Below are 219,595 nucleotides of genomic sequence, written 5' to 3'. Positions count from 1 at the left end.
CATAGTGGTCAAGGCATAATTTATACATGGAGAAAATTGATTTGGACTCATGATTGGTCATCAAAGTTGCAAGAGAATAATGAAAGACAAAACACCAATTTAAAACAAAAAAGCTTCAGCCTGAAGTCTAAATAACTCATTTAAAAAAGACTATGCCACAGAGGGAATCGTTAAGCGTACTATGGTAATATCATCAGCTCTAAATGCACTATTTTAAAGCTCTAAATGCACTATGCAACTAAACTGCGCCAATAAAGTATCTAAACACTTACAAATGGTCAGATATATCGGAACCTGAAATAGTATGCCAAAAAATAATTATTCATTTCTATTCACCGTTAATTTCTGCACATTTTGACACATCTTGTGTTGCGCTACGATGTTGTTTAGTGGATTTATGGGCGGACTATAACGGTACTCCTACATTAAAATCACTATCAGAACTTGTTTATGTTGTGTTCAGCTATCAATTCATTGTTGTGGTCATGTTTTTCTCCAAATAATTTTGCTACAATTTGACCGAAAAAATTTAACCTCGATTCTTCGATTTTGAAATTTCCCGCCCTGGACTGGTTCCCGGCTATTAAACCAACACTGAAATCAAAGCGGATTTGTAAACCAGCGGACGTCATGAACGCGGTCAAAAAATGGTGATGTCATACCCATGAAGCAACGAGAGTAAACAAAGATTACGCCATGTTACTCCGTGTGTTGTGTATGCGTTTTCATCCACACTATAGGCGTGCGTGTGTGCTACGAAGCTTTTTGTTTCTAATGTATCAGCTATAAATACTGCCGACTATTTGGTTGTTTGTGGATGCACTAGAAGTTTCAAAGTTTGTGTAAGAAGCCTGGATCGATTCCGAAATTTAAACCTCTAAGCATCGAGAGAATTCAGGGGGATCTTCTACCACCAGGCCCCAGCCAGTGCTGCTTGTGCATGTTACGACGTCGGCGGGTCCCTCTGCCGTGGCCCTGGTCGCAAGTGGCCGTGGAACAGCAAAAGAATCAAGTGGCATTACAGAAAAGAGAGAGAGAAAAGCCTGGTAAATACTTGTTAATAATTTTTAAAAATCTACTACTGAGAAACTATCTCCATTATTAATTCAGGCCCAATACATGTACATGTAATTGTAATCAGAAAAATAGTAAACAATCTCTACCCTTTTCATGCAAGGAACAATCATCTTGTTGTCAAATGACACGATGTGCATGCTCTGAATCTGACCCGACTACCATAAAATAGCTACATAGTGTATTGACTCTGTTGAGTGATGAATCCATGTAGCCACCCAAGTGCTTTAGGCATGTTTATGCCCTGGTTTACACTTTCTGGCATGTTCAACCATGTGTGAACACTATATTAATCCATTTAAAAAGTTGATTGTTACAGTTAACAGTTTATTGGCCTCGCTGACATGTATTTATATTGGTCTATACTGGATTGCTGGACATTGTTTTTGCCAAAGCTGCCTAAGAATTGTTTGCTTTTTTTTTTAAGGCACAGCTCAAAAATATGTTCAAACTCCCATCCATATAATTGCCCATCCATGGTCATTCAGAATTTTTCTCTCCTAATTCAGGAATTACCAATTCCAGAGAAGTTTAGTCTAAAGTTTTCCTATAGCTGTGTTTATTGGCTTGGCACGGTTAATTATGGAGTGTTTACTATATTTGCATTTGTAAAATAAGGCCAGTTCTTTTTCAGCACTAGTTTTTTTGTTTATTTATTTATTTTTTGTTTTTATATTTTTTTGTACAGAAATAACTCGCAGCTCTACACTACAATGAGAATGCAGGACAAAGACAATGCAGTACGAAGACATGCTAGCCAGAACTAGAAATGGAGACCTAAGATTCTCAATAGCACTTTAGGTAAGTAGTAGGCCTATGCATGCAAATTTTCAGAGGATCAGATGATTTCTTCATTTTTAGTTTTTCAGCTGCCCCTTTGAAAACTGTTCACGGTGGAGGGGGGGGGGGAGGGGATGGGGTGTTGAATCGCAAACCCCCCCCCACCCCGATCTGTACCTGAACAGTTTTGTACTAGGTGTAGATCTGGGGGAGGGGGGTGGTTGGAGGTCATGTTTTCTATCAGACATAAAGAAAACCTGCCCCCTTGGTTTTGTTGCATGTGGACTCCTTTTGTACTGGTTTTGCGTTAACTCCTGTAAGGTTCTTTTCAAAACTACGCAAACTCAAAGAGAGATTGTCAGTACATGGTGTTACGTCAAACCTTCTGTGATTGTATTTCTGCCTTGTAAATTTTCAAGAAATCCCACATAACGATTATTTGGTTTTGTTTTTTATTTTTCATTAAACAGATACGCATAGAATGCATGCACAATGCACTTGTTCATTGTCAGCAGGGTGACAAGACACAAAAACAACTCCATCCGCAGCTGATGTGTAACCCCCGTGTCATTGACATCAACCTTCACCAGCCGGAAAAGGATGCAACAGCTTTTTTTTGGGGGGGGGGGTGGGGGTTCAAAGGTAGTGGGTTCAACTTTGTTTGAAGAAAGAATGACCTGTGTCCAGTTTCATGGATCTGTTCATCACCAAATTCTGCGCTTATGATCACCGTTCTCTGCTTACGTCCAAACGCTAAATTTCTGAGCTTACTTTGTAAGCGTAGAATGCCTGGTATAAACCAACTAAGCACCCATGACCGGCAAAAGCCAAAATTCGCTGGTAACCTGTGAAACGCGCTTGATGTAAGTACAGAATTCCCTGCTTTCGCAAGTGCCGATTCTTTGTTTACAGTATGCAGATCCATGAAACTGGGCCCTAGCTAGCCTGTACACATTGATTTTTTGGTGCTTTTTTTTTGGTAGGGGGGGGGGTCCATGGTAGTAAAATCAACTTTGTTTAAAGAAAGAATGACCTATGCCCAATTTCATGGATCTGTTCACCACCAAAATGTGCGCTATGGTCACGGTTCTCTGCTTACGTCCAAAGGCTAAATTTCTGCGCTTAATACTTTGTAAGCGTAGAATGCCTGGTATAAACCAAGTATGCACCCATGACCCGCAAAAGCCAAAATTTGCTGGTAACCTGTGAAACACGCTTGACGTAAGCACAGAATTTCCTGCTTCCGCAAGTGTCGATTCTTTGTTTACAGTAAGCAGATCCATGAAATTGGGCCCTAGCTTGTACACATTGATGTGGGTTTTTATTTTATTTTTTATATATATATTTTTTTTTTTGGGGGGGGGGGGGTAACCAGGGTAGTACAATCAACTTTGTTTAAAAACAGAATGACATGGTCTGTACACAATGATTTTATTATATTCTTTTAATGTACAACTTAATTTACAATTTACAAAGAGAACCACAGCTAACTAGGTACATAACATGGCTTAGGTTTTCTTTTTTTGGGGGTAGGGGCGTTGACAGGGTTGTATAGTTAACTTTTTTTGATGACGGAATGTTCAGATGATTTCACTATCACTAGGCAACCTTTTTTCAATTTTGATATTTTAAACTCAAAAATAAACTATTGTCGTTTGCAAATACATACAGTTTTAGTGTTGTCGTTATTATGGAGGTGTACATGGCTTCTATTTTTTGTTTTGTTTTTATATTTCTGCTAACCAAGTTGAATGTTGTTACCATGTTAATCATAGTGTATTGTTGACAACAGGGGACAAGTTTATTGCACATAAGTGCTAAATTAATCAATTTGAACCACACACCTAATTTTATAAGCCATAGTAATTTACATTTTGTGTCTTTCAGAGGGGTGGGTGGTTCAAATTAAATTAATCAATTTGAACCACCCACCCATCTGAAAGAAACAAAATGAAATAATATACATGTACATTTATACGTAAATTATTATGGCTTATCAAATTATTTCTCACTCCCTCCGGATCATTATAACTTGGAAAATTGTTACGACTGAAGACAAATAAACCAAAGCAAAGCTGCCTAATCCGTTGGTGGATACGAAAATCCTTCCACTGTACTGTACACGAGGGTTTGGAAACGTCCTTCGTGTTGCTGCCATCAAACATGATGTCAGTGGCAGCGGTTGAACGGACAAGATAGTCCTAAGCTCACCACTTGCTGATAATCATCATTGCAGTGTTTTCTGTAAAACAAAACAAAAGAATTCATACAAAATTATTAACAAAAGAATTCATACAAAATTATTAACAACAGATTTGTGGTTTGCATGGTGAAGTGTTAATATTGCATGTGTGTACCTGAATTGCTTTAAAACTATACCCATGCCAGAAGGCAATCATAATCCAAAGTAGCAGTTACATACATGTACATGAGATATTTGTGTAGATGCACATGTGTCAACCACCATGCAGTTACTTGGTGGAGAAAAACAACAACATAGGTTATCTACAATATCAGTTTAAATTGATAATGTATGAATTTTGCCAACAAAGTATAAAACGCAAGACAAAAATTACCCCTCCCCTCACATGTCTATACTGCCCAAGTCAGTGCATGTGTTGTTCACATACATGTATTATAACGTGAATGGAGGTAAACAATAAACCTTGTCCATCATGTTCGTTCATGTTTTAATTTAGTCAAGGATAGCCTTCAACTATTTTTGGGAGCAGAAATAAACTGATCAAACGAAGCATCATTCAGTATAATTCATGAAACGTTTTGTGGCCTTACCAGTCTGTCTTTAGCCGTCGATCATCAGGGTTTGGCTCATCGTCTTCGGCCTGACGATCATCGTCCCCGGGCTGGTTAACTACATGTACTCATAACACGTCTTCGGCTTCTCTCTCGTCCGGTGAGCTCCCCTTATCGCTAGAGCCCTCACTTTCCTCTGAAGTGCCTCCCTAAAATGCCTTTTCCTCATCTATACTGTGGTTTTCCCGAGACCCGCTGCCATCGGACAGTTTCACTGTTTTTTTGTGTCAAAAAAAAATGCAGCCTATAGTGTCCGATGTTATTCCACATTCAATGTACATGTAAAATGCACGCACACGATCGACCTGACACACAGTGTACAGAGCTTCGGTACGTGGTGTGACGTCACACACTGTGTATGAATGGTTCGTGGGTCACCGGCTTTTGCCGAAACTGAGTTTTCTGGGTCGGAGTACGCCGCGCGAATTCGTGTTTTTTTTGCATGAAGGTAAAGGTTTTATTGAATACTACTAAAATATCAGTCCTTATTTTACATTTCTTGTACAAAAATAGTAATATTGGCTATATCAATAATCTGTTATAGTCCACCTTTAAGGTCGAATTTCAAAAGTTGTAAAAGCCCCTATTCAAGCTAAACGTTGTATTGTGACGAGTAAGATCAGCGTTTCTTTTGCCCGCCTTTTATAAATGATTTGTTTTTGTCGCATGTTGGATAAATCGGTTGCCATGAACATACAGCATTAATTGTCAGTAACCAAGCAAAGGGGCCAAAGATGGGAAGCATACATCATATGGGTTAAGAGCCAGATTCCCCGATATGGTAAGACAGAGAAAGGTGTTTCAAGATAACAGGAAAGATGGCTCAACTGACCAAACGGGAAAGGGGACGGATCGTTGGTTTGATAGAAGCCAGTATGTCGATTCGAGCTGCAGCTCGTCAAGTTGGAACGTTATCAGCGACGGTCAGTAAATGGTGGAATCGCAACCAAACTCAGGGAAATGTGGACGACCTGCCAAGGAGTAGCCGTCCGAGGGTGACTTCTGCGAAGAAGAAAGTGAACAAGTCCATCTAGCCTGACGTCACTCTCGAGGGATTGCGACGCATCCTGATCAGGAAATGGCAAGGGAATGACCAGGGACAGATCAGAGGTCTCATTGGGAGTATGAGAAGACGACTCCTTGCCGTTCAGGACATTGATGGGGGACACACCAAGAATGGAGGACAGTATATCAGCAGTTTTAGAGTTAAAGATACGGCAATAAATTTCATGGTCAAATAAACAAAACGAGTGTGTCTGTGTCTTCTGTCTTGATTTTGTCTGTGTGTGATGCTTACGAGAGTTCCCTTCTGGAATTGGGATGAATAGGGGCTTTTGCAACTTTTGAAATTCGACCTCCAGCCACTCAAGTGCCCATAAAACCACCAAACAACATCGTAGCGCAACACAAGATGTGTCAACATGTGCAGAAATTAACGGTGAATAAAAATGAATAATTATTTTGTTGTATACTATTTTAGGTTCCGATAAATCTGACCATTTGTAAGTGTTTAGATACTTTATTGGCGCAGTTTATTTTGAGTAAGCGCCCCCTGTAGGCCTATCGTTTGAGGCGTAACAATAAAACCGTATGCCTATTGGTTCTGTGTTCTTCTCCACTGAGCAACTTTTGATAATATTAAACCATTTTGAGAGCCATTTCACTTCGAGGTAATAAGGTGGATACCCACACTATTGAATCTGAGAAACGTCACCGTCAGATGGCATGCGTTTCTCAGATTGTTATTCCGTCGGATCCAAAACCCTAAAGTATAGGCAATACGCAGTGCTGCATAGATGGAGAGTGGGGACATTGACTATTTTGTTTAATCAATATTGGACACCTTGTAGCCAGTTTATGGACAAAGGAAGGACCATCTATCGATAAAGGGACAATGGTTTACTACCAATGATGGTAACCAGTGAAGGCTTTACACTCTAGCAACCAAGCCAATCGATAAATTGGGATCAATACTGTCCTATAACGGTACAATTTTGCACCTCAAAGGCGTGGAGGTAGCTGCCCAACGGGGTTGGGCAAGCAGAGTGACTGGGTACGCAGTCACAGCGGGGGGCAAATCGACGTGAATTCAAGGGACTTTATTTTAGGGCGATGTTGCAAGCCCGCCAAGTTTACGTTATCGAAGGGGACAGTAGGGGTCACGAGTGTGGCATGCGGCAAGGGGCGGTGGTTGGGAGGGTGGGTTTTTTAAGGCTTAATAAAACAACCGATCATCTGTCATAACTTTTATCAACTGATAGTTTATTATTAGGGGAAAATTAAACAAATGATTTTCGGCGTGTCAATTTAATATCTGATACAAGACTATATCAAAATACAAACCACAAGCTCTAAGCGACATGTTCTTAAAGCATTGACAGCCAGACTATCAAACGTGTATTCACTAAGTTCATCTTAAATTCTGCCTTGCACTCGATGAGATTTGGAGCCAGTTTTGTTAGAAATGTAGCAGGCTTATGGACTTTCCGATAACTCTAGCCTGTTATTGAAGTTTTGTTAAGGATAACATTATTTACTCTGCAATTTACGAGTATAAACTTGAAAATCATCTGCTGGGACCAACTGCAAACCCATACCCAACAATTTAATGAGTTTATTATATTTCCCCCATGCACTTTCAAAACTTACTTCAAACAATTAAACGTGTGTTTTGAAGGTCCACTCAATCCCAATATTTGTAAAATAAACCTTTGGGAAAATGTCATGTTATCTTGAAGTTTATGTACAGCGCATAATGTACCAAGTGAGTGTACCTAGTATTGTTTGTAACCATGGCATGTCAGGGGATGTCAGCATTGCAGATACATGTACACATATTTATTGTGACAATTGTTGGTAGGCCTGCTTCACAAAGTTTATGAACAAGTCGGCGTTGTATAGTCGGCGTTGTTCTTCCTTAAAAAAAAATTGTTTTTGATATATTTAACGAAAATCATAAATTTAATGCGCTCCTTCTCATAAAAAATGAAGCATTCCATCAAATAAGAACAACTAAATTGATACACACACCTTTCATTTAAATCTACAATTTACAGTTATAACTTGTACTGAAGCTACTTTCGCTTTTCCTCTCAAACTTGCGCCGTCACGGCAAACAAGCCATTGTGGAGGACGTTTTTTGCTACTTGACCTCCATATGGTTGACTGGAGTATATCATCAGCGTTAGAAAGAGAGAATGTAAAATTTCACAGCAGACCGCAATACAGTCACAGCGTCAATATTTGCCAGTGTCACTTTCAAAACGAAGAAGTGTTATTCTTGATATATTCCGTACACTGTTCCCAGAGCATAAAGTGAGCCATTCTTGTAAGTGAACTCTGAGTAAGTGTCGAACTTGTCATTCCACACACACTGACTGGCACATGAAGATGCACCGTTACTAAGGGATCCAATAGTAACCACGGCAACGATTTTGTATCTGCTGAACTGCAAATCCTTGACTTTATTTTTGATAGTGTCTGCAAGATGACGACAAAGGTGCGGACATCGTTCGGGGTCGTACTTCGTATCCTGAAGCTGGCTTTCCAAGACATCTTCAATGATACCACAAGCTTTGTGTGACATGAACTGTAGATCGGGTTCCATTTTATAAGTGCATTCGTAGCGGGCTGCTGGACGTGTTCCTCCCAGAGGCCCGCCTCCACGATCGTTGCTACGCTGGGTGGAAGCTGACAACTTGCTGACCGACGTCTGTGCCATCATGATGTTCTTTTACCAATAAACGACTGTCGAACTATATCAGTTGATGCAAACTCGGTGTGTGTTCACAAGTCTATTATACTTTACAGTGAAGCTATTGAAAGTTGAAGTTCACAGATTCATCGATGGTTGAGCATAATAACCTTTTTGTTACATCCGTCTGCTACATCAGCAAATGCTTTGAGAGCGCAACAGTCGTTTATTCAGTTAAATTCACTACTATTCAAAGCTGATATGCCTACGTGCACGGCCCAAAGTTTAACCAGAAAACGGAACACAAAATGTACTCATGTGTTGATAGTATCGTAGCTGGTTCCGAGTGACTTGAAAATTGAAACGAAACATCAAGCCATTTGTGTCTACCGGCCGGCGTTTGGCAACCGATTGATCTTACATCGATGGTCCGCTGTTTATAAAAGGCATTCGGTTTTGTTCAGTCGGCTATCTACAACAAAGGAGGATCGAGATCTACAAGAAGCTTGTTGATATTGATTAAAGTGCGTTAATCAATATCAGTAAATTGCTCGAACCCTGGCTTTATTTTCACTACAGAGATTAGTGTTAGTTTAACTCCGTAAGACTCAACTGAATATTGTTCGAGTTGCTGAACAAAATTATCAAATTCACGCCTCTTGGTAGGTTTGCAAAATTGGCCCCCCAAAACGTAAATTTGTTCATTAATATTCATGACTTGGGGCACAAGTCCTGAATATTGTCGTAAATATTGTCATAACATTAATTTTTTCACTGCTTCAATAATTAAATTAAATTTAAATTAAATTAAATTAATCTTTAATCGCAAACAAAGTGCTGTTATGATGTTTTCTCTAAAATGTGCCACCACATTAAGATTGAAATATTCACTGGTTCCCTATGTAAGGTTTATGAACCACTCTCCAGGATCCAATGATGATTTAAACTGGTAAATAAGACGATCACCTGATCTCTGTCTCTTTATATCTTTAATGAAAAAGCTAGACATTCAAGCCAAAATGTACGAGTATATTGTTTAATTACAAAAATGACATTTTAGTTTTATAAAACCATACAGAACATTTAAGTCTATGTTATGTTGATGGACTGCAGAATAAGCTTGAAACATGGTCAAGTTCCAAGTCGTCACACTTTGATAAAGATTACATCTTATTCCCTGATTCAGGAGTAACATCATTAAAAGGTGGTATATTACTATACGGCCAAGTAAAGACAAATACCAGTTGATCGTCCAGGGTTTTCCAAAAAGAGGAGGATGGGAACCTTTTTATTTATTATTTCTTTCAAAGGTGGCCGCCAAACATATTAATTCCAACTGGCCACCAATTCTTCAGTTTATAGTCACCACTAGTTACAAGTTCTTAAAAGATTAGTAAGTTTAATGAGAAATACACAGAACATTTGTCTTTTGAAGAGAACAAATGTAAAATAAAAAGGGTTAAAATAAGGATGTGGCATACAAAAAAAGGATGAGGGAGGGGACGATTAACTGGTGATTGTTTGTTATTTGGCCTAAATACAGACTTGCAAATAAAGATACAAGACTACTGTTTTCAAACCATATTAATCTAAACAAATTTCACGACAGTGTGTTCCTTTGTAACAATACCTTTTTCCATGATCTTCATTAAACATAAAACAAACTTCAAAGGACACTGTTGGTAATTACTCAAAATAATTGTTAGGGAAAGAGCAATGGAGAGCTGTTGATGGTATAAAACATGAGAAACGGCTCATTAAAACTTCTCATTAAAACATTTGAATTGAGTAAGAGACCTCAGTTGAGGTCTCAAAATCAAGCATCTGAAAGCACACAACTATTTCTATCGCAACTTCAGCGACCAGTTGAGTCAAAATTTTCACAGGTTTGTTGTTTTATGCATAAGATGAGATACACCAAGTGAGAAGACTGGTCTTTAACAATTACCAAAGGTGTCCAGTGCCTTTAAATGAAAAATAACATCAACTTCAACTTTAATTTTCTTTGGCTAAGAAAAGAAAAAAAAAACCTATGCAAACTGCCTACATGTACATCATGTAGCTCCAATCTGAGCGTTATATTAATAATAAATGAACATAAACAATGAAGCTACTCACAAGTCTGAACTACTGTCCGTTTGTACAACATGCAAATTATGTAACAAAAATTAACCTAAATATTTTGAATAGTTGTCCTGCAAGATCTTTTGACACTTTAGACAAATGTTCCCTTTACTCTAATCAGAGTGCCCCAACCAGTATGAGATACAAATGTAGATAACCAATGCTGTAGTCAGACCTGTATGCTTCGTCTTTGAAAGGGCAAGGGCACCAAGGCATTTTCTCCTCGGTAGAGGGCACCTCATGAAGAAATTTCTACTGGAGCATTTCAAGGGCACAAAGGCAATGACCAAAGGGCATGGAGGCAATTGCATTTGTTGCCTCTATGAAGTCTCCTGCGAATTTGGGTTCTTAGCTTAGTAAACTCACACTCCTCACATGAAAGCAGTAATATCAGATCAAATTGATGGCACCATTTCAATAGTATTTGAATTCTTGGAAGCTTAAGACAGACTGGAATTTCTTTTTCAAACTTCATACAGAACACCACTTCAAAAAATCAGAACTAATAAGGAAAAGCGTATTTTCTTCAATATCCCCCTGATTTAGTCATGCAAATTGGCACTAGGTTTAGAGACGTTGTGCAGGCCTGTATGCTTCGTCTTTGAAAGGGCAAGGGCACCAAGGCATTTTCGCCTTTGTAAAGGGCACCCTATGAGGAAATTATAAATTTCTACTGGAGCATTTCAAGGGCACCAAGGCAATGACCAGGGGCATGGAGGTAATCACCTTTGTTGCCTACGTGAAGCATCAGGCCTGGTTGTGCCACAATGCAACAAATCACCAACTTGAAAACTTTGAGGTTTAGAATAGATTGTTGTAGGAAACCAACTTGCTTCACACATTGATGTATTGAACAAAATTGTTTTTATCACTACAGTACATAACATTCATCAATTATTCAAGTAATTTGAACCATTCCATTTCCCCCCAAAATGAAATGTATGCTTTGTTCCCAAATACATTCATAAATCAATGCTTCTGTTCAGGATTAAAATATGACATACTTCACACTAGTGGTTTAATGAACACATAAATATCCTTGCCAATATCGTCAAGTGCGCATAATTTAATCCACTCTAGATGAGTGCAACAATTTAGTGGGACTATTAATAAGCAGTTAGTTAGGATTGGGCAATCTGTAAGCGATCTAGCTTAGCTTGTAATTGCTTGAAGCGACTCAATATAGATTGTACAGTTTGTGGTCTTCCTGTTGTAGCTTCCAGCTCCACCTTGTAGTTTGCAATAGCATCAAGAGACACGTTAATAAACTGTCGCCTGAAAAAAGGACATAATCAATTTAATAATATTGAATGAATAACGACTATAATACATTTCTTCATCAACTAAGCAAATTCTTTTAGGTATATATTTTTATTATTGCCATGGCTTTTCAGGATTTTTGTATCTAAAGTGATGAGCTTTTTAAGGTTTTTATATTAAAAAAACTCCGTAAATAAATTCATTCATACCCAAAACAGTTATTGGTAGTTACTCAAAATAATTAACTTCATAAAACCTTTCTTGGTGACGAGTAATGGGGAGAGGTTGATAGTATAAAACATTGTGAGAAACCGCTCCCTATGAAGTGATGTAGTTTTCGAGAAAGAAGGGATTTTCCACGAATTTGATTTTGAGACCTCAAGTTTAGAACTTGAGGTCCCGAAATCAAGCATCAGAAAGCACATTCTGTGCAGGATGAATGGCATATGGAACTCTCTACCACTTAATCTTCGATCTTGTCTTTGTACCGCAAAATTCAAGTCTCTTCTCAAAACTTATCTTATGTCACAGGCTTTCAAGGATTAATTTTGTTGTGTTTGTTTTTCTTTGTGTTATGTTTTGTTTTTGTTTTGTTGTTACTGCGCCTTGAACACCCAGCAGGGTGGATATGTGCACATTACAAGTCTTATTATTATTATTATTATTATTATTATTATTATTATTATTATTATTATTATTATTATTATTATTATTATTATTATTATTATTATTATTATTATTATTATTATTATTATTATTATTATTATTATTATTATTATTATTATTATTATTATTATTATTATTATTATTAGAAGTGATATAAATAGAAGTGATATAGAAGTGATAGCGCCCCCATGCATTAAAAAATACAGCGCACATGTGCAAGTGTATATCTGTCCATAGATTGTGAGTGAGTTTCTTACCGTTCATAAACAGGTACAACGTTAGGAGAATCAGCAAATGTATCCAGTAATGCACATATGACATTGAGTAGATGCAATGGTTGTCTACATGTTTGCCAGAAAGGATCCTGCAAATAAGAACATCAAGAAAGTATATTGACTCCTTATCACAACAACCTGTTTATTATAATAAGCATGGAAGCTAAAGCCGTGTTCCCATAAGACTTTTTTTGCTAAAGTACCACAACTTTTCTGTTGAATGACAAAGTTAAATCCAATGGGGAGGCATGGTAAACTGACCTCCCTGTTAACTAACCCCGACCGTGATGTAAACACCAACAGGCCGAAAGTGGTTGCGGTAGACTTCCGCTCAAACAGGGCTGCTTAAAGTACAATGGGTAACAGCTCCATGCTGTAAACTACTGCGACCTAAAGCCGAGTCTGATCAGCTGATGAGTGGGGTCGGTGCCTGTACGCATCGGTAGTATTAGAGTTGTGGGAATGCACAAGTTAAACCAGATACATCTATGCAACTATACATCATTACATCTAACCATACAATGCTTACCTTTGCTTTGAAGTGCCCATCGTATATAGTGTGTAGCTTAGACATTGGAGTACCAATACTCAGAAAGCATCTAAACACCCACACGGTCCCCCAGTTCAATTCACAACTCTTCTTCTCCAAATAGAGAACCAAAAAGCCTGTCAAGTAAGTAAGTGTAATATAAGAATTGGGACTAACCATCTTCTTTAGGTTCAGTCAAGCAACAAACCTTGACTTAATTTTTAATTAAACTCAAAAATGGAATTTTTGAAAAACTGAATTTGCACATGGAAACATCAAACTTGTTAAAAAATACATGAAATAAAAATTAATATGAAGAATAAATAAATAATAAATTAATATTATATACATAGTCAAAAATACATTGGAAAAACCAGAAGCCACAAGTATACACACATAATATTATTAAAAGGCATTTAGAAGACTGACGAGTTGAAGAGTTGCACTTTGCTCAAGGACACAAGTGCCATGACGGGGATTCGGAACCCACACTCTGGTGACTTAACCACCAGAACTTGACTCTGATGATCTTAACCACTCGGACATGACACTCTACATTCTACAATCCACACTCTTCATTCACCTTACCTGTTGGGAAGTATCGTTCTGATGTGAAGTATTTACGGCCCAATGATTGCAGTTTATTGGTTAAGATACCAATCCTGCTCTCATGTGGTTTACCAATACTGTTATCAAGATCTGCAGCAAATATCAAATAAGACAACAAGAAAACCTGCTCAATATACACAGATTGACTGAGTTACACTAAAGTGCTGTTCACACGACAGCAATTTAACTGGGGTCCCTTGCTTAATTTTAGCATGGTTGTAAAATGTAGAAATGTTGACAAGATTTCGCAAGAGAACTTGGACAGTAGAAAAATTGTTGTCCTTTCACACAATGTAGATTTTGTGAAATTCTATAACCATGCTACAATTTAGCAAGGGACCCTTGCTAAATTGCTCTCGTGTGAAAGGGGCTTTAAACTATCCCTAGACTACATCATCTACTGACAATATAGATTCCAAACTGGACTGATAACTTGTTCACTGTAGCTAACAGCCATTTCTGGGCGGTACCCCAAATACCTTAAAAAAGGAGAACAGTTCTTTGCCCCCCAAAAAAATGTGCATGTAAAATCACTCACACAAAATAAATATAAGTTTTATTTTTAATAAATACAATATTATAAAGAAATCCAACCTTATATAGGTATAGAAAGGTTTGCGGTAACACCATGTAATGACTGTCTCTAATGAGTTGGGGTGGTTCTGAAAAGAACCGTTAGTTTCAACTTGATGTTTCGATCAGTATGCTCTGATCGTCTTCTGGAGAAAAGTAGAGTTGAAACCAACGGTTCTTTTCAGAACCACCCTAACTCATTAGAGATAGTCATTACATGGTGTTACCGCAAACCTTTCTATATCGTATTTCCACCATGCAAAGTTTCAAATCCTACTTATATAGGTAGTTGCATAAAGAAGGAATATAGTGGAATAGAAATTAATCACACAAAAGAAAACAGTTTAATTCTTAATAAATACAATAAAGAAATCAAACTTTGAACAAGAAGGTGCATTAAAATGCAGGCCTGTTTGCTTCGTGTTTGAAAGGGCAAGAGTACCAAGGCATTTTCTCCTTGGTAAAGGGCACCCTATGATGAAATTTTAAATTCATACTCCAGCATTTCATATGCACCAAGTCAATGACCAGGGGGTCATGGAGGCAATTGCCTTCAATGCCTCTGTGAAGTATCAAGCCTGAATAAGGATCCTAGTTTACCTTTGTCAATGATTTGTTGCCACAGAGATTGAACCAGTTGTTGTTCATAATGTCCAGCACAGTGAACAATAGCAAGTTGACATTCATAAAGATGGAAAATATCAGCAAAGTCTCCATACAGCTACAAAGAATAATAATAATTTATTAAATTTATATTGCACTCTCTCCAGGACCAGCCTCTTCGAGGGCGCATTACTTTAAAATTCCAATAAAACTTGCACAAGACTAATAAGAACAATAGAAAAGAAAACATCAAAATTACATAAAAACAAGAATTTTTTGTGACCATTATTGCTGCGTCCTTCGGATGGGACGTAAAGCGGTAAGTCCTGTGTGTTATGTAATGTACTTAAAATAACCCAGTGCACTTATTGCAAAGGGAAGGGGTTCGCACAAGTGTTCCTGGTCTGATCAGCAGCATTTTGTGACACAGTACCCAAGTAAACCATTACATGATGCTATAAAGGAATAGGTCTCATACTTCAAAAAGCTCCACATACCTTGCAAGAGGAAACACTAAGCGCTTAGATACGCCTCTTAGGGTGTTATGAAGCACTATAAAAGAACCTAGGAATATCATTGTTATTATTACCTTAGAAACATCTTGTAATTCCACATTGAGTTTAGACAATGCTTCTTGATATCTAGGATCAGCTGTACTGAATCTTGCAATAGACTCATAGACCTGTAGCTGAAGATTGGCCACCTATAGGAAATCAACATCACATCAAAACATGTATGTAGTAGGACTTAAATACAGGGATGTGATAGGCTGTTGAGAAAAAAATGAATTCTGATCACAAAGCGCAAAAGCATGCGAGCTCAAACTTTATTTTTATTTGGGTTTTAAAAGCCCTATTCTGCAATCTGGGACGTCATTATACGGTTATTTCTCCATTTCTTTTAGAATTTGATCTTAATTTTTTTTTTTTTTGCTGTCCAGTGCCTTTAAGATTAATCTTATTTTTATCTCTTTATAAACTCCAGCCCTGTCACTTATCATCTTAGTGTTTCAGGAAAGAACTCACTTTTTACCACAAGACAGACATGAATATATTTTGGAGAAACAATGAACTCTCTTTTACCAGCAAGTGATTCTTTGAATATTCAGACATGACTTAGGTTTGTTTAGTTACCTCCAATTTCTCCTCTAGTTCTTGTAGGAATTCTCCTTCACTGCTTACACTAGTTCTTAGGTTACTACTCTTAGCACACATCACAGCACGGGATAGGTACTCAATACGCTGCTGTAATATCACATCAGTGCTACAAACATCAACAAATAAATAATAATAATCAACAGTTTGTATATAGCGCAAAATTACAATGACGTCAAAGCGCTTTTGGAAAGTAAAAAAGTGAAAACCAGCCCTGTTGAATAAAAAAAATTACAGAAAATACAGAAAGAACTAAAAAATGCATACAAAGAAAAATACAAGTTGTTTAACCAAAAGAACTGCTTCAAATTAGATTTTCCATCATTGTTACGCATTCTAACACAAAGGGCCAAAACGGTGTTTATGAATAGAAAAGAGTAGCGAGTCAGACTTTAAACAGTTTGAAGAGGCTAGTAAAGACCTTGTCGCCATTCTTTCATTCCCTTACCTATGTCTTTCCGCTAGTTTGAGTAGAATCCTAGCAGCAGCTGGATAGTTCCCTGACTTCTCATGATACTTCCACAAGAGATCCATCATTTGTAGATTATCAGATGAGTACATGGCGGCACGCTTCATATACTCTTCCACATACACAGATTGAATCTACATAATCATAAATACATAAGATTTGTACACTTCAATTTAAAGTGGCAACTACTTTTAAGCTTTATTAATTTTGGTTTGATTCATATACATGGATGTGTGTTAGCTCGGTATACTCGGTACTTTCCCTGGTTCTGTAAACAAAATCACAGGTATGTTACTCGGTGGGATTCGAACCCCCGACCTTTACAGCTTACTTTTAAGCTTCCTTATGCATTTCTAAGGTCTTTGTAAAACAACAAACTCCTTAGAAATACATAAGGCAGCTACCCTCATGTCACCACTGCTTTATCCCATTGGTGAACTTAGTTGCCCCAAATTACACTCAAATACACTTATCATAAAATGAAGGAGTACGCCACTGTCATCCTGGTCTGATTGACTGCATATACACCGAATCAACTTGTAAACCATTACAGTGTTCCTATTTGAATTGGTCTCAAACTTAAAAAACGTTATTCCACAATACCTTGCAGAAAAATACTGAGCGCCACCGAGTGGCGGATTTGAGCGCTATATAAGAAGCCACTATTAATATTTAATCTCATCTTACCTCAAGAAGACGATCCTTTAGACCCTTCTCCATTAACCAATCATAAAGAGCCACATGGAACAACTCATCATCTGAAGCTAAGGCTTTCTTCACCATCTCATCCATCTAAGCAAGAAACAATTAACGTCATTCATTCCATCTAAGCATTAAAGGCACTGGACACTATTGGTTATTACTCAAAATAATTGTTAGCATAAAAACTTACTTGGTAACGAGCAATGGAGAGATGTTGATAGTATAAAACATTGTGAGAAACGACTCCCGCTGAAGTAACATATGTAGTTTTTGAGAAAGAAGTAATTTCTCACTAAAATAATAAAAGACTTCTGGCCAGAAGCCTTTTATTCCTATCTGAAAGCACACTAATATGTGCGACAAGGTTTTTTTTCTTTCATCATTTTCTTGCAACTTCGATGACCAACTTAAGGTCAAATTTTCACAGGTTTGTTATTTTATGCATATGTTAAGATACACCAAGTGAGAAGACTGGTCTTTGACAATTACCAACGATGTCCAGTGTCTTTAACAAGAAACAATTAACATCATTCATTAAATATTAACCCATCAATCAAGCACATTTAAGGGCATACACAATCTCATCTTCAGCAATACGGTCTGAAAAACCCCCCATCTAATTTGGGTTGCAGAATGTTGAAGTATTGACATGTTTTGAAGCAAAGAATTGAAATGCCACAAGAAACAGTTGACTGTGAAGCTATGTACATCATTGAAGATTCATACTTGTTGTACCTCGGTAACAAATTGTGAAGTTTTATTGGTCGAGAACCAACCACGTGATGTGATACAAAGACGCATTTTGCATGGCTGCACATCGCGCAGGGTAACATGAGTTTTGTTTACCGGTGTATATTACCTTGATCGATTTCCAGCACTTTGTACAAAACGGCAGCGGGTTCGAGGGAACAGTGAAGAATGGTTTTTTATTTGAACAACTGTTCGTCTGCTTACTAAACAAAACTTTGAGAAGAGGAATAATAATGTTACCAAGGTATAACAAAACAATTGTTTATTTATTGAAAGTGACTGTGTTGGTGAAGAGGTTTTCCTCCTGCAGTGGAGTGAAACAGGCTAGATGACAACTGTGTGATACTTACATATGTTTTAGACTCTAGACTGGATAGTCTATTAGGATCAGTCTGAGGTGGAGGCCCTGGGTGTGTTGGTACAGCAGGAGATGTAGGATGGGTCTGACTCAATAGTAATAACTCATCAAGAATATCTGTTATACACTTATAACATTCATACCTAGAACAAAACATAATCATTATATTAATTTATTATGCGCAAAATTTAAAACAAAATATATACAGATGCGCATTACAATAGTAAAAATAGAGATATTAACAATTATTTAAGAACATTTAAATATGGAATATACACTGTAAAATCGAGAACAATAGGTAAAAACTATCAATAGAAATATCAGCCGGCCAAAGGTCACATTAATTTTTTTTTAATAAAAAACCTGCCGAAATAAATGTGTCTTGAGCAATAGTTGACATCTGTGCCAAGAGGTCTACAAGGAAATGATTGAGTGATACATGACATACAATGTATCCTTACCGTGCAGTGAATGCTTGAAAGCCTTGTACATCCTCTAATGGTTTACCATTCTTATAATGATGCAAAGCTAAGTTCTGGGGATCTCTCTTCTCAGCGGCTGACAGACTTAAATCAACAACTCCGTCATAAAACCGCACTGTCAAAACAAAAGGTAATATGAACAGTTATAAGAACCTTCAACCAAATTAAACAGATGTGAAATTTGGACAAGGTGGTCCCTGGGGAGTATACAGCCTGTGCAACAAATAACTCAGCTTAATCAATCACAAGAATCGTCTCTGCCCTCACAGGTACCCATTTACCCCTGGGTGGAGAGAAGCAGTTGTAGATGTCTTGCCCAGGGACACAAGTGTCATGACCAGGATTCGAACCCACACTCTGCTGAACAGAAGCACCAGAGCTTGAGTTCGGTGGTCTTATTCGCTCGGCCACGATACCCTACAATGCTGCAGCGTTAGTTATGACTACAGTAAATGGTATTATTGATTACAATGCAGTATAAGGTGTGCTGTCACAATGCAAATCTTACCTTGATGATATTCACTGCATACTGCTGAGAGAATCAACTTGGGACTAATCGTCTTAAATAACTGCAATAAGAATACAAACATAATAGTAATAATAACAGTGGCTTCTTGTTAATTGGATTAATGTGGATACACTCTAGTAACCGAGCTATCTAGCCCTATGTTGGCAGTCTCCCAGGGTTGTGTGGCGGCAGTAATTATAACATCAATTTACCTGACCTTCTGCCCCCAATTTCATAGAGCTGCTAAGCACAACAATTAACTTAGCATGAAATTTCTTCCTTGATAAATATAGGATTATCAACCAAGTTTGCCTTTGTTGCATATTGCTTGTTACTGTTTTTCAGCTGTTGTTTGCTTATCCTGTGGAAATTCAGAAGTTGTTATCAAGCCAAAAATGTCATGCTATGCAAATTGTTGTCCTTAGCAGCTCTAAAAAATTGAGTCCCAGTTTTGTTAACAAGTTTTATGGGACAATCATTGAGTGGCTAATTACAAATAATTAAATTTCACTCACCAAGTCAACAATAAAGTATAGGAGATTTCCTAAGTTACAGCAATATGACATCAAACTAGTGTTACTTTACCTTCAATGATTCCTGTAGCATTGCATTTCTGTTAGAACGTGTCTCTGCTTGCTGAGCTCCTTTAACTAACTCATTTGCCTGGAAATTAAAACAAGAATCATTAATGAAGGATGAAACATTAAAATGTCTCAACCCCAGGGATGTGATAGGCTGTTAAGAAAAAGTCTGAACTCCAAGTGCAAAGCACGAAAGCATGCGAGCTCAAAAACTTGCAAACAAGAAGCCCAATATTAACATTAATCTTTGATTTTAAAAGCCCTACTCTGCAAAATAAGCACAAAAGATGGTACATGTGTTTACGCACCAACTCATTCATTCATTCATTCAATAAGGTATAAGGTTTATTAAAAATATCACAAAAATACACGACAGAAATTAAAAAGACTTACATGTAAATTTGCATTTTTACACTCATTATTGTAAAAAATTACAAAAAACAACACATTGACTAAAAAAGTAAACGAAAAGCTGTAGGCATAAATGCACAAAAATTGATAAAAATGTACCCAACCTCCAAACCCAAAGTGTATTGTATCAATTTAACAGAATATTTACTAACTGTTAGAGATACTTGATGAAATACCAATGCACGTATAAACAGGTGTTCCATTCTTTTGTGCATGTTTTGAACCCCTAAATGGCAGACAGGAGAAGCAGGTGCAAGTGCATGGCAGGTTGTGCAATGGGTCTAAAGCAGTGACCTATGACCTTATGATTGTCATACCTTGGAGCACACAGCATCATCTTGACTGTATATAGATGGGCAGATTTCGCGTAGATTGCTACTTATTGCATCAGTGGTAGCATTGTCTCCAATGTAGTGATTGATCAGTGATGTTATCAACATGTCACAAACCTGTTGCAGCAACAAAACAACAAATGTCAATATTGGATAATATGGTTCCATTAGCTATGGTACAATATTGAATGGTTCAAAATGAACTCACCCATTGGTGATTTTATTTCTTATTGACTTAAGGCACTGGACAATATTGGTAATTACTCAAAATAATTGTTGATAGTACAAAACAATGTGAGAAACGGCTCCCTCAGAAGTAACATAGTTTTTTAGAAAGAAGTAATCTCTCACTAAAATATGTGAATTGTATTCGAGACCTCAGCTGAGGTCTCAAATTCAAGCATCTGAAAGCACACAACTTCATGTGACAAGGGTGTTTTTCTTCCATTATTATCTCGCAATTCAATGACCAATTGAGTTCAAACTTTCACAGGTTTGTTATTCTATGCATATATTGAGATACACCAAGTGAGACGACTGCTGGTCTTTGACAACTACAAAGGTGCCCAGTGGCTTTAAAGTGTCAAAGTAGACAACATGGGATATACCGTAGACCTTTCTTTTGATGATAAACAAACCGCCTTGGTTGGCATGGTCGGCCGAATGTTAGTAAAACACTAAATCGTAAAAAAAGATATTTTAACAACGTTCAACATTTTCTGCAAACTTTCAAATAAATAAAATACCTCTTATAATTAGTTGTTTTGTTTGAAACAAAATCAACAAATTTGGTTACATTGTAACTAGGCCTGGGCGAATTATTCGAATATCCGCTTAATGGCGAATAGGTTTTCCTATCCGTAATCGCCAATGCCTTTTTTTTCTTAACCAGATATCCGCATAGGGCGCGAATAGCTATTTATAAACCGGATAGTTCTGTAATTACAACCAAGTAACCGGATATTCTTTAATATCCGAATATCCGTGGACGTCGTGCGACAACTGACATGAATGTTTTGTCTGAATCCTAATGAAACTTCTATTAAGACAGCATAAAACAGCATAAATTAAGTATTTAACTATGCTCACCTCCGTGAAGAGTTAAAACAATGACATTTCTGACGTAATTTGTTCAAAGATTACAAAAGTTTTCCTTCACAGAGTCATCCACGATCAAAAGAAAAAGCAAATCGCTATCTTTAAATTAGATCCGGTCATTTTTATGAATGAACCGAGTGACACTGTCTAAAACTAATATCAATCCGCCCAGAAGATCTCATTCACAAACGAACAGCGCCCTCTAGCGAAAAAAAAAAACCAACTATTCGAATATCCATTCGGATAATTGGCCAGCTGTATCTGAATAACAAAATTTCACTATTCGCCCAGCACTAATTGTAACCCAAAATAGCGATCTTTTCTTGATTTGCACTTATGGCTTTCCATAGTTTTCCAAGCTGGGTTAGCGCCCATAACAGAATGAATAGGAAACAAGAAGAAATGTTCAGTTTTTTATTTTGGAGGAAAGGGGACTGAAAAGCCAATTCACATGCAAAGTTTCAGTCTGAGGTTGGATTCGAAACAGGGTCCACAGAAGTAAAAAGGCAGGGGAAGAAACCACTGAGCCAACCCGATGCCTACTGGGACTACCTTGATAACAATAATAATAATTAATTGAACATATATTGTGCTCTCTCAAGGACCAGCCTGTTCGAGGGAGCATTACAATAAAATTCCAATAAAAATTACACAAGAATAATCAGTACAAAGGAGTGAAAATAAAATGGTAGTTCATTTGAAGAGCGCCCTCTATTGGTTACACTTACCTCCTTGCCATCTATGACCAGATCTCTCAACGTCATCTGCTTCAACTTATTCTGAACATCCTAATATTTAATAAATAAAAAAAGGGAATTGCAGCAATAGAGTCTTACTATATGCAGAAATTGAACATTTTTAAGAAGAATTATGTCTATTTTAATTAAGGTACTCATTTTGCAAGCTGTCCACGGAATACTTGACAAAGCATTTTACCTGTACAGGGCGAGTCAAAATGAAGTTGACCGAGATTTATGAATAAATTCTTTTATTTGTTTTTTCTAACAATATGGAGAGAGTGCTTGTCAAAAAATGCTTTCCTGAAATTTTAAGTGTCGTTTGTTGGTTTTTGAAAAAATCAACAATTCCAGTTAACTTCTTTTGACTCACCCTGTATCTGTACGTGATTGATAGTGTATGAATATACCTGACATGGACTAGAGCAAGCTAGTCAAAACGTTGTGACCAATTTAAGAACTCACTCCACGATAGTGCAGTTAATGACATTCCTATACACCAATCCAGGCGCGCAAGTGCTGGGCGCCGCCATGGGCGCCGCACGCAATTGCTGCAATGTATTTGTGCCTAGTTTTGTGCACAAAATAAATCGTTTTCCATTTCACTTTTTATGGGAATTGAATGTCTTCCTCAACAATCTATGACATTTCCCTGATGTGGCTGCTTGATATAACAACGTACCACATTCTTGATACATTTTTAAAATCATTCAGAAAGTAAAATACTGAAATTCTAACAAAATACCTTGCCGATGTAACGCATTTTAGCGAGTACTATGCAGTTTCCGTGTCTTTAAACCCTAACTTGCCTAAAAAAAAGCACCATATTCAAGATGATTCAGTTTCTATTTTGTTGGTGGTCAGTGATCTACATTGAAAAATCATGATGTCCTGTTAGGGAAATTGTGTAAAGTCGTTGAGGAAAACATCTAATTTCCATAAAGAGTGAAAAGGAACATGATTTCCGCATGTCTTTGTGCACAAAACTAGGAACACCGCAGCAATGGCGCGCGGTGCTCAACACTTGTGCGCCTGGTGTGCGTCGGATTTCTCTATAAGCTAAAGTAGTAGTCCCAGCCAATGTTCTATACCTTTCGCCCAGGTAGTAGATCAAAAGCAGGACAGTTCCACGAACCAAATATATATTGATAGCTCACCATGCAATGCCTCAAATCCTATAAAATGTATACCTGTGGTAATGCTGCAGCTAGGGAATGGAACTGATGATAACACAGTAGTTTAAGTAGAGCCAATACTTCACAGCTTTTCTTGATTAACTGATGCAAACTCTGCAAAGCTTTCTTCTCCACATTCTCAGCATCACCTAAACACAACACCAATATGGCTCATTGTTATACTGTTCAATGTTCACATTGAGACTTAAGCCCTTTTTACACAAGGGTCCCTTGCTAAATCGTAGCGTGGTTGTAAAATTGTACAAAGTGCACCTCGTGTGAAAGGACAACACAAAATTCTACTATCCAAGTTCTCTTGTAAAATCTTGACCAACATTGCTACATTTTATAACCATGCTAAAAATAGGAAAGGGACCCCAGTTAAATAGTTCATGTGAATAGCACTCTCCTATACTACATGTACTACTACTACTAAATACTTCCCCAGAAAACCAATCAAGGCGCCTACACAAATATAGAACATTTTTCAGAGTGAACAAAAAAGAATGGCAGCTTTCACTTCTCACTGCTCTCGGACAATATTGTATTTTTTCTTTTGTTTTGTTTTCTACTTATGTTATTTTGTTTTTCCTGTAAGGCGCTGTGTTAATTGTAGAGCGCCAAAGAAATGGTTATTATTATTATAGTTATTAATGTAGTTAAATTAAACCCAATGTAAGTCTATGTGAAAAAGAGTGACTTTTAGGTCCCTCTGTAATCCTTTTTAATCTATCTTTAATTTAAGAATTTTCCCCCAAATTTGTCATTGCAATTTTTATTTGAAAATGAGATTATTTGTCAGAACTTGTTTGTTTACCTTGTTGCATTTGGTTGTGTTCTCTTTGTAGCTGTCCCATTGGTCCTCCTATCACAGAATCAGGTCGCACAAAACTTAGCATCCCAGTAGATATGACACTACAAAGAGCAATCACAACAAAACCAAGACATCAATTAATGGTATCAAAGCTTTCATCTTAACACAATATCGAATACTGAAGTCTTATATAGCGCACATATTCACCAACAAGGTACTCAAGGCGCTTAGTATATACATTTATACTGAAAGAGAGGTGATTGAAAGTGATGAACTCTGAGACCCAATTATGTAGCACCTTATAAGGGTTTACAAGGTGCTACAGCACATTCAGCAGCCACAGCAAGGAACACCTGGGCGAACCCCTTCTCTTTTACATGCGCTACACAACACACAGGACCGACGGCTTTACGTCACATCCAAAGGATAAAGCCATGGTTAAGTGTTTTGCTTAAAGGCAGTGGACACTATTGGTAATTACTCAAAATAATTATTAGCATTAAACCTTTCTCGGTGATGAGTAATGGGGAGAGGTTGATTGTATAAAACATTGTGAGAAACGGCTCCCTCTGAAGTGCCATAGTTTTCGAGAAAGAAGTGATTTTCCCTGAATTTGATTTCGAGACCTCAGATTTAGAACTTGAGGTCTCGAAATACAACCATCTAAACGCACACAACTTCGTGTGACAAGGGTCTTTTTTCTTTCATTATTATCTCACAACTTCGATGACCGATTGAGCTCAAATTTTCACAGGTTTGTTATTTTATGCATATGTTGAGACACACCAGCGGTGAAGGCTAGTCTTGGACAATTGCCAATAGTGTCCACTGCCTTTAAGGACACAAGTGTTACAACTGGGGCTCGAATAAAGAAGGTAATATTGGACAGTGTGCTCTAAAGAAGGTATTAATAGTCCCTTCACATCTAATGCCCAAGACATAGACTGATGACTGAAACTAAACAGGTTCTGCTATCCTAGTCTCATCTGTCTTACCTTTCAGCTACTGCTGTATACTGTGAGTTCTTATCTAAGAAGTCATTCAATGCTTGCAATTCATCCAGGACCCATCGTAACTCATTATCATCAAAGTTAGTCATCAGCTGAACCATGAAGAAAGTATAAACAGTAATGGATACAAGAAACATATTTTCCAGTATGTGACTTTTTAAAATGAAAAATACCACTACTAATACAAAGTAGCTACCAATATTGGTACTAGGCAAAGAAAGTATCCACAATTTATGCTCATATACTGAAAAACAACATTCAAAGTGTAAAGGCACTGGACACTAGAGGTTATCACTCAAAATAATTGTTAGCATAAAAACTTTCTAGTGACGAGTGATAGAGTACTGTTGAAAGTATAAAACATTGTGAGAAATGGCCTCCTCTAGAAAAACGTTTTTTAAAAAGAAGTAATTTTTCACTAAAATATTTGAATTGAATTTGAGACCTTAGTTGAGGTGTCGAATTCAAGCATCTGAAAGCACACAACAAGGGTGTTTTTTCTTCCATTATTCTCTCGCAAATTCAACGACCAATTGAGTTCAAATTTTTACAGGTTTGTTATTTGATGCATATGTTGAGATACACTAAGTGAGAAGACTGGTCTTTGACAAATACCAAAGGTGTCCAGTGTCTTTAACAAGACATGTTTGCAGAAGACTATCTTACCAAAGCTTGTTGAGATCCATATCCAACAGATGGAGCCTGAACTGCAACAAGTGAATCCCAAAGTGGTCTGTGTGTTTCAAACATGAAGGTATTGAGTCAATATACTGGGGTTAAGCCCGGTTCATACTTCTTGCGAATTGCGAAGCAAATTTGACGTGAAAAATGTATCTGAAATGAGGTATGAACCAGGCTTTACACAACTGTTGACTTTGAGACCAGGCCTAAGATCTACATCTACATCACACATACTCTATTTCCCAAAACTCGTCTGGCAAGTTACAGAGACCATGCCTTTTCAAACTGCGCAATGCGCCTCTGGAATTCCTTACCAGACAAGCTGAGGGACACACCTGATCTGTCAACATTCAAACACAACCTCAAGACTTTTCTGTTCAATCTGCCAGAACTTGCTAGCAATCGACGCCTTTGAATGGTCTTAAAACACTGAGCTTGCTAGCAATCTGCGCCTTTGAATGGTCTTAAAACACTGAACTTGCTAGCAATCTGCGCCTTTGAATGGTCTTAAAACACTGAACTTGCTAGCAATCTGCCCCTTTGAATGGTTTTAAAACACTGAACTTGCTAGCAATCTGCCCCTTTGAATGGTTTTAAAACACTGAACTTGCTAGCAATCTGCCCTTTTGAATGGTCTTAAAACACTGAACTTGCTAGCAATCTGCGCCTTTGAATGGTCTTAAAACACTGAACTTGCTAGCAATCTGCGCCTTTGAATGGTCTTAAAACACTGAACTTGCTAGCAATCTGGCCTTTGAATGGTCTTAAAACACTGAACTTGCTAGCAATCTGAGCCTTTGAATGGTCTTAAAACACTGAACTTGCTAGCAATCTGCCCCTTTGAATGGTTTTAAAACACTGAACTTGCTAGCAATCTGCCCTTTTGAATGGTCTTAAAACACTGAACTTGCTAGCAATCTGCGCCTTTGAATGGTCTTAAAACACTGAGCTTGGTAGCAAACTGGGCCTTTGAATGGTTTTAAAACACTGAACTTGCTAGCAATCTGCGCCTTTGAATGGTCTTAAAACACTGAGCTTGGTAGCAAACTGGGCCTTTGAATGGTTTTAAAACACTGAACTTGCTAGCAATCTGCACCTTTGAATGGTCTTAAAACACTGAGCTTGGTAGCAATCTGCGCCTTTGAATGGTCTTAAAACACTGAGCTTGGTAGCAAACTGGGCCTTTGAATGGTCTTAAAACACTGAACTTGCTAGCAATCTGCGCCTTTGAATGGTCTTAAAACACTGAACTTGCTAGCAATCTGCGCCTTTGAATGGTCTTAAAACACTGAGCTTGGTAGCAAACTGGGCCTTTGAATGGTTTTAAAACACTGAACTTGCTAGCAATCTGCCCCTTTGAATGGTCTTAAAACACTGAGCTTGGTAGCAAACTGGGCCTTTGAATGGTCTTAAAACACTGAACTTGCTAGCAATCTGCGCCTTTGAATGGTCTTAAAACACTGAACTTGCTAGCAATCTGCGCCTTTGAATGGTCTTAAAACACTGAACTTGCTAGCAATCTGCGCCTTTGAATGGTCTTAAAACACTGAACTTGCTAGCAATCTGCGCCTTTGAATGGTCTTAAAACACTGAGCTTGGTAGCAAACTGGGCCTTTGAATGGTCTTAAAACACTGAACTTGCTAGCAATCTGCCCTTTTGAATGGTCTTAAAACACTGAACTTGCTAGCAATCTGCGCCTTTGAATGGTCTTAAAACACTGAACTTGGTAGCAAACTGGGCCTTTGAATGGTCTTAAAACACTGAACTTGCTAGCAAACTGGGCCTTTGAATGGTCTTAAAACACTGAACTTGCTAGCAATCTGCGCCTTTGAATGGTCTTAAAACACTGAACTTGCTAGCAATCTGCCCTTTTGAATGGTCTTAAAACACTGAACTTGCTAGCAATCTGCGCCTTTGAATGGTCTTAAAACACTGAGCTTGGTAGCAAACTGGGCCTTTGAATGGTCTTAAAACACTGAACTTGCTAGCAATCTGCGCCTTTGAATGGTCTTAAAACACTGAACTTGCTAGCAATCTGCCCTTTTGAATGGTCTTAAAACACTGAACTTGCTAGCAATCTGCGCCTTTGAATGGTCTTAAAACACTGAGCTTGGTAGCAAACTGGGCCTTTGAATGGTCTTAAAACACTGAACTTGCTAGCAATCTGCCCTTTTGAATGGTCTTAAAACACTGAACTTGCTAGCAAACTGGGCCTTTGAATGGTCTTAAAACACTGAACTTGCTAGCAATCTGCGCCTTTGAATGGTCTTAAAACACTGAACTTGCTAGCAATCTGCGCCTTTGAATGGTCTTAAAACACTGAGCTTGGTAGCAAACTGGGCCTTTGAATGGTCTTAAAACACTGAACTTGCTAACAATCTGCGCCTTTGAATGGTCTTAAAACACTGAACTTGCTAGCAATCTGCACCTTTGAATGGTCTTAAAACACTGAGCTTGGTAGCAATCTGCGCCTTTGAATGGTCTTAAAACACTGAGCTTGGTAGCAAACTGGGCCTTTGAATGGTTTTAAAACACTGAACTTGCTAGCAATCTGCACCTTTGAATGGTCTTAAAACACTGAGCTTGGTAGCAATCTACGACTTTGAATGGTCTTAAAACACTGAGCTTGGTAGCAAACTGGGCCTTTGAATGGTCTTAAAACACTGAACTTGCTAGCAATCTGCGCCTTTGAATGGTCTTAAAACACTGAACTTGCTAGCAATCTGCGCCTTTGAATGGTCTTAAAACACTGAGCTTGGTAGCAAACTGGGCCTTTGAATGGTTTTAAAACACTGAGCTTGGTAGCAAACTGGGCCTTTGAATGGTTTTAAAACACTGAACTTGCTAGCAATCTGCGCCTTTGAATGGTCTTAAAACACTGAGCTTGGTAGCAAACTGGGCCTTTGAATGGTCTTAAAACACTGAACTTGCTAGCAATCTGCCCTTTTGAATGGTCTTAAAACACTGAACTTGCTAGCAATCTGCGCCTTTGAATGGTCTTAAAACACTGAACTTGGTAGCAAACTGGGCCTTTGAATGGTCTTAAAACACTGAACTTGCTAGCAAACTGGGCCTTTGAATGGTCTTAAAACACTGAACTTGCTAGCAATCTGCGCCTTTGAATGGTCTTAAAACACTGAACTTGCTAGCAATCTGCCCTTTTGAATGGTCTTAAAACACTGAACTTGCTAGCAATCTGCGCCTTTGAATGGTCTTAAAACACTGAACTTGCTAGCAAACTGGGCCTTTGAATGGTCTTAAAACACTGAACTTGCTAGCAATCTGCGCCTTTGAATGGTCTTAAAACACTGAACTTGCTAGCAATCTGCCCTTTTGAATGGTCTTAAAACACTGAACTTGCTAGCAATCTGCGCCTTTGAATGGTCTTAAAACACTGAGCTTGGTAGCAAACTGGGCCTTTGAATGGTCTTAAAACACTGAACTTGCTAGCAATCTGCCCTTTTGAATGGTCTTAAAACACTGAACTTGCTAGCAAACTGGGCCTTTGAATGGTCTTAAAACACTGAACTTGCTAGCAATCTGCGCCTTTGAATGGTCTTAAAACACTGAACTTGCTAGCAATCTGCGCCTTTGAATGGTCTTAAAACACTGAGCTTGGTAGCAAACTGGGCCTTTGAATGGTCTTAAAACACTGAACTTGCTAGCAATCTGCGCCTTTGAATGGTCTTAAAACACTGAACTTGCTAGCAATCTGCACCTTTGAATGGTCTTAAAACACTGAGCTTGGTAGCAATCTGCGCCTTTGAATGGTCTTAAAACACTGAGCTTGGTAGCAAACTGGGCCTTTGAATGGTTTTAAAACACTGAACTTGCTAGCAATCTGCACCTTTGAATGGTCTTAAAACACTGAGCTTGGTAGCAATCTGCGCCTTTGAATGGTCTTAAAACACTGAGCTTGGTAGCAAACTGGGCCTTTGAATGGTCTTAAAACACTGAACTTGCTAGCAATCTGCGCCTTTGAATGGTCTTAAAACACTGAACTTGCTAGCAATCTGCGCCTTTGAATGGTCTTAAAACACTGAGCTTGGTAGCAAACTGGGCCTTTGAATGGTTTTAAAACACTGAACTTGCTAGCAATCTGCCCCTTTGAATGGTCTTAAAACACTGAGCTTGGTAGCAAACTGGGCCTTTGAATGGTCTTAAAACACTGAACTTGCTAGCAATCTGTGCCTTTGAATGGTCTTAAAACACTGAACTTGCTAGCAATCTGCGCCTTTGAATGGTCTTAAAACACTGAACTTGCTAGCAATCTGCGCCTTTGAATGGTCTTAAAACACTGAACTTGCTAGCAATCTGCGCCTTTGAATGGTCTTAAAACACTGAGCTTGGTAGCAAACTGGGCCTTTGAATGGTCTTAAAACACTGAACTTGCTAGCAATCTGCCCTTTTGAATGGTCTTAAAACACTGAACTTGCTAGCAATCTGCGCCTTTGAATGGTCTTAAAACACTGAACTTGCTAGCAAACTGGGCCTTTGAATGGTCTTAAAACACTGAACTTGCTAGCAATCTGCGCCTTTGAATGGTCTTAAAACACTGAACTTGCTAGCAATCTGCCCTTTTGAATGGTCTTAAAACACTGAACTTGCTAGCAATCTGCGCCTTTGAATGGTCTTAAAACACTGAGCTTGGTAGCAAACTGGGCCTTTGAATGGTCTTAAAACACTGAACTTGCTAGCAAACTGGGCCTTTGAATGGTCTTAAAACACTGAACTTGCTAGCAATCTGCGCCTTTGAATGGTCTTAAAACACTGAGCTTGGTAGCAAACTGGGCCTTTGAATGGTCTCAAAACACTGTGCACCTTATAAATGTTAAGTTATTATTAATGTCAGCACTAAGTACTGTAACAATCAGTGTGTACAACCATTTCAGTAACGTCAACACAGGCAACTTCAAATTGATTTTCCCAGTTCTTTTGCCTCACCTTGTTATTCTGCCAAAATACAGACAAAGTCCCTTGAACTTTCCTGAGAACTCCACATCATTGGAGCTCTGTGTTTGACCTTGTTGCTGCCTAGCCTGGACTCCACCAGTATTTGGTAAGGGAGTAGAGGCTACAGTGGGCTGCAAACCTACAAGAATCAGATTCAAAAAAGAAAAATGAGAGACTGGAATAAACCCTTCGAATGAAATATGAGAATTACATTCACGCATGTGTACAGACCCTATTTGTTGGAAAACGCTATAGTGATATGCACTAAGCACTAAATTTGGGAAAAAAGAGCTCAGAGGACGGCCACTTGGCCTAAAAAGCTCCAAAAAAGAAAGGGGCACCAAGGCAATTTTCAAACCGTTATTTGTTTATGATTATGTTATTATACTTTCCACTGATTTCAAGATGGTGGTCAACTTTCAAACCCATATTTATTTCATTGTCGCTGTTTACATGCTGTGCAATTTAAGTTGAATAAAAGTTTTGAACGTATTTGTTGCTGAATTATGTACAGTTTTTTGCAGCACTCACATTGCAAATGATTACCCTATTTTACCCCCCCCCCCCCCCCTAATTCATCGACATATATAAACTTCCTTCTGCTCATCTGAAAACAAATCATTGCTCCAGAACAAAGAATTGTTGAAAAAAATCAAACAGAAAAAAAAACACACAGAATTTGTTTTTAGAAAATTAATTCCCTGCGTGCTAATCTGAAGAGAAAAGATCAATCCCTGGCTCACCGTCACCCCAACTCTGCGAGAGACAAACAAGCCCAACCCACCCCACTCCCACCAACAACCAGGAGGCTCAACAAAATCAGCTGATTCGGAAAAATGAACCTAAAATTTAATACAAATCTCTTGATTTCTTTTTTGATTATAACTAACATGATTCTGGAAATTAAAAACGAACCCCCAACCCCTTAGCACAAAATAATTGGCCTAGTATTTAGCTATGTAAGTTGTAACGAGCATGCCAACGTTCATGCCACGCTAGACTGCTAAAATGAGTACTATAAAAATGTAAAAAACGCACCTAATTAAAAAACACTTCAAAACGTTGGCACTTTGCTGCCACTCTAGCCATTTCACCTTCCTGCTTATTTTTGGCAAGTTGATTAATCAATAATGAACTTGATGGAGTATGATGATTTCCAAAATTATGGCTCTGCTGTTACCTCAATATCATCAGATTTTGCTGTTTTACAATTACACGCTTGTTGTGTGTACACAAACATGTGTTTGGCAATGAAAAAGAAAGTCGCAAGGCAGGCAGGTCACTGGTTGTGCTGTGTCACAAACATTAATCCAAAACCACAAGCCTTGGACACCAGTGAATTAGCCAGGGGAAAAACATAGACTGTATCCAGCCCCTGGCCGCACGCCTCTCCGGCCCCATCCCCTACAAATACAGTTCTCAATAGAAAAAATCAGCGCGAAATTGCATAATTTAGTGTAGCCAGTTTTTACATGGGAGTAGTCTGGTGCTGCGTTTTTAGTAGTAAACAGCTCAGCTACACTTGATATGGTTACCGTGCCTCGTTCTCGACACATTTTTTATTGCAAAACAGCATTGTGAAAACAAGTGTGCGGGATCGTACGTTCCGAAACAATTTACCTTCATAATTAAATAACACTTTGGAATAAATAATGCTATGGAATCAATGGAAAAGGGCACGACGGCCAAGTGGACGTAAGGTACGTGATTTTTACAGGGGCATCACAGCAATTCGCTGGGGCATCACGGCAATGGCCTGCAGAGGTGTGTTAAGCAAAATGATATGTCCAACAAAACCAACTGGCTCTTTTCAGGGCCAACAATAACCCCAAATACTCTTTTGAGAGCCAACTTGCCCTCCTTAAATGAAACACAAATGTAGTTGGACAAAAATGTTTATATGCCATCTGATTGAAAAAAGCATACCTGTGTCAATCACCCCCATTATTTCACCATTGTAAAGGTAAATCAATAACCTACTAAGAAATGGACTTTTATTTGTTCAAGATTTTTCTTATTCTTAAAATAGTAGCTCCCATCCAATGATTGTTTTTTTTCTACTCACGCGGTAAAAAGGGAAACTGGGTAAGTGACTGATAATTTATTTCAATATTAATCAAATGATTACCTGATACAGAAGGAATTGAAGCAAATTGACCATCAGGTCTCTGCCCGGTAACAGGTGATGTACTCCCTGTCAATACAATCAATATTAATCAACTACATAATACAGGTTCAATTTGCATCAGGGTTTAATCATATTATTTGGGGTTTTTACCAACACATCAATGTGTGTTAGCACTGTATACTCAGTACTTTCCAGAGTCCTGTAAACAATATCACAGGCATATTGCTCGGGTGGGATTAGAACGAACTACATCATTGGAATCATTGCAAGTTTACGGCAAAATGATCCCGGCTAGACGCTTTTTAGAATCATTCCCAACTGTGTTTTCCGCTGAGTCTAACAATATTGCCCATAATATAAAGACCCAAAATACCAGTGAGGGTAAACTCTAGTAGACAATTTGACCGGGAAGAAGGAGATGGGCCATGTTAACCTTGCCCTAAAAATTAATACATAAATTTTCCCAATTGAGGATATTATGCCAGATTGAGGATACTAGCCAACTGGAGTATTTGTCTTACCAAAGAGGTTAGTTGGGGGTATTTGGGATGTGACTTCCATACACCAGATGCCCATTTCAGGGTATTATGCCCGATTAAGGATACTAGCCAACTCAGACAAGCAACTCTCCGATTGCAAAAAAGAGGAAATGGACGATCACACGTAGCTTTTATACAGTGTTTTTAAGTATTCTATGGCACTGTTTAAAAAAAATAAGAAGAGGAAATCAGCTAATCAGCTGAAAAATTGCATGCCTTCCACCTGGAGTATGTGTCTTACCAAAGAGGTTAGTTGGGGTAATTGGGATGTGACTTCCATACACCAGATGCCCAGTTGAGGATGTTATGCAGTGTTTTTCAGTTTTCTATGGCATTGTTTTAAAAAAAAAGAGGAAATCAGCTGATCAGCTTAAAAGTTGCACGCCTTCCAACCGCAGTATGTTTCTTACCAAAGAGGTTAGTTGGGGTGTTCTGGATGTGACTTCCATACAGTTTCATCGAAGCTGCTCCACCATATTGAAAGAATGCTTGCGTTGCCCAAGCAGTAACTTGCACATCACTGGATGCCCTTGAACATGCTAAGATGAGACAGGTTGCACAAGCTTGATCCTCCTGTAAGTTCAACAACAAGATGGTTATTTTACAATAGAATAAAAACTAATATCACCATTGTTGGAACAAGTATCACAGCATCATTCCTACAAATTGTATACACCATATTGACACCTTGCACACACGTCACACGTGGCAACTGCGCCATGCTCACCACTTTGTTGGGCAATAGGTTTACCTTGCAAACACTGTGTCGCCTAAAGTGCGCACTTCACTGAAACACACGTTGACATTGGCCACCAAATGGCGCATCCAAGATTTTTCTGATGATGACATCAGGTGAATTGGGTCAATTGACCCATTTCACCTGGCGTCATCATCAGAAAAATCTTGAATGCGCCATACTGGTGGGCAATTTCACTGTGCGTTTTCTATGCCGTGCGTTATGCAGTGATGTGTGCATTTTAGGCGACGCGGCGTTAATACACGTAAACCTAACTGCCCACCAACATGGTGAGCATGGCATCAGCCCCCGCGTGTGATGCGTGTGCAAGGGGTCAATAGGCTGTCAGCTCGCTACAAGAATGACTGCATCATAGTCAAGCTTCAGGGTTGTTGGTAGGCACCAGGTGGAATATCTGCCGGAGGGAGGGAGAATCTCCTATACGACTGCCAGAATACCTGCAGAAGCATTGCTGCTGCCCCAGCCTTAGGGTTTGAAGTAAGAGTTTGCCTTCATCTAGAAGGGCTGCCTCCCAAGGCTTATAAGCCCCTCCTGCCCGGGTTTGAGATCAGAGTACCTTATCCTAAGTAGGATGTTTTTTAAGACTTACAAGCCCTATCTGCCCGGAGCAATCTGGTTTTAATAAACACATGTATATAAATATCTGATCAACTAGTTTGTCTTTACCTTGTGCAGTTTAAAGAAGCTTTCAACCACAGGGTTATCTGGTCCCATATTGTTGAGCATGAGCTGACGCAGCTGATCCACTGGACGCAGTTTATTCACCAGGTAGCTTCCCTGTGTAGAAAACCATTCTCAATCAATTTCAAATTTGAGCAAATTATTACATGAACTTATATTTTCTTTGCGGTGAACAAAACAAATATCAATGAACAGTCATTGCTTTCAACTACTAGAGCTTCTTCCATTTTTTATGGCTACATATCATTTTCATTTGCCGCACCGTTTATTTGCAATAGTCTTCCTGTGCATATTCACCAGGCTACTTCTTTACAAATTGTTTAAGTCTCTGTTAAAAACTGATTTGTTTGAAGCTGCTTATTTGTATATTCTGCTTATTTGTAATTTGTATCTTTCTCTCATTGTATATTTTATTGTTCTGTTTATGCGCTTAGAGGCTTTTCGTATAAGGCGCTTTACAAATGTATTTATTAGTACTATTATTAGATGTTGTTCAGTCAATGCTATACTATGATTTACCTTTGAACTAAGCAGCACATATGAAGGTGATGTAACAGTGTGTTGAGTTACTACACTAGGTGGTTCTGCTTGTCTGGGTCTCTCTACATCAATCCTTGGTGTCAGGAGTGGGATAGATGGAACCTCAGCTAAAACCCACGTCCTACTCCCAATCGAATGAGTCACCTACACAAAACATATCACAATCCGTCAGTGTCATACATCTGGTTAAGATGGGGAGAGTTGTTTTTATGCAAGACCAGACACACAAGGCCTGAAGGCCACTTCAAGTTTTGGGCTACAATCAACTATTTTTTTGTAGGGGCCGTTGCCACCTACTCCTGGGGCTGAAACAGGGTTACCCCCTTTACAGTCCAAGAAGATTACATAGTTACCCGAGTTTCCATGAGTGAGCGCTGGAATGGGAATGAATCTGGATTGAGACACCATAAGTGATCTGACTCTTCTGTTTGTGAGCAACATAACAGCATTGTACCTGAGTAAACAACAAGGGTCATTACATTTTTATTGAAATAATAAAAATAATAATTATAATAGTGGCTTCTTATATAGCGCTCAGATCCTTCACGAAGTGATGCTCATGGCGCTTCAACATTATTACCCCTGGTCACTGGGCCTTAAATCATTCCTTAAACCATCTCAGCTCCCTGGGGAGAATACAGCCTGTGCTGCCAAATATGCAGCACACTAAGCTTATCAATCACAAGAACCAATTCTGCCCTCACATGTACCCATTTACCCCAGGGTGGAACGAGGCTAAGGTTAAGTGTCTTGCTCAAGGACACAGGTGTCATGACCGGGATTCAAACCCGCATCCCGATAACTTAACCACCAGAACTTGAGTCTGCTGCTCTTATCCGCTCAGCCACAACACCGCAGCAACTTCTTCTTTACCCAGCCAGTCATTTGACAATATGAATATTACACAAGAAGATTATATAAAAGAAGACAACAAAATAGCATTGTAAGCATACAAAAGGGACATAAAGCCATTGGTCCTGTGTTGTGTAACCCACGTAAAATAATCCAGTCCACTTATCGTAAAGAGAAAGGGTTCGCTCCCATGTTCCTGGTTTGATTGGCAGCAGTTTGCGCCACAGCACCTTGTAAACCATTACATGGTTCTATGTAGAAGGAGTAGGTCTCATAATTCAAACATAGTCCCACATACCTTGCAGGAAAATAATGTATGTTAAAGCTCCTTAAGCATCACTGAGTGACGGGTATGCAAGCTATACAAGAAGCCACTATTATTGTTATTATACAACGACGGAGTGAAATAGACATAACGACTTATAAATAAGGATACCGACACCATCAGAGCTACAAGAAATATAAGGCGTAGTCCCATAGAGTTATATAAGAACTAGAGGGCACACTGGTAATGCTGCATGCTGAACGCAACGGGACCGCAAGAAGACACGCGCCATTTTGTGAGATCAAAGATGTACGCATGATGAAGTAGGCCTACCTGTTGCGTCGGTGTGTATGTTTGATAAATACAAGCAAGGCAATGTTTTTTTTCTTCAAAAAAAATGGCCGCCATGTGCGCATGCCTTGGCCATGTATACAGACCAGTGCACCCTCTATGCGTAGCCCGCATTACCTTGACTGTAGACAGCAGCATGTACATTGGTTGGTCGATACTGAGAAGCATTAGCAGTGAATCCAGGAGGTAGTCTAATATGAACCAGGCATAGATTAATTGGCCTATCTCGAGATCCTACATGTACTCCGCCAAACGAACCTCCTTGGAAAGGAATGGTTGTAAAATACAACCGCACACCTGCAAAAAAATAATCCAAGTAGGTTAAAAGCCCTGGGGCCGATTTCACAAAGATCTAAAATTGATCGTAACTGCAAATCAATCGTAGTTGCTTAGTAAAGTGTGATGTCACAATACAAATCACTATGGTGATACTGAAAATTTGTGTTGCGATGAATTTTGTTGCTTTGTGAAATCGGCCCCTGGACACTATTGGTAATTACTCAAAATAACTGTTAGCATAAAAACTTGCTTGGTTCAACCAAATGAGAGCTATTAATAGTATAAAACATTGTGAGAAACAGCTCCCTCTGAAGTAACAAAGTTTCGAGAAAGACTTCAGGCCTGAAGCCTTTCTCAAGCATCTGAGGGCACATAAATTTGTACAACAAGGGTGTTTTTTCTTTCATTATTCTCTTGCAACTTCGATGACCAGTTGACTCAAAATTATCTTGTTTCATAAGCTGAGCACAGAGTAAAATAGAAACAGTGTTGCATGTACATGTAATGTCTAATGTCATTGCCCATTACACGAATAGACAAAAGCCGCATTCGCATTGGCCGCTACTAGAGTGCTACAGAAATGTCTGTGGGGTCCCTTGCCTAATTGGCAATGTTTGACAACATTTTGCAAAAGAACTTGAACAGTAGAAACATTTGTTGTCTATTCACCTGAGGAACATTTTGTAAAATTTTACAACAATGCTACAATTTAGCAAGGGACCCTTGCTAAAATGCTCTTGTGTGAAAGGGGCTTAAGTTAACAGCTGTTCGCGCTTGGATTAATTTGTGTGTGGTATGTTACTAGGGACTAGTTAATGGAAGTGACGTGACAGTGTGGTTAAGTTACCGGAATGATGTGTTCGCATTGGACTTCTTGTCCCTGTTAAGTTAACATTGTTAAGTTGCAGCGACTTGAAACAGCCTGCTAAGTTAACAGCGCTGTGGCAGTAGTTTACCACCCCGATAGGTTACCGGCTGTTCACACTTGGACTTAATATCGGTAAAAGTTAACAAATTGCGGTGGTAAGTTCACCGTTTTAAGTCCAATGCGAATGCCGCTACAGAGACTATTCAAGCTTTGTAACGGTTTGTGCTCACAACCAGAATAAATACTGGTGTAGAATTGATAAATCAATCAGTCAATCAATCAATCAATCAATCAATCAATCAAAGGTCATTTCTAGAGCGCAAAAATCAAGAGTTTGTTCTAAGGCACTGAGGCACAGTTGAATGGTTTAGTAAGCCTGCTGGAACAGGTGAGCTTTAAAGAGTGTCTTGAATAAGATGAGTGAGCTGACATTTCTGATCTGTATAGGAAGCTTATTCCACATTTTGGGGTCATATACAGAGAATGATCCCTCTGCAAAAATTAACGTATATTGAACGAACCTGTTTGTGTGACTGCCACAAGATGTAATCTGCTTGACTCTGTACATGGTATAGCAGCAATGTGAACAACCTGCTTGAAGTTAGATCGATCAATGTTCCTTTATAATAAATACAAACAAATCAAATCATTTTGTTACTCGACAATGAAGCAGAATTTAACCTACATAGGAGATATGTGACCCGCTCTGTCGTAATCAGGAATATCCAGTAAATTTCATTTTTGCATTTATCATCCTAGTCCAAACAAGCAAATCTTAACATTTTAAATGCAATCAAAATCAAGATCAGAAATAAAGACATATTTGGAAAGCTTACACAATTTCCTTTCCAAAGACACCAATTTCAACCAATTTGACCCAAAGGTTACCGATTTATGGTCGTTTGAATGTCAGAGGTCAGGCGCATTTTGCCCGAAATCAACAAGAAAGAGCATGCTGTAGCGCGAAAACCATTTATCGGATGGAGCTGAAATTTGAAATTTGAGCTTGTTGAGCCACGATTACCCCATAAACCAAATATGAGCAAATTTGAAGAGGGTAGGGTTTAACCCATTGGGTGATTTGACACGGAATGACCCAAGTGTAAAAGGGCACCACTGCAGTTTTTTAGAATTTGAGGGGCATCATGGCAAAAACTAAAATGTACAAAACTTAACGAAGGTTTAAAAAAATCGTGCATGTAAAATCAATGCATCTTCATCATCACATCATTTTGACTTTGCGAAAACACCCTGCAAAAACTTCCCCAAAACAACAAGACAAAACAAAATAGGGAAGAAACAAATCTTACGTTATACAGTAAAATAATCTTTCTATTGATCCAAGGTATCGTAATTGGCGTCATTTTGGTAAAATAAAGACTACACTTTGTGTAATTTTCGTAAACAAGGTAACATTTCTGAGGAACTGTGCTGTGCAGACCATGCTTTCGCGGTTATTGCATGCGTACCAGCGAAGACTATGCTGTTGTACGGTGTAAGCGTGCACACCAGCGATTGCAATTCGGAGGGAAAACCCATTTTCCAAACATGTGCAGACTTGTGCAGTCTTAGGTCGAGGCGTTATCGTGTGATGCACTGTGATATTTTGCCAATAGAGGGCGTTTATTATCGTTCTATTGCATTGTTCTAGCGCTCAATGTTTCTTTCCTTTATTGTAGAACGCAAAGTAAAAAGACTACATGCCTTTATTGGAAACCATGGGACTGCTGTGTGCGTTGTAGTGATCGCGGATAGGAGTAGTAGGTCTGTGGTCTGTGTTTTGCGGAACTTTCTAGTGAATTTTTTTTTATGATTATCCCAACCGTAAAAGTGTAAACATACAAGCGGACATTTAGAGTGCATTTAACAATTTTACAAAAGGGCCACCGACGGCTGTTGGATAAAAAGGGCACAGCACTATATTGCCATGAATTGTTGTTTTCGAGAGTATCACGGCAATGGCACAGGGCTCCAACGGCAATTGCCGTTGGTGCTGTCGGTTATTTCAAGGCCTGCTTTACACATGTTAGAATTAAACATACTGTTGGGACCAGTGAAAAAACTATTGGCTCGAGGCTGGTTAGAATTAAACATACTGTTGGGACCAGTGAAGAAACTATTGGCTCGAGGCTGGTTCCAAATGGTTGACTACAGTAGTCAACCAATGGTCCACCAGCCTGAGTTCCAGTGCAAATGGTCAACCTTTAGTTAACCATGGTGCACACTCGAACTTGCTCCCTGATGATAGAATATCCCAATATACTGTTTTTTAAAACTAACCTTGCATAGAAGATAGCTTGTTTCATCATTGAGTAGTGAGAGACTGCAGTGACTCGACTCATACTACACCCATCGGTTCCCATGTCATACACCTGTATTGTACCTCTCTCTGACCGCGTGTACAGAATGTGTCTAGTTTCATCTATAGTTATCTCGGCTATGGGATCTAATGAAATACAGAAAGAAAACAACTACATAATTGTTAGCATAAAAACTTAGTTGTTAACGATCAATGGAGAGTTGTTGATAGTAAAAAATATTGTGGGAAACAGCTCCCTCCGAAGTTACGTAGTTTTCAATACGTAGTAAGTTTCTACTAAAATATTTGAATTAGATTTTGAGGTCTCGAAATCAAGCATCTGAAAGCACACAACTTTGTGTTGTATTGTATGGTTCAATATGAACTCACCCATTGGTGATTTTATTTCTAATTGATTTAAGGCACTGGACATTATTGATTATTACTCAAAATAATAGTTAGTTAAAACCTAGGTAACGAGCAATGGAGAGCTGTTGATAGTATAAAACAATGTGAGAAACGGCTCCCTCAGAAGTAACATAATTTTTTAGAAAGAAGTAATCTCTCACTAAAATATGTGAATTGTATTTGAGACCTCAGCTGAAGTCTCAAATTCAAGCATCTGAAAGCACCCAACTTCATGTGACAAGGGTGTTTTTTCTTCCATCATTATCTCGCAACTTTGACGACCAATTGAGTTCAAATTTTCTCAGCTTTATTTTATGCATATATGGAGATACACCAAGTGAGAAGACTGATCTTTGAAAATAACAAATAGTGTCCAGTGTCTTTAAACATTTTACAATAATTTCAATATCAACTTACCATCTTCTGAGAAATTAAGAAATGAAGGCACTAGAAACGAGAGAGAGCTACTAGAATGGTTGACTTTACGACACTTGCGACTGAACCATCCATCCTGGGCCTGGATTGAATTAGTAACAAATAACAAAAAGAAACTGTTACGATCAGAGAACTTCCTAATCAAATATTGATACGTTTTTTTCTTCTAAAAATCTGCAAAATATAGTCGATAACAAGGTTGAACCCAATGAATATGCCCAAATAAACTTGGAGTTCAGACAGTACTCAGCCCTGGAATTACACACAGACCACATAAGCCATGGCCACCAATGCCCCATGTCTTGGCCTTGTTGCCCCTTTAGATCTTACCCATTGACATTAAGATTTTTCAATGGAAGTGCCTTTTTCAAAATAAAAATGGCCTAGCCCTTTCAAAGATGAAATTCCAGGCCTGGAGTAACACAACAATTTCATCTTTAGTAATTCACATATACTTTGTTATGTGATTGGCCTTTTAAACTATTGAAAATGATTGTTAAGTTATCTAACAATGTGGAGACAAGTCCTGACAGCTATGTGGTTCTCTACACCATAAAGTAAAGTAATTTTTTTAAAGAAAATAATTGTTTTTGTAGACAAACAATTAACAAACGAATATTATTTGAAAAATAAAGTACATTAATTTATGAAAATTTGAACAACTACTTCCTCAATCTAAATACCAGGAAAAAATAAAGTAGACAAAACCATCCCTTTTTTCTATCGCCCCCAGAAAGTAGTAGCGAATAGTGAGGGCAACTTTGTCAGGTGGGGGGGGGGCGACTCTGTCAGGAGGCGACTTTGTGAGGGGGTGATTTTGAGAGGGGCCATCTTGTAAGTAAAGGGGCAACTTTGTAGTGGTCGCCTTTGCTGGGGGAGAGTTGACTGGTTTCCATTTGGATATGTATTGCCAGGAAGATTGTTATATATGTAAAAAGTTGTACCTGGTACACAATCTCATACAAGCAGCCATCCTTGCCAGCTAAGAAGATTCTTCCATTGTTTGTTGATTTGATACTCAGCATGTACGTACTGTCAGATGGTATAGAAAACAATGGGTCTGGTAACAAATGCATCTCACAGCGACTGTAGTCATTTCCAGTTACATCTAAAGGGGAGAAACAAGTATTTATATTGTACTGAAATTAAAGTGCACATGTATTTAGAAAACAATTATTTTGTGTGAGTATCTTGAGGCCATTAGAGCGATCCTGTAGAAAATAGTGCAAGAAACAAGCTTTGACACTAATTTAAAAAAATGTGGTGCAATATGAAGAAAACAAAATCATGTCACACTTCAGTTTTAGCCGAGTGGTTTGTAATTTGAGGATCATGATTGGTCACATTAAGGGCAATGGACATTTTGGGTAAATACTCAAAATAATTTTTAGCATAAAAACTGACTAAAAACAGGCAATGGAGAGCTGTTGATAGTATAAAACATTGTGAAAAATGAGGTAATTGTATGAGAAAGAGGTAATTTCTCACTCAAATAACAAAAGGCTTCAGCTGCGGCCTTTTATTATGCATCTGAAAGCACACAAATTTGTGCAACAAGGTGTTTTTTTTTTCTCCTGCACTATTTTCTTACAACTTAGTTTAACAGCATAAAGTTTCACAGGTTTTTTACTTTATGCATATGTTGGGATTCACCAAGTGAGAATACTGGTCTTTGACAACTACCAAATATTTCCAGTGCCTCTAAAGACCAGTCCTTTGCCAATGTTGTCGTTTTGATTGAGTGGCATGCTTATTAACTACATATTCAATTCAATTCAATTCAATTCAATTCAATTCAGTTCAATTCAATTCAATGGACATTTATTTTTCATATTGACAATGAAAATTAAGCATACAATTTAAAACAAATAACAATGAGTAAAATAATGAAAGATGGATGCCACATAATTCAACAGTAATAAAATGTATAGACATTTCAAAGATAATATCTAGTGTAATTAACATACATACCATCATGAGCTTGACCAAAGCTGACTCCAAGAAGTACTATCTCCACAGGGGTCACCAAACACAGTAAGAAGCGAATATGACTTTGGAAGATATTGGGTTTAGGTCGCACCAACCCAGCACAAAGTATGGTTTCACTTAAACCATCAAAATAAGCCAAGTCCCCCCTGAAATCACAAATACAAAAATATGAAACCATCACAATAAACTACACTTACTGGAATAGTCTGATGCAGGCTCAGCGTACAAAAAACACAACTAACATCCATTTTATTTACAAATTTAAAAGTAGGCCCGACCCGAGAGGGCACTGTTCGTGACGTCAATCGAGGCGCAATATTTGAAGAGAAAATGTGTAGTCTGGCCCCGTACACTATGTCTGGGTACCTGATCGGTATGATGCCTACTACAGAACTATGGTCACGGAGCAGACTGCACGCACTGTATGGCTGCTGTGTGGACGGCCCACTCAGATTACCCAGCACGGTGAATCGCATGCAGTGCCAACGCAAAATAGTGATGCTTGGCACAAGCTAAAAACATGCCCTCAAAGTTGAAACAATACCCGATTTTGTTCACGTTATGCAAATGCTCCTTTAGGTTCGTCACGTCTTTCAGGTACCTTCTTCAACTTCCCACTAGCTGGAAAGTTGTTGGGATCGCGTCATGTTTTAGAAAAGAACTTTTCTCTTCATATCAAAATGTGTGGTGTATTCCGGATTCTCGAAGCACGACGGCACAAAGTATTTGCTGCACAGCGCTGGAAAAGACATCAGCCCGGACCACTTTGCAAACTGACCACATTTTTAGTTGTTTTGCTGCCTCTAGCAGCAAAACACATGGTCAACATTGCCGAAAAAATGCAAGAAATAAACTTTTTTTTCGAAACATACAAACTTACGACTAGGACTTGCATGTACTTGCACGTACTTGTGTTCGATCGAGGCAAAGTCTGGCTCGATTGACGTCACAAAAGGGGTAGGCGGATTCATCCCCTAAACAACTATCTATTTTTTAAACATATAAATCGTTACAAACAATTACTAAATAAATATTTTATTTTTAATTTACCCATCTTCATAGTTCCAGACAAAAATGTCGCTGTCCACCGACAGCCAAGCTCGGCTTATCTCTGGAAACACTCCCATCATGCAGTTACATTGCATGTCTGAATTGCACACATCAAGGAATCAAGTCAGAATAAAATCCAGTACTCCGCTAAATAGGTCAAAGATTGACATTGATTTTCTAGAAGTTTATCAGGAATACGTTGAAGCCCTGCTCTAGTTATGTAAAAAGAAAAACGAAAAACCCATTCAGCATTCAGCAATGAACCATCTAGCATTGCACTGGTGGTTACCAATGGGAATCAAGAACCCATTTGTTGACTACACCGCAACTTCATTTAACAAGAACAGCAAGTTAAAATCTCAGAAATGTTGTCAATCATGTAAAATGTAAATTGATTTTATTAATTGACTTCCAAACTAACCTAACTCAATTAAAAACAGTTTTATTATCCCAATGTTGTGCTTGTTTGTGGGGAACCATGCACACCCTACTACTGTATGCACACAGTTATCCAACTCCTGTGTATAAACCCTTATCTCTGTACACGTATAGCCATTATATCAAGCTTGCACTGATATTCTTTATCCCCGATACAAACTTAAAATCTATTATTCTATTGATGCAGTACCCGCTGCCAAAACATAGGATTCTAACTGCCTCTAGCTACCAAGGGCTACTTGGTAAGACACTGCTTTAGAATTGCAAGAGTCGTGGGTTCGAATCCCACTTGTGTAATATGCCTGTGATATTTTTTCACAGGACTCAGGAAAGTCCTGAGTATACAGTGCCAATTACACACATCGGTGTATGGGTAAAAACCAAAATAATATTCTTTACCCTCAATGCAAATTTAACATCTATTATGCATTGATATTACCGCAATTGGATATTCCGAGCTTTGAATACTATGAGGAAACTCGCTTGTCCTGCGGACCTCGTATTAACAAGAGTTGACTGTATTGCCAGTAATTCAGGCCCATACATTGGTATAAAAAGGATACGTCCAAACTGTTCCACAAGTTCTGGAGGTAGAGGTACTTGCTTTGCTGGACTGAGTTGTGGCAAGTCCGCTAATCCAACAGAAGATGATGATAATGATGGATAATCCACATCACTAATCCCACTTACAGTAGCATGAGCTGTCAAATAATCGAAGCATAACACTCAATAAGATACAGCTAGAATGGTAGTCCCCAGTACATAAGCTATAGACCTTTATCATAGTGTGGTCATCTTGATTTTACTCCATTCCAACTCATTGTAACAAAACTGAGGCTGGATGAAATAATAGTCTGGTGCCATGCGCAAATAATGTTAGCATTCATTACTGTTATTGGAAACAGGGAACATGACCAACATGGTGACAGCATGATAAAGGTCTATAGAGTATCATGGTAACACCAAACAGAATAAATCCTGAATGGGAAACTTGTATGCAGCATGCATGATGATGCACATGAAAAACGGTCGGCTGGGTTCGTTGTTCAAACAAGTATTAAAACAAAAACTTTTATTTTAAACTGAAATAGAAAGTTATTAAATGAAAGAAAATATATTTCATATTATTAACAACAGTATTTGTGTGTATAACAAGACCTTGTCCGGCATTAAGTTCACTTGACCAAAGCTAAAAGCACTGGCCTTGCCCCTCTGCGATCCAGCGAGAATTTGGAGCCCTTGGTTACTCACCTGATGAAGTGACATTGAGAAGCTGAGCTAATTCATTGTAGGTTTTATCCTGATTGATGAAGGAATCTACATGTTGACCAGCAGTCTGTAGATTATTACGTGCAGTGGTCAATGCTGGACCAACACTAAAGGATGTTTGAGCCATCATACTATCCGCAAGTAGGCAACTATCAATGCAAATAAAAAACAGCCAATCACAATCAATATAACATTTATTTCCACATTTGCACATGTAGGCGTCATCCTAAAAGCCAAGGCTTGTGATGGATGAGCCCGTTACAACAATACAAGACACAACAAGATAAACAGCACTAAGTTGAAGAATAAAGAAAACATATACACAAGTTTTATTTTTGCCATGTTTAAGTTGCAGGTGCTCCAGAGTCCAAGTCCACTATAAAAATGTCTTAGAAATGTACCTGATAGCAGTTTTGTATCCACAATTGGCGGTGCCGGTAGCCGGGTAGTCCTCCCCAGAACTAAGAGAAAAATACACTATGCTGCCCAGCATAGATTTCACCTAGATTGAACTTCAGTTATGATGGCCCCATATCTTACCATGTCTAAACATGAATAATTTTGTTTTAAAACTGCTCTCCCTTGGTAGACTAAAGTTAGGTATAGAGCCCACAACTAAAATTGGTCTAGCTACTGCTAATGCTCGATAGACATACATGTCCAAAACTAATACAAGAAATGCAAACTTTCTTAATGATAATGTCCCTAAATGGAATGTCTAATGTTTTAATTTTAAACACTCTTTTTTTAAGGATTCTTTTTAAATGTCAACATTATAGCGTTTTATAAAATTAAAGAGACAAATTCCTTCAGGGGAATATTTTTGAAGGCTAATATGTCTTAAATCCATTATACACTTTTGGAACCGACAGTGTCGAATGGCTTTAAATCCATTAGTGTTTTTTTAAAGTCAGATTAGTTGAGGGAGGAGGGTTATGTTGTCGGAACTTAAGTCAGATATGAAAGATAATATTTGTACACATTTGGCCCTACCTATGCTGAAATAATTTTGTTTTTATTTATTTCTAGTATTGTTTCACTCTGTGAGTATTAAAGCATTCACAATTTAGACAGAGAACATTCATTACTCCATAGTCATGATTGATAGTGACAGTTAGTGTAGTTTATGATCATCCTGTCATTGTCAAGCAATAGAACTCTAGTAGTAATTCCCTCTCTAATAAGTCTTGTAAACATGGTCAAGCCTTAAGGGGATATTATTAAGAAAATTGCTCTAAATTGCCTATGTATGATTACAAATTGTACAAATTAAATAATTGTGGGAAAAGTTTTCTTATGGGTGAATGTGTATAAATGGGTACCTGCAAGGGTAGAGGTTGATCTTGTAAATGAAAAAGCCTTTGGAGCGATATAAACTGTTGCCCAGGTTGTATACTCCCAAGGGAGCTGAGAAACATTAAAAAGGGATGTTATTGGCCCTATGACCAGGGCACTAATGTAAAGCGCATTGATACGGTTATTGTGAAATGCGCTATATAACAATTGGTTATTATTATTATGGTGCCACCACTTTTTCATTCAATATGAAATAATAATAATATATCTAAATCTAATTAACCTCTCATAAGGTTTATCGCGATTCAGAAACGCAATGCATTGTGGGAAGGAATATGGGGCGGTTTCTATGCAGTTTCTACGACTCGCGCACGCAATGCCTATACCTTTGTGTGGGTTCAACAGCGCCCTCTCTTGATATTTTGCTAATCGCAATAAACCTTATTATTGACAATGTGATATCCCTTTTTGTAAGAATTAGTGGAAAAGTGGTGGCACCATGCGGAAAGTTATCTCACTTTTTATATCATTAGAATTTCTACTAGTCTACTCACTACACTAACACTGTGAAATCAGTGGTTAGCTTAGTTGCGATAACGTAACCCTCCTCCTGATGGGTATGGTTAGCTTTGCCTTTGCATTTGGCTTTGGGAATAACTGCTGGATTTGAACCCACACAAACAACCATGATATGGCTGGACACATTCAACATTGGGCCCCAATTTGGGGCTATAAATGGACAGTAATGAGTATGACTTGATATATTTTAAAATGAGTATACTGCAATCATTGAGATCCTTCCTCCGTATGACACGATGACACAACAATCATTGCAAATCTAAATCCCAAATCTCCATTGTACTATTCGCGTCCGAATACTGGGCAACAACAACGAGTTGGGAGTTTGGGCAGTTGTAAAAAACGACCCGGTCACAGAATGTATCGAGGGTTTATTTGGACACTTAAATACACAAACATTTCTACATAATACAATTTTGAATACAGCATTACAATACACCTTTCTAGAATGTTTAAACCTGGTTGAATTAACGTCATTTATTTATTACCAACAACGGAGTCCATGTGATCCGTCCCATGCAGTTAGTCCGCCATTCAATACACACTAAATGTCATTGCTAACCTCTTCCCCCGACTCAAGCAAGGTGAATTGCCGTGTGTACATTTGCGTTGAGTATTGTGGGTACGAGCAGAATTGTTTGAGAGCGGTGTTCTTGTCGGGCTTTGAATGCAGAAAAGGCGCCAGACCCGACTCTTTACCCCCCCCCCCCTCCCCCTCCCCCACACCCACCCCTATTTGACCACCACAACCCAATGATTTAATGACAGTCACGAAAACACTGGGTGTTTTTTTTTCAGTTTGAGTGACGATACTCACTCAACAACGTTTATGTCACAGTAGGCTAGGCCTAATAAATAGGCCTAGCCTACTGTGACATAAGGCTAATTCAAAAAAAGTTGTGAGAATTCAGTCTCGAATGATCGAAACAGGCGGGAATAGGGTCTGCACCAACTGGTTCTTAATCTGCACAATCTTTCCTAGCCTCGCGGACATTCTGGGCACTGCCAAGTGAAGGGCAGCCTGGCAGGAGATTCTGTGACCCCCCTCCCCCCTCCCCCCTCCCCCCTCAATTTCTGTCAAGCGTGCCGCATTATACAATCTTTGATTCTGGGGTTCCCCAACCATGTACGACGGACTGTGTACACAGCTACGTCTGTGATATCGCCCTCTGTTGAAACATCCTCCTTCACTCCGGGGGGGGGGGGCGGGGGGCGGGGCTCAGAATGAGTCTCCAGGAGTCATCCGTTGATGACAACACTGACAACGGACTGTGTCTATCTCCCGTGACCTTTTGACAATACCAGCGGGTATTGTCAAAAGGTTACGGGAGATAGACAAAGTCCGTTGTCACTAGTAACAGACATGCGCCACTGACATTCCGAAGTGGCTTATTGCTTGTTGCCAAGTAAGTTGTTATGCTAACAACTATTTTGATTAACTACCAATCGTGTCCAAATGCCTTTAGGTCTAAGCACAACTGTTGAAAATATTTCTGACGAAAAGACACAAATACACACTAAAAATACACAAACCGCAATATGTTGGTCAAATTCCACAACGAACAAATTGATTCGACAAAAGTTATTAATGATTTACAAATACTTTCAGTTTATTAAAGGCTACGGGTATAACAGCACACATCATACAAAGATACTAACCAAACAAATTAAACTTATCAATTCACAAACAAATTAATCATTCACACAAAGTTAATGTTGTAGATCTATGTTATTATGCTTTGAGAGAAGCTCTTCACAATACTCTACGGTGCAATAAAATACAATATACAAATATCATGTCCATCAGGTTAAGAGTTATAGATTAGTTGTTAAGTATTAATTGAAACTTTGCATGGTGTGGAGAAATATGAAGAAACTAAACAGCAAACTTGAAGACGAGCAGAGTGTACTGTTCGAAACGTCGAGACCAAACCAACCAAACCGGCTCTTCTCAGAGCCAACACTCACACAAAAGATATTTACACATCCGCAAGTTGACTATTTATTTGTAGTTTTTTCCTAGTTTAGTTGTTGTTGCTGGCAATAATGCTGGCTTACGGGCCATATTGTCAATCAAGCTACAATACTGCACGCAAGTTTCAGGCTTAAAACAGTACCTATTCTTTGAGAAAACAGGTGGAGACGAAAAACCTGTCACTCTAATCAACCATATCTCCGACCGCAACGATCACACTCTTCAAAACTCACCTTATTATTCAATATGAAGAGAGTTTTGGAGATCAGATTCAAATATTTCGACATTAATTGTATTGATTTTTAATCAATGGAGGCATTTCAGGCAAAATCATTTCGCAATATGCTTCCATTTCTATAGCAGGTGAGCTTTTGAATAATAATAATAATATCGAACGCACGTATATTTACCAACAAGGTACTCAATGCGCTTAATATAGTATACATTTTTAGAGAAAGATATACATTATAGGATATTGCAGTTGTTAATTCTGAGAACCAATTATGTGTCATCTTATAGTGGTTTACAAGGCGCTACGGCGCATTCAGCAGCCACAGCCATGGGGGAACACCGGGGCGAACCCCTACTCGATAAGTGCACTGGGTTATTTTACGTGCGTTACACAACACGGGACCGACGGCTTTACGTCCCATCCGAAGGACGAAGCAATGGTTAAGTGTCTTGCTTAACCAAGTGTCATGACTGGGACTCGAACCCACACTCTGCTGATCAGAAACACCAGAGCTGAGTGCTGAGTCTGGTGTTCTTATCCGCTCGGCCATGACACTTCAACTTAAAACCACACTTTCCCCCTAGATCATAGTTTTACCATTTGCGTATAAACCTGAATACCTAATTTAATAGACGTACATTACAGTAAAACGGGCGATCAAACCGCCTGATATAAAGAAACACAATGCACAAAGTTGCATTCGTTTGACCAGCAGCACAGAGCTGTAATAGTTCGACTTAAACAATCAGTTAATTATTAAGTATCGTTAAAGCATTGAACTATTTTATAAGCTTTTATAAGGCACTGGCTACTTTGGTAATTGTCAAATACCAGTATTCTCATTTACTGTTTCCCAACACAATGCATGAAGTAACAACTTTGTCAAAAAATGGGACTCAAAAGGTCATCCAAGAATTTTTTTGTAAACCCCCTTTTAGCACAAATTTGCGCTTTCAGGTGTCAAATAAAAAGGCTTCAGGCCTGAAGTCTTTTATTATATTGAGTGAGAAATTGGCTTACCCACAAACTATGTCACTTCAGAGGGACCCGTTTCTCACAATATTATACTGTCAACAGCTCTCCATCACTCTTATGTAAAAGAGTGAAAAAACACTCTTTCAAGAGCCATATGAAGGACAACTCTTTTTCGAGTGGTCTTCCACTCTTTTAGATTGAAGTTTGCATCTTTTTGAGTGATTTTTCACTCTGTCCTGGAGTGAAACCCCTCTAAAAGAGTGGAATAACCACCACTCTTTTTGAAGAGCCATAATAGGAGGGACAGCTCAAAATGTAAAGAGTGGCGTTTTTCACTCTTTTACATTTTAGAGAGTAAGTTTTATGCTTACAATTATTTTGAGTAACTATCGATGTGCCCAGTGCCTTTGTCATTAAAACTGTCTGGTTGTCACAATAAGAATACTGTGTGACTATTTTATCATTCACAGCTTTCCTTTGGTGAACCACTATTCTCATCAAAAAATAAAATAATGTTTTGCATATGTCGTAACGAGCCATTTTCATTTTGTGTTTTTTTGCACTTGTAGCTTTTTGTGGAGTTTTATGGATGGAAAGCAAGCGGGAGCAAAGACATCATGAGGACTTCATGTATCTAAAAACAATATCATTAATTTTGTGTTTTTGCTCCATCTTATTTGGAGGTAAGATTGACAAGGGTTCTGAACAGAAGTGGTCACATCCCCTTTCCTGACTCCTCCCACCCCTCACTCCACCACTGTTCTCACGACTGGTAGTATTTTTTGAGATGTGCAGTTTTTTTCACAACACCGTAGACATACTTCTGCATGCCATCAGTTTCAAATAAAAGAGCTCACTGTGATTTTGTGTATGAAGTCCAAAAGGTTCTCGTAAGAAAGCAGTTGCTCTTCATGTTTTAATCTCATTCGTAATAAATCCCGAATATTGTAGCAACGCAATACATTGATGGATTCTGATACCGATACGTTACAAATGAGTCAACTTCTACATCCCAGATACCCCTACTACAAACACGTACAGCCTGTTGCTGGATCTCACCAATGTTAACCACTGTTATTAGTTTATAACGCTCGATACACAAATCTTTCACTTTCTCCTGAATATCGCCAGCCAGTAACTTTGCTTGTACTTTACACAATGTGGCGTCATAGCGCATTTTATCCAGTCTTTCTGGAATCATCTCTTCAAAGATGTCGTTAATTGTTCCACGAAACTCACCAAACTTCTGTGGTGGTACCAATTGGTAAGATGGCTCAACAAAAGCATCCAGATCTGACGATAGAGTCTTTAGGTTTGGACGGTCAGTGTAAGTGATGTAACTTCTTCCACGACGTTCAGCTAAGCGCTGAGTGGTTCGAAGCTTAAGATTACGGGCAAGACGTTTAGTCACAAGAAGTTGTCTAAACCCGACCACAGATGGTCCAGATGGATGCCGCGGCTGACTTCCGCCATGACGATCAGAACAACTAGACATCTTTCTAGTCATCAAAGCTCCCGAACTTCTTCCCTTTGCGGTGGATAACTTTCGACCAGTTGAAGCACTGGAAGCAACCGACATCTTTCTGGTTACGCCGACAGTGGACATCTTCCTATCCGATGGTGAATGTTTCAGAGCTGAAGTAGACGGTTTCCGAGCCAAATCACCTGTTTGTTGATGTGTTGCATGATCCTTCTGCCTTGTAGTCATGTTAATCACTGACGCTGACTTTTTATTAGACGCCATTTCTTGCGTGAAGGCAACTTCAGAGCGATGTATTTATCCTTTGCGTCCCAATGCTCCAGATAGAAATGAACTTCACAAAATAAAGTGTATAGAATGTAAAGGTGAGGTCACTTTGTGTTTGTATCGCTGATGAAGTTTTCTCTCGTTTCAAGTACGGCAATGTGGGAGGTTATAGTTTACACTTCATTTCACGGATCATTTTGGTAAGCATGGGTTGGTATATCAACGACGGTGAGTATCGTATGCCAAGCATAAAGTCAACAACACTCTAAGATTCAATCAGTTCCCGTTGACCAGTTAGGAATTATTTTGCAGCTGAAGTACACGATTGTAGATTATTGGTTAATTATATAAGCAATTTTGAAAATGTCTATTGTAGTTTTCCACTCGTTTAATCACATTCCAATTTATATGCAATGTTACGGTCGAAGAGCGTTTGCGAAAGATAACGAAATCTTGTAGACAGGTGGCGATGAGTTTGTTCTGCTGCCGACTATTAGGCGGGTAACTTGGTGAAACATAAGTACTGCAAAGTCCTTACTACAAATCGCTTCACTGTACACGACACCATGTACTTCTAGGTTTTTTGTTACCATACTCAAACAGGCAGTTGTTTAAGTGTTTGTTTTTTGAATTCGGTTGCCAAGGCCTTATTTAAATACATTGTTGATGAGGGGACGATTTGTGCAACTTGAACCATTATTCGAGTCCGTAAACATGGTATGTGCGCAGTGGGCGAGATTGTAACCTGGTTTGCTTTTCGCCTTAGCGGCCTTTAGGATATAACGGGATACATTGTGGCCTAAATGTTTTCTTGCAAAGACCAAGTTACCTCCTTACCTACTGCCGAGCATCTCCAAAAGATTGAGTCACGCAAGTTCCGGACTGTGTTAAAATACCATTCAACCTAAATACAAAGGGTGAACCAAACAGCTTTCATGAGTGCGAAAACAAGACAAAAGCTGTTTTTTAATTAGGCGATGCCACTTTGCGCGTATTGCCTTAGGGCATTCGAAAGCCGGCAATTCTCCTGGCATGCCACCATGTAATTATAAACATAAAGGGTGGCTCTGTTTTGTTTTCAAGTTTTGAGAAGATGTGTGCTCAAGAGCAATTTGCAGTCGACTTTAACACCTTTGATGCCCGTTTAGTCGATCCACTCATGCGCACAATCAGAGCCGTCATCCCTTGCTCCATAAGTTCCACAGTTATAGCCTGATGTAGGCCTATTATTCATGGTGTACTAAATGTGGGGTCTCACACCCACATCAATTACATCTGAAGATGTTTTTCTCAAAGATTTAAGTAACACGCCCACTCTAAATTGAGTACTGGAGTGTTGTTTACTGTCACACTATATCAATGACAAATTCACTCAATTAATTGGATCTCCGTGCCGTGAAGGAATAGTTCACAACAATATCTTATATGTTTGAGATCAGCAATCAAACTTTTGACTGCTGGTGCAATGCCAGTGTTACCATCCGGTTTTGGCAACCGTTGCTTCTGTGATTTTATTTTTTATTTTTATTTAGCAAACAACAATAGAGATATATTCAAATGCTTAATAAGTCATGCAAGAAAAGAGATATCTGACGAAAGTAACACCAAAAGCCGACGACTAATTTCCAAGAAAACAGTAACAAGATGGGAATGAAAAAACACTGCTCGTATAGAGTGGAAAGCTTGTTGATGTAGAGTTTGTTTTTGCTTATTTTGAATGAGAACAGAGGGGTGCGTTGGAGGAGATGAATCAATAGATGTGTGGTTATAAATGGGTTGACTAGACTCATTTGGTTATTGTCAAAGACCAGTCATCTGACTTTGCATATAGCCTATGCATACAATATCAAACCTGTGAAAATTTGAACTCAATTGGTCGTCGAAGTTGCGAGAGAATAATGGAAGAAAAAACACCATTGGTGCACAAGTTGTGTGCTTTCAGATGCTTGAATTCGATACCTCAGCTGAGAATTTGAATTAAGTTTAGATATTTTTAGTGAGAAGTTACTTATTTCTAAAATAAACTACGTTACTTCATCAGAGTTTTTTCTCATCATGTTTTATACTATACACAGCTCTCACAATATTGCTCGTTACCAAGTAAGTTGTATGCTACGTGTCCAATGCCTAACTTAATCCAGGGCCAATTGAACTTGGATAAAACATAAAATGTCTTTAAAATTACGTAATTATTTGTGATGTAATCTTATAGAAAGGTTTGCGGTAACGTAATGACTATCTCTAATGAGTTGGGGGTGGTTCTGAAAAGAACCGTTGATTTCAAATCGACGTTTCGATCAGTATGCTCTGATCGAAACGTCGAGTTGAAACCAACAGTTCTTTTTAGAACCACCCAACTCATTAGAGATAGTCATTACATGGTGTTACCACAACCCTTTCCATATCGTATTTCCACCTTGCAAAGTTTCAAATCCTACTGATGTAATCTTGATTCAAGGTGGCATTAACCTCATCAAGTACAGCCAACAAAAGAACAAAGATCCCATCTGCTGGCCTGCCCGTTTGGCGTTGCCAAATATCGGGTTCAAATTAAAGTTCAACCGGAAAGCCATTTCAGAACAGTGGAAGGGGATCTCTAGACTCAGCGGGTCAGAATAATATATCACCCTTTTATTCATACACAAACATACATACGAGAAAAGTCAACATAATTATGACTGCGAATTCGACCTTTGTACTACAAACAAATTCAGCTCGGTCAGAGCGCACGTAGTCAATGCCACAATCGTGTATGCTGAAACTGTTTTGGGTAAAAATATTAATTATTTGATGCATGGTCTGGTTGCTGTTGTTTTTGTCTTTGCTGCAGATCTGAAAGGGTAAGTGACAAGGCTAATTTTCACACATAAAAGCAAATAGGAGGCAACGATAAACAAACTTTATTTGCCGATGTAACAGGCCAAATAGTAACATTTTCCACGTTCACCAAGGCACTCTGAACCAGAACATTGTAATGAGGTGCTCTTTGAAGGGAAAATGGAGGAGATAGTCATTACATCATCATCATCCTCCGTCCTTGGACGGAGTAGTAGAAGCATGAATGACGTTACCGTGTTGATACAAGAGTACCATTTTATTTCCATTTGATAAGTCTGTTTCTTAACTTCATCTCATGACAGATGAGTTCAACAGTGACACTTTGTAAACATCAGACGTCTCCGTTCGTACTGGGCCTTTACATCGTTGCAGTATTTGTGTTGACTCTTCTACCATTAGTTGTAATCATCCACACTTTGGACGGTTTATGGTTGCAGCACAGAGACTTATTGCCCAAACAACGGAAGATCACAGTGCCAACAAATGGGATCCACTGGTTGAACCGTAGGAACTCTCTCATCAGACAGCTCAAAGTTCCCGAAGAAACCGTAGTGAGGAGTCTTCAAGATGGGCCCCTGTCATGCCGAGATATAGAGGCTGTAGAACTAAAAGAGCGTCTTGGACGAGGGGTGACTAAAGATGTATACAGAGGTGTTTACAGAGGAGAGTCAATCGCCGTCAAGGTGGTCACTAGCAAAGTGGAGGACATCAAAGCATGCATGAGACGAAAGAACTACCACAAGTTCTCAGACTGTTTTGTACACGCCAACTACAAACTAATGAAAGAAGTGGCATTGTCCATGCAGCTCGATCATCCAAATGTTATCAAAGTTAGTCAAACCGGGTCACAAATATGGCTTAATATTTAGAGGAAAGTTACAGAATTGGTAAGAAGAAACAAAAATCGTGAAGATCACAGATTTACATAAAACTTACACGGTCTACTCTAATGATGATGATATAGTTGAAAACATCCCTTGAAATATTTCTGTCTGAAATGTCATATTTTATGAGAAATAAATAATCTAACTTCGCGTTTGGAGTTTATCGCTCAGTGAGCGTTTTATACATTTTTATTTTGGCATCGATGCAATGCAAAAATTTGTAATCATTTTTTTCACTATTCTCTCGTGACCCAGATGGCCGATCGATCTCAAACTTCAGGTTTGTCAGTTTATGTATATGGTGGATTACAAAAAGTGCTTACACTACCAGCAACTGTTTTGTTAGCATAAACCAATTCTGTAATGTTCCTTTAATAAAATGTAATTCCCGTTTTTATATTTCAAGTTAAGCCTATGTGGGGCATATGCCTATCTTGAAATGGTACGCCAAGACTTCCAACAGATGAAGTAATTGAAGTGAAATTATTCGTGATGTCATCATAAACAATGCTGAAATCTTGTTTGTCTTTTCGGCTTGTTTTTTATTTATTCTATGTATCTGTTCTACCATTCCGTTAATCAACTGTTTGATATGTTTTGTTGGTTAACTGTACAGAGCCTTGGAATGTGTACCAGGAGCAAAACGGCCATGTCTAAACATGGCATGATAGCGATATATGAGATTGGGGACAAGACTGCAAATAGCGTATTGAAGAAACTACCTTGGGACACACGATTAGATGTAAGTAGTGTATGGACAGTCACACAAAAAGATGTCTTATTGGCGAGGTTTAGCTGCAAAAACGTGAACGTGAACCTCAAAAGAAATTGTTTCTTTGGACGTCGCCACTTATTGGCGTATTGCATGCTCACGTATTATGACGTCTGCGCGCACTACACACACGTACAATTTGTGTTGTATATTTTTGTTGTAAAATTGTGCAAACCGAGGAATCGATTTTCATGCCGGCATGACGAATACATATTTAATTTAATTTAATTTAATTTAATTTAATTGATATCCCGGTTACAGATGAGTATTGAGATTGCAGACCTCCTTGACTACTTACAAAGATCACCCCTTGGCTCTTTGGCTGTATGGGACTTTAAAACACGACAGTTTGTCATCGTAAAAGGCAAGATCACACTGGTTGATTTGGATGATTTATCGGCGCAGGAACTTTCATGTGAGAAGCATACAGATTGCAACATCAAGGTTGATACCGACTATGGGAGGGAAAATATCGGTGAGTGAACCCATTTGGGCTGTTGGCTGCCTGCATGCCACACCAATACTGAAGAATATGTGCTCCATTCGATCGTTCACCACACTCACTTGTTGAGCCTACAGAACCCATTGTGTCTCTTTAGCCGATAGATCATTTACTCATAGATCCAGAATCTGGAACAAACTTTCTGGAATACATCAGAGATACCACCTCACTGCATACAAACGAGACACTCCTGAAAGCCCACCTGATGAAAGCCCATCATTAATGTTTCTCCTGTTGGTGCCACTCATCAGCGCCGAGCAAACTTTTGATTTTGGCGCTTTATAAACGTTCGTTTGATTGAATGATTGGTTGATTGATTGGTTGATTGATTGACTGACTGATTGATTGATTGGTTGATTGATTGGAGTCCATATTGTATTTGGATACCGCTATGAAGGTCTATCGTTGGTAACCATTGTCCGTCAACGCAGATGGATTTTAAACACATTTTAGTTTCTTAGTTGACGAATATATAATTGATACACATGATTCTCTTTTTACAGTTCCCAGCGACTCTGGTCTGGTACCCTGTGTCAACTCTACATGTTATGGCCTGAATGCTAAATTCAACGTAATAAGTGCAATGAGGGGGCTTGTTGGACAGGCTTTACTCAGCGACCCGCCACCTTTCATAAGATATCGCCTGGATAATATAACAATGGCTGCTTCACAAGGACAGCTCAATGCAAGTCAGCTGAAGGGAAGTCTGCAACAATTGATAATTAATCAATGATCAAATAATATGGACCACTTGACAAGATCAAATCAAGAGTGCGTTTTGGCGACCCCAACCAAAAACTGTTTCTGACGTCATTGTAAGAAAGGCCTAAATGTAAGAAACATATACTTGTCTGAAATCAGCCTGTCTGAAATAGATGTATAATGTTGTGATTTTATTGTTGATGCGTTAAACGTGTATAGTTTTGGATTTATTGTTTCGTGTATTTGAACTTCTTTGTGTTAATGTGTATTATTAATTTATTGTAACGCAGAGTTGATATTTATTGCGGGTTTGCAACGTTAATATTTTCTGTGAATTGCTTAGTACTTTATTTATAGGCATTGAAAATAAAACGATGAATCGTATCTTTCTTCTCTGATTTCTTCTTTACTCGTTTCGGATAGGTTTCTTCCACATGGCTGCAAATTTATAGTTAAAATTCTATTTTGCCTCTTGCCGTGACTTTTAAAATTGTGTTAATAATTTTTGTTTCTTTCTTCAAACTGTACTCACTGATCCATCTGCCATCGTGCCGCTCATCACCCGTCGCCCCAACGCAATTTTTTTCAATGAGGATGTTTTTCTTAATGGATTTAAAAACATCCGGAAAACTGAAGATGGCAATTGTTATGTACAGAAGAAGAAAAAGCGCCGCCCAAAATGGATGGCTGCTTTTAACTACCCTGTGAATAAATTTTCGACCCATCCTCAAAAAGCCGATTAATTTTGCGTGATCACTTCTTGCGGACCCTTCCCTTAGTGTAGTGCTTGCTCATTTGAACCCCGTCACTACAGGGTGTTTCAAAAAAATGTATACATTTAGAAAAACGTATCCCAATTGGATTTTTTATAAGTGAACAAAAATTTGGCACTAAGAACTGGTGGACCAAGGTCATAGCTTTTAAATTTCTACCAAATCAATCCTCAGCTGTTCCGCATAGTGAGCACTAGCTAATTACCTCTGTCAGATTTTAATTGGCTTGCACACAAAAGTGAAAGGGTTTTAAAACTGCTGGTCATCTCTGTACATTTCAACATTATTGCACTGAATTGAGTATGGTTCGTCCACAGTACACACCACAGCAGAGATCCTTTCTGGTATCAGAGTACCATCGTACTAACAGCGTCTCTGCAGTGCTTCAAGGGTTCCGACAAACATTCACTGTTCAACTGATGGGAAAAGTTGGCAACCACTTAGTGAAGTTAACTACAGATAAAGCAATACAAACACAATTGCACAGTACCAATAACTAGTACAAATGTACCAATACAACACCAAAGTAAATTTAAAGACATGACGTAAATATCTGTTTATTTTGTTTCAACTTTCTGCCTTTCTCTCTTTAACATGATAGACAAAATTTATAGCCTAGCAGGAAGTCATAATATCGTGTGCCTCAATGCACACATCGAAAGGCAATAACGACGACTCCAAGTTAGTGAATAGCATTCAAATAACACTTCCTGACTTTTAAATATCAAGACACTTATCCATATAACTTCCCCCTTTTTAACAAAAAAGGTATTCTGCGTAACAGCTATTAATGTCCCCACAAATGTATCAAATATAAATTTTATCTTTATACCAACAAAATATAAAATAATGATAAACATAAATAAACTATCAGGCAATAATAAGGCTTGCGAAGAAAATCAATTCATTTGACAATGACCAAAATGACAATGGTTCTGTATTCCCTCATTAATGAAGCAACTTGCACAATCCTTTAAAGGCAGTGGACACTATTGGTAATCACTCAAAATAATAAAATCATTTATTTCTCAATAAAATAATAAAAGACTTCTAGCTAGAAGTCTTTTATTCCTATTTGAAAGCACACAAATTCGTCCAACAAGGGTGTTTTTTCTTTCATCATTTTCTCCCAACTCCGATGACCAATTGAGCTCAAATTTTTACAGGTTTATTTAATGCATATGTTGAGATATTAGACTGGTCTTTGACAGGTACCATTAGTGTACATTCCCTTTAAATGTTGACTGTGAATGGGATCAACCTATCAATTCTCTTTCAATAATATTGAAGTATACTTACACATAAACAAATTAAATAAATCTTCTCCAGGCTTGTTCAACTTATCTTAATTCTGGTCTTATAAAAGAATACATCTAGTCCAGTAAAAGGTTGAGCTTGAAGCCCTGTAGTCTTGTGGACCTCGCCCCCCCTTCCAAATTCGAGCCCTGTAGCTGATTTCACAAACTGCTAGGATTATCCTAACTTAGAATTAATCTTAATGTTTACATGTTACAGTGCAATGCTGGGACTCGTCTTAGGTCCTAAGAATAATCCTTAGTTAGGAACTGTTTGGTGAAACCGACAATTGGCTGGCCCATCTCAAACTGGAAATATTTTTAGCATACACAATGGCTTTTCTTTCTTTCCGTTTTTCCATTGCAGATTATCTCCAGACACTTAATACTTCCATAAATAATCACACACTTAAACTCCTACTCGACTTTCATACCTTTTCTACACAAATACATGGAATTAATAAGAACACAACAAAAGACATCAATCATACACATAACAGCATTTGTTATGCGCAATGCCAGTGGGACATCCTTTCACTGCTCTGAAATCTGTTGTACAGGTCCATCATTGTAAAGTTATTTTACCTTTCAATATTTGAATTTGCAAAGGACTTACTTGTACAATTTGAAGTCATATGAAGAGTCAGTGGTTAAAAACAGCAAACAATGACCTAGTCAAAGAGATGAGTTGAAGAGATCTTAGGCTGAAGGAGACTTTTGAGACGCTGGCGGCAGCAGACATAACGTTCCTTTTTTGGCGGCTCTGAGAATGCGCGCGCACCCTCAGTATTGCGCATAGGTCTGAGCATGCGCACTACTGTGAAGAAGGACGGCCTAAAAGTCTCCCCTTGTAAGGGAGACACTGCTTAATAGTCCCATTACTGACATCAACTTGGTTCTCATCTATATCAAAGTCACTCCACTCTGCTCCCAGTTTGAGGAGACCCTGTGCAAATAATGTCCATAATACTCATGGGGGTTTGGTTATAAATGACTTGTACATGACATGCTCCATGCCAAAACCACGTAGTATCTGCTAAACTCAAATCTGGGATTATTTGCTAATCAAAAAGACATGAAGAAGAGCTCTCAAGTAACAACTAATGAGGACCAATCGACGGGGAAAAAATGGTAGCGCCCTCTATTGAAAATTACCAACTCCGGTGTATTTCTGTGCACAATCTAGGCATTTAAGCAAATGGTGCGCGGTGCTGAACACTTGCGCACCCAGTGTGCATCTGATTGGTTTACAGGGGCAGTATTTCACAACATGTTAAAATCAAATTGATTCGGTTGTTTCTGAGAACTGGGTAATCATAGAGGGGGACATCACTTTGATCTTAGAGTCATGGTAGACCATAGATGCAACACCCAATACCAAGTCACTGTTTAGTAATGGATCTATTTGCTCCTTTTCTTTGCATCTTGCTTGGCTTTCCAGATCATGAGTTCCATGCAGCTTGCAGCATCTTCTTTACTGTCATGTCCACCAACTGAAAAGAAAAGAAAAGCCCACATACACTGTCATCATCATCACCAGTTAGCATCATGCATTTCTGCACCGGCTGCCTGACTTGTGAAACGCTTCCAAATAGACCGGTCTTAAGCTGCCACATCTGCCTCCTCCACAGACCACCCAGTGCCTAGTCTGGAGAGCTCCCTCTGGATTACATTATTCCTTGTTGTCCTAGGACACCCTCATCATTACTTCCCATGGGTTGGTGACCAGATGTAGAGTTGTGATATATTTAAAGTGTTCAATCATACAGTAAACATGACCTTTCTTAATGGATTATTGAGCTTTAATCTATGGTGCTTCACCACTGATTGTTAATTTACCATCGATATTATGCACTCACTGTTTGCCCCATACACTCATGGTTTCCCCCAAAAAAATCTTGCAGACCGGAACACCAATACTACCACAGACATCGCATCCATCAAGGACAACAAGACATTAAATGGAGCGTTATAATCTACCTCTAAAGCAACTTACACACATGTTAAACTATGGCGCAACAAAAGTAACAGAATGCCGATTAAAACTGTGCCGGATGAATCGCAGATATCCCCAGTAGTGATAAAAATACTATTGAGAGCGCCCTCATAGGGTCATTAAGCAAGATTGAAGAACTTACCATCATTCTGGATGATTCTGTTGAGACATTCAGCCATTAGAGTACGTAATGCTCTCTTGAAAGGTAAACCTCGTCTATGTGGGAACAGCACAGCTGTGTCTATGACTTGACTATGAATCATCTATGGAATAAATCCATATCAGTAGATTTATCAGCAACTTGTTCTCCATAAGAACATTAACCCTCCTACTGTATGATCATTTAATATCATCTACAGTGGTGTAAACCTCCTACTTTCTGACCATTCAATATAATTGATTTGAATGATAGATAAACTATACAAGTTACTTGTCTTAATTTTTAGACTGGCCAGACGTTTTAATATCTGTACTAGTGTTAAAGGGACTAGTCCTGCCTCTTTGCGGGATTGCTTATAAGTGTATTTCCTATGGACACCTTTTGAAAGTATTGTAAGTTTAACTAATCTTTTTATAGTAGTGCTTTTCCATAACTTTTTAAATTTTGCGGTTTGTGGTTTTAATTATTGGCTGGTCCATTTTTGTGGTTTATATTTTTAGAAAACGTTTATGCTCTTTGGTTATTTTTGCTCTTGTTTGCAGCTATTTTTAATGTGTACAGCGCCTTGGGGTCCATGGATGTGAGGCGCTTTATAAGCGTTGTTTATTGTTGTCGTTGTTTATTGTTGTTTATTGTTGTCGTTGTTTATTGTTGTTTATTGTTGTCGTTGTTTATTGTTGTTTATTGTTGTCGTTGTTTATTGTTGTTGTTTATTGTCGTTGTCGTTGTCGTTGTCGTTGTCGTTGTCGTTGTTATTATTATTATTATTATTATTAAGTCTGTAATGATTTCATGTGGTGAGTAATCAACGGTCAACCCTCCAACTGTCTTTCACATTTAATATCATCTACAGAGGTGTTGAATAATAAAGTATGCCAGCCTGCGTTATGATATCATTTGGTGAATGCATCTACTGGTACACAGTCAACCCTTCTACTGTGTAACCATTTAATGTCATCTACAGAGGTGTTGAATAATAAAGTATGCCAGCCTGCGTTATGATATCACTTGGTGAATGCATCTACTCGGTATACAGTCAACCCTTCTACTGTCTAACCATTTAATATCATCTACAGAGGTGTTGAATAATAAAGTATGCCAGCCTGCGTTATGATATCATTTGGTGAATGCATCTACTGGTACACAGTCAACCCTTCTACTGTTTAACCAATCAATATCAATGGTATGGCACTGCTCAGTGTGAAGTCTGTTCTTACACACTGCCACAGCTCATAAAAGTATGTGCTTTACAGGGTGCCGTAAACACAGAATTCTTTGGTAAGCAGTCCCATGAAACTGGGTCCAAGTTTGTGTAGAACATATCAAACATTATGTCACCATTCAAACACCTGCTTCAATGATGTTCGCCAGTAGACGTGCATACGGCCTGCCCTATATGATGGCAACTTTCAAAGCAACAATGGGGTTATTCGGTACAGTACATAGCAGTGTGGTTGTACTAGATGTATATTGATAGAGTAAAGTTACCTTGAGGGAAAGTAAATCACTCTCCAAGCTATGCCCAATTATGATACTCTGACTGCTACACATACTAAGCAGAACTGCCTGTACGTCTTGCAGAGTTGTAGTCACATCTTTCAAATCATCTTCTGTTATTCCACTAAATCTGTAAAACAAATGTCAGTTGTTATTGTTAATTGTTTGGCATTAAAACACATACAAAATATAAACATTAACACAACAAAAGCCAGTGATATAGCCTCCTGATGGCTGGAATCAGAAAAAATTACCCAAAGGTTTACTAATTACTAATATCCCTGGCCAAATCAACAAAAATATATTACACATCTATATTGATTTACATTAAAGTCACCTGGAAGTGGTATTTTGTCAAAATAAAGCTTTTTTTCACTAAGATATGTGTTTTGATCGGTGGAATATGAACAAACAGTAAACTAAGATTCTAAAAAAAATAGTTTCCATTTTATTGATAAATTTAAAAGTAGGTCCAACCCGAGAGGGTGCTGTACGTGACGTCAATCGAGGCGCGATCTTTCATGAAGAGAAAATGTGTAATCTGGCCTTGTACACTACGCCTGGATACCTGATCGGTATGATGCCTACGTACAGAACTATGGTCACGGAGCAGACTGCACGCACTGTATGGCTGCTGTGTGGACGGTCCACTCAGATTACCAAGCACGGTGAATCGCATGCAGTGCCAACGCAAGATAGTGATGCTTGGCGCAAGCTAAAAACATGCCCTCAAAGTTGAAAAAATAACCCGATTTTTTTCATGTTAGGCAAATGCTCCTTTAAGTTCGTCACGTCTTTAAGGTTCCTTCCCGACTTCCCACTAGCTGGAAAAATTGTTGGGATGGCGTCATGTTTTAGAAAAGAACTTTTCTCTTCTTATCAAAATGTGCGATGTGAAGTGTTTGCTGCACAGCACTGGAAAAGACGTCAGACCGGACCACTTTGCAAACTGACCCAATCTTTAGTTGTTTTGCTGCATCCAGCAGCAACACAGCTGGTCGACATTGCCGCAAAAAACGCAAGAACAAAACTTTTTTCGAACGTACAAACTCAGAACTAGGACTTGAATTTACTTGCACGTACGTGTGTCCAATGTTCGATCGAGGCAAAGTCTGCCTCGATTGACAACACAAAAGGGGAAGGCGGAGTCATCCCCCACACAACTTTATTTATTTTTTTAAACATATAAATGTTACAACAAATTACTCAACAAATTATTTTATTATTTGCTTTCCAGGTGACTTTAAGCCCCCAAAAATCTGATTAACATTAAACAACATTAGAAAAATGCTAAAAAGCTAAAATGCTGAATGGATTAAAATGCAAAATAACCCCCCAACAGGCAAAGAATTAATCCTACCCATCTAAGAAAAATTTAATAAATAAATAATTAATTAAAAAATTAAAAAATTGGCAAGTGAGACAATTTTTTTGAAATGGTCCCCCTATTAAGTATAAAAATTGTTTGTTTTATTGAAAACATTATTAAGAGACAGGAGTTATAGAATGATGAGGATATGAAAATCTAAATGATTGATTTCTATCATTATTGAGAGACCTTATTGGGTTACTGAAGTGATTAGCACTACAATCTTAGCGTATAGAATGACTGCTGACATAGTCAGAACTCATTCATCTATAATTCAATTCAATTCAATTTTATTTGTCATGGCAGCATGAAAATCATTTCCTCCGGATATATAGAGAATGAGAAAGGGGAGGGATGGGAAATAAACATGGGTGTAAAAAAGGCTAAGGGAATACAAAAAGGAAAGGGTAAGGACAAGCATAAGAACAACACCAAAAACAGGACATCTTGTCATTTAGATTCAATGTATTTCTTAAAATCATACTCTGAATTTAGTGTTTGTTCTTCTTTTAGACATTGTACTCTTTTACAGGTCTCTTATAGGATCTGATATAGGTCTGGAAAAAAAAAGCTTATATGCAGAGTTGCTAGCACTGAAGGCCCCGTATCAATCATTAAAGCTTAAATCATTACCGAATACCACTCTTATTCACCAAATTGCGATCCCGTATCAATCATTAAAGCTTAAATCATTACCGAATACCACTCTTATTCACCAAATTGCGATCCCGTATCAATCATTAAAGCTTAAATCATTATCGCATACCACTCTTATTCAGCACATTGCGATCCCGTATCAATCATTAAAGCTTAAATCATTATCGCATACCACTCTTATTCAGCACATTGCGATCCCGTATCAATCATTAAAGCTTAAATCATTATCGCATACCACTCTTATTCAGCACATTGCGATCCCGTATCAATCATTAAAGCTTAAATCATTATCGCATACCACTCTTATTCAGCACATTGCGATCCCGTATCAATCATTAAAGCTTAAATCATTATCGCATACCACTCTTATTCAGCACATTGTGATCCCGTATCAATCATTAAAGCTTAAATCATTACCGAATACCACTCTTATTCACCAAATTGCGATCCCGTATCAATCATTAAAGCTTAAATCATTATCGCATACCACTCTTATTCAGCACATTGCGATCCCGTATCAATCATTAAAGCTTAAATCATTATCGCATACCACTCTTATTCAGCACATTCAATCCCGTATCAATCATTAAAGCTTAAATCATTATCGCATACCACTCTTATTCAGCACATTGCGATCCCGTATCAATCATTAAAGCTTAAATCATTATCGCATACCACTCTTATTCAGCACATTGCGATCCCGTATCAATCATTAAAGCTTAAATCATTATCGCATACCACTCTTATTCAGCACATTGCGATCCCGTATCAATCATTAAAGCTTAAATCATTATCGCATACCACTCTTATCCACCAAATTGCGATCCCGTATCAATCATTAAAGCTTAAATCATTATCGCATACCACTCTTATTCAGCACATTGCGATCCCGTATCAATCATTAAAGCTTAAATCATTATCGCATACCACTCTTATTCAGCACATTGCGATCCCGTATCAATCATTAAAGCTTAAATCATTATCGCATACCACTCTTATTCAGCACATTGCGATCCCGTATCAATCATTAAAGCTTAAATCATTATCGCATACCACTCTTATTCAGCACATTGTGATCCCGTATCAATCATTAAAGCTTAAATCATTATCGCATACCACTCTTATTCAGCACATTGCGATCCCGTATCAATCATTAAAGCTTAAATCATTATCGCATACCACTCTTATTCAGCACATTGCGATCCCGTATCAATCATTAAAGCTTAAATCATTATCGCATACCACTCTTATTCAGCACATTGCGATCCCGTATCAATCATTAAAGCTTAAATCATTATCGCATACCACTCTTATTCAGCACATTGCGATCCCGTATCAATCATTAAAGCTTAAATCATTACCGAATACCACTCTTATTCACCAAATTGCGATCCCGTATCAATCATTAAAGCTTAAATCATTATCGCATACCACTCTTATTCAGCAAATTGCGATCCCGTATCAATCATTAAAGCTTAAATCATTACCGAATACCACTCTTATTCAGCACATTGCGATCCCGTATCAATCATTAAAGCTTAAATCATTACCGAATACCACTCTTATTCACCAAATTGCGATCCCGTATCAATCATTAAAGCTTAAATCATTATCGCATACCACTCTTATTCAGCACATTGCGATCCCGTATCAATCATTAAAGCTTAAATCATTATCGCATACCACTCTTATTCACCAAATTGTGATCCCGTATCAATCATTAAAGCTTAAATCATTATCGCATACCACTCTTATTCAGCACATTGCGATCCCGTATCAATCATTAAAGCTTAAATCATTACCGCATACCACTCTTATTCAGCACATTGCGATCCCGTATCAATCATTAAAGCTTAAATCATTATCGCATACCACTCTTATTCAGCACATTGCGATCCCGTATCAATCATTAAAGCTTAAATCATAACCGAATACCACTCTTATTCACCAAATTGCGATCCCGTATCAATCATTAAAGCTTAAATCATAACCGAATACCACTCTTATTCACCAAATTGCGATCCCGTATCAATCATTAAAGCTTAAATCATTACCGAATACCACTCTTATTCACCAAATTGCGATCCCGTATCAATCATTAAAGCTTAAATCATTATCGCATACCACTCTTATTCAGCACATTGCGATCCCGTATCAATCATTAAAGCTTAAATCATTATCGCATACCACTCTTATTCAGCACATTGCGATCCCGTATCAATCATTAAAGCTTAAATCATTATCGCATACCACTCTTATTCAGCACATTGCGATCCCGTATCAATCATTAAAGCTTAAATCATTACCGAATACCACTCTTATTCACCAAATTGCGATCCCGTATCAATCATTAAAGCTTAAATCATTATCGCATACCACTCTTATTCAGCAAATTGCGATCCCGTATCAATCATTAAAGCTTAAATCATTACCGAATACCACTCTTATTCAGCACATTGCGATCCCGTATCAATCATTAAAGCTTAAATCATTACCGAATACCACTCTTATTCACCAAATTGCGATCCCGTATCAATCATTAAAGCTTAAATCATTATCGCATACCACTCTTATTCAGCACATTGCGATCCCGTATCAATCATTAAAGCTTAAATCATTATCGCATACCACTCTTATTCACCAAATTGTGATCCCGTATCAATCATTAAAGCTTAAATCATTATCGCATACCACTCTTATTCAGCACATTGCGATCCCGTATCAATCATTAAAGCTTAAATCATTACCGCATACCACTCTTATTCAGCACATTGCGATCCCGTATCAATCATTAAAGCTTAAATCATTATCGCATACCACTCTTATTCAGCACATTGCGATCCCGTATCAATCATTAAAGCTTAAATCATAACCGAATACCACTCTTATTCACCAAATTGCGATCCCGTATCAATCATTAAAGCTTAAATCATTACCGAATACCACTCTTATTCACCAAATTGCGATCCCGTATCAATCATTAAAGCTTAAGCATACCACTCTTATTCAGCACATTGCGATCCCGTATCAATCATTAAAGCTTAAATCATTATCGCATACCACTCTTATTCAGCACATTGCGATCCCGTATCAATCATTAAAGCTTAAATCATTACCGAATACCACTCTTATTCACCAAATTGCGATCCCGTATCAATCATTAAAGCTTAAATCATTATCGCATACCACTCTTATTCAGCACATTGCGATCCCGTATCAATCATTAAAGCTTAAATCATTATCGCATACCACTCTTATTCAGCACATTGCGATCCCGTATCAATCATTAAAGCTTAAATCATTATCGCATACCACTCTTATTCAGCACATTGCGATCCCGTATCAATCATTAAAGCTTAAATCATTATCGCATACCACTCTTATTCACCAAATTGCGATCCCGTATCAATCATTAAAGCTTAAATCATTATCGCATACCACTCTTATTCAGCACATTGCGATCCCGTATCAATCATTAAAGCTTAAATCATTATCGCATACCACTCTTATTCAGCACATTGCGATCCCGTATCAATCATTAAAGCTTAAATCATTATCGCATACCACTCTTATTCAGCACATTGCGATCCCGTATCAATCATTAAAGCTTAAATCATTATCGCATACCACTCTTATTCAGCACATTGCGATCCCGTATCAATCATTAAAGCTTAAATCATTATCGCATACCACTCTTATTCAGCACATTGCGATCCCGTATCAATCATTAAAGCTTAAATCATTATCGCATACCACTCTTATTCAGCACATTGCGATCCCGTATCAATCATTAAAGCTTAAATCATTATCGCATACCACTCTTATTCAGCACATTGCGATCCCGTATCAATCATTAAAGCTTAAATCATTATCGCATACCACTCTTATTCAGCACATTGCGATCCCGTATCAATCATTAAAGCTTAAATCATTATCGCATACCACTCTTATTCAGCACATTGCGATCCCGTATCAATCATTAAAGCTTAAATCATTACCGCATACCACTCTTATTCAGCACATTGCGATCCCGTATCAATCATTAAAGCTTAAATCATTATCGCATACCACTCTTATTCAGCACATTGCGATCCCGTATCAATCATTAAAGCTTAAATCATTATCGCATACCACTCTTATTCAGCACATTGTGATCCCGTATCAATCATTAAAGCTTAAATCATTATCGCATACCACTCTTATTCAGCACATTGCGATCCCGTATCAATCATTAAAGCTTAAATCATTACCGAATACCACTCTTATTCAGCACATTGCGATCCCGTATCAATCATTAAAGCTTAAATCATTATCGCATACCACTCTTATTCAGCACATTGCGATCCCGTATCAATCATTAAAGCTTAAATCATTATCGCATACCACTCTTATTCAGCACATTGCGATCCCGTATCAATCATTAAAGCTTAAATCATTATCGCATACCACTCTTATTCAGCACATTGCGATCCCGTATCAATCATTAAAGCTTAAATCATTATCGCATACCACTCTTATTCAGCACATTGCGATCCCGTATCAATCATTAAAGCTTAAATCATTACCGAATACCACTCTTATTCACCAAATTGCGATCCCGTATCAATCATTAAAGCTTAAATCATTATCGCATACCACTCTTATTCAGCACATTGCGATCCCGTATCAATCATTAAAGCTTAAATCATTATCGCATACCACTCTTATTCAGCACATTGTGATCCCGTATCAATCATTAAAGCTTAAATCATTATCGCATACCACTCTTATTCAGCACATTGCGATCCCGTATCAATCATTAAAGCTTAAATCATTATCGCATACCACTCTTATTCAGCACATTGCGATCCCGTATCAATCATTAAAGCTTAAATCATTATCGCATACCACTCTTATTCACCAAATTGCTACATTTCTGGTTCTGGAATCAATTCAATTTCAATTCAATTTCAATTCAATTCAATTCAATTCATTTCAATTCAATTCAGTATCCCTTTTTGTGATATGGCGGACGGAATGCTCCAACACTATTGGGTTTGGGTAAATTTGTGTGTATACACCCTAACACCCAAACCAAACAGTACACTCCTATCACGACCGCCATACCTCAAAAAGGCTGATTCAAATAGAAAAAAAAAACAGCCAGACAGACAAACAAAACAGAACAAACAGACATACATCAGACAAAAGGACAGACGTACATAAGGCGTGACACAGGAGAACTTACCTTGTGTTGTAGTCTACTATTTCAGCATTTGGTTTGACCAATGTGTCATATACACAATTAAGTTTATCATCAACCACAGTCACTCTTGTTAACTCCAGACCTTTCACTGTGTAACACTGCAAAGATCATAAGTCATTAGACAACTTTACTAATCTCAAAATCGACCAAATTACATTGCTCGCACAAATTTAAAAAGCACCATAAGTATCAAAAGTAACAAGTAGATTACAAATTTTGCATTGCATTGATGCCCAAACAAAAATGAATAAAATCCTCACTGAGCGATAAACTCCAAACGCTAAATTGGTTTATTCATTTCTCATCAAATATGACATTTTAGACAGAAATATTAAAGGGGATGTTTTCTACTATCATCATCATTAGACCATGTGAGTTTTATATAAATCTATGATCATCACGATTTTTTTTTCTTACCAATTCTGTAACGTTCCTTTAAGAATGCTTACGCAAATTACAAGCGTCCACTAACAATGATAACAGTATAAATGGTCAGTCTCAATTGACAAGAAACGAAACAGGCAGATAGCAACACTTTAAAAAGAGTAAATAACAGAAAATCTATTTAACATATTGGATTAAAAAGACATAAGCCCCATGTTGTCAAAATATAGTTCACGCAATTGATGATGTTAAACAAAACAATATAACTACTTACCATTTCACAGTCCATAGCATATAGCCCTGGATTGCCATTGGCTGGTGGGGACTTAGCTACAGTTCTCATGAAACCAGTTAAATTATTTGTCTTATCATCAGTTACATGATACTGAAAAACAAACAAACACAGTCAAAGGCTTTCGTCAAATTTATTATACTTAAATTAAATAATACAGTTATTTTCATATATTAAAAATTATATGCCAATGTTTTGAATGTTGCAGCTCAAAAGAAGAAAAAAAAAACCAAATCAAAATAAAACAAGAATTGTGAAAAACTTTGTATTTGATCAGAAGTGAAGTTGTTTATCGTTGTATAAGAATATAACTTTTCTGTCTGTTCAGCAGAGTGCAGGTTCGAGTCCCAGCCATGACACTTGTGTCCTTAAGCATGACACATGACCATTGCTTCATCCTTCGAATGGGAAGTAAAGAGGTTGGTCCCGTGTGTTGTGTAACACACGTAAAAGAACCCAGTGCACTTATCAAAAAGAGAAGGGGTTTGACCCGGTGTTCCTGGTTTGATAAGCTGGATTTTCAACATCAACCATTACATGATGCTTTAAAGGAATAGGTCTCATACTTCAAATCGTAGCTCCACATACCCTGCAAGTATTGTTATTATAATCATGCCCATTAAAGCCATTATACACTTTCGGCACAGAAGAAAAAAAAAAAAAAGGTTCACAAATTTACAAATAACTTACAGGGTTTACAGAAGGTAATGGTGAAAGACTTCTCTTGAAATAATATACCATGAAATGCTTTACTTTTCGAGAAAACATTAAAACAATTATCAATTCTCGACAACGAGAATTACGGATTATATTAAACACACGTCATGACACGGCGAAACGTGCGGAAATAAGGGTTGGTTTTCCCGTTATTTTCTCCCGACTCCGATGACCGATTGAGCCTATATTTTAACAGGTTTGTTATTTTGTATATAAGTTGTGATACACGAAGTGTTGGCCTTTGGACAATACTGTTTACCGAAAGTGTCCAATGGCTTTAAAGGACATAATATTATAGAAATAGAGTTGTAGTTTACCTTAGAAACACTGCATCCTTTGGCACTAGAGTCACCCGAACAGCATGTAAACCGTCCTTCTAAAGTCCCTCCAACTACAAACAGATACATTAATCACTTCAACTTATTATAGGTATCAAATAATATGACGTCACCATTTAACTACCTGCCGTAAAACATGGCGTCTGTAAGCAGGTGTGTGTGTGTGCGACTATGCGAACGTGTGCCATCGTGTCCCATGGAAATCCAACCGGGGGCGCTGAGTACTGCATTGATGTACGCTTTTTGATGCGCATATGGCCTGCAATACAAGACGGCCACTTGCATAGCAACAAAGGGGATATTCAACACCCTCTATTATTGATGTGCTTTATTATCCATTTTCTATCAGGTTATCAAAAAAGTGTACATGGATCGATAGCTGGAGAAATGAACCAATTTTATACCAATTAAAATATGACAGAAAGCCCACATTTGATTTAGTTCAACTCAATGCATATCTATTTTTCATGCTGACAATAAGGGAATCAATGTGTGGTGAAGAGGTTTTCAACTAGTGGTTTAAACCCGCGCCGCGGCCTGGACTTGATAATTTTGACGAGACGAAGTCGAGGTAAATTATCAAGAACCAGGCCTCGGCGGGTTTAAACCACTAGCTGAAAACCGATTCAACACACTTTGATTCCCATTCATAAATACCTTTTTGGTCAAAAAACATCAACACATTTTGGTCAAAAGGTAAAATAAATGCAAAATTTTTAATTGGTTCAATGATTTCTTTCAACACAACACTCCTCCAGCTGTGAAATGGTAAGATCCTCGTGTAAACAACTCCTTATAAGGAGATGATGTGCGCGTTGCGCGTATCGCGTGATGTGGCACAACTGTTTCAGCCGTTGCCCTCGACCAATAGGAATGAAGAAACTGTCTTATAAGTGCAGGTGCAAGGTCGCGTGTCATGCCCATGTTATAACACTTTTTACTGGTGTTATATCATCCGTTCGAACAACCCCTCGTGATGCCCTCTCGACCAATCAGAATGGATAAACTGTCTTAGGTATTTATGAATGACAATTAAGCATACAGTTGAAAACAAATAAAAATGTGTATAATAATGAAAAGATGAATACCACTTAATTCAACAGTAATAAAATGTATAGAAATGTCAAAGATAATATCGAGTGTAATTAACATGCTAGCCAACATACAAATTTTCTACCTTCGGCCCAGATAGTAGTTAAAAAGCAGGACAGTTCTTTTCAGAACTGAGAAGTCTCTCGACAAATCTGAAAAAATCTACTCCGCGGTAGTAGAATATTTCTAAAATAAGAAACTCTACTTGGCAAAAAGATACACTCAGTGCTACCGCAAACCAAATAAATATTGATACCTCAGCATGCAATGCCTAAAATCCTAGAATCCTTTACTTACCCTTATTATGCCAAAATTTGCCCCAGTGGAAGATGCAGTTTTCTCTGGTGATGTAGTGGCCATCGGAGCGACGCAGAAACGTCTTACCACATCGACAGCATACATATTGGTTTGCTACAATAGGGAGTATAAGGACTTATTATACAATGGTTATATAACAATACAGGGGTCGATTTCACAAAGAGTTAGGACTAGTCCTAGGAGATATTAAAAAACATTTAATGCTAGTCCATAGTTCTCGTCCTAACTCGAGATAAGACTAGTCTGAACTCTTTGTGAAATCCACCCTGTGGGAGTTATTGTATCTCCATTTCTTTTAAAATGTGATCATTCCAAAAACAAAATGTAACAAAAAATAAAAATGGGGGGGGGGGGGCGGGGGGAGCGGATAAAAATATTACAGAATTTCTTTTTGTGGGGCAAAACTAAAATGGAATTGAGTTTACAAAATGATGATGCAGTAATTTAGCCATAGTAACCACATCAGACAAGGCCTTAGCAACCTACGTTGATTTCCAGTGGATTTCTTTGAGTCGTCGACTTTGATGACAGCAAGACCTGGTGTCTCAGAAGGTCGGGGATAGCCATTGTCAACTAGCTGATCTTCAGTCATTAAATACGTCTTCAGAATCTCATATAAATATGTGCCTGTTAGAACAATAAAGGTTCAATCAATTCAATGTTATGTGGATATTTTAACAACAAACATACAAACAACTTCAGTCATTAAATAATAGTATCAAAGTCTTATAATAGTGCCAAGGTACTCAAGGTGCTTTAGATACATTTATACAGAAAGAGAGGTTATTGAAAGCTATGAATTCTGAGCCCCAGTTATGTAGCAGAATTTTGTCTTCAGAATCTCATACAAATATTAGCCTGTCAGACTAGTTAAGCTTTCTTTTTAACAACAAACATACTAATAACTCAGTAGTGAGCGTCATTTTCTGATTAATAACCATTTGAGCTTTAGTCATTCTGATTAATACACAATTATACTTTACAACACCGAGATGAAGAATAATAGATATTGATCTCTGGATAGAGACCTGTCGCAGGCTTCCAAGGATTTGTCGCCGTAATTGTTCTTTTTCGGGATTTGGTACAGGATTTTCGCCAAGTAACAACAAGTTAAGCTTGGGCAATATCGATTTATTTTATTCACGATATATCGCCGACAATATATCGCGATATTCGATATAATCGCGATTAATTAAATTTGACATCATCAGTCTTCAAACTCCAAGTGAAAGTTGTAGAAGAGACAGTCATGGCATAAGAGGTGTTCTAATGACCTATTCTTCTGGTTTTACTCCAAACCTATGGGGTACAAGATGTCTCAGCTAGCAAATACATCACGATATTTAATCGATATCGCGATATATCGATATTTCGATTAAAACCAAATCCATCCGATATCGAAATCGTTTCCAAATTAATATCGCGATATTCGATAATATCGTGATATCGCCCAAGCTTACAACAAGTAATGGATTTTCTGTATTTTTCATACCTACACACAATCAACATTTATTTCCATTGGTCAAAAAAAGAAAATAACAAATAAGTCCATGAAAAAAAGAGAGGAAAAGAGAAAACTGAGCATGAAAACAAGAGGAAAAGATAATATTCCTAAACTATTGTACACATAAAGTGAAGAACAGAGGAGGAAAACCAAAACCCAAAAAGAGAAAATAATCTTAAAAGAGGAAATCTCACAGAAATCTCAGTAGAGTATCATGTTTGACTTACCTTCATATTTTGGCTGTTGAGCAGGGGATTGGTGAGAGCGATTTAGAGTGAATGTGTGTTGAGTGGCTGCCTTACCACCAATAACAGCTTCATGTGAAATACTTCCTTTGCTAGTTGGTGATGTGACTTTATCTGGTGTATCCGTCGTCTGTGCACTACGTAATCTCTTCAATGTGTTGACTGATAGATTCAGATAAATGTTTCTTGAGGATGCTCTCTCGTATACAGACTTCTCTTCCTTCAAACCCTGAACATCAAACCACACCACATTACCAATATGAGTAGGATTTGAAACTTTGCATGGTGAAAATACGATATGGAAAGGTTTGCGGTAACACCATGTAATGACTATCTCTAATGAGTCGGGGTGGTTCTGAAAAGTACCGTTGGTTTAAACTTGACGTTTTGATCAGTATGCTCTGATCGTCTTCTGGAGAAAGCATGAACGCACCATGATTAAGTATATGATCTGCTTAGGCCTGGGGGACTAGTGCAACTAGCGTCATAGTCGCAACTATCAATTTCACAAAAACTTCAGCACCTCATCACACAGCAAGTAATATTTTAAGATAAGCTTCCTATTCCTCAAACAGTGCAAATTTAATATAAATCTGTGTTGAAACTTGTTTCAAGTTGCAAAAAGTACCATAAAGGGGAAATGTGTATTTTCCTCATGAAGTACCCTTTCAAGACCAAAGTATGGGAGTAATGGTTTATGCATTGATGGCAATGAGGTTGATTTACCTGCTGGAAGGCCTCCTGCTCTGTCTGTGTAGTCTTAAGATACTCATCAATGAACAGATTCAGATAGCGTTGTCTGATGTTACATGGAACCTTGCCTGCTTTGTCTGGTGGTATGATGGGCCTCGGGTTCACCTTATTCAATAAAAATAATACAATTCTCATTTCAAAAAGTTGCATCCCCTTAAGGTGATCCTCTGGCTGCTGCTTCCCAAGTTGTATTGTAATTTAGGTGTGATCCCTGGCTACACGGCCGTTAACGGTTGTGTGGCTTCTGACTGGCAACCCCAAACAAATAAATTAACAAAATAGGGGGATGTCGCCAACAGAGGGCTAGATAGCCCAGTTTGTAGAGCGCCGGCATGTTAACCCAAAAGTCGTTGGTTCGAATCCCACTCCAGTCAATTCTTTGTTCAACCACAAAAATCAATTGTTATTTCAGATACATTTATTTCATGTCAACATCAATTAATACAAAGTGTGAAAATACTGGTCAGTTAAACATACACTAGTACCCCCCCCCTTTTAATCACACGAGATCACTTTATAGCAAGGGTCCCTTGCTAAGTTGTAGCATGGCTGAAATTTTCACAAAATGTTCCTCAAGGACAACAATTGTTTGTACTGTACAAGTCCTCTTACAAAATTTTTTCAAACATTGCCACATTTCACAAAAAATGGTCAAATCAAGCACGAGGGACCCCAGTTAAAGGCAGTGGACACTATTGGTAATTACTCAAAATAATTATTAGCATAAAACCTTTTGTGGTGACGAGTAATGGGACGGCTCCTTCTGAAGTGCTATAGTTTTCGAGAGAGAAGTAATTTTCCACAAATTTGATTTCGAGACCTCAGATTTAGAACTTGAGGTTACGAAATCAACCATCTAAACTCACGCAACTTTGTGTGACAAGGGTGTTTTTTTCTTTCATTATTATCTCCCAAGTTCGATGACCGATTGAGCTCGAATTTTCACAGGTTTGTTATTTTATGCATATGTTGAGATACACCAACTGTGAAGACTGGTCTTTGACAATTACTACATTGTAATAGTGTCCACTGCCTTTAAGTTTCTGTCGTGTGAATTGCAATTATCTTAAGTACATATGATGACTTGCTCTAGTTATTGAACAAAAAATAGATAATAATGTGACATTAAAGTGACACGATGCCTTGGATCGGACGAGTTGGTCAATACAAATCGTTTGTTGTAAAATACATATGGCTAGAAAGATGTTGTAAAAGTAGAATACAATAATCTACACTAGCATGCCTCGAAATTGCTTGGTTTTCCTTTCACTTTGCGAACTAACACAGTGGGTCAAAAATTTGACTCCCATAAAAGGCCGACCGCGTTAGTCAACGATGTAAAATGAAAACCACGCATTTTCGAGGCATGTTTGTGAGGATAATTGTATTCTACTTTTACAACATCTTTCAAGCCATATATGCATTTTATAACAAACAGTTACAAGCGCTTTTTATAGACCAATTCGTCTGATCCAAGGCAACGTGTCCCTTTATTTTATTTCTAACATGTAGGTAAAAGGAGAAGCAAATGCTTTTTGTTCCCCTTCCCTATGAAGACAATGACCTAAGAAAACATATACACTGTACAAGAACAACGGTACCGGTAAGTATAAAACATGGGGACACCGACATGTTAAATGCATGAGTGAGACCACTGGGCAATACAACGGTACCGGTAAGTATAAAACATGGGGACACAGACATGTTAAATGCATGAGTGAGACCACTGGGCAATAGATTGTAGGTGTCGTAAAAATAAAAGATGTAAATAAAATATTTATAAATAATCAATATCCTATTCAAATTAATTTGTATATTATATGAAATTGCCAAATAAATAAACACGAATGTACTCTTAATGGTTACGAAAAGATAAAACACATGTATTGTAGGAGGTCCTGTTTTCGAGGTGTCCCTAAAATCGTGGCAAATCTTTTACCTCTCTGTGCGCGATGTAATTAGTCCCTAGATAAAATATTTGTGGTTTTATTTGCCAAGCAAAGAGTCTCATCTCCCTTGACCAAAACTTAGAAACATGTAAGGCTCCACTGGTTATTTGCACTTGTAAATGCAAAAAGTTTGGTGTTTTAGGCATTTCTACAAGGTACAAAAATGTGTCATAATGTTAAGGCCATATAAAAATATTTGCCCACCCAAAAAGTTTCATCAAACACTATTTCAATTGACAATTCATGATGATCAAATCATGTGACTGAACATTTTGCTGAGCGTTCTAGAGAAAAAAATACAGAGGCTTAAAGAAGCCATGTGCCTTACATCATTTTCTAATCTTTTTTAGATTTTTATTTTTTAACCCTCGTATCAATATTATTAACATCAATATTTAAACATCAGCTTGTTGATTCAATTATCACTGTTTATTTATACGCTTTATTGTAAGTTTCAGATTTGAAAGCCAATTCACACTTTTTATTAAATGATTTATTTTTTGTTATTTTTTGCAAATTACCTAGGTAATTTTTAAAATTTCATAAAAACATATTTTGAATAAAACGAAGACAACTGCTGGCTATAGAGTCATACACAGAGTCTCAAAGAACACTTGTAGTCACTGCAGATGTTTCTTCCATGTATAGCTTCACCGGAAAACCATACTTTTTTGTTTGCCGTGAAAACAGGAAAAACTCAAAACAAATGGGGCCAGTTGAAGTCATCGACGATCAGTGTGTAGTGTGAACATTTCAATGTCCATCAAGTTTTAATATATGTTTGCATACTTCATATTAACAAATGAAGATAATTAGGGCATCGGTTGATATATGGCATCATTATTTTTTTCCCAATTCAAAGAAAAAGGCATAATATCGTGAAAACTGGTAAGAGGAGGATATTATTATCTGTATCTGTATCTGTATTGTTGAGCCGGCGCAAAAAAATTCTAAAGACACATCACACCAGCTTTGCGTATTGTGTGGATGGGATGGCTTAATTTTTGAAGTGCTTGGCGAGAGTGTCTTTGAAGATATCTAATGAGTTGCTGGAAATCACACTACTGGGTAAGGCGTTCCAGTCCTTGATGGTGGCCGGAAAAAAAACTGTTGCCGTAGATTTTGGTTGAGTGACGAAGTTGATGAAATTGGAGATTGTGCATTATATCTACTCCTACACTAAACTACACTAAACTACTCACAGTTTCTGCAAAGACCAGTACGATTCGAGGCTGTTTAGCAGGTGAGGCAGATGGGCTTGATGTTGCTTTTCGTTTAGTCCCACTCCCAGTCCCACTGGACCCGCCAACATCTGTCTTTACTCTCTTGGATTTGGCTCTACTTTTTGTCTTTCTTTTTCTGGTCTGTTTAGACTTAGTCTTTGACTTGGCTTTTGTTTTTCGTTTAGTTGAAGTGGTTTTGCTTTTACTTTTAGGTTTTGCCATTTCTTTCAAAAGGAAATGCTGGTAAAAATGTTAACTGGATCAACCATCTACAGTGACATAGTCTCACTCACTCATGTCACTACTGATGAATGAACACTACACACAACACAACAGAAATGGGCACCACATTGAAATGCCCACTAGGTACAAGACTAGACGGTCAGAACTGTTAAAGTTGGACAGCGCCCTCTATAGTTCAAATAATGCCAGTTTTAACAGACCATGTGTCAAAATTATTTTGTTATTAATTTCTGATATAATTAATGATAATTTAATGCATAGTATGCTTATTTCAGACAAAAAATAATTTGTCACAGTAAGGAATTGAATGTGAATTTTTTAATATAAATTATAATAATGGGGTTTTATTTTAGTGTTTCTATAGGCATTTTTCCTGCAACAAGTGTCTGCTGCATAATTCACAAGTTCATTTTAGATTTCTAATAATATTATTTCACTTCAGCAGCTTTATTTCACGTCTGCTTTGGCATTTAATTTAAAAGTAAAAAAAAAAAAAAAATGTTTTCTTCTATGATGTTCTTAACAGCTTACTTACATTTAAGGCAGTGGACACTATTGGTAATTGTCAAAGACTAGACTTCACAGTTGGTGTATCTCAACATATGCATAAAATAACAAAACAAACCTGTGAAAATTTGAGCTCAATCGGTCATCAAAGTTGCGAGATAATAATGAAAGAAAAATAACCCTTGTCACACAAAGTTGTGTGCGTTTAGATGGTTGATTTCGAGACCTCAAGTTCTAAATCTGAGGTATCGAAATCAAATTTGTGGAAAATTACTTCCTTTTAGAAATCTATGGCACTTCAGAGGGAGCCGTTTCTCACAATGTTTTATACCATCAACTTCTCCCCATTACTCGTCACCAAGAAAGGTTTTATGCCAATAATTTTTTGAGTAATTACCAATAGTGTCCACCGCCTTTAATTAGTGTTCTTAATTTCTGTTCATCGTTCATTTGTGTACAATGTCATTATGTTTATTTTCTTTAAACCAGATTGAGAAGACATTTTTTTCCAGCTATACCTTCTGATATGACATTGTTTTTAAGTTAATGTACATGCTCATCTTAATTTGCAATGGGCCCAAAAATTAAATAAACATTAATAACAATGAATGAACTGGGAAAACACTTGTCACATATTCTATTACACAGTAGGCAGTAAAATTGGATAATACAGACAAGAGTGAGCTATTCCTTGTATTATTCTTGCATATTTACTTTTGTGTTTAAGATATGGTATAATTCACTACAATACAATGAGCATTTACTGGTGTGTAAATAATAAATATTGTATATGAAGTGCACAAATCCACAAAAGTGCGTATTGCGCTAATACAAACAATAACATAATACAAATGTACAATTAATAAAAACAAATATTTAGGCCTATAAGCCTAAGCTAAGAATAAATCCATAATACAACAAGCAGAGTCTTTATGTAATCATGTATGTGTAACATGAGCACTCAAATTGAAATACATAATGTAAATAGAGAGAGAGAGAGAGAGAGAGAGAGAGAGAGTCAGAAGGTACACAGAAAAAAGCAAGGGGTAAACAACTAATAAAGAACCAAGCAAGGGGAGGGGGAGGGGTAGACAAGGGGGAGACAAGGGGTTGGAAGGGGCTGGTTTTACGAGAGACATGAGACATGTTATATGATGATGAAGATATTTTGATAATGACATCACAAATAATGCTCACCTTCTTCGGTAAATGGGCAAGTCGTCTCTCTCCTTTTGGTGCTGATATTGCCACTGTCTTGCTTGGATGTCCGGTAGGATAAGATGCACTATGTCCAATGGAATACTTCTGTTGAATCTTAGCATTGATTCCCATGACTGGTGTGTTGAAGGGTCTAACCGTAGCTGATTTATTAGGAGGAGTCTGCCGTATCTGTAACGGTGGAACGTGGGCTACACGCTTTTTAGAGCTGGAGGAACTAGTTGGATTTGTTGCAACTTTTACTTCGGGAGATGTGGCTTTGAGGGTGTTTTGCTTTTCTTCAAGGTGTTGCTGGGCCTGCATGTAGCGGTTGTGACATACTTGTAATGGACTGGGTCGTACCTTGGGCCTTGGAGTGAACCTCTTGTGTTTGGACTGTTAAAGTAAAACATGTATGTAATTGACAATCAGTTAAACTGAACAAATCTTGAATTCAAGACTTACAATTAAAAGCAAGAGATACACTTCACACACACTTCTCAGTCAAAATAGACGTGTAAGTTAGTTCAATGCATCTTCTTCACACACTGGAAGGCTGGTTATGTAACCAAAAAAAATGAAAAAGAGATTCCAGGCTTCCAGCTACCCCCCTCCCCCCCAAAAAAAAAAAAATGAAAGCTCATATTATGTACCACACCTCAAGAAAAATCAAGAAAATAGTCATAACAAGAAATTAACCAACTTTAGGTTGGACAAAGATAAGGTCTTTATAACTTTGAATGAAAGATTTGTTTAATGGTCTTAACTCTATTATGCAGGGCCCAAATGGAATCCAGTTTGTTTCTACTGATTTGGCTCACCCTTGCAAAATAAAGGAAATCAATTAAACAAAGAAAAAAAGAGAAATTGACTAGAGCAGAATCTGAACATACAAAACTCATAATTACGTGTTGGCACTCTGCCAGTTAGACATTCAGCCCTAATGTTAGTGGTCTCTATTTGTCAATCTTTTTGGGGGGATTTAGAAAAAATACCTGATTATAAAAACAGCTACTATTTATAGATTACATACATACCACATCAAATATGGATACATGAGCGACTCTTTGCTTTGAAGTAGACATAACCAAGTCCTCTTTCTTACACTCGTCTGGCTGCAAGCAAAACAAAAAACAGAAAACTTTAACAATTTTGGGGGGTAAACATCCAACAGTATAAGCACTAGTAGCAGGATGAATAGGAGATTATAAAGAAATGTTCAGTTTTAAATATAGAAGGAAAACCCCAAATGAGCAAACTCACACAATACAGCAAAGACTTAAAGGCAATGGACACCTTTGGTACTGTATTTGTCAAAGACCAGTCTCCTCACTTGGTGTATCTCAACATATGCGCAAAATAACAACTGTGAAAATTTGAACTCATCAAAGTTGCGAGAGAATAATGGAAGAAAAAACACCCTTGTCGCACAAGTTGTGTGCTTTCGCTTGAATTCGAGACCTCAGCTTCTCAAATTTAATTCAAATATTTTAGTGAGAGAATTACTTCTTTCTCAAAAACTACATTACTTCAGAGGGAGCCGTTTCTCACAATGTTTTATACTATCAACAGCTCCCCATTACTTGTTACCAAGTAAGTTTTTATGCTGACAATTATTTTGAGCAACCCCTTCGAGATCAAAGTAATCTTTGCCATTACTCTATTTCAGCTTACCTCTTTCACTTTCTCTTGCACTTTGTTGGGTCGTTTTGAAGGTTCCTCCTTGAAAATTTTCAGACACTCTTCAAAAGTATCGGACTCTGAGAAGGTTGCATCAAGGTCGTTATTGTCGCTATCACTGATGAGTGTGAAGTCATCATCGGAGTTATTCATGGCATTATCATTATCACTATTATCACTACTATCACTCATCATGACAGCCCTCAAGACCTTCCTGGAACTGTGGGATATTTTCTTCTTCAATCTTGTTTTCTCATCACTCTTGATTTGATGGATCTCTGGCACTTTACCGGATTTCTTGTCTTTGGATCTGTTGTTTGTTTTGTGATTATGTGGCAAATGCTTACTTTCCTTGGGTTTTTCCACCCCATGCTGAGGAACAGTCCTACTTTTGGGACCGGTTTTTCTTTGAATGCTCTTTGACAGTGATGTGTGTGATGATTTGTCAGCTGTGAAGCCATTAGTGTCTCTTTTGGACAAAGTGGTAGAGCGTTTTGGTTCATCAGTAGGCCTATAACCAGTGAACCGGGTGCTGCTGTTTGTATCTGAACTTGAGTAGCAGTCACTGAATAAAACCATCTTCTTTTCCTCTCCATGTCTTACCAATTGCTCATCAGTGTTATCACTATCACTGTCTTCTCCAAACAGAATTATATTGGAGGACTTTCGGTTACATATCTTGGCAGGCTTCTTTGTTTGGAGTAACTTTCCTCTATCGTCCTGTGTTGAACGAGCTTTCTTAGTTACATTTCCTTTATTAGGTTGATCATTATCAGAAGGGCTAGAGCTTATGAGAATGACATCATCATCTTGACAGCTTGGATTTCTTGCAGTAATTAAACCGTTATCACTGCATTCATTCAAAGATTGTGTAGTTTTACGTTTTCCTTGCTGGTTATTGCCACTTAATGGCTTTGCTTTTTGTTGTTTCTTTTCGCATATTTTATTGAAAAAACTTGACAGCAGTTCTGAGGACACTTTCATTCTTGGTTTTTCTTCTGGTGATTCCTTGTCGTTACATTTATCGTCGTTGGTTTTACTTTCATTTGTGTCAGAGTGCTTTGTGTTTGCTTGAGTAGCATTTTGCGTTTCCTTGGATTTGGAGGTCAAGTCCTTGGATTTGGAGGTCAAGTCCTTGGATTTGGATGAGTTCAAATTTGGTTTGGTTGTATTCTTATTTTTAATGTTTGGCTTGGGTTTTGAGCTGGATTCATTCTTTCCTGTCCCATCTTTGAGTTTTCTTTTTTCAGGGGTCTTTTTTCTCACTTCGGGTTGTTGTTTGGCATCATTGTGTTTTTTTAATTTGTTTTGCAATTGACTGCTCCCTTTAGTGATGGAAGGATTTGCAGACAGTTCCGTTAAGTACTTGGTGGGATTCCATTCATCTTCCAATGAGGTATTGAGGTGATCATCTGGACGGTAATCTGCAGGGCTGTAACTGTAACTTGGAGTGAAGGGTACATCATTGTCAGACGGTGGGTGAAAATTCACATCTTGAAGGAAATGCTTTGGCTGTACATTACTCAGCCACGGTTTGTCAGTTTCCTCCTCAGTGCATTCCTCGTCTTCTTGCTCAACATCTCCATGTTTTAACTTCTTGCGTTTTGATTCCTCATCTGTTGATGATGAGTGGATTTCTTGCTCTTCAATTATCATCAAAGCATCACTGTCCGATGATTGGTCACAATCATTTGTTTCTGGGAACTTTTTCCTTTTCTTTGGAAGGTTGCTTTTCTTCAAATGTTCCTTTGTTGTGAAATTTGAAAAGGGATCATACTCCAAATCATTGGTGGGGTTTGGCGGGACGGAATCAACAGAATACTTTGTAGTCGGAGTGTAGTTTGTGTGAAGAGATCCAATGTCTTCACCACCAAGCATTGGCTCATATTCATCGGCACCATCGGCAGAATCAACATTCTCAGGATTGTCGAAACTGTATAAACCATCCTCCTCGTCACTAGGCATTGCTGCTGTGTCATTTGCACAAGTGGTGCTGTTAGGTTCTTCAGTTTCCTCCCCAGAAGCACAACTGTCTCCATGTTCATCTTTAACTCCATTGGGATTACATGCACTGTTATCAAGAGGATCGTACACAAGATCAGTGTTACTCTTTGAACAAGCTTCATCAAGAGAGTATTTACTCGATGGAGAAGACAAGTCACTCCGTACAGACTGTTCAGGATTGCTGTTTGTATACAAGTTGTTTCCCAAGGGATCGTATTCATCGTTATTGACAGGATGGTCCTGGTTAAGGGTGTACTTCTCCGTTATTGCATTAGTTTCTGATGTTTTTGTTGAATCATACGTAGCACCTTTGTTTCTTTTAACTTGTGTTTTCTGAGAGTTTGAATCTGTTCCTGCTGAAGAACTGATCTGAGAGAGTGGTGTAGGAACATACATGGGAGCTGCATTTTTGGCATGGCCTCTCTTGGATGCTTTGGCAGCCATCTTGTGTCTTCTTCGAGCCAAAGCGATCTCTGCAATTGGAGTGGGTACATACTGCACAGGTTGTTTCTTAGCTGCGAGTTCTTGTGGGACAGGAGAGGATGATGGAGGACTTGCATTAAGGATATACTTGCTGACATCAGCTGTTTGAGGATATACACCATCAATATTTCCTTTAGGCTTGGTGGACTGTAGCTTCTCTGTCTCTGTAATGTAAATAATTTAAAAAGTTATTTTACATGAAACTAGAACAAGCTAGTCGAAACCTTGAGATCAGTTCAAGAACTGACTCCACGGTAGTGCAGTTAACTCTGATCCTATGGGCTAAAGTAGTAGTCCCAGCCAATTTTCTAAACCTTCCGCCCGGGTAGTAGTAAAAAAGCAGGACAGTTCTTTTCAGAACTGAGAAGTCTCCCAAACATCTGATAAATCTACTCCGCGGTAGTAGAATAAAAAAAGACAGTTCTCTAAGAACAAACTGTACCTGGCAAGTAGATACACACATGGTTTTGCCGCAAACCAAATATATATTGATACCTCACCATGCAATGCCTCAAATCCTATTACAAAATAAACATCCTCAAAGTTCCCTAAATTTATGGTGTTTTATAATTGACTTTACCACGTTCTAACAGGCACCATTTTGAAAAGGCAATCAAAGTTTTCTAAAATGAACTTCCAAGTTCTGTTCCCCCTGTGCCTGTAGCTAAATGACAGGACTTATCGAATTTGGGGACAAAAACCACAAGACCACAGGTCCTGATCCCAGAGTGTTTACACGAATGGAACATTTTTTACAAGACCTGGGGTGGATTTCACAAAGAGTTAGGACTAGTCTTATCTCGAGTTAGGACGAGTTACGAGTCCTAACTTAGGACTAGCTGTACGTTTTTGATATCTCTTAGGACTAGTCCTAAGTTACAAAATATTGGGCTATCTTGGCTTCAAATTGGGGAACATACCATTATCGATTACACAGATAAAAAATATACAGGGTTCAGGCAGTGCACTAAAGTCAAATTTGCACGGCGCATAAAAGTCGGTCGTCCTACACAATATATGTAAATTTATAGAAAGGGAGATAAATACAGTTTATTTTCTGTCTATCTTTTTGGTTTTACTAACAAAATTAATAAAAAGTTGAAAAACAAATGACGACCAGACTTGTTTACTACTTGTTTACAACTAGTAATACTAGCCCCTTGCAAAATCCACTAGCCTCCCCAGGTCTGCAGTCCATTGTAAAGTTCGAGCCCTCTGCTGAGCAGGACTCGACTTTGGTAGAAAATCAACTGTACTGCAGGGCTCGTAATTTTTGGGTGTTTTCCCTTTTTTTGTGGGGGGGGGGGGGGGTTGATCCAGAGTCCGACAAGTGACTGAAGGATGTAAAAATGTTGATTCAGCTTATTATTTTCCTTTGAAAATCAAGTCCAAGCAAAGTCCCATAGACACCAGATTTGAATGATATTGATAGAAAAAATAAGAAAGGCCCTGTTATCATGTATTATCATTGTTATTCTATGGGGGAGCACTCTATCTAATAATATTATTTATAACAATTGCCCTTACCTGCTTGATTGCGGACATGTCGAAAATGACAGTAGGGACGTCGACAAGTCCCATTCGAGTAAAATGGGCAATTTAGTCCACGAAAATATCCCGAATTAGAAAACATTGCTGCACCGACTGGGCCGGATGTTTAAAATTGAGATTTTGAGACTGTTGTTAATGTTATTATAATTGTAAATCTAACAGTCAAGAAGATGTTCAAGAGAAGAGATTCCACTCTTAAGACAATGTCTGAGACGACGGCAGACTCTTGAATAATGGGCATACATTATCTGCATCCTGCTTTACTTTCTCTGCATTATATTATGCACTTCTTTGAGTCTTTGACATGAGAGAGACATTGACAGTACTACTACTAGTGTACGACACGGACGGATGTACCTGTACGTTCTAGCACAATGCAATCGCACGTTGTAATTTAACGTACAACCTAGGGAGGGCGCCCTCAACTGTCTAGAATCTGAGCCGTACAATATACGGCTCTGTCTAGAATCAGTTGTCTAGCAGATCCGTGTACATTATAAATCAACTCAAAATAACAAAACACTAAAAAAAAACAAATCTCATAATTATTGTTTTACTATTTTTAAACTAGGGGAACTAAAAGTAGCGACGAGTTCTTAAACGGATCCAATCACTTACCGTTTTAAAAGAGAAAAACCAACCTTTTCAGTACCCAAGAAGTGGAAAGAAGAAAAAACAACCCTTTTCAATAGGAAAAAGGAAAAACAAATCCCTTATCCTTGACCGGTTTTTAATCTTAAAAAAGAAAACCAGGAAAACAAATCTTATAACCTTTAAATTGTTTACCTTTTCAAAAACCTTCAAATAAAGAAGAGGAGGAACGTAAAATGTTACATTTTATTATTAGCTTTAGCCAAAGAAAACAACTTCTCATTTAAAGGCACTGATGGACACTATTGATTATTACCCAAAATAATCGTTGAAAAACTTGTTTTAAAGGAACACGTTGCCTTGGATCGGTCGAGTTGGTCTTTGAAAAGCGTTCTGTAACCGTTTGTTATAGAATCGATATGGTTAGAAAGATGTTGTAAAAGTAGAATACAATGATCTACACAAATATGCCTCGAAATTGCGTGGTTTTCGTTTTACCTCGTCGACAAACACGGTCGGCCATTTATGGGAGTCAAAAATTTGACTCCCATAAATGGCCGACCGTGTTAGTTCACGACGTAAAATGAAACCGTGCAATTTTGAGAGATACTTGTGTTGATCATTATATTCTACTTTGAAAACATCTTTCTAACCATATGCATTTCATAACAAACGGTTTCAAACGCTTTTCATAGACCAACTCGTCCGATCCGAGGCAACGTGTTCCTTTAAAGTTGTATTCAGTTTGTTAAAATTGCAATATGGAACATAAATAAAAACAACAAAGCATACAAACTAACTCGGGTATCAGTGTGGAGAGCTGTTGATATAGGGATAAAACATTGTGAGAAACGGCTCTCCCCCGAAGTAGCGTTTTTTTAATAGAAAGAATTTATCACCTAAATAATTTGAATTAAACAAGAGACCCCATCTGAGGGATCGAATTCAAGACATCTGAAAGCACATCACGCCCGTGCGATGGGTGTTTTTCTCAGGGCCCGTATTCTCGATCCCGCAACTTCGATGACACTAATTATTGAGTCAAAATTTCCACAGGTTTGTTATTTTTATATGCATGTTGAGAATTGACAATACCCGAAGGTGTCCCTTTAAAAAGACCTACATTGTGACCATGGAGGAAGGTGTGAATGTGATTAAAGGCAGTTGACACTATTGGTAATTACTCAAAATAATTATTATCATAAAACCTTACATGGTTATGAGTAATGGGGGGAGGTTGATAGTATAAAACATTGTGAGAAGCGGCTCCCTCTGAAGTAATGTAGTTTTCGCGAAAGAAGGGATTTTCCACGAATTTGATTTCGGGACCTCAAGTTTAGAATTTGAGGTCTCAAAATCAAGCATCTGAAAGCACACAACTTCGTGCGACAATAGTGTTTTTTTTCTTTCATTATTACCTCGCAACTTCGACGACCGATTGAGCTCAAATTTTCACAGGTTTGTTGTTTTATGCATATTATGTTTAGATACACCAACTACGAAGACTAAGCTTTGACAATTACCAATAGTGTCCACTGTCTTTAAGTAACTTATTTTGTTTGTTGGTATGGTTTGACCATGGTTTGACCATGGAGGAAGCATGGTTTGACGGGACTTGATTTTGGATTTATATATTGGCTGAATCTCACATTTTTACATCCATGCTCACACCATGCAAAATGAACTGAGAACTTGTCACATCATGGAGGGAATTGAAGATACCCTCCATGGTCACATCAATGTGCCCCTCCCCAACCCGGTGAGAAAACTTGAAGGAAAAAGTACTATATTATCTTGAGACGAGGAGACAGAATCGGAGATAAACAGTTTGATCACTGGGTGTGATATGCATCTACTACTTTTTAGGATTTTGAATCTTAAAATGAAGATAAACAGTTGACCACAGTGGGCCAAGGTAGAGCACGGGTAGAGTATTTTCTTCCTATAAGCTTGTGAACCACTCCATGGTTCATCATGGTAGGATGGACCATGGATGTATAAATGGATGAACTATAAGCATACACACCATGTTGCAACCAAAATAGCGTTACCGTTCTAAAATACCACCATGCGTGGACCCAACCTATGTGGATACCACATGGCGCCTACGTTCAGTAGCCTATACAAACAAATCAAATTGGCTTATTCCCATGTTGACAACTGGGTCAGTAACCCTATAGTTTGACAGATTACGTCCGCCCCTCATGGTGTACCATCTGTGTACCTAGTCCATGTGTACACATAATACACAGCAATCCAGATCTTCCATCCACAAGAACGGCCGGACGTGGCATTCCTGATGGTGTCAGTAATTGATGAATAGTATAGCCATCTAATTATTTAGGCCTGCTACTAACCAGGAACTACAGCCTAAGGCCTTCATGAATGGCAAAACTTCTGCTTGGGAAGTGGTCATCCCAACCATCCTACCTCCATGTCCCAACCATCCCCATGTCCCAACCAGCTCACTGTCTGAACTAAAACATCTTCAGGTAGGTTTCTTATGATTTCTTCATTGCATTTTCTTGCTATAATATTTTGTGCAAAGTGTGCTGTTTCCAAAGTGGTCGTGACATTGATGGGGTTTGGAGATGACCAACAACTCGCGATTCGATTTTATACCAAATCTCTATTTTTGAAACTTCTCCGTGTTTTGAGTTTCCTTCAATACCGGTAATGCTTGTTTCCATAATTCTACCCCCACACAACACAATAGACTGTTTGTTAGGATTTTATTCGGAGGTCTCGCAACTAGTTTTTTTATCATCAATCTGATACATTCAACTATTTAAGTTGAGGAATTGAAATTGGTAATTTGCTTTGTGGGCCGACGGTGGGATGTTACAGCCTTTTTGAATCATGGTACAAGAACACTACATGTATTTGGTTTTGGCACACAAGAAACTTCGCCCACCATAGGCCTACTTGAGGCAGTGGACACTATTGATAATTACTCAAAATAGTTATTATCATAAAACCTTTCTTGATTACGAGTATTAAGGGGAGCGGTTGATAGTAATGGTATAAAACATTGTGAGAAACAGCTCCTTCTGAAGTGATGTAGTTTTCGAGAAAGAAGTAATTTTCCACAAATTTGATTTCGAGACCTCAGATTTAGAATTTGGAGGTCTCGAAATCAAGCATCTGGAAAGCACACAACTTCGTGTGACCATGGTGCGACGAGGGTGTTTTTTTCTCAACTTCGACAACCGATGGAGCTCAAAATTTCACAGGTTTGTTATTTTATGCATATGTTGAGATACACCAACTGTGAAGACTATAGTCTTTGACAATTACCAATAGTGTCCAGTGTCTTTAAAAATGCTACTTTGGGCTGTACCTCCATGGTTGTATAACATGGACTGGAAGAACATCTACCGCCGTAGCTAGTTCAAGTTCTTGTAGTTTGTTTTTATCAGCAAGCAGTCCATGTCCAAATCTGTGGTGCGGTACGACTTTCATGTTTCCAAATCCCTTGATGTCGCCGTCGCATCATCGCAGCCTGCGCATTTACGTAAGTCTTTTGACTGAACTAATTGGGATATCAATCCCCTTTTGTAAGATGGCCATAAACATGTTACATGGTGCTGAATGGTGTAGTAGATTGTCAGTTCACTAATTAATTTGGTCGCCGTATCTGCTGAAGAGCTTTACAGATAATAGTGGTGGGACGGATGGAGTCTGTAGGTCTATAGTCTGGAAAGGGATCTTTGTTGATGGGGTGATAATAATTGCTAACAATTAAGGGTGTTACTTTGTTTATTTGCGGTTGAGTATAGGCACTGGACACTATCCCTAGACATAAAATTGTTAGCATGAACGCTTTACTTGAATGAGCAATGGGAGAGTGGTTGATAGTATAACCATGGAGGAATGGTACAACAGTTCAAAAACAATGTTATACATTTGTACATCAAGCCATTGTTGTTTAACTTTCGTGAAGCGGATGCCGTAACATACAGGAAGTTCACGCGCCCACGTGTTGATCAAAAGCAAGTCCATGTCAACCATTGGCCGTCATGTTGCCAACAGTTATTTTGTAACAGACTTGGCAGCGTGGTACTAGAACTGTGTTCAGATTTGTAATGCAGAAGATTAAAGAATATTTTCATAAGTTGCAGATGTTACGGAGCATCCAGGACGAAGACTGTAAAGAATTACATGTACAGTCATTTGACCCGTTCGGGATCATTGACCAGTTCGGGATCACTTCAACTTTGCAATAACCAAATAGTTATATCACTTCTCATTATTACCAATTTCTGTTGATAAATGTGAAGATTAACACCCATTAAACCAACAAACCCAAAATAAGGTGCCAAACATCATCAGCAAATAAATTATGGCTGTTTTCCTGAAGGTTGTCTGCGAAATTTATCATTTTTTTGTTTAAAAATGTTGGTTGAAAAACACTGTTAAAACTTCTTACCTTTAGAATTAGAGTGCCGGGGCAAAAAATATTATGTAAAATGATAAAAATGTGTAAAAAAACATTCCTGTAAATACTGTGCAGACATCTTGTTTTTTTGAGGAGACGAAGTTACCAAAATCGTCTTTAGGGGGGCAACTTACCCTTGACCAGTTCGGGATCACTCAACATCTCATTGCGTCAAATGGTGCCGCACTAACTTACTAAGTATGGTAAAATCATACTACTGCAGTAGAAAGTTTATTCAGATGATTTTGAGAAACATTACTTCAACAAATTCTTTTAGATTTTTTTTTTTTAGAAATTTAAACTTGGAGGGGTCGATAATGCTTTTTAGGTTCGCTTCACTTTTCATTTGCTTTTGCTATTGTTTTGTGGTTTTGTCACTGGGTTTTTGCGCTGCTATTGAAGACACTTGCATGACATTCACTAAACAAATGAAGTCCAAGTCCATGCCAACACACCTCTGAAGTTTTGTGTCCTTGAGAGACAGTTTTATGAATGGGAGTATGGGTTTGCAATAAAGGGCACTCTACTGATTCAGAATAGATTCAACTGATCCTGAACTGGTCAAACAGGTGACAATACTTTTCTTAAAGCCTCTTCAAAAGAACAAACCTTTTTTTGTCAGTGAATACTTGGTGAGTTTTATGTCATGTTTAGGTAAACTGATAAACTTTTTTGTTTTAGATATCAAAGAGATTGCAACAAAAAAACAATGTGAATTCAAAAAGTGATCCAGAACTGGTCAAACGACTGTACAACTTGTAAAGTCTCTTCTTCCAACTGAGATCGTGGCGATTGTGATCATGGATAATGGCAATGAGAGGCTGGGAGTGGAGGAGACGATACAGGTTTGTAAAAATGGTTTGAGCTTTTTAAATGTACTTGTAGGGTTAGAATGATTATCTGGACATGGGCATTGAAAAGGAAGGGCCCAGACTGCTGCAGGACATTTTATAAGGCCTACTCAATGTGGGGGAAAACAGCAATAATTTCGTTCAGTTGTGGTGTAGGCCTATACTCGTAACAAACTATACAGGTACGTGTATTGTTTTGCTATGGAAAACACGGTCGTATCGGGCATCTAGTGGGTTTATAAACAGTCATGCAATGGACGGTTACAATTTTTTACATGAGTAATTGCAAAGAGTGTTAGGGGATTGTGCCCCCCCCCCCCAACACCAAAAGTCCTCGCTGTTTAACACAATACCAAACCAGGCGAAGGATTGGAGGGGGGTTCGTCGGGCAGTTTGTTTTTAGGGCCTAATGATCATTGTCTCACTTCTCCTTGTAGGCCTGCTATACTATACGGCCCGTTGCAACTTGTAGTTGACTCAACCCACCAATGTGAAGGGAAGGGGATCATTTGGCGATGTCACCAACTGTAGAATCACTCCATTTGTTAGTCGGCCCTCCATGACAGGCCAGAGTGTGCGGTAAGTAAGAACATAGAGCAAGGACTATGGTGAGATGTATTCGTTAGGATCTATGTTATATCCACATGATTGCATTGTTGAGATGTGGGGTGAGCCAGGGAAACAAATGAACAGGATAAAACATGGTTTGAACACAAAACTGAAAAAGAAGAAAACAAATACTCCAGGATTAAAATTTCAACGATCTGTGAGTCATTATCCAATACTGTAAACAGAAAAAACACACAAAAAAACATTTATTTTTGCTGGCTGTGTTTTTAAACATCTACACCAGTATTCACCTTTCAAAATGTATCAAGGAAGTTAAGTATTTCCCTAGTGCACTGGGACGTCAGAACAGAATTTTGCAAACAATTGGACCTCTGTGACAGCTGGTCAAATGAGGGCGCCATTTACAATTAGTGGTGAACAATAATCCATGAGCAGGCGTTTATGGTTTAGGGTCATTATAATGGATTCGAAGCTGTGAGTTGAGGTCAGCTTGACACTAATTTATTTAGAGCTGGAAAATTCGACAGTTTCACAAGTTTGGAAAAAATCTTGCTTTATGCTTTCATGATAAACAAAATTCAAACAATTAAATTAATTTCATACATTGTGGGCTTTATAGACCTAATACTTTCACTTTTGTTTATGAATTTGGGAAAGTTAAAATTTTATGAAAATCATTCAATGGATTCAATTTCTCCCATTTGTTCTACTATTTATGTTCATGTTTGTTTCAGACAAGTTTTTAATTATTTAATTTTATCCTTGTCCCTTTCGAATAATCAATGTGTTAAACTCTTTGTTTTAATTTGGATAAAATGCTGTCAATTTGTGTTAAAAGAATATTTCCTTGAAACTATAAAGAATTTTGAAGTGTCTACTTTTTTTCTTTCAGGATGATGGATAAAGAGAATGATGAATGTTTCAGAGCCAGAGTTTGTAAGCATGCTAAAGGAAATATTAAGGGTGAGTGCAATGGTTTATTTATCATTCTGTTCAGATCAGCTTGTTCTAAACTGAAAGAATTCTTTCCGATTTTAAACCAAATTTGCTTCACTTATTGTTTAATTGTTACATTTAGATTATTTGGATTAAGTTGTTGCAGTTCTGAAATTGTTCTAGACTCTGTGTTCCTTGTTATTAAATTCTGCTCTTTTCTTTTTAGTTTTGCTTAAATTTTGTCAACTGTTTGCAAAGGTAAACTTTTCAATAAAGCTTTGAGTATTCCTTTGTTTAATTTCTCCCCCAGCACAAGGAAAGCTATACCGAGACTGAAGGAACACAGAGGGAATGTATCAATGCATTTTGGCAGTCGGTGTTCTCCCCTTCATTTTGACGGTCGCTGATCCTACGCTTTGAGATTCTGTTTGAGGTCCATCTGACATCTAAAGGTAAGAGTCAGTGACAAGAGTTTGACATCAGCATAACAGTTGTACCACTTCTTTTCATTGTGCAGGGCAACGACCGTTGAGAATGGAATACAGTTGAAGAGCCCTGCCTAAAGAACACTAGCTGTCTCAGAGATTAACAGTCATGGAAGACAGTTTTGATGTGGTTTTCGAGTTTAGTGTCTGGATGAGGACCAAACTAACAACATAAAGTGACTTCAATTTAATGCATGTTTTCTTTGACATAGTGTTTGATGGGAACACAGAGAGACGGGTAAGTTCAAGACATCTTTCAAGGTAAGAGTAAAAGTGTAGGATTGTGACATCAGACATCTAGTCTTTGTACAGGACTATGAGTTGAGTGAACAGGAATGGGAGAGATGTCAACTAAGCGGCCCTGCCTGATGTTAAAGCACCAGCTGTCCCTTCACCAGAGACTGGCAGTTAAGAGGAACACAGCTGTGCTTGTGAGTCTGCATAGGTTTAGGTCTGGGTGGAAGACCCAGAGTTGAACAGAATGCTAAGGTGCCTGATGTTAAGCGCCTGACAGTTAAGGTGAGACAAGTGCTTGACAATCAGGATGAGACTTCAGTCAAGAGGATTGTGCTTGAGTCTTCACACAGAGATAGGTTGTCGACTAGATGGAAGACACAGATGCGAGTTCAAGGCATTTTTTCTTTGATAGTTATCCAGAGAACTCCTGGTGATGAAGTCTTCAGCCACAACAGTCCCCAAGAGGTTCTGCTAGACTTGTTTGTACACCATGCTGGCAGCAAGCTGCTCTGTTCATGGACACTACTGTTTATTATGCACACAACTGCTGTGCACACAATGGTTGAGTTGCCACATCAGATGCACAGAGCATGCGTGGAGGCTATTGATAATGTAAAGCTTCCTTTATTGCCTGAATGACCTTTGTGTTTCCTCATTCAACCGGCTGTGTGTGTGTGTGTGCATTAACTGTGTCACTGCAGGAAGGTATGGCCACTCTGTTAGATTTAGACGTAATGTAACAAATATGATTACATAAATTAATATTTTATCATGTTTGGAAGCTCTTGATGGAATAATTTAAATAGCAATTGTGTAGAGAATATTCTTGTGAGTAGTTTGAACTGAAAAGTTTGAATGAATAGCTTTCAGAGCCTATGGGACGGCTGTGTGTATTTTGTACGGACGGAGCAATGATTAAGTGACTCTAAGCTAATTGCTCTATATATCTAGGAGGTGTTAATTAGTTAGTCGTGCTAGCTTCGGCTGCACATATACTAAAATTGGAACGATACAGAGAAGATTAGCATGGCCCCTGCGCAAGGATGACACGCAAAATCGTGAAGCGTTCCATATTTTTTCATAATTTTGAGTTTCCCGCTTTTTTTGGTATCTTGGTTTAGCTGTTAGAGAAGTTTGGGCATTGTATACACCGTAGAAACAATTTTTTTCCAAGATTTTTTTTGTTTCTGTGAGATCAGCTGACCTCTAAGCTTCCTTTTGCTACCTCATGTGACTTTTCTGGTGGTCAGGTCATGAGGGAGCCGCGTTGATCTGTCTGGATCTCAACCCCTACGCTAAGAGCCACCTTAACGGAAAAACGAGTTTCATCGGTCACCTATGAAAAACTGCTGAAGAAGTCATATTCTTTTCAACTTTCAGGGATACAAAAACCTAAAAAGGGGGTTGGTTAGCCGTCCCCAGGGAGTTCAACTTGGTATCATGGGGTGTCTAAGTCCATCAGAGACCCCCCCCCCCCCCAAAAAAAAAAAAAAAAAAAAAAAAAAAAATTTTTTTTTTTTTTTTTTTTTATATTTAATTTTTTTACCAGTTTGGTTTGTTGAATGCCTATCTTTGTCAAATGATATTACAATTGACGCCTAGTTTTGAATCTAGTTTAATGCTTCGTTATGAATGATGGACATCACACTAAAGGTCTATTTGTTTACTTTGTATTGTTGACTTGGTCAAAATGAAGTTAATGGCCCGTTACAGTACAACATGCTAGATAAATCAACAACATTTCTGTTTGACCGTTTTGCTGGGGGAATATCTTTCCTTCGGCAGGTAAGCCAAACTTTGATGCTCCCCATCACAGGGCAGGCAGAAAATCGTTCCCATTAAGGCTGTATTTCTTGTAATTCCACATTTCACAACTTGCCTACATGTTGTAATCATAGAGTAAGGACAGAGTTTTTGTAGTTTGTATTAATGGTTTTGTTAGTCCTCTTTTACTTTTCTATTATATGCCTTTTTAATTTGTCTAGTGATAGTTTGTATGTGTTTGTACCAGTGAGCTGCAGGAAATCTATTCTAAATATGTTTTTTATGAAGGTTTTGTAAATGTTGTACTTTTTTCTGTTACCCTTTAATATGTCATTGTTTATATTGTATTTGGAATGTACATGTACTTACTTTTAACCACTGCTAGTCATTTTGTTTGTATTTATATATGTAGGCCTACATGTATAAGTAATATGATAATTCGAGAGTACAATCATGATAAAGCTGCTGTGTCTGTACATTCAGTATTGTGCATGGATACCTTTTTCTTCCTTTTCTCACTACCAGTTCTTCCAACAGCCATCCAGACCATAGGTTTTGTGGGATACACATCAAGGTAATGTAAGGATAGTTTTATATCAAATTAAATATATCGACTTACTACTTACTTATAGTACCCATCATACACACCACCCACATTCCTGGCTATTGACCCAAGGTTCCCCGAAGTACTGACCTGAGAAAATCCCATGTTGACCATGCATACGGAGCCAACAAGGTTTCAAGGTTTATTTTGTTTCCCCAGTAACATATCTAAAACAGGCAATAATATCATAATTCAAATAGTACAGTTTACATCAAGTAGCCTTGTTCTTGACAATATGTTATTTGAAAGTTGTTCCTAGGTGACATTTCTAAGTAATGTTTGGTGTTTGGTTGCCATCACAACCGATTTTGTCCATTCAAACATTATAATTGTCTTATGTTCTGATTTAGTTTTAAGAAAATTACATTTTGTAAATGTCAAGCTAGTGAGATGTATCGAAAGATATTTTGCTGAATAAATCGATGAAGATGAAGATAAACGTAATGTGTCTATGGAGTTTTTCCTGCAATCGTTGATATGGGGGTAAAGTTCAAAGATCTTTTATGATCGGTTGTGTATGAAGTCGGAGGGAACATAATGCAAATCTAATGAGTAAAGGTAAAGACACCACATAATTGGCACAAACAATTGGAATGTTTGTGTCGATGGAATTCAGCACTTAAAAATATCTCTGTTCACAGTCAACTTGACAGAAGTTGTTTGTATTCAGGGAAGGTGCCTACCGCTTGAACTATTGAAGTTGTTTGTATTCAGGGAAGATGCCTACCACTTGAACAATTGAAGTGGTTTGCATTCAGGGAAGATGTCTACCACTTGAACAATTGAAGTGGTTTGATTGATGAGCAAGATCAGTTGGACTTCCTTGAAAAGTGATATGTTCTGGCCCTACTTTGAGGATTTAATTTTGGATAGTGTATTTAAACAGGTTTAAGTTCAACTTAAGTTCATAAGCATTCGTAGATTTTGTTTACTGGGGTGAATTGACGATGTTAAAGTTCCTTGAATCCGGGGTCCGGGGGTTCCCCATGACGCTGTGAATCACCAGAATTGTAAAACAAATTATGGACCACTTCTATCTCCCTGATGACTGCTTTAAAAGGTTTTTTGATCAACTGGGTTTAGAGAAAAGATCAAGAAGTCACACACACCTGGCTTTTACAATTGTGGTGATAAAGAAGGTGAGTTTAAGGTGAATGACAGTCATCAATGTGCCGATTATCTCGTCATCGTGGTCAGGCGAGTTCCTCAGGTAAAGAAATCCCTTTATTCAAGGTAGGCCTACCGGTAATCGCAGAATGAGGATCATGTTTGTTGATCCATTCCGTGAATTCTATTTCACAGCATGGTGACAATCTAGCGAAGCTCATGGGAAACGCACTGATTTCAAAAGTGTATACATGTAATTGATTGTTGAAACAGCAAAAAGGACAGATGAAACCAAGTGTAGACCTAGATTGTCTAGGATAAGAGCAGATAGAGAGGACATCAGCTGAAAGATCCATCTACATGTATACAAGTCGGCAAGTTCTGCTTTGAGCATTCGAAGTCTCAGTTTTCTTGAACGTTAGGGCTGTTATAATTTAATTGTTTGCATAAACTAAAGTTTGGCTAACGTTCAACCCTAGCAAGGTTTTACTACAGGAGTAGCTAGAACTCTATTCCACAGGGTCAAACATTTTGCATTTATATACATTTAAAGGTCATTTGGTTGGTAACAGATGCATGTCCTCAAGTTAATTTGTGTTTACATGTTCACACTTCCGAGCAAATACATAGTTATTTACCCCCACATAAATACATGTACAAAGATAATGACCAGATTATCGGTGTCGGTCTTTAACTACATGTACGTTCCCTGAAAATGAACTAACCTAACACCCAAGTCAAGTAACAACAAATAATACACACAGTACATCATGCGGATTTGTTCTGGATTATTGTTTTATTAAAAAAAAAACCACACAACCACAATAGCCCAAAGTTATAAAAGTATTTTCAGAAATAACAACGATGATCCAGTTCAAGCATGGTTCAAGTGAACACACAATGCAGAGTTCAGTTTCTAGAGCCAGTTTTTACTGGAAAATATTATACAAACAGAAAATAATTGACAGACAAGTATTTTAATATTAGAACGTAGTTTAAAATGAATAATAATGGCGCTATTCATGCATTAAAATTCCATAGAAATACAACTTTCTTAAAGTTAATTTAACGTTAATTTGAACTTATGTTTATGAGAGAGCTTTGCCAAGTCCCCCTATTTAAAGATCATCTAAACATCCCCAACAAAAACAAACCAACAATCAAACAACAATCTAGGGTTCCGAGTCAGATTCTGATATTAATGCAAAAGGTTGATCCCATTTATAGTCAAACTGAAACATATTTAAAGGCACAATGATTAAATCGTTTGGGGCACGTGGGAAGTTAACAAAATATATATCCACTTCATTTCCTTGCATGATTGGTCTTACCACAATACTAACCACTGGCCTGAGTGGGAGAGGCGGTTCAAATTCTAGATTTTAGCCGCGGATTTTGCTACGATTTAAAAAAGGTAATCTGTTATTTGATGTATTTTGTTCCATAGCAGACTGCATTATTTTATAAAAGTCCTACAATGTTTAATCTGCCATATTTAGGAATGATAAAAAATAAAATTATTTTAATTATTATACAATTGTCTTAGAAAGCAAAAAGGGTACCGCTCGACAGTGAAAAACAGATACAAAATGGCAAAAGTAACATGACTATTGCAAGTAGATGGGGATAAGTATGAGATACTACAAGGGAAGGCCACACCGCAGTAAAAATTTCCTCAACAATAATGATGTGCTACCCTGGCCATTCATTTCCCCCTTTATAAGGAATTGTGAACATCATGGATTTCGTTTCCAGGGATACAGGAGTGGTGCATTCAACAAAATTTCAACAGAGAAATTTGGGTTTTGACAGAGATCCGAGATTGACAAGATGACAAGGTGAGGTGGATGATATACCATTCAGTGAGGTGCACTTTCTTAACTACCTAACCATAAAGGGCCCAAATTTTATAGAGCTGCATATAAAACACAAACTCAGAAAGAAACTAAACACAAACCAAATTTGCCTAAGCAGAAGAAGGTCAATAATGGGCAAAAATACCATGTCTCATGTGCCATCACAGTGACCGTTTCCTGGTTATTTGCTTTGCAGAATTCTGTTAAAGGCAGGTTATAGTTTTGATAAATTGTCAAAGACTAGTAACCTCGTGGTAAATTCCAATATTATAAGCATATTTACAATCCTACCAAAATTTCTGTGCAATTGGTCAATAGTGAAAGAAAAACACCCATTACATAGAAAAAGTATTAAAGAAAACCACCAAAACAGGGAATTTGTATCTAAGTACCAAATTGTATATAAGTACCAAATTCAGCGCTGTACTCTCTTCATGTAACACAATTTACAAGATTTTTGGGGTTGAACAAAGAATTGACTAGAATGGGATTCGAACCAACGAACTCCGGATTAACGTGCCTAACGTGCCGGCACGTTAATCCGGAGGTTAATCCCTCAACCCCAAAAATCATTTCAAAATTTACCCAGTCAGTTTCCCTTGTGGTTTGTATTGATACAATTTTTAAGAAAGACTATTGCATTATTGAATGGTTTGACTGGACTTTCATTAATTCAGTGTTAGGTTATCACCAGTCTGTTATCTCCTCATCGCATTTCTCCTTTGTACTTCTCATACAACATCTCAGACACAACAATTGTGTCTCCTGAAAAAAGGATGAGAAAAATACATCTTGAAGGCTTGAATTAACAAAAATTTTGCTTTAACATTATACTTATTTTGTATTTGCTTTTGATTTTGTTACCTTTCCATATACTGATCATTTCTCATACTGTACAATTTCTACCATGAGTATGGAATAAACGTCTTATTGAATTGAAATGAATTGAATTTGTAAAGAAAGACAAAATTTACTTCTGTGAATTTCCCTGCCAGTAAATGTCCCAATAATTTCTGCGCTTGATTGATTGATTGATGGTAATTTGTTTTTGTTTTATTTCAGGGAAGTTTGATCAATAAATCTTTAAGGATTTGGGTACTTTTTGCAACACAAAACATTATGTCCACAGATTTACATTAAACTTACATCATTTGAAGATAATGATAGTAGAAAGCTTACATTAAAATATTACTTGCTGAGGTGCTGTAGTTTTTGAGAAATGAGTAAAACAATGGTACGAAGAGACGTTTTACATGCTGAAATAATTTTCGTCTCATAAGACCAAAATTACTTTTGAGACTTCATCACCTCTACATCATCCCAGCATGATATTTTGAGGGAAGATTTCAACCATCATTATCTTCTAACTGTGTGAGATTAGTGTAAATCTGTGGATTTTGTGTTGTGTCCTACAAAAGTACCTAGGCCCTTTAAAACTAACCTTGTGTGGTTGTGGTGTACTCCGTTGTATCAAACGACCATGGACTCTCAATAGATTGAAAGCACATCTCATTGAAGTTAGCCTGGTTCCAATGCCAGCCTTCCTTCATAAAAATCTCAAACTCAAAAGCAAAGTAGCTCCATCTTCGATGATAATACCTGAAAGATAAAACAAAAATTCTCTTACATAAAGCCGGAAAATAAATGAGATGTGGAACTCAAGGCCGAGCTGGAACAGGACTGTGTTAAATTGACTCAAGGTCATCTCCCAATGATTGTTTATGGCATTTAATTGCGTTTGAATAATAACATTAAAGATTTTGGGTAATAATAAACACAGCATGAAGAACCAAAAGCTTTGGGCGGACAGCAGATGCATATGCATATGACACAATGACTTTCCAACAGGTAAGCTTGGGCGGTTCCTTCGGTTACCCGGTTCTACCCGGTTCCAAATTGAAAACCGGTCGGCGGTTCCACTCTTCTGTGGAACTGGGTACCCGCTTTTGTCGGTTCCAATTTTAAAAGACCGAGTCCCAATTATAAAAGACTCTGTGGAGCCGATCCTGGGACGAACCGGCTCCAGAAATTGAGGCTTGATGTTGTAAGCGGTGACCGCAGATACACTGTGCAAAGGCTTCAAGCCGACATGAGCATCAACTATCACATGTGGCTGCATTATTATACAACACACAGTGCACAGCCCCCTCTAATGCATAGGCATCTACAACCACCACCTGTATATCTCATGCATGCTGAGATATACAGAGTCAGACAGCACGTTGTGATTGGCTGCCGAAATATCCATATTCATAAAAGCTTGTCCCATGCACAAAACACACAGTTCTGTATGCATGTACAGGCATGCACACTTGTATGTACAGAGACGGCACACTGCATGCACTACGGACGTACTGCACTACGGACGTACTGCACTACGGACGTACTGCACTACGGACGTACTGCATTACGGACGTACTGCTGCCGGCCAAATCAAAGACTTGTATAAATGCAGGGAGAATAGGTGCTAGGTGGCACGATGTCTGATTGTCTTGGTGGTTATTCTGGTATTAATTTTACATTAAAAATAGATCAGCTCCAATTGTGTGTGTGTGTGTGAGCTCTGGACCGATGTCTGATTAGCTTGGTTATTTTCAGTTGAAATAGATCGGCTTAATTGTGTGTGTGTGAGCTCGGGACAGGCGGCTTATGTTTTATATTACAGAGTGGAACCGCGTCAGAACCGAGCCCCAAATTTCTGGAACCGCCCAAGCTTACCCTAAAGATCCTGAAAAAGTTACCCTATGATCCTATTACCCTATAAAAAAAAGAAACCAGATGTTAAAGGGACACGTTGCCTTGGATTGGTCTAGTTGGTCCATGAAAATCGTTTGCAACTGTTTGTTATGAAATCAATATGGTTAGAAAGATGTTTTAAAAATAGAATATAATGATTTTGTGTGGTTTTCCTTTTATTTTGCGAACTAACCAAGTCGGCCATTTTATGGCGTCAAAAACTTGACCAACAAAATGGCCAACCATGTTAGTTCAAAAACCATGCAATTTCGAGGCATGCATTTTATAACACAGTTTCAAACGCTTTTCATAGACCAACTCACCTGATCCAAGTCAACGTGTCCCTTTAAATGCAGATGTCTACAGGCAAAATATGAGTGATATGCAGAGTTGAAGGCAGTTAATGAGGTGAATACTCACGATTTCACGAGGCCAGCCCACTGTTTATTTGCATAATCATTAATCTCAGCGTGGGGACCCCATATGGTAATCTGGCACCGTGCATTATACTGCAACCATTTCTGCTCCTGAAAGGAATAAATAGAATAATAAATACTAATAAACAGTGCTCCAGTATAGCGCTATTCCAAGGAGTATGATCATAGTGCTTAATAATAAAATCATTAGGACAAATATATACACCAAATTGTGAAAAACAGACGAACCAAATTAATCCTAAACAAATATGGAGACTTGAAACTTTTAACTTACATCAAGTTCTCAAGGCTATATTTCATATAACATTTGTATTCTTACAGGATTTTCAGACTTACTACATTACCACTTGAGGACGGAAAAGGTGTTTGGGAACAGTACATAGCCAAGTTTTACAAATGACAAATACGTATCTTTAAACGCATTGATCTGTGATAACAATTCTGAAACTTTAGACAAATTCTGGAAATAAATAGGCCTGGCTATTAGTATTAAAATATCAATAATAACAATAACAATAAAGACATTTGTAAAGCACCTAACGCGAAAAGCCTCTATACACATGAAAAACAAATAAACAATGAGAGAAAGACGCAATGACAAATGAGCAGATCATAAATAAGCAGCTTCAAACAAATGATTTTTTTAACAGAGACTTTAAAAATTGTAAAGAACTAGCCTGGCAAATATGCACAGGAAGACTATTCCAAAGAAACGGTGCAGCATATAAAAATGATCTCTAGTCTTAAAAAAATAGTAGAATCTTGGGGATGATCGTTAAGTTCGAGTAGGGGAATAGTGGCCCTTTTCACACTGTAACTCTTATCCCCATGGACAGCCCTGGGGAGGCTCGTGATTCGTTTGACCACACGGTAAACCCGAGGCATTTTCACACTGTCCCGCCTAGGTCCTTACCACGGGTTCCTGGCTGCACAAGAATACTTCATGGTTTTACCGCTCACCCCTACTCCGGAGCAAGGGTGTGGCTATTCCCCGGGGTAAGCCCATTTGGTGGCAGACCGGGGAAGACCAGGGGAAGACCAGGGGAAGACCAGGGGAAGACCGGTTGCAGACCAGGGGGAAGACCAGGAGATGACCGGGGGCAGACCAGGAGAAGACCGGGGGCAGACCAGGGGGAAGACCGGGGGCAGACCAGGGGGAAGACCAGGAGATGACCGGGGGCAGACCAGGAGAAGACCGGGGGCAGACCAGAAGAAGACCGGGGGCAGACCAGGGGGAAGACCAGGAGATGACCGGGGGCAGACCAGGAGAAGACCGGGGGCAGACCAGGGGGAAGACCAGGAGATGACCGGGGGCAGACCAGGGGGAAGACCAGGAGATGACCGGGGGCAGACCAGGAGAAGACCGGGGGCAGACCAGAAGAAGACCGGGGGCAGACCAGGGGGAAGACCAGGAGATGACCGGGGGCAGACCAGGAGAAGACCGGGGGCAGACCAGGGGGAAGACCAGGAGATGACCGGGGGCAGACCAGGAGAAGACCAGGGGCAGACCAGGGGGAAGACCAGGAGATGACCGGGGGCAGACCAGGGGGAAGACCAGGAGATGACCGGGGGCAGACCAGGAGAAGACCGGGGGCAGACCAGGGGGAAGACCAGGAGATGACCGGGGGCAGACCAGGAGAAGACCGGGGGCAGACCAGGAGAAGACCGGGGGCAGACCAGGGGGAAGACCAGGAGATGACCGGGGGCAGACCAGGAGAAGACCGGGGGCAGACCAGGGGGAAGACCAGGAGATGACCGGGGGCAGACCAGGGGGAAGACCAGGAGATGACCGGGGGGAAGACCAGAGGAAGACCAGGGGAGGGACCAGGGGCAACCGGGGGCAGACCAGGAGAAGACCGGGGGCAGACCAGGGGGAAGACCAGGAGAAGACCGGGGGAAGACCAGGGGGAAGACCAGGAGAAGACCGGGGGCAGACCAGGGGGAAGACCAGGAGATGACCGGGGGCAGACCAGGAGAAGACCGGGGGCAGACCAGGGGGAAGACCAGGAGATGACCGGGGGCAGACCAGGGGGAAGACCAGGAGATGACCGGGGGGAAGACCAGGGGAAGACCAGGGGAGGGACCAGGGGCAGACTGGGGGCAGACCAGGAGAAGACCAGGGGGAAGACCAGGGGAAGACCAGGGGAGGGACCAGGGGCAACCGGGGGCAGACCAGGAGAAGACCGGGGGCAGACCAGGGGGAAGACCAGGAGAAGACCGGGGGAAGACCAGGGGGAAGACCAGGAGAAGACCGGGGGCAGACCAGGGGGAAGACCAGGAGATGACCGGGGGCAGACCAGGAGAAGACCGGGGGCAGACCAGGGGGAAGACCAGGAGATGACCGGGGGCAGACCAGGGGGAAGACCAGGAGATGACCGGGGGGAAGACCAGGGGAAGACCAGGGGAGGGACCAGGGGCAGACTGGGGGCAGACCAGGAGAAGACCAGGGGGAAGACCAGGGGAAGACCAGGGGAGGGACCAGGGGCAACCGGGGGCAGACCAGGAGAAGACCGGGGGCAGACCAGGGGGAAGACCAGGAGAAGACCGGGGGAAGACCAGGGGGAAGACCAGGAGAAGACCGGGGGAAGACCAGGGGAAGACCAGGGGAAGACCGGGGGAAGACCAGGGGAAGACTGGGGGCAGACCAGGGGCAGACCAGGGCCCAATTTCATAGAGCTGCTTAAGCAAAAAATTTTGCTTAGGCAAAAAAATCCTTGCTTAGTAAAATCAGATTACCGGCCAAGACTACACTCAATTGTTATGCTAAGTGAACAACAGCTTAATACCAGTCACAATCAATGTATATGGCATAACATTTTGGCCAGTAACATGTGTAAAATAAGCGAGCTGTTTTCGTGCTTAAGCAATTTTTTTGCTTAAGCAGCTCTTTGAAATTGGCCCCAGGGGATGACCGGGGGGAAGACCAGAGGAAGACCAGGGGAGGGACCAGGGGCAACCGGGGGCAGACCAGGAGAAGACCGGGGGCAGACCAGGGGGAAGACCAGGAGAAGACCGGGGGAAGACCAGGGGGAAGACCAGGAGAAGACCGGGGGCAGACCAGGGGGAAGACCAGGAGATGACCGGGGGCAGACCAGGAGAAGACCGGGGGCAGACCAGGGGGAAGACCAGGAGATGACCGGGGGCAGACCAGGGGGAAGACCAGGAGATGACCGGGGGGAAGACCAGGGGAAGACCAGGGGAGGGACCAGGGGCAGACTGGGGGCAGACCAGGAGAAGACCAGGGGGAAGACCAGGGGAAGACCAGGGGAGGGACCAGGGGCAACCGGGGGCAGACCAGGAGAAGACCGGGGGCAGACCAGGGGGAAGACCAGGAGAAGACCGGGGGAAGACCAGGGGGAAGACCAGGAGAAGACCGGGGGCAGACCAGGGGGAAGACCAGGAGATGACCGGGGGCAGACCAGGAGAAGACCGGGGGCAGACCAGGGGGAAGACCAGGAGATGACCGGGGGCAGACCAGGAGAAGACCGGGGGCAGACCAGGGGGAAGACCAGGAGATGACCGGGGGCAGACCAGGGGGAAGACCAGGAGATGACCGGGGGGAAGACCAGGGGAAGACCAGGGGAGGGACCAGGGGCAGACTGGGGGCAGACCAGGAGAAGACCAGGGGGAAGACCAGGGGAAGACCAGGGGAGGGACCAGGGGCAACCGGGGGCAGACCAGGAGAAGACCGGGGGCAGACCAGGGGGGAAGACCAGGAGAAGACCGGGGGAAGACCAGGGGGAAGACCAGGAGAAGACCGGGGGCAGACCAGGGGGAAGACCAGGAGATGACCGGGGGCAGACCAGGAGAAGACCGGGGGCAGACCAGGGGGAAGACCAGGAGATGACCGGGGGCAGACCAGGGGGAAGACCAGGAGATGACCGGGGGGAAGACCAGGGGAAGACCAGGGGAGGGACCAGGGGCAGACTGGGGGCAGACCAGGAGAAGACCAGGGGGAAGACCAGGGGAAGACCAGGGGAGGGACCAGGGGCAACCGGGGGCAGACCAGGAGAAGACCGGGGGCAGACCAGGGGGAAGACCAGGAGAAGACCGGGGGAAGACCAGGGGGAAGACCAGGAGAAGACCGGGGGAAGACCAGGGGAAGACCAGGGGAAGACCGGGGGAAGACCAGGGGAAGACTGGGGGCAGACCAGGGGCAGACCAGGGCCCAATTTCATAGAGCTGCTTAAGCAAAAAATTTTGCTTAGGCAAAAAAATCCTTGCTTAGTAAAATCAGATTACCGGCCAAGACTACACTCAATTGTTATGCTAAGTGAACAACAGCTTAATACCAGTCACAATCAATGTATATGGCATAACATTTTGGCCAGTAACATGTGTAAAATAAGCGAGCTGTTTTCGTGCTTAAGCAATTTTTTTGCTTAAGCAGCTCTTTGAAATTGGCCCCAGGGGATGACCGGGGGAAGACCAGGGGAAGACTGCGGGCATACCAGGGGAAGAAAGGGGGCAGACCAAGGGCAGACCAGGGGATAACCGGGGGAGGACCAGTTAATTCCTCCAATTAACCTAATGAGGCAATCCGTAGTGTTCATATCAGGACAAAAAAAAGTGCGACAGGACGGAAATGGGTGCGACAGGATGGAAAACAAGTGCGACAGGACAGAATTATTTAGTCAGTTTCCCATTGTATGTTTTGTTTTTATATGATTATTTATACACTGGCTTAAAATGGATTAATTTAATTTAATTAGACTCATTTATATAATGGTTATAGTTGATTAAAACCATGTGAACGAAATTCCGTCCTGTCACATTTCTCTCCTGTCGCATGTATATCATAATTAATCCTCCAGTAATTGAAAAAAAAAAACATGCAAAAATTATTCTTTTTCTGTATGTTAGGGTATACTTGATTATAAAATAAAACAATGAATTTAGTTGCATTAAATTTGATAAAAATTAAAAAGATAATTGAATGTTTCAAACTCATGTTTCTATCGATCCGTCCTGTCGCGCGAATAAATTTGTGTTACTATGGCAACAAACTAAATACTATTCAATATTTTTGGGGAGCTTGCTTGGGTCAGTTGGTTCCGTGTTTACACACCCTAAATTAATTTGTGTTTTAATGGTTCTATTATGCACTGAAAATACTACATCAAATTCCGTCCTGTCACACAAACGATACTTTTGGCTTTAGCCCCGCCGGGGCAGACCCGGGGAAGACCAGGGGAAGACCGGGAAAAGACGCAAGGAAGACCAGGGGAAGACCAGGGGAACACCTGGGGCAGACCAGGGGAAGACCCAGGGTAAAGCGATTTTATAGTGTGAAAAGGCAGGCCGTTATTAACCTTTGGGAATCGAGTAGTGTGAAAATGGGTACTAGCAAGAGTTGAAACTTTTGAGTATGTTTACCAATAATAATAATAATAATAATAATAATAATAAAGAATTAAAACAATAAAAGACATTTATATATCGCCAAATCCATTTAAAAAAATGCTCCCAGGTGCTTTACAAACAGAAATACTATAACATTAAACCACGAAATATAATAAATCATGAAAAGGTCAAAATTAAGATCCACATAATGTGATCCTTAAACAATAAAGGTAAAAGTATACAGATAAGCAATCAATCACAACAGTAAAAACCATGAAAAAATATAAAGATCCTGAAAAAGTTACCCTTACATCCACAACAGAAAAATATTTAAAATGAAACCAGTGAAAACAAACGATAAAAGGAAAATGCACAAATCAACGATAACAGCCATTGAATCATTTTCAAGGGATCGTAGAATTAAACCTAATAATGGCAAATAAACGAACCTTAACTGTTGTACCCAGTGCCTTGGCCGACTCCAGCCAGTTACCTAGCAGCCAGTGAGAATCGGTTCCCAGGAGAGCATCCATATCCAACAGTACATCAAGGAACTTGTTCAGATTGGCACTGATTGTGAGGAAAGAGATAACATGAATAAAAAATAAAGACCTGTAATGTGAAACATCCACCATGCTGTGTGTTCAAGGTGCAGTAAAAACCAAAAACAAAACATAAGAAAAACACAACAAAACACAACAAAATTAGTCCTTGAAAACCTTTGACATAAGATAAGATTTGAGGAGAGATTTGAATTTTGTGGCACAAAGATAAGATCTAAGATTAAGTGGTAGAGAGTTCCAGATGCGTGGCGCAGCTGAAGAAAAATATATAAGTAGTGAATCTTCATGGCTTCTGTAGTGTCATATGGCAAACTCAACAGTGTTAGGATGTAGGCTTGGGCTGAATTAAAAAATTATGTTATAGATAATGTGGTGGGTTGAAGGATAATACAAGTAAAAACTCACATACTATACATTACACAAAAATTGTCTAAAATTGTAGTGAAAATTTAAACAAAAGATGGCAAGTAAAAGCAATACACGAAACGATATACAAGAACCATCGTATTAAAACTAAGGCCCCTAATTGTTAAATGTAAGCAGAAACATCAACCAGACAAGATGAAATGGGGAAAAATAGCAAAATAATAAATACAATAAATGGATGAAATGTGAATCTGTACAAATTTAAAAAAGGAAAGATCGAGGCCCGGTTAACCAAATCGACCCACTCACTTCCTCTTGTCTCTCCTCAAGTCAGATCCTTTGACTAAAAAACATGGCCCTCACCCCCTTACCTCGCATATGTCAGATCCTTCCACTAAAAAACATGGCCCTCACCCCCTTACCTCGCATATGTCAAATCCTTCCAATAAAAAACATGGCCCTCACCCCCTTACCTCGCATATGTCAGATCCTTCCACTAAAAAACATGGCCCTCACCCCCTTACCTCGCATATGTCAGATCCTTCCACTAAAAAACATGGCCCTCACCCCCTTACCTCGCATATGTCAGATCCTTCCACTAAAAAACATGGCCCTCACCCCCTTACTTCGCATATGTCAGATCCTTCCACTAAAAAGCATGGCCCTCACCCCCTTACCTCGCATATGTCAGATCCTTCCACTAAAAAACACGGCCCTCACCGCCTTACCTCGCATATGTCAAATCCTTCCACTAAAAAACATGGCCCTCACCGCCTTACCTCGCATATGTCAGATCCTTCCACTAAAAAACATGGCCCTCAGCCCCTTACCTCGCATATGATATGTTTCTTGCAGTATAAGCTGCCAGGAATCTTTGATAGTAGACATTGGAGAGGTCCTGAAGCACTTGACGTCCAACGTCCACCAGGTCATACCTGAGGCGAAAGAAAAAGCCTCATTCCGTAAACTGTTCAGCTAAAAATATCGCTTAAAACCAAATTTATTTGCAAGGCAAAGTTAGGCAGGGAGTCAGCTATATGCAAGGTTAAACGGTGGGCATACTGGTGACCTTTATCTGCTAAGTAAACCTCTGTAAATTTCTCTCCAAATGTTGGTGTTCAGCAGCTATTCAACATCAGCCAATTTCATAAAACTCTCAAACACAACATTTACAAATCTTGCTTTGCACAAATAGGTTACCAGCCAATATACAATGTAGTGTACACCTCTTGTGGCTAGTTCCCTGAAGATTTTGAATTTGCAAACACATTTTTGTAAACAATATTTTTCTGCTAAATAAATAACAACAATTTATGACCTAGCCCTGGCCCCTGCTCATATCAAGTAACTCCTGTTTTCCAATTGTAAAGGCATCTCTATAACGAACATGTAAACTTCTACCAGAAAAATCTTAGGGGGCACCAAGGGGGCATGGCCTTGGAGGCAATCATCTTAACTGCTTCAGCCAAGTATCAGTCATGCTTTTGACATTTTTAAAATTTTTCTACAAAAATAGACTGTATTGAATTAGCCGTCACCGTTAAAATATCTGCCCTACAACATGGCATTAGTGCGCATGTGCTTGTAAGTGCTGGTGTCGTATAAGTAAAGCCCGGAACACTGCCTGTTGCATGCTTCATTGAGGTACGTGTTTAGACGTACATACGGTTTGCCCAACAAGATGGCCACTTCTATAGCAACAACGGGGTTATTCAATACGGTATATAGCCCAGACTCCTCACAATTAGCATTGCAGGCCTACTATAATCAGTACCTGAAGAGGTCACTGCTACCCAGTTCCACTGATGCATTAATCATAAGCAGCCAAGCCTGAGCAATTTCTGTCCAATCATACCATACCTACAACAATAATAATAATTTATTAAATTTGTATTGCACTCTCACCAGGACTAGTCTGTTCGAGGGGTTATTACATAAAAATTCAAAGAAAAAATTACACAAGAATAATAAGTACATTAGAAATTACAACATCAAAATTTACATGCAGTAAACGGTCAAAAGGGTAATTATATAAATCCAAGAAAAATTAAACGAATGATATTTTACAAGCACATCATACATCACTAAATGCTTTCTTGAAAATGGCGAAAAAACACTTTATAAATAAATAAGAAAAGTTGATTCCCTAAGAAGTTGATTCCCTAAAATTTAATTAGAGACCTCAGCTTGGGTCTCAAATTCAAGGCATCTGAAAGCATACAACTTATGCTATGCGAAAAGGGTGTTTTTCCACTATTCTCTTGCAATTTGTCTACCAATTGAGTCCAAATTTTCACAGGTTTGTTATTGTATGCATTTATTAGGATACACTAAGTGAGAACACTGGTCTTTGCCACATTTAAAAACACTGGACACCTTTGGTAATTGTCAGAGACCAGTCTTCTCACTTGGTGTATCTCAACATGTAACAAACCTGTGAAAATTTGGACTCAATTGGTTGTCGAAGTTGCGAGATAATAGTGGAAGAAAAAACACCCTTGTCACACGAATTTGTGTGGTTTCAGATGCTTGAATTCGAGACCTCAAAATTTAATTTTCTGAGGTCTTGAAATCAAATTCAAATATTTTAGTGAGAAATGACTTCTTTTTCGAAAACGACGTTGCTCAGAGGGAGCCGTTTCTCACAATGTGTTTTACTATCAACAGCTCTCCATTGCTCGTAATACCAAGTATTTTTTTATGCTAACCATTATTTTGAGCAATTACCAATAGTGTCCATTGCCTTTAACCAAAATTGAAGACCAAAACAATTATGAATGACTCACAGCTGGCTGACTGGTTAATGAGGGCCTCAAAACTAGGGCATTGTGGTTGTGATTTGGGATCCCCTCCACTAAGTTGTAGATCGTGTCTTTAAGAATCCTCCATGCAGCTTGTGTATGAATGGAAAATGATCCATAGCGTCTGACTGCGTAAGAATCAATCCTGAGAAATACAATCAAATATGAAAGTCAAACATAGTAAATAGACAGCTTGTATTTGGCCATCATCTCAGAGGTCTAACAATGGCCAATAAGTGCACAAATAAATGTTTTTTTTAATACACAATAATATCAATGTTAATAAAAGTGGCTAGCTTTTTTCTGGATCTTTCCCTGAATCCCTTTCCCCTCTTTTTTTCTACAAATGGATATGTATTTGTTTGTACTTGTTTATGCCTCTGAAAAGGTCTGGTTTGGATTGAAAGGTAAGGTCATCTACTCTACTCATTATTTTAATAATAGTGGCTTCTTATATAGTGCTCATATCTGTCTCTCAGTGACTTTCAAAACACTTCAGTATTCAGTTTTGTTCCTGCAGGGTATGTGGGACTACAGTTGAATTATAAGACCTACTCATTTTACATAGCATCATGTAAAGTTTTACAAGGTGCTGTGGTGCAATATGTTGCCAATCAAACCAGGAACCCTGGGGCGAACCCCTTCTCTTTATGATAAGTGCACGGGGTATTTTTATGTGCGTTCACAACACACAGGACCAATGGCTTTACGCCCCATCCCAAGGACAAAGCATCATGGTCAAGTGCTTACCTTAAGACACAGGTGTCATGACTCTGATCAGAAACACCACCGCTTGAGTCTGGCGCTCTTAACCGCTAGGCTATTACATACCACAAGTTATGTCTTACTAGCCCACACTTTGCATGGTGGAAATACGATATAGAAAGGCTTGCGGTAACACCATGTAATGACTATCTCTAAATGAGTTGGGGTGGTTCTGAAAAGAACCGTTGGTTTCACCACTTTTCAAGAGTTGAAACCAACGGTTTTTTTCAGAACCACCCCAACTCATTAGAGATAGTCATTACATGGTGTTACCGCAAACCTTTCTATATATAGCCCACACTTGCACCCCAACCACTATCAAACCCCATAAATGCTCAAAACCAAATCTAAAATGGAAAGTTATCTTTCATTAGGCATGCAATTGTTTCCTAGCTAATCACTATCATTCTATGCTCACCATGCTGTGATATTTACAGGAGCATTGCGCCATGCAAGGTCGTTCATGAATGCGAACATGACATCATTTTGATTTATGCCTTCTGGAGTGAGACCGGTACCCATCATGGTGGAACCAGGGAATAATCTGCTTGTAAACACAGCCTGCAATCAGAAACAGAACATAAAACTGTAAATGTGAAGGCTATACATCTACTGACTGAGAGGTGTTACAAGTTGACTTCTCTGCTTAAACAAATATCATTGTTAACTGCTCAGCAAAAATAAACAGGATACCAGTCATAGATGGTAATGTACACGACACGTATACATGTGGAAGGGCATTTTGGCTGGCAACCTTATTCTGTCAATTGTAATGTGTTTGTGTCAAGTTAATTTTTGTGCTTAAGCAGCTCTAGTATTTAGATGAAAGGTATGAAAGGCTGTGCCCAATTTCTTCAAGCTGCTTCTAAAAGGGCTGTTTTTACTCTTACATCTAATGTGTATTAAGCCCTGTATACTCTGTACTTTCCCCCGAGCAGGTAAATCACTTGGGTGGGATTCAAACCTATGACCTTTGCATTGCTAGAGCAGATGCTTACATAGACCACCGAGCTATCCCGTTGGCTAGAGGCACTTCAATTAGGTATACAGGTTTGATATATTTACGTTTTTTAGGCCTAATTATTGGTTTATTTCATTAAAAAGAAACATAAAATAAATGTACAGTATGGCAACCTATAGGTTGAATTGCACTGGTTCAAAATATAAAATTTCTTTAAAAGTATCTTAGAGGTTAAACACAAAATTGGTAATAAGCAAGAATCATAAACAATAAAAACACCAAACAATCAGCCAGCACAATACACCATTGTGACTAAAAAATTAACATAACCAAAGATACACATTGTTGATAGAAAAACCATCATTACAAAATCCATACAGATCAAAGCTGGATTTAAATAAAAACAACAAAAACATAGGAAAAGTACTGGGCCGATAACAAACGATATGGTGATGAATGACAGAAATGTTACGTCGTACCTTATTGACAAAGTCCAGTCTACCATACAATCCATGGTTACCACCAAAGTTGTGAAGCATACACCAGATAAAAGGCTGACCATAGAAGGAATTGGTTCTGTCGTAAGCAGGCCCAGTGTCTGCCGCTAAATCCAATACTATCATTTGACCCTGCAAATAAAAACAACTTCCTTAAACATGGTGTTTTGACCCCTTCATTGGGCGTCATCACATGATAAATGCTATAATAATTTGATTTGCGGTAACACCATGCGTTCATCTACTTGCCAGGTAGATTGTGTTCTTTGGAGAACTGTCTTGCTTTATATTCTACTACCGCAGAGTAGATTTTTGGATTTCAGAAGACTTCTTAGTTCTAAAAAGAACTGCCATGCTTTTTAATAACTGATGAATATTGTTTGTACACTACATCTTCACATGCAAATTGACTCCAAACATAGGCAGACAGTAGCCCCCTGCACTGTTTCAGCAAGACATCAACATCTAACGACAATGGATTTATTCACATGACTCGGAGAAATTATTGAGGGACAGTGCTGATCACACAATGGAACCAAATGTAAACGAATAATAATTGTAGGTTTTATCCATAAGGAATAATTGCATCTATAACCTTTTTAGACTGATGTCACAAATTGGTATTTTGTAAACTTTACAAGATGAAATTTGACAGCAATACTAATGAGGACAACAAGAAATAACTTGCCAGTGGTACACCTAGTAAGAAAGCCTTGATGCGTTCTTTGTACCAATAACTTGCGTTGTTAAACAACCAGCCCTGCATCAACCAAATCCCACTGGGGTCTGCTGATGTTATCGTCTTGTACACGTTTCTACTGGAATTCGCTAAATACTGCAGATCACTGGATGGAAGAAACGAGAAAGGAAACTAAACTAAATCAAGCATTTTTTGTGCTGCTTATTAAAGGATTTGGGTACTTTTTGTAGCACATAAAACACAATGTCCACAGATTTACAATAAACTTACACGCATTGATAAAGATGGTAGATAAATATGGTGGAAAGCTTCTCTTAAAATACTACTTGCTGAGGTGCTGCAGTTTTTGAGAAATGAGTAAAAGAAGTCACAAAAAATAACTTTTGTTTTAAAAATCCTAAATTGTTCCTCACTACTCATTACTCACTGCTCACTACCCATTACTCATTACTCACTCTGATAAGGGAGCCATCTCATTAAACAGGTCAGTGTTGTAGACATGATCAGTACCGTTGTATTCTGATATCATCTTAAAGACACAAAAAGGGAAGAACAAACTAAACATTGCAACCCTGAAATTTGTCCATTCATTCTGATTTGGATGACCCTAACTCACCCCTTGTATAGAATAGAGGAATACAAGTTTTAATGGCAACCTTATGAAAACGGTTGCACTAAAGGGTCTATGTACTTTTTGTTGGATAAAAACACAATGTCCACAGATTTACATTAAACTTACACAGTTTAAAGATAATGGTAGTAGAAAGCTTCCCTGAAAATATTACTTGCTGAGGTGCTGTAGTTTTTTTAGAAATGAGTAAAACAATGTCATGAAAATAATTAAAAATCTAATTACACATTATGTCAAAGAGCATTGTTATCAAATCTATGAAGTAGCAATAAAAGTATACATTAACAATTTTAAAAATTCAGAGAACAACCAAGACAATTAGAAAAAGAGACAACACAAATTAAAAGCTCAAAATAAATAGTTCTATAACTACAGCTGGCTGGATGTCAAATTACCCAAGTCGCCAACAGGATAAGTGAATGGTTGCAAGATAGAATTCTAGTTTAACAAAACAATTAAGTTTTCACATCCCTCCTGATAATTCAATGCCTTGATCTATACTAGTTCATTTTTCATTTCCTACATGTAATTGATACATTCTTATGGCAGATTTGTATGTCAACTACAACAGAACTTCCATTCATAAAAAATAGTGTTGTGCAACGAAGGAGTTTATTGAAATAGTCTTCCCATAAATTTAAAGCAACTTGCTACAATCAGTACATTTTCAAGAAAACTTAAACATTACTTGTTAGATACATATCTGAATGGCATCATAATCTAATGCTGTTCTTTATAATCGGTTATGTTTTTTTGTCTCAGCTGTCAGCTTGTGTATACGTGTGCGTCTGTTTTGTCTGTCCAATAGGGTATAGAACAAAAGTAACGTTGATTGCTTGACTTTTTCCTACATTTTGACTAATGTACTGTGATTTGGGTGCATTGATTTATTAGTTGCTTTTGTACAATGTAGTATCTGTTATTTCCGAGTCAGTATGAAAAAATGTTTCCATGGCAACTCACCTCTTTAATAAATGCTCTCCCAATCTTCTGGTACAAAGGCTCTGAAGGGTCCAAAAATTTGACACTGTCAGGAAAAAATACACAAGCAAAATATTAACTTTCCAATAATATACTGACTATTTACCACACAAATAAATACAGAATGGTATTCCAAATGATTAGGTTTTGAGATTACTGGCCCAAGGCTTTAAAGTCACAAGACAATTCTCGCTTGGTGTATCCCAACATATGCATAAAATAACAAATCTGTGGAAATTTGGACTCAACTGGTCATTGAAGTTGCAATAGAAAAAAGAAAGAAAAACACTCTTGTTGCACATATTTGTGTACTTTAATAAAAGGCCTTAGTCCTAAAGTCTTTTAATATTTGAGTGAGAAATTATCTCTGAGTAACTTCAAAGGGAGCCGTTTCTCACAAGGTTTTATACTAACAACAGCTCTCCATAGCTTGTTACCAAGTAAGTTTCTGTGCTTAGTCTTATTTTGAGTAGTTATCAATAGTGTCCAGAGCCCTGTAGAACTCACTGGCCAGTTGTTTCGTGAAATTTCCAGCCCAGACACATCATGGAGAGTAAATGGCTGTCAGAGTAAGAATCTACAGTCAAATCAAACATGGATTCTGCTCAAGACAAGCATCTTAACTAAGCCTGGGCTACCTGTTTGACTAGTGTCGTAGTCATGACTTTTGATTCCTTAGTCGAGTCGTGACTACCTTTTTTCAACTACTCAGTTAATCGTGCCGCCACGACTACTATAAAAATAGTCGCGACTACCTGTTTGATGAACCAATTGTGTCCCTCACAAATATTCATGACAACATTATTTACCTACGAACAAACATAATAAGACATCAGTGACACAATCCTTCAATCCTTTCAGCGTAAACAGTACTTTATTGCACCTGCAGCAAACGTGACGCAATTTGTCTTGGGAAATAAAAATACCACAACTAATGTCAAAGTCCCTACTATTTGAGGTATCAAATTTCACTAGTCGTCCAGGCCTTTTCTAAATAATTGAGAACTTACCAACAGTACTCTGGATCCTCGCTAACAAAATGCCCCCACTTGGTCATGGTGGTTACTTTGGCATTGGGGAACAGCCTGCATTGGAAACATGTAGCAAGAAAGATTATAAGTAGGAACAATTCCACAAATGTACAATGGAAACAACTTTGATTTTGTCACACCAATAAGTTTGTTTTCTTAATCATTCTTATTTCCATTCTTGTTACTGATACCAAAATAATTACAGTTTTACCGTCACATGTTTTGTGAAGGCTATTTGTGACCCGTTTGCACTGAAAATACAATTATGAAGGAATATAGCTAAAACCCATAGACGCTGCTTCTACTACTATAGAACAGGGGCCGACAGTGGGCCAATTGTGTGCCAAATGTGAGCTAAACTTGGCAGAATCTCCATGGGCCTGGTTTGGTTGGAGCTGGATCTCCTAGGTCGGGAAGCTACATTCACTCTTAACACTTCTTTTGAACTTCAAAATAAGCGTAGCTGGGTCGATGCCTATAATAAGCAACACCAATGTCTTATTCAGAATGCTGGGTGAACGTGGTAAAACGGACTAACATACAGACCTTGTTATAGCATCAGGAACGTGTCCTCCAAAAGCCGGCAAGACAGGTGTCATTCCAAGTTCCCTCATCCTTGTTAAGATCTGATGTTGAAGCTGGAGCTGATTGGCATGCCACGAGGGAGTCAGGGGACCACCCCAGCCTTTCATGTTCCCCATGCGTGCCCTGAAGGATCAACATGGATTGATCAATGTTCATGTTAATGTAACCAAAGTGAGGCTGAAAGGAATAAAATAGTCTGGCCCCTCTTGCCATCTACACAGAGTGAGTAGAACGGTCTACAACCCTGACTCCCTTGAATGATTTACTGGGATCCTTCCTCATTGTTTAATGTATTTAAAGTAAAAAATAGTTAATGGCCTGACATTTAGACCCTAGCAGAGTCTTTCTCGAAGGCTAAATGACAACACAACAAACATGAACAGGTAACTCAATGTAGCATAAGCAGTGATGTAGAAATACATGAAAAGAGAGAAAGAGAGAGAGTCAGAAACAGGAATGTAATAGGCTGATGAAAAAAATAAAATAACTTTGAGTGCAAAGCTCGAAAGCATGCGAGCCTGAATACTGAGCACGAAGCCCAATTATTAACATTTATCTTTGGCTTTAACCATTTAGCCACTGTACCGCCCAGCCGCATCTATGCGGTACGAGGAAACCTCGCTAGCTTGTGTTTGTAGAAAAAAAGGAACATCAAAAGAAAACTCGATAGTCATTAGTAGGTCTACGCATTTGTTAATATATCTAGTTAGATCGTTATTAATTCTCCCTTCACAGTTGACTTCTCGAAGCTAATGATGATGAAATAATTTAGCTCTTACGAAAAAAACCCCGCTCATTAGTAAGCAGGAGCTGTTCATCATTTATGATGGTATTGTCGAAAATTAACGCCTTCGCATTTAATCAGTATGAGCATTGAGCAAGATAAAAGCATTGAAAAGCTATTGTGTCCATTTCATCCGTGCACAAAAATATTCGCCATAAAAATTACTGAGCCATTTAACGAGATGCATTTATTGTTCCCATGGGAACTTGTACTTTTATAGAAATATTACAACTTGGACGCAACCAACCAACCGGGTTGTAAAAAATTGTGCATACATATTAACCCATGGCTATCTTTTAAAATGCGAACTACGATTCCAGTAATTTACTGCAAGAATCTTGAGAAATTGGTTTTCAGCAAACTCGGGCGGTGCAGGGACTAAAGGGTTAAAAGGGCTACTCCGCAATCTGAGGCATAATTATATGGTTATAACATCATTTCTTTTAGAAATTGGTCTTAAAAAAAAATACATATGTATACATGTTTTGTTTTTCACATCCCTGAAGAAAATATTTTACCATGCAAGGAAAGCAGGTCCGCCAAAGTGTGTGTCCAGTTCTTCTTGGGTGAATCCCATCTTGAGATAGACCTTCTGCCAGATCGCCTCCTGGGCAGTGAAGGCAAGAGGTAGGTTGATTCCATTCATTGCCATCCAGTCTATCTCAAGCTCCCAACGAGTCCAATTCCAGAAGGCAAAGGAGTAGCTGACCGTACAGACATTCTGGTAGTACCGGAACCTATGCAATAAGAGCGTACATTCATTAAAAGTAGGGTGTCATGGCCGAACGGTATCAAACTCAAGTTCTATTGGTTAAGTCATCAGAGTGTGGGTGCGGGTCCTGGTCTTGACACTTGTGTCCTTGAGCAAGATACTTTATACTATAATTTAGCAATGGGTATTTGAGAAAAGGTCTATTGTCCCAGTAGTGACAAAGTGACAAATGAAAGAATGTAAACCTGTTTGGACTGGTTATCTTTACTGCTGGTTGGACTTTAGGTAGCGGTGATGGCACCTTTACTTGATCCCCTGCCCAGGAGATGTGGCATCCACAGTAATTCTTCAAGTAGTGATAAAACCCCCATGCCGCTGCAATGCCTGTGGTACCGGTGATGTTGACGAAGCCCTCTTGTGTCACAATCTAAAAGCAAAACGACAGAATGGGCAGATGGTGTAGAGTTATACATAAAAACCAGAGTCGATTGTGCACAAACGCAACGTCGGTAAAAAGGAAGACCACTGCACCTTTATTTGAATCAATTTCAAGGAGCTAAATGTTTATTGTAACAGCATCAAGTAGTCTTAAGTTCAGAAAGTATCAAAACTATAGTCTGTTTTCAAGAATGCATGATCCCTTCCTTTTTAACGCCCAATCAAAATGCAACTTAAGACAATGGACAACTTTGTTTATTGTCAAAGACAGGTCTTCTCACTTGGTGTATCTCAACATTTTGCATAAAATAATAAACCTGTAAAAGAAATTGAACTCAATTGATCGTCGAACTTGCGAGAGAATAATGGAAGTAAAAACGCTCTTGTCACACAAGTTGTGTGCTCTCAGATGCCTTGAATAAGCCTTTTTGGTGGACACAATGCTACAACACTAAAAGTTTTGTGTAAATTTGTGTGTATACACCTGAACCAAACAGTACACTCCTATCACGTCCGTCATACCTCAAAAAGGCTTATTTAAAACCTCAGCTGTAACTCAAATATTTATGTGAAAAGTTACTTCTTTTTCAAAAGCTGTGTTACTTCAAAGGGAGACATTTCTAACAATGTTTTATACTATCAACTGCTCTCCATTGCTTGTTACCAACTAGTTTTTAAGTTAATAATTATTTTGAGTAATTACCAATAGTGTCCAGTGCCTTTACATGTTTGTGGGTTATGGTTAGCCTTGTGGAGTATTGAGGGGAGGGGGGAGGAAAGGGGGAATAGGTTGCTTATTCTTACCTGAAATGTATCAAGGTTTGGTGGTCCTAAGGATGGGTTGACTAGAATCTTGAATTCATTGGCTCGATTTGGTATGAGTCTCTTGATCAATGCAGTAACGGCAACAGCTTGATCTTGACTTGATGTTTTTGTCTTGATACGTGCTAAAGCGTGAAACTCTGAACAAAAACAACAACACTCCACCATTTACCAATCTATAATCATATTCTTGGCAAAACTTTAAGTTATGAAATGTCTGTTTGCTGAAGAGTCAATACCATTTGGGTCTGTCTGTCCACACTAATGGGTCTTTTTGGTTCCAAAAGATAACTTTTGGGACTGTGACTGGGAGGGTACACAAAATACAACATTTTCCCCTGTATTTTGTTTTGTACAATTCTCTGCTGATAGTGAGTGTGCTTACCAAACAGTATAACAAATGTCTTATTATTTAAGAAGTTACGCAGTTTTCTTTAAGACACATTGTTTGTAACGAGGACAGACATTTTGTATTGGAATTGACTAGAAATGGATGACACAAATAATTAATTAATCGCTTTACTCAAAGGTTAATTAAGTTAGACCCATTGCCCCTATTTTTATGGTTATCTGTATAAACCAAGAGTACCTTGAGGTTTTTCAGCTGGTATGAATGTTTGTTTTTAACATGGACAGACATATTGTGACAAATATCTGTCCATGTTACAAACCTAATATCTTCAAGATAATTCCCTGTAGTTTCTTGAGTACCCACGCAGATGTCTTGGTTTTGCCTGGAAACATTCTTTGCAGGGACAGCATTGTCGGGGACAACATTTTTGGCAATCTGTTTATATTATTATGCCTTTCTCACCATTTATGTACGAAATGTCTGTCCAACATTCCCCTGTTACAAACATAATCATCTTGAAGATGATCCCCAGTTATTGCTAAAATACAGATAAATGTGTCTTGCTCTTTGCAAACAAAAACCTTGAAGTGATTTGGAATGTGCATGGGAAACAAGCTTGACAAAACTCTTCTTGTTTATTTTTGTCACCCATTTATAAAAAAAAAGTCACATCAAATGGTCCCATTAGTGTGGACAGACCCATTTATGACATTTGCTTGTTATAAATGCAGGCTTTGCAAGTTTTCCATCTAAAAGGAAACTTTGACCTGTGCCTAGTGATGGAACTCTAAAATTTGCAACACATTTGTGTATGGTGGTGGCTTAACTGTGCCAAAAATTAAATGTGTATGCGTGTACTAGAAACGTATACACATTCAAACTGGGGAACTATATATAACAAAAGAGGACAATAGAGTCCATCCACAGTTGGAAAACGTGTACAAAACAAATGGTAGCTGTTGCAAACAAAGTTACAGTCTAAACAAAAGAGGGACAATAAGAGGTCCACAGTTGCAGGCGTATACAAGCTTGTAAATGTGTGTGCTGTGTAAATCTATTGGCCTTTTTTAGATATGGCGGACGTGATAGATGTGAACTGTTTGGTTTTATGGGTGTAGATGTATACAGACAAATTTGTAGAATTGTGTCCGCCATATCTCAAAAGGGCTTTTGAGTAGTATCATATGAAAAACTCAGTGTACAATATTAAACTTTAAAGGGTCTGACAAGTAGAAAAAGGCAAGTTACCTTTACAATGACAACAAGTAGAGAGAATGAAGACGGACAGTAATATGGACATGAAATGCTGACAGTACATCATGATGGACTAGTGATAAGCCTTCAAAATCTGTGGAATATATAAAGCACAATCAAAAACTCGTCATCAATCAATGCATGCGCACATAAAGTTTCCAATAGACCTTATGCATTGGCATGGGCCTGATACTTCACAGAACGAAGGCGTTTGCCTCCATTCTCCCCTGGTGCCCTTGGAACTTTGCAAAGGTTTTTCTTTAAAATTCACATGCAGTTTTACAAAACTCTTCATTTAAAAAAAAAATCTCAAGATAATCCTTCTTAATTTTAAAGCCTCTTGTTGTTCAAATATTTCCCAACAAAAAGAACAGTTTTAGTACTGACGCGCTACTGAACACTCGCATTTTTTAAAGTGAATTCTCTAAAGACAAACGGTTCTTCTTGCAAAGAAACTCAGCGCGTCAGCTTAGCTGGAAGTCGCACATGGACTGCATATTATAATCTAACCTGTTGAAGTTTCAGCCTTATTTGTAGTTAAATTGGAACTATCCACTCTACATGCTAAATGAAAATCTTAAAAAAGTTTTATTAATTTCTCATAAACTTTAGCAACTCAGCAAGTAACATTTTAAATTTAGGAAGCTTTCTAGTTCTATCATTATGACCATTCTTAAAGCCATTGGACACTTTCGGTAAACAGTATTGTCCAAAGGCCCACACTTCGTGTATCACAATTTATATCGTAGGAGGTCCTGTTTTCGAGGTGTCCCTAAAATCGTGGCAAATCTTTTACCTCTCTGTGCGCGATGTAAACAGTCCCTAGATAAAAATTGTGTGGTTTTATTTGCGAGTGCAGGGTCCCTCTTCAAGCAAGCAGTTCCAGTCCCTAATTGTGCAGGGAAAGAATGATGTTAATTTTGGTTTTTACCCATACACCCATGTGTGTTAGCACTGTATACTCGGTACTTTCCCGAGTCCTGTGAAAAAATATCACAGGCATGTTACTAGGGTGGGATTCGAACCCACGACCCTTGCAATTCTAGAGCAGTGTCTTACCAACTAGACTACCGAGGTTGCCCGGCAGCTAGAGGCAGTTCGAATCCTATGTTTTGGCAGCGGGTACCGCAACGATATAATAATAGATGTTAAATTTGCATGGGGATAAAGAATATTAATTTTGGTTTTTACCCATACACCGATGTGTGTTAGCACTGTATACTGAAAGAATGATGATACATAGACCTGATTGCTGCGGTGCGGGATGTAGAATAGAACAATAGAAGCGAGATCCATGTCCTCTGGTCTGGAATTGTGGTTCAGTGACAGTGGCGTAACCAGAGGGGGGGGGGCAGGGGGGGGGGGCAGGGGGGGGGCCGGCGCCCCCCCCCCCCCCCCCGCCACTCAGAACCCTTGCCCCCCCATATGAAATCAGAGAAAAGTATAATTCTTATAGGCCTAATATATAAATCGTTTAAGGCTGCATAAAATGCTGCCGTAAATAGGAAAACTTTTATTCATATCAGTAAGCCCTGATGTGGACTATAACATGAAAAATGCATGGAAACGCGCGCGCGATCGTATTGGCGGTAAATGTTTGTTGTGGTTTTGCGGTTACAGAGAGTGCAGGATGTGACAAAGTTCTGTTAAATACGTGGTAGTCTGAACGCAGACCAACAGCTCCGTTAACACAACTTAGTCAGATCATGGATGGTCAGATGCACTACAGAGAAATTTACTACAGCAAAATGGCCAGCGAAAAAGACTGCTTAGACCATTTCTTCTCCTTTGAAGAAAGCGGTGCAATTGAGAGGTAGGCTTATTTTAAATATCCGTTTCATAACTAAAATGTGATTATTAAACACCCACAATTTCAATCCTGTATTTTGTTGTTTTTGTTGATGGCTTACACTTATTACAATAAGGCCGAGTTAAAAAAAGAAGCATGTTTAGTGTCTGGGTTTCTCAAAAAAAAGGAAGGAGGGGCTTTTTTATTTTTTATTTCAAGATGGCCACCATGAATGTCAAATATCAATCGTTTTTTCTGCTGCTGAAATACACAAAACATTAATGAAACAGTTTGGTCAAGGCATTCAGACAAGACATTCATTTTTTTTTTTTTTTTTTTTTTTTGCTGAGATCTATTAAAGCCATTGGACCCTTTCGGTAAACAGTGTTGTTCAAGGCTCACACTCCGTGTATCACAACTTCTATATAAAATAACAAACCTGTGAAAATTTAGGCTCAATCGGTCATCGGAGTCGGGAGAAAATAACGGGAAAATCCACCCTTGTATCCGCGCGTTTCGCCGTGTCATGACCTGTGTTTAAAATAAATCCGTAATTCTCGCTAACGAGAATTGATATTGTTTTACTGTTTTCTCAAAAAGTAAAGCATTTCATCGAATAATATTTCAAGAGAAGTCTTTCACCACTACCTTCTGTAAACCCTGTAAGTTATTTGTAAATCTGTGAACTTTTATTTTTTTGTCTGTACTGAAAGGGTCCAATGGCTTTAAAATAACCACTTTAAAAAAAAAAAATTAAAAAAAATGTGCATAAAAAAAACTTAAGAAAAAAAAGGAGGTGTCCTGTAAAAAGGAAGCGGGCGGGGACGCTAAACATTTCTATTTTTCTATTTTTACTTGGCCTAATATTATTATGTTTTGGGTATTTACACACCCACAGAGCCTATTTGAGAATGCTGTGTACAACTCTAAATTGGTATATAATTGGTGATCACAGTTGGTAATTTAATCCTTTTATGCAGTCAAAAAGTTTTATCTTATAATACAAAATGACAAGTTCTCTAAGAATTTGTTGTTTTTCGCAATATTTTTTTACCTGCTGACTATGTAGACTGTTTTAGAACTGCATGGGTGTGTATCAACTATATATCAGTTAACATATTTAATAATAATCTTGCACTTCTTTGGCCCCCCCAAATTTAATCATTGCCCCCACTTGCCCCACCAAATGAAAATGTCTAGTTACGCCGCTGTTCAGTGAGGTGTGCTTGCCAGTTGATTAATGGATATATCATACTTCATTTCTTTCTTTTTACCATTTGGCAATCTTCCTGTATCCTCATGACCTCAATCCTGCCACCACGTCTTTTCAACTCAGTTTTACAAAAAGGAATATCTCAGTCAAAAAGGAATATCTCAAAGTTTAGGTAACGAACAAAAAGTGGTGGCAGGATTCGGAAAATTTTTTCCGCCATTTATGATTTATTTGTAATTGTACTTTGTATCGTAGCGTCATACGTTATCGACCCTCATATGTTTTCGGTCCCCAACTTTGATTCCCGTTTATCGCGAAATTATGCAAGCTGCAACGGTGACAGAAGCTATGCCGTTTACTCACGGTCTGTATTTTCATCAGGCTTAATCGTGTTGAGAATAAAGTTTCCTGTCGTTGGTTATGCTCAAACATTTATGAAATGATTGATTTTTGGTACTAATCACTAGTGCATTATTATGCCAACATTCGAATGAGTCAAAGAAACATCATCCAACCTCGAAAGTTCAAAACAAAATTACTATCTGCTAGATTGAGTTTCATTCTGCTTTAGTCACTAGATGGATCACGTGAGTTGGTTACTATTTGGGATTCTATGGTGTGCAAATGTGGGGAAATATTAAAATATTTTAAGTGAAAATGACAACAATTTTTTTTTGATTTACTCATGCATACTGTAATAAATTCCGATAAGCGTAGTAAATATTAAGTCTACATTAAAGAGAAAATATCATAGATTGGTTTCTTATCTCCTGAAACCAAACATTACTGGTCTGAAATGGGGGAAAACGGATTGTTATGAAGTGTGAGTGCATCAAGGGGGGGGGGTGTTTTACTTTCATGCCTTATGATATCTCTGGATTCTAATAAAGTAGCCATAATGCCTTAGGACAAAAATGTAATTAAATTTGTTAAGTAGTAATTGAATAATATTTTTGATTTATTTTGGACGCCATACTAGCTTCTTAATATTCAATAAAATACCAACCAATGAAAGGTGTGAAAACATATGACGTTGCTCCAAATGTCGTGCATGCATAGGCACTGTTAATGGCGGACTGTCTCTCGCAACATAAATAAAACCAAAACTTTAAAAATTTCAACACACCATGAAGTGAAAGTGTTATTGTTAAAAAATTGGATAGATGATTTGAATTTTTTTTTTTAGTTTTTGATTGTGAACAATTTTCCTGTTAATCCTACTGGGATAACTTTCCGTATGGCGCCACCACTTTTTCACCTATTTTTACAAAAAGGGATATGTCAATCAGGTAAATTAGATACTATATTATTTTATTTCGAATGAAAAAGTGGTGGCGCCATACGGAAACTTTTCCCCTACTGAAAACACATGACACCAGGATAGTTTTACACGCACAAAATACTTACAAATTCGTCTCTACTGGCAGCCTTGGTTCGTACGACGTTCAGTACCAGGTCCGCATTGTTCTAAATACTAGTTTGTTTCTGATTCGAAGCTACCGATAGCAACTTTGCATCGACATTCATCAAGTCGCAACACAAAAGTAAAAGCCGTACAAGGTCAGGCAGCAGCTAGAGCAGAGCGGAGGATTCTGCAAAAAAAACAAGGAAGTTTCAACAAGCGCCCTCTGCCGACTGAGTAATGCACAATATTGATGAGATTCTTCCTGCTTCCAATAATTATAACTTTTTCTTTTGCACCGTTTTGAAAAGAAAACCATAACTGAAGGAAATCAACTGAAACGTTGCATGCCTGCGGACTGTGTGGGTCCCAATTCTCATGGGTTTTCCTCTAAAACTAAACTTCTATCCTTGTCTACTACTCGTTCTAGTAAAGTGAAATAAATCAATGACCCCCCCCTCCCCCGAATCGTGTATGCTCTTAAAACTTGTGCAAGCAATGTACATTGTAATTTCTTCTTTTGGGAAATTAACAAAAGCAATTATAGTCATTTTTATGAACCCTGCCACCCCCTTTTAAAAATTAATGAAGTCAAACGCATCCTGTAATTTTTGTTTATCCAGAATTGTTTTGTTTCATGAACGCAAAACGATTTAAACAACCACATCAATGCTACATTATAGTTTCATATATAACTTTCACAATAAAGATGCTAATTTCATTGGTTTTAATTTCTCCATTTGAAGCACATGAACTTGCTAAGCAAAAAAAGAAAATAATAATAAAATCCAGTCAAACTAACTTGGGATGCTTGACAGAGTGGTCTTATTCTGACTTGCGCTTAGCAGCTGGTGCTTAGAAACATACATCAATAAAGCAACACTCAGCAAAGCCACTGTGTGAAGTGGGTCATAGGGCCCAATGCCATCAAAGAAAACCCCAAAAACTTCTACTAAAAACGGGTTAGATTAGCACAAGGGGTGTGTATAGTTGTATAAACTAAAGAAATCCTGGAAAAAATGTGTAATGGTTCCCTCTTTGACCAGAATACAACAGAGTGTTACATTTTAGAGGTTTACAGACTCTCCATACATTAATACAAATACAACTCTAAAGGTTCAGTTATAACATGAGCTCTGTCTTCCTTTATTATGCTGTTAATTTCACATCTTACAACAAAAATATAAAGATGAAAAAGGAAGAAAACAATCATGAATTAATGTGGAAAACCCTGACAAATCTTGGGCCTTTGTACATTATTTCTAACTGTTACCTTGACTAGTTTTAATTAGAAAATAAGTTCAATCTATTTCTTGTACCTAGGCTACCTGATGTCTTGTAAAACAACTTTTTTTCTTGGATATCTCAGGAAAAACTTAAGACAAAAGTACAACAAAGACAAAGTTAATAACACTGTATTTTAAAAAGATCACACAAAACATGCAAATAACTGAGGAAGATGATAATATAAAATGGTGCTTCATTTTGTGAGCTTCATTCAAACCAATAAAATTTCAACATGCTTTTTTTTTCCAGACATGCAGATATATGTTTTACATACAAAAATATTCACATCAAGTCTCTAAAATAGAAGTTGCGACCATCATCACATAATCTTAACTACACTGTACATAATGGGTTATGGCAGATAATCTTCATGTACATATATTTGTTATTTATTTACAACCATACTTTACACACATGCATAAAGTTGCAGCTACAGTTTCTACTGTTTAAAAAGAGAATCTTATTTTAAAGACTTCTGGTGTATTATTCCAATGTGTTAAACAAGGGTCAAGTAAAGCACTGAAAGTTACATTTGTAAATTTGATATAATTTACAAAGATGAGAGATACAGTAAATGTGATACTGCAGAGGGATCCATTAAAGCCAGTGGACACTATTGGTAATTGTCAAAGACCAATCTTCTCACTTGCTGTATCTCAACATATGCATAAATATAACAAACCTGTGAAAATTTGAGCTCAATCAGTCATCGAAGTTGCGACATAACAATGAAAGTAAACACACCCTTGTCACACAAAGTTGTGTGCTTTGAGATGCTTGATTTCAAGACCTCAAATTCTAAATCTGAGGTCTCGAAATCAAATTTGTGGAAAATTACTTCTTTCTCGAAAAGTACTCCACTTCAGAGGGAGCCGTTTCTCGCAGTGTTTTATACTACAACCTCTCCCCATTACTCGTTACCAAGTAAGGTTTTATGCTAATAACTATTTTTAGTAATTAACAATAGTGTCCACTGCCTTTAAAAGGTTTTTTAAAGGGGGAACCAAAGTATACTCAGGTGGCTGGTGCACCTCGCATGTTGGCCTGACAGCAATATAACTATACATGTAAACTAGCTCTATGGTGTTAGTAACAATTGGGTTATAGGATTATACCAGTCCTAGCTCTACGATTATACACTGCACTTCCCTTCCAAATGGATTTGGTCAAGTTTAAGGATTTGGTCAAGCTAGGAAGAAATGTACAAATAGAGGACCAAGTACCTTATCCCCACTTATACGTCTTGTCAGTTTCTTTCTGTAACTTTACGTAAAGGGGGAAATGACCAAGCACACACAACTATAGGTCATAGACAGTGTTAATTGTATTGACACAATTGAAGGTGAAGTTAGCTGATCAGCTGACAAGCCTCACCAAGGGCTTCACGGTATTGACCTAAGATCCAAGTTAAAGGCTCTGTTTAATGTGAAATTCTGGGCTTATGGTACCCCTCTGCTATAAGCTCAGATTTTAAACAATGTGCTATGAAATTAGGCTCAGCTGTTTAATTTGAGCAACTAGCTTCAATATATAAATCAACATATATTTGTTCTACATTTGTTTCTACACACTCAGTTTATGATATATATACAACAGGGCGGCTAGTCCATAAGGTAAAATATCTTTGGTGTAAATCTTGTCATAAAACAATTATTTTCAAACTTTTAAAAACATTTGACAAAAACAACATACACTTACTCTTCCTGACATATTTTTTCAGGAGTCTTGACTCTTAGAATTTCATTGCAATTATGTTAAATGCTGATGAATACGATAAAATAATAACAAATTTCGTCCATATCTCATGATTCCTAGAGTATAGCTGCCATTGTTAAATACAGTTGTAACACAAATATTTTGTTCAGTTTTGGTTATGCATCTTTCAAATAATGTGATCTGTTTTAAGAAAGAACAGTCAAATTGTACATTGAGTTTCTGAAAAACATGATTTCGTATAATAAAACATTTTTGTTTACATTGATGATCAAATGCGTGACTACTCATCATGAGTAAAACAAGCACTCTTAGGCCCTTGTCACACGAGGCAACTTGGAGGCAACCAACTGCAGTGCATACTACAAGACCACTTTGGTAGCACATGAGTAACTTTTCAAACAATGTCTTACGATCCCCAAGAAGAATACATGTGAACATTGAAATGTGAATGAATTCTCTTCTTGGAGATTGCCTGGAACTGGCTGCCTGTACATTGCCTCGTGTTACATGGCCCTTAGAAAACATTGTGCATGTGTTTAGAGCGAACTTTACATACTCAATTTTCACCATGAAGATTTTGTTTTAGAACAGTTTAAGCAATTTTTGTTTTAGACCAATATAAAAAATCGGAAACCTGTTTGCTTTTGAATTCCCTTGCAGGGACAAAGCCCTTCTCTTAAAGTGTAACTAGGTTCTTTTTCTGTGCATTGCACAACATACAGGACCTATGGTTTATATCCCATCCCATCTAAAGAACAAAGCAATAATGGTCAAGTGTTTTGCTTACAGACGCTCAAAACTCAAGCCCAACCTGCTGATCAAAAACACCAAAGCTCGGCCACGACACGCCACGATTTATTATCAATAAAAAGCACACCAGCGGCAAAGCCCAACACCATTATGGCCCAAAACAGCAAGAAACTGCAGAAATTTACAGACACGCAACTTTGTCATTACAAAAATAAATTCCCACAATTTTTCTGTGGCACTGTTTTGAAAAGAAGAGAATGAAATCAGGTTATCAGTTGTATTCCAGAATTTATGAATTTTACAAACCTGCAATTTGTCTACACCATTTTAACATGAATACAACAATTAATAAACCTTAACTCTGTCCAACTTCAGGGAGAACTCAACTCTACTGTCAAAAGTAGGAGCTAAATTTGTAAATAATTCTTTGTATTTACAAGTTTTAAACAAGTTTTAATAAATAAAAGTAAGTCAAAATAGAGGTGGGAATACAATCTTGAATACAGTTGGTGTTAAGTTCCAAACAAATTGAAAAATCAAATATTAGTGGAAGAGATGCAATTGCAAGTAACAATATAGCAAAACCAAACAAAAAACATAGCACAACAATTTGTGTGTAATTCAAGTCCAAAATAAAACCACTTTATCAAGTTGTTGGATGAACCAAATCATCATCTCTGGTGGGTAAAGATAAGAAGACAAAGCTCCAAGAGTTCAATTTCTTGCCAAGCTTTTAATATACATTTTCCAACACCCGTTGCCCCATGTCTTGGCCTTGGTGCTCTTTCAAAAGTTTCCCTTTGACTTTAAGATTTTTTAATGGAAGTCCCCTTGCAAAATGAAATGGCCTTGCCCTTTAAGAGATGAAATTCCAGGCCTGTAGGCGCTTCATGCCCCTGTTACTTCATTAAAGTTGATGGTAGCATCACAGTGTCCTCAGTTTTCAAATAAATTTGAATTGCTTTGAAACCCTCATCACAGAGGAATCTTTGTCCCTCAGACTTGACTTTTCACTTCTGCAATTTTTCATCAAGTTTGAAAGCTTCACACTATTGAAGTCTCCATGGGGCTAGGTGGGGGTAGTTGACACTGCATGACATAGTCCTGACAGCTGGTGTCGCTGTTGCCACAGGACACTGGCAGTGGAGAGGAGATTAATGTCGGGGATCCGGGGGTCGATGGATTTGCCCTCGGTGAGATGTTTCCTCCGATGACATCGATGTAGTTGTCACTCCCTGAAGATGATAACCTAGGAAGTTGCGAATGGACAGACGGCATGAGGCTTCCAGCTGGAGCCGGTGATGAGAACGCTGTCGCAACGATGATGTCATTCGCCTGGGGTCTGAAGTTGTTGTTGCCATGAATATCTGGAATCTCCTTACTGTTATTGTTGAAGCCTAGTTCCCCGTGGAGTCCGTCCATCTCTTTTTTACCCATGTCTATAATGGTAGTAGGCTCAATTGTTTCTGGACTTGTATCTGATGGCCAGACTGACGCATAAGGTGGGGGTGGAGATGTAGGTATTGGCATCTGCATCCCCATTTGGCTGTAGGCTGTATCTGACTCCTCTCCAGTATCTTGCCGTCTCAAACCCGCTGGAGGAAACTGTTGGATGAGTGCCCCTACCTGTACATAGCTCATATAACCAGATTGACTACCTGAGCGCTGTTGTTCAGGGGTTGACGGACCAGTTGAAGGTGTTCTCCTGGCGACTACCGGTGACGCTCTTCTGGAGGTGTACTGGACGCTCTCTAGGCTACCTACCCGTCTCTGAACGGGTTCAGGAGATGTGGCCTCACTTGGAGGGAGGGTGATTCTGTAGCTTGTAACAACCTGGGTTTGGCTTACACTATCATCATCGTCATCGTCCTCAGGATGATTAAACACCGAGTCCACTTCATCAGTCTCCTGCATTGAGAGCATCCTCTGCTGTTGGAGGTCAGAGTCAGATTGACAGTACCCACTGGAGTAACGATTGACTGACACACCGCTTCCTACCTCCAGGCTCATATTCTCCATCTCACCATTCATTTCATGGAACCCTTGGTCACTGCTACTTCCACTGCTTGAACCCATGGACACGATCCCTTGCCCTTGACCTATCAACTCATTGGTGAACTCACTCGTTCTCAAGACATCATAATCTTCCTTCTCTTGCCGACGTGAGGGAAGACGCCCATTGGCTTTAAACTTGTCACGCTGTAAGAAACGACAAACAATTATGATTATCAGTTCAGTGATAAGTTGATTTTGTCTCAAAACTTTTAGGTCCCAGTCTAAGACTCACTCTTTGGGTACGTTCAGACGTGGGGTTAAACTAGTCCTTAATCCAAAAGTGCTAAACTAACCCTGCGTGGGAACGCAGTATTCTGGTCCGCGAGGGTTAATTTGACCCACTGAGCTGGGCTAAACTAAACCAAAAAAATTTGTGGACTAGCCTAATTTAGCCCAGGCTATACGAACAACCCCCCGCTGCCAGGCCCACTAAACCATCGTTGGAACGCAACTGACCTGCTACTTCCGGTCTATTTTAGCCCAAATGACCGCGGCAACAAAAGTGACGTCATTCCACGTGTATGGATGGATCGGCAGCGAGTATTGGGTGGTGTCTGCATGAATCCATGGAGCTATACTATAATATCTCCTTGCGTCTCTCCGCTGCCTTCCCTTTATGTTACCATTAAGTGTTGGGGCCCTGGTATTCCCCTTCGCCGAAAATGTTTGAAATGGACGTCGCACGAAAACAAGTTCTCATTTTTAGAAGCACTATTTAGTTTTTAAATTCACTTCTTCTGTGCGCAACGCTACTTTATGATAACGAACGGGTTTTGCTTTGAAGAAAGTGGCATCTAATCACAGTAAGCTACACACACGGGATCGACAATCAAGACCAAAGTTTGGGTTCGAAAACTAGGTTGTATCTGGTTCCTGCCCTCAACAACTTTACGTAACAGTTATACGAGTACCAGACTAATGTTGAATTGAAAAACAATTTTTAACGTAACATGAGAATGTGTGTAGGCTACGACTTCTCAATGACTAAGTTGTGATATATTTACAAAAGTTCACACTCGAAAATAGTTTGAAGCTTTCAACAACAACGTGTAAATGTTTCGTTCATCGAGGGCAGTGGGGAACGGAAACTTCAGCGGGCACAATAGAATTGCGTTTGTGCTGGGGCCAAGCAAGGATATGAAGTGATTTTGCCGTCTTTAAAGATGGAATACATGATGACCATGAGGTTTGTAGAGACGATAGCGGATCGAAACCCCGTGGAAAACGCATGGACAATGTAACAAACCGGAACCAGCAATGGTAAGGTTCGCCGATGCATGACCCAATAATCAACATCATGGGCTAGTTTAGTCCGCTTGACCAGAATAAACTCACTGTGTGAACGCAAGCCAATTTTGGACCAAGTCATGTTTATCTTTTGGACACCCGCGGTGCTCGGATTAATAGTTTAACCCCACGTCTGAACATACCCTTTGACTAGGATTTCAAGCTCCTAGTCTCAGTCTCTTTCTTCCGTTGTTTCAGACAGGTAGCCAGAGTCGCGCCGGATCTATTAGATTAGGAGCGACTCTCTTGGTTTCAGTCAGGCGAACTTAACATAACATTTACATTGTTTCGGCTCATGACAAGATCGACGTCTGAAACCAAGGCGCTCCAGAGTTGTTTCAAAACGACTGCAACAGTTGAATCTTTCAACTTCCAGAGCTCAGCCACTCCCAACTGTTTCAGACATCAAACTTTCACGTACTTAATTCAGAATTTGGTTGCGGAGCCTCTCTGGAGCGCTTATTTGAAATGGGCGTTAGTCTCTTAAAATCCAGTCTCAGTCCGACTCTTTGACTAGGATTTAAAGCTCTTAGAGTAAGGGGTCGTATGAAGAAAAAGTAGTAATTACTGACAAGAACTAGCAAAAAGTAAAAGCATAAACTTCCAAGTAGAAATCATTCAGTATAAAAGCATCTTTTAAATTCCGTATGAATAAACTTATTCTTTTACTGCAAAGTATTCACTTAATGCTTTGGAGTAAATACTTCTTGAATACAATGGCTGAATGGCTCTTAACAAAAGGTTTCCTTTGTATTACAACTTCCATTCACATCTAGTTTTTATTCATATGACCCAAGGTGCTGTCTTAGATATCTTATGTCGTAACTGCACCACTGACTTATATGATTGAGAAACTTACCGAGAGTTCCTGAATTCCATTGATGAAAAATGGATCCGGCACAGGTTTCATGATGGAGGAATTGCGGATTGAATAGCAGAGGCAGAGGATCAGCAGTACCAAGGAGAATGCCACAATCAGTATTATGATCATTATTGTTGTATCTGATCACAGGAGAAACAAACATCAATACACACAGCGTCAGTTTATTTTGTCAGTAAATTAGAGGTGAAGAGCTATTGCGCCCTTATGTTGACGGTCTCACTAGTTTGTCAACAACTTTGTTTTGGGATGCCAGTGAGAAAAGCCATACAACCTGTAAATGTTAGAGATCAAACCCAAGTTTATGATACAACCTAGGAAGCGGCAGCAGAGAAATCACTTTAAGAAGATGCAACTTGTTTTTGTTTTCAAATTTTGTCTGACAGTGCCAAATCAGATGATGGCTATTTGGTGACTGGTTATATTACTAGAGAAACACAAAAAGTGAGATTCATGACTCTACTTACATGGCATTGCACCCCCGCACATTTCCTTCTCTCTTTTCACGGGAGTTTGAACCATCTTCTCCTTGCCGCCACTTCCAATCTTGCTGAAGATCTCAAATACAAACGGCACGGCTTCATCAAAGGCTGAGCAGTTAATTGTAAGGGTGATGGAGGTATCAGAAACAGATTTGTTGATGCTAGACCACGACGGTTCTTTCAGCGGTCTGTACCTGATGTTATACCCACTCGATGGGCCTTCAAACACCTCTGGTTTCTCCCAGTCAATTGTGATCTTAGTTGGAGAAAACCTGCGTACCACTAACTCTTGGGGTTCTGTCGGTTCTGCAAACAGGACATACAAAAAGACACATTTTAGTAGTTAAGAGTAGTACATTTCATATTAAATGAGCAGTAAAATATTGATATTCAAAGCGACACATCTTTCATTCTTGCAGTTCTTGAGAAAACAGGAATGTTTCCATAAATCATCCTAATAGAAATAATGAAATAAGAGTATGAGCGAATAAGTTCGGAAAGTCTAGCTTGTGAACTAGAACGAGTTTTTTAACCCAGGGTAGAAGCTGAGATTATTTTCACGACAATGAGCACAAATACAGAAAAACTAGCTTGATTTTTACAGGAGAAAGAATATTAGTAGGAGCACCAGTGTGATGAAAAACAATGACACAATTAATTACTTTACAAAATTTGTACCTGCAAAATCTGTCTGAACTTGTTGGCGGACTGTGGTACTGGTTCCAGCACTGTTTTGAACACTGATGGAAATTGTATACTTTGTATATGGCTGCAGCTTTCCAATGGAATAATTGGTTGCAAGTCCATGTATGTGGCTATTGACAAAAACAAATATAGTATAAAATAATAAGTATAAGTAACATTCCACAGGGCCCAATTTGCAAAAGATGTGTAAGGATGAGCACATTTTTGTCATAGCTATAACAGAAAAGCATAGATTTGCATTGTTGCGTCACTTATCTGCATGCTTACAGTAACTGCTAGGGTGCTTTTTGCTTTGCTTACAGTAAGCAGTGTTTATGTACTATGCCGAGGGTTGATCCATAAGCATAAAACGACTGCTTGAATGCTTTATGATATTGAGCTTAGCCTATAGAGCATGTGACCATTGATACATCCAGAGGAATTCAATTCAATTCAATTCAATTCAATTCAATAATACGTTTATTCCATACTCTTGTTGGAAAAAAAGAACAATTGTGAGAATTAAACAGTACATAGAAATAAAACCAAATCAAAAGGGCATAAAATTGTACAAAAACAATATACTGTTTTGTTAAAGCAAATAATAAATAAATAACTAGGAATTAACTATGAACAAGAGAGGATCGAGAGCATGAGGCTGTTAGACCCCGTTTACACTAGATCCCAAAAGTCGGGTCAGACCCGGATCGAATCCGGCAAGGTGTATTAACGGATATTGTAAACGCAAAAATGCCGGGCCAGACCCAGGTCCGTATCCAGCAATTTCAATCCACCTTTCGAGGAGGGTTGAATCCGGCAATTGGTGGATTAAGGTCCGGCAACGTGGATTCAAATACAAGTGTAAACGCAAAGGTAGATTAGACACGGCAATTCGAGGTGGCCATTTCCGGTTTCGATAGGAATGGCGCGCTTTTCTCTTCACCGAAATATTATTTTGTGAGCATCTTCGTTGTTGTGATGGATGGCATGCACAGTGCACATGGGCTGTGCGTGTGTGAAACGTTGTTGTTTTCAGCGTCGAGAGTGAACTTTTCAAAATATCCCAACAATCTTGACAACTATAATTCGATTGAGAAGTTGTACACCCGTTCTCATATTTGTGTGCGAACAAATGGTTTGCAACGCTACCATGTAACGGGATCGAGCACATGAACAAACGTTTGGGTACGAAAACTAGATTATGTCGGGTTCCCTGAACGACATAATAATAACATGTCTGATCAATTGCTACAACTGAATTGGTGCCAGACTGATTTACTCGACGCTCCGGCCGAGTACAAGAATCTTCACATAATACTTTTCGTTTTCTTCAATTATTACAGATCGCTCCGTCATTATTATCTTTGTTGATGTACATGTACCTTGAAGAAAATATGGCGCTTAAATCGTGACCCTTGAGCTCTTTCCGAGGAGCGGTGACGTCACTGCCAATAAACATCCTGTTCAAAAGTGTGATCGGAGCCGGATTAAGCACTGGTGTAAACGCGACAATGAATCGTGACCCGCGGTCGTAAAAAAATGCAGAAACTCAATCCACCTTTCTGGATCTAGTGTAAACGCGATCTTAGAGAAAGCCGAGGCTTATACACAACAGCCTTATACAGACAAACAAACAAACAAACAAAGGAATAATACTGTTGGGGAGAACTTACTCATTTCCAGAGTTCGTCTTAAAGGGGTCTGTCCATTCAATAAAGTAAGTTTCGACCACACCCTTGGGGTTGGAGGGCGTGTCCCACATTAATTGGATACTGGTGGGCATCGGCTCAACAGATCGGAAATTCTCAACTGGATCCGGCACTGAGCAAAGAAAACACACAACAACAACAAAAAAAGTTTAAAATGTATTTTTATAAGACTTGAATCCTGTATGGCCTATATCATAACCCTGATCTGACACACTGTTCCATCTCTGTGTATTGTGCTATTTTAAGCGAAGCATCCTGTTTGCTTGAAATGTGGAGAAAAAAAATTGCCAAAGTTCTTGGAGGTAATAAGCATCTTGAAGTACACGGACACAAACAGGAGAGCGCTTTTTGGTTTTGTCAACTTTTTTTCATTTCCACACAAATGGAAGTGCAGTTGGCATAATGCAAGGGTGTCTGTACATTGGTTGTGTTCAAAAATGGGGAAAACTGAATTCTACTAGCCCTGACCCTGACACAGTTAGAAGAGAAGCCAGCAGCCAATTTCATACAGCTAGGATTAATCCTATCTCCAATTAGAACAAGTAACTCGTCTTAAAGGAACACGTTGCCTTGGATCGGTCGAGTTGGTCTTTGAAAAACGTTTGTAACCGTTTTTTATAAAATGCATATGGGTAGAAAGATGTCGTGAAAGTAGAATACAATGATCCACACAAACATGCCTCGAAATTGCGTGGTTTTCCTTTTACCTTGTCGACTAACACGTCGGCCATTTATGGGGGTCAAAATTTTGACTCCCATAAATGGCCGACCATGTTAGTTCGCACAGTAGAAGGAAAACCACGCAATTTCGAGGCAAACTTGTGTGGATCATTGTATTCTACTTTTAAAACATCTTTCCAACCATGTGCATTTTATAAAAAACGGTTACAAATGCTTTTGTTTTGACCAACTCGTCCGATCCAAGGCAACGTGTTCCTTTAACTTAAGATGGGTTCAAAGGTCCTAACATCTTTGGATACAGAACTGAACTCATCCAAAGTACTAAGATTAATCCTAAGTTAGGAAGAATTTTGTAAAATTGACGGCAGGATGTACAAACATCAGGTCATTGGAGTCTTACCTTCAGTCAAATCACCGACGATCAAGGAACTGTACGGCCCAACAGCGCCCTCTTTAGTGAATGCTGCAACTTGCACATCATAGGATTTGAACTTGTCAAGGCCTACAGAGGGAAACATTATTATCATTACTATTATTATCATTATTATTATCATTATTATCATAATCAAGTCAGTAGAACTTTCTAAATTTCTAACCATGATCCCAAAGTTGTTCTTGGTTTTTAAAGAAATAAAAACACTTAACACTGGAAGACAGGCATGTAATAGTGTGTTTAAAACACGAGTGCAAAGCGAGAAAAGAGTGTGGCTTGCGAGCGTGAAGTCTGCTTGGAGTGTGGCTTGCGAGCGTGAAGTCTGCTTGGAGTGTGGCTTGCGAGCGTGAAGTCTGCTTGGAGTGTGGCTTGCGAGCGTGAAGTCTGCTTGGAGTGTGGCTTGCGAGCGTGAAGTCTGCTTGGAGTGTGGCTTGCGAGCGTGAAGTCTGCTTGGAGTGTGGCTTGCGAGCGTGAAGTCTGCTTACATACACTTGTCTTTGGTTATTATAAAGCCCTACTGTGCAATTTGGGGAATTTTATACGGTTTCATGTTCTTGTTAAATGAATTTTGTCTTAACTATGGAAAAGTTATTTTAAAATTTTATTAAAAATATTCAATTTTGTATTGTTATCATTTTTATTTATTTGTTTGTTTGTTTGTTTAGTTAAAAAAAATTGTTTGGTTGCTTTCCCGTGAAAATGGAGAAAAATGCATCCCCAATGTTTCAATCCAACTGTTCAAGAACAAAAATAAGGAGACCTGACAAAACCACATTTAAGCACCACTTTTAAAATAGGCAAAGTAAGGTTATTCTTACTAAGCTAAAAAAAAAAAAAAAGAAGAAGCTTAATTTAAGGCTTAAAGGCAGTTGACACTATTGGTAATTACTCAAACTAATTATTAGCATAAAACCTTACTTGGTAACGAGTAATGGGGAGAGCTGTTGATAGTATAAAACACTGTGAGAAACAGCTCTCTCTGAAGTAATGTGGTTTTTGAGTAAGAAGTAATTTTCCACCAATTTGATTTTGAGACCTCAGATTTAGAACTGAGGTCTCAAAATCAAGCATCTGAAAGCTCACAACTTTGTGTAAAAAGATTTTTTTTTTTTCTTTCATTATTATCTCACAACTTCGATGACCGATTGAGCTCAAACTTTCACAGGTTTGTTATTTTGTGCATTTTTTAATGTTGATATACAGCAAGTGAGAAGACTGGTCTTTGACCATTACCAATAGTGTCCAGTGTCGTTAATGAAGTACTTTGAACATTTGCTTAGCATGTTTACCTGCTATGACATACTGTGGTTGATAGACGGTGACATTACCAAATTGTTTACTCTCAACTAGGTATCCTCTGATGAGCCCATTTCTTCTCTCTGGACTTGGAGCCTGAAAAGGAATCATATTAAAAACTTGATTTATATTTGGTAAGAAAAAACTTGTCTAAGATCACAGGTTTACATAAAATATTTAGGGTCTAACGATGATGATAGTAAAAAAAGAAATAAAACTAATTTCCTGTTTGGATTTTATCGCTGAGTGGGCATTTTATTCATTTTTGTTTAATCAATGTCATGCAAAATTTGTCATTCGTTTTTCACTATTTGCTTTTTACATGTTTGTCAGTTTATGTACATGGTGAATTACATAAAGGCATGTGCTTACACCGCCAGCAACTGTTTTATTAGCAAGTACCGTTCCAGTACCGGCTTTATAACAAAACATAGGATTTGAAGTTGGCAAGTCATGGGTTTGAAACCCACCCGAGTGCTACGCTTATTGTATGCTTTTTGCGTGAGAAAACATTAACCAGTGAAGTGGTAATGACAGTATATAGATAATGACAAATAAACTTAAAGGTCTTTTTTCTAAAGTCAAATATCAAAAATTTGATTTTCAATAAAAATAATACAGAGCCCATCCAATGGTGTAGCAACCATTGAAAGTGTTAGCTGCAGTTTATTTGTATACTTTTAGATTTTATATTTATGATTCGCACACAGAAAAAACGTGGGTAGTACCTTCCATGTTAAGACAACGTCCCGTTTATAGGGGGCAGTCTTCTCAGTCTTCATGGAACTGTTCAGGTGGAGAACGGGGCCGCTTGGTGCTTTAATCAAACAGAAAGGTGCACATTAGACAATATTTTAAAGCAAAAATATAGTTATAATATAATAAAAGGGCCAATGGTGAAAATTCAGAAAATAGTTAATGGCCTGACGTTTCGACCCTAACAGAGTCTTTCTCAAAGGCTACATGACAACACAACAAACATGAACAGGTAACTGAGTGTAACATAAGCAGTAAATGTTTCAAAAGCATGAACATTGTAGTACTTAGAAACACCAGTTGGTAGCAAACAGACCATGTGCACTAAAAAATATATATATATAACAAATAGGCCAACATTCATGCGCCAAACTAATTATCATTTTGTGTAACCCACAATTACTTTTGAATAATATAATAACATTTGGGGGGTCTTGCAATTAATAGATTGTGTTAACTTAACAATGGATTCAAACATGGGGTCCTTAACCCTCAACAATTGAGGAGAAAGGTTGAAACTAGGCTTTTAAGTTGGTCCAATTCGGCTTGGGAAGTGGATAAGTGCTTCATGAAAGTTGGCTACAAATCAGTATAGAAAAAAGCTCATTTTTTTTGGGGGGGGGGGGGTCTCTTTTCTGCAGTAATGCGCAAACATTTTGAATGGGTCAAGTTGTCCGAAAATGGTTGTAATTGGTTTCTGAGAGGCTGAAAGACTTTTAATATTATTGAGTATTATATCTGCATTAACTCATTGAATTCAAGTGTTAACTTCAGCCTAAATTTGGTATCACTGTACCTTTTTGTCAAATATTCTGTGGAAAAAAATACGATCGGAGAACCCTGAATAGTCCCTTACCAATCTCAGGTGAAAGGTTAGTGACCCCCGGGGACCATTCACTCCTATTATCTGCAGTCCCATATTTACTTGCCACCATCACAGTGTAGTTACTGTATGGCCGTAGGTTAGACACTGTATAGCTACTCGCACGGCCATTGTTGACTTCCACCTGAAAAAGGTTTTGACACAATCAGGTAATAATTACTGACAAATTATATTTCTTGAAATTCACTAAACATAAAGTTAATATCGGTGCTATCCCCCCCCCCCAATTAATTTCAAACATTGCGTCGTTTGCGTTTCTTAATAATGATATTGCTCATCTCTCAAACATCAAGCATTTCAAGCTAACTATTTTTTGAAGCCATGTAAGTTATGTGAAAGTCTGTGAACACTTATATTTTCGATCTGACCAAAATTGTGCCCACAGTGTAAATAGACTGGTGACTCATTGAGCTCCAACCTGTATAGCATGGACCAATCATAGCAACATATAAACAAGAATAGGATCCCATAACTACATGTAAACAAGCTTTCGAGTTGCTGTGTCATGCCTATAATGTATTGGACAACTGTAGAGTGAGTGTGTATGTGTTGAAAGCATCACAGCAGAGAAACAGTAAACTGCTATTCACACGACATCAATTTAATAGGGGTCCATTGCTTAATATTAGGCATGGTTTTAAAATGTAGCAATTGTTAGACAAGATTATACAAGAGACCTTAGACAGTACGAAAGTTGTTATCCTTTCACACAAGGAACATTTTTGTAAAATCTTACAACCATGCTACAGTTTAGCAAGGGACCCTTGCTAAATTGCTTTTATGTGAAAGGGGCTCAAGTTACTCTGACTGGACTGAGCTAAATGAATCGCACTGTCTACTAAAGACAAGGTTCTTTGGAGAGTATCATGGTGTCTGTGCACCTATTTTTGTCTATACGCCTTTGATTTGTTTTGTGCATATTTTATTTTATATTGGTGTACTTTTTCTTAAACTGTTTTTGTGTAATTTTTCTTTGGTCCTAGGTTGGTCCTAGAGAGAGCCCATTATTTGATAAATTATTATTTTGGGTATTTGGAGAGGTGATACATACCCACCAAAATTAATGACAAAGTTTAATCCCAATTAGTTACTAGAGTTGTGAGAAAGTGGGGAAAAACGATGATGAGTGATAGACCTGCGAGGGATTTTGTGGTGAGCTGATTTGTCTTCAGGTACAATTTTCTTGACTTTGATTGTATTTTAGACTGAGGATTGGCACTGGTATTAAGAATCGGTGAGCTTTTGATTGAAATTTTTCTCTGGAGGATTTGTGTAGGTATACAATTTAGAATTAAAGACACTGGACACTATTGGTAATTGTTAAAGACCAGTCTTCTCACTTGGTATATCTCAACATGCATAAAATAACAAACCTGTGAAAATTTTAGCTCAATTGGTCGTCGAAGTTGCGAGATAATAGTGAAGGAAAAACACCCTTGTCACACGAAGTTGTGTGCTTTCACCTGCTTGATTTCTCGACCTCAAAATCTAATTCTGAGGTCTCAAAATCAAATTCGTGGAAAAATACTTCTTTCTCAAAAACTATGTTACTTTAGAGAGAGCCATTTCTCACAATGTTTTATACTTTCAACATGTCCCCATTACTCGTTACCAGTTTTATGCTAGTAATTATTTTGAGTAACTACCAATAGTGTCCACTGCCTTTAATAAGCGGGATTGGGACTTACAACAGTATCCTGATTGGAGCCTTCAGCTGTATAATTAATCCGATACTCTAAGTAGACAAGATCCTTCTTCCATCCCTCTGGAATATCCCACTGTACTCTCATGCTGATCACATCACTCTCTCCCAAGGTGAAATCCACTAAGATGTTTCTGGGCACGTTGGGAATCGCTGAAATGGAACAAAAAGAAAAAGTCACTTAGAGTTTAAGGTACTGCCGCCAATTTCACCAAACTCTTCATAACTTAGGATTAATCTTAGGACTTAGGACAAGTAAAATTACTCGTCCCAACTCCAGATGGGAATCCTAGCATTTTGTGAAATCGGCTGATGGACACCTTTGGTAATTGTCAAAGACTAGTGTTCTCACTTGGTGTATCCATAGAGCAAGGAACAGAAGGAGTTACAACTCCAGTGTTAATCCCGAAGCTCAAATTAATCCGATTAGTGCTGTACCCACCTCCAATGGAAACACTATGGATGTGAACCGCAGTGCTTGTAAAAGGCTGTATACATTCCGACTGCAGCGAGCTCTTTGTACCCCATGTGTGTTACCGCCTTTGCTGCCGTCGCTGGTATTACGCCGTTTTCCATTCATAATAATTTGAGGTAAAGTAGCAACACACAAGTTCAACACTTGCGCAGTAAACAATGTCACCTACGTTGCATGTGCACAATGCTACATTAGAAACTGTAGACTTTGAGCTTTTTACTGAACTTTGAAGTAAACAAATCAGCCTTTCCTGTGATGAATTATGACATTTGTTAGGTTTTGCTGATCGGGAAATGAAAAGTGTAGCATTGATTGTTTTATCATGAAAAGAATGTCGGTGGTTCTCCCTGGCCGTTGAAAACAAGTTGAGATGGTTTGCAAACGCTTTTCCCAGTGGGGGATATGCATTTGAACGGTAGACACAAAATTACTTTGCCACCATCACAGTGTAGTTACTGTAAAATGACATTTTTAAAAATTTTTATTTTTACTTTTAGACAATTTCGCGTAGGATATTTTTGGTTGAGAAAATTGAAAGAGCTGTAATTATTCAACTGATTTTGTGTTTGTTTTATAACAATATTACAAAGAAGTAATTATTATTGCATTTTTGTTTGCCAAAATCATTGAACTGTCGTTATTCTTAGCTTAAATCATCCTTGCCGTATGCCGTTAGTTGAGAAGGACGCTTGAACGCAATGCAACCAGTGTTCTTTTCTGTGGCGTAACCACAGACATATAATACCTAGTTCATTATACTTCGCTCGTTAGGAAATGCGCCCGCAGATGTTTCTGCCGATTAGCGCTGGTCGTTATCCGCCCATGGTAACACACATGGAACCTTTGAAGACTAACTAGTTGTAACTCCTTCTGTTCCTTGCTCTATGGTGTATCTCAAAATATTCATACAATTACAAATGTTACCTTAATTGGTCGTCGAAATTGCGAGAGAATAATCAAAGAAGAAACACCCAAGTCGCACAAGTTGTGTGCTTTCAGATGCTTGAATTCGAGACCTCAGCGGTCGAGGTCTCAAATTCAATTCAAATATTTTACTAAGAAATTTCTTCTTTCTCAAAAACTACATTACTTCAGAGGAAGCTGTTTCTCACACTGTTTTATACTATCAACAGCTCCAACAGCTACCATTGCTCGTTATTTTGAGTAAACTAACAGTATTTAGTGCTTTTAAGTAGAGGGCTTTTCTTAGCATGTGTTTAAATATCTTACTGTGTTTGCCTATAGAAAAGCGGGTCGAGCTAGGCGAGGAACAATTGCCAAGAGCATTTTCTTGAATGACTCGTATTTGCATCTCCGAAAGGCTTGCATTTATTCTAGCACGATTGTTGTCCCCTGCAAGTTTCAGTGTCTTCCAATCCTCTGCATCACTACAAAAAGACAACATAGAAAAGTAAAACTTAGAATGAAGTCAAACTTAGCCCTATGTTGGCATTTTCCCTTTTTTACAATATCTTTGTTCAGGGACGCCAGCCAGTCAGTGTACTTATTACAATCATAGTTTAAAAAAATATAATGAGGAAAAATGAAAACTTACGATGTTTCCCTGTATTGGAAGTAATTTTTCCGGACCCTGATGGAGTTACCTCCGCCATCCCTCCAAGTACACGTTACTTCCCAAGCATCATGGCTGAAACATTCAAGATCCATCGCTGGAGCAGGAAGTACTGTCAAATAAATAAAGCATAAAAGTATTTTATGGTTTTTTAATAATAGTTGCTATAGTTTCACAATTCAGCCTTTGGCCAGAATGGGGTGTATCCCAATAAACAAATAGTATGGACATTAATTATGTTGCGCAGAGACCTATATAAATATACTCTACTGCGCATCACAAGGAATACAAAAATGCAGAGAAAAAATGGGGAAAAAACAAATACATAAACAGAGCAAGAATGAATAAAATGGGTAAATAAAACCAATAAAGAAAATAAATAATGATTGAATGCCATTTGATAGACAATCATCCAACCAAATGACAAAGATCTTCTTGCAATGTAAGGCCGTTTGGAATCCATGACTTCTGTGTTGTATTCGGCTTCAGGCTTGGTGTTCTCTCATCTGGGGCCCTGAGGTTTTTCGCAAAGCATGCACAATTGTCAAAACAAACGCGGGCCATTAGCTAGCTTGAGCGTAATCTGGAGCCAAAGCCATGATTTCTAAAAGGACCTGGATTTGTTAAAAAGCAAAACAAACAACACATAGTAGTTTTAAGTTATGAATGTTCATAAAAGTACAATTTGACGTGTTTTTGGTGGTCCCAAGAAACCGCCTTGTGTACCAAAGGGTTAAGACATATTTCAGGTTTGACTTACGTGCAACATACACCTCAGCAAGATGATAAAAGTCATCACAGTGACCAGAATCCTGCAGCACACATTGAAAGTAGATTTTGTTGCCTGACATCGGCAGATTCTTGATGCGGATGGAGGATGTTCGACCGTCGATCAACTCCACTGAGTACTGCTCCGCTATGGGAATCGACTCTAAGCTATTGGAACAAGCTGTCCAAATGATATCGGATGCATTCTTGGTCTCAGTCTGATTCAGTGTACAGTTCATGTTCAGATCACTGCCATTGAGAATATATGCTGTACTGTATGGTGAAATGCTCCCTGCGAAATTTAAGGGGAAAAAGTAAATATAAATAAAAACCCAATATTGTTGCTGCCTTCTGAATTTTGTGTTGATGAGAAACCAGAGGACCTACAGCATCTAGTAATTGAAGCCACGCCCTGTTCTTACAGACCATTTTACGTTTTTTTCTGCTAAGCAATGACAAAGATATTCAAAATGCCTGATAACATTGTGCCACACACATTTAGAACAAACAACGCAAAGGCTTTGCCCAAACCATAACCATGTGACATAGCAGAAATTCTCTAGTCTGAGGAATTTAAATTTAAGCAGCAACTTAAGACTAAGCAAGTCTTTGTACCAGACAATAATCAATAAACTCGCAAATGGCTTCTTGAGCCCTGCAGAGCCCTAATTGCTGTGGTTTCCGTTGCTTTTATTTCTAGGTGCCCGTTGTAAATTTCCACAAGGAGTGCCCCCTTACCAGAGGGGACACTGTTCAAGGCCCCCCCCCCCCCCCCCAAGGAAAAAGTTCAAGGCCTTTGAGAGACAAGTGACAGCCCAATAATAAAAAAGTCTGATTTTTATTGAGCCCACTGGCAGGAAGATCACTAGATGCAAAGTCAATTTTTGTTTCTGTCTATATATATCCAAAATGCCCTCGGATCCAGACTTGTACATCCTCAATCGAAAAGCCATTTCTCGGAAGACATCCTGACTCTGTTGACACAAGTGCCTCTAACCATCTATCTCAGAATAAAGAAAGAAGAAAAAATAAGACTCCGAGAAGCTGGCACAATAACCTTTGGAACTCATTGGGGGGGGGGAAGGGGGTCTTTCTTGTTTACAACAAGAACTTTGTAGACTGCACTGAAACATGCCCTTCAGCTTAGCTTCCGAGTTTCTGTTTACATCAGAGTGAAACTTGTACCCTGTGAGGTGGGATGCCAGCGTGTCTCCTCGATTTTAATTTTACTTTAATGGTCCACAAGTAAGTTTTATGACTGCAGCAAATAAGCAGCAACTCTTGAACATATCCTTTTTATATGATTGTTTATTTTCACTAATTTGAGAAAAGAGTCCCTTTAAAGTAGAATTGTTTTGGAAAACTTTTCACCCCAAACATGTGAATCTGAATGAATTGTTTCTTAGATATCTGAGGGGGTGTCTGTTCGTGAATGCTGTGGTCAGAGGTTCAATTGGTACCAACTATCACCTCGCTAAACATGGATGAATTCAAGTTTCTTGTGAAACTACCGTGACAGGATTTCTGCTGTTTTCTCAGCAAATGGTCACTGAAAACAGGACAGCTGAAAATTTCAAATAAAAATGACATTTAATGTGTCTTTCTTTGTAATTGTTGCCTATAAATCAGCATTACGATGAAAACCCAATTAAATGACCCTGCATGAGTCTTAAAAACATACTCAAAACATATTAAAATTTATGCCATCTAAGAGTAAGAAATGAGCAGATGCAAGAGATTTGACACCCTTGTTGTTCAATTCCAATAATCAATACACTCTCTCTGCGCTGCCCGTGCCGCCACTGCATAGCACAGGCTTGCACTGGCCTATTTACATCAAGACACCAGAACAAGAGGCACTCTCTTACTCACAGTAAATTGTCTTATCAAAACATGACAGCTACACAATATCAGCCCAAGCAGTTTCTCAAGTGCCTAACAATATTATCAGTGCAACATATAAAGAATTCTAAAAGATGCTGATTTGCATAATAAAAGTAACAACAATTGGAGAAGCCATGGGAGTGGGGTGGAGAGGTTGTTTATAGGGGAGCTAAAGGCTCTCAGTTCCCTTCTAGGTAGCCTTGGATTAATGGATTCCTAGAACCATGTCAAAAGGGCAACCTTCAGGTGTGCCAAGAGAAAGTGACAAACAGGGGGCTCTTAGGGTCTGAATAAACTCACCCCTTACATAATGAGTCCAGACAAGCAGGTATTGCAATGAAAGGTGTGACTGCAATCTTGGCATTCCGGATTAACCCCAGGGGAGAATTTGTTTTTCTTATTTGGAGTAAATATCGTTTAGAAAAAGGTTTTTTTTTTCCTTATTTGGAGTGAATATCGTTAAAGCCATTATACACTTTCGGTACAGAAAAGAAAGGAAAAAAGTTCACAGATTTACAAATAATTAACAGGGTTTACAGAAGGTATTGGTGAAATACTCTTGAAATATTATTCCATGAAATGCATAACTTTTTGAGAAAACATGATAACAATACCAATTACGGATTTATTGTAAACACATGTCATGACACGGCGAAACGTGTGGTGGGTTTTCCCGTTTTTTTCTCCCGACTCCGATGACCGATTGAGCCTAAATTTTCACAGGTTTGTTATTTTATATATAAGTTGTGATACACGAAGTGTGGGACTTGGAAAATACTGTTTACCGAAAGTGTATAATGGCTTTAAGAAAAGGGCCATCAATTTCTTGTCAGAACAAATTTGCCTCTTGTAAATTTGACTAATCATTATATACGACATTCACTTTTTTTTGTATCTCTATAGAGTAAAATCTTTCAGAAAAGGTGAACAAGTTAACAGTTGGTCAATGACACTCAGAATAAATACCACGAAGGGAGAATAAACACAACTTGGTGTGGTAAATAAAAACCTGCGAAGTGGTAAGCACTGGAATGCACTGGAATGCTCTTGAAGTTGATGTTGCAGGTTCAAATCATTGCATGTGGATTATTTGTAGTAATAAGTTATTGTTTTTAGATTCATATGTGTATAGTGTCTTGCACTTGATTTCTTGATTTGTCGCGTAAAGTATCAGTGGGTCGGTATTTTGTGAAGTTTTGAGTTACAAGTTCCTAGTCAATGTAAGTGTTATACATTTTTAATCATTGTATCTGATATTTACAGTCACTTGTACTATAATTTTGAGAATTGTAATGCACATCGTGATCCAAAATACACAATAATGCTGAGCTATTATTACTATTATTATTGTTGTACGTCAAGCAAGTTTCATTACTTTACACTTTGCCAAGTATTATGACATCAAATCCATATATTTGTCTTCCATCAACTCATTTTAATCCCAGCCTCAAGGGGTCAATCACTCATCTCAAGCTAACACTTCAAGACCTTCTTATTTCATCTCTACAGATGGTCAAGTTACAGCAACGCCCAACATAATCTCAGCAACCCATGAAAAGAAAACAAGAAAAACCTGCCTTGTATATCAGTAGCGACCCGCAACTCTATAAGGGTTCACTGCTTGGACTGATTTAGTAGCATCATATCTACCCTCCAGCATGGGTATTCACTTTCATTCGAGGAAATCTGTGACCGTTTCTATGGCTGCCATGTCCCCTGTAGGATAATGAGGGGGCCGGGTGCCCCTGTCATTGGGGACGTACTTATCAACCAGCCCAGAGTACTTGCAGGTGATATTTTTTGTTCACTCACAACCAACTCTGCCTGCCTATTCAGCGAAAAAGGGGCAGTTTTTTTTTAAATATTCAGCTGGGGCTGCTTTTCTTGGTCAGTGGAGAGCGATAATCCCTTGAATGGTTAAATAAGTTCACAGTACTATATTAGGTTTTATTAATCATCCCGCAAGTAGAAAGAGGCCAGTAGGGCAGAAAAGGTGTAGGTTTGAAGGCAGTGAACAAAAATGAGGATATAAATTTCTAAAACAAGGTTAAGTGATCAGTTCATTCAGATCTTGAAAAAGGAGATGAGATTTCTTATCTTTCCTTCCCATTACGAGACAAGCCAGGATGAAGGTAAACCACAATTTTATTCAAAAGGATTTGGGTACTTTTTGTAACGCAAAACACAATTTTCCCAATTTACATTATTTGACTTACTCAGTTTGACGGTAATGATGGTAGAAAGCTTCCCTTAAAATATTACTTGCTGCTCAAGGTGCTGTAGATTTTGTGAATGAGTAAACACTGTCACAAGAAAATACGTTTCAAATGCTAAAATAATTGTTGTCGTCTCCTGAGACAATTTTTTTTCATGACTTGTTTTACGCATTTCTCAAAAACTACAGCACCTCAGCAACTTGCCAAGTAATATTTTAAGGGCAGCTTTCTACCATCATTATCTTCAAACTGTTTGAGTTTTATGTAAATCTATGGACATAGAGTTGTGTGTCCCACAAAAAAGTACCCAGACCCTTTTAAACCAAAGGTAAACCATTTCCTGCAAAGTCTAACTTGAAAATGGCCCAGCAAAGATCTTTGATGGCACTTGAACTGTTTTTCCCGTTAATGACACGACAGACTGCGCTCATTACTTTCACATGATGACAGAGAAATATCTTGATTGAAAGAGAGTGCCTTGGCTTTTGACTGTGATTTCCACTTCAGCTCTTAAACTCTGGCTCTACCTTTGGTCTCTGATTACTGATCAACCTGACTATATTTCTGACATTCTGACTTTGCATGCTTAAACTTAGGTCTTTGACAATATTACCAAAGGTGTCCAGTGTCTTTAAATCACACAGCTTCAGAAAATGCTGAGGAGGGGCAAGTTCACCATTGTTCTATTTGGAATCTTGAGTTAGGAATTCCCAACACTCCATTTTACCATAAACATTCCACACAATGAACCTTCAGGGGTTGAGTGTCATTGCTGACAGAAAGGTCTGAAACTAGGAATGAAGCGTTAAGAATGATGTTGAAATGATAACCTTTGGTAACAACCCCTGGAGTTATAGATTTAAAGGAGCTTTTACAAACAGCAAGTATCCTCAGCACTTCGACATAGATATAAAGAGCATGATTTCTTTGTATCTGAAGAAAAGTAAAGCTACTTTTTACAGTCCAACATGCAGACAGAAACAAATCTGAAATTTCTTACTCCAAAATCTGTGAAAAATAACAAATTTGTCGATTAACTTTCAGTGAAATCTTTTTTTGATTGGTCAAATAGCCTACAGAAAAAGCCTGTACAAAACGAAAACTGTTTTGTGGTGTTTATCTTGAAATGTAACAATTCTGATTTGATAAAAACATGCACTGGTTGTTTGTATTGCATGTTTTGTTTTACCAAGTACTGTTCAAGTACCATTAAACCAAACCAAGGTCAAAGAAGCTGAGGTTAGTGAAGGTCCCAAACACTTCACTTGAAGAGTTTTATGCAACCGCTGTGCAATAACCTACTGGTAATGATTACCACCTCAGGCCTACTAACCGCATTATCATAATCATTCGGGAGGAAATATGTCATCCGGGATTCTATATTCAAAGACGTAGGTTGGTAATTAGGCCTAGGTCCTATATGGAAATTTACTTCATGGATAAGTTTTCACCTTTAACTTTAATGCAATTGCAAATAACTCTGAGAGTTTTATCCTTTCCTTATATCCTAATCTTATTTCTTTTGTCCTACTGTACTAACAACATTATCATTATCATTCTGGGGGAAATATGTCAAACATTCAAAGACATTGTTTGGTAGTTGAGCCTATGGAATATGACACGGACCAGCTTTCACTTAAAATGCAATTGCAAAAGACTCTGAGAATTTTGTCCATTCCAATCTGATCTTATTTCTTTTGTCCTGTGTGAGGTAAAATAAACCAGGGTTCTGCCTTGCCATTGGTCCGCTTAAGCCAGATGCTAGTAAGAGCACGGGAGGACCAGTCGTAAAGCATCCCTATTTTATTATATTATTGACTACTGAAAGAGCTGGTGGACCAGTGAACAGACAAGCTAACTGGTCCTGCTGGGTAGTCACTGAAAAAGGTTTGGACAAATACTGAAAACCATACAAAACTGCGTCTTTTTTATCAGGTGATTGATTCTTAAATTGATCTTGTGATAAATGTCTTGATATTGAAGTTTAGATCATTGGTTTCAGACCATGTAGGCCTTACCAGTGATATCAAATGTTTACAAAATAGGACACAGAGCATGGACTTCATGCAGGAACGATTTGTACACATCTCAATGGAAAAAAACCCTGTTAAAATGTTTTATTTTTATGGAGATTTCACTGTCAGTTTTTTTACCATTTTTAGCTTTAGATAGGAAAAAATAATATGTCTGTAGACTTGTTTGACAGCCTTTACTTTATGTTTGTGTAAATTATGACACAAAGTGTAAAGTTTCCCTTGTGACCAGCAGTGCAGTTCTCACCTGCCATTGCTAGAAAGGCCCTGGAATGTACAAGGTCATCTTTGTTGTAAATAAGGTCATACATGGTCTATAGTTTGCACAAATAATACATGCACATGTCTGATACTTTGTCCTGATGAATGTTATGTAGATTTTGTTTAATAAACTTTAAAAAGCGCCCTATATTTCCATGGGAACATTTCAAGGGCCAACCTGGCAATGACCTGCCGTCGATTTCACCAAACTCTTCCTGACTTGGGATTAATCTTAAGACTTAGGACGAGTTAATTTTCGTATCCCAAGAAGTTAGGACGCATTGAACCCATCCTATGTTAGGACGGGTTACTCGTCCAATTCTAGATAGGATTAATCCTAGCATTTTGTGAAATCGGTTGCATGGGCATTAAGGCAACTGTCTCTGTTACCTCCATCAAGTATTAAACACACTGGACACAATTGGTAATTGTCAAAGACCAGTCTTCTCACTTGGAGTATCTCAACATAATTATGCACAAAATAACAAACCTGTGAAAATTTGATCTCAATGGTAGTCGAAACTGCGAGATAATAACGGAAGAAAAAACACCCTTGACACACAAATCAACAATGTAAAATTTAAAATTCTAACACAGGTATGCAAATTATTCAAAGATACAAGTTTCCCAATAAAACCCTCGGCCATATATTGAATTAATACTTAATTGGATTGTCATTAGTTTCCCTCTAAAGCCTGTAGTATGCTGGGAAGGGAACAACGTGAGCTGCATATTTATATTGTTATTTAGCAAGCTAACCACTGGGCCCAGTTTCATGGCTCTGCTTACTGCCAAATTCAGGGCCTACGATCACCATTCTCTGCTTACTACAACAAGACGATCACCATTCTCTACTTACTACAACAAGACGATCACCATTCTCTGCTTACTACAACAAGACGATCACCATTCTCTGCTTACTACAACAAGACGATCACCATTCTCTGCTTACTACAACAAGACGATCACCATTCTCTGCTTACTACAACAAGCGCCAAATTCAGGGCCTACGATCACCATTCTCTGCTTACTACAACAAGACGATCACCATTCTCTGCTTACTACAACAAGACGATCACCATTCTCTGCTTACTACAACAAGCGCCAAATTTCTGTGCTAGAATGCCTATTACTGTGGAGTACACATGCGCACAAGCCAAAATTCCCTGCTAACCCGTGAATTACGCTTGATGTAAGCACCGAACTCTCAACTTCAACAAGCGCCAATTCTTTGCTGACGGTAGGCAGAGCCATAAAATTGGGATAAACTGTGGTTAAAAACACAACAAAGTACTGTTCAATGGTAATATTATCCTCATTCGGGATGTGAAGAACCTGACTTTCTCAAACTATTTAAACTTCATATTTTTCTAAAACAATTATTCTTTATCTCATGGTTATGTCATCTGTTCTACAATGTTCCTCCATTGAAGACCAGATCCTACCCAAGTAGGATTGCAAATATTTTTGGTCCTGTGTATAATAGCCCACTAATAATTTTAACAATGGTTGTTTCATTTTGTGACATTTAATATTATTATTCAATCCAGCACTTTTTCCTAAGGGGAAGTTGGTACTGAATAAAAAAAAACTTCCCAATCATTTTCTCATACCTAACCTTCCTGATTATTTTCTCGTACATGAAATATGTTTATCTTGGCAAACAAAATGATAATCAACAGCAAAAATGAAAAAGGGCGACTGTGGTATACATTTCATGATGACAACACACATCAGGACAAATCACTGATCCATGCTGTGAGAAACCGTGATGGGAAAGTCCTTTCAAAGATACTCTCAATTGTTTTTTGAAACAACATTCTGGAAGTTTGATACATGTACATGAAGTACTGGAATAACATGGTTTGATATGGCCTATAGTGGTCTAACACACCAGACTCAAGCTCCGGTGTTTGTGATCAGAAGAATTTTGTTCTTGAACAAATAAATTCTTATTTTAGACAGAACTTATTTTAGCATCTATAACGTATTTACCAGTATTGGTATTGTCAGGATCCCAACATTATCTCACTGCCATCAGACGTACAAACAATTGTGCATATTAATGTGTATTTTGTGGTTGTCCATTGTCCCTGGTATAAACATAACTTTTTATAGGTATGTTTAATTTTGTTAAAAGCATCATCTGGTAAAATAGTTAAGAAATTATTTTCTTTAAAAATAAACTCTTCGGCCAAAAATTGTGCCATGCACCTTTAAAGAAAAATATATCAAAGGCAATCATCTAGGAAGACTTGATAATTTGAATTAGTTTGCTTGAGTACCATTTGACAGTCTCCTGCAATCAAGGAAACGTCATCACAAATCAATGTTGCTTATTTTAAATGCGGGAACAAAAATAACCTAGACATGAATACATGCCAATTCCTGACCCAAAAAAGAAATGTGCAAACGGGAATAGAATTGACTCTTCCATAAACCCAATAATGCATCATCCCTTTAAGATTTCTTACTCATTATCATATCAGGTCAGATTCCTGTACTCCACATGGCAAACAGCAGTCCAGAACAAAGGTTCATAATGAGCTAGTCTTGGTACCAGACTCTTTGGCAGTTCCCCAGTCCCACACGACTAGTACAGATGGGGAGGTGGATTAGTGTGAAAATCTCCCACAGCGTCTTGTGCTAAGACTAATAATGAGCCATGGATTGCAATGGTGAAGCAAGTCTAGCATGATTCCTGAAGAGGAGATGACTCACTGTACATGCTGTCTCCTCAAACCATGGAGCTATCCATGCTTAAAGGCACTGGACACTATTGGTAATTGTCAAAGACCAGTCTTCTCACTCGGTGTATCTCAACATATGCATAAAATAACAAACCTGTGAAAATTTGAACTCAATTGGTCGTTGAAATTGCAAGATAATAATGGAGAAAAAAAACACCCTTGTCACACGAAGTTCTTTGCTTTCACATGCTTGATTTCAGCACCTCAAAAACTAATTCTGGGGTCTTGAAATCAAATTCAAATATTTTAGTGGAAAATTACTTCTTTCTCAAAAACTACGTTACTTCAGAGGGAGCCATTTCTCACAATGTTTTATACTATCAACATCTCTCCATTACTCGTTACCAGTTTTATGCTAGTAATTATTTTGAGTAACTACCAATGATTGCTAAAAAGTAAGTTTTTACGCTTAGAATTATTTGAGCAATTACCAATAGTGTCTAGTGCCTTTAAACCATGAACTACCTCTATGTTCAAACCATGCTCAAACTGAGTATGCACTCATGCCCTGCATTTATCATGCTTCAAAGGTTATGAAGCCAGACTAATTATAACACGAGTGCGTTGCTCAAGTCATGGTTGCTAAAGCCACCCAACATTGATTTTTTTTCAAGTGAAATTAATTCTACTAAATAACTGTATCATTGAACTGAACTAACTCATTTGATTAATTTGTTTGGGTTTTTGGTAGAAATATTTAACAACTAAACGACTTATCTTTGCTGGTTTTTGTTTTTTTCAAAGAGTAAATTAATTGTCAAGGGCTATTTAATAGTAGTTTTTAGTTACCCATACCATCATTTGTGACCATATTTCTCTTGAGAATTGGTACTGCCGCTGGTATAAACTTCAGAATCTTTGTTTTTATTTTTTACTGAAACTAATCTTTTCAAGTATTTTGTTTTAAATCGTTTACCAATTCTGCACTTTTCTTTCAAATAAAAGAAACAGTTTGGTTCTTTGAACAGCTTTAAAAAGCTTGGCGTTTTGACAAATTGGGAACCAGAAATTTGAAGCTTATAAAAAAATATTGAGAACACTTTAATTCAATGTCGAAGCCTTGCACAGGGGTGTACGGAACTGGTAACAATAACATTCAGGTCACCACACAGAAAAACCCAATCTGTTTTCAGCACTCTTCACCAATAACTTATTCATGAGTTGAAATCGAAAGTAATAAAGGAAACATGGGAAGTCCTTTGCAGACAGGGGAAAAAAGGGATGCTTACGAAAGTCTAAGGGAGACAAATTGACTTTGAGAAGGCTCAAAGGTCAGATCCAAATCCGATGTTGAAATAACTCGACAAATTGTTATTCCTTTCAGCACTCTACGTATGAGTCAGCCCAAGATAGAAACCAAGATATTGTGCTTTCTGCGTAAAGACGTTCAGTTCATTCTGATCCAGCTGTTGCTTAGTTTTCTTTTTGCGTTTCCTGATTTTGTTTGCCTTTTAGATGACAAAACAAATAAATACACCAAAGGGGGATTCAGTTTCTGGCAATTCAGTTATTGGTGCTGAAAAAGAGAAATTCACCGGAACAGGTTTATTCTGCCGACATGCCAAAATTTAAAGACCCCCCCCCCCCAAAAAAAAAAAAAAAGAATCTCCATGCAAATGAAAAGAAAAACTTAAAATACTTTTTTTTGTAAGATAAATTTAGGTTCTCGACAATACATCAAGTCATTGAATCTTTGAACAATTACTGTAACTCTCATTGAAAGATTGTTATGATAACTTTCTTGATTAGAGAAAAACAGGTATCCAATGTTTCCATGTAGTTTTTAGTGTCAACTTGGCAACAAATCTTGCATTGCATCTCGATAAATTTCATAAAGTTTTGACATAAACTTGTTTAATATAAAAGCGTTTACCGGTAATCAAAATATAGTTAGTATAATGTGGGGGCACTGCATGCCTCCCTTTGGTTGAAGTGACAACTCAAATGAGGGGAGTGTATATGAACCCCAAACACCTTGAAGGATTCAACATTTTTTGAGCCTAGTGGGGGAAATGAGGGATAAAATGCTATCATTATACAATGAGAAAATAGAATAAGCTGTTGCAAACTGCTTACCAACCAAAAGGACCGTTGGTATAAATGCAAAAAAAATAGTTAATGGTCTGATGTTTCGACCTTAGTCTTTCTCAAAGGCTAAATTGAGAAAGACTCTGAGTCCAAACATCAAGTTGTTAAAGGAACGTTACAGAACTGGTAAGAAAAAAATCGTGAAGGTCACAGATTTACATAAAACTTAAACAGTCTAATGATGATGATAGCAGAAAACATCCCTTGAAATATTTCAGTCTAAAATGTCATATTCGATGAGAAATAAATAATCTAACTTCGCATTTGGAGTTTATCGCTCAGTAAACGTTTTATTCATGTTTTATTTTGGCATCGATGCAATGCAAAATTTGTAATCGGTTTTTCACTATTTTCTCGTGACCCAGATAGCCGATCGATCTCAACATTCTACAGGTTAATCAGTTTATGTGTATGAGGGATTACAAAAAGTGCTTACACTGCCAGTAACTGTTTTGTTAGCAAAAAACAATTCTGTAATATTCCTTTAACTATTTACTGCATGATGTTCACAAAACTTACATGATATCTCTTGATTTGCAACCACCATCAATCCTGGGACCAGAGTGGTGATCACTCCGATCAACAATAAAATAGTACCAGTTGCCATGGCTAGACGCAATGCAAGGTAGATCTCACCAAAGGCCTGATGAAAACTTCTGTATCAAGGACTCAAAATAATCTGCAGAGAGAAGAACGAAAATTGAAATTGGAGATTAAGTTCAAATCACTGGTATTAACTTTTCAAATCACTTTATTTTTTAACATTATTTATTTCCTAACAAACTTTTAAAAATGGAGAAGATAACAAGATTTATAAAATTACATCAAATTTACAATATAAGGGACATAAACACACAATAAAGAACCAGGTTAACCCTGACACTCTCGGACAACCCCCAGACCATCCTGACAAAGTATAAAAGAGAGTATCAAGGTCATCACATTCAAGGAATTGATTACGAAACAAAACTGTTTTGACACTAAACAAATACCAAATATTTTATGGTACACAGTTCCCTTTTACATTATACCGCACAAAGTATGTAGTCACTCACGCACTAGAACATTTATCTGCTGTAAATGCATTTTAGTACCAATTAACCTACATCATTCCTCTGCCTAAGAAAGGAACAGGCTGTTAAATTTTACTACCACAAAACAAGAAAGGTTAAACAACTTGGATACTTTCCAAAAGTGTTGGTGCCTATTTCAGTGAAAGAAACTACACATGACTAACCTTTAATGATCGCTGATTATTGTGATATTATATGTAGACCTATAACTTAGTTGACAAGCTACTCATTCATACATAGATATCTAGGAGCATATTTCTCATACATCTCCTCCTCCATATAACCTCTTCCTGATGTTGTATCCTTGAGGCAAATCTTTGACATCAATCGTTCCAAGACAATTTATCTCAAAATTCCTATCTCTCTCCAAGAATTCTGATCCCTGTATTCATGTATATTATCTAAATGTACAAAACATGTGTGCACGTCATACTCGATTATTAAAGTGAATATCCACTTCCCTGAAAAAAAAAATTCAAACCCCATGGATGGAGGACCAATCTGAAAGCAATCAATGCCTTTAATAGTCGTACAATAAAATGCATTCCAACCACAGCATCTTTACATGGCAAAACACTTTTATGTAAAATCTCTTCCAAGAACAAGGGATTTAGAGTAACAAAGAACGCCCTTGGATAGTTAAACTCTGACACAATTGGACAATACATGATAGAGAGGTGCTTAAAAGATTCACTTGTCAATACAATCAGGATCAATCTTCTTATCCCCCGTTTGTTCGCAAACACCACATAAACACCACGCATTCACACCACCCATTGGGCAGTAAAGCCGATCTAGGATTTTGAGGTTTGGTAGCTAGGTATACACCTCCATGGTATACATAGATATATATATAAAAAATGCCTATTAGCCGGACATGTTCTTCAATACAGCAAGTAGATATTCGCATTTGTTGGTGAAAACATACAAACCACACCCAGAGTCAAGATCCACAGTGATCAAGAAAAGAGTTGATAGACAATTAAACGTTAATAAGCTTGTCTGATTAACTTCAAGGGTTCATCAATAGACATGTACAGTGGTACCTGAAGGTATAGCCATTGACATTAAGACTGCATCCAGAAAAAGCAACAATGATCCACAGTGATCAAGAACAGAGTTAAGAGTTAATTGACAATTAAACAGTTATTAGCTTGTTTGATAAACTTCAACTGAAAGGGAATTTCTTCATAGACACGTGCAGTGGTACTTCAAGGTATATTCATTCTTGATATATTAAGAGTGAAAGTTTCACTCTCTCGTCCCAGTGGTGTCAGCTTCACTATTTTGAGGGTGAATATCAATCTGTGTCACTCTTTCCGAGTGAAACTGAGGCAAACTTCACTCCTAAATCAAGTTGAAAGTGCCCATCTTTCACACTTAAAAGAATTGTCCGCCATTTGGCTCTTTGCAAGAGAGGTATGACAAAACGAGTGGTTTTCCCTCTTTTACCTTACGAGAGTAAGACTACATCCAAACCACGCCAACTATGGTTATACAGCTGTGGCTATTGGCTACATATGACAACTGAAGGTTTTTCAGTGAAACAGCCATAGCCACTGCATATGCTTTTAATTCTGACATGACCTAGTTGGATGGTTACACCCATATCTTTCCACACCCCTATGTTTCCACATCCAAAGCGTATTTTCCTTACCCTAACCTTTAACCCTATCCATAACCTTAACCCTAACCCCAACTCTAACCCTGGTATCACGGGTGGATTTCACAAAGAGTAAGAACTAGAGTTTAGTCCTAACTTAGGACTAGTCCTGGGAGATATTAAAAACATATGGTTGTTCCTAAGTTAGGATAAGTTAGGACGAGAGTTAGGACGAGTAACTCGTCCTGAGTCGAGATAAAACTAGTCTTAACTCTTTGTGAAATCCTCCGCAGGTTTTTTTTGGAACAGAGGGTTTTTAGAACTTCAGTGATGTTAGAATGTAGAGTAGTCACCAGTTGGTCATAATGCTTGCCATTTGAATCAAATGAGCAAGAGAAACGTTCTTCTCTTCCCATTGATGCTTAGTCAACATAATCAGTATGACTAGGTAAATAAAAGTTTAGTTATTATTATCAAGAAAAAAACAAGAAAAACCTTAACACTCCGAGTCAATGTATACATTTAAACACAGAAGACAAACTTTTCAAACAATCACAAAGTTGTGGCACTTTGTTTTTCAATAAGGTAGGGACCATTTCAGGAAAACTCCTGCAAGTTTTGAAGCTTTTCAAACTCAAATTGGATACTTACCGGCTACGGCCAAAAGAGTCTAGATACTTGTTCAGTGGCTCCGCTTGTGCATAATAAATTCCAAACAAAAAAAGACACCTTAAGAAGCTTCCTGACTGTAAAATATTCCCACGGCACACATTAATCGCTAGACTTAACAGCCACGCCCCAAACCTCACAACATCATTCCATTGGCTAAACTGAGAAGCCCAGGTAAAAATATGTAAATATTTTAATTGAAGTTTACCTTTTGCCCAAAGTACTTGGAATCAAACTGGAAAAACCTTATTAGCAGTTCCCTGAAACCCAGGGAAGGTAAACCTTTAGCATCATTATTCATTCACTCTGGCAAGCTGTAAATTATTAAAGACTTTAATAGAGCCAAGTTCCAGAGGGCAGACTAGATGAAAGTTCACACTTGAACCAGGGTCCTGCCCTGCCTCCTCGGCAGACGGCAGGTAGATCATCTACAGAGAATCCATAAATTTAGGCACTCTGACTGCAACACAACAAAACCCCTGTCTGACTCATTATTATAAACATGTGTGCTATGCTCTGTTCAAGTATGCATGGATGATACATGCCTAAATATTTACCTTAACTACTGCCAGTCACTGAGAAAATTATCGTCATTGTCTGAAATACGTTTTCCTCTTTATTAAAAAGAAATAAACACCCCCAAATAAACAACAAATTCCACATTTAGATTGTTATTACTATTAGTATTAGGTTGTCTTTATGTGTTGATAAAATTACTCATTGGTGAATCAGTGAAGGGGCATGAAGAAGAGTCTCAAACACTTTCTCAAGAGTCCCTGGTTTTTCTTACCAGTTACATTGATGAAAGCAAATCAACATTTATTGTACTCATTTGGCATGACAGCTATCAGGTTATTTATCCACAGATACAATCCCCCTATGTTTATATTTGACTCATTTCTGGTAGAGTCATGTCACAAAACAAACAGCCAAAGACTCTAAATTAAGTTCAAAGAATGATTGTATGATTTCCTGTGCTTCCAAGATGATTACACCTGGACACTTGGCCGTTTTTTAATTCACTCCTTAAACCATCTCAGCTCCCTGAGGAAGAATACAGCCTGTGCAACAAATATTATGCGCTACTCAACTAAATCAATCACAAGAACCATCTTTGCCCTCACAGGTACCCATTTACCCTTGGGTGGAGAGAAGCAATTATAGTTGTCTTGCTCAGGGACACAAGCGTCACGACCAGGACCTGAACCCACACTCTGCTACACAGAAACACAAGAGCTTAAGTTCGGTGATCTTACCCGCTCAGCCAAGACACCACACAAAATGTGTGCAAGCTAGTCAAATTCTAGACTTGTTGAAAAGTCGTTATGATGGTCTGCCGCAGTGAGATAGTCGAGTTATGGTAGTGTAATAATAAGACAGGTTTCTGCGAATGAATCCTGCTCTTGCGAGATCACTGCTCTTCTTGCGCGAACTGCTGGTTGCCGACTTTTACTCCCCATTGGACCGTAGTCGTGAGAGCAATGGTATCGCAGGGCCAGCAGTCTCGCGAGAATACCGCGGGGAGATTCTGAATAGAGTCGGAATGCTATCATCACGACAGACGTTTAACAACTTGTCCACAAGTCTAGTCAAATATGGGCTCCCTACCCCTGCATTGTTAACAATAGAGGAAGGAAGTTAATATTACAGACACAAAGATCCCTCGGAGACGCATGTCCTGAGTAGCAGATGTCTCCAGAAGACTTTAACAGGCATCCAGACCTAGTAACAAAATATTATGCTAATATCACCCGCAAGAAAGTATTCATGTGAAATGATCCTCCATGTGCAGTCTGAAACATCACAGTCAATCGCTGTCAAACTTAGATTTAAAGTGTTTCTTTATTAATGCAATACAACTCGATAGCCTGGAAAACATGGGGGTTAAGTGAGCTTAACCCATAGAGTTATATATAAGAACTAGAGCGCGCACTGGCCTATATACGCGCCCCGGTATGCGAGCAGGCGGCCATTTTCTAAGTTGACAAAATAGCTATCTCACAGTGTGTGTTTGTGCGGCCATTTTGTAAGTTGAACAAACAGCATCGCGTATTTCATATTCAACGCACGTGCAGAATGACGCGCTTGTCATCTTGCGGTCCCGTGGCATTTGTGCACGAAGCATCACTCGTGCGCCCTCTAGTTCTTATATATAACTCTATGGCTTAATCCTACCTACTTTAAAGCGTAAGGCTACATTTTTTACCAGAGAGGAGACGAGAAGCATGTTTGAATTTTCCTTTAAATAGGTAAAAGGGGATGTGGAGGATGTTGTTATCAGTCAGCTTAATTTGTTATTTGTGTGTTTGTTTTTTTCTCAGAAAATGAGAGTTAATCCCCCCCCCCCCCCCCCCCGCCTCCTCTTTTCTATTGGTGTCACTATCTGATGTGTCACCCAGGAAGGCACAGTGGTCCACACCTGGCAAAGAAAATCTCCCCAGCTAGCTTTTTAGTCTTACAATCTGGATTACTGCGAGAGGTACAGAGGTAGATTACTGCATTGTTATCTTTGAAAAACTGCTGCCGCTGTTGTTGGCACAATGATAATAGTTGGCAATTAAATAAAGCTAATGGATCAAGACCTAGAGTCTGTAAAGTAAAGTCTGTCCCCAGCCAGCTTGGCTCACCAGGCCGGTGTTTATATCCTTATTTCCTTGACATTAAAATGACTGAGAATATTTCTATTCCCCCTGGACAGGATGCCAGTCCACAGCGAAGCTTAATCCCCAGCTCTTCCTGCTGGTACTCATTTGTGTTCCTGGGTGGAGAGAAGCAGATATGATTAAGTGCCTTGCTCAAGTGTCTCAATTGACCAGGCCTGGATTCGAACCCACCTTCTCTAAACTACAAAACCTGAGCCATAGACCCCTCGGCAACAACACCCCTGTATGCTGTTGGCAAAACTGCGCTAATCAGGCCCTTCTTTTACTCGCCGACCGGTCCCAGGTTCAAATCCCTTCAGAAAAATAGACGTTTGCAAAAAAACAAAAACAAAATGAACGTGTAGTTACCACTCAAATAAACGGTGTTGAATGCAACAGGATTGTCGGAAAGTGTTGGCATTCCAAATCCGTTCATTGACCTGACATTAAACTTACAATCTCAGTTGCATAGATTTAAAAGCTAGACCCTGCTGCTGACCTACAGTATGTATGCCACCCTAAAAAAAAACGGTAACAAGAAATAAATATAAGAAACTTTGTGGACACCCTAAAACAGCCAAGTGCTTTGGTACACTATTAAAAATGTCTAAATTAAGACTCAAAGTGTACGATTCCATGCTGGAAACGCCAATTAGGAAATTAACGTCGACCGTTTGAAAATGATATCTCATTTAGGAATGTGGTCACAAGGTAGAAAACAGTGATTTCACTTGACATTTTATAACTCTGTCAACCGGCGACTGTGGCGTCAGACGGAGCACGTCCTATTAAATGTTGAGCTAATTATAACCTAGTTCTTTCTTGGAACTTTCTTCAGCTAAAACAGATTATTCATCAACCGCAAACTACTGCTTCTAACATAGAGTTACATATTTCTGCCAACTTAAATTTATCCATCAAATCTCACAGCTTTCATATGGAAATACTGTTTTCTTTGAACATGGGATAGAATGGATAACAGAGCCCTACCAGACAATCTTTTAAAGGCACTGGACACTTTTGGTAATTACTCAAAATAATTGCAATGCTAGCATAAAAACATACTTGGCAACAAGCAATAGAGAGCTGTTGAGGGAATATAAAACTTTTTGAGAAACAGCTAGCTCCCTCTGAAGTAACATAGTTTTTCGAGAATGAAGCAATTTTTCATTAATGATTCGAATTTGATTTTGAGACCTCGAAAGCTCACAACTTTGTTCAACTTAGACGACCAATTGAGTTCATATGTTACAGGTTTGTTATTTTGTGCACATGTTGAGATACACCAAGTGAGAAGACTGGTCTTTGGCAATTACCAATAGTGTCCAGTGTCTCTAAACAAAGTTTCAGATTTTTTTTTTTCTTCAGAATTACATAATTTTGGGGGATAAATAAGACATGGTTTTAATATTTTTGTTTCCCATTGTCGTTGAAAGCGCATTTACTTTGCGTTCTCAAATGTGAGCTGAGCTTCTGTTAACAAGCAAAATATTCAAACAAACAATATGAAAACATTTCAAAGTAGTTTGAAATAAATTGATCCTTCTATATTAAACAGGAAGTCCAAAATCGACCGTCTGCTCATCAATTACCTTTTTTCAAACAGGAGATTGTTCAAAGCTTAATTAGAACCAAGCTAGGAGTAATCCTGGTCGCCCAACACACACATGCAACGAAATGCTCTTCGCTAAATGAGCAACACTCAGTATTTTCCATTTATAGACGGCACAAATAAATTAATCACTTGGCAGTCTCCGCACCACTCACAAAGAAATCCCTTTCATTATTAATCAATCTTTTCCGCCGATCTTAACAGGTTCTGACAATTTCTTTGAAGTTTGGCGCAGGCACAAACGCCCACTCTGAGCTTTCACATACTCCGCCATGTTTAAGATGCAAATCCTGCCTAGGTACAGTTGAGTCTTATCAGGATCAGCACACTGGCGCAGAATTTCCCAAGAGCCAACAGCAAGCATGAGCTTGTCTTTATTTTAAAGAGGCAGGACAGATTCAGCATGATTCTGTCTTTATCCAACCGCCTTATAAACCTATTTAGGTGGACTTTTTGAGTAAATTGTAAAAACAAAATGGAAAATAAATTTGACTATCCATGGATATGGAGGTGTACTTTAATGACGCAAGTGAAGAATTGTTGTTTCATCAAATTGATTTTTTTAAATCTTGAGTACATTTAGTACACGTTCGGTAGTTACTCAAAACAAATATTAACTTAAAAACTGACTTGGTATAACGAGCATTGAAGAGTTGTTTTATAGTATAAAACATTGTGGGAAACGAATCGCTCTGAAGTAACGTGGTTTTTGAGAAAGAGGTAATTTCTCACTAAAATATTAAAAGACTTCTAGCTAGAAGTCTTTTATTCCTCACACAAATTCTTCCAACAAAGGTGTTTTTTCTTTCATCATTTTCTCGTGACTCTGATGACCAATTGAGCCCAAATTTTCACAAGCTTGTTTTTTATGGTTATGATGGGATACACCAAGAGAGAAGACTGGTCTTTGACAATAACCAAACGTATACAGGGCCTTTAAAACATTGCTCTTTGATTTTCATATTTTTCTCAAAAACCTTAACGACTATTATGAAGCTGAATTTGTTACAGGTAAATTATATTACATACAATATATCGTCATTCACAGTGACTAAAGATTCATGTCATACCTAAACACTTGATAAACAAAAGGTATCAAAACATAACTAAAAACATGTTTTAAAAAAAGTTGTAAATAAATAATAATAAAAGAAATATAAATAAACTCTAGAAACAAATATGAATCCAAGAATGACAGCCGTTTAAATTCTTAAATGGTCGTGTGACTAACTTCAACCATTAGGATTGCCTCTGTCCAGGAAAAAACAATGTCAATGTCATGTCTATAGTAACAACAGTTTGTTAAAGGCACTGGACACACTTTGTAATTACTCCAATATTAACACAAAGACTTACTTGGTAATGAGCAACGGAGAGCTAGTATAAAACATTGTGAGAAACATCTCCCTCTGTTCAGAGAAAGAGGTAACTTTTCACTTAAATATTTGAATCTGAGAAAGCATTTTCTGTCAATATTTTCTTGCAATTTCGATGACCAGCTACGCCCAAATATTGGTCTATGACCTAAAATTCACTAACTTTTATAATACCTATTTCACATCACAGTAGACTAGACTGACCTTGACACACTGCAAATCACTGCACCATTTCAATCTAGTGTTGACCTGTGGGGAGTGCCCCATCCATGTTAAAACCAAAACTGATCAGAAGATGGGTGAGGTGAAAGCTTTTTGATCCAGGTAGAGAATTACACATGCAGCAAAAACGATGATTTCTCGTCATCCCAGAAACTTTGATAGAAGAGCGGATTTCAACCGTGTTGAAACATTATGAAGTCAACACAAATTGAATTGAGCTGTGTAGCTTTCCGTATGGATCAGTTCTTGATAGTGTGAAAAGACCTAGAATGGTTTCAAGTAAGTACTTTTCAATATGTGAAAGATCTCATACCTCCCCGAAAAAACAACGCTTAATGGCTTCCATGTAACATTGACAGAAGGAAGTTGCGGGAACACACACATACTGAAACACTTTGGACATCACAGACTGGTACTCTATCATTCACTGTTCCTTAAATGGCATGCACCTGCATTCAATTTCCAGACATCCAATTAGAGCTATAATTCTGAAGGCTGGAGGAACCACACTGACTGTGATGGGTTAAGCAGACAGTTTATGGAAATTATCGCAATATAATCATTTCCACTTTTTAAAGGCAGGGATAATAATAGAGCCATGAGGTTTAGCTATCTAGGCCAAGGGTGGCTCCTTGGAGTTTTGGGAGGGGACAGATTCAAGAGATTTTGCCGAACTGACATATACATTATATATTCTTGTAACTGTACTTTGTAGAAAATATATTAATAAGTTATGTATAATTTATTCTGGAAAAAATGTAGTACATCAATGGTTTTCAATCTGTTTTCTACTTTCCTCGTACCTTGAGCCCAAATAAGATGAAAAACTTGAATTCGATCACTCAGAAATCCTGGAAAACTTGTTAAAACTTAAGTTAGGCGTAGCACGTGTATGTTTAAATCATTGATTCTTTGAAATTCCCCGTTTCTTAATTGTTTATCCTGGAAAAAATGTTCATCAATGGTTTTTAATACCCTGAACCCCGGTATATAAGACGAAAAACTTAATTTATATACTCAGAAATCCTGGAAAATTTGTGAAAACTAAAGTTAGGCGTAGCATGTTCAAATCAACAATTCTTTGAACTACCCAACTCAAGTAGAGTTTATCATTACGTTGTGTTACTGCAAAACTACTATATCGTATTTCAGTTATACAAAGTTTCAAATCCTACTTGAACTACCCTGTTTGCCCTTTATTTCAATAAGAGGTGCCACATAACATTTCCCCTACTCCACAGGGATGATTTGACTAATTTTTTTTCAATCTTTGTTCAGAAAATGAGCCCAAATCCCAGTCTTCCAGAAGCACTTTCCTTGCCACTCCACCATAATCCCAGGATAACCCAGCAATCATTCTCCCACAAACCAACACAAAAAGGGAAACTCCCGACGGCTTCAAACCAAAATGCCATTATCCTTCATAAAGATGACAGGCAAGAAAAACAAAACACGTCTTTCCCTGGAGATAAAAAAAAACATCCCACTGATATGGGTTGAGAGAGATTTTGTATAAGTCGTGACACTTTTAACCCTCAGCTCATTGATCAACTTGTAATAATATTCCCCCATTAGGATTAGAAAAATAACCCCAACTCCATTTTGAATGCATGAAAAGAGCGATTACCATGAGCCCTTGAGACACAAAGATCCCTGATTCGTTTACCTGAGAAGATTGATTTACCTGCAGTTCTCTGTATCAGTTACAAAGTTCAAGTTGTAGTGATAACACAACGGACTGAACAAATGATGACCAGGTTGAGTCTACCAAAGACTAGTTTCACTCACACAGAATTTGACCTCAACAATATATTGTAATGTCAATTTTTTTTTTTAATGGGACATTTAGGGGGCCTAAAGGGTGTTCACAACACCAGTATTAAGTTGAAAATAGGTATATTTACAGATTTGCAGATATAGTGCCAGATTTACTTCTCTGCGAGTGGTCCTGGTGACTCCTGCATTGCTTCTCAAAGCACAACCAGCACTTCTTGTTCTGGTGTAAATTTTTATTGAGGGTTTCTAAAAACAATTCTTACTAGGTGTATCCGAACCTATGCATAAAATAACAAATCTGTGAAAACTGAATCGGTCATCAAGGTTGCAAGAGAATAATTAAAGAAAAAACACCCTTGTTGCACCAACTTGTGTGCTTTCAGATGCCCAAACCAGCTTCAGGTCTGAAGTAATCTGAGTGAAAAGACAGCTCTCCATTGCTCAATACCAAGTAAGTTTTAATATTAACAATTGTTTTAGCAACTACCAAAGTGTCCAGTGCCTTTAAAGTTAAGAAGCATATTTACTCTGAAAACTTATTCTTTATGTCATTTCAATTGTCCCATAAATTGAATTTTTTAGACATACTTCTACCGAAGCATTGTCCCCAGAGCAAACAAGAAATGTTTTCAACTGGAGATGTCAAAACATTACAGTGTCAAAAGAAATGTAAAAAAAGCCCGCTGGTTTCAATGAGTACCGCAAGCCACAGCCTCTTAAACAAAAAAGGAAACCACAACACCACATTGTAAAAACTGGTGGTAACTGGTGACATGGTGACATGGTGGCAAGAAAACATGTACACAATTTGCTAACAAATTTGAGGTGGTAATATGGGCGGAGTTAATGCTAAATCTTTTATCCATAAAATGATTAAAAGACTGTGAATGAAAAAAGGGGATTTTTCAAAATATCACTTTGGTGGTCACATTTGGACAGCGTATGTCTGTTATCATACCATTACAGTACTTGCTGTTGCTGAGGTTTCCTTTAAAGCCATTATTTAATCATTTGGCACTTTTGAAGGGGCACCAAGGCGAAGACAATGGGCAACAGAGGCCATGGGCAACATCAGGGCAAGAGAGGCTATGGGCAACGGACCCTTTGTGTAATTCCAAGGTGGGTCCTAACATTTCTTTGAAATTTGTCAATCACTTTAACAACTGCGGGGTCACGAAATCTGTTACAACGATCAGTAGTGATACTGTCATTTCCAGTCATTCAATATACAGTAACATGTATTGATATTAATACCCGGTATCATACAATACACCATGCAACCTGTGACATCAAATGCTTACAATAGAGCCTGCTAGCACGAATTGAACACAACACAATGGAAAAACACATTCGAGATTGCACCGTATGATTTTTTTCAAAAATTTGATGAAAAATGGGGGGCACCTCACAAAACTAAATAATAATTTTGATTTTATCAATATACACTGATGTGTGTTAGCACTGTACAGGCCTACTCAGTACTTTCTTGAGGTTTGTGAAAAAAATCACAGCCATATTACTGAGGTGGAATTCAAACCCACCACGACCGTTGCAACTCTAGAGCAGTGTCTTACCAACTAGACCACCGAGACTGCCCGGTAGCTAGAGGCAGCTCAAATCCTATATTTTAGCAGTGGGTTGGTAAGACACTGCTCTAGAACTGCAAAGGTTGTAGGTTCGCATCACAACCGAGTTATATGCCTGTGATTTTGTTCACAAAGAGCTCGGGCAAGTACTGAGTAAACAGTGCTTAACAAACATCATTGTAACGGATAAAACTAAAGTTGTCATTCTTTACCCCTGGTGGAAACTTCCATCTATTAACTCACAATGTTCAGCTGCTTCTTGTATCACCCATGAATTCATGTTGAAATTAGGACCCAAAATGTAAAAATTTCCCAACAGTACCAGTACCTTGCCTGCCAAAAAAGCACTTGAATGTATGAGGTCGCGCATTCTATTAGGCGCTATATTAGGCGCTAGTGAAAAAGCACTATATAAAAACTCAATATTATTTTATTATTATTAGGCGTGCAGAGCATAATCATACGTTAAATTTGCATCAGGTTAACGAATATTAATTTTGATTTGAACCATAAACCAATGTGTGTTAGCACTGTATACTCAGTACTTTCGCGCGTCCTGTGAAAAAAATATCACAGGTCATGTAGGAGTACACATAATATCGGAGTAGGCCAACACATATTAAATTAAATTGAGACTGATAAATTCCCTGAACTTATAGCTCCATGGAATGCAATGTATTGACAGCCTTGGCATCTGTGCCCTCTGTTTTTCACATCTCCGCATGGGTCCTCGACACAACCAACCCCACTTCTTGCCTCTAAGGCATATATTGCACAATATTGTCAACACTCATGGCCAATATATAGCTTCAGAAATTATGCATACAAAAAAATCAATGAAACCATCCATGGACGAGTACATTAAAGGTACTGCAGCCAATTTCGTGAAACGCTACAGATTAATTCTATCTCAAATTAGGAAGAGTAACTCGTCCGAACTTAGGAGTCGTTTAGGACAGGTCCAATGCATCCTAACATCTATGGATATGGAACTTAACTCATCCTAAGTCCTAAGATTAATCCTAAGATGTGAAGAGTTAGGTGAAATTGACGGCTGGACACCTTTGGTTTTGTCAAAGACCAGTCTTCTCACTTGGTGTATTGCATAAAATAACAAATCTGTGAAAGTTTTGGCTCAATTGGTCATCAAATTTGTAAGAGAATATTGAATGAAAAACTCCCTTGTTGCATTATTTTCTGTGCTTTCAGAAGCATCTTCAGCTGAAGTCTTTGAGTGAGAAATTACCTCTTTCTCAAAATCTACGTTACTTCAGAGGGAGCCGTTTCTCACAACGTTTTATACAATCAACAGCTCCCCATTACTCGTTACCAAGTTAGTTTTTTTTGCTAACAATTTTTTTGAGTATCTACCAAGCGTGTCCAGTGCCTTTAACATAAAATTGCAACCACACAACACCACAACCGCTCAATTTAATGTTTAACACAGTATTTACAATCCCTTGAGCACTGTTTGAATGCCTGGATTTTTTTCTTGTTTCATATATTGGGCAAGTTTTTATGGGTGTTTTGACATCGCTCACCTTCTGTTTTTGTATGATGTGTCCTTCACAATGCAGCATCCCCAGGGGCCTATTTCATAGAGCTGCTTACTGATTTTTGTGCTTACTACGCAAATCTCCTTTTTTTCATAGCACTGCTATTAACTGTAAGCATACAAGAAGGCATGCTAACCTTCCGACGCATGGTAAACGCGTAAGCTGTCCGCCTCATTTTCTCCCAAACCAGTAAAATACCCTTTCACCAAATCAATTTAAAGAAGTTAGATTCCCTGTCACAGTGTCCTACCTACAATAAACAACAAAAAACTGTAGCTAAAAACACTAAATATATTTCAACAATTGATGTAAAAGGGTTTCGAAATTTGCAATATTCATGGCCACAAAAATTACTATCACTTGAGCACTTTCAGTTACAAGAACTGTGAACTGTATGAGGCAATAAAGCCATTCTCATGGTGGAAGTGCACACATAATACACATCCCACTCATCAGACTCTTAAGATGGATGTTGCAACACCTCATTCCTCCTCCAACATCACATAAATTACTCTTCATGCATCAAATGCATGATTGCACATCCGCTATACTCGCTATTGATTTGTGTGTGAGTGTTTGTCAAGACTTGCAAATGACGTTTCCTTGTTTCCAAGTAAATGTCAACATCGTGGCTGTTCTCTTTCATACCTCTAGTTATTGATCAAAAAACCTAGATGAATCTTATGAATAGATGAACGACTCGTCCAGAAAACGTCAACCCCCATCAATCTTGGTTTTTGCCAGAAGTCGCAGATAAACATCTTTATTGTACAGACAACTAATCAAAAGATGCATGGCCAGAGCTTTCCAAATTAACGACTCTAAAATTATCAGAACTCCATTTATGTTTTTTTCGGTTAAAACTTGTGTCTTATAATAGTTCAAAGGAATGACCAATAAAACTAAAATGATCTATCTTTTCTTAATCAGTTAAAATCTTTATAAAGATAGTTTATTGTGTTTAGCTGAAAAATCTATATGTCGATGTTATATTTTTAAGCTTTCAAATTGCCTCTTCAGTGTCCAATAAAGACTTTATTTTCGGAGATACTTTCATTGTTATCGAAATTTCTGCAAGGGTGTGCATCAGACAATTTGTTTTTTTCCAAATATATTTTATATGAAATTTTGAGAACTGCATCATTTTCTTGTACCTTATATTTGAAAATTAAAACTACTCAAAATTGATTCAGGCTGGAGTCCTTGTTTTATTCATTTTACTGGCGGTTTTGTACAGATTGTCACCGTTCAGTGTTCAATCAATCAATCAATCAATCTTATACAACGACTCAAAGAAGATTGGCTCCACAAATTTCCAATTCCATCCTCCTGGCTACTCCAGGACTGCTCTAATGGGATGTTTTAGTTTTTATGAAGGGTCTTGTAAACTGTTAACTTTTTATTTGGGGAACCAACTGTGTGCAGAGTTATATTACCATTCAAAACTATTCACTTGAATGGTTTCAGACGATGCAACTTGTTTTAAAAAATACCAATTGTAGGAGGGTTAATATGTGATTGTTTATACTTTTACATGTACAAATATCTTTGTGACCCTTTCAGCTACTGCTACTGGTCATTTTTGTTTGTATATAATTATACCAATAAATAAATAAATAAATAAAATTAAAATATAACGGTTAACTTAGAGGGTGCCATATTTGTGTACAGTTTTCTTTCATGGAGCTTTCTACTACTGGTTAGTAGTCACAGGTTACTGTGATGTCACAGGTTTCTTTGTGATATAAGTGGAAGATAAGTTACTTCAGGTAGTTTATTCAAGGCCAACTGAAATAGGTTTTAAAATTATACATATGTACAGTATCCACTACAGAGAATTACACATTTTTTATGATCAGGATCAATGTTGAATGAACTATTTGGCCAGATGGTTTATACATAGCCTCTATTAGTACCTGACATTACCTTACCAGATGCTATTTAGGGTTTTTGCAAATAATGTTGCCATTGGTATGCACACATATTTGCAATTGATTACTACAATAAGTTTTGCATACATCTGCGATTCTGCGTACATATTACAAATAATTTCACATTTCATGATGCGTTTGCAATTGATTATGATGTTGTATATGTCTCTGCACACTATGTGAATAATTTCACGAAATTCCATACCGCATGGTGCAAATATTTGCGATTAATGCGCTGTCTCTTAGTGCACCATAAAGTTGTCTTGACATGAAATTAAAATTTAACATACATAACAAAACGTACCATACATTAAATAATAATCAAAATGAAGGACTTGCTACAAAGAACAATTGTCAATAATGTTTTATAGCCTATCGAATGAGAGATATTGAGAAAAGGGTTTAACCGTTATAATCAGCATGTTTCTCAAATACACCCAAACAATACCTCATTTATACTTAAAGCAATGGATTGAGGCACAAACAATCATGTGTGGAGACTAGGCATTGCTGACTAGAGAAGCCACTAGCTGTGCTCAAAAGGTTCTCAACCATGGCCAATTTCTGCACAGTGGCAATCTGTGACTGAATGAATGGCCATACATACAATGACAGGAAAATATGGTACAGAATTACTTCCTGACCAGCGCATGCATGGGATATTTTCAGGCATTTTAGAGTATGCACTGATGAAAGTGATGCGTTACATTAATGGATTGGACGACAAGAAGTCACATGCTACGGAACATTCAAACCCACATTTGAAAAAGAGTCCAAAAAGAACCAACTTCAAAGAATTTTCTTCAGCAGTTCCACCAGCGTCAGGATGTGCTGCACAACTTAGACTCTTATGAAAATACAATGTACTATCAGTGACTGTTGGGTCACATAGATCATAAAAAATGAATTAAGAGCAGGAAGAAGCCCTATCAAAATTGTGTATCAATAAAGTCAGATAATAGGCCTGGAATGTCATCTGTGAAAAGCCAAGGCTATTTTCATTTTGCAAAGGGCACTTCCACTGGAAAATCTTAAAGTCAATGTGAAACTTTTGATAGGTACCAATGCCAAGACCAGGGGCAAGGGCCAAGACCAGGGGCAAGGGCCAAGACCAGGGGCAAGGGCCAAGACCAGGGGCAAGGGCTAAGACCAGGGGCAAGGGCTAAGACCAGGGGCAACAGAGGCAATAATTCCAGGCCTGAGATACATGTGCACGAAGGAGATTGTGATGATTACAAAATTGAGTAGACAAACTGTTTGTACTATAATCTGACTATTGACTGACCTCTGACCTTTTGGGAGAAGACATTCCAATGGCAGTTGCAGGTCTGACAAATTGATAAAACAATAATCCAACATAGAGAAATTAATTTCCAGTCTAGCTATAACAGTACCACATAAAGACAGCATAAATATTTAATAACCTGTTTGTGCTCAAGAGGGGGTGGTGTTAAGTTACATTTTTATGTTATAAAGATGAAGAAAATTGCAAACATTACTATTTTTATTGGGAATAAAAATGGACCATAAACTGCATTTATGTAGGTAGGGATAGGAAATCATTTTTCCTTTGTAAAAAGAGTGTTTCTAAATGAAATCTCTGCCTAATAAAATTGACAAAGCCCAACTTGAATGCACTTTATTTTTTGAAGAAATAGCAACAAATCTTTCAAAAAAATAACAAATTGTATCCTTTAGCACAGCTATGGCCCTAAAATACTAACTTTAGTCACCTGGGTCCCACGAACATTGCTTTTATGTGTGAAGGAAACAAAGGTTACACACTTTTCGCATGCATTGTGCGAGACTTGCTCAGGCTACAGAACCAGACCAAACACCTTTGATTGTGTCATGATACGACTAAGCATTTGGGTTTTAGGAGAAAAACAATCTAAGTTCATGAGTACATAAAATAAACAAATCAAATCAGTTTCTCCCTTCCCCTGTCCCATCAAACATTAACCAATCAGTCAATAGAAATTTATTTCATCCTAAAAGCGAAGGCTTGCGATGGATGTGCCCGTTACGACAACACAAAACAAGGATAAACAGCACCAAATTGAAGAATAATAAATAACAACATTATGACAAGTTTATTCTCTTATGACTGCCTCAATCATTACCAATGATCTGGCCAGGTGTACTTTTTCTTTCACTGAAATCATTGATTGCATATATTGCGAGTATATTTGAACACCCTATTTCTTATTTTATCACAACTGCTGAATTTTCAAATTTTCATTACAACCATAGTCAACTCTACTGTGTGAAGCTGGGTTCATACTTCCTGCGAATGCGTTTGCGATACAACTTTTAAATCACAAATTCACAACGAATAATTTAAAACAGATTAAATGTCAAAATTTGCTTCCCATTCACATTGGCAGAACCTGGCTTTAGTGAAGCTACAGCTTTTTTGACTATTTTTCAAGCCCGTAGCTTCTTATTAATCTTCATTGGTACTTATTTGCACTGCTATTGACATTCGGTTTGTCATAGTGACTCAGACTGAATACATCATTCATGTACATGGTGACTAAACCTGTCAAGAGAGACAGAAATTGCATCTGGGGGGGGGGGAGGATTTAAACTTCTCCAAACAATATTCCAGATGCAGTTGCATCTAGGCTGACAAATTTCATCTTTTTTCCCTCACAATTAAGATGTAAAATTAGGATTAATCTCTGAAACAGACAACACAATTCTCATACATCTTCCCGAACTCACAGACTTAATTTCCAAGGTTTGACAGCAGTCTAAGATGTAGCCTAGAGATGGCTCCAGCAAACGGTTGAGTCATTAATCAATGTAAAGTGCTAAGTGTGCATAGCATCCAGAAACTCTTTGGGACTGTCACTATGAGTTATCATTTTAATGAGACCATGCAAGGCAGTTTGTCAGGACTGACTTTTCTTTTGCTTTCACACCCAAGCAGTGGCTCGGTAGAATATTGAGAGAGAAATTCTGAACAATGATTAGTGGAATTTACCAATGATTGGGGATTTTTTGTTCTCCTTCAAATCACTGTTCTACTACTAGTATGGTACCACCGGGAATCAACCAGTATAATACTAACTATGAATGATCACTTTGTGACATCATTGGATGAGATAAAGCACTGTTGTATAGTGTATAACAACTGCCTATTGTATTATTCTTATTATCGTAAGTAAAAGTCCATTTATCCTAAACTGAACTGATTCATATTTCTTAATTGTAATATTCAGTATGCGCCATCTGGACAGTGACAGTCTAGTAGCCACTTTTACCAAGGTCAATTTGACACTTGACATGATCTTATTATGTTGTTTTCAAGGCAACACCTAATAGCACTACAGGTTGCAGTTGCTGTGTGTAATATTGCCTCTGCAGAAGTGTAGGGATTTTTGTTGTATTTCATCTATCGAATTGCAACACAAAATAAGTCAGCTGTTTCTCATAAATCATAATTCTGTTCAGTTCGTTATCGGCAATCAGTGCGCAAGAGTGTTCAGTTAAAGGCAGTGGACACTATTGGTAATTACTCAAAATAATTATTAGCACAAAACCTTTCTTGTGGACGAGTAATGGGGAGAGGTTGATGGTATAAAACATTGTGAGAAACGGCTCCCTCTGAAGTGAAGTAGTTTTTGAGAAAGAAGTAATTTTCCACGAATTTCATTTCAAGACCTCAGGTTTAGAACTTGAGGTCTCGAAATCAACCATCTAAACGCACACAACTTCGTGTGACAAGGATGTTTTCTTCTTTTATTATTATCTCGCAACTTTGATGACTAACAGGTTAGTTATTTTATGCATTATGTTGAGATACACCAACTGTTAAGGCTAGCCTTTGACAATTACCAATAGTGTCCACTGCCTTTAAAGCATTTTACTTTACTGTAGATCAATGGAAAATTCCAGGACAAAATTTATTATCATGAGCATATTTTCTATGACACACTAGAAATAAGTACATCCCTCCAGAGTACATGTAGTATAGATGGAACAAACATCTAATCATTTTATACACAATTCCAAATGGATTTGGTTTTTTAAGTCCCCAGGAATTTTTTTTTTTCCTTCAAACATTAGAGTATATGTTTCTGAACAATAAAATAATTTTTTTGAGAATTTTTTTATACACAATTCCAAATGGATTGGGTTTTTTAAGTCCCCAGGAAATATTTTTTTTTTCCTTCAAACATTAGAGTATATGTTTCTGAACAATAAAATAATTTTTTGAGTAATTGTTTTTAACGATTTATATCATGTTTAAAAAAAACAAATAAAGTTGTGTGGGGGGTGACTCCGCCTACCCCTTTTTTGACGTCAATTGAGGCAGACTTTGCCTCCATCGAACATCGAACACAGTACGTACGTGCAAGTACATTCAAGTCCTAGTAGTGAGTTTATACGTTTCAAAAAAGTTTGTTTTCTTGCATTTTTCCGGCAATGTCGACCAGGTGTATTGCTGCTGGATGCAGCAAAACAACTTAAGATTGGGTCAGTTTGCAAAGTGGTCCAACCTCTTTTCCAGTGCTGTGCACTGTGCTGTGCAGCACATACTTCGAGCCGTCATGCTTTGAGAATCCGGAATACACTAGACATTTTGACATGAAGAGAAAAGTTCTCTTCTAAAACATGAAGCCATCACAACATTTTTTCCAGCCAGTGGGGAAGTCGAAGAAGGTACCTGAAAGACGTAACGAACCTAAAGGAGTGTTTGCCATATATATGTTTTTATCCCCCTAGTAGTTTGAGCTTCTGATTGGTGGATTAGCGCGTACTGGAAGATAATAAAAGTTAAAAATAATAGGGGCTGGTTTGATTCAACGTGCATACGAAGCAGTTTTTATGAACATCAAACCCAGTAGAAGCCTTAAATTAAAGCACTTCAAACCTGCAATGCAGGCCTATACAATTGCTTGCAGGCCACTGAGGCCATGTCCTCCCATGCCCCTGCCCTGGTCATAGTGACCCTTCAAAAGTTTCCTATTGACGACAACAAGATTTTCTAATGGAAGTGCCCTTTGTAAAATGAAATGGCCTTGCCATTTCAACGATAAAATTCCAAGCCTTGTACTAGCAGTTCCACAGATAAGAAAATAAGTTGCAGCTGAACTCGCAACTAGGCGTCTGTTGCATTGACCTAAAAACAACATTTCTCAGACCTTCATAGATCTGAGGTAATTTAAACTCCTGAGGGGAGAATTCCCCATACTCCTAAGCACCAATTTTCACAAATTAATGTAAAAAGTGAAATTAACTCCAGAAATTAATAAACTCTGACTGTTCATGATTTGATTTTAAGCAAAGTACCCTTGGCGATTGCAAGATGGGATTAGTGGATTATTATTTTGGGTACATAATCAAAGCAAATAAACAATCCATTTCTGTCCTGTTGTGAATCAAAAGTTATGTATTTTGTTTTCCAAATTAAAAGAAAATTATACATTTTTACAATTTAAGAAGTGGCTTTACAATTAAAGAGGGTGGCTGATTTGTTCACCTCGAACATCAAAGGTAAGGATGGAACTCACATTACATAAAAACTTGAGGTCTATTTACTTCTTGCCGTGCAATTAGAAACAAATTGTAAATTACACGTTATAGGGAACTGCTCATTTGTCCCTGAAGACAATACAGCCTATAATATAGGCGCAAGCAAGTTGGTGGGTTTGTTAATTTGTGGTATTCTACTGTGTACTTTGCGCTCAACAGGGATCCATTCAATCAATTCAAGAGCAAACTGTACAAACACAATACAAACACTTGACTTTCTCTGTATCCTAAGTCAAGGCAGTTCTTGCATTCTCAAACTCTCTTTATGTTTACTTTGCTTCGAATCGAAGCTCTTGGTCACATCCCCCGACAGAGATCCACAATGGATAATGCATACAAATTTGGACTATTCGGTGTGCTAAGGCTAACAACAGTACGTTCAAATCCATGTAGCACTAATCTTGGACTCTTTAGCAGAGTTCGTAATCAAAGATAAATCCATGCTGTTTCTACAAATGAGACAAGTTCGTAATCCATGCTACAATAAATCCATAAATTTTGATAACTGTAAAATCTGGTTGAATAAATTTCTAATTTTATTCTTCTTCATTTTGTAGGGATATATATATATTGGGTGTCTACTTGGCCTATTGCAAATTATGAAAGACCATTTTTGAGGTAGAATTCTTTTTTCAACAGAAATTCTTTATTGTTTCATGAAATAGGCTGAATGTTTCAATCAAATAATTTATAAGTCACCTACTTTTGCCTTTTATAATACCTCCAAGAGATGTTTAGACAGAATTGTTGTTTGTTTTATTACTTAATTAAGAAACTTAAAAATAAAAGGAACAGACAAAAAGACAACTTGAATACTAACTTTTATAACTAGTGGAAATTTTTTTCACTCATGATAAAAATTACGGAAAAGTTTCCATATGGCGCCACCACTTTTTCATTCGATATGAAATAATTTGATACCTTATTTTTAATATTTAACTCAATGAGATATCCCTTTTTGTAAAATTAAAAATTAGTGAAAAAGTGGTGGCGCCATCCATACGGAAAATTATCCAAAATGGCAAAAGTTAGTAGTTTACTACACACAAAAATAACCCAAAGATCTTTGACTATTACCCTGATGATTTTTGTAGTGCAATCATCCATAAATAGACTGATTTTGAGTCTGGATTCCCTGACCGATAACAATCGTCACAATGAATAATTTGATCTATTAATATTAAAAATGAAAAAAATGGCAGGCAGATTCAACAAACATTCTTACCAAATTAAATTAATTTATGCTAGCTGCATGATTGGAATGCTCAAAATATTTTATTGAAAAAATATTGAGCATTACACTTACACTTACTATAGATAAAGATGAGAATGACTCAATGAGATTGCACTGCATGCAACAACAATTTTGTAATTATTGAAGAAAGAAAAAAGTACCAAAATGTACTCTTACCATGTGTGTGACGCCACAACTGAACTTCTAAAGTAGATCCAAAAACAGTCGACAGGCATGCAGTCAAAAACTGCTCCGGAGTGCAAAACTTTCACTACACCGTACACAGTGTGTTGTCACTTTGTCCGGCGGTCCCGTACTGCAGAGAGAGGATCCAAGCCAGTCGGTCCAAGCCCGTCCAATCACGGGTAGTCCTTGCTCTGACGACTCCCGGCCCACGGCGTGTGGATGGACTCCGAGAACTGCGTGCTGGTAGTCCACGATTATACAGTCTCTGAAATGACGGCTTTCCTACCTCATTTCAATATTAGTAGGTAGCACACCACGTGCCTCCACAAGCTCTAAAAAATATTCGGTCTTCAGAAAATGCAAACAGCGTACAAAAGAGCGAGGGTTTCAGACGACTTGATACTGACAGTTCCACAAAGCAATTCACTATTCAGCATTTAGCATTCACGTCGTGCGCTGTTGGTGTACGTGTGTGCACTGCTAACGCAAATAGTTGTGTTTTCTGCACTGAGTGACTCCCGTTTCTTCTGTCCCTATTTCGTGTCTGGTGCTACAATGCTGGTCGCCGTATTTCAATAATTCTGTCAAACGGGGGAAGTAGCTGTAATTTACCTAATAGTTAGGCAATATTGTGACAAAACTCCACATAAATGTATGCAGAATACTCAGCACCCCAGTAACGTAAATCTCATGGCATTCGGATCACACACACACACAAGGCGAGCTGCCATTCCACACAGTACCACCAATGCGCGAAACCAAACCAAGCACTTTTCCAGGAACTGTGTGAAGAACGTCATCGGATTACTCCATTAAGTTTGTAGTCGACAAAACACTGTGGGTGTACTTTGTGGAGGGTCCATGCCAACTTTTTTTTAAATCTCGCATCCTTTTGGGTGATTCTTTATTTAAGTGATGTATAAATTTTGCCAACATCTCACAGTGTGCACGATGAATGGATTATCACGAGTGATCACACACACGAACATACCCTTTGAATAATGGTAGATCCCAGTCTTATTGAAAATCCTTGACTAACACTTTTAGCGAAGGCGGTACAGTAGGTAAGGGGTCGGTCCCTATACTATATTTTATATAAAAAAAATAACAAACACAAAGAAACTTGTTTTTAAGACAATAAAACGAACAAAACAACTTTGGCTTAAGTTATGGCCGTTGTCTCCAGCTTAATTTTTTCATAAGTATTATGAACTTCGATTTTCTGTTCCCAAGCAAGATTTATGCAATTCGGTAGGGGTCGTTGGCACAGATTGACACGCAAAACTGCATCGCCCGCAGCTAGCATTTACATCGATTAGAAATGAAGAGCATGCGCTGCCAAGAATTGCGAGACGCCAAGAAGAAAAAGGAGGGAAATGTGGGGGGGGGGGCACATCTTACCGACCGATGCTTCAATATCAAGAGAATATTATTACAAGACGAAAGACTTGGAAGAGTCAGAAGACCCAAACTTAAATAGGACCAACTTCGTATCAATTCATCACATCGTGATGATCAACACTTGATCTGGGACTACCATCAAATTACAAATTTAAACAGGAATTGTCACATTTTTATACGAAACTTGATTGTTAAACCATGGTTTAATGGTACAAATGGTTAAACCCACTGTATTATAGGCCTACACCGACTCATTTTTTTCCCTGAAACAAAAGATCAATAAAAAAATATATAAAAAAATCAATAATTTGCATAATGTAATCGAACACAATCTAAATGCATTGTTTTGTTCTGTGGGAATTTTCAAAAATTGTGAACTTGTATGCCAGATCAGAAGATCTCATAGGGGGCCTACATGACCCCCCTCCCCCCCAACAAAATATTTCGTAATCAACATTATGAGAATTTACGGAGGAGGTCACTTCATCTCGATTTCCACCCAAACACTAATTGATTTAAGTATGGTTTCACGTTTTCTGATATGTAGAGTTCCCAGAAGTTCCCCGTTGGAAATGTAAACCATTGGCCTTTTACTCCCCCTCCCCTTCACTCACCACACAGCCCCCCGCCCCCCTGCCACACACCCCCACCAAAACAGAAGGTTATCTATCTGCAAATTTACAGAGAGCTCGGATAAACCTAGGCCCTATAACAAAATTTATTGACAATTATAATATTAATATCTTGACGAGTCAAAGGCGCACCCAAATGGAGGTTGGAGCCTCAGGGCGAGGACAAGTGCAAAGAAAGTCACTTAAATTGAAGAAACGCAAGATCGTTTTTTTTTACCCTCAATGTTTTAATTATATAACTCATGACCAGTCAACAACCAAACATGCAACTCCTGACCATATCCAAACGTCATCAGCGTTTGCTTCTTTTCGACATGTTTTCCTTTCGTCGGTTATTCGTGCAGGGATTAAAAATAAAAGGTCTGCAATCAATCCTACCAATCCGAATTATTCATTTTATGCCTATGGGTTAAACTGAACCATTGAAATCATGATGGTGACACTTTTTCGCAAAAAAAAGATTAGCCTATGGAGCTGGGTTTGCCGTATTCATGGAATTTGCCGCCCAGTGATGGAAAGTGGGGCACATCTCAGATTGATATGTCAGAAGTGCTTATAAAAAGTGTGTCTATTTCTCAGTATGGAAGGCCTTCAGACAGTACAGCGACTCGATTTGTCATCCCCTAAAATAGCTTCAGAGGCAAATGCCCCTGGAACCAGGGGCAATAAGAACGGCCACTTGAACCCCCCCCCCCCCTCGCCACCAACCTCCCCTCCCCCTGAAACACAAACTTCTCGCTGTTGTGATGCGCCTAGAGCAAGGAACAGAACACTGGGGAATGATATGAAGAAAAAAGATGGATTCAAAAAAAGGTAATAAAAACGAAAACCCTCTCGACGCCTCATTTCCCTCAGTATGCCGTCATCGTCTGCAGCACAAGACTATTTCCCAAAGATCGGCCACCAGGAAAATTATCACTTTACGTTTATCGATTTACCAATTAAAAAGTCATCATAATGCAGTCAAGGCAAACGATCGATCAACCCTACCAGTGGGTTAACTAATGACAGGGGAAGCCCTGTATATTATAACGGGACTCATAACGGGACACAGATTACCGCATAACGGTTGCCTATAAACCGTAATGCGCGTGTGTCTGGGACCGCACTCTGACCGCATGAAGGCTTTAAACTCATTCACCGAGACAGTTGGGTCATAAAGCCTAAATTATAAACACAAGTGTGGTGATAATTGGGCAAGGACCACCAGGCATCCTTATTATTTTTCATTGCATAGTTTAGGCCATGGAGGAGGGAGAAATGTACATTTCCCACATTTCAAATGTTCATCAAGTGCATTTTTTTCCATGCATACATACATACACTTATCAGGTTTTACTTCATATTTAGATGGCCTAGTTTTGAAAACATGTAGGCCCTGTAATTAATCTACTTAAAAAAAATAATGAACGGGGTTATTATAATATACTTTCCCTTGAGCAAGCATAAACAAACAACATCCTTCCACACCAGATGTCCACGCGCGCAAAATAGTCAACCAAGCTAGAAAATGATGAGATGATTGCCTTTCCTCTTAGGAAAATTAGGCAAAATGGTAACAACGCCCTTGCCTATATTATGTCATGACAGATCAAATACAAAAATGACAGAGTTTGAATCAAACTTATCGCAACAGTTCAGCTAATGTGGCAATCTCACTTAAAAAAATAGATAAACCTTCTTCAAATCCCAAAGGAAGAATAAAGTTATTCAATATCCCAAAAGCCATTCATTGCAACTGACAGCAGAGATAAACAGCCGTATTTACTAGCTTGATATTCGCAGAATTGTGAAAACAATACGTCATTGCAATTATTTAAGTAATTTTGATAAAAATTGAATCGGAAATAATTTATCATAATCTAGTTAACCTTCCGTTTTGACAGATGATTTCTGGTTAAATTTCAAAAGGATCGGCAAAACACAATACATTAAAAAGATTAAAACGACACATACATCATTGGGGTGTAAACTCACAAGTGCTATTTTTGTTAACGCGACACACAGGCTTTCTTTGGGCTGTTTTGTCTACAACATAGACTAAGATGTGACTTCAAAAGTCTTATTTCTCGTCCGCATGGATGCGAAAAATCGTTCAAAACAATTGCATTGAGGGCGCTCTACTCTGTATTTAACGCAACACCTGGATCCGACTTTCACGAAATATGACATCTTTGGCGGATCTTTTTAGAAACGGAGAATAAGGAAAAACTAAATACTTACTAAATATAACAGTACAATTTTTTTTTAGATTTTCTCTTTTTTTTGTTTTAATATAATGAATAGGGTAGATGGCCTTAGCTTTCGATCCAATCCGGACATTCTTCATAGGCATAAAACAAGTACAAACAAATACATATCCATTTATAGAAAAAGAGAGGGGGAAAGGGATTAAGGAAAGGATCCAGAAAGAAGCGGGAAAATAACAGCCAATCAAAGTTTCTATTTCAGAAACAATTTGGTGGCTATGAACCAATAGGAGTGAAGTGACGAGGACAAAGGATGTTTAGAATGAAAGGATGGGTTACTGGACCATGAAAGTGGTAAATGTATTATTATTATTTTTTTTTATATATATATTTTTAGTAATACCCGTCATTTGTATACAAAAAGTCACTATAAAACATAAATTCAATCCCAATTGTACGATTTCGTAACGAAACAAATTAATTATATCACCATTGAAAATGTACCGTTTCCACGCAAAGTGTAAAAAAAAAAGTATTTTTGGCGACTGCTCATGTAAAAGCAATTCATTATATTGACGCAATTACCGCCTCCATACTCAAAGTGACATTTCACGCTACATTGCGTTTATTGATAGTATGATTCTGTTCGAATACACATCATTTTCCTGCTCACCCATTTCTGCTTGTTGCACTTTATAATGTTGCACTCATTTCCAAATGGAGTGTATGTTATTTGTTTTTGCATTATGGGATAACAAATATGATTTGTTAACACCCGTTCACAGAACCTTTGATAATATTGTCGAAACCAGTAATCTCGCTTGATGAATCCGAACATTAAAGGGATAAGGTATCAAATCTGTGAAAATTTAAACTCAATTGGTCATCGAAGTTGCAAAAGAATAATGAAAGAAAAAAACACCCTTGCTGCACAATATTTTTTAAGTCTTTTAAAGGAACACATTGTCTTGGATCGGACGAGTTGGTCTATAAAAAGCGTCTGTAACCGTTTTTTTTATGAAATGCATAAGGTTGGAAAGATGTTTTAAAAGTAGAATACAATGATCCACACAATTTTGCCTCGAAATTGCGTGGTTTTCCTTTTACTGTGCGAACTAACACGGTCGGCAATTTATGGGAGTCAAAAATTTGACTCCCATAAATGGCCGACCGTGTTAGTCGACGAGGTAAAAGGAAAACCGTGCAATTTCGAGGAATGTTTGTGTGGATCATTGTATTCTACTTTTACAACATCTTTCTACCCACATGCATTTATAACAAACGGTTACGAACGCTTTTTATAGACCAACTCGACCGATCCAAGGCAACGTGTTCCTTTAATATTGATATAGTTTATACGATTCGAATTAATTGAGTGGTGATGTCAGGTGAATTTCGTAAATCAAAAACAAAACACCCATCTCTGATTCCTTACAACACATACACTCCTGAACAAAAAAATAAAATTAAAAACAACTTCTCAAGACATCACACAGCGTTTATTCTTCGATAAAAAATAAATTGAAAGAGGCAAGGCCACCTGTTAGAGTATCATTACTGTATAAAGTTATTAAATAAACATCTTATAGAAATCAATCTACTTTTCCAAATTTTATTTTAATTTACGTTATAGATATCTCTTAAAATGGTTCTGTGTACTTAATTTGGCCACATCGACATACAGTAACCCAGTAACAAAAATACCAAGATATATAGCTTGGGCATAACACATTTGTAACTGAACTATTCCTTTGAACAGCGAGCTGCAAATAACATTAGATGTGGACAAAAAAAACAAAAAAACACATAAAAGTGAACAAAATTCTGGAACAATTTAACTGTCATGATTCCCTACCAAGCTTAACAGGCTTGTGAATTTTGACAAACCCATGGAAGCTCACGTATCAAAGGTTTCACAAGTCTCAATTTCTTCTAATTTAAGGTGATGAGTTTTGAAATTTAATTTTGTGTTTAGTTTGTGTCTGTGTATGATAAAAACGGCACAAGTTGTGCTTAAGGAACACGTTGCCTTGGATCGGTCGAGTTGGTCTTTGAAAAGAGCTTGTAACCTTTTGTTAAAAAATGCATATGGTTAGGAAGATTTTTTAAAAATAGAACACAATGATCCACACAAATTTGCCCCGAAATTGCACAGTTTTCCTTTTAATTTGTGAACTAACATGGTCGGCCATTTATACGGTAGTCAAAAATTTGACTCCCATAAATGGCCGACTGTGTTAGTCGACGAGGTAAAAGGAAAACCACGCAATTTCGAGTGATACTTGTGTGGATCATTGTATTCTACTTTTAAAATATCTTTCCAATCATTTGCATTTGATAACAAACAGTTATAAACCCTTTTTAAAGACCAACTCGTTCCTTTAAGCAGCGCAATAAAATTAGGCACATACCACCCTAGCACTTTGTCATAATACATCTCTAAATGACAACATTAACATGTATGCTCTACAATTTGTTATGAAGTCAAAATAACATGGGACTGCTTAACACATAACTATGTGCTTACAATGCCCTGTAAATCATGTAAGAGCACAATCTAATCTGCGTGCTTAACACTGCCAAGACCCAGTTCAGTAAAATAGCTGCTCAAACAAAATGAAATAAAGTTACAATAATTTTCAAATTCTTTCCTTTTAAAATATTGTTAAAAGGATTGTTAGCACCACCTATCATCACTTGACCCCTGACCCAAGACTTTTTTTTAAAAGAAATTTTCCAAAACTCTTTTACTAATGCCAGATCATCATGACCTGTTTTTTGGAGATCAACATGACCCCAAGAATCAGAGTCAATAATGTTGACCCCAAAATGGGCCATTCTGACCCAGAACTGAGTATCAAGGTCTTTATGGATTCGTCCCAAGGTAAAAATTTCATAAAACCTGTAAGTATAAAAACTTACTAAGCACAGACAAAACTTGCCCTTGGCGTGCTAGCCAGTCCTACTCATTTGCTGCTTGACAGCTATATGAAATTGGGCCCTGGTGGACATGAACTCTCACCCGACATGACATGTTTCAGAGTACAGTGCCTCACAAGGATATATAACATACACATACGGAATATAGTCATAATCAATTTGTGTATCTCTCTAAAAAATATAGAATATATTTGACATTATGTACACATCACTCGCCAAAGATGCATTTAACATTATATTACTCATATCCTAAAGTTTCATCTTACAAAAAATAGAAAATTTTATATCGTTTACATTTCAGATATTTAATTTTTAAATGAACAGTGTGATTACCAGGAGTTGAACATATTGTACACACAAATTGGACTCATCCAATTAAACTTCAGACCATTGTATTAAAGACACTGCACCACTGCTGTAGTCGAGACCACGAAGCTCGAGACCGAGACTAGCCCTTCCAAGACCGAGACCAGCCCTACCGACGGAGACCGACACAAGGTCTTGTGACTAACAACACTGCACTGGACACTTTTGGTAATTGTCAAAGACAGTCTTCTCACTTGGTGTATCTCAACATAGGCACAAACTAACAAACCAGTGAAAATTTGAACTCAATTGGTTGTTCAAGCTGCGAGAAATTAATGGAAGAAAAAACACTCTTGTCACACGAAGTTGTGTGCTTTCAGATGCTTGATTTCGGGACCTCAAAATCTAATTCTGAGGTCTCGAAATCAAATTCAAACATTTTAGTAGAAATGATTATCAGCTGCTTTTAGCCAAAATTTGGGATTTGTTTGGCCAAGCAGTGAAGCAGCCAAGCTCTGGTGTTTCTGACCAGCACAGTGTGGGTTCAAGTCCTGGGCTCAATTTCATGGCTCTGCTTACCGCTGAATTCTGCGCTTACGATCACGATTCCCCGCTTACATGCAAGCGCCAAATTTCTGCGATAGCCTTGTAAGCGTAGAATGCCTAGTAACGCGGAGTACGCACGCGCAGAAGCCAAATTCGCCGCTAACCCGTGAAATACGCTTGCCGTAAGCATAGAAATCCCTGCTTCCGTAAACACCATTAATATTAACCATTATTGCTTTGTCCTTAGGATTGGTAGTAAAGTGATAGGTCCTTTGTGTGGTGTAATGCATGTAAAAGAATCCAGTGCACTTTATCAGAAAGATAAGGGGTTCGCCCTGGTGTTTTCTGGTATGGTTAGCTGCAAATTGCATCACAGCACCTTGTCAACCATTACATGAGGCTATGTAAATAAATGGTTCTTATAATTTAAACATAAATCCATTACAATGTACATGATTGAACTGATTTATAAATGTTGATTAATATTCTTGCGATTATTATATTTTCTACTGCAAATGATAGAACCACTGGAGAAGAATTTGTCGGAGGCAATCGAAGCTGTGACCACATTAACAAATAATAATAATAAAATAAATCTTAAACTGATTACACTAAAAACAATTGCCAACTGAAAGATGATCATTTTATAACATATATTTCACTCTTCTGTCTTCTAAACAGTCAAACAAGTCAACAGTGTTCATTGGTTACCTTTTAAAAGATTATATGCAGCTAGCCGTGATTGGTTGATTGTTGGAGTTGGTCCTCACTAACGACTGATCTGATTGGTAGGTATATCAGCAGTGGTGAAACCATGGAGTGTGGAGGGGGGAGCCCCCTCCCACAGAGCCCCCCCCCACCCCACCCCATAATAATAACAAGTTCTTATATGAGAAGAAAAACCCCACAAATTGATTGTTTGATACAATATAGCCCCCCAAATAATACCTTTGTCCCTGCTTGCCCCTCGATTTGGAAATGTCTGTTTATGCCACTGTATATTAGCACATTTTAATAGATCGTCTATGATTGGTTGATTAATCAAATAATATACACAATAATACTCATTATTTGCTTGGAGGATACTAAGATAGAATGGCTGTGATTTGTAGAATAGTAGAAAAATAAACGATCCTTATAAAAGTGACCTGTTAATTTGACATTATCGGTGGATTAATCAAAGGCCTCATAAATCTCTTGTTCTTCTTCTACTTCTTCCGATTCACTGTCGTCTGTGGAAAGAAAAAGGACAGTATGAACACAATTTACAATAAAGAGTAAAATAAACGATCCTAATCAAAATTACCTTTTAATTTGAAGTGTTTATAATTAAATGTGTTTAATGGTCACAGTTTCAGACCACTAAATTGTTGCAGAAAAACTCTGAAGTAACTTTGAGGTTGCATGATCTATCTATGGGCCTATGACAACAAATTTAAACAATACAACAGAAGAGGGCGCCATATATATATTCAGATTGATTGATTGAACAGAAAGGACTCTTGCACACAGTACACACAAGTGTGCAATTGCCTCAAATTGTGGATCCTCCTTTGTTCAACTCTTTGTCCTGACAAACAAGAACCACATTGTTTGTGACAGCAATCCTGGACCTATTGTCCCTTTTGTTATAAGACCTCAGTTTGAATATCACTGACTCAGTAAATCTAGCACATCCTTGCCCAGTCAAAGCACATCGATATCACTTTTGTTAAAGAAGTTTGTTTGCGTGTAAACATTGTCTGTTTTGATTTTGAGAAAGCTTTAGACTAGTTCAAAGCTTATTGCAAACCTTAATAAATGTAATGATTAAAATATAAACAAGCGCTAAAATGCAGTATACAATTTGAATGAAGGGCCTAGCCCTTGTTACATTGATGCCTAGTGCCAACTCAAACACTGATGCCTGTGGAACATTGGTGCCTAGGGCCTATAGAACATAAGTCAGATGTCAGACAACTCGGCCGTTGGACAACTCAACGGTTCGGACAACTCGATGGTTGAGACAGCTCGACTGTTCGGACAACTCAACGGTTCAGACAACTCAACTTTGAGACAACTCGACGGATGGCCAAGATAAGTCGACAATTGAACAGACCTCCGTGAGTAACATGTTTACACAAATTTCATGTAAATCCTAACCTTAACCATAACCCTAACACCTACCCTTACCCTAATCTCACCCTAACCCTAACCTAAGCCCCGCTTTACGGATCTGTGCGCGCCCTAAGCTGAGGCACCCGTCACGGCCATCCGTCGACTTGTCTTAATCCTAAGTCGAGTTGTCTTACAGTTGAAAAAAAAAAGTCCGTCGTGTTGTCCCAACGTTCCAGCTGTCTCAACCGTCGAGTTGTCCGAAAGGTTGAGTTGTCCGACGGACGAGTTGTCTGAACACCATAAGTGCCAGGGCCCATAGAACATATGTGCCTCAGGCCTAGTGTCTACAGTTTTCAGGGTATCACATCGGGGCCCAATTTCATGATGCTCGTTAGCACAAAAACTTAAAAGCACATACAAATGTTGTGAAGCAGAAATGGGTTACCAGCTAAAATGCCATTTACTACACAGTGTTGCAAATCGTGCCCTGCTTTCATCTTGCTTGGCAATATTTTCTGCTCACCACCATTTTTAAATTGGACTAAGTAGTCATGGGTATGGCTTTCAATAAATGCTAAGTAGTCAGTTTCTTACCCCAAGGAATGACATCGTCGTATGTTTCTTGACAATCTCCACTATCAACGGCTACGAAATCAGTCTCAATGAAGCCATCTAGCATTAGGAAAGAGGAGAAGAATGTACATAAATATTTTGGGTTTCACCACAGAGAAATGTTTTACCCCTATACACCAATGTGTGTTAGCACTAACAAGTACTTTCCCGAGTTCTCTGTGAGAACAAATCACAGGCATATTACTCGGTGAGATTCAAGCCCACAACCTTTGCAATTCTAGAGCAGTGTCATACCAACTAAACCACAGAGATTGCCAGTTTACTAGAGAGGCAGTTTGAATCCTATGTTTTAGCAGCGGGTACTGCAGCGTTATAATAGATGTAAAACTTGCTAGATAATTTGTTTTCTCTCCCTGATGCAATTTTAACATCTATTCATAAATACCCCAGACAGTTTCTCTACTCCTATTGGTGGAGAGCGCGTCATGTTGGGGTGCTTAAAAAGTTGATAACGACCAGTGTTTATAACCGGCTGGCTTCCACTTGTCAGGCGCGCAAGATTATTATGCGGAATGCAATTCGTAGCTATTAGTAAAAGAGCGTAATCTATTTCTAAGAGCGCGCACATAATCTATTTCTAAGCCCTCGCGCGTACACACAACCTATGCCCAACAGACTCTTCATAAAGTTGTTGAAAAAAATATTTCAAACCTCAAATTTTCAACTGTCAAAGTGTCTGTAGTTGTATTTTTTAACAAAAGTGCATTTATGAATGTGAATAAAAGAGTAGTGACTCGTTCTTAAACGTCCGTTCACAACCTTGCAGGGTCGGGCCATTATCACACCGCAATTCAACCCTGCCGACTTTAAATGGCCTTGTAAGAACTCGTCGCGACCCTTTTATTCCCTTATTAAATATACATCAAGTTAGAAATGAACACCCAGCAGGGTGGATATGTGCGCATTACAAGTCTTATTATTATTATTTATTATTAATGTTTCCTCAAGGAAGTACAATTTTAATATCTCTAGAGCTTGGCATGCAGCAGGTTTAGGGGAGAAAACACAAATGGTTATTTTCAGAACAACAAGCCAAGTCCCACCAAGCAGCAGGGCTGGAATAAGATGCAGGCCATGGAGACAATGGCCTCCTTTGCCCCTTGGTCTTAGCTTTGGTGAAGTGCCCTTTGAAAAATGAAAATGGCCTTGCCCTCTCAATGATGAAATTCCTGGCCGCCTGAAGCAGTAACGCAAGCACAAATATGGTGCTAAACTGTTACTTTTTTCTCCAATGCAGTAACAGTTTAAGCGTAAGTTTTATTTCTTTGTAAAAAATGTTTCTTAAAATCTAGAGATATACACAAGTTTGAAGAACTAGTTACAGAATCAAATTGGTTGACTCCATATATTTGGGGTGTTTGTAAAATCTTTTTGACAGGTTCCTTAAAATCTACTTGATGTGAGTGGTGGTGTACCCTGCCTTTAATGTATTGAAGATGATACCCATGAAACAATCAAACAAAAATCCATACACTTAAAAAAATCCAGCTTTTGGGCAACACAAAATGGGGGAAATTAATCCATGATTCTTTTTTAGAAATGACCAGACAATGTCAGACTGACGTCTGGTCAAAGACACAGCATGCATAAATCTATACAGACAGGGCTGCCATTTTTAATGTTAGACACAAAAAACAGTTTTTAAAATATATCATAATTATAAGAACCAAAGTTTGGAAAGAAAAACATATTTTGGGGGTCGGAAAAAAAAAAAATCCATTTTTGGACACCATGTATTTTTGAAGAGTACATGCATTACTGTCCTTTTTCCCAGTAAACACATCACACCATTCATACTACCAATACCCAACAATTAATTGAATTAGTGGAGAAGTGTTTGAGGAAACACTTAATGACAAGGTTTCATACGGGTTCATCCTGTATGTGCTTGACTCATTTGGTAAATCAAGATCAAGGTTCAAACCAAAGACTTCGGGTAAAAAAATTCTCGCCCATGGCAGTGTATCAGACAGACATTTAATCCAACGACAGGAGCCTGTGATGATTTTATAAAAGGAAGCTTTGAAACAGTCAACAACCACATGTGTTATGTTTAACAGGGCTCGAAAATGGGGTAAAATTCCACAAGACTGCAGGGCTGTAGCTCATACTAATACTGGATCGGAATTTAATTAATAAGCATATTATTTTGAGTAATAACCAATATTGTCCAGTGCATTTTATGTGCGGTATGTCATTTTGACATGGAAATCTGGAAATAGTGGACCCTGGGCAGACAGTAGATGCATCTTACATCAGTGTAAGGGATCTAAAGACTATGCTACTTATTCTTATCATTGTCTTACATCTTCCCTGGGTGTCTCTTGCAAGCCACTTGCCAGGAGGGTTCCCCTCTCGTCTGATGATCTCAAGCTTCTCTCCTTTCTTACAAATCAGATCCAGCTTCTCAGTATCGGCACCGCAGTCTTGAATGGCCGTGCCATTGTCAACTACTTGGATGTCACCTCGAATCTAATAATAATAAGAGTAAAGATTTATATATCGCCAAATCCATCAAAAACAACGCTCCATGGCACTGCCAACACAAAGTTGTTATCAGAATTAACAAAAAAGGTATAAAAATAAGTTTAAAATCAGCAAAGAATTACAAGAGAAAAACGACAAGCAATTATAGAATTACACAAGATTCAAAAGATATATACAATATACCATAAAAATACACAATATACAAAAGAAATACGCAATATTTTTAAATGCAAAGGTAAGTAAATGTAAAAACAGACCGAGTCTACAGACAAATAGACATTACTAATTTAAACAAAATTATCACACTGCCATCCTGACTCTTCCCAACGTCTGGGTTGGGAGGACAGAAAGGATGTTTGCATTATGAAAAGGAAAAGGGCAAATAGCGTGAAGAATTGAATTACTTTGATATGGATCAATGACCTTTTGGGAGTGTTCTTTTCTTTAGAACGATGCAGCGTCAGGCAAAATGCTTTCTGGGAATGAGGGCTCTTCACACTGTCTGTTTCCCACAATATACATCTATGATCTGTATGGTATCCAGTGTCCTACTTCTACTAAACACTAGGGTTTACTCTTAAGCACCACCACAACCTAAACAGGCTTGCCTCAGCCCCCCCTCCCCCCCACCCAAAAAGAAAAAAAATGTTGGTAACCACAAGACATGCCGAGAATGAAAAGGAAATGCTTAGCAGAAAAAGGGCACCAGCATAAATGTCACTGTTGAGATTGGTATTTTTTTCCCCTGTCAAAGTGGTTGGGTCAATAAAACAAATCAAATTACAAATACAAATTTGAGTATAACTTTTTATGAAAATGTTGAATAAATTCTCTGAGCAGTATTTCGCAGAAGTAAAATAATCAAATCAAATGTTTTCAAATAACAAAGGTATACTTTCCCTTGAACAAATATTTGAAGAACAAATCAAGAGCAAATGGATCAGTCAACTCTTACAAACTCACATTAAACTTCTTCTTAATTTCTTTCTCTTCCCTTTCCTTCTTCTTTTTTTCTTCTTTCTCTCTCTTCTTCCTAAGCTCTTCCTCCTTCTTACGCTTTTGTAGTTCTTGTTTCTCTAATTCTCGTCTCATCTTCTCTTCTTGTTTATTCTTCTGAGAGGATATTTTCCGGGGTGATAGGATAGGTGGGGGCTTAGCGGCGGCCTCCCCTGAGTCTGCTGATTCTATTGAGGGTCTGAAAGTTCAAAAAAACATTATTTAAAATTGTTTTAAATGTCACATGGGATCCTTTTGATAAGTCATTGCATCAAGTGCATATCCGCCTCACACCCAAAGTTTGTGCTACTTCTGGCTCCAAAAATTGCAACTTTTGTGTGTATTTACCACCAACCCCCTCCCCCAACACAAAAAGAAATCCCACAGATTTCATCGTTCAGAAGCATTTTAAGTAGGATTTAAAACTTTGCATGGTGGAAAGAAGCATTTTATTATGACAGAAACTTGTAATTCTGAAAGACCTTAGTCTCTAAAGACGGAATGTTAAAGATAAATCTCATTATTAAACTTTTCTTGAATAGATCATAATTAGAACATTAACTCATTGCAACTCCAGTTTGTGTGAAGTGGAAGTGGCTTACAGTGGAATTATATCGCACTTTGTTAAAACATCATGTTTTAGAAAAATTCATAAAATTAGACGACTAGGCCCCTCATGTCATTTCTATCGAGTTGAGGGTCATGATTTAGAACAAATAAATCACAAAATTTGTCTGAAAATATGCCTGGAAAGAAATTGATGGCAAGTTTTTTGTTTGTTGTTGTAAAAAATAATTAATAAATCCTGGGGGAAACTACAAAAAAACAAAACTTCACAAGACATTTCCTGGGATGCTTTCAATATGTACAAACTTTGCAACGAGATAAGAGACAAGTGCTAACTTTATTATCACATAAAAACCCCAGTAATCCATTAAAATGTCTACCAAACTGTCATCTCTTAATGAAGAGAACTCAGAGGGAAATTTTTCAAGAAATTAAACTTGAAGATTTAATCCTCAGAGGGGAAGTATTCGAACAGGTGGTGATAAAGATGGTCTGGCGTTTTCCAAATCGGTTCTGGGAAACTCCTGGCAGACTGACCCAGTCTAGTGACTCATATTGTTCATAGAGAAACACCAACTTTGATCCTTGTTTCCCCAATGGATAGTCCTAGGACCTATTCTAGGAAACAAGGATGTAGTGAATCAAGGGTAGCAACAGTGACAGGTGACCTCATACAATAGTTGTTTGTGTTACATTTTGTAGAGGAGTTGAATTAATCCTTAAAGGCACCGGACACTATAGGTTATTACTCAAAATAGTTGTTAGCATTAAAGCCATTGGACCCTTTCGGTAAACAGTATTGTCCAAGGCCCACACTTCGTGTATCACAACTTCTATATCAAATAACAAACCTGTGAAAATTTAGGCTCAATTGGTCATCGGAGTCAGGAGAAAATAACGCACCCTTGTATCCGCGCGTTTCGCCATGGTCAGGACATGTGTTTAAAATAAATCCGTAATTCTCGCTATCGAGAATTGATATTGTTTTACTTTTTTTTTTTTTTTCTGTATCGAAAGGGTCCAATGGCTTTAAACACTTAAAAAAAAAAAAAAAAAAAAAAGTTCACAGATTTACAAATAACTTACAGGGTTTACAGAAGGTAATGGTAAAAGACTTCTCTTAAAATATTATTCCATGAAATGTTTTACTTTTTGAGAAAGCATTAAACAATTATCAATTCTCGACAACAAGAATTACAGATTTCTAGTAAACACATGTCATTACACGGCAAAGCGTGCAGAAACAAGGGTGGATTTTCCCGTTATTTTCTCCCCACTCCGATGACCGATTGAGCCTAAATTTTCACAGGTTTGTTATTTTATATATAAGTTGTGATACACGAAGTGTGGGCCTTGGACAACACTGTTTACCGAAAGTGTTCACTGGCTTTAACAAGCAATCAAGAATTGTTAAAACATTGAGAGAAATGGCTCCCTCTGAAGTAACGTAGTTTTTGGGAAAGAAGTATTTTCTCACTAAAGTACTTGAATTGAATAAGAGACCTCAAGGCATTTGAAAGCACACAAGGGTGTTTTTTCTTCCATTATTCTCTCGCAACTTTGGCGACTAATTGAGTCCAAATTTCCACAGGTTTGTTATAATGTTGAGATACACCTAATGAGAAGACTGGTCTTTGACAATTACCAAATGTGCCCAGTGCCTTAAATGTATCATGTTTACATCCTTTAGTCTAATGTCATCCAGGGAAACTGACCATCAATTTTAATTTTAGAGGGTGTGTTTGGCCTTCTTAATTATATTTAATTGTCTTGCCACATCTATAGCTCTCCTTGAATGATAGATAGGGATGCAACCGAACATCCTGTAGTGTCATTCCATAACTAAAAGTTGTCATCTTTCATGGAAAATCTTAGAGGTAAATTACTTATAGTTGTATCTATTTGTTTCAATGTCAGTGCACATAACACATCAAATAGTGTAACTGACAATAAACAGGATGAGGAAACAATGAATTCTAGTTTTAAATGCAGGAGGGAAAACCCCAACAGGGGGAAAACCCACCTAATGCTGTAGTATAGAAAACCAAAAATGTTGGTAACATTCTAAAGATCCTATTTTATCTTTTTGTGTTTCCACTCATTGTGGTTCAACTAGGCCCCCCCCCCCCCCCCCCCCCCCCCGCCCCTTCTCCTTTCTTAATCCTTTACTTTATCTGACTTTTTTTCCTGGTCACTTCCTGCTTGTCACTTCTTTCCAACTGACTTCTGTTTCACTATATGTTTTCATTGATAGCCTTTGAGAAAGACTCTGCTAGGGTTGAAAATGTGAGGTTTTGGAAAATTTTAACGCAAAATTCTACAGAAAAAGTTCCCCAAAAAATACATTTCTTAAAAATATTTTTAAAACGAGAGATTCAGGTCAACCACCTACTTTGGGAAAGTTGGAAAATGTAAAACCTTGTGTTAGGTCAGGGGTACCAAAACACACCCCAGGTATCAATGTAGGAAGGCATTTGCCATAAATAGGTATTCAATTTAAAAATTAATTTAATTATTGAATTGGAATAATTGTTACCTTCTTTGAGCATCCTCAGTGCTTACATCTAGGGCCTCATAGAGCTCCTCACAATCCTCAAAAAAAGAAAATATACAAATTTAATTATTTTTCTATGTTTTCAAATTTGCAGTTTACAACAACTAAATAAAGTCCCTTGGATCCATTCAATTAAAAAAGTTTACACAGACACCAGTTGGTCACTTTAAAACCTACTTGGTAAGAAGCACTACAGCTGTCAATAATGTCTTATCCTAGCACTTTTAGAAACAATTCCTTTCAAAAGAAGGTGGCTTTAGAGAGAGTGATTAAAACTCACCTCAATCTGTAAAAAAAGTTTCTGCACAAAAGGTTTTTCAAATTGAGCACTCCAATGGACATTTTTTTTCTTAAAGACCTAAACCCGCTCCAAAATTCAGTGATATCTCAAAAATGCTACCACCTTTTAAAATTAATTTTTCACAGGAAAAGTTTTTCTTGTTAACAAAAATATTTTGTTTATGCAAGTTGCCAGACACACAGGGCTGAAGGCCACTTCAAGGTGTGGGTAAAACTATTTTTCCAGGGGCCGGTGCCACCTAATCCTAGGGCTGAAACAGGGTTACCCCTTTACAGTCCATTCATACAGTCATCCATCAGAGGCCTGGCTGGTAGAGCGAGAAGCACTACCTCCCCAACTTTACAAATCAATCATGGTTAAGTGTCTTGCTTTAGGACATAAGTGTCATGACTGGGACTCGAACCAACACTCTGCTGATCAAACAACAGAGCTTGAATCTGTTGCTCTTAGGCCATGACACCGCCACATTAAAACAACCAATTAATTCCAAAACCAAATTATGAATACTTCTTGTCAGTACTCACTCCATCTATAGAGACATCATCATATATTTCTTGAGGTATGTCATCGCTGACGCTGGCTTGTTTTACTTGTACTGTTGGTATGTGCTCGACAGATGGCAGAGGAGGTACTGGGATATCAGGTATTGTCGGAGCAGCTATCACTACAAGAAATTAAAAATGAAATCGGTTACTTAACAACCTTGTATTAAAGATTAAGTATTTTCCTTGGGGAGGAAAGTTATTATGTCTGCTTCTTCTTCCCATGGGTCTTCTGAAGTCTTGTAATGGTTTCCCTATTGGAAGGCTTAGACAGCAAGCTTTACTATCAAAACTATGCATCGTAAAGGTACTGGACACTATTGGTAACTACTCAAAATAATAGTTAGCATAAAAGCTTACTTGGAAACAAGCAATGGAGAGCTGTTGAAAGTATAAAACATTATGAGAAACAGCTCCCTCTCAAGTTACGTAGTTTTTAATAATAAAAGCAGTTTCTCACTAATATACTAAAAAGCTTCAGGCCCTGAAGCCTTTCATTAATATTAGGCATCTGAAAAAACAAAGCACACAAATTTGTGCAACAAGGGTGTTTTATGTTTTACTTTCCGTTGACCGCTTGAGTCCAAATTGTCACAAGTTTGTTATGTTATGCAAATGATGGGATACACCAAGTGAAACTACTGGTCTTTGACAATAACCAACTACGATATCCAGTGTCTTTATGGGGACTACTACTGTCACTGTGCTCCAGAGGGCGCAATCCCAGGATTTTTGGTCCCAATCTAAAAAAATAACCGCTGATTTCATAATGACTAGAAAAAGTATTTACATTTTGGACACAATTTCTAGATTTTTGCAATTCATGACCATAAACAGTAAACTAATGTTTGTATGGGAGAGATTGACTGTTGCCAGCTTGGTGTTTATATCCCTTTGTGGGAGTTTGCCGAGTTCCCTTGATGGGAAGATCATTCAAACAAACACTCCAACAACCACCCCAACCCCAAAAAACAAAACGTTTGAGTATCTTCATGTAGGGTGCACTTTCATTTCTTCAAGATTTTCTTTGTTTAAAACATTTCACTATTGACCTGGTTCACCTGTTGTCATCATCACACTCTTGGTTATGCCATTTGGATGTCAACATCCTTGAATATGTGTACACATTTATCATGATTTGTCAATATAAACTAAATTTCCATTCATATTAATTATCTTTTACAACTATAAGTCCTTAAAAAAAAAAACACACACATAAACACAAAACAAACCTTACACCAACAATGACAACACCAAGGCAAACGACAACGACAGGTGAAGTCTTAAAAACAACATGTTTACATGTATTGTAAACCTCATTTAGGATTCAATATCCATCACAAGTTGACTTCATAAGTTAAATCAAGGAAGCATTGATCAAAAAATGTAGTTTCTCTGGGAATTCTAAATGTTTACCGTGACAGAGTACAGCTGTGATGTCATTCATTCCAAAGAGGATATGAACATGCAATATCACTTACAGGATCATAATCTTGGTCTTGTTCATTGTGTGTATACAGTAATAATGATTACTGATTCACATAACTTAAAATTGGGACCCGTCTATTGTTATACATTGAATGAGAGCTCTGTGGTAAATTGTTCAACAATTATTTTTTGTTTCAGTTTATTTCCTTATTATAGTCAGTTTACTATGAACACATGTTATGTTACTAGAATGAAACAGAGTAGGTGGTGGAAAGGTATCTTTAAAGGTTTTTTTAAATCCTACTCTCTAAAACCACATTCCTTTGAAGGGAATTTTTCCCCAAAATGTTAGACATTATCAACAGCTACAGTGCCTCTTATCAAGTGAGAATTTATGGTCATTCATTCCATTGTTGGATTAATTACCAAAGATATACCCTACCTCTAAAGGGTTTAGTACCTTTTGTATATCAAGTTTTTGGCTATGACATAAATCCTTACTCACTCACTGTGAATGAGGATGTATGTAACTATAATTTTCCTGTAGAAGTTTCAACTTCAACAGTCGTCAAGTTTTTTTTGGAAATCATAGAACAATATTTTCAGGAGAGTTGGGTAAATACATTGTACATTCTGTTCGTCTCACGAGACAAAAGTTCTTTCTGTGACATTGTTTTACTAATTTCTCAATAACAACACCTCAGTAATTAATTTTTCAAGGTAAGCTTTCTACCATCATTATCTTTAAACCGTTTAGGATGACATAAACACTAAACACGATGGCTGTCAAAATAGAGGATAGAGACAATTTATGTCAGTAGCAATATTGATAGGAAAAAGGCATAGTGTGATGTTTAATCCAGGGTCTGTATTTTTTTAATTAATGACAATCAAAACTCACTTTGTTAGAGGTACCACAGTTAAACTGTGAGTTTTGATGTATGACGCATTTTGAGAATCCTTCCACTTCAAAGATATGTTGTTATGGGGAAAGATATAACTTTTTATCCTCCATTTCTTTTTCTTTTTTTTTTTTTGGGGGGGGGGTTAAACGTTTTTTTTATTGATTGCATTATCCATTTGTCCATTCTAAAACAAATCTACCAAGTATGCATCCAATCATTCAAACTCATCAAATTATTCATCAAACCCAACCACCTTATTTTTGCTTTTAGTTTTGACTTATTTACTCTAGAAAAGAAGGGAGGTTAAATTACCAGGAAGGAAACTTATAAGGAAACTGAGCCCGGACCAGGAATAATGATATTCACACACTGACCTATGTGTCAGGTTGGTAGAAAACTTAATTGAGGAAAGTCCTATTTCTAGTATTGATTGTAAGGTTTCTAGTTTCACTTTAAAGGGAGGGTATACTTTTGGTAATTACTCCAAAAATGAATGACCATAAGATCTGACTTGGTAAGCACTGTAACTGTTGATATTGTTTAACATTTTGGGCAACAACTCCTTACAAAGGAAGGTGGTTTTAGAGAGAGGGATTCCAAAACATTTCAATCTGAGAAAAGTTTCTGCATGGAACATTTCTCTATTGTTTGTTTCATCTATACTGATTATTTTTCTTGTGTGGACATAATCGCTCCTGATTTTCAGCAATTATAAAAAGCGTTACTAAAAAGATTTCACAGGTTACCTTTATTGTATATCTACATTTATATAGGATTAAAACAATGGGAGTCTTTCCAACGCTAGTTGAGTCTGCTGCCACCTATCGTCCAAGAAAGTCTCCTATTGAACCATTCCAAAAACCAAACGTGTACTTTGCCTTTGAATTACAAGGGAAGTGGCGCCCAAAAGCAACTTCAAGCCCTTGTGTGAAATCACAACAGTAAAAGCTGGGATGAAATATTGCAGTTCTAGGAACTGGTTGTCTAACGAAGAATTGTTTAAAAAGGATGTCATCAAATCTGGAACTGCTGAACGACTGGTGATCAATTTCCACAATAAAATTAAAAATGTCTCCACTTCTTTTCTTGGAAGAGTACAATGTAAATTATGGAGTCGGGTGAGAGTAAAACTGCCATGACTTGTCAAAAGAGGGCAGTATTTATCTTTGCAGTGAAAGCAACAGATTATAGCATAAGCTAGGAATTGACACTTGTCACTATATCTACTTTAAACAACTCATCAAATTAAAAACTTTCAATTACATTTACTGTACAGTTAAAGAATTATTTTTTTGGGGGGGGCTGCTTTCTTTACTTTACATGTTAAATTTGCATCTGGGATAAAGAATAGATAATATATTTCTTTACTTTAATGCTAATATGTTTATGTAATACAAATTGTACTCAGTATGTGGTTTAAATAAATGTATTTCCTTATTGTAATGTACTTATTTTTGCAGTAAAATTTCCTATTATTTCACCAGTTATATAACTATTTTATTTAACAAATATTTTGTAAAAATGTTTATGGCCATTTGTTATTATTATCTTGGTTTAAAGTTTTGCATGATGCTTTCTGTTGATTGTGTCTTCATAAATATGTTTTATATGGAAGCATCAGGGGATCAACCAGAAATCTGCTTTTTGTAATCCAACACTACTACCTTAAATTCTGTCTTATGTCAAGACCTTACTTTCATAATCATCCCAAACCTCATACCAAAATAGAAAAAAGGAGCCCAGAAGAATAACAAATAATCGAAAGCATAACTTGACCATTACAGTACATTAGAGCAAGACAAGCTTTCGAAAGAACATTATCTACCTGGCATGTATACACATGGTGTTACCGCAAACCAGATATACATAATACTATATTCAAGCTCGCCCTGCTGTATTTTGTTTCTTAGAGGGTGGCGCAAACTAACCTTTGAACACATTAAGTCTTTTCAAAGAATTGATAAGAGAGTCCAACATTAAGTACAGTGAAAAAAAAAAAAGCCAAAAAGTCTGTGCTGCACAAGGTGTTACGAAACCTTATCACTTGTGTTTTTATAATGTAAATATCGCGCCTAATACTGGCGCCTAATACTGGCACACTACAGAGGCCTCCATGTACAGAACCATTGGAAGAATTCAAAGAAAACTCACAATGCTTACATGTTTTTTAATCTGAAAGTTTACCTGTTGCAAAGTTTGAGAGTGTTCATTGTCTGAAAGTTCATTGCGTTCATTGTCTGGAATCTGAAAAGTTAGCTGTTATAAACTTTAACAGTGTCTATTGTTATAGAAAAGAAATCCAGCTGAACTTCATCTTATGTGAGAAAACTTTTCCCACACAATGAGATAAAAGTACAAAATAAGTTAACAGTCACAAAACCTAAGCAACAATGTTCCACTGTTCCACAGGTACATGACATTCTTGTGGAATTATGTGTTTTTTTCTCTCTCAAAAACAAATGGCTTGCGACTATGGGGCGCCGTCTGTCAATTAATTGTTTGGCATTTTTAAGGCATGTTTTTACCATGGTTTATAGCAATTAGATGTAAACCATAGAAAGTGTTGCCAAATCCTTTTTATGGTTTACATTCCAGTAGTATTTTGTGTGTGTAAGTTTATGGTTTACAAACCATGAACATGCAACAAACATTTATAAATCATGGTTCATAAACCAAGAAAATTTTACGCATCTTTAAAACATGGTTTATAAACCAGAAAAAAATGAAGCATCAAATTCATGATTTACAAATAATGGTTTATAAACCATGAAAATTGGGTCATCTTAAAAACATGGTTTATAAACCATGAAAATTTAAGCATGAAAATCATGGTTTATAAACCATAAAAATAGAAGCACGAAAATCATGGTTTAAAAATTATGGTTTATAAACCATAAAAATTGAGGCATTTAAAAAACATGGTTTATAAACCATGAAAAATGAAACATGAAAATCATGGTTTACAAATCATGGTTTATAAACCATAAAAATTGAAGCATGAAAAACATGGTTTACATATCATGGTTTATAAACCATGAAAATTGAGGCATCTTGAAAACATGGTTTATAAACCATGAAAAACCGGCGTATAGTTTGACCTCTGACCTCTGTCATTTCCAGTATAGATACGCAGTCAAATTCCATTGCGGACTTGAGAGCAGTGACTATTTGGGCATCTATGTCACTGCACGTGCATTGTATCCGATGGGATGGGAATCACTGGATCTAGCGCGGCAGCGACGGATGATCAGCAGGAATGCTTTAATAGGAAGGAGGTTGAACACAACCCATGTTCAGTTTTTATGGTTTATAAACCATGATTTTTTCACATTTTTTATGGTTTATAAACCATGGTTTGTGAGTGCACATTTTTTCATGGTTTATAAACCATGAATTTGATGCTTCAGTTTTCATGGTTTACAAACCAGGTTTTTAGATGCCTCTGATTTCATGGTTTATAAACCATGATTTTTACGTTTCAATTTTCATGGTTTATAAACCATGTTTTCAAGATGCCTCAACTTTCATGGTTTATAAACCATGATTTGTAAACCACGTTTTTTCATGCTTCAATTTTTTTGGTTTATAATCCATGATTTGTAAACCATGAGTTTCATGTTTCAATTTTCATGGTTTATACACCATGTTTTTTAAATGCCTCGATTTTTATGGTTTATAAACCATAATATTATTTTTAAACCATGATTTTCGTGCTTCTATTTTTATGGTTTATAAACCATGATTTTCATGCTTAAATTTTCATGGTTTATAAACCATGTTTTAAGATGACCCAATTTTCATGGTTTATAAACCATGATTTGTAAATCATGAATTTGATGCTTCATTTTTTTCTGGTTTATAAACCATGTTTTAAAGATGCGTAAAAATTCCATGGTTTATGAATCATGATTTATAAATGTTTGTTGCAGGTTCATGGTTTGTAAACCATAAACTTACACACAAAAAATCCCCTGGTATGTAAACCATAAAAAGGATTTGGCAACACTTTCTATGGTTTACATCTAATTGCTATAAACCATGGTAAAAACATGCCTTAAAAGTGCTAAACAATTAATTGACAGACGGCGCCCCATATGTGACAGGCCTTAAATTTCATCTTTGAGAAGGCAAGGCCAGATTGTCATTTTGTAAAGAGCACTTCAACTGAAAAATCTTAAGTCTATGAGAACGTTTTAAAAAAGAACCAAGGCCAAGACCAGGACAACAGGGCCCAATTTCATGGCTCTGCTTACCGCCGAATTCTGCGCTTACGATCGCGATTCCCCGCTTACGTGCAAGCGCCGAACTTCTACGCTAGCCCTACGATAGAATGCCTAGTAACGTGAAGTATGCACACGCAGAAGCCATGAAATTGGGCCTAGATGGTAAGACCTCAGTGGCCTTTGTGTAACTTATTCTCGACCAGTTGTCAGAATGTTATTCTGGTCTGATACTCCACGGACAATTGCCTCCAACCCCCTCCTATTCATTGCCTTGATGTCCCTTGAAATATTCAAAAAGAGAAGTGCCCTTCACTGAAGAAAAGAAAAAATGCATTGGTCTCACAAGATATCAACAGGAGTTGATTTAGGCAATAGTAAAAAAACCTGAAGGATTGCCAAATGTTAATGTATAAGTGGGTTTGTCCACACTAATGGGACCATTTGATGTGACTTTTTTTTATAAATGGGTGACAAAAATAAACAAGAAAACTTTTGTCAAACTTGTTTCCCATGCACATTCCAAATCACTTCAAGGTTTTTGTTTGCAAAGAGCAAGACACATTTATCTGTATTTTAGCAATAACTGGGGATCATCTTCAAGATGATTATGTTTGTAACAGGGGAATGTTGGACAGACATTTCGTACATAAATGGTGAGAAAGGCATAATAATATAAACAGATTGCCAAAAATGTTGTCCCCTACAATGCTGTCCCTGCAAAGAATGTTTCCAGGCAAAACCAAGACATCTGCGTGGGTACTCAAGAAACTACAGGGAATTATCTTGAAGATATTAGGTTTGTAACATGGACAGATATTTGTCACAATATGTCTGTCCATGTTAAAAACAAACATTCATACCAGCTGAAAAACCTCAAGGTACTCTTGGTTTTTACAGATAACCATAAAAATAGGGGCAATGGGTCTAACTTAATTAACCTTTGAGTAAATCAATTAATTAATTGTTTGTGTCATCCATTTCTAGTCAATTCCAATACAAAATGTCTGTCCTCGTTACAAACAATGTGTCTTAAAGAAAACTGCGTAACTTCTTAAATAATAAGACATTTGTTATACTGTTTGGTAAGCACACTCACTATCAGCAGAGAATTGTACAAAAAAAAATACAGGGAAAAATGTTGTATTTTGTGTACCCTCCCAGTCACAGTCCCAAAAGTTATCTTTTGGAACCAAAAAGACCCATTAGTGTGGACAGACCCAAATACAGGCATGATACTGTGTCCTTTGACCAAACTATGAATATGAGTACATAGATTGACCTACATGAATGGTGTATGCTTTCATAGACATTTCTAATATATTTAATCACAATTTTAAAGATTTAAGAAGGAGAAAACAATCAGGAAAACATAAAGGTAGGAAAAATATCATGCCTGAAAAAAAAAATAGACGAGTGCTGGTCTAAGGAGGGGGCCATGGACCTTGCTCTGGACAACAAGAATCCCCTCTAAACACAAATTGAGGTAAAAAGGCAATGACTTTATCTACCCATGTAACAGATACATCCAATATCCTGATTGATCTTTGGACTGCTATGTCTTTGTTGACACTATCATATCTCATTGGGCAGATGTATATATTGTGTTACCAATGTTTTCCTGCAAAATCAGCAGAGAGACTAAACAAATAATGCCATGATAATCTGAGACAAGGAAGGTTTTATATTTGAACATTCAATGGCATAGTGCTCAAAGTCAGACCTACATGTACCAAGTCTTGCGCATTAGGTGTGAGACTCCAGCATTTGGGCTCTGTCTCACGCTCACACGCACAGCAACCAGTTTCTCACACATTATGGCCAGACCAAATTTTTTTTTTACGACAATGCATTGCCAAATCGCGCTCGTGTGTACAAATCTCACGCATAGCTGGCCACTGGACTTGGCATCTCTGCAAAGAGCAACAGAATACTGTTACAGGCCATATAGGAGACTTTTGAGACGCTGGCGGCAGCAGACATAAAAGTCTTTTTTTGCGTCTCTCACATGCTCAGTGGTGTGCGCGTAGGTCTGAGCATGAACAATACTGTGAAAAAGGACTGTCTAAAAATCTCCCATTACTCAACCATTACCATTTCTAATATCAGCTTTTTTATATGTAACAAAATTCCGTTCAGAACCAGAATGTACAGAACTATTTATATCTGTTGTTTCCAGCAGTTTGGTTGAAATTACTAGATCCTAAACTAATTTGACACAAGATTACCAACAGAGCGCTGTGTACAAAACAATACTTGGCCGGGGTTTGCCATTTTTTAAACATTCTAAATTTAAAAAAATAACATGATTCTCCAAGTTGTAAAAACAAAAAGTTATGGAATGCATGTTTGGCAACAGTGCAAAGTATTTTAAAACATAAGACAAGTTATAAATCAGTATTCACCACTTGATATTAACTCAAATATAGTGATTTCTCATTCATGCTTAAAATCAATGTAGACAAAATTCACTACTTTGTGATAATGCTGACACATTGAATAGTCCACAGAACTGACAACAAAGGCTACCACAAATAGACTAAAAAGTAACATTCTCAGCAACTAAAGAGTTTTTCTCTTGAAACTATAATGGTGTTACACTCAAAGTTTGACAAGGTATTGACTTTTCCAAAGAAATGAGAATAGAAGGGCACTACCCAGACTAAACAAATAATATTTGTTTAGACAAGTCAAATGTTTTGCATTTGAAACCCCCCCCCCCTCCCCCACTCGGTTCATACTTCCTGCAAATGTAAATGCGATGCGAATTTGGACATCACAAATTCGCAAACGCATAAAATTAAAAAGTTCCTGCGAAATATTCGCTGAGAAAACAGTCCTGTGATGTCAAAAATGTCTTCGCATTCGCAGGAGGTATGAACCAGGCTTTAAGGCCCGGTCACACAAAATTCACGCCCTCGATTGGTGGAAATTCTCCACGCAGAACACGCCCATGCTCATTCAACCAATAGAGGGCGTGCATTTTCATCGTTCTCGTTTTCATTGTCGTTATCGGGGCCTCTTATGTTCTTTACTCACCTTCTGTGTCATCATAGAGGAGATCTTCTGCAATCTCTTCTTCATCAGAATCCATCGTTGGTCTGTAAACAAACAAAAGCCAGTATGTAAACATTTTTACAAATTTAGCCGGCCCAGCAAATATACATGTCCGAAAGTTTTACACCCTGGACCGCAGGCGATGAGGCCAGTTATTTTAACATCGGGCCAGTTAACTTTGGACTGAACAAGTCCAGCAGTCTTGTGTGATTAAAAAATAATAATAATACCTCACTGGGTAAAAAGAAATGACGTTCAAACTTTGAGTTTGAGTCTGTATGTAAAGCCTTTGAGTATCAAAGTATACTAACCCATAAAGGCCGGTTTATAGTCAGTCGCGCGATGGCCGTGCGATGGAAATCTTGTGCGCGATCCTAAGATTGAGGCCCAAAAACTGTGTCTTTTTATGATTGAGCGTCAAAATTTCCATCACGCGACCATCGCCCAACCCACTTTAAACCAGCCTTTACAAAAATGATTAAGATGGATCTTCTCTATGTGATTGTTCAAATGGAAACAGTTAACATGAAATAAACCTCTATCCACGCTAAGTTGAGCTAAGTTACGCTAATTTGTATTGTTATAAACTGCATTGTTGTTGTTTGTAAAATGTGTAGTTTTCTACTCTATTTCTTTCTTTGGTTGCTTTTGAATTTCTTAAATGAACACGTTGCCTTGGGTCGGTTGAGTTGGTCTTTGAAAAGCGTGTATGTGTAACCGTTCGTTATAAAATGCATATGTTTAGAAAGATATTTTAAAAGTAGAATATTATGATCCACACAAGTATCACTCGAAATTGCATGGTTTTCCTTTTATCTCATCGACTAACACGGTCGGCCATTTATGGGAGTCAAATTTTTGACTCCAATAAATGGCCGACCGTGTTAGTTCGCAAAGTAAAAGAAAAACCACGCAATTTCGAGACATATTTGTGTGGATCATTGAATTGTACTGTTAAAACATCTTTCTCACCATATGCATTTTATAACAAACGGTTATAAACGCTTTTCAAAGACCAACTCAACAGATCCAAGGCAGCGTGTTCCTTTAAGTGCTTTGTGTCAAATTTGTAGAAAAGTGAAATGCAAATAAAGTTATCATTATTACAATTACTTTTGAAAAGTTCTTTCTCATTTATATTCTGGTCCGGTAATCCTTTTTAATTTTACCCCAAATTCAAGCATTGTTTTTTCATATTTATTCATGGAGCTATCTAATTGCAAAGCAAGTTTTTTCTTGAGTAGAGATATTTATATCAACATGCCTGTCTGTGGTTCTACTTTTCACAGTGATTTAAATTGTCACCAACTGATTGATGAGTTAAGAGCAACTTCCTGTGTCTGACAACTCGTTAAATTCTCCAATGGGACAAATTTGAGGTTATAATCTTAATTAAAATGCAAGCTGGAAGTATAAGTTATTGTGGGAAACATACAACAGGTGTTTTCATATCCAAGTCTATTTAAATAGTCCACCAATTTCCAAAAGACAATGTTTTAAAGACGATCTAAAAAGCGTGCTGACTGAAACATGGAAACAATTTTTTCCCTAAACACTACTCATTACATAAAGCCCTTTTCACACAGCAGTGTAAGAAAGGTAAACATTTAGGGGGCACAAGGGGTGGCACAAAATTGTCTAGAGGGGCACATCAGAACAAGGGCGTGTCCAGACCAAACTTGTTTGTGGGGAGGGGGCAAATATGTTCAAATATTGTGCATGCGAATGCGGAGCACCAAGTTTTTACGACGTGGGTTTCAGGCACATTTAGAGGCATATAAACGAAGGAAAGAGAACGAAAAAGCCTTCGAAATTTGAGCTGTAGAACGTGGACATTTTGGATTTGGGCACTTCTTAAATTTTCACAACAAGACATTGTGCATAGTATCAGATTCTTTCAAAATGCATTACACAACATTACACAATGGTCGGTTTGGAATATATTTTCCCAAGTAATTAAGTCTACTGTGAAAGAGGCTATATGTTACATGAACTACCACAAATTAACATGATGTAACTACAGTCATTCATAAAAAAAATGGGATTTTTTTGCAATAAAAAAAGTATCAAGTCCTATAAAAACAGGCAATAGTTGCTAAACAGTATAGCCACTAGTTAAATTGCAGAGGTACGTACACCAAATAGTTTAGCTGATGCTTTTTTTTTTTGGGGGGGGATCTCTTCTGCTGGCAACCTTGTTGTCTTCCTTTTTTTGTAGATTGATGGTTTCAATATGGGTATTTTTTGCTATGGCATGGTTACGGCTACTCTGAAAAAAATATCCCTTTCCCCCTGTGATATATTTTGCGTGTCTGTATCTTTAAGAAGTATTTGTATCGGCAGATTGAACCTTTAGGTTATAGGAAAATTTACTTATTTTCTCCTTAGTCTTGCCTTCTCCAGTATCCTCACTTTGTCCGTTCCAACATGTGCTTAAAATAACAAATCTGTGACAATTTGGGATACTGAAGCTTTCCTCAGATTGAAATTTTGTGGTGAAAAATTACCTCTTTCTATAAAACTACAAACTTCACAGGGAATCGTTGCTAACAATTTACATAGTATAAAACAGCTCTCCGTGCAGTGCTCTGTGCTCTTTACAAATAAGTTTTTACAGTCATTTTAGGAGTACGTATGTAATCACCCAGAGTACACCATGCCTTTCAATCCATGACACAACCATGGAGCAATAAACTAGAAAAGATCCATGACACAACTGAGTGATTTCCATAATCTCATCCAAGGCTGTTTGCACTACATCAACAATGATGAAAAGGACGGTAAAACTTAGGGAATTCCCCTTTTAGATTACAATGTAACATTAGCAAGAGGTGCTCTATAAGTGCTCTACAAAGTGGCACAGTGTAACTCCCCCCCCCCCCCATTAGGCCTATATACCATTGTGTTCTGGGAATCTTCAACATTTTTAACAGGATCCTTTTGGGGGGGGGGCATGGGGACCCCTCTGGACATGATATAACATAAAGGGATTAGAGGCTCTTGTTGAAGATTTCATGAATAGACAATTGTGTGTTACTGAATTATCCAATGTTTTATATCCAAGTTGTTATAAAAACAGTGTCCTCCTAAGTGAACTGTTTTCCTTCAAAGTTTCAAACCATATAAGAAAGAGTTATGACACTTGGATTCATGTCAAGTCTATTGGGTTTATTTAAAGCCAAGTGTTTCAAATCTATTTGAGTTCACCATGAGTCCTAACAATTCTGTACAAGTTAAAAGTGAGAGTTTCTGTTTGGCAATGTTTAACAAATTAAAAATCTTTAAAGAACTTGGCTGGTACATGTATGTGAAAGGTACAGGTTTTCGATATTAAAGGGCATTAGGCACAACTCCATGAAAATATTTAATTTGATCTTTGTTTGTTGCCTTTTGACAGCGTCTACAGAACCATGACCACAGTGACTCTGTGAACCATGGTGAAACATGCCCAGAAACTCAGTTGCCAGTTTAGATGTTTACAATTATTTTGAGTAATTACCAATAGTGTCCAATGCCTTTAAACTTGTACAACTCAAGAATGCATTCTAAAGATCCAGTACTTGTTTTTATAACTTAAAGGCAGTGGACACTATTGGTATTACTCAAAAAACTGTTAGCATAAAACCGTACTTGGTAACAAGTAATGGGGAACTGTTGATAGTGTAAAATATTGTGAAAACCGACCTCCTCTGAAGTACGTAGTTTTCGAGAAAGGAGTAATTTTCCACTAATTTGATTTCGAGACCTCAGAATTAGATTTTGAGGTCTCAAAATCAAGCATCTGAAAGCACACAACTTCATGTGACAAGGGTGTTTTTTCTTTCAGTATTATCTTACAACTTCGACGACCAATTGAGCTAAAATTTTCACAGGTTTGTTATTTTATGCATAAATATGTTGAGATACACCAAGTAAGAAGACTGGTCTTTAACAGTTACCATTAGTGTCCAGTGTCTTTAATAGATGAGCTACTTACATGAGTGAATATCTCTTATTTGCTCCTCTTGCTGTGTCAAGATCCACATCATCGTAAAGTTCACCCGCCTCCTCTTCTGGAGGAGCAGTTACAGATGGCTTCTTACGTTTTACAGGAGGGGGCGCTGTCAAAACAAATTTTTTTCAAATAGATCTTATAGGAGCTGTACAGTGTGAATTATTGACTTGAGGATAAGTCATTAAATGTCTGTCGCAGTGATAGCATTCTGACTTTTTCCGACTGCTAGCCCCTCCGCAAGACCAGCGTTCTCGCGCTGTGCAGTCTCACTGAGAAGAAGGTAGTCAGCAGCCAGCAGCTTCGTGCAAGAGCAGTGATCTCAGCAAAATTGAGCAGGCTGGAGTAGTCACAGAAGGTGTATGTGACTTGGGGATTTAGCTGTCGTTTACACAACAAAAATAACTATTTGATGCGCTGAAGCAGCTGTATGAATTTGGGCCAAAAAAGTAATAACAAACATCATGGCCTATGGTGCCCCTGGTCTTTGCCTTGGGAACCTTGGAAAGACTTCAAGAATTTCCAAAGTAAGTGCCCTGTGCAAAATATAATTGACTTGCCCATTTAGAGGACATTCCAAGCCTGCTACCATCCTATTCAAATGATCTTTTAAAACACTTACCAGCACTTTTAGGGAGTTTAACACTAGGTGGTTTAGCTGGTTTTGCAGGAGGTGCTCCAAGGACATCCAGAGGAGGCAATGGTTCTAATCTCGGCTTCTTGCTTCCGTTCCACGGACTTGCCCCCGAAGACCCTCGTCCAGAAGAACCCCGTCTTGAGATGGATGAATCACTAGTGAAAGAGGAAAGCGAGGAGCTGTCTCCATCCGATTTTGAAGTGGAGATGTTTTCTTTGGGGTCGGTATTCTCCTCTTCTTCAATGGGTTTCTGGGAGCCTCCTATCTTTGGAGGCGGGACTGCAATGGGCGCCTTCCTGAGAGACCTCTTAAAGTCTACTTTGCTACCTTCTGAAGCTGTCGATGATATCGGTGGCCGAGGCATCGGTGGTTTTTTAAGATGGTTTTTAATATTCAAGATGTCTTTGGGATTGGGTCCTAGTAATGCCCCACCGAGAGGTAAAGCAGCCTTGTGTGTTGGCGAGACTTTATGTGTTGGTGTCTTATTGTGAGAGCCATTGGAGGGCGAGCGGAGGCTGGCGCCAATTATTTGAGTGCTGTTAGGTAAGTCAAGTTTTCCCGGTTTGGAAGTGGTTGGTGGCTTTGCAGCGACGCCGGGTTTGGGGGATACCACTGGTCGACCCATGCCACCTGGTGACTGGATGGATTGGTTGAAAATAGAGGCAAGGTTCTTCACAGATTGGTCCTGCAAGGTCAAAATATATTTTTTTTAAATTCCTATAAAACATCAATATACAGATCTCCTAAGGGGACAATTAAAACAACCTTGAAAAGGTAAAGACTAATTTAGAAATTATTTTGTTCCGTCAAAATATTGTTGTGCAAGCAAACACCAGGGTCTTGGAACCAAGAATAGGACCCAGGGAGTGCAAGATTTTGCAAATAGTGAAATGGATTACCGTTGTCTCTTTAAACTTTTTATGTGAATTTATTGTCTTTCTCATTGTTTGTGTAACCGGACAGTTTGACATAATGAATGGTGTAGAGTAGAGCATTGACCATTATCTGCACCTAAATAGAAACATCTAGGTGTGTAAATGGAAACTGCATGGTCGGGTTTTCATTGTGTTTCAACAACAAGTTTTTTTTACAGAATTCCAGACCGTAAATGTTGGTAAGGCTGTCCTGTCAGGGAAATTATGTTAATCAGTGAGGAAGACACTTCATTTGCATAAAAAGTAAAACAGGTTTTAAAAAAGACTTAATACCAGGTTTTCAATGTTTTTGTGTACATTGACAAAATCCTTTCAGTTGTACTAACCCTTGTCAACCAAAGATGTTTAAAACAAAATTTAAAGGAGGATAGTTTAGTTACTGGGTCTACGTACGCAGCAATTTTTTTTTCATTTTAAATCCTTACAAAACTTTTCCTCATTTTAACCGATGCATCTTTGAACTTACCGTCATCTTGATGGTTTGTAGTTGTTGTTCACTGCATCATCTACGCATAAATCTTAAGGTGAGTGCCTCATGTAGCCACCACAGAACAAAGCTTGATTAAGAATACTGCAAAGCGTGGGATTACACCTACAAAAACAGCATTACTACAGCTTTAAAAAAACATCATTAGTACTAGACCAATCCATCAAGCCCTACCCCCTCATGGCCAGTATGGTCGTAGTGCAAGGTGCAACCAAGACTACGCCACAGTGTCCAAAAGAAATTCTCACACGCATTAAAAAATCTCAATACAAAATTGCTATGTCAGTGCAACGAAGCCCAGTTCATAGTTCCTGCGAATGATAATGCGGTATGAATTTTGAAATCACAGCCCTGTTTTTCGCGGCAAATGTTTTGCTGGAGTTGAGCACATTTCATCTGCTGCGAAATATTTGTTGTGAATTTGTGGCATCAAAATTTGTATCACATTCACATTCGCAGGAAGCATAAACAGGGCTGTATTTGGCATTACTTTTAATCTTGAGTAAAACTGTGTTAAAAAACCGTAGCATTTTGTTTTAGTGTGTTCATTTGGGGAGCGAGAAAACAGATAATGCTATTTGAAGGAAATCTATGCAAGGTGCAAGGTTGTTGCATTGATACAACAAGTTGTAAAAAAGCCGACACCATTTTAATAAGTACGTTGTGAATTTTGTAGGCAGTGCTTAGCCATGTCAGCTTTCTGCTTGGACAGAAGACAAAGCTGTGAGTCTTTTCATGGGAGCAAGTGATTGGCAGTTGCCATGGTGATGGGTGGGACTCAATGGATTGATATTTGTTACATGTCACTTGTGATAGATACCTCATATTACTTTTTATACAACTCACACAAAATAATTTACTTTGCGTTGCCTTTGAATGACAGTCTGATATTTTGCATTGAAAATGATTTTCATACCAAAAAAGTTTCAACTGCCTTTTTGAGCGGTGTTACATTTAAAATGTCCCAAAACTTATCGCTGTAATGTCTGCACAAAAATGTTGTTTGGCATTTATTTTCTGCATTTGAAAATTAAAAATTTTGAAATGATTTGAAGTGTTGATTTCTCGTCAGTGCCCACACAGAATTTTTGCCTGCATGGAAAACGTTCATATCAATTTAGAAAAACAAAAATAAAAAAGGAGTCATATTATTATTAAACTCTGAAAAGTCCATGACACTTCGTCATACACATTCAGAGACGGATTGGCGAGAAACTACCAATCAATTTAATTGGCCTAAAGCATGAAATTAATTGATTAAACCAGTAAGCTGCTTGCTTTAAAAAAATAAAAAACAGGGGAAACGCTTTTTGTGATTACAACACCATTAAATTAACAAGGAAATGACAAAATATACTCGGCAAATGTCTTAATTTTAATTAACATTGAAAGCGTCAATAAAATTATGGATTGCAATTTAGGAAATTGCTTTATCTACAAACAACAAGATGGGGAACAATTGAATGGAAGTATTGTATTGTAATCACACATTGTATTGTAAGGAAGTGATAGTTATTAACTAATCCGTCCTTTAACCTTTTTTGACCGAATAGAAGCTTAAATTTGTTAAATTAAGGTAAGGTAAAAGGTAAAACTTAAAAGCAGAATTTAAAATAAAAACAATAATTTAAACAATGTTTCTTACTCTTTTGCAACACCGACCGACAGGTTTTAACTTTAAGAATGTCTCAACAACTGCATTCAATGACAGCTACAAGTAGGGACCAGTTTCCATCACAAGCGAAACAAAAAAAGCGAGTTAGTTACAGCAAAGCAGGAGCAATAATGACATGAAAATAGGAAGAACTAGGCTTGCATTGATTGCACACAACGAAATAGGAATGCGGAAGTACAGTTAAAAAAAAAGATCAGCGCATCCTGTGTATGAACGGGAAATCCGCTATCATTTTCCCTACGTCTATCAACAACAATAACGAAGTCTGAATAAAAAATTCAGCTGAACAAATCATTTGGGAACAAGACGCGAGGGTTACCTGCGAAGGTTTTTCGTCAGAAACTGTCACGTCTTCGTACAATTCGTCAGAAATTTCTTGGCACGACATGTTGACTTTCACGATGTGTTCACTGTATGTATGCTTGACTGTGTTTCACACGACGACTATTTCATGCGGTGTATGAAACTTTCCTCACAACAAACATATTTGTCCTGTCACAAGAGGGCGGCATTACAAAAGTGAGAAAAGTATTTTCATTTTCAACCCAATGTTTTTTTATTCACAACACACACACACAGCCGTCCATTCCTTTGCAAGAAATGTGTTCAGAAATAGAACTTCTAAAAGTTGTAAATTGATTAGCCCAGTTCTTCAAATAATTTTGTTATAGAAAATTTGTATTTTTTTTAATGTGATAGGAGAGGGCATATTGAATGATAAATAAAATCCTACTAAGCCGGGTTCATACTCCGTGCAAATGCGAAGCGAATGTTGACGTCACAAATTCGCAACAAATAATTCGCAGCAGTTGAACTCCGCTCTACTCACTTGCGAATATCGATGCGAAAGGAGGGTTGTGACGTCAAATTCTCATCAAATTCGCTTCGCATACGAGTTCGCAGGAAGTATATGAAACGGGTTTATGTATGGTGGCCCTGAAGGGACATCGCATAACGCAAACGTGTGCGCACACGTACGCAATGTCGTGAAACAAATCGCGAATATATGCACTTGATACAATATCGTGAAACAATTTGCGAATATGTGCGCACACGTATGCAATGTCGTGAAACAAATCACGAATTTGTGCGCACACGAGTGCGATTTGTTTTGCAATGTCGTGAATTTGATTGCATACCATGTTGCATACCATTAGGATGATGTCATAGTTGTGGACAATTTGTTACCGATATAGGGAGTACTGTGGCGTACAGCAGGCTCCCTCTGTAAGCATGTGTATATACCCAGAAATATTTGCGACTTGTTTCACGACATTGCATACGTATGCGCACACGTTTGCGATATGCGATGTCCCTTCAGGGCCACCATACTTATGACAACCCTCTCGTGCGCACCTCATCAATTGAGGTAGGTACTTCGTTTAGCTTCCCTGGGAACGAAGTAGTTCGTTTAGCTTCCCTGGGAACGAAGTTGCCCCCCAACCTTGTTCCCAGGGGTGATCGATCTC

General features: G+C 38.1%; 8 protein-coding genes, 3 long non-coding RNA genes and 1 other non-coding gene across 16 annotated transcripts; 4 read left to right on the top strand and 8 right to left on the bottom strand.

The window, feature by feature from the left end:
• The first annotated feature begins 612 nt into the window (after window positions 1–612).
• On the top strand, window positions 613–3,937 carry LOC139946570 (uncharacterized). Its single transcript, XR_011787269.1, has 3 exons — window positions 613–1,046; window positions 1,763–1,875; window positions 2,325–3,937. It is a non-coding gene; the product is annotated as an uncharacterized lncRNA (long non-coding RNA).
• LOC139946572 (uncharacterized) lies at window positions 2,992–4,954 on the bottom strand. Its single transcript, XR_011787270.1, has 2 exons — window positions 4,648–4,954; window positions 2,992–4,096 (listed from the first exon to the last, which is right to left on the bottom strand). It is a non-coding gene; the product is annotated as an uncharacterized lncRNA (long non-coding RNA).
• A 2,988-nt stretch (window positions 4,955–7,942) lies between these two features.
• Window positions 7,943–8,389, bottom strand: LOC139946227 (dynein light chain Tctex-type 5-B-like). The gene has a single exon (XM_071943845.1). It carries the CDS (start codon window positions 8,387–8,389, stop codon window positions 7,943–7,945), a length of 447 nt encoding a protein of 148 aa, XP_071799946.1.
• A 2-nt stretch (window positions 8,390–8,391) lies between these two features.
• Window positions 8,392–48,864, bottom strand: LOC139945963 (nuclear pore complex protein Nup155-like). The gene is made up of 35 exons (XM_071943506.1): window positions 48,729–48,864; window positions 46,348–46,514; window positions 45,660–45,797; window positions 44,659–44,755; window positions 43,591–43,754; window positions 42,564–42,727; window positions 41,602–41,701; window positions 40,758–40,923; window positions 38,999–39,096; window positions 37,448–37,627; window positions 36,216–36,316; window positions 35,842–36,006; window positions 35,308–35,418; window positions 34,295–34,457; window positions 33,346–33,411; window positions 31,209–31,356; window positions 26,249–26,315; window positions 25,568–25,674; window positions 24,576–24,673; window positions 23,774–23,907; window positions 22,575–22,634; window positions 20,734–20,865; window positions 20,010–20,087; window positions 19,425–19,485; window positions 18,896–19,031; window positions 18,427–18,577; window positions 17,312–17,416; window positions 16,604–16,758; window positions 16,135–16,264; window positions 15,591–15,704; window positions 14,999–15,119; window positions 13,805–13,915; window positions 13,217–13,353; window positions 12,670–12,776; window positions 8,392–11,761 (listed from the first exon to the last, which is right to left on the bottom strand). The coding sequence occupies exons 2-35, from the start codon at window positions 46,493–46,495 to the stop codon at window positions 11,608–11,610; spliced, it is 4,167 nt and encodes a 1,388-aa protein (XP_071799607.1). The 5' UTR covers window positions 46,496–46,514; window positions 48,729–48,864; the 3' UTR covers window positions 8,392–11,607.
• Window positions 48,865–51,967: 3,103 nt separating this feature from the next.
• Window positions 51,968–53,711, bottom strand: LOC139946545 (dynein light chain Tctex-type 5-A-like). The gene has a single exon (XM_071944243.1). The coding sequence runs from the start codon at window positions 53,164–53,166 to the stop codon at window positions 52,345–52,347; it is 822 nt and encodes a 273-aa protein (XP_071800344.1). The 5' UTR covers window positions 53,167–53,711; the 3' UTR covers window positions 51,968–52,344.
• A 2,171-nt stretch (window positions 53,712–55,882) lies between these two features.
• Window positions 55,883–59,256, top strand: LOC139945968 (extracellular tyrosine-protein kinase PKDCC-like). The gene is made up of 5 exons (XM_071943518.1): window positions 55,883–56,009; window positions 56,310–56,837; window positions 57,508–57,633; window positions 57,925–58,138; window positions 58,669–59,256. The coding sequence occupies exons 2-5, from the start codon at window positions 56,310–56,312 to the stop codon at window positions 58,896–58,898; spliced, it is 1,098 nt and encodes a 365-aa protein (XP_071799619.1). The 5' UTR covers window positions 55,883–56,009; the 3' UTR covers window positions 58,899–59,256.
• Window positions 59,257–61,554: 2,298 nt separating this feature from the next.
• LOC139945967 (uncharacterized) lies at window positions 61,555–88,697 on the bottom strand. Its single transcript, XM_071943517.1, has 14 exons — window positions 88,316–88,697; window positions 84,296–86,952; window positions 83,659–83,736; window positions 82,622–83,017; window positions 77,476–77,607; window positions 76,732–76,978; window positions 75,487–75,627; window positions 74,980–75,093; window positions 73,570–73,643; window positions 72,518–72,628; window positions 71,842–71,957; window positions 64,580–64,718; window positions 63,074–63,194; window positions 61,555–62,428 (listed from the first exon to the last, which is right to left on the bottom strand). The coding sequence occupies exons 1-14, from the start codon at window positions 88,419–88,421 to the stop codon at window positions 62,337–62,339; spliced, it is 4,524 nt and encodes a 1,507-aa protein (XP_071799618.1). The 5' UTR covers window positions 88,422–88,697; the 3' UTR covers window positions 61,555–62,336.
• Window positions 88,698–93,733: 5,036 nt separating this feature from the next.
• LOC139946162 (uncharacterized) lies at window positions 93,734–97,911 on the top strand. Its single transcript, XR_011787216.1, has 4 exons — window positions 93,734–94,213; window positions 94,657–94,798; window positions 95,682–95,752; window positions 96,036–97,911. It is a non-coding gene; the product is annotated as an uncharacterized lncRNA (long non-coding RNA).
• On the top strand, window positions 97,419–97,525 carry LOC139946621 (U6 spliceosomal RNA). Its single transcript, XR_011787280.1, has one exon. It is a non-coding gene; the product is annotated as a U6 spliceosomal RNA (small nuclear RNA).
• Window positions 97,912–100,705: 2,794 nt separating the features above from the next.
• LOC139946310 (alpha-N-acetylglucosaminidase-like) lies at window positions 100,706–129,122 on the bottom strand. The gene is made up of 19 exons (XM_071943935.1): window positions 128,947–129,122; window positions 124,532–124,631; window positions 122,914–123,071; window positions 121,917–122,098; window positions 121,478–121,696; window positions 120,137–120,298; window positions 119,570–119,644; window positions 118,542–118,605; window positions 117,403–117,476; window positions 116,936–117,092; window positions 116,230–116,379; window positions 115,208–115,350; window positions 114,010–114,169; window positions 112,998–113,083; window positions 112,054–112,158; window positions 110,744–110,864; window positions 104,935–105,041; window positions 103,220–103,377; window positions 100,706–102,543 (listed from the first exon to the last, which is right to left on the bottom strand). Exons 2-19 carry the CDS (start codon window positions 124,602–124,604, stop codon window positions 102,485–102,487), a joined length of 2,253 nt encoding a protein of 750 aa, XP_071800036.1. The 5' UTR covers window positions 124,605–124,631; window positions 128,947–129,122; the 3' UTR covers window positions 100,706–102,484.
• A 936-nt stretch (window positions 129,123–130,058) lies between these two features.
• LOC139945983 (uncharacterized) lies at window positions 130,059–183,330 on the bottom strand. Of its 4 annotated transcripts, none has more exons than XM_071943547.1 (15): window positions 182,592–183,330; window positions 160,110–160,269; window positions 148,351–148,650; window positions 147,573–147,702; window positions 147,248–147,405; window positions 145,529–145,695; window positions 143,814–143,964; window positions 142,930–143,018; window positions 142,195–142,297; window positions 140,873–140,974; window positions 139,756–139,903; window positions 138,077–138,213; window positions 137,384–137,704; window positions 136,896–137,038; window positions 130,059–134,893 (listed from the first exon to the last, which is right to left on the bottom strand). In XM_071943547.1, exons 2-15 carry the CDS (start codon window positions 160,195–160,197, stop codon window positions 133,739–133,741), a joined length of 3,192 nt encoding a protein of 1,063 aa, XP_071799648.1. In that variant the 5' UTR covers window positions 160,198–160,269; window positions 182,592–183,330; the 3' UTR covers window positions 130,059–133,738. The 4 variants fall into 4 exon arrangements, with proteins under 4 accessions (XP_071799648.1, XP_071799651.1, XP_071799650.1 ...); XM_071943550.1 differs by lacking the exon at window positions 182,592–183,330 and adding an exon at window positions 168,770–168,787; XM_071943549.1 differs by lacking the exon at window positions 182,592–183,330 and adding an exon at window positions 162,918–162,954.
• Window positions 183,331–188,174: 4,844 nt separating this feature from the next.
• Window positions 188,175–218,687, bottom strand: LOC139946050 (uncharacterized). 2 transcript variants are annotated; one of them, XM_071943640.1, is made up of 11 exons: window positions 218,446–218,687; window positions 216,431–216,556; window positions 215,015–215,714; window positions 214,378–214,501; window positions 210,384–210,445; window positions 200,774–200,913; window positions 199,931–199,986; window positions 196,795–197,026; window positions 195,651–195,816; window positions 193,306–193,383; window positions 188,175–191,846 (listed from the first exon to the last, which is right to left on the bottom strand). In XM_071943640.1, exons 2-11 carry the CDS (start codon window positions 216,434–216,436, stop codon window positions 191,788–191,790), a joined length of 1,623 nt encoding a protein of 540 aa, XP_071799741.1. In that variant the 5' UTR covers window positions 216,437–216,556; window positions 218,446–218,687; the 3' UTR covers window positions 188,175–191,787. The 2 variants fall into 2 exon arrangements, with proteins under 2 accessions (XP_071799741.1, XP_071799742.1); XM_071943641.1 differs by lacking the exon at window positions 218,446–218,687 and adding an exon at window positions 218,097–218,271.
• Window positions 218,688–219,595: the final 908 nt, after the last annotated feature.

Source organism: Asterias amurensis, chromosome 13 (genome assembly GCF_032118995.1).
Source record: "Asterias amurensis chromosome 13, ASM3211899v1".
Classification (NCBI taxonomy): Eukaryota; Metazoa; Echinodermata; class Asteroidea; order Forcipulatida; family Asteriidae; genus Asterias; species Asterias amurensis.
Note: the sequence above shows the minus strand (reverse complement) of the source record. Positions and strands in the feature narration are given on the sequence as shown.

What these genes read in the sequence shown, in the direction of transcription:
- LOC139946227 (XM_071943845.1), bottom strand. Translation starts at nt 8,389, where the DNA reads ATGGCACAGACGTCGGTCAGCAAGTTGTCAGCTTCCACCCAGCGTAGC.
- LOC139945963 (XM_071943506.1), bottom strand. Translation starts at nt 46,495, where the DNA reads ATGATGGCTCAAACATCCTTTAGTGTTGGTCCAGCATTGACCACTGCA. An exon ending in TCTTAATTTCTCAGAAGATG is followed by an intron (nt 40,924 to 41,601) that starts GTAAGTTGATAT and finishes GTATTTCATTAG; the next exon opens with ATCCCATAGCCGAGATAACT. An exon ending in TTCAATTCCTTCTGTATCAG is followed by an intron (nt 31,357 to 33,345) that starts GTAATCATTTGA and finishes TGATTCTTGTAG; the next exon opens with GTTTGCAGCCCACTGTAGCC.
- LOC139946545 (XM_071944243.1), bottom strand. Translation starts at nt 53,166, where the DNA reads ATGGCGTCTAATAAAAAGTCAGCGTCAGTGATTAACATGACTACAAGG.
- LOC139945968 (XM_071943518.1), top strand. Translation starts at nt 56,310, where the DNA reads ATGAGTTCAACAGTGACACTTTGTAAACATCAGACGTCTCCGTTCGTA. An exon ending in ATCATCCAAATGTTATCAAA is followed by an intron (nt 56,838 to 57,507) that starts GTTAGTCAAACC and finishes TTAACTGTACAG; the next exon opens with AGCCTTGGAATGTGTACCAG. An exon ending in CTTGGGACACACGATTAGAT is followed by an intron (nt 57,634 to 57,924) that starts GTAAGTAGTGTA and finishes TCCCGGTTACAG; the next exon opens with ATGAGTATTGAGATTGCAGA.
- LOC139945967 (XM_071943517.1), bottom strand. Translation starts at nt 88,421, where the DNA reads ATGTTTTCTAATTCGGGATATTTTCGTGGACTAAATTGCCCATTTTAC. An exon ending in ACATGTCCGCAATCAAGCAG is followed by an intron (nt 86,953 to 88,315) that starts GTAAGGGCAATT and finishes TTTACATTACAG; the next exon opens with AGACAGAGAAGCTACAGTCC. An exon ending in ATGCTATGGACTGTGAAATG is followed by an intron (nt 71,958 to 72,517) that starts GTAAGTAGTTAT and finishes TGATCTTTGCAG; the next exon opens with TGTTACACAGTGAAAGGTCT.
- LOC139946310 (XM_071943935.1), bottom strand. Translation starts at nt 124,604, where the DNA reads ATGATGTACTGTCAGCATTTCATGTCCATATTACTGTCCGTCTTCATT. An exon ending in AAGATAACCAGTCCAAACAG is followed by an intron (nt 121,697 to 121,916) that starts GTTTACATTCTT and finishes CTTATTGCATAG; the next exon opens with GTTCCGGTACTACCAGAATG. An exon ending in GAGGATCCAGAGTACTGTTG is followed by an intron (nt 118,606 to 119,569) that starts GTAAGTTCTCAA and finishes TTTTCCTGACAG; the next exon opens with TGTCAAATTTTTGGACCCTT.
- LOC139945983 (XM_071943547.1), bottom strand. Translation starts at nt 160,197, where the DNA reads ATGGCAACTGGTACTATTTTATTGTTGATCGGAGTGATCACCACTCTG. An exon ending in TAACCTTTCACCTGAGATTG is followed by an intron (nt 143,019 to 143,813) that starts GTAAGGGACTAT and finishes GTTTGATTAAAG; the next exon opens with CACCAAGCGGCCCCGTTCTC. An exon ending in ACGTTGTCTTAACATGGAAG is followed by an intron (nt 142,298 to 142,929) that starts GTACTACCCACG and finishes ATTCCTTTTCAG; the next exon opens with GCTCCAAGTCCAGAGAGAAG.
- LOC139946050 (XM_071943640.1), bottom strand. An exon ending in CCTCTATGATGACACAGAAG is followed by an intron (nt 200,914 to 210,383) that starts GTGAGTAAAGAA and finishes AATTTCTTGTAG; the next exon opens with TGATAGCTGCTCCGACAATA. An exon ending in AAATTAAGAAGAAGTTTAAT is followed by an intron (nt 195,817 to 196,794) that starts GTGAGTTTGTAA and finishes TATTATTATTAG; the next exon opens with ATTCGAGGTGACATCCAAGT.